General features: G+C 47.8%; 4 protein-coding genes across 6 annotated transcripts in view; 2 read left to right on the forward strand and 2 right to left on the reverse strand.

Moving 5' to 3' along the window:
* Positions 1-13,454: 13,454 nt before the first annotated feature.
* Positions 13,455-120,979, forward strand: TP63 (tumor protein p63). Of its 3 annotated transcripts, XM_068405811.1 has the most exons (14): positions 13,455-13,516; positions 35,379-35,507; positions 36,083-36,215; positions 71,242-71,496; positions 100,999-101,185; positions 102,911-103,026; positions 103,352-103,461; positions 103,744-103,880; positions 104,889-104,971; positions 105,924-106,060; positions 117,295-117,452; positions 118,352-118,496; positions 119,371-119,464; positions 120,683-120,979. In XM_068405811.1, exons 1-14 carry the CDS (start codon positions 13,455-13,457, stop codon positions 120,977-120,979), a joined length of 2,043 nt encoding a protein of 680 aa, XP_068261912.1. The 3 variants fall into 3 exon arrangements, with proteins under 3 accessions (XP_068261912.1, XP_068261913.1, XP_068261914.1); XM_068405812.1 differs by lacking the exon at positions 13,455-13,516 and having other exon boundaries at positions 35,434-35,507; positions 103,744-103,868; XM_068405813.1 differs by lacking the exons at positions 13,455-13,516; positions 117,295-117,452; positions 118,352-118,496; positions 119,371-119,464; positions 120,683-120,979 and adding an exon at positions 110,349-110,643 and having other exon boundaries at positions 35,434-35,507.
* Positions 120,980-138,935: 17,956 nt separating this feature from the next.
* On the reverse strand, positions 138,936-215,037 carry P3H2 (prolyl 3-hydroxylase 2). Its single transcript, XM_068406186.1, has 15 exons — positions 214,126-215,037; positions 156,425-156,571; positions 155,297-155,486; positions 152,386-152,517; positions 151,072-151,214; positions 149,512-149,601; positions 148,973-149,013; positions 148,425-148,519; positions 145,429-145,556; positions 144,733-144,828; positions 144,494-144,644; positions 143,856-143,973; positions 143,270-143,345; positions 142,222-142,362; positions 138,936-141,239 (listed from the first exon to the last, which is right to left on the reverse strand). The coding sequence occupies exons 1-15, from the start codon at positions 214,603-214,605 to the stop codon at positions 141,147-141,149; spliced, it is 2,121 nt and encodes a 706-aa protein (XP_068262287.1). The 5' UTR covers positions 214,606-215,037; the 3' UTR covers positions 138,936-141,146.
* Positions 215,038-257,135: 42,098 nt separating this feature from the next.
* On the reverse strand, positions 257,136-269,010 carry CLDN1 (claudin 1). Its single transcript, XM_068406370.1, has 4 exons — positions 268,691-269,010; positions 260,326-260,490; positions 259,734-259,818; positions 257,136-259,234 (listed from the first exon to the last, which is right to left on the reverse strand). Exons 1-4 carry the CDS (start codon positions 268,911-268,913, stop codon positions 259,072-259,074), a joined length of 636 nt encoding a protein of 211 aa, XP_068262471.1. The 5' UTR covers positions 268,914-269,010; the 3' UTR covers positions 257,136-259,071.
* Positions 269,011-283,568: 14,558 nt separating this feature from the next.
* The window catches only part of CLDN16 (claudin 16), a 7,014-nt gene continuing 4,693 nt past the window's right edge, over positions 283,569-285,889 (forward strand). Inside the window, exon 1 of the mRNA XM_068406996.1 lies at positions 283,569-283,682. Coding sequence (XP_068263097.1) covers positions 283,569-283,682 — 114 coding nt within the window. The remainder of the gene's footprint in view (positions 283,683-285,889) is intronic.

Below are 285,889 nucleotides of genomic sequence, written 5' to 3' on the forward strand. Positions count from 1 at the left end.
TATTTCTCAGATGGCTACTGAATACAACATCAAAGTGTAAGCCAAACAGGCATCTGTAGTGGAAAGGGAAGTCACCAGTTTCCAGGACCTTTGCAGAGATAAGTAGGACTGTGGCTTGCCTGAGGGCAAAAGGAACTCTGCATATGGCTCTGGAAAGCTTTAGGAGGTCTTTGGAAAAATACTAGACTTCAGTCTGCTTCTTCCTTGAGGTGGAAGCAACTGATATTATTCTGCTGTTGCTTCCTTATGTGTTAAAGCTGAATTAGGATGACAGAGCAGGACTTTCTGGCTTTAGCTCTGGGACTAACTTCAAGGAAATCATGGACAGTTGCTTTTTTCCATGCATGATGTCTCCTGCAGAGTTATTGTCAGTGTGCATGTTATCACCTTGTGTCATATATAACCACCTAGAGGCTAGGACATGCAAGCACATGGTTATGAGTACCCACAGAAACACTGTGATCCCTTGCCCTGATGCCAGAGATAAATGCTTTGACTCTGGACTCTATTATAGTCTCAGAACCAAACCACTCAACAAACGTGCCTCGTGATTCCACTCAACCCTGTCATAATGATTTTAGAAGAAAACCACAAGAAACGTGGTGGTTTTGGGTCCTTGTCAAAGCACAGCAGAAGAGCGTTGTTTGACTGCTTTTTCTAATTCATTTTAACATTACATTCAGAGTGAAAGTTTGGGCATATACCTAAATGGACTGAAATGTAAAGAGGGTCTTACATATGATTGTGGTGAGAAACCACTGGATTTCATCTGAAAACTTATTTGTGGATGCAGAAGATGAGATAATTTAAAATATAACTGTGTGAAATCCCACCATGAAAACTGGATGTGCTTCTGGTTTACCCTTTCTTAGCATTTTCTTTTTTTTTTTTCTACAACGTTCTGTTTTTCCTGGTACACAAAAAAATACAGACATCCAAACTTCAGCTCTGTGAATTCAACATTTTCTTCTCCTGTCCACTTTCTTCAATGCTTTCTTCAGACACGCACAAACAAAAAGTAGCCCATGGCATGTACCTGAAAAGAAGGTACATTCCTCTCTACACCTGGGTATGAACGCAGTTGCAGACAGCTGCTGTAAACCAAAACCTTTTTGTGATGAATAACCACTCTGGAGCACACTGGGCATCTGACTATTTATTATTAGTCAAGGGATTGCTTAGGTCAGTGGTGGTGTGCATAATTACAAAACACTGGGCGGTTGTCCAGGTGGTTTGTGTAGGCACAAGCACGCCCTATAGCTATAAGTGTGCTTGAAGCTCTGGACTGGGCAGTGCTGTGGACAGGGGAGGGAGGAGGTGGTGGCACTGTCAGGCAGCTGCAGCTGTGTCTCATGACAGTGGGCAGAGCTGTTGGAAAGGTGACTGAGGGGCTTAAGAGTCTGCAGCAAGTTTCTCTTCTTGGGCTATCCACCAGCCAATGGCAAGGGCAGCCAGCCCTGGCTCTGCAGGGAGAGTTGATAACACTCACACTAAGCAAACTGTGCTGCATGGTAACTTTTGCTGGTTAGGGTGCTATCATACCTTCATCCAACCCTTCTCCATGACTGGCCATCATGCTGAGATTATTATTGCTGCAGCAGGCATGAAGGGGCCAGGATGGGGGCTCTGTCTTCAGCTGCTGCTGTTGTTCACAATATGATGTCTAAAGACAGTTCCACCTTTCTTCATGTTGATGAGAGACTGGTCCATGAAGTTATACAGCTGAAGCACCCACAGGGACTCATCCTAGTAGGATGTGTGTGGTGTGATAAGAACCACAGCAAGAGGAGCCAGGTGGACAGCTAGGGGTGGAAGCACCTTTAGCCTCCACAGCAAAAAAGCCCAGAACTTACCTGCCAGGCCTTTCCAAATGCTGTAACTGCTGATGCACCAGGGTATGAGCCTTTAGCAGGTCATCTGACTTACTCATCCCTCTCTCAAGGGGATGAGCAATGGTACCAGCGACATCTGTGTTAGAGGCCACCAGCAGGTAGCACTACTGTGGCCCTCTGTGCCCTGGTAGAGGGAAGTTTGCAGTCCTTCCAAGAGGTGTTGAAAGCTGATGCAGCAAAGGCCTCCTGGGATTTATAACAAGAGCGGGCTTCATGTGCAGAGTATTCTTCCTTCTTCCCCAGCACTTTAAACAAGAGTGCAAAGGCTCCTAATGAAGCCAGCCTTGCACACCGTAGACTGAGCTCTCTTAGATCTCTTTAACGGTTGGAATTGTGAAATATTTGTTGCATCTGTAATTAGGGAGTAGAACAGATGGCTAGAGCTTACTTATAATTAAAGTCTAATGCACAGTAAAATAACCCAATGCAGACAGTGATTCAGCGGCAACCAAAGAATTTTAATTCTTTCTTTGCTGGGCTTAAGCTTCAATTGCAGGAATTTCAGGGAAAGTCTGTTGCATCACTTATTACATAGGGACATGGCTCTATATTAAAGGATTGTGTGGAAATTTTTGATTGCTATGTATTAAGTTATATTGTGTGGTCTTGCTTACCTTAGTAACTTGAAATCATGTGTGAAAAAGGCATGTGAATTGTTTTAACAACACAGAAACTGCATGTTGCAATCTGTTTTAGAAGAGACTTTTTTAAAGCCTGTCTGCCTAGTAATTGATTGCTAATGCTCTAGGATAAGTTATTTGGAAAGAGGCATTCATTAGGTGCTCTTAGACAGGAACACATTTTATTTATAAAGCTGTTTTAAATGGTGTTATCAGTAATATCATGTAATTCATATTTGACGCTACTTTCAAGTACGGATCATTAGAGACCCCATGACATTAGAACTGGAAGCAATTGAATAAGCTTCTCATTTCCTGGGAGATAGGAGACAGAACTAGGAGGTAGCATCAGGCAAAGAAACATGGGGAGGTGTTACTGTGAGCTTTGCAGACTGTTGAAATGTTTTTTATGTTTTGGGGGTTTTTTTTCTACTCTTATTTAGAGCAGAGGAAGGTCTGTAATAAAACCTACTAAAGGTATGAGATGCCAGCTCTCTCAGAAGGAGAACAAGCACAGTTCTGGACTGTTCCTGGAGACTGAGCAGACACGAGAAAATGCTATTATGAGCCTTTCCCTTCCCCATCTTCTCAGGTGACTTACTGAAAAGATACACCTGTATCTACTTCAGATATTGGGACATCCATTAGTAGATTAGTGATGCACTTGCCAGGGCTAGAGCTGCCTGAGAGGTTTTGGAGGTGTCCCCTCCTTCCCTTCCAGCAGGCTGGAAAGAGCTGTGTTAAGTAGCAGGTTTTTCTCAAAGCTGGTATCAGCCTTGGGTTGCCCCTGCTCTTCCAGGGCCTGTCCCAGGAGGACTTGGGTGGCACCTCTTGCATATTGATCATGAAGGCAACCGCAATTATCTGATGTTTATTGTGGATTATAGGCATGCAGGCAGCCCATAACTGCTCAGTGGCTAATGTGTGACAGCATCCCACACATTTTGGTTGTCCCTCTGATGCTGTCTTAAGCTGCAGCGGATTTGGGTGCAGGAGTTGTGTATATGGTAGGTGGGCTCACAGGACTTGCAAAAGCTGCTACTTTCAGCAGAGTTAATGCAGACTGTGGACGCTACCTGGGAATCCTTGAGTAGGAGGCAGGCAGTGTTAAGGTTTCTGAACTGATGCTGTTTGAGCAACTTGTACCATGCTTTGGAGCACTACCGTTAAGAAGGGTGACTTTAAAAAAAAAAAAAAAGGCAGGAATGCTTCCCAGCTCTGCATCTGGCTCAAACATGGGCCTAGGGGCTAAAATACTCTTGTTATCCAGGGCTAGTGCACCCCTGCAAGACAGAGTTGACCTCTGCTTTCACACCCACAGTGACCATGGTCTCTGAGTGAATCTGGAACAGGGTATGGAAAGTCAGGGGGCTGCAGAGATACTGCAAAAGGCAGGATTTGGCTTGCTCAGCCTTTTGATGGGTGGTAATAGGGTGGGGGATGGAGGGACCTAGCTCAGCTTCACTAAAATTCATGCTTACAGGACTTTTCAGGCAAGCTGGTAGGCAGCAAAAAAACCCCACCAAACCACAGCCACCCTTATCCCTACTCCCAGATTGAGTATTTCTGGCCTGCCGCCCCATGAGACAGCAGCAGTGCTCAGCAGTGAGACTTTGCGAAGTGTCAGTTGAGCACCCGGGAGCCGGTCCCAGGCACACGGGGAGGTTTGAGTGGCTGCCGGCGGCCGCGGGGCCATCAGCGGGGCGGTGGCAGCATCACCAGACGGCACTCTTCGGTGCACTGCCAGAAACTTGCTGTCCTGCGATGGAGATGCGTGCTGCCTCCAAGCGTGTGACATGGCTGAGGTTTTTAAGAGGTTGATTCTTGGAAATCAAATGTCGGTTGTCAATCTGCCTGCTGCATGCTGCACCTCACACCAGTATTGCTGCTTGGGGGGAGGCTTGGTCCCCCCAGAAGGAGGAACTGGGTTTCTAAAACTTTAGGATCGTCTCTGTGTTAAGTAACTCTTGTTTAGCTGGTGTTACCCAGATGCTGTGTCACTGCTGGCAGGTCTGCTTCCTAGCGAAGAGTAATGCCGGCTTCTGCCGTCTGTGGCAATGGGGGAATTACCCTGTTTGAAAAGCTGAAGGCTGAGTGGCGGGCTTGGGACAGAGGGTTAATCTTTTGCCAGCTTCAAGGGTGCACTGGATGACGTGCTTAGGCTGAGTCACAGCAGAAATTGTTTCACTTTGGAAAAAGTGAGGTGTGAAGTTTTGATATTGCATGAGGCTTTGTTTTTTTCCAAGGATGCATATATGGGCTATTAACATCAAAGTGCAAGGACGGGGGTAATGCAAGAGACTCTCCTTACGTCATTATCTTCTCTATAAAGACATGAAACACTGGCTCTTCAGCTTTCTTGAGCTTTGCTCTGGTGGGGGGGGGAGTGTTTTATTAACTTTCACGTGTTACTTAAGTGGCACGAAACCCCTACTTTACCTCCATGTACTTTACTGTCACTGAATAAATGGATTTTGCACTCCATCCTGAGGAGGGTGGACTGACTAGTAGAGCTAAGAATGTCCTGTCCTTACTGGTTTTCAAGCTGTTAGCCTGGAAAAGGACCCTTGCGTCCCTAAATGGAGATGTTCTCAGGCTGTATCTCCAGCACAGTCAGGAGGACAATTATTACCTGTGTGAACACACCCATGGTAATGGTAATCTGGGTGAGCTGGGTGCTGCTGGCTGGGGAGGTGTGGAAGTGCAGGCTTCAGCAGAGGATGTGTAGGTTTGCAACCAGGGCTTCCAACACTAGTGGTTAATGCTTCGGGGATTTTGTTTTAATTGCTACTGGTTCTTGAACTGGCTTTAATCCCATTAGTTTGGGTATGCCTGCAGGAGATGTGCTTGCACTGTGGATTGCAAGAGAGACATAGCCTTAATGCTGGGAACTAGAGCCCTACCAGCCAAGCAGTGAGTTTTTGGTGTATCCTGTTTGGAAATGAGAAATTCTTCCGAGACAGATGCTTTTGTGGGGAGGATTTATTTTCTGAAGCTGCCAAAAGGACAGAGAAGTTTCTGCTTGTGTGGAGCATGCAGGAGATGGAAAACAGCAGGGGATGATCGCAGCAAGAAGACATTGCTACGCTTCAGCTCAGCTTTGACTCACAAGGAAAAGTTAGAGGGAGTAAAGACGGGGGATGCAGCAATATTCAGTCTACTGCATTTCTGTGTCGTCCATCAAGGCTGACAGTAAACACCATCTCTTTGCCCGTGACTGAGTGAATCTCTCCATGCAGACAACTTGCTGAAAGCTCTGCCCTTGCTTACTGTAGAGAAAACCTCTTCTTTCATTTGCGTCCTTGTCTGGTGCTGCTGGCTGTCACCAGCACTTCAGAAGCCGATGTCCTCGATGCCCATGTACCAACCTCTGCGGCTTCTGATGTGAAAGCCTGGGAGATGGTTGCAGAGTGTTAGAAAACTCTGGGATGGGTCTGGAGTGAGAGGACGAGTGTGAGCCTGTGCTAGAAAACTGAAGGGAAGCTGCAGGGAGCTCCTGGTCCTGCCCTCCTCTGCCACCCACCCCACTGCACAGCAGAGCTGGGGCAGGCCTTCGCCCATAAGGATGTGGTCACCAGGGTTTCTGTCCCCAACCTGGGCTTGACCCCCCAGGGCACAATGACGCCGTGTGTATTTGTAGTGTGGCTCTCACCAGAATGCCAGACATGTCGTGTGGCAGCTGTACGGGGAGACCAAGCCTTCCACCTACACAGCTCCTGCCACCCCTTTGATATGCAATCCTGACCCCACGGCGGGGTGTTGCCACCTGTCCCGGGGCGCTCCAGCCCAGCTTTAGCCCAGGCGGTGGCCCCACTATGTCTCAGGAACGCCTGGAGATGGTGGCGCAGCTGCACTGACGTCGGGGAGGGAAATTCCCTCTGCCTGGCAGGTCTGTCGCTCCCTCCACGCCTCGGGTGGCGGGAGTTTCCCGTGGGAGTTGCACGGTGTCCTGCCAACTCTCGAGGACAGGGCAGGCTCTCTTGGGACCAGAGCGCTGCTGGGGAGCTGACTGCAGGAAGGGACACTCCGTTTGGCCTTGTTTCTGGTTTATCACTACAGTCACTGCCCTCTGTGTCTTACTTTCTTCATACGTGCATGAATACCATGAGGCTTGGGTTTTTCTTTCCTGTGGCCTGCCAGGGAGATGGAGCAAAATTCCAGTTTGGGGTGTTGGTGTCCTGGCATTGGTCTCAGACCGGGTTCCTTTTGCTCTCTCTTCATAGAGAGAAGAGCCCTGGTGTTCAGGAATAGCTAAGTAAAACCCCTCTGTGTTCATATCTGCTCTTCACTGATGGTATGACCTTTATAGTTAGTTTTGTTTGACTGCTCAATGGTGAGAAAATGGAGACTGCAGCTTCCACAATGCATGTTCAGCTTCAAGCCTGCTTTCATACCATCTCCTTCTGGCTACATGAAAACAAGGGGCAAAACTTCCCACTGCTCCTACTTCTGTGGGAAAAAATCCCCAAAACAAAACAAAACAACAACATGGCTCTCAGTGGTGGGAATGCCTCCAGAAGAGGGGACATCCATAGCTGTCCTGAGGTTTTACCATCAGACTGTGAGGTAGGAAACTACACCTCTGAGGATCGTGGGAGGAGGGGGTGGGGGGCAGTGAGATGTAAAGGCTGGTGCCTTAGAAGTGAAGCCAGACTCAGGCAGGTTTTTTGGCTTGGAATGATCCCATGGAAACATGCAGAGCTGGCCTTTGTGGGAGGCCCAGTGCATGGTCCCAATTAGCCTGCTGAGATGGGTGTCCTGGGCTTGCTCTGAGCACCAGTCTCTGCTCTGGGACCTGGGAGATGGGAAAGCCTGGAAGGAACAAGGGAAGCCACTAACTGTCTCGTGGGAGCTGGAAGTCTCCATAAACATGTGGGACAACTGGAGAAGGGTAAAAAGTGCTTTGCTGGAAGCTGTGGCGCTGCAGTAGAAAGGGAAGCAGTGGGAAGCTCCTGTTGTAGCTGTTCTGGGTGACTGGGAATTATTAATAGTTTCAGGGTTGCTCAAGCAGAGGCCTATGGCATGTCCTGACAGACAAAGACTACAAAGTAGGTGATGGTGAGAGAGGAGGACATGGAAGACTTTCTTTTCCACTGTGGGATAGTCAGTCTTACAGTCCCTGCCATCTGAGTCTCTCCTGAGACAAGATCCTGGGGACAAATGCTCAAGAAGTGGTTTGTGCCTCATGAAACCATTTGTTATCCCTGCAAAGGAAAACACCGAACTCTACTGTCCTTTACTGCAAGTGGATGATGCTCTGACACTACAGATGTGACAGAGGAGACACCAAAGGCAACCAGACAGTTCTGAAAGTAGTTCACGCCCTGTTGAGAAGGGCTGGAACAGTGCCACATCCTTTGTTTCTTTCTAGCTCTCAGTTGATGGCCACCTTGAGGATAGTGCAGAGCTCCTGGTGTGTGGCATCACATGCAGACAGCAGTTTGAAGTTGGTGTGTATTTTAAAGTCCACAGTTGTTAGCACTGATATGTTCAGATTTAGCTGGAGGAGGAGGATGTGGAGAGCAGTACACTAAGACACCTTTGTCAGCTTCTTTTTGGATGTGCCTAGGGTTGTGCTGGACTGCTCGCTCACTGAGTTGTCACCAGACCTGGGCCCAGACTTGGCCATCAGTGATCAAACATGCCCTGGACTGCAGATGTACAGCTGCATCTGCACAGCGCTCTCCTGGAGCTGCTGCCTGGGCTCAGCCCCTTGTGTCCCCACCAGCAGCTCTGGGCTCCCTGTGCAGGGCAGTGCCAGGATGGAGGGGCTGTGGGGTGTGAGTACCCTTTTTTTACTGGTTTGTGTTTGCATTAGGGACAAAAGATGCTGGGGGAATGGGGAAGATTGTGTGTAGAATTGTAGTATTTTTATTTATTAATTTATTTTTTAAGTTTGCTGTTCTACCTGTCCCTTCCCTCTCAGTATGGAGGGGGGGAGGCTTGTATGAGCCAAAAGCTAGAAATCTGACACTTCTGGAGCAGCGGGATCAGAGATCCCTGTTGGCTGGAGGCAAAACGTGAATTGTTACGGAAGCTTTTCCCACCATCACAGCATTTGGGTAGGTCCTCCAAAGTCTGTGAGGGTCATACTCCTGTTGCCTCTTCCACTTCACTGGAGTTACTGAAAAGTTGTCTTTCCTCTGCTTGCTTCTGTTCGCTTGAAACCTTAATATCTTTGAGACCTTTAAACATCTATAATATGTAGTTGAAACTGGAAAATATGCTCAAAAGGAACACTGACGTTGTGTATTTCTGTTCCCTCGGATAGCCAAACAAAAGACATTTTATTGCTGGTGGGAGGGAATTATTTCCCTCTCTTCAACTGTTTCTAACAAAAAAAATCCCCAAATATCCCACAGACTTCTTGCTCTTACAAGAAATTCATTTTAGCTTTAAAAAAAAAAAAACAAAAACAAACAAAAAAAACAAACAACACCAAAACCAAAAAAAAAAAAAAAACGACTAAAACCACACCCCTGGAAACCCCAAGCTGCAAATTAAACGTTTCATCCCCGGTGTAAAGGGTGAGGCTGATTCCAGTCAAATCCTGAAGCCAGCAGTTGCAAAGGTGGCTCAGAGCAAAGCTGGCAGCTCCCCTTCCCTGTCTTCCTTAGCTCCAGGCTGCTCAAAGGTCCTCAGACCCGTAGATCAGGACTGGAGCCGCAGAGATGTCAGGAAACTGTCTCTCCGTTTCAGGACTGGGGCTAGCACACAGGCATCCTGGCACTGTGTTTGGGTGGTGGTGGGGAGACAATTATAAATCCCCAGCAGTCTTCTCCTGAGGATATAAATGTTTGCCTTTGCTAAAACATAATCTCGTGGTCATTTCAATGACAGCTTAAATCTAAGCCATAGCGAGGGTGCATGGGGGGGTAACAGGAGAGTAGTCCACAGCTGTTTCTCTGGCTGTTTTTCTCTCCCAGACGTGGAAGCAGCAGTGGCAGAGCGATGCCCTGCATTCTTGCCCACCTACACACATGCTTCCTCCGCATATCCCCGTGCCGCCTGCTTACCGCAAGCACTAGAGGCTCGGCTGTAAATCCGCTAGCCAGACAGATCCCTGACACCTCGGCTTCCGCCCTGCTTCTGCGGGACACGTGCCTACTGCAGTGAGGTTAGCATCACCCTCGCTACCAGCAAGGAAACCTCCTAGGGAGGGTAGTGAACACTGAGGATATCACAAGCCCCTTTTCCTCTTGAGTTTGACTACCTTTGAGGTCCGCTACTGCGGGAAGCTCGCTACTGTGCTCTTAGGCTGCTGTGATGAAGTTTGCTAGTCCTTGTATACCCTTACAGACCCCCTCTGAAATCTTTGGCTTTCAAGTGTCTCAGGCTCAGTCTCCCAGTAGATTCTCTTTAAGGCAGTGCAAATGGGGTTGGCCAAATACCACTGAGCCTGGAGAGCCTCCCAGCTATGCATGGGGTACTGGCAATACACACCCTGTGGCTTGTGTTTCCCCTGCGGACTGTGCTATGCAAAGGAGCGCTTTGCAGCTGAGAGGAGTTTGACGCAGTCTAGCTGCAATGGTAGACATCTCTGCCGAAATTCATGGTGAATCAACCCGCAGCTAAATGTTGGCTGGGGGCAGAGGAAGGAAGCTGGGATTCTGGGAGAGAAATTGGGAGACTTGCTGACTTTTGCAGGTGGTTTTTGTGCACTGTCACCAGTGGGTTTCCATGGCTCCATTTTCCAGCTGCAAAAAGCAAAAGATGGAGTTTCTGAGCTACTTCAAAAGACTTCCAGGTCTCTGTGGGAGGCTGAAAATGTCCAGCTCTCTGGGAAAAGTGGGCAGGTGCTGCGTGCACTGCCAAAACAAGCCAAACCATGTGCCATTTACATTTGCCCTGGCACAAGGGCTGGTAAGGACCTTGGGCAGTTGGTGGCCCCTTTTGAAGTTTTTATGGAAATGTTCTTGCTAGACACCTCCTCCCATCAGTGCCTTGTGAGTGAGAAGAGAGTCCTGCTCCAAGCTACTACTAGTCATTACAATTACGTGGTGCTGCTTTTTTAAATTACTTATGGTTTTTCAGGAGAAGTTATTCTTCTGGTGTGAACTGCATGTTGGAGACTAACTGCCTCTTCTTGACTGCGGTGCTGATAGATGTGTTCAGCACTAAAAGCAGGAATCACAGGCTCGGTAGTTTGGGCTGTAACAGACTTGTACTTATTGTGTCCGAAGTACCAAGGGGTACTCTGCTGTGCAGAGTTAAGGTAGTGTAAAACCAGGGGTCAGGTTCATCGTTGGAGGCATAGGCAGCTCAGCAGCATCAATTCCAGGGTCTGCCTGTTGTACTTCACAAAGCCCTTGGGATGTGTGTTGTGGCCACACAGTGTTATCTGGACACGTGCCAGGTGAGGAGACTGGCCAAAACCAGAAGAGTGGGTCTGAGTCTTCTGGTGGGAATTGCCCGGCCTTCCCCTGCTCCTGGTATGTCACCCCTGGCACCTAGGCCATGCTGAGAAGGACTCTTCTCCAGCTGTCTTGGAGAAGTAGGTAGAGCAGGATTTCATGAGAACAGTCATTTTCACACAGCATTTCTTTTGCATAAGGTTTATGCCTTTTAGACTGAAATCCAGCAGGCTGTTGGGAGAGCACGCAGTGCATGGCCGCTCGTGATTGAAGCCAGGCCTGCAGAGGTACCAGCTAGTCCCATCACGGGCATAGTAGAAGAAATCCAACCAGCTTCCGGTCTGTCTCTAGGAGCAAGCACACAAGGTCTCATCAGTGTACTCACAGCCCAGCCTGGTGCCTGCATGTATCTCGGCAGTCAGGCTGGCAATTTTTACACCCACAGGTGTGGACTGAAACCGAGTCCTGGAGCAAGACAGCATGAACCCAAGCTCTTGCTCAAATAGATTGTGCAGGGAGAGGACTTGCCCACTGTGTGTCCTCAGTTAAAGGTGGATCTAGACCAGAGCCAGGCTACCAGTGTGGACTGCAAGTTAGCCCCTGGCCCTCTTACTCCATTCCCTGGAGGTACTTGCTGCCTTGGGAGCAGTGGCTGCACAGGGGTAAGCACAGCCCTGACCTCAGCAGCAGATGGGGATGCAGCTGCTCTGCAGCCATGCTCCCTGGACTGCATCATGTGCACGTAAGCCCTGGTGTGATTCCCCCTCTCCCATTCCCAGTAGAGCCTGGTTTGGACGTTTCCATGCTGCTTCCCCACAGATGCAGGCTATGGTGTTCGGTGTTTACGCCAGGGCTCAGGCTAAGGGGGGAAAGGTATTTCATATTACTGCTCGTCCACAGGCCAGGCAGTGGAAGTTCTTAACTTCAGTTAAGAAATACATCCTTCATTTCCAGCCTCTCTTCCTTGGCAAATGCTGCTTATCATAATGAAAGCTGCTTGGACTTGGCCAGGGATCAGCCCTGCAAGTTTGCAGGATTCACAATTCACAGATGTTAGGAACTATCAGGCTGAGTGTGGGTGGAGAATGTCAAGTCTGAAATAGCTCCCCTGCCACTCTGGCACACGCAGCAAAGAAAATGTTTCCACATGACATTCTTCGAATCAAAATTTCCTACAAGGAAAACACAGAGGGGAAAAATAAAAGGCAATTGCTGCTGTCTCGGAGGGCTCCTGGCTTTCACTTGGGAAGTTGGCATTTGTGCTGACATCAGCACAAAAGATGCACCATATAGGTGAGCTATAGGGCAGCCCCTTCCCCTCTCTCCGTACACACAAACATATACGTCTGCTTGAAGATGCAATCCCACTGGTGCATAGATACATGCACGCTATTTTTTCCTGCTGGAATCCATTTTAATTTAGCTCCTGATTCATATTTCATTCATTCTCCAAAACCACAAAACCAGGATAGGTTTACAGCCTGTACTATTTGGACGAGCCATGGAGGGGGGAAAAACAGGGGAACAAAACAGGTTGCTTTCCTAAATGATTTTCTGTGTGAATTCAGAGAAAAAAAAAAAAAAAGGGTGTGTGTGTGGAATTAAAGTCTTCCTTCCTGGCTTTTATTTTGCTTCAGGAAAATCAAATCTGCTTTTCATCTTTGGTAGTTTGTTTTGGTGGACTTGTTTCTCTAGGCTTTAGTGGCCTGAAAAATGACACTTTCTTTTTATTACTTTTCTCCTCAAGATATTTGAAACTCTTGTTGTTTTTTATGTGGAAAATGTGTATATTATTTACAGAATGCTAAAACAATGAAATATTTCTAGATCATCTCAATTCTCTTTGAAAAAAGGTCAAAAGTTATAGAGGGAAACATTAACAATTACGTCTGATAGTTTTCTTGGGGGGAGGAGGGCAGGAAGGGGAGGCAGAGGAGCAAAAGTTCAGAGTTAATTTTAATTGAGGAATTTCCCTATATTTTGTCATTCAGCTTTTGAAACTGTGACCACAACAGACTGTTTGAACTGTGGCACGAGAGAGACTGAAAATTTCCCCAGGCAACTTTACGCAGGTATTAGCCACAGAGTTGACAAGGAAACCTTTCAAAGTATAACACATTCAGCACAGGCAGTGCACCCAGCAGAGGAAACTCCGACCATCTGGAGACGAGGATGACCAGTGGCCACAGCAGTATGCAAAATTGCAAGAGCTGCCAAAATTAAACTGTGAAGTCAGGCTGGAAGGCAACCAATGACCGGCGAGATCAGAAGTTCAGAGATGCCCCAGATGAGCTCCCAACGACAAGTGCGGCCGAAGTACACCAAAGTTTATTAAGGATGTTGAGAGGAGGGGAAAATATCCGTGCAGAAGATGCCCAGCTGGCGAGGAGGGACTGGTGGTGATGCTCGGGTCACTTGATGAATCCCATTGGCCAAGTCCCTGGGAGATCCCACCCATTCGCAAGTGTAAAATAAATCTCTAAAGTTGTACCTCGTGTACCACTTGACCTTATTGCTTTTAGCCTGTTGGCTTTATATCTATTTATTTATTTTGGTTTGGTTTGTACCCAAAGAGGGGCTCGAAGGAAATGAATTTTGAACCAGCACCTTTCACCACCTTGCAGTACTACCCCGATCCCTGCATCCAGCGGTGAGTCTGAGTGTGACGTAACTCTCTCCTATCACAGGTTTGATCTGAGTGTCTTGTGTAATTGTTAACTTTTCTGCTATCGTCTGGTGGCAGCTGGGCTGCACGCGGAAAAAATGTGCTGCTCTCTTCATGCTCAGTGGAGCTTATTATTATTTTTGGCTTTCTAACAGGTTACTGTTTAATTATAGGCATCCGTTTAAGATATCTCCCTTTTCCTCTTTGGCATTAGAGGAAAAAAAAATACGATAAATAACATGAAAGCTGATAGTATCTTTTCCCTGTGTTTTGGAGCAGAAGGTTGCTCTGTGCTTTGGGTAGTGCAGGAATTGCTTTAGCTTTCTGTAGTGTGTTTATTTGTTCCTTTAAATGAAAAAGCTCCTGGAAAGAATATGAGCTTAACTATTAAGCTCTGAGATTTTGCAATTTAAAGGATAAATAAATCATTTAAAAGATCCAGAGAGGAAAAACTGCCTTCTAAGAGAGAGCGCTCTTCCAAGAATATTTTTTTCATTCTGTTTAACAGCCAACATCAGAGCCTGACAACAACTCTTATTTTAGCTTTGTTGTTAAAGCTGAGTTTTATAACTTTCCAGCAGATAAAAGAGCGCGTCCGCACGAGGTATCACAGTATCACATTGTCAGTTTGTTTGTTTCTCCCAATAGACGATACTATATTTAAGCATGTAAATGACATGTAGATGGTATTTTTCCAGTCATAAAGTTCAGAGAGGTTAAATCCTCTGCGCACGGTCGCTTGTCGAGCTACTTTAAGGCTAGTTTCTGGGTGCGTTTTGAAAAAGCCCTGGCTGGTGTCTCACCAAGCCATTCGATCCCCAGAAGGGTTAACTATTAACTCTGCATCCTCTGCAGGGTGCTGGTGTTGCATAGCTGTCTGCTGAAGAAGGGGCTTTGGTCACCATCACCCAGCCCATGGCACTACAGGCAGCTTTGTGATCTCTTCTCCTCCCCCCCCCCTTCCCCACTATCATGATTCGTTGCAATGTTTGGGAGGGTTTTTATGCCCCTTAATCTGCTGGGTGCTCGGTGCCACTGCTGTGCTGTGCCTGGGGAGGAGCGTGGAGAGACCTGGCAGCAAGGAGGGGCTGCGTTTGGGGCCAGCGGAGGGGACAGAGAGGAGGGGAGCTGGGAAATAGCGCACGGTCCTTGGCCATGCTGCTGTGGCAGAGGAATGTGGAACGAAGCCGGGGGTATTGGTTTCCCCGTCGAGACCTTCCACAACACGAGCTGCAGGGCTGGCCAGGCACATGCAGCCACCGTCTGATCTCCCACAAATCCACCCAGCTCTGCTGACCCCAGTGGGGATGTGCACGTGTCCAGGAGAAGAACAATACCAGAGCAGTACCCATCCAGGAAGGTGGATTCAGGCTGGCAGCAGTGGGATCTTTAGCGGACAAAGAAGTTCCAATAGCTGGAAGCCACAGCCAGGCAAATTACCAAACAGAAAATTTAAAAAGTAAGAAAAATAATTGGAAAGCGTAAAGATGCACTGGGAAGCATACCTGAGCTCTGGTACAGCTTCCCAACCCCTTGTGAACTCCTGCCAGTCACATCTCATCTCATGTCAAAGAACAGGTTCATAAAATTGGCACTGCAGCTCAGACAAAAAAACCCAGCTGGAGCAGGAATTGAAGAAAAAAATTTCCTTGGCTGTCTTCTGTGGAACTTATAAAATGGGCCTTTCTTACCTTCAAGTCTGCCTTTCAAAGTCAGGCCTTTCCCTAGCAATGTTGCTTCTCACCACATGCCTTAGCAGCATGATGAGTTTTTAAGTGACCATTGCAGTGTGGGGAGCCTCAGGACAGCTTGGGACAGATAAAGTTTGTGACACCCCTCAGTCATAAAACCTGATCAAGATGTAGCTTAGAGTAATAAAGTATCTCAGCTGTTATGCATGTCTGTTTACATGAGCTGAAAGTGGCATTTGTCCAGTTACTAGTTGTTGTGCTCTGCCACAGGTCAAAATCAGCTGAAAGCTGGTCCCGGAGATACTTTTGTCAGTCTGAAGACTTAGTCTCCAGCTTTAAGCTCTGCCTAAATATAAGAGATATAAGTTGGATATCTTTCATGATGGATGACATTCATCTGACTGATTTAACAAAATTGAACAGTTTCATAATTGCATTTATTTTACACAGTTTGAAACACTCTTGCTCTGATGTGGTCAAAGTGCTTTATTTATCTAATACCAGTGTGCTGCTTTGCAACTTTAAAATTACCTCTAGCAGCAATCATAGAATAGTTTGGGTTGGAAGGGACTTTTAAAGGCCAGCTAGTTCAACCCTCCTGCAGTGAGCAGGGACATCTTCAACTAGATCAGGTCGCTCAGAGCCCCATCCAGCCTCACCTTGAATGTTTCCAGGGATGGGCCATCTACCACCTCTCTGGGCAACTAGTGTTTCACCACCCTCATTGTAAAATATTTCTTCCTTATATCTAGTCTACATCAACCCTCTTTTAGTTCAAAACCATTATACCTTGTCCTATCGTAACAGGCCCTACTAAAAAGTTTGTCCCCATCTTTCTTATAAGCCCCTTTAAGTACTGAAAGAGCCACAATAACGTCTCCCTGGAGCCTTCTCTTCTCCAGGCTGAACAACCCCAACTCTCTCAGTATTTCTTCACAGGAGAGGTGTTCCATCCCTCTGATCATTTTTGTGGCCCTCCTCTGGACCTGCTCCAACAGGTCCATGTGTTTCCTGTGCTGGGGGCCCCAGAGCTGGACACAGTACTGCAGATGGGGTCTCACCAGAGTGGAGTAAAGAGGCAGAATCACTTCCCTTGACCTGCTGGCCATGCTGTTTTTCATGCAGGCCAGGATATGGCTGGCCTTCTGGGCTGTGAGTGCACATTGCTGGCTCATGTCCAGCTTTTCATACACCAGTACCCCCAAGTCCTCTGCAGGGCTGCTGTTAATCCCTTCATCACCCAGCCTGTATTGACACTGGGGGTTGTCCTGACCCAGGTGCAGGACCTTGCACTTGGCCTTTTTGAACCTCATGAGGTTTGCACACAGGCCCACTTCTCAAGCTTGTCCAGGTCCCTCTGGATGGCATCCCCTCCCTCAGGCATGTCAACCACACAACTTAGCTTGGTGTTGTCTGTAAACTTGATGAGGGTGCACTCGGTCCCACTGTCTGTGTCATTGAAGAAGATATGAAACAGTACTGGTCCCAGTACGGGCCCCTGAGGGACACTACTTGTCGCCAATCTCCATCTGGACATTGAGCTGTTGACCACTGCCCTCTGGATATGACCACCCAACCAATTTCTCATCCCCTGAACAGTCCACCCATCAAATCCATATCTCTCTAATTTAAAGAGAAGGATGCTGTGGGGAGCTCTGTCAAAGGCCTTACAGAAGTCCAGATAGACAATATCCATGGCTCTTCCCTTGTCCACTGATGTAGTCACTCTACTATAGAAGGTCACTAGGTTGGTCAGGCAGGATATGCCCTTGGTGAAGCCATGCTGGCTCTCTCAATCACCTCCATGTGACTTAGCATAGCTTCTAGGAGGATCCATTCCATGATCTTCCCAGGCACAGAAGTGAGGCTGACAGGTCACTAGTTCCCAGGATCCCCCAATATAATCTAAACAGCAAACTGATAATGTTGAGCTGAGGCATGCCAGCAAAATAGCAACAGTGAAAAGTGTTTGAAACCCTGTTAAAATGGGGGGGGTTCATGTAGATATCCCTGTAGGTCACTGTGGAGGGGGAAGCAGTTATAAATCCCAGTTAGCTCTAAGATTTGTGGCTTAGATTTACTCTCTGCTGTTGCTTCATCTATTAATCTCTTCACTTTGTGAGTGTCCAGCAGGCAGCGTGGGAGCCAGCTAAAGCGTTTCCTCTGTCAAGAGGTGAACACAGATAATGCTTAGGAGCGTTAACTAATGTGCCATTATAATGCTTGTATGCTTACTGCCTGTCGCTTCACAGCAGTGAAACTATGTCTGCTGCTGCTACGGTATATCCAAACAAAGCAGTAATTCAGTGCCACGGATGGGAAAAAATAGCTGTGTGCCCAGACTCCCAGTGCTGTGTGTTATTGGTCAGGCTACTCCAGCCTCTGTCTCAACAGCCCAGCTCTCTCATTTAGGCTATTTATTTCTTTGTAAATGTGGGCATTAAAACAAAGGCACACCCTGCATCACACAAAAGTACAGACAACTCACTGGGATATGGGACAGCAGCCTCCTCCTCCTCCAGTTCAGTGCTGGAGCTGCAGCCTAGCTGAGAGAGGGGCAGGGGGGCACCAAGCAGTGATGGGGCTGTACATCCTGGTACAGAAGCGAGGGATATAAATGTAGCATGTAAATGTCTGAAGTGAGATTGGAAAGGTATATCCTGAGTGGGCTCATCTTTCTTCTTCTAAACAGAAAGAGCTAAGAGGTGCTAAAATTCAGCAATAGCAGAGCTGAACAAAAACCTCACTGTTTTTTTCTTCTGCCACCCTTAAAAAGGGATTTGCATGAAATGCTAGAACTTGGTGATAAAGCAGGCTCAGTGCTCTGTCTCCTGGGCCTGGGAAGGTGCTGCTGTAAGGACAGAAGCACCTGCGTTGAAGCGACAAGTCACTGACCCCCAGGAATTGCTTGTTTGGATGGTACCATGGGAGTTCTTCCTGTGCTGCAGAAAACCCAGGCTAGCTCTGAGTCATAAAATGAGCTAACTATCTGAAACAGGCAGGATTTCCACCTTCCAAGAAGTGCCCGCCTAACTGTAGTTGAAAGCCGCTAATGTAAGATGAAGACGGCACTGTAATTATGATCAAAGTCCAGCTGTTGAGAGCTATGTAATTAGTCTCTCTCTGCAAAGCCGCTCTTTTTTCAGCTAATGCCTGGTTGGGGGAGTGATGTTTACAGATAAGTTACTTGTGTTCTCGGCAATAATGGTCATTAGGCTGTGTTTTACCCAGGAGCTCTCTTCTTTGGGGGCTGTTGGGAACGCACCTGCTGGTGCACTGGACTACGGTCCTGCCTGGTCTGCTCATCCTTCTCCCTGCGCCCAGGCTAATTGGTGGCCTCCAGATTTTGCATTGCTGATGTGTTGAAGGCGTTCGCTGTGGCTCACTCCTCCCTTTTGAATGAAAGGCCTCTCGCACAAGCTGCTCTTTCCTCTTTCATTTCTGGCTTTGTATTCTCAGCACAATGTGATACATCCCAGCCTCCCAAATCTCACTAATAACAGAGGCTCGAGGAACAACCCTGAAATCCTCTGGTCTCTGTAGCATCTGTGCTGCAAACCTGGTTTCTCAGATACAGTCCTGGGTTTTGGGGGTATTACCAAAAAAAAAAAAAAAAAACCCACAAAAAAACCACAAAAAAAACCACAAAAAAACAAACCAAACCACAAAAAACCCCACCAATCAGGTATTTAGAAAAAAATCTATTTTTAGAAGAGGATGAGGGAAACTGTCAGAAATGAGCTGGGGCATGGAAGGGAGGGCATAGGCCATGGCAGCATCATCTGTTGGGTGCTGTATCTGGATGGATTTTGGTAAGCAGAGTCTAGTTCCAGCCAGCCAGAGCTCCTGGGTTCAAAGGGATCTTTCATCGGGAGCATCGCACGTGTCACTTCACCTTTCTTCATTGGTTCCCACATGTATCAAACAGGGCTGGTAAACGGACTGCAATTATCAGATAGGAGCCTCGCCAATGCAGCACAAAGGTGAAAAACTCTGTACCCAGTGCTCATCATTACTAATAGACAGTAATGAAACAGCAGGTTTCCTCCCTTTGGGTTGGGAGGGGTCACATTCAGGCAAAACATGCTGGCTACCCCTCCTGATCACAGGCAGCAGCGTGCTGTGCCGTGCCGCTTCAGGGACACAAATCAATGCTGGCGTAAGCAGCTCTGCTTCCACTCTGTGTTAGCTGGGTGACATTGCGACAGAGTTTTGCTTTAGCTGTCGCAGGGTAATGTCTTGCAGGACTGTTTCATCCCATGTGCAGGCTCTGCAGAGTCCTTGCATTTGGCGACTGCACGCATTTTCTCTTTCCTCGTGCTATGCTTTGCTGAAGAATAACTGAACTCCTGCTATGACAGGGTGGACAAATCTCATCTCCCTTCACCTCTGAGATGGGAGCCCAAATTTGCCGTGTTGGCAGAAAGACCTGAACCCAAGTAAGGAAAGCCACATGACTTGGTATAGATCTATTTGCAGAAACAGCCAGTGATACAGCAGGTACTTTCCAAAGACTCAGAGAGGGGCCAGAAACTGTTCTAAGCAGCTTGTGGTGTGCTCAGAGCAGCCGGTGACTTCTGGAGGAGCTGAATTGGCTCCACGCAGTAAGGAAAGGTGGAGGGGATCTGGGGAGGTGTTTTTTAAATTGGCCTCAGTGAGCTCTCTGGTGAGGTGGTGGTCACCTTTGTGGCTGTGCTGTCACCCCTGGTAGAAATCCCACAGAGGAGGGTCCCCAGCTGAAGCCAGACGCATGCAAAGGGACAGCATGCAGCAGAATGCTGAGATGTAGCTATCACAAGGTGGCCTCATGGGCAGGAGGTCTTTGCAGAGCAGCTCTGCAGGGAGGACATGCTGCCAGTGTGGGAGGGACATACCTCTCAGCTGCCCCCCAGCACCTCGCTAAGGATGTGTGCTGCTGGTGGTGAGGAGGAGAGGGTGTTTATCTTATCTTTGAGGTCAGTTCTTTGATTGCTCTCCTGTTCTTATACTGTAGTCTCATCAAGAGATGGGATTAGAAGATACAGTCTTTGCAAAACACCGCTCAAGAACAGCGTGTTAAACCCTCTTCAGTTCTTTCTTCCTGGCAGAGCCCCTGCAGTCTGCTCGTCCCTGATGGACCTCTTTGCTCTATGTCAGAGAGACATCATCATGCTGAAGCTGTCGCAACCCCTTCACAGTCATTGCCAAAGACAGAACTTTTCTCTTTTCCTCTTTAAAACAGTATAGGCCCCTCAAGGGTATTATAAGACAATATTTGTCTGCTTGAAGGTCCTTTTAGTGCTGCTTGAAGGATTAAAGTGGAACCAAATCGACCAGCTTCTGTTTTTTCCCAGATCTCAAAGGACCATAAGGACAATATGAGAAGTCTTTCACGTGGTCCTTTTTACTATAAGGAGAGAATACCTAATTCATAGGATCTTGCTCAACTTCCAAAAATACTGAAGAAATTAAAGAAGCAAGTTCTCAATAGCTCATCTCTTCAGAGATGTTTACAGTGTTCATGGTACATGTTATAAGTTATAATCCCCTGCTAATTTGAGTGGTACTTTCTGCTACAGGCTAACTTGCAACAGCTCCTCTCAACAAACACAAGGATTTCTGGCCTAATAACAGAGCAGAAGGGCTCAGCTTTGATTTTAGGAAAAATAAAACCCTCTGATGTGCAACAAGTGGCCAAATTAGTGTTGAACCCTTGCAAAAAATGTCCATAGTTGTCACAAGGCATGGGGGAGGAAAGAGGGTCTTGGATGAGGAAGAAATCAAGGAAACTTGGCTTTTAGATTGGTGCCTGGCTCTAAGTTAGTTTTGCACTTATGGGAAATCCTTCACGGGAATGTGGGCATTGTGGTGGGAGCCAATGGTTACACTGCCGTACGAATTTTGACATCTGTTTAAAATTTTGTAGCCCATGGTCAAAACTGAAATAACCAGAAGGAAAATGTTTCATTGTAATAGATTTCTGAGGTCTGTTTGACCAGGTCTGCTGATAATAGATAGATAATACCCTTCCATCTGCTTAGATAGCTTCACAAAAACATCTGTACCTGTTCCTAGGGCTTACTTGGGAGTTTTTGGTGCCTGCTTGTAACCACTTACTACTGTGTAGCAGACCATCTCCCCACAGGATTTTGCTGCTGAGTCATCTCCAGTCAGGTGTTTGAATGCCACAGGTGGCCTAATGTGATAAATACTGATGCACATAAGGAAGGGGAATTCAGTTAGTGCATGGAGCTATAAAGAGAACAGCCACCTCCAAGAGTGAGAAGGGGAAACCCTGCAGTAAGTGATCGGGGGTTCAGTAGGCTCTTTGCAGCATAAAAATAAGTCTGCTTACAAAGCCTTGCCCTGGGAGGTTTAATGCCTGTGCAGTTTAGTAATGTCAATATGCATCTAGGTCAATGCATGCTGAAAAAATGCACGGAAAGAAGCTTGCAGTGTGCTGGCGAGCTGGACTCTGCAAGCAGCAGCTGCTCAGCTGTGTATTGCCATCAGTGTCTGCCTCTAAACTCAGAAGTAGGAACTGGAGCTGGTGGGGCAAAACGGTGGGATTGCTGTGCTTGCTGTCTATGGGGTCTGTGAGGTGGCTGTGAAATCATAGTTCAGCTGGCTTTGAGAGTTAGCATGGGCATTAGGTGGTCAAATATTACAGGATTCAAAATCTTAATGTTAAACAACAAAATTCCTTTACACTGTTTTCCAAGTTTGGTTATTCATATTTGTGAATTTTCCTTTTAAAATATACAAGGTGGAAACATCGTTCCTGGTTTTGACGGAACGGGAGACACTGATGTATTCATAGCACTCCCGGAGCTACTGCTTTTTAAGATAATCACAAACAAAAATCATAAATCACATTAGGTGTGGCATTGTAGTGATAAAATTATAGGGAGCCAACCCTGTAATTTCTTAGCACCAGGCATAGCTGCAAAAGCAAAGATCCTGTGAGCACCCCAGGTAGTGTTCCCTTACACACCAGCAGCGTTTCTTATAAACAGTTCACTTGTTCCTGTCTTCCAGGACTATAATCTGCTCTTAATTCTTTGTCCTTCATCTGCCCTGTCTTGCAGCTGTTTTGTGACACACAGAAAGGTTTTTGCAAGTGCTCTTATTTTTGAGAAAAGGATTCTCTGCCCTTGGGATTAGCTTGCCTGCCATGGAGTTGCTACATGCTGAAAAATGCAGCCAGTGTGGTATTTAGCAGAAGACTTTATTTTCCCATAGGAGTATCACTGGTGGTGGGGTGGGGAACAGAAGTTATTGTTTATCATCCCAAGCACATCAGATTTAGCAGGTTGGTTGTGGGAGTAACAAGTGGGAGCTTCAACCAAATTCATATTACTGGAATCTGCACCTAACATCTGGTTTGCTGGCATTTCTGGTTTGCATTTTAATTATTTACTGAAACACAGGATGTTGCTGTTTACAGTTTCCTGCTTCTAAAGAGTTCAGGGGACTTTCTGTATGATTTACATTCATTCTGTGATGATTTACTGTATATTTTTGTAAAATTCAACCTGCTCAAGAGAGTTTGGGAGAGGAACTTTGTGTAAGTCCCTTGAGCAGTTCATAGAGAAAATAATTTGTGTAACTGAAGACTGAAGCAGCTTTTGTAAGAGTAGGTGCCTTAGGGAGCCAAGAGTCTTACCTGGCTCAGCTCAAAATGTCACAAGTCTTTTGCAGTAGACAGTCTGAGACCGTTCTGTCCTAAAAAAGAATCACATATTTCATTTTCTCTGTCTGGGGAAGCTGCCCCTCTCCTTTCTGAACTATATTTGGTGACTAAATGCCCTACCATGCATAGTATCCCAGGGATGAAAATCAGCGTGGGCTGCATGATTTCTCTTGCTTTACTTTCTGCTGGTGGGGGGGCCATGCTGAGACCCGGGTGGGATGTCCCCTCACCAGCTTCTCCCTGCTGCCTCCTCACAGTGGCCAAATTTGGGGAATGCCTGTCCTGTATTAACTGGGATAGCAGCAACTTGGCACCTGCTGCTTGGTGTGCAGGGTAGCCCAGTGCCTTCCCCGGGGTTGTAGCTGCAGCACACCAAGCACTTGGGCAAACAAACCCCAGGAGCTCTTGGGGTGACACTGGCAGAGAGAGGATCTGATTCCTTCACACATCAAAAAGGTTCAAATCTTGGCATGTTTAAAAGAAACTCCATTTTTGGCAGGGTGTGTTAGTGTCCTGGGGACCATATGCCCTTAATGCTACTGGTAGCGATATGGCACAAGCAGGGAAGAGGTGGCTTGCAGGAAACCTGTCCTAGGCTTTAAACAGAGCTTGGAGTGCGTTGCAGGGCTGCAAGCCCCAGCACGAGCAATCGGGGCTGCAAGCACAGCCAGAAAAGCCCATGTGGTGTGTGTCTCTGCCATTGCAGAGTCTGGGTATTCCCATTGGTTTGGTCCAGAAAAGAGCACCCAGTTCAGTGGATGCAGCTGTAGCAGAGGTAGGAGGGAGCAGATTCCTGCATCTCTCATTTTGTATGTCTCTGGAGGGTTTTGGATGGTGTCAGTGCTCAGGAAAGGTTTGGAGGGGATTGAAACTTCCTTACCAGGGAGGAGAGAGGCAAGAAGCCCCTTATGCTCTCTCCTGCTGGCTGGGAACACCCCAGAAATGGTGTTTGGTGCAGGAGTGGGAGGACAGGCACTCAATTTAGCCCATTGCCAAGGCCAGATCAGAGAGCACAGCCCGCCAAGCACCTCAGTCCTGACCCACAAATCTATACCCAGCATCTTCATCCCAGGGACACGGAAGGCAGTCAGACACCTGGAGATTTGAGCGGGGCTTACCTGGTTTTCCAAAGTCCACAGTCACATGCTGCCAAAGTCTCCTCTTTTTCCACTAAGCCTCACAGCAGCAGGCTGAATGAGGAACACACATCTCGTGGTCAGTGGCAGCTGCGTGCTGCACCGCGTGTTCACAGCTGCTGTGGAGCTGCCTTGGAAGAACTCCACATAAATGCACCATATCTAATAGAGTTACTCCGTCAGTTCCCATACACTATACTTCTGTGTGAATCTGCCACTAAATAGAGAATACTGTGCTTGACATGACCTATTATCTGCTCAGCTGGGTGCTATCTGTATACCGTGGTATGGAGCATGTAAATCAGCAGTGTGAGAGTTCCTCAGATGATGCTTCATCCCTACACTCCCTGGGAGAAGCACTGAGCCTGACTTCATCTCTGCAGGCATGAGCGTTGTGTATGAGATGTTATTGGGTTCTGACTGTGTCTTTTAAAAGAGGTACAAACTAATGTGGGGTTTTTTTCTGGTTTAACCCTGTTATTCTTTGGGAGAAATACTGCTCTGACTTTGCTCCCTAGACTGTAACAGTTGCTCTTTGCACCTCATAATCTTATTTTTATTGTGTTAATAAGCAAGCCAGCCAGGAACCCAAAGAGATGACCCCAGCAGCTACCCAGCACAGCGCATGTCCCAGGTTTGGGGGACCAGCCGTGCTCGTGGCTTAAGCCTTGATCTGGGGTTTTCTCTCAAATTTGCTTGGCAATGTGCTGCCTGCGGCTGGCATTTGCTCTGATGGTGCACAGTCCTTAGGAAGAGATGAGCTCAGGACATTGGTGGTGGACTGGACTGTAGGAAGCTAAGCCTAGACCATGACGAACTTGTCCACGCTACATAAAACAAGAGGTTGGGCTCAACAGTGCTCACAGTCATTTCCTCTCCAGACAGTCCAGAGCTCAGGCCAGGGCCACATCCAAAAAACATGCTTGCATGTAGATAAGGGGTAATACACAAACCAGACCTTGAACCTGGGCCATACCAGTGCTGTGGATGTAGCTGAGGTCTTTCCTCGCTGCTATACCCTGACTGCAAGTGGAACATTTCTGTTGGGTTTGTTGTTTTGTTTTTTGTTTTTTGTTTTTTTTTTTCCCCTAGCTCTGCCCTCTTTCAGAGCCCTGTAGTATCTAATAAGAGCCAGTTCCTGACACCCCAACTGCCTTTCTGAAGCTCTGATGCTCTTGGCTGAATTATTTTACCATCTGTAATAAAGTAATTTCTCATTCTATGTTGTGGTCTCTGTATTGGTGTGATGGAGGCAGACTAGTGAAACTTGAGAGATGGTGGTTGCACTCAACACGGCAAAATTTCAGCAGACAATAGTTAAAAGAGCCCCATTTCCTGTGGGAAATACTGAAAGCAAGCTCCTTGTAAAAAATAGACAGCAATGAACTGCTGTACATAGTTATTGGGTAAATGCTGTGCTCACAGGAAAAATACTGATGAGCAAAGCTCAAAAAGGGGAATTTGATTCGGCAAGCCTCAGGAAGGTCAGATTTCTGGCCATCGCCTCTTCAGAACTTTTCAGTTTTCCTTATTATGTACCTAAAATCACTGCAGAACAGTAGTGATGAAGGCCTGTAATAGCTGTGTTTTGTCATGACTGTCATCTCTTGAAAATGACCTCGCCCGCTTTCATTTCTGGGCCTGTTGCTTTCTTTTCTTTTACTATTCCCTGATGCTGCAGAGATGTGGATAACTGGAAAGGACGCAGTTAGCTGTTTTAGGCTGCTTTGGGCATTTAACACCTGCATTTTCCCTCCTCCTTCTCCATAAAATGTGAGGGGTCTCCCAATACTATGCAGCAGAATGCAACAGCAGAGATCTCCGAGTCCGCTTCTTCCCTCTCATCTTGTGGATGTGCCCCCAGGCACCTGCTGCAAACCATTACTGATGGTGGGTGAGTGGGTCATGGGGTGATTTTGGGTTAGGCAGTGTCCCCCCCACGAAGGCACAAAAGGTGGTGTCTGTTGTTGGCATGTGGCAGCAGGGCTGGAGGCAGCACAAACCCAGCAAGAGACCTCGCAGAAGAGATCTGTGCTCATCACTCCATTTGTCCCACTATAAAATTACCAGGGCTGGCTGCAAAAAGTCTTGTGTAGACTTTGAAAGGTAGACCCAAATGTATGTTCTCAGCTGGGTATCTAAAACTGAGCAGATGATGTCTATTATTTAGACCAAAGGGTTGTTTTTTTTTTTTAAAGGACTTGAAAATGTTTTGTGGCTTCTGAACAGTTTGCCTGTAAAGTTTATCTTACAACACTTATTTTTGGACTTGGCTCAAAAATACCTCAGAATTTTGAGGGCTGGGCCTGGATTTTCCACTCGCTGCTTTTGAGAAGACTTTCTCACTTGCTGCAGTAAAAGCTCTCACCTCTGCCCAGCAGCGCTGACTCCTCCCTCTCCAGATGGGCACTGCTTTTAACCATCGCTGCAAATAGGTTTGGGGAAGGGATTGACTGGAAAAGTGAGTTACAAAATAATACAATTGCAACTGCTTTTTAATTGTTTTTTGGTTTAATGCTTTTTACAAATGGATGGAGAGTTAAATTTTCTTATATCATTTAAGTCTGGAAAGTCTCGGGACCATGTTTCCCTGGAGATGTACTGATGGTCAGCAGGTCTCTGTGTGCTTTACAAAGTTGGTGGCACTGCTGTACCTCAGGAATGGAAGGGCAAAGATGGACAGGTCACCCATGGGCCAGGGGTTGAGCCTGGATGTCCTGAGCTCCAGGCTTGCGCTCTAACTCTGGGCTTCCCAACACAGGTTGCTCAGGGTCCTGGGTGGTCTTCTGGATGTTCCGAGGGCTCTGTAGCCCAGACTAGAAAGCACCAAATGCAGTGGGCAGGTGGAGGAATTGCTGTAGCAGTGCTTTTACCTTGGCCAGAGCTCCATCTCAGCCCCTGTGAGAGAGAGAGTGGGTGTCAGGCTGAGCAGAAGGGCGGGGGATGTCCATGGCTGGGCGAGGAGGTAATTTCTAAAGATGGGTGAGAAGGGAAGGGTAGAGAACGGGGTGTCCAAGGTTGAGTGGGAGATAAGAGAGGTCTGGGAAAGTTCACAAGATGCTGAAGGAGTCCTTGGAGGAAAAAAAAATAGGGGTGACTTTGCTCCAACAATTAAGGGATGGTGTCTCTAGTGCTGGTGGAGCGATTAGCTGCCTGAAGCCCTGAGGACAAAGAAACGCTTCTGTTATGTAGAAGTGGTCACTGTTGTCAGGGCTGATAATGGTGACATGTAGACAGCAGATGTGATGAGATGTAGATGGGAGATGCGTTGGGGTCCTGGGCTGCGGGGCTTGCTGATAGCATTCTGAACCCGTTCTGCTTCCAGAAGCTGTTCCCAATGGTTTGCAGGGAGCAGGCCATGCAGTGCCCAAGCTGGGAACCCCTTGGCACAGTAGCACTGGGAATACAGAGGGAGCCTTTTTCTCCCAAAGGAGTTCTACTGCCAGCGCTGGACGCAGGGCATTGGTGTGGGGCCCAGGGCTGCCATGATATAACGTGCTTTGAGGGGCCACCGCAAAGCTGCAAATGTTGCATCCACTGTCTTACTTGAGATGACTCTAACTGAAAGATGATGATGAATGGAAAAAAATCCCCCCTGTGTTTTTCAGCATAGTGAATTAGGAGGATCATTCTGTGCAGCCAGTTTCACTTTCTTTGATATAGATCAGTCTTGCCCGTGCACTGAAGGCTCTAGTAAAGAGCAACCAGAAAGCCAAACCATCCCTTCCTACCCCTTTCCATTCTGCTCACACACATATGCTTCCAAAAGAGAAATTTAAATCACAGGGAGATCGGGATGCACTGTTACAGTAGATTCTAGAAGAACACAGTTTTACAAGCCATGCAATCACCATTCCTCTGAGACAGAATTACTTTAATTCCTCTAAATATCATATATTTCATGGCTGAAACAGGGCATGCACGATACAAGTGTCATTTGCCTAGAGAATATGAAGAAGCTCATAGTCCTCCCTATGCTGTTCTCAGTGAATGCTGTAGGGCACCGGGCAGTGTCACAAAGCCCTTCACCACTGTCAGTCCTGGTTCTTCCTTCTGTTCCCCATATCTCCTTGTTTGGTGGCTACTCCTGAGATCGGGGTTCACCCATCAGGCAGTTGGCTTCTTTCATTTTCTAATGCACATACGTCTCTGTGCCACTGGACCACTTTTCTCTCAGCTGCCCCTCCCCATAACCCATACTGCTGTCCTCATATTTTTCAGTGAGATTGCAGATCAGATCTGGGAAACACCTGAAAAATGCAGTATCTGGGGAAAAAAAAGTGGACATTTGAACCATGGGTGAAAGTTATATTCTGTCTCAAAAAAATCCTGTGTGTCGGTGTTTGATATTCCTTACATTCGACCTTCCAAACCTGTGCATCCATCACTCTTCTTCCAGAGATATTTTATAGGACTAACACATAGAAGCAATGTTATATGGGAGGAAAATCTGAAGGATTTAAAGAAGTTGCTGGAAGTCTAGATTTTAAAAAGCTAAATCTGAAAGCCAGGCTGGAAATCTAAAGGAGAATAAATACTTGTGAGTGTAGTTCTGCAGGACCTGCCTCTGCCGGGATGGAAGACAGTCTCTCTTAGGCTATCATGAGCCAAGGCCTTGGAATATGGCATAAGGCAGAGAAAGAAATGGGAAAATGAGTAGTACGGTGCAGTTCATGCTGGGAAGGGGGGCTGCTTGTTGATGAAGTAGATACAGAAAAAGGTATAGACAGAGGTGCAACACAGACCCCTGAAATTCAACGGCGATCTCCTCTTTGAGGGGGGTGAGAGCCTGTCTGTCTACACATGGGCTTTCATTTTGCCCCCCCTGTTTATGGCAATGAACCTGTTTGGTTACCAAAAGTCTCTAACGGGTGCTTCCAGGGTGTGCTGTGCGGGCTGAGGGTGGCTGATGCGGCTGTGGGGGACAAGCGTGCTCCACACTTTGGGGAATTCCAGATGACACTGCCTGCCAGGGGCACGCTTGTCCGGTGCTGCCAGACCCGGCTTCCTTCTCCTCTTGCACAGCTGTGAGCTTCATTAGGTAGCGATGTCTACAAATCACTGCAGTGTTAAAATGCAGAGCGGGGGGAATTCCAGAAGGACAAGGGCTGCCAAGTTCCTCGAGTTTTAGGGGTGCGGTCTGAAAAGGAGCCCCCTCCCCACTCAAGAACTAAAAATACAACTAACACCAAGATTCAGGCAATTAAGTGTCATGCTCATGAACTTTAAATCGTTTGTTTACCATTGCTTTTGATGCACTTCAAGGTGTAACCGGAGAAGGCAGGGACCAGCACTTGGATTGGGATTGCTGGAGCTGAGGCTGCCAACTTCTCTGCTCCATGACTTATTTCTCTATGGGGCACACACTCCGTGACAGTTGAGGGCTAATATATTAATCTGTGCATGAATTAAGGGCTGTTAAGTGGTTAACTGCTGCAAGCATTCAGGAAGAAATATTAGTTTTTAGTCTGAGTGTCTGGGTTTGAATTCTACTTCCACCCTGAACTCTGAGTGTGACTTCAAGCCGGTCACAGCATTTCTGCAGCCTTGATTTTCATTCCTGGGCATCAGCATTTTGGTGCCTCAAGATAAATGAAGTTTGAGGGTTTTTTGCTCTAGGAAGTGCAGTGCATACTCTACCTGAAGAAATTAAGGCCTTTTTGCATTTCTCTATCTAGACACCCAAAATCACTGGTTCCTTTCTGAGCAGCACCGGACTGGGACTCAGGTGACCAAGGTTGTATTTCTGGCTGCACAACTGGCTTGCTGAGTAATGAGGAGTAATCCTATGACCTCCTGGTGCCTTAGTTTTCCCACAGGTAAAATGGGAGTAATTACACTGTCTTCCTTTGTAGAGCACTTTGAGAGCTATGAATAGAATGAGCCATATTAGATATCATTATTTAGACATTAATTATTCTTTGGGTTCATTTGTATAATGTGGAAGTGCTTTCTTCTAAGAGTAGATGTCCTTTTTGCATCAAGGTTTCCTAAGTACTCTGCTAGCAGGTCCTTTAGAGGAATATGAAAAAACAGCAAAATCTGTAGCTTACAAAGAAAGATTTCGCTGTCCCCAGCTGCCTGTCCACTGACTGAGGACGACAAACCCAGTGATACAAAATTGTACACCATTGATAGACATTTGGTGGGGAGAAGCAGAAAGCAACATCCTATAACTTTGGCAACAAGCAGGAAAAAAGCTCCAAATTATTTTGCTTGTCCCCACTGTGAGAGATTTCTTCTCACAAATTTTACTCTGTGGCTTTACACCAACATCAAGCCATGAAGTCTGGCATCTGTAAATCACACTGATAAGTTTCTGAGAGTTTGCACACCATGCGGGAGAAAGAAAAACCACCCCAGAATTCCAGGTTCTGGGGGAAGCTAAGGAGAACTGCAGGTGCTTGGATCTCTTGAAACCCAAGCCAGAAGCTTTCACCGAGAACTTGTTTGTTTCTAGTTTCCCCATAAACTTTACTATTAACCCAGAAGCAGTTCAGAATGTTGACACTCCGAGCCTATTTTGGATGAAAAAAACCAAAGAAAATGATGCTATCTCTTGGTTGTGACAGTCTTTCTTATTCTTGGGAGGAGTTTGCTGGACTCACACATGCACCGCAGTGGTGCTTGAGCTGCACCCTGCATCAGATCTGACCCTATATCAGTGAAAGCAGGTGGCATCTGCCTTTAAGGTTAAAGCTACAGAGGAGGGGCTGTGCATACTCCGTATCAGACCTGGGTCTTGCTTTCCTCAGGAGCTCGTGTCTTTTCCCCAGCAGTAAGTCAGACTTAGTGTTTTGGTTTTAGCCCTTTCTAAGAAAGGTTGTTTGCAGTGAAAGGTGGCTTTTGGGGTGAGAAGCATTGCTGTGTTGCAATAGTTGAGTTTGATAGTTTTCTCTCATTGTTTTCTGGTGTGGAAAGTGTTTTTTGTTTGGTTTTTTTTTATTTTGTTGCTTTTCTTTAGTATCTTTGATGTGAAGGTAGAAAGGGGGGAAATGTGGTGAAGAGTGGAAAATGTACTTAGAGTGAAGTAGGGGGAAGCAAAAATGTCTTGTTTTCTCCAGTTTGCCACCAGTTTATGTTGTGCTGGTTGAAGCAGTCAGGGCTTTATTTCCACATGTGTTGGGACCCTCAGCTCCAGGGAAAGGCGATAGCCATGTGGATGGGCTAAGGCTTGTGAAAGGCAAATCTTGTGCTTGCCAGGGTTTTTTTTTTTTGTTTGGTTGTTGTTTTTTGGTAGGGTGGGGTTTGGGGTTTTTGGGTGAAGTTTAACATTCCCAGCCTTCTGGAGACTCTGAAATTGAGTGCTGTGTGGGCACAGCTACAGGGGCACGTTGCTCTCGTTGCCGTATTTTGCAGAGATCTTGCTCATCAGTGTGATGGCAAACTGAATCAGCTGGGATGCAGTCCCATGCTGGTGGGCTGTAACACAGCACTTCTAGGGAAATGACCAGGAGGCAGCAGCACAATCAGTGTTCAGCCCACAGAGTGAATCTGGAAAATGCTTTCACCTGGAGTCTGGGCTGCTCTTGCTTCAGCAAAATAAATAGGATGGGGCTGAGCTAGATTTCAGTGGGAGTGCAGTGTTGGCCAAAACCTGTTCTGGGATTCTAGTGGTGCAGGAGCAGTGTCCTAGCACTGTGACAGGAAACCCTGTGCTCTTGGTGAGGTGCTGCTTCTCAGAGATTTAACTTGCTGTTTCTATTAATTAGTAATCTCCTGGTGGCTTTTAAAGGAGGGGGCTTGTGGGTGCAATGTCCTATTCAGCTGCTAGTTTGACGGGGGCTACCGGTCCCTCTGTAGTTCCAACCTGGTGCAGTTAGTGCTCTCTGATGCTTGTGGCAAGCTGCCTGCCAACTGTCTCAGCAGTTAATGCAGAGAATTAAGCATATAGCTTGTAGACTTAAGGCAGAGGGCAAGCTAGACAAGAATTACTAGCATGCTTTGTCCTGTCATAGTCAGTGGTTTGGTATAACAGGCTGTGTTTGGTAGTGTTATTTCCTATGATGCACTTTGGGATGAGTGGCTGTGGGTAAAAGGGATGTTTTTTAAATGTCTGTTAATAAAAAGAGCAGCTGGTAGGAGCAATTTGAACAATGCAAACTCCTGCTATCTTGTGATTAACTTTAGGTGCTCGGGGATTATTTTACTGAAGCTAGAGCATTTACTGATGTGGGAAAAGACAATTAACTAGAGTAGTGAAATATATGTGTAGATCTTGCTTAGAATTTAGGTGTTATTTTCTTGTGGAAGAGCAGATTTGGGCACTTAGGTAAGCTGTTTATTAGTCAGAGGCTGCTCCTCTATGTTGAAGGCTGTTTGTTAAGGAAGATGGCACTAGGCTTACATTTTAATAAGATCCCAGGGAAGAAGACAGTTTAGCTTGCATGCAGCTTTGTGCTGAACTGAAGTTGGTTTTCTTGCAGTTTGACAGCTCTTTCCCACCTGAGAGCAGGATGCACCAAATTGAGTAAAAAGCAATGCTGATTACCTCTGTAATGCTGTAGGATTCTCACAGGTGCCTTGGCAAGGTTGGCCACCTAATCCTGCAGCCTCCTTTGGAAATAGAGCTGTACGGGTAGTAAAAGCATTGCAGAGAGAGTTGAAGGAGTCTCTCAAGTTTTGCTTCTGTGAAAGCATTAACCAGGGAACTTCTTTTGTGTGGTATAGGGAAACATGCCTTTTTTTGCCATCAGGTAAAATCTGATAATGCTTTTCGTAGAAACACTAAGACAGCAGCTTGGTTGAGTACAGGGATAAAGATGACACAGCTGGAAAATGCCTCTCTCTGGAGAAATTTGGAGTTGTGTGTTTAGTACAGGGATGCACCGGTTGTGTGCTTAACTGGTGTGACTCTTTCCAACATCTCTGTTAGCTTCAGAGGCGTAGAATAACAAACCTGGCTTTATCAGTCTGTGCAGCTACTATCTCCTTCCTCTCCTGTGCTGCAGGCTGCGGGCACTGTGAAGAGTGCTTGATTGGGGTAGGTTTATGAGAAGCAACTTCTGCTTTGTTGCTGAATGGAAACCAGCATTCCAAGGCCAGAGCAGGCAGGGCTGAACTGGTTGCTTTGCCTTCTTGAGACCTGGGACTTTGTGCAGCTGAGAACCAAAGCTGGGGCATGTCATGGCATGCAGGAACCTCACTGCACTGAGACTTTTTGAAGGAAAGAAGGTCTCTGAGGAAGGTCTGTATTGTAATAACTCTTTTTGGTGAAGTTGGTTCCTGTATACGTAAGGAGCTGGTGTGGATGGTTGTCGCTACCTTTGCACTGAATTCCTGAAATATGTTTTTTTTAGTGTTTAAGTCAAGGGCAGTTGTGCTAAGTGGCAAGTAGCTGTTAAACGTGAGTGCTTCTGTGGTTTGGGAGAACCTGTTGTGGGGTTTCTCTGCCTGTTGCTGGGAGGTCAGGACCAAGTGCAGGGTATCAAGCGGTGCCTAGGGTCTGTGGGTTTAGTGGCAGAGTGAGTTGGGAGAGCGTTGCAGTCCCTATTGCTCTCCTCCAAAGCTTGTGGTAGCATTGGTTCTCAGCTTATATAGCATGCTTTAGGCCAGATCTGTTCTTCTGGGTTTCAGTATAGCACTCTTGAAAGTGCCTTACCAGACTGAAAGCTCGAAAGGAGTAATTTCTGGTACTTTGTGGGATAACTGCTGTTCTCAGTGGATTTGTGATTATTTATTCACATGTGGCGTGGGTATGTGTTCACATCTGTGACACAGCTATTAGCTATGACGCTGCTGAATTTTATTTTTGTCTCTGGCTGTTCATGACCTTTTAAAGGATGTTGGGTTTTTTTTGTTAATCACAAAAAGGATGAGCAACTGAAGTGATACTTTCACCTATTTTGAGGCATGTTCAGCTATGGCTCTGGGGGCAGAAACCTCTCTGATTTCCGTTAGCTTAGGAAAACTTCTTTTCAAAGAGCATGCAGTTCTGTGGGCAGCAGAGGTGAGGAAAGCCCTGCTTTTTGCAGACCAGAGTCATCCTCAAAACATCAGAGGCCATACAAATTCAGTAAAGAGAGCTAGATCCCTCTCTGGCAGTAGCCAGAAATGGGTGCTTCAAGAAAATGTAGAGGAAAAGAACAACTGTAGTGTGATCCTCCCACTGAAACTCTTTTTCTTAATTTTGGCAGCTTAATAAATTAGGGTCTTCCATGCAATTTGTTTAGACCATTGTGTTAAACAGCACCAAAATGTGTCAAACCAAATGTTAGTCCAATTCTTTTTGGAATCCATTTATAGCCTTGGCTCCTGCCACAGCCGTTCCCCTGGCAGGGAGCATGACCGTACACTTGCATTGTGCTGAAAAAACTCTTTTATATGAAAATTTTGCAGGGTGCCCTCATCCTTGTAGCAGGAAAGGCGGTGACCTGCCTTGTACTTTAATTAAGTTAAACCGAGAGTTTTTGTCAACCGCAAATATACTCGAGAAATTCCTCCCACCCACCCCCCTCCCGCCTTGCATCCCTGCAGCCGTTGAGTATTTTGACACGGGCGTAGAAGCTGCTGCGTTTGAATTTAGAAATTGGCCAGTGGGATGAGAATGTGCAGCTGTGGAAGGCGCGAGTGCTCCGGCTTCGTCACTGCTCCCCTTGGGCCCACCTATTTCTGTGAGGCTTGTGGGAGCTTAAGGGGATAAAAATGGCCAAGGTAACTAGCAGATCTGGTGGAAATCAATTGGTCAGGCTCAGAAATTATTGAAGGTGAGAAGGCAGTAGACAAGCAGATATAATCTGATGTGTTGGAACTTATTTCACTAGAAAATGAAGCAAAAATAAGATACATTTTTATTATTATTCATGTTTAAAAAAAAATACTTATTTTAGTCCAAGACCTCGGCTGCAGTGGCTGGGTGTAGGAGGCCACCTAAATCATCCAAGGGCATGCAATCTAGAGAGGCAACCAGCCAGGGAGAATGGAATCGCACACCACTTAGGTGCTTCACCTGCTGAAAAGACTACCTGCTTTATATGGAAATTTGATTATTTGGGGGTAAAATGGAAGATGGTGGTGGTTGGTTTTTTGGGGGTTTTTTTGTGGGTTTTTTTTTTCTCCCCTCTGTGATTCTTATGACACAGCATCCCAGTGGACTCTGAGGAGTATTTAACTTATTGGGAAGGGTGGCCAAATTCTCTCTCGTCTAAATACAGCATCTGTAGCAGTGTGGAATGTGTGTTGTACAGCTGTGAATGTTCCAGGCATTCAGCGTGTCTCCTTTTTCACACAATAGCTTCTATTTATGGGTTTTCATCGAGTTGGGCTCATGCATTCAACATATCTTTCTGTGTGTGTGTTTTCTTTTTTTTTCTTTTTCTTTTTTTTTTTTTTTCCTTTGTTTTTTTAAGGTTTGTAGAAACTCCGAGCCACTTCTCCTGGAAGGAGAGTTACTACCGATCAGCCATGTCCCAGAGCTCACAGCCCAGGGAATTCCTCAACCCAGAGGTGCTCCAGCATATCTGGGACTTCCTGGAACAGTAAGTAGTCCTTACATGAAGCCTGTGGAAGAAGGTGTTTTAGGACAGGACGCCTCTGTAATTAGGTTGCTCAAGTGACTGATGCTGGGGGTTTTGGAGTCTTCTGTACCTGTTAATTAGAAGATGCAGAGATGAGTCTGGGATGACTGACAGCTCTTGAGCTCTCAAGAGGTTCTTCATCCAGGCTATGGAGAACAGATGCAGAGATGACCAGTGACACTGACTCTCTTCAAGACCTTTGGTTGCTGAGCTGACTGCTTTCCAGCACATGGTCACTTAAATGCTGAGACAGTTACTGCCATAAATCCTCCATGGGTTCTGTCTTTGTGATTTAACTCCTGTGCTCTTACCTCATTGTTTTTGGTCAGGCAAGTGGAATGTCCCTCCAGGCCCTGTTCTGGTCAGGGGCTGCTGTTAGCATAGCGGGTGATGAAGTAGTTGTTCATTAGTAATTACTTACTTTGTCCTGGGACTGGTTGTGGTCATGCCTAAGTCCTGGGTGACATCCTAGCATGTGGGGTGGGGAGAAAAATGGAATTTGGCCAATTTTAACTGCATTACTCTGTTCTTTTCAGGCCAATATGCTCGGTTCAGCCGATTGATCTGAACTTCATCGATGGCCCATCTGATAATGGCCCTACAAACAAAATTGAGATTAGCATGGACTGTGTCCGGGTGCAGGATACGGAGCTGAATGACCCAATGTGGGTGAGTAGTGAGAAGAACTTCCTTAACCTTTGGGGACAGATGAGGAGTTTTTGCAGGAGCTATTCTAGCTGCTTTGCCCCAGGGCTGTCTTCCCTCTCTGGGTGGAGGAGCTGTGGCCAATGCCTCTGACCGAGGAAGTTCCTTCTTGCCTTGCCTGTTGTGTCCCACCCACAGAAGCTGGTTGGGAGCGTGGCTTTGCCAAGTGACTGAGGTGGTGGTGACCAGCGGTGTCTGTACTTCTCGCTAAACGGACGGTGTGTGACCCATGGAAATGCATCGCTCTTCTGTGCCTCCCTGGGACTGTGAGCGGGAGCAGACTGACTTCTTACCTGCTCTTCCGCTTCTACAGCAACGGCAGGAGAGAGGGAAGAGGCAGCTCAGGAGTCTTGCACTTGTCTGGCTGCTCAACTGTCCCTGCTCTCTCCCTGCTTAGAGCTAGTTTATGTGGTCTCAGGGTTAAAATAGTTGGTATTCTGGGCACAGCTGCAATTTTGCTGACCAAGGGCAAGGGTTCTTCACTGTTTTTTCTTCTCTTGAAGGTCAGATATGAATGAAAACTTGGTTTCAGACAATGGCTGTGTTTTTTCCTCCTATGTCTCCAGATAGACAAAGCTAGAGAGTGTTTGTAACAAGTCTTGGCCATGCGTGTCTCACCAGTATGGCTTGAGACTGGAATGCAGATGAGACACTGGTGGTTGCTGGTTCATTGCCTTTGGCACAAACTGACCAGTTCTTTCTTAGCAATAGCTCTGGTGAAGAAGCCAGGTGCTACTCTTGCAGGCTGGAGCAGGAGGTATTTCAGGAGTTCAAGCTGTTCATGTCCTGTTTCTGTTCTTCCTGGGGTTTGTGTACTTTGGGCTAAAAATCATACGTGGCTGGAAATTTGTGTTGATGTCTCTTGTTCCTCTGTGTTTCCATCCTGAGAAACTGTGTCAGTTAATTCCCTGGCTAATCAACCACCATTTTTAATGTGCCTAACCACGGCGTGTTGGTGGTCTGCATCCTGGCAGTGTTTGTAACCTGGAGGATTGCATCTGCAAGGAAAGAGCTCCCAGGTCACGCTGATTGCAGTACCTGGTGCCAGAAGGTTTGGCCTGTTATTGCTTCTCTGGTCTGACTGCTGGGGAGACTGCAGTGCTCTCTTTCCTTGTAAGATTGCAAAGGGTAAAAAGGCCACTTTGAGGTTGGGTATGTGCTCGGCTAATGGGGTGAAGCTATTCCAAGTACACGAGGAGAGGTGACTGATGACAAGTCTGCTTATCTTTTGATTTTGCATTCAGGTTGGGTGCAGGGGTGGCGTGCAAGCCTTCAATCAGCATCTGGATCTGAAAGGACACTTCTTAGCTTTTCCACGTGGTAGCACAGCTCCAGTAAAATGGTGTCCCTTCAATAGATAGTCCGGAAAGATTCTCCAAGTTTAGAGGGGCTCCTACTTTTCAAAGTAGGTGGTAACGTTTCTGTTAGAACTAACTATGTCCTCTTAAAAAAGGCAATCCCCAACAGTTTTAAAGGTCATCGGCAGAAGCTTTGCTCCTTCCATGCCCAAACCTGGACTTGCTGCGCTGAGTGCTAGCAAAGCCTCCCCATCTCCAGTTCCCCTGAGCTGTTTGCAGAGCACTGTGGTAGCTGACAGGCTCACTTGAGGCCCTTGTTCAGGGTCTCCCTCTCCCGTCTGTGGTGCAGTGAAACCTCAGTGGAAAATCCCTTCCCTCTTGTCCTCTCTGAACACTGCTGAACTGAGCACTGGGCTAGGATGAGGAGGGCAGGCAGCTTTTGCTGTGCAGTTACTTCTTGCTTATGATGGGTTGAACCCAGCTTTGCAGGAGGAATTTCTGAAGAGACTGAGCTGCACAGTGACTTCTTTAAGAAAGTGTTTTCACAGATAGGACAAGCGGAAGGGAGCGGGGAAATTCCATCCCATCCTCACCCTTACTGTAAAGCAGTGGCTCAGAGTACATTAATGTATGTACATTAATAAATGTTCCAGTTTGTCTTCAGTGGAAGACAGCACCTTTGCTCAGTTGAGTGCTGCACAAAAGCTTTTACAAGCAAAATATGCATCACAAACCTGTGCAACAGCCCGTCTTTTAAAAGGAGGAAAGCTCTTTTTACTCCCCTTACCACCACCTCCCTATAAATTTGCAAACATCCCTGACAGGTGACAACTCCCCCTTGCAGAGAAGCCCGTGTTTGCTTTGCTGTTTCTGGGGCTCGAAGCCGCCGCAGCTTGCGTTGGCAGAGAATGTGTAGCCTGGGGCAAGGTGTTTGCTGTTTGTCGGCTTTAATCTGAAATACCTTACAACCCTCTTCCCCTCCAGCCTCTCTTTTCCTTTGGATAGCTTCGGGGCAAGAGCTCCCCTTGCACCTGTCTCTCCTGTAACCTCAGCCATGTCACTTGTAGACACAAGGTGCCGCACGCAGCTGATTGCAGCACAGGGTTTGAAGAAGGCAGATAAACACAAAGGAATGCAGCAGAAACAGAGGGGCCCTGGAGATGAACAGTGAGATCAAGGCAGAGTGCTTTTTATTATTAGATTTGTCTTGGAAGAAGAGCAAGGCCAGCATTTCTCTAAATCTCAACGTGGTGGCAAATTTTGAATAGGTGCAAGCAATTAAGTCTCGTTTATTTAAGCAATTGGCCTTATGTGGACTTTAAGGCAATCCTAATCAGGCTTTAAATAAGCTATGCACCTTCTTGCAATTTACGGCTGAAAAACTTCTAGCCTTAAAAGATGTCCATCCTTGATCCCAACAGTTGTGTTTGTGAGAGCTTTGATTTTTTTTTTTTTTTTTTTTTTTTTTTATTTTTTTTATTTTGGAGGGCGGGGGTACAGTTGCTTGTTCACAACAGAGCTGGCAGGGGGAAGGAGCTACAGTGTTCCGAGTAGGTGCCTGAAGAAACTGTCCTGTTGGTGGGCTGGAAAATGAGCGTGAGTCCTGCCCTGCTGAACACCCATCACTTGTGTTCGTTGCCTTGAAAATGCAACTGTCTGGGGAGAGAGCTGGAGATGAAGGTTGGGTGACAAAGAAACCCCTCTCATCTGAGCTACAGCTCTGTCTCTTACTGAGACAAGATCTTTCAGTTCTCACAGTCTTGTGAGTAACCCGGTGGATAGATGATGGTAAAGCTGTGGATGTGGTCTATCTCGATTTCAGTAAAGCGTTTGACACGGTCTCCCACAGCATCCTCGCAGCTAAACTGAGGAAGTGTGGTCTGGATGATTGGGTAGTGAGGTGGATTGTGAACTGGCTGAAGGAAAGAAGCCAGAGAGTGGTGGTCAATGGGACTGAGTCCAGTTGGAGGTCTGTGTCTAGCGGAGTCCCGCAAGGGTCGGTTCTGGGACCAGTACTAGTCAATATATTCATTAATGACTGGATGAGGGAATAGAGTGCACTGTCAGCAAGTTCGCTGATGACACAAAACTGGGAGGAGTGGCTGACACAACGGAAGGCTGCGCAGCCATTCAGAGAGACCTGGACAGGCTGGAGAGTTGGGCGGGGAGAAATTTAATGAAATATAACAAGGGCAAGTGTAGAGTCCTGCATCTGGGCAAGAACAACCCCATGTACCAGTACAAGTTGGGGGCAGAGCTGTTGGAGACCAGTGTAGGGGAAAGGGACCTGGGGGTCCTAGTGGACAGCAGGATGACCATGAGCCAGCAGTGTGCCCTTGTGGCCAAGAAGGCCAATGGCATCCTGGGGTGTATTAGAAGGGGTGTGGTTAGCAGGTCAAGAGAGTTCTCCTCCCCCTCTACTCTGCCCTGGTGAGGCCGCATCTGGAATATTGTGTCCAGTTCTGGGCGCCTCAGTTCAAGAAGGACAGGAACTGCTAGAGAGAGTCCAGCGCAGAGCCATGAAGATGATTAAGGGAGTGGAACATCTCCCTTATGAGCAGAGGCTGAGGGAGCTGGGTCTCTTTAGCTTAGAGAAGAGGAGGACTGAGGGGTGACCTCATTAATGTTTATAAATATGTAAAGGGCAAGTGTCATGAGGATGGAGCAGGTCTTCTCAGTGACATCCTTGACAGGACAAGGGCAATGGGTGCAAGTTGGAATACAGGAGGTTCCACATAAATATGAGGAAAAACTTCTTTACGGTGAGGGTGGCCGAACCCTGGAACAGGCTGCCCAGAGAGGTTGTGGAGTCTCCTTCTCTGGAGACATCCAAAACCCGCCTGGACATGTTCCTGTGTGATATGGTCTAGGCAATCCTGCCCCGGCAGGGGGATTGGACTAGATGATCTTTCGAGGTCCCTTCCAATCCCTAACATTCTGTGATTCTGTGAAGGAAGAAATATTCTTCCTCTGTCCCATATGAGAAAGGGGTAAGAGAAACTGGTGATCAGCACTACCTTGGGATGACAAGAGCTGGAGGGGACAGGAAGAGGGCTTGTAGGGTCTGTTTGTAACATTAGACAGTCAGCAGCCTTCTCCAGCCGTGTGCCTTGTGACTGGCTCTTTCACAATGTTCTGGGTGGCCCGTCTGTGAGGTTGCTGGCTGTGCCCCTTCCTCGCCCATGGTGTTAACCACAGATAGGCTGGGAAATCCCAGCAGAGATCTGCTTTTTCCCATAGCTGGAGTGAGGAGCTGGTGGTCCCTGTGGGTGCGGAGAACATTTAGTCTCTGCCATGGCCCTGGAGTGGGAAGGAGCTGTGGATGGACAGGAAGGTAAGTTGAATGGGCATGCTTGTGGGCCGCCTGCCATTCGTTAGGCTTCACCAAAGAAGGTGGTCCCCAGCTTCTTCCTTGACCACAGATGTAGCCAGCAACTGTGGGGTCTGTGGTGGGGTGGTGGCCAGCTCCCTGCATTCAAGAGGAATGCTGGCCTCAAAGGCTGTATCCTGCAGTGCTAGAAACCAGGTGATGTTATATGAATATTATTTTTTTTCTGACTGATTAAATGCCCTGGAGATACAGGGAGGAGGGGTCTGGGGACCTCTTTCTAGGAACAAGCATGTGGTGGTGCAATAACCCCTCCATTGCCCTGGGGCCCTCGCGGGCATGCTGTCAGCCTGCCGTACCAGGTGCAAAATTGCTCTTCACCATCCCTCAGAAATCCTTTAAACTGCTCATGGATGCTAAGAGATGCTAGTCTGGACCCAAACAAAGCTGCTTTGGGCTAAGGACTTCAGTGGGCAACATCCTGATAAGTGTTCTTTGAGGGGCTTGCAGACTCTGGAAGTCTCCTGCCATCATCCCAGCAGCGTGTCCAGGGCTCCAGGGACCTCGCCAGCAGGAGCAGGAGTGCTGTCTGGAGTGATGGAGCAGCTCATCCCCCACCTCCCCCTGTACATACCTTCCTTTCATGCCCCTGAGCGAGCCGTCCTCCTGCAGCCCCTTGCCTAACCAGTTCAGTGGAATGCCTTTCCCCAGACAGTCGCCTGGTCAGAGTTTTCTTAACCTGGATCCGTGCCTCCCCACAAAAGGGAGAGAGAATTCCTTACCTTTTATTTATTTATTTTTATTTGTCCTTCTTCATCTTCTCCAAATCATTGTGGGGTTTTGCTGTGCGTGGCTTGGTTAGGCACCACTGACCTCCCAGTGGGGCGGGTTTCTGCCCCAGGGATGGTGGTATGGGTGCTTCAGACAGGGCTGTTTCCTTTTGGGTTTGGGTCCTCAGCTTCATGGGCTGTGGGTGTCCCAAGCATGGTGGCTACAGAAATTTTGGAGGTGCAACGTGTGTTTCAAAAGTGATGGCTTCAGCTCTGTAGCTTTGCTGTTTTCCTTTATACACAGAGGTGGAGGAAAAACTGGACTATAGGAGGGGCTAGCTGCAGCACATATAGGACATGGAGGTGTTGAGGTTCTTAACCTTGGCCCTCACACCAATAGCACATCTCAGAGTTGGTATTTGACACTTCTTGATGGGAACAGGGAACATTTCCCAGGTTTAACCTGCTTGTAGGCTTATGAAGGAGCCACCTTGCACAGGGTACCTTCCCATGCCACAGCCCAGAGAGCTGGAGAGGAGTGGGCTGAGGCCTCTGCAGAGTTACCCTGGCCCAAGGTGGCCAGAGTAGCTGGTAGATCTCTTCTACATGCTCTTAGCCTTACCACTATATAAATCAGTTCAGTAATTCGTATTTGGTGGCCATGCACTGAATTCCTGGGTCTCTTAGGAGCCCATCACTTGTCCCAGCTGGGGATTGTTGTCAGGATCAGCTGTGCAAGAATATGATGGACAGACATTAAAAAAAAATAACCCACCATCCAGAGGGATGTCTGTTGCATCCTGTCCAATGCTGTAATATTAAAGCGCAGGCTCTGATCTCAGTTAACTTTAATTGCTTGCTTAAATGTTTTGCTGGGTCAGGAGAAGACAACTCCGCTTGCTGGAAGGTAATGGCTGAGGAAGCAGATGAAAGCTGGTGATGGGACTGCGGCATGGGGAGGGCATCCCTGCGTACCAACAGCAGGGCAGGGAGCTGGCGTGGTGTGCGCGCTGTGGCTGAGCGACGCAGGTTGAGTGTCTCGGTGCAGGGGCTGACTAACGCGTGGTGTGTGCTTCCCAGGGCTCTGGCAGGTGCCGCAGCACTGCATTTCATTGGGAAATGGTTTCGCACCTGGAGGATAATGCCAAATTGATAAGTAGATGCAGCAAAGTGGGTTGTGTGGCTGTCTGTTTCCATGCCTAAGTACTCCCAGGTTGGCCGTAAGAAGGAAGGAAGGACTTTGTACAGCACAGGGATGTGATCAAAGCTTTTATTACTGTCTGGTTTGTGCTTGAGAGAGTTTGAGACTTGCCAAGTTTCTCTTCTTTGTGGGTATTTCTTCGTTCCATAGCTGTGCAAAGAAAGTTGAGATTATGCAAAGGCATTTCCATAATGAGCAAATGCATTATTCTGTTGGAAGTTTCCCTCCAGCACCTCTCTTGTTTGCAGTTGAACTCATAAGATCATTTAGGCTTGGCTTTGTAATCCTGGTGAATGTTTAATCTTCTGCAGTGTAGGTCCCTCCAAATGATCTAATAGCATTTAAGACTGCAGATCCAAATCCAGAAATGGTCAATTCTTTCAGATAAAGGGTGCGCATAGAGAATGTGTTTGTACATTCAGTTTGGCCAAAGCCTGAAGACTTCTCTCATTTTGTCTGTAGTAGGGCTCTATTTATGTTTCTTTAAAATAATTTTTCACTAGCTGCCTTTCCTGTGCTGTTTTGCCCTGGTTCTGGCTGCAGACCAGGGCTGGCTGCATTTCTTTTTGTAGGAATGCAGCCAGCTGATGAGTATCGTTACACCAAGTTGTTATATTTTCAGTGCCACTTCCTTGAATTCTCAATGGTATTGAAGGAAACCAATGGGCGATCTGTCTGCTGTGCTGTAGACCATTTTGGAAGCATATTTAAAATTCCTTTAAATATTTCTACCCTTTTAGTATCTCGCTTTACATTCATCTTGGGAAGGAATAAACTAATTTTAAGCTGAAAAACACAAACCTATTGGATAAGAGCCATGTGTGATGGGGTGTTTTGTGTTCGTTCTGGCCTGGCTCTTCTGGAGGGCTGACTTTAAATCCCCAGCTCGTATTGCTATGAGCACTTGAGGTGGAAGAGTGTTGCAATTGTGAGTCCTGTCATCTGCCTACATGCAAATACCTCTGAACAAAAGAAGCAGTTGCTTCAGAAAACATCTTCCCCAAGCAGCTGGGCCTGCCTCCAAAGGTTTCCATGGTGCTGCACGTGCTCCTGAGTATGGAGCAATAATGCATTAGCGCTTATTTAAGATTTAAAAGGTCTGCACTTAATTAAAAGGGATCTTGATCTTGGAGCAACAGACTGCAGGCACTTTTGTCTCCGCAGCAAGCTTAAGATTTATGCTGTCTTGCTGGGAACTTCACTGTATGTTTCTATCAAGTTGATAGGATCCTCCTCTTTTCTTAAACTATAAACATACTTCCCATATCATTTGTTGGTAACAGTTTGATTGGGTTAGAGCCCATAAGTGGTAAACCTCTTGGGCAGCTGGCATTTCAGCAAGCCACAAAGCACGGTTTGAACACCAACAGAAGTGGAGTGACTATCCCCAAAGTTCACATTCCTCTGGACTTTATATTTTTTATTTTTAAACCAAATTGGTGGTGGGAGGGAAATGCTGCCCTTCTCTCTTGTTAGCTGGAAGTAGGGTGATGAATCAAGCTGATCATTTCCAGCTGAATGAAAACCTTACTGAGCTTTGTGGTACCCCCCCTTTGTGGGTGAGATGGATGGCGAGAACCTCACAGCCCTGTTGCAAGCTGCAGTGCTGACCATGCCTGGGAGGGGTGGCAAGGCTCATGAGATGCTCCTTTCAGGCTAAGACAAACCTGGAAGACAGCCCTGGGAGTGTCCTGCTCCCCTTCCTTGTCCAACATGGCCAAAGTGTCTGTGCTGCAGCGAGCTGTGGGGTGTAGCTTTTGTTTTTAAAGTCCTCTCCTGCATTAATTGGGATTCTTGCTTTGAAGAAAGCCTTATGCATCCAAAGTCTCGCTATATATGTTGCTTTGTGGTTCTGCAGATCCTGCCCACAGTCCTGTTAATAACTATTATTTTTTCCTCCAGTATTTCACGAGGAGGCTTTTGGACTAGGTAATGTTTTCCTCTGAATGTCTCTACCATCTGCTTTCCACCTCACTGTCACTGATTTGATAGCATTGAAATTAATGAGGGAGTGAATTGTCAGGCAGTCACAGAAAATTAAATCAATCTCTGAGAAGAATAGATTAAGGAGTGGTTTGTGGCCTGGGTTCGTGTGCTTACTGCTGAATGAACCCTTTGCTAATCAGCATCTGAATTTGCAGAGATTAATGAAAGATCAAAGGAGTTTTCAGTAACTAACGTAACTGTCAGCTCTAAACCCACGTTTTTTTATCTCCGGCCTGCTTAAACAAAAGGAAAAGGTACCCTGAAGCACCTTTCTTCCTCTTTGAGGACATGGATGGGAACGGTGAACCACATGGTGATGTCCAGACTGGATTAAAATTAGACAAGTCAGAAACTAAAATGATCAGTCTTCTGGGAAATGTCCCAGCCAAATTACTGAACCCGGTGGCTGTTTACCCTATGGCTGTTGCCATACTGCTGGTGGGTGTGGCAAGTGAGATTAGGCAGAGGGCAGGGGGACAAAGACCAGCACTGAGAAATTCAACGTTTCTGCGTAGGAAACAAGGAACAAACAGGCCCCCTGGCTGCCTCAGGGTGTGTGTTGTGGCCCAACACACCAGGACGATAGAGGATAACGGTGATGCGCTCGCATGAGAAGTGTGAATGGCCATCGGTTGCAGGGGTTCAGGGTGTAACCAGAGGTTTGAGAGACTGTTCTCAAGTTATTGCAAACTGATAATTTTTTTTTAATATTGGATTATTGTACAAGGGCTTGAGTGGGAGGGAGTTGGCAGCAGAGCAGAGGCTGGCTGGAAAGAGCTGCTGTGATTTTGCATTTACGAACAGTTGTGTATTTCTGTAGTTTATACAAGATAAGGGAAGAATAACACTTTCCCTTCAGCTGCTTGTGCAAGAACAACCCTGGTCTGTCAACAGTTGCGCATCTCTCGTAATTAAAAACAAAGACTCTCTAATCTGTCACTATCTCCTGCTTTTCTCTTTCCCTGGCCTGTGCTCTGTCTCTGTCTGCTGGGATGCAGGTTTGTGCCATGCCCCTGTCTCACTTCCAGCTGGAGGGATGGGGCTGGTCATGCTGCTCAGGAGCAATTTGCATTAATTTTCTTGTGTAACTTTCTCTTACTTTTGCAAAATATTTTACAAATGTGTTGAGGGGAGAGGGGGGCGGGGTCAGGTGTCAAACATGCTGTGGTGAGCATCCAAAGGTCCTCATCAGGCAAAAAAGCGGTTTGAATGTTGTTACTCTGACAAAAGAGCTGCTGATGGCTAGAACACCCAAAGTCCCCTGGTCATGTCTCCATGTGTGAGTGTCTGCTGACCTGTGGTTTTTCACTCGTCAGTGAAAAAGTGTCTGCTCAAGTGTGTGCTGGGGAGTGGTTTTGCAGGCTGATCAGCTGCCTTGCAGCAAATGTCTGTGTCCGGATGGTTGTTTCCTTTTCTCTCTAAGCATTTTTAGTGAAAGCAACTGCTCTTTAAAGAGTCACTAGGGTACAAAAAAAAGTGGAAAAGTTAGATAAGAGGAGGACCAGGAATAAACAGACAACACTTTTTGATCATAAATCATCTGTATGCTTAGTGTCCATCCTGCATTGTACACCAGCTGCAGGAAGCGAGTCCCTGCTGGCACTTTGGTGGGAATGACCTCCCTCAATGGGGCTGGAGCGGTTGTGGTTGTGCTGAAGGTAGGGAAGGCGTGGGGATCTTGCATCATCTTGACTGGAGAGCTGAATCTGTCTTATTAAATGGAGCTCGGCAGCTGGAGGGCAGAGGCCCTGGGGGCTGCGTGCACCCTTCCTAAACCAATATTGCACAGCGGTTGTGAAGGGAACTGGTTTTGTTTCACAACTCCTTTCCACCTTCCCTCTCCCCGCTCCCCCCATGTAGCGTTATCTCCTGACATGATGCCATTAACTCTCTAATTAGCCCTAGGGGTGTTCTGGGGGAGATAACGAGGCTATAGGAGCTCAAATAAGCAGCGTGTGCAGATGTTTACCCAGTGTCGGAGGGCAGGGCCGTTGTGACAGGAGATTGCCTTGGGGAGGGCACGCTCCTTGGGGAAGGAGAAGCCAACCTGCGCCGTGGGCAAGGCCAGGTGCTGGGCTCTCCTCCTGCCCTTGGCAAGTCCCCGTTTTAAAATGGGCAAAAAAAAATGCAATTTGAAGTCCTTGGAAGAAGAGGTTGATCCTCAGTACTAAGCACTTGCAGCCAGGGCGTGTTTCTAGCTTGAAGGTTCATACACTTCAGTGCTTTCCAAAGGAGGTTCTGGGCATCAGACCCGTCCCTGGGTCAGTGGTGGGGAAGCCAGGAGGGCGTCGAGGTTTTGCTCATGGGTCCAGCAAAGCAGTTAACCCTGGGAGAGCTGGGGGTGCCTGTGGCTCATCCATGGTCTGGAGAGGGACATTTCCCACGCAGTGCTCCGGAGCAGCCCGCCTGGGATGCGTACAAGGCTGGATCCAGTCAGCAGCAGGCAGGATGATGCCTTTCAGCAGCATCTCTCTTTTTTTTTTTTTAATTTGTTTTGTCCTGCCATAGATGATTTTTTCTTTTTAAAAAAAGGGGAAAGTCCCTGTTTCAGTTTGTCCTGGGTTTTTTTCCCCCTCTTCCTTGTGGTTGGAGCAACGAAGACCAGCTCTGCCTGAGTTTTCAAGAAAGGAGGGTGACTTTTACATTTTTAAAAGTGTTTTATTTTTGCTCTTTAACCTGGCTGCCTGCTATTACAGTCTATCATGTCTGTCCCTGTAAAGTCTTCACTGGAAAGGCTCCCAATTGGCAGAGGCTTGTTTTTTGAGCATTCAGCAGTTATTCAGATATAACAAACAAACAAAAAAAACCCCTAAACCTCATGTTCTATTTTTTTCCTCCTCCTTCTGTTATCTCAGTCCTAATTTGTAAACACTTCTGAGCTGAGTGAATGTCACAGTCCGTGGTGACGCGGTTGATCCAGATGCTATTTTTATAAGAGTGGAGAGGTCTGAGCAGATTTTTTTTTCTTTGATCTGCAGGAAATTCTGCATGAACCGCCTAACACGCAGGCAGGTGTGCACGCACACACCCCCCCCTCCTTCTACAAGAAATTACACAATCTCCAATTAACACTACAGTTGTGGCAATGACATTTTTAATCGTCGTGATTTAGTGCACTTACTTTGCGTTCAGGTAGTATTACTGAGAACTTGTGAGTGGTACTGGTGAGAGAGGCTGGGAGGAGCCATGTAACAGCATGGGGAGAGTGCATTCAAACAAAGAACCTGAATCAGCAGTTTAACTTGGCTGATGCCTCATTTTGGAAACTTAGGGGTCTGTTTGCATATTATTTTGTTTTTCAGCATACCAGCAGGAGCCACAAAGCGTTGCCAGCAGCTCTCTAGAATATCTGAGTCAGACCTGAGAGGGTTGCAGCTGAAACTTTCAAATCTAGCTAGCAACTATTATTTTTAGTTTGCTAAAGTATTGGAGGTAACTTGCTTTAAAGAGATTTCCTTTCCTGAGGCTGAGCTGCTTTGGTTTTCTTAAGTTCATTTCAACTGAGCATCCAAAGCGTCAAGCGCCAGGCTTTGCACAACTCCTGATGCTTTGGGTTGATTTCTTTATTTTCTAGTTTGTTCTTTTCCTGTTCAGGGTTGGGGAGAGCTTGTTGGACTAGAATACAGTTAAACCTTGTTCATCTGGCCTCAATACAAAGTAATTCTTTTTAACATGTGAAAGGAGGGCCTTTGCCTGAATCTGTTTGCTTTTTCTGACTAGACTAATTGGTATAATAATAAGGTATAATCTTTATCTACAAAGATTGTCTTGCCGTGACTTTAAGCCACCACAGCTGCAATAGGACTGATGTTGGTGTTTCCCTTGCAGACCTGTCCAGAAGACTCGTATAAATGATAACTATCGCTGTCCCATTTCTGAGAAGTGACTGTGCAGTTTGGGGAGGTGGGGGGATGTCCCCTTGGTTTTGTGACTCAGCTGTTTAAGCATACGCTATTTCAGGGAGTCAAGTTTCCCTCTGAGAGCCTCTAAGAGATGCTGCCTCGCTGCTATTAGGTCGTTGGAGTCTCATCTATGTGAAATTTTTGCATCTGCAAAAGTAGAGAATCAAATGAGACTCCAGGAGCTTTTGTTTCTTGTGGTAAGGTAGAAGGGTGAGTGATCAAGCCCTTACTTTTTCCTTGCACCGTTGGTGCCTATGTGAATATTCAAGGCACGACACCAGCCTGTGAGACAGGTGGAAGCATCTTGTGAAGGGCATGCATTCAGGTCTGAAACCAGTGAAACAAAGTTTGGTGCCCTGGGGTAATGAGAGGGGTACACTTGTGCCTGGGCTGCAGCAGTGTTGGTGGGCACAGGGTCTGGTGCATGCTCTGTTACCTCCTGCTACCCCTGTCAGGGTGGTGGTGGCTTCCTTTGTGTCACTTGTGGATGACTGCTTTGTGAAAAGCCACTTGTGCAGCATCTGCTTCAAGGTGACCGCACAGGCTAATGCCTCCGAAACACTGAGCCAGGTCGGGGCTGTGTGTACAGAGGGCAGGGATTTGTGCTGACATGTCAATTTATTCATGCTATATACGCTTCTCCTTGTGTTTGACATGCAGATCTCTTTGAATAAACTTCCACATATCTCTGTGTAGTGCATCTGGGTGTTGCTTCACCCACAACCACCTCCAGCCACCTGTGGGATAGAAGATAACAGATACCCAACACAACAGTGCTGCACTAATAACTTGCAAAAGGAGGATCTTCTGAGTTTCATAGCACAGCTAGTAAAAAAGGTTTTTGCAATGACTTGCTGAGGTTTGGAAATCTATGCATGTACCTTCTCCTCTTTCCTTCCTCTCCATAGCTTTTGAACTCATGGGCCAGTATCAAAAACTTGACAGTATTCAGAGGTCAAAATGGTCCTTTGAGCACAGCATAACTTTTCCTCACTATTGGACAGCAGAAAATCCACAGGTGACTTCCAGAGTGATGGCCAGCTCCATGCAAGCTCTGCAGTCATGCTGCAAAGTGACCGGTTTGCAGGGAGCAGCCACAGCACCATTAGCCAAACCATGCCTGTATCTCCAGATTAGTACTTGTGTGGCTTTTTGGCTTGTACCCATCTCCGGTGAGATCAGGTAAGCACACCAGTCATAGCCCCTGGTGTTAGGTGGTGCTGGAGGAGACGGAGAGGAGGGGAAGGGGCTGTGGCAATGGTCTCTTGAGTTGTTCCTGTGATGTAGGAAACCTGCTGTGTGCTCAGCAGGCTCTTAGTGGGAGTTCAGGAGTGTTTGAGGTGCATGTGGCCCCAACCTGAGCTGGAGTGTTTGCTGGTGGTGGTTAAGTAGGACTCTCCCTGTGGCTGGGGAGGGCTCAGTGATCCTCCCTGCAGCCTGTTCTTGGAAGTGCCTCCTTGCATTGTGCTCAGTGAGGAGGAATCAGGAAGGTGCACTGGAAATGCTGTGCAACATTTCGCTCTTGTGCCCAGCAGTCCTCAGCTGAGCTAAATGAGACACCTACCCTGCTTCTCATGGCAAGGAGCTTTGCAGGGTAGGGAAGGCACTGTGATTCTTTGCTGGTAGAAAAGGCACTGTGATTCTTTGCTCTGTGTTTGCTCTGGTGTCGGTTCCTGTCTGAAGATGGTTTTGTCTCATTTTATTAGTTTTGTGAATGTGCTGCCTGTCTAGCCTGGAAAGGAGCTGGTGCGGGCTTGCAGTGTCCTTTAACTCAGAGATTGGCATGAAGTCAGTGGTGGCTCCTTTTGCTGCCGTATGCTGGAGAAGGCAGCCTAGGGAGCCGTTAGCACCTTGAGCAGCACAGCCTGCTGACTTTCATCTCCCTGTGAACCCGCAATCCCATCCTCGTGTTCCCGAGAGCTGGGGTTAAATGATGCCAAGGCAAGGGAGTCGGCGTGGCAGGGAGCAGCAGCAGCTACTGAGGCAGGAGGCTTGGCTGCACGGAGGTGCTGGGGCTGCGGGTGGGTTTCAGCCCTGCAGGGACCCCTCTCCCCCCGCAAAGCACCTGCGGGTCAGGTCGCTCATCACCCGCGGCAGCAGGTTTGGGCGCTCGCTGCACCAGAAGTCGTGCCGGCGCTCAGCAACGAGGCACCGCTCCGCTCAAACCGGGGCCCCGAGAGAGTCCGAGGGGCTGCCACTCGGCCGGGGGGCAGGCGGCCGTGCCCGACCGGGATGTTCGCGTTTCCTCTCTCCCCCCTCCCACCCCTTTAGAAAGGTGTTTTGTTTCCCCTGCCCTCCATGGCGCTCACCCCACTCTTCGGAGCCGCCGAAACGAGCCGGCTTTTGTTCTCAGCCGCGCACCGAGGCCCTTCCCTCGGGGCGCTCCGGAGCGCGGGGCCGCGGCCGGTGCAGCCCCGACCTCAGCACCGCCGCCGCGCTCCGGGCGGCCCCGCTGGGGACACCGGGGCGGGACGTGGGGTTCTGGGCCGCTCGTTCAGAGCGAAATCCCAGCGGGGCCGGTCTGATCTGCCGCTCTGCTCGCCCCCGCTCTGCCGCAGGCCGAGTCTCAGCCGAGTGCTTTTCCCGTCTCTTTTCAAAATCTGTGGTTTGCTGTGGGCACGGTGTCCTGGGGGTTTGGTGATCAGTACCCCACAACTTCTCCCATATATTATTCAAAAATCATGAGTCCCTTTGGACGAGTGGCTTTTCTTTATTTTTTAACATTTCCTATTTTAAGCGAGATTATTTTAAGGCTTATCACCGTGGCGTGAGTTAGAAGCAGTGATGTCCTGCGAATACAGGACCTGTGGCTGTGGGCATGGGTGAAAGCACACAGATGACAGAGCATGTAGCTGGATTATGGTGCATGAAACAGTGATTATTTCTTAGAAGGATCCTTGTGCTTTTTTTTTTTTGGTCCAAAACCTGCACGCGGCAGCAGCCAGAGGCTCGGCTGCTGTTACTGCACCGCTGGTCTCGAGCGTTGCATCTCGATCCCTTCCTGAACATTTTGGGCTTTGGTAGCAGCAAAGACTGTGCCTGAAGGAAACCCTGCAGTCTTCTCAGAGAATAAATAAATAGGAAAAGTTTCTTGAAGCAGCTCCTTTGGAGCAATTCCGTGGCTGTCTTTTGAGTTCCCAAAGTTGTAGAAAAGTGACAGGGGAAAGTTATAGTTTCCTTTCTTTTCTCTCTCTCCTTTTTTTTTTCTTTCTTTTTTTGGTCGTTTCCCCCCCCTTTCCCTTCCCTTTAGAGATTGGTGATAAGGAATTCTAACTACTTAATGAGCTGGGAGAGGCCTCTCCCCATTGGAGTGGAGGACTCCAGGTGGCACTTTGACAGATTGGACAGGTAAGGCAGGAGAGCCCCACCTCCTCCTCCTTGCCTATAGTTAGGTATATAAGGGAAACTTCAATTATGCAGAGAGGTGCACTCCGAGTCCTGTTATCTTCCAAATAGCATCACATATTTTTAGGGTCTTCTAGGGGGTGGGAGGTGTTTATCAAAATCCTGGAGCCAGAAGAAAGAACAGCAGCATTGATCAATTTGACTGCTAACATGTTGTACCTGGAAAACAATGCCCAGTCCCAGTATAGCGAGGTAAGGATTCTAGGTTTGAGCTATCGTCTTTAATATATTTTTATTTTTGGTGAACGCGTGCAGTTTCTTCACCCCTGTAGTCCTGAAGTTAGGTGTGGAATATACATTTGTTTTTTGAAACTTTGCACTTTACAATGGGAAGCAAGAGTTTGCTGGGCTAGATACTGGAATGAGAGTGACCTTTGAATCTTTAAATTTGGGACAGCAAATTTGTTTTGGAAACATAATTTTCCTTCATTGGAGAAGAAAGGCAAAGCAGTCGCTTACTGTGGGCAATGCGTACAGATTGCTGTAGCAGTCTTAACAGTCTGTGTTGACTGCGTTATAATTCATTTACTAGTCTTTTATTGCCAAAATTGCTGCTTGTTGTTTAAAAGTGGATGGTATCTAGGAAATAACCAAAAATAAACCCCTTCTTAGATTACCTTTTTAAGTGAAATAATATGCAAACAAAGGTTCTCTGCTCCAAATGTTGCATTAGCATCCACACCAATAACTCTTTTACTCGGTGTTGTTAATACCTTGCCTCATGACTTGCAGCAGCAGCAAGATATTTTACACGGGGTGTTTGTCTAAACATATTGTATGAGGATGAATATGAGTACAATGGATGCATTTTGCTTTCTATAGCCCTTTGCACCTCATGGGTACGAGTGGAATGCAAAAGTCAGATGCAGCTTTGATTTTTTTTTTTTTTTTTTTATTTAATTGCTTTTAACTGACTGGGTCGATGCTTTGTACGGTGGAAGTGGAGAGAATTGCCACACGCTGTGCAAATCTTTGAGGAAGTTACCTGGGGTTGAGGGAGATCTAACGACAACATTGGTTTACATTCCAGCGGAGACAGCAGCTGTGTTGACACTCAGAATGGCAATGCAGCAAAAGCTCCTCTATGTGTGTGTGAATGTGCGCACATGTGTGTGTGTGTGTATTCCTGGTGAAAATACTTCAAGTGGAGGGCACGGGGTACGAGACCTGAAGCAGACAGAAGCTCAGCCACTTGGAAAAGAAAACAAAATGGGAGTTGCAAGGCCGAGAGCGCAGCTAGGAGATGTGATAGCTGGCGAGGAAAAGCCTGTTAAAAGTACACTGGGGGCTTGCACGCCTGGGATGGCAGGTTTGTGACTTGGGGAGAGCGAGGGGTAAACTGAAACCAATGTGCTTTCCCTGTCCCCCCTCCTGCAGGGAGTGCAAACACCCAGCGTGCGCTCGGTTCCTGGCTGCTGCCGCCATGCAGAAGACGCGAATTGGTGACTCTTTTTTTCCTAGGTTAATTATAAACTCTTAAACGTGGAGAGAACGCTTCTTGGAGTGTTTGCTTGGCGTTATTTGTCTGCTGCTATCTGATCAGCTTTCGCTGAATAGCAGCGGTGGGGCTGTGGAGTCCCTACGGTTGACTTGCTGGGCTCATCTGTCAGAAGTGATGTGCTCAGGAGCGTTCTCGCTCTGCTTAAATGCCACTCGTTGCTGTTGCTGTCAAGGGAGGGGTTTTTAAAAGGCTTTAGCTCTGATTTTTTTTTTTTTTTTTTTTTTTTCCCCCGACTCCCTTTCCCCCTTCTTGTATTTGAACACGGCGCACTGACTTTGTTCATCCAGCGAACCGTTGCACGCTGGGGAAAGAAAACCCAATTAACATTGACTTGGCTTTATTTCTGAGAGCAGACTTTCTAATGACTTGTCTCAGGAGATGGAGACTTGTTAATGCTCAATTAAAATATATTGGTGATGATGAACCTTGCCCGTCCTAAGCTTGAAAACAAGATGTGGGCTTTGGCATGGTTTCCTTAAAAAAAGGAAAAAAAAAAAAAAAAACTAAAAACAAAAAACTATCAGTGTGGAAATAGCAATTTGTTGCTACTGGTGCTTGCTGGAGTCCAGATTTTAGAGCTGTTGCTGGATTGGGCAGAAGGCAGCCATACCAACTCATGAAAAACTTGATATAGACTATAGTTTGGGTTTAAAAGCAGTCAAAAGCAGGGGGGGGGGAGTAAATTTTTTTTTTTCCTCATTGAAATAAAATTTTACAATGGAGAGTGGGGAGTCCCCTCCCACCCGAAGCCCATTTCTTGGGGTGCTTTGTCCAGGCACCCCAGGATGCTCGCTGCCTGCTTGCAGATGCCAGGCTCTGCCCTCCGCACCCGCCGGTGGTGTGGCATGCTCCACCCCGCAGCCTGGGAACTGGCCCTTGCACAAGCCCCGGCGCAGGCTGCATGGTCAGGGCAGCGAGCTCGCACCATCGCCCATGGCCCTACGGCGTCCATGCCTGCAAGCATGGTGCCGAATGCTGCGGTGAGATGATGAGTTCCTCACAAATGGGCAAAATCTGGTTGAGAAAAGTGGAGAGAGACGAGAAGGGTGTTGAAGTGAATCACAGCCCTGAAAGGCTGGAGGTGGAACCTGCCCCAACCACTTTTCCAGCTTAATCTAACCCAGCATTTTGATCTGGGTTGACTATAAGAATGATTAAGCTCTTTGTTGGCAGAGCACTGGACTTGATGACCCTGGAGAGCTGTTCCTATGTGTTTATGAGTGGGAGATGTAAAAAGGAGAGAGATGTTAGGGCAGTTATAATGAGGTGCTGATGAACAGGAACCCTTTGGATCTCATTGTGTCTTCCTACCTCATCTCCACATCTGGAATTTTACGTGTTGTGCACTAATGTTTTGCAGGGAGCATGCACAAAAGAGGGTATCTGCAAGTTTGTCCAGTCTTGTCCAAGTTTCCTGGGTGCTGGGAGGGGAGGATGAGAGCAATAGAGATTCCCTTTGGGAACTCTGGATTCTTCTGCAGTTTGGCTGAGATGATGGCAGAGTTTGGAGTGTTTGCTAAAATCAAATTAAAGCATTGCCAAAAGAATAAACACCTCTTGTTCAAACACTGATAAGAAATATGCTCTGTGACTTTTGATTATATTCTTCAGCCTTCCCAAAGATCTTCCTGCTCTTTGTGGGAGAGAGACAAATTAAAGGATCTCTTTTCGTTAAGATTTTTATCATAGTTTTGGGAGGGGAGTGGGGAAAACTAGTTTTATGCTAAACCTTCTTGTTCTCTGCTTTATGGCTTTTTGGCAGCATTCCTTCACACGGGAAATTAAGAAAACTGTATGCAGATTGCTGCAAGTATCTTTGAGGGTTAGGATAGCCTGCTCAGAAGGGTGCATTTTTTGCTGCTGTTTTTCTTTTTCCCTCTTATCTTTTTAAATAATTATTCAGATGCATGTGTTTGAGCTGTAGTGCCCTGGATGTGAGTCCTTGCTCTTTGTAGAAGCAGACATGTCGGGTATCTGGGGTGGCCTGGAAGGATGTCCTAAGGGAGCTTGCACCTCCTCAGTGAGAGGAAGATTTCTTGCACCTATGTGGGACATTGGTTCAGCAAACATTATTTTAAGGTTAAGGAATCTGGGAATTCAGCTGTAGCTCATTTTTGAGCATCAGCTTCATTGGTGTGCAGTAAAAGTGTGACTGGGGTTTATATCCTTGCGTCAGCCCGGATTTGGCTGCAAACTACCAAAGAGGACAAAAGCCATGGCCCCTCTGGTGCTGCCTTTCCTTGAATGGTTTTGCCACATGTCAGTGGTCGCTCCGACTACATTCAGCAAAGGCTCTCCCCTTCCTGCCATCCCTTCTCTGTGGCCCTTGGCCAAGCCCGGGCTGAAGGAAGCTGTCTCTGAGGGACACTGCCTGGTCACTGCCCAGGAGAGCAGCCCATCTGCTCTCTTCCTCCAGTCTGGAGGTACCAGGAAGAAAGACTCATTTCTGCACCCATCTTGTCCGACCCCAAGATGACAGCACTTGGATAGGTGCTATATGAAGCCTAAAGAGTTTCTCAAGGAAGGTTTTGGCTAAACCTGACCCTCTCTCCTGGTCCTTCCTCCTCCTATTTGTGACGATGTCTCAGGGTTCTGCTGGTTTTGAGTAGGCAAACAACTCCTGATCCCTGGGAGGAAACCCCTCCCTGAGCTGTGCAGGATTCAGGTACAAGCACTGTGCCTTTCAGTGGCCTCTGTTTATAGAAATGGTATCAATGCCCCACACATTTGGGCACAGTCTCTCATTAGGAGCAAGAAATAGGGAGATGCACTGGGGGCTGTGTTCCTTGACGGTGTCCAGCTGCAATTCCAGCTACACTTGTGGTGTATCCATCCTTCGTTTTTGCTGTAATTGCACTTAAGGAAATGAAGTTTTTGTCATGTGACCTCTTCTGTGCAGGCTTGTGAGGCATGTATCTTATCCTTGGGCTGCAAAGGTCTTCTGCAAGGACGCAGAGGCCCTGTATAACCAGGTACCTTTTCCTCTGAGAGGTTTTAAAACTGCAGTCCAGTTGCAGAGGTCTAACCTGAGATAGAAAAGCCTAAGGTTAGATGTACCTGTATCTCTTGTTTGGAGAGACTAAGTGAATGCTACTGCCCTGTTTGGGTCTGCCAATAAAGAGACTGAAATTGTCTAGAGAAATGGGCAGTGGGAAGCTGAGAATCTGCCTCTTGCCATGTGCTCCCATTTCCCTCCCAGCTGAAACAAGAGGACCACTCAGCAGGGAGAAACACACGGAAGGGCAAGAGTTGAGTGTGTTTCCAACAAGAGCCCAAACACTTACTAGAGCAGGTTTGTCATGCCATGGGTGGTCTTCTGTTGTTTCATAATAGGGTACCAAACCTTTTGGTGATATCAGCCTCGATAGTAGAGGTAATGTGACTCCCGTGTTGAGCAGTGAATTGGGGTTGGTACCTGGAGAATCCTCTCCTTGCTTTAGATGGAGGGGACTGGACCTCGGCAGTCTCAGGCTGTGGGTGTAGCCCAGTAAATAAATGTTTGTAACCTGCATGTGGGTGGAAAGAATGACTGTGTCCTTTAATAGACAAAAATGAAACCTGATGACGTTCTGTCCGTCTGCACAGCTTTAACTTCTCAGTGTGCAGCGTGCAATACTTCTGCAGAAATCAGGATAGTTTGGCTGTGTGAAGTGTCGTTACTGCTCAGTGCACACGTTTTGGAGTTTGCGCAGTAATGCAATTACACTAGACACCGGATTGGAAATTGCATCGCCGTTTTAAAATTTTATGTGCTTAAAACGAGGGTTAACAAGCAGTATGAAATTAGGGACGGGGGATTGTTCTCAGTTGCTGGCAAATTGTTAACTTGCTTCATTTGGCAAGAAACTGAGATTCATTCTAGAATGAAAAGATTTTCACTGTGAGAGATGGAAAAGAGGTGCAATTGCAGTGCAAGTGAGGACGGTTTACATCTTGAACCGGTGATTGTCACTGATCCGTTTTTGTTCGCTGTAAGTTGGCCACAGTTGAAAACAGGATGAAATTATCCATATACTTTCTGTTTAGGATTATTCCTTGGGGAATACAAGAACTGCTCTTTTGACTGGTTATTTTTACCAGTCTGATCATTTGAATCTTCCATAATGTCACCAACGCCTGAATTCTTTGATTTCTTCTGACACAAGCCCAGTTATGTTACTGCCTAGCTCCCTCAGGAGCTGTTTTTCTTTCTTTTTACTTTGTCTTTTTTGATAATGAAGTAACGGTTTTAAGTCAAATGAAATTGCTTTTCTTTTCTCCCTGTCCCTGAGTGTAGAGAAACAACAGAAGGAAGCTTTTTCTGCCTTGTCTGTGTTTCAACCCATCTGATGGCGACCTTTTGGGTTGTGTCTGCCAAGTCATGCTTAGCGGAAGGGTTTATTTCCAGTCGTGGCTCTGTTTTCTGTAAGACAGAAGCTTCAGTAGTTCCACGAGGAAGACATGGCATCTGCAACAGGAAAGCTGTGGATGTGGGATGTGAGAGGGTGTAAACCATGTGCTTTGTGCTTTCTTTCCTCTGGAAGATGTTGGCTATAACGAGTGGAGAAACTACTTATTTCATTATCATGAAGGGCTGAATAAAAGCGGGTGTTGCATGGCTCAAGGCAAATTTTAAATTCTATTTACAAAATGTTCTCACTGAAAAAAAAAAATAATCTGGAAACGCTTCAGAAAGGAGCTCTTGCACCGATGGATTTGCGCTAGACACTGTTAAGCCCTGTTATGTTTCTGGCACTGCCTCCAACGCCTCTTGAGAATGTGCAGAGTAGGCAATAAAATGAATGCAACTCTTTTTAAAGCAAGGTTGCATAAATCATCACAAAGGAGAGGAGCTTCTCATATACCAACAGCAACACTTCATCCTCTCCAGCAGAGAAGTGAGCTCAAGCTCTTTGTGCCGCTTGGCCTGGATTAGTGTCAAGTCACTTTTGGTATCAAGTGGAATTAAGAGGAAATAATTTCTCTCTAAGGGTGTTGAGGTTCAGCTTTTTTCACTTGCATGCATTTTCTAGATTCTCTGCTGTCTCGGTGCTGTAATCGCCTTGCGGTCCCTTGACAACTAACCAAGGCCGTGATCTTTAGAGTGATATGTGAGTTCAGCCATGGTTAGACATGTGGGTGCGTCTCTCCAAGTGAATAAACTTGCTGTTCTTCAAAAAAATCCTGTTTTGTTTTGGCTTCTTCAGTTATAGTATTAAATGATTTCTGAGAAATATTCCAGTCTTTGGTCTCCCAAACAGAGCTTCCTATCAGAGCTTTGCTGTGCTGGGAGAAGGTGCTGTAACTGTTGGAGGGATTAGCGACCTGCTTTCCAGTTGGGGCAAACCATGGGATAAAGCCTTAATAGAGCAGCCCAGGACAGACAGAGTTGGCAGGTTGTGATTTGGCCGCAAGCTACTGAGAAGGAAGTGCAGTGAAATGTAGGGGTGAACCTATTTCTTATAAACAGACTGGCTCCTGGGAGAGAGTCCCAACTCTCTTCTAAAGAAGAGCCTATGAGAGGCTTTCCAGGTTTAGCTGAGCTGCTTGCAATTACCTTGTGCAAGGAGCAAACAAAGCAGGATGAGATTTAAGACGATTGGACTTTTATTTCTGTAAGGCTTCTAATATAAGGAACAAAATCAGTAAGAAATGACTGTTCAGGAAGTCTCAGATAAGACACATGAAAGCTTTAGTTACTTGGTGCTGGCAAAGTAAACTCGAATACTCTTTGGGAACTTGAATCTAAACTTGATGATTTTGTTTGAAACTACTGACCATTGCTATGAGCTCCATGCACAGCAAGCAACAAAAACATGGGATATGTGTTTGTGTTGTTTTTTTTTAATTTGTACTAGGTTTGAGTGATTTGGGAGTTGATCCAAGAACACTCAATGATATCTTGTGTTCTTGCAAATCCCCTGCCGCTGGTGTTTCACCTAGAGTCCTAATGGTACAACTGAAGGAGCAGTGTTTGAACCAGGATGTGCGTGTTGGTATCTAGAATAGATGGCTCGAGGTGCGATGTGTTTCTGGGCTTGTGCTCAGTCATCCACTCTGTTTGGAAATGGACCCAAGTGGCAAGGCTGAGCATGCTTGAAAATTAATGCATTGATTGGAGCCCAGCAGCCTCTTGGGATTGATTCCAGGGTTTGGATCCGGATTAAACTTCCCCTCAAGGACTTTGGGAAGTGGTATACAAGGGAACCAGGTGAAATTTGAGATGAGTCCAACTTCCTCAGGATGGCAAGAAGATGAATGTTTTTACCAAGGGCAAGAGAGTGGGAGGAAACGCCCAGTTTAGGGAGGGAAGGGGAAATATTTTATGGTGGGGTAGTGTCTGGGAATGAAAGGGATGGATTGCGTCTCAGCAGATATGAATCTTACAGTTTTAATCCACATCTAGGAAGTAAATACAAAGAATCTTGCCGACTTCTGGGAATGGGGAGAGGGGAGAGATGCGGTTCTGGGCTTTTTGGCCTGTGCTGCTGAGACAGAAATCCCTGTGCTGCAGAGCTGCAGTCCAGCTGCGTAAGGGAGCTGATGCACAGGGCTGTGCACGATGCTTCAGGAGCGGAGGTTGAACAGAACAATAGGAAATAGGTGGATGTGCATATCTTAGCCTGTCGCTTTATAGGACTTAAGCATGCTGCCAACAAAGTGTCAAGTCAGCAAGTGGGTCTCTGCTGCATGGGAAATGACTTCAAGTATTTAATAATTTTGCTTGGGTTTTATTGGGGTTTTTTTAGGTAATGTCATGACGTCTTTGTGCATCACAAATGGTTTTTTTAGGGTGTGATTGCTCGAAGAAAAGAATAAATTCTGACTGACTGCTCTGTAAAATTTGGATTCTGCAGATTTAAGTCATGTCTCTGATATCCTCAATGGCCTCTGCAAGCCTTTACTGTCATTTCTCACTGCTGCAGTTTTACTCTGCATCTTATCCATAGCATAAGAATTGACTCCCTCAGGAGCACTGGTGGCAACTGACTAGAACTAAATAGATGAGTGAATTTCCCTCCACCCTCTTTCAGCAGCAGATAAATGTGCAAGAAGTTCTTCAAAAGGAAACTAGAACATACACTGGTTAGGTGTGATCTAATATTTTGCAAACAGGAAACTACTACTTGAATCTGAAAGTGGGAAAACTGTTGAGACGAGCCTGTGTCAGTTCACTGTGCTGTGTGTCTGAAAGGAACTGTGAATGTTCAGGTTGGAGGGGTAAGGAGTTTAGTGTGGTATTGGATGGAAATTAGTAGGTAAGTTGTTACTGAAGAAATCTGGAAGAATCCCTTTCTGTCTTGGGCTATCAAAATTACATGCAGTCAGGGTAACTGTGGGGGCAAATGACTAGAAATTCCTTGCAGCTAGCTTAGCTAACTTGCTTATTGAAAGAAGCAACCGCTAAAATTATGGAAGGTCTGTTTGAGCAGAAATTGCCCTTGTCCTTCTGTTAATGTGAGCAATTCCGCATTGAACAACGGATCTATGAACTTCTTAGTTTGGATAGTGAATGGTCCATCCAGCTGAGTCCCTCAAACGTAGATCTCCGAAGCTGTGCCTTGTACAAGTGACCATGGCACTGTATGTCTTAGTGTTGAAGTTGGCAGTGTTGGTCAGGGAGGGAAGTACTGAAAAGTGGGTTTGGTTGTGCTGTTATATGTTGGAGGGCCCATACCAGAGAGCCCTGTGGAAATCCTGGGTGTGCAGAATATGGGATAACGTGACTTAAAAGTTTGGGGAAAATGCTCTTGATGGTTGTAAGGCTGATGGAGTGAGGTCACTGTGGAAGAAGCGCTGCCTTTGCATGCATATAGTGTCTGTACACACAACACACCCCCTGCCCTCTCTCAAAGACCAGCTTTTGGGTCTGGTGTACGCACAGCCAAGCGTCTTTGGAAAACATGATATGAAACTCCTGCTCATCTCTTAGGAGTGGGTTGCAGCAGTGATGTGAAGCGGTGTTTCTGATGTGTGCTGCAAAGGGAGGGGGAGTTAGGGTTGTCTCATGGCTTTGTGTATGCTGCTGTACTGAACCCAAACAGATCCTTGGGTGCAGGCAACACCACCTTGGTGCAGGTCAGGAGCTGCTTTAATATACAAAATAAAGTGTTAGAAGGCAGAGCCCTGCCTCCTTTTGTGCTCTGCAGTTGGGGCATAATCAGAATTGGGCAGCTAGTCCTCCTGACTCCCCACTCAATCTTGAAAGCTTCTCAGTTGATGTTGCTGCTTGGGTTTGCTGTTTGTGTCTCAGGCTTTTGAGAACATCATCTAGGAGTTTTCTTGCCTGATTTGGACAGATTAAATAGCCAAATACAATAGAAAATCCAGTAGATCTTACTTTTAATCTATAGGGACTCCCGTGCTACAATGTAACCCTTTTCCTTTACTTGCTCTAACTTGTTTTAATTTGCCCTTTGCCCTCCTATAACTCTTCTTATGAATTCTTATATTCCATAGTTGCACCACGCTTCAAAGAGTGGGTGTGGGGGGTTTATGTGTGTGGCTGCTTTTTTTTCTTTTTTTTTTTTTTTTTCTTTTTTGGTATGTGTTTAACTGCTTGTTATTTAACTTGCAGATGATCTGAATTTCTCGTTCTGACTAAAATGCTACCTAACTGGAGCATTTTACCTTGGTGTCTGAAAGCTGGCGTATTCTGATTTTATTGAGCATAAGGATAAATTTGGGAGCAAACTTCAATTTCTGGTGCTACTCTGACATGGATTATTCATTGTCCTTGTGCCCTGTGGCCATGCTTTGGTGGTTACAGTGTCTGCAGCCTTTCACTGTGGATGATACACAGGTATCCTGTCCAGCCTCATGCTGCCCTCTCAACACAATAAAATGCCGCATGTCTGAAATGACTGATAACCATCGATGGTTACCGTCCAGCAAAGAGTTCAAGAAACAAGGCAGCTTTAATCAACTACTGGAGTTTTCCTCTCCAGTCTCTGCTTCACCTCCCCACCTCCCTCTTTGTATTTTAATTGGTTCCTTTTATATTTAAAGATTTATTTTTATTTTTTTTAAATCAAACTTTTCAATATTGTTGGACTAACTCAGGAGGTAGAATTTCTGGGCACCCGGCTGAGCAGTGATCCTACAGTTCTTCTCAGCCACTGAAATCAGGCAAAAAAAGCCTTGCTGAAATCTTGCAGGCTTTTTCTGGTTTTCCTGATGTAGGTCTTTGTCTTCAGTCATGTTTACATCTCTTGGGAGCGTGAGGGGTTGCCTTTCCAAATCGTCTGTACTTTATGACTCTTCAGATCTTTGTTGACATTGTGTTGTCCAGCTGGTAACAGGAGAACAGAGGAAGCTCTTGGCCTCCGTTTTAGTTTTAGGAAGCTGAGTATTTGGGTTATTAATCAATTTGCTTTAAGATCATGGAGTTTTGATGTCTTGTGATTTCTTGCATCTCATAGAGATGATACTGTATGATATTCTTTTTTTTTCCCCTTCTCTTTTTGTTTATATGTTTTCCAATTACATGTCAAATAAATTGCTGTGCACAAGTTCAGAATAAAGAAATGACTGTCTGTTTGCAGGGGGGTGGATCTTGGACTTTTTCCTGTTTTAAACTCTATGAATTTTCAAAATAACTAAGCATAGCCTAGATACTCTAATGAAAGCCTGCATAAAATGGTCTGACTTTCAGAAATGAAGTTGTCTTCTATGCAAGGAGAACTTTTTTCAAGAGCTCAATTCAGAATTTTTTTTTGTTGTTGTTAAAAGCCTAAAACACAGCTCTAGGGAAGTCAGTGGTATTATTTTTATGTGCGTTGGAAAATACTTAGAAATACTTACACAATGTAGGATGTCCAGTCTTAATATTTGTGTGAGGTGGGATGCACTGTCATTCTGATAATCCTTGAATTAGACAAGCTCTTTTACGTTGAACCTGTGGCAGGAGTCAGGAATTACAGGCATTCCTGCTTTGGGCTGTGCTTGTTTTAAAAGGCATCCTGCTTCTGGCTGAAAAATACTTCTTGCTGAGTTAAATGAATTAACCAAGGGGCAAAACTCAAAGTTTAACTAAAAAGGAAAACAATTACAGCTGGGGGGGTCAGGATGACTAGAAAGCTTACAGCCTTTGTGGGTGGACAGAAACTTGCCCTCGTGTTGCTTTTCATGAATTTGTCTTCTTCTCCAAGCCTGCAAATACCTCCATGTGTGGACTTTAACTTGAACAAGAAGTTCTGCTGAGTTCAACAGAACTGTGTCTCAGTGGAAACACGTGGGCTGCAGCCTTGCTGGGAATGGCTCTTAAAATTGGGCTGCTTGTGTAAACCTCTCAAGGGTGTAGATGCGGCATGACGTGCAGGCTGGAATAGCTAATCCCAGTGAAAATCACCCTGACTTTCCTCCCTCCCCGCAGTGTACAAACCGTGTTTTTCAAGTGTGATGGTGTGTGTTTGCAAATTACTGACGTGCACTCATTTCTCCTGTTTAGCATATGTAGTGTGTTGTCTACCAAGCTGGCCCTGGCTGAAGGGCTGATTAGTGACTGCTGGAAGGGAAGTGATGCTGTGCTAAGTAGGCAGAGAAGGCAAATTTTTAAGCTTCTGTATCTGAACTTTAAACATGGTGCCATGATTTCAGTTGGTCACTTAACCCTGGGGTTTTTTTTTTGGCAGGGGGGAAGTTGTTTTGTTTCTTTTTTTTTTTTTTTTTCCTCTCCTCCCCAGCTGGGTGAAATGAAAGACACTATTTTCTTTAGGTTGTGCTTTATATGTTTAGGTGGTGTTGGAAGCTGTCCAGGCAACCTGCTTGGGTTATCTTACTACTTAACATGAAATACTTGTGCAGGACAATTAGAGAGAGGGAGAGATACACATACACACTTTTTTTTTTTTCCTTCTCTCCCAGGAGGCTCACCCCATTTGGAAGAGAATATTTTCTTTATTATTCTTGAATTTAGTTTCTTAAAATTACTGTGGTCACACTTACTGCATAGCCCTCTGGATCTCAAGTATATCCCCTTCTAAATAATATAGGGGATTATTTAGATAATAATGCAGAAATGAAGATTATAAATAATAATCCAGAAATATTTGTGCTCCCTGCAGGTGGAATTGAGCTGAGGAGATGTTAAATGTTTGGTTATGCTGCAGCAGGTCTAATGGCCAGGACAGGAGTTACTGACCCCAGGACCTTTTGTAGTCCATCACACTGGGAACCTCTAATACTACTGGGATGTGAAATAGTCCCCTCTTTTCCTGGAAAAAGCAATAACCCAACAGTAAGATTACTCAAATCAGACTGATTTGTTATAGTGCTAAAAGCCATGACACATGGTAATTAGAGTTTAGGAGCTATAGTGCCTGGGAACCTATCTTGGTAATTGTTGATATCTTTGGTTCAACTAGTTATTTGCTCCCTTGCTCTTCACATTGAATATATGGTGCATATTATCCTTTTATCTGTGGGCTTCTGAGTGTTTGATGTATTTAGCTGCACAGTAGCTCTGGGGAAAAACCTCTTCAAAATAGACCTACAGGATTTATTTCCATTTTAGAAATGGAGCTGGGGGGAGTGCAGAGGCTGTGAGACCTGCCACCAGCTCTCTGTGGGGATTTGGTCCTGAGCTGCTGTTAAAATGACTGTACATATCTTCCCCCCATGGCTTGGAGGGGACCAGAGCGATGTCCAAACTAAGCTTGTTCCTCCTGCAAGGAGCGCAGTCCAGATGTACGTGAGCTGAGCGGAAAGTCTGACGCATAAAGAAGTTTTTCAGTCTCTCTTTTTTTTTTTTTTTTTTTAATGAGAAAAGAGGCTAGAGATGCAAACCAAATCACGCCTTTCATTGCGATGAGTGAGTTAGATATCTCTTTCGGCTTCAGCCCTGATCTTAGCTGAGGGGCATGGGTGGAGCCCTTAATTTCTTGGCACTTCTTTGTAATGGCACAAGCAGTGCGCCTACATCAGGTATTGTATCAGCTGCCTTCTGAGCAACTGGCAAAGCTGCACAGTCTTACAGTCAGCGATATCTTGATTAATAACTATGATAGAAGCACTTCTGTCGAGCTTAGGTGCTTTATTGCCACCTGCTAAAATCCTTTGCTAGGAAGGTTTGAAAAACTATGTTGATTTAAATCTTTCTTGATACATTTGAGGTGTCTGTCTTCTGATTTGGATAGGCATCGAGCACTCTGGAAAACATTTATCCTGCTGCTCTTGAGAGCTGTTCTCCCACAGGAATCTGAATCTTTACCTGGTCCAGCACTGAAATATTGCTGTAAGCTGCTTCCTACTAGTCCTGCAACTGTTGGCCCTGGTGCATCAGTTCTGGTGCACGTAGGACAAAGCACAGAATTTGCAAAATGCCTTGCAAAATCTTCTTGTTGCTAACAACCATGGTAGCTTATTAGTTTCATCGTCTCGTATCTTTGGAGAATATACACCAGTGGTGGTGTTTTGCAAGGCTTTTTGAGTAGCTGGACAGTGCTCTTGAGCTGCATAGATCCGGCAGTTAAAAGTAAAATTTTGTCAGTACGTGTGCACAATGTAGATGCATGTTCTTTTGGAGATATGGAGAAGGGTTTTGATGGGGTGGAGGCATCTAGGTGTTCTACACCTGAAGATGGTAACTTTTCCTTTATTTTCTCAAGTGGATAAACTCTCAAAACTTTCTCTGAAAGGTTGCTAACTGTGTAGTTAACAGCTGGAGCTGTGTGTTTTAGGGGAATTTTGGCGTGGAAGTCCCCTTGAGAACTCTTCTTCACTTGCGTTACTTCCCTTGTGCCTTCATACTGGGGGTCTCCCTGCAGATCTATCTCATAACCTTATCAATTAACATGATGAGCTTAAAAGTGGGCTGTGGCTTAAGAACTGGGGGTGGGGTTCTTCCTGAAGGCAGGGTGAGAAGGGCTCCAGTTTGGGTGGGTTGGGGAATCTTCCCCGGCACATCAGCTCTGTCGTGCATGGTGGCGCATTTGCATTGCCCTCTTGTGGCAAGTGCCTTGGAGCTGCTGGGGTCAGGAGGCTTTCTGCATTATATTGTCCACGGCGTTGGTTAGGGAGATCCGTCCTCCCAACAGCAGAACCGTGGTTTAACAATTCTGCAGTTTTCAGTCTGGTTTTTAATTCAGCAGCCTCTGCAGTGAAACCATCGCTTTCCTAATGGAGAAGGGTGAGTTAGTGTGAAAACCTGAAAGTGAAGCTGATGGGATGTAAGAAGCAAAACTGATAGTTCAGAATATGTTATTGAAATGATGTTCCAAAATGCATAGTCTCAGATCTAATTGTAGCTCTTTAATTATTTGCAGTTCAACTCACCTGAAGGTTTTTGTAAGCCTCAGCAATATTAATAGTTTCAGAAACTTAATGGGGGGAACAAAATAGAGAACAAAGGCACAGAAAATCAGATAATCCATTCTTTCAGTGTTGCATGCATTTCTCTTCTTTCCACCAAACAGCATTCTTCTGCCAGGAATCGGCAGTGGGATTAGATCCTGCAGTTGTTTAAAACAACTCCACAGCAGAATACAAGCACGTGCTAAAATCTGGGCTACCAACCTGGAGAGAAATAATTTCTGAATTAAACGCTGTTGTGAGTCTTTCTGTAAATGGTGAAATGAGGGTGTGCAAACGCACGCCCTGCAGACTCTTCCTGGGGGGATGCCCTGCAGCCATGCCCTCTTGCTCTCTTTGTTCTTGCCATCCATCCGCAGTGTGGCCGGGGGCCAAGGGGTTTTATTGCTGCAGGAGCTGACGAATTCCTGCGTGTGCCTTCCCGGGGCCTGCTGCCCCTCTAATTGTTGTGTTGTCAGAAGGCGTGTGCCTCCGAAAGCCTTATCTGATTCCTCCAAAAGCCTTGCAAGCAATTCAGATGTTGACCCCTTGAGCGCAAACAACTCTCCGAGCCGCCTGCCTTGGGGCATAGCTGCGAGACAGACGAGGTTTAGTGCTCGTGTGTGTGCAAACCCGTGGATGGCTCTGGCTTTGTCACCGGGGATGGAGCACCTGCCTGGGGAGGGGAGCGAGGGGCCAGGGAAGGTGAAAGGCTAGTGGGACTTGGAGGGGAAGAAGGGGAGTCCAACAGCTGCTTGTGTCAGCGCGGGGATAAATGCGAGGAGATTAATAGTTATTTAAAGAGCAAACGGGGACATGGCATTTGGCTGTGGCATGCGAGTGTATAAATGCAGTGGAATGGCTGCTCCATTGGTAACATTTAGACAGATGGTCCTTGGACTGAAAGGAATGAAAAGGATCTTTGATTCTCTTAAGGATATCTTAAATTTTAATGGGGCACTTACACTTTTTTTTTTTTTTTTTTTCCTAAATTGACTTCCAGGCAGCAGCTTCAGCATTTCCAGACTGTGCTGTATTGTTAATGCCAACTGCCCGTTTGGCCATCTTTCTCCATTGTCTTAAGTAGTCTGGGATTAGAGGGAATAGTTTTTAAGTGAAAGCTGAAACACTATTGTTTTGCTGTCTGTATGTCTGAACTGGTTTAGGAGACTGTTTTCATCACAGCAGTCTTTTCATCATTCTGCTGGTTAGGGAGTGTGTCTGATGCTAATCTCCATGAGAAATGAAACGACTGAGTTATACTTCTACATTTTTAAGTCTTCAGGTCTTATTAGGGTATTTTGGGGCAGGAGGGCAGGGAGGTTTGTTTTTTGATTAAATACAAAATTGTTGAGCAGGAAAAAGACTGTTCCCTGGTGCAGCACACCAGCATTCCGGCTCTTTCCATACAGAATTAGCCTCAAGGGAAAACATGTACCAAACGTCCGTTAAATAGGTCTTGGCTGGCTGAGTAGCCCACAGGAGATGAGACATAAGTGTCATCTGCATTGCCAAAGCTGCGATCTCCTTTTGGAGAAGAACCAGTCTGGATTGCTTTCTCCTGTGTCAGCTATTTAGCATGCTTTGAGTCCCATTGCAGATACTTGCTTGCCCATCTAAGAGGGGTGCTGGGCATCTAGTGCTGGGCATCTGTAACATCCCTGCTGAGGCAGGGAGGGCAAATGACTAACCTGAGGCAATACAAAGAGTCACTGGTTCACCCAGGATTAGGACTCAATATGTAATTGCTTTTATTACTCTGCTGCCTGAAGGCCTCAGACAAAACGGAGGCCCATTAAGCGGAGTGCTTTTTACATAGCAAGGAGCAATCCTTGCCCTGCAGACCTTGCTGTGTGAAGTAGGCTGAGGGTGGAGGGGGAGGCGAGGTGGCTTGCCCAAGGACACAGTGTGTTGCTGGCAGAGTGAGGGAGGGAACCAGCTCTCCCTTCTCTCTGCAGCTGCCAGCTCCCAAAATGAAGTCCCGTGTGCCGTTCCCCACTAGACCTTTTCCTTCCCACCACAGTTCCTGTTAGCAAGCTGATCTATGTCTGTAAAGTCTGATGTGCCTTGCTGAAGACCCAACAGCACCAGGCTCACCTTAGACTTTTAATTAAAACCCCACAAAATATCAACCTTTTCCAGTGAAACAGAGACAGAAACCTAAGGAAGATCTCTATTTGGTGGCTCAAATTTCTCTGCTTCGTCCTCTTCTGGAAGGACAGCTGACAGCACCAAGTGTTTGGGTGTAGGGAGGGCACTTCATCCTTGCAAAGGATGTTTTCCTCCATGGCTGAAATGACTGGAGAAACTGGGTGTTAAATGGCTTGTCCAAGGTACCTGGGAAGCTTGGCAGGTAGCTTGTGCCATTCCCTTTCAGGTCCTTGGAAGAGTGATGATGTACTTGAAGCTTCATTAGGGCTGGTGGGATTCCCAGTATCGGGAAAGCTTTTTGTTATGGGTCTTGCTGTTGGTGCTCTGACTCGGGCTGCCTTTGTTGCTTGGCTAATAACAGAGTTGTCTCTGGAAAAGGAGCAACTGTTGGAAAGAGGAGGGAAGTTTGGAGCAGACTGTCTGAAGTACTGAGATACATGAGCTTGATAGCTCTGGATGGGATTGAAGATGTAGGATGTGGAGGGGCATGAGGTATTTGGACCCTTAAACAAGGGGAAGAGCCTAAGTCCCTTCTGCCATGTCAGCTGCTAACTGCAGAACCAGGTGTGTGTATCGCTGCATGTTCCTTGGTGATCCCAGAGCTGTTGGGGATGGGTACCACAAACCTTTTGGATGCTGCTCTCCCTAAGCTGGGCACAAACAATGCCCTTTGGAGACACACACAAGGGATGAGATGGTGTACCTGGCTGAACCCCATGTACTGTTCACCTGTCTCCATGGCCAGTGCTGGGTCCTTTGGAGGAACAAAAGATTGGGGTAGTTGTGTAACTCTCCCCAGAGTACTTTCCATAACTCTCCCCAGAGTACTTTCCCAGCTTCCAACTGTTCGTAGTTCAGAATTTTTAAATCGGATATGCTGCCTTGATGGATTTTTCTCTGGCAGAAATTGTCTGATGCCTTTTAGAACATATGTAGGCTTTTAGTAGCCACAGCATTTTGTGGCAGAAAATCCATGTTTATTTGTGAGCTCTCTGAAGAACCACTCTGTGTGTGTTTAAACCAAAATCCTGCTCAAGATATTTTCTTGTCCCTCAACTCCTCTATTAAGAGAGCATGAAAATTCATTTCCTATTTGCTTTTTTCCCCATACTGTTCAGGAATTTATCCACTTCTGTCATACTGCATTCCGCCTCTCTCCTCATTATCGCTTTTCCAGGCTTAAAGGCGGTTATCTACCGGTGCATTACAGGAAAACATTGAAAGAATTTTCTCATTCTTGTCACCTTTCTCTGAAGCTTGTTCGCCTCTCATCCCTTTGAGTTGGGGGACCAGGGCTGCACATAAAATTTAGGGCACTAAGCATGTGATTTTTCTGCTAACCTCTCCCTGATCTAACCTTTGCCTTTCTGTACTCCATTCTCTAGCTTCTGTTTTTGATGTCTTCAATTCTTTATATGTCACTTGTTCCTGGAGGCTACTTTTGGGGCACAATCACATCTGCTCATTTAAGTGCTACACACTGTGCAACTGCTGCTGCCCAAGTATGTGGGGAAGCCTTCCATGCTGTGAGCTACCATGCTGCTTGATGAGACCTTTAATTCCTCTCTACTACTGTCTGTGACCGATCACTGGGAATTGAGCACATGGTGCAACCCGGTTAAGTGCTATGAACCTTTTCTCCAGTGAGTCACACTTCAGTGAAGCTACTGTCTGAGCTAGAGGTCCTAAATGTCACCGTGCATGGCAGGACTGGATCCATGAGAAGAGGAGCAGTCTTTCTGTAGAGTGCGAGACAGCCAGAGATGATGTAGCCTTGTACAAGCTACAGCTGTTTGCACTGTAATGAACCTGGGGAATTTTTATCAGGTCATAGCAGTCTCTTCAAAAGGGTCTCGGTCTGGGTGTTGCTAGACATAGGGAGCCTGTCTCCTCGTGATGGCTTGCTGCCTTGCGAATCACCTCCTTGTTATGTGCAAGCTCTTTTCCCAGCTCAGCTATTGATGTACTGTGTGGCTGTGAGAAGATTTGCTTCTTTCTGTTTCAGTTACCGATGTAAAATGGGGTATATCCTTTGCAAATCTCCCTCCTCTTGGTGTGACACATGTTTGATGGTGCTGAGATCATGCTGTGCATCCTCCATTGTGAAGGCCATGCCATGGCTAGCCAGCCTGCGCTAACGTTGCTTCTGTAACACTTCTGTGTGTCTCTTTGCCTCTAGCCGCAGTACACGAACCTGGGGCTCCTGAACAGCATGGACCAGCAGATCCAGAATGGCTCTTCCTCCACCAGCCCCTACAACACGGAGCACGCGCAGAACAGCGTGACAGCCCCCTCGCCTTATGCCCAGCCCAGCTCGACTTTTGATGCCCTCTCACCCTCCCCAGCCATCCCTTCCAACACAGACTACCCAGGACCTCACAGCTTCGATGTATCATTTCAACAGTCCAGCACAGCAAAGTCAGCAACGTGGACGGTAAGGATGCAGCATCACTTTGCTCCTTCTCTGGCTTTGGTCCTGATGCCAGTAGTGACATTATTCATATGATATGTATCTGGGCTTGTGCAAGAATGGAGTGACCCATGTCCTCTTCAGTGCACGACATGTCACACAGAAGGGACAGATTTATCTTGACTGCTCTGGTTGGGGGGTGGTGGGAGTTTAACCCTCAATACTATCACTAAATCCTAGGTCAATAAAATGCCATGCAAAAAGATAGTTGCCTAAAGACCGTATGTGATGAAACAGTGGCTCTCCATTTGGGTCTAGCAGGTGTGCTGGAGTAAAACATGGGGTGGGTGTAAGCATGGCTTCAGCACTTCCCTTTGCTTTCTTTAGCATCTATGGGTTTGAGTGAGGTTTGGTGTGGGAGGCCATGCCAGCAAGATGGAGATGGTGCTCCCCGCTCTGACCCATGGAGCATGGGGCTTTTTCTCTTTCCCCATGTTCTTCCCCTCTTGCAGCTGGTGTGGGAACTCCAGTGTCACCAGCTCAGATCAGCCCTGTGGTATTTGGGTTGTTTATATATATATTTTTTCCTTAACGTACTGCTCTGGCTGTCAGAATAGTCTGTTTCTTATCAAAAAATGTATGGAGCTTGAAACTTGAAGGCCACCTTTTGATTTTTGGTGAAGCTCTCTTGATTGTTCAAGCCGTAGAAACTTCGTAGCCCAGGACACAGCACTGCTGGAGCTGTACATCCTGTTGTGGTTTAGGGCTCTAGAGTAGAGATGTTTGCAGTGCAGACTATTACTGTCTTAAAGATGTTCAATATTTGCCTTCCTCTCCTTCAGGCACTTGGAGTAGGTGCAGTGAATAATGCCCTACCTCATGCTACCTGAATAAAAGCAGAGACACTATTTTTTTTTTTTTTTTTTAAGAGAAAAACATACACTTTTAACCAAAAGCTAAAAGCATTAAAATAGTATGTTGTTTTTTTTTTTCTTTTTTAATCTGAGGAACTACTTCAATCTTAAATTTAAATACAATCTAGCAGGAACTGCAACTAACAAACAAACTTCCAGCCACTGCTGCCGGCAAAGCAGTGTAGTCCGTGTGCTCCATTGTGGAAAAAGATGCCAGATAACAATAAATCACCGTAAGCTTGCATCCTTTGTGTTTTAAAAGCCTTTTCCAGTAAAATTTGTCTAAAACTGGTAACAATAACTTTGTTCAGGAAATTGTGTTTAATGGGGTTAAAATGTGATAGGTTTGCTCAAGACCAAATTTTTCATTTGTTTATGCATAAAAGGGTGAAAGATTTTTGAGTGACGTTGAAATTGCACCTTTTCCTTATCTGCATTGGGAGTGATGCCTTGTTGTAGTTCACGCTTGTTTTCATGTCCAGGTTTCTCCACTTACATTATACACATAGTTATTTTTCACTTCCCTTTACGTAAGGACATCATTGGTCAGCTCTACTTCCATTTCTCGGAGCAAGAAAATGCTGCCTTTGGATTTTTGCAGACTGCTCTGGAGAGTGTCCTTGAAGGAGATATGAAAAGACATTCTCTTTTGATACATATGGTACAAAGAATATCTAACGCAGCTGCAGGGAACCAGAGCGTTTGATGCTGTCCTTTCAACTACGAAAAGCTATCTTTGAAAACGAGGTTTGAATGTATGTAGTAGGCTGTTCCAGCACAGCTGAAGAGCGAGCTACTCACAAGCCTAAAGTTAAGCAAGCACTTGCGATGTTTCATTGTAATGATAGTGGCTTTGTGGAGTAGAAGTGGAGACTGAGTTTTATTGTGGATCTGGGTAGTAGTCAAAGATCAGATTACATGCTGGCATTAAAAAATAAATAAAATTGCTCCTTGGTGACTACAGTCGCCAAATGTGCAGCCTGGGGGCAGGCACATTTAATTTCTCCTTTCTTTTGCCCTGTGTGGACCACGCTAGCAAACAGATGAAGATGTGCTGCCTGTACCTGTTGCAGTCTGTTTATGGATATAAATCTGTGTATTTCACTAAAGGAATGGGGTCCCAAACAGCTCACTGATCAGGGAAGAGCAAGTGTGGTCCAGGTGTCCCCTTCACTGAGCCCAGTGACCCAGATCTAGCTGCTTGTGCAGGAGTGGCAGCGCGCTGCAGGTTCACAGTAGATGATGACAGTCTTGTGGTGGTGGCTGGGGACCTTCTATCAATATGCCTTTCACAGTAGAGCATCTTTCCATCTTCAGAGCTCTGCCCTTCTGCTAATTAATCCACCAACTCATTTCACATGGGCTCTTGAGCGGTTGGTAATATGTGTTCGACAGCTTTATCAGTGGGGGTGGGTGGAGAAGGACATGAAGGCTCTCTTTCCTGCTGCCATCCTGAGAAATGTGGAAACATGTGTGAAATGTTGATGAAAGAACGAATGATTGCCTCATCCTCTCAGCAAGAGCAGGTTCTTGGAGTTGCTTATCCCCCCTCCCATGTGACTTCATATGCTTTGATTAATGCCTGTCGTCCTTTTTTTAAATGATGGATTAGGAACTTACCCAACTGGAAGAGTTTCTTCCACTGCAGTGACCTATTAAAAGTTTAATTACTAGATGGCCCCCCACCCTTATTAAGAGTCCAAAACCTGAAAGCCTTGTTCTTAGTTCTTTTTTCCACTTCTGCCATTCCCCAGGGCAACAGTATTAAGTAAGGAAGTCCATTGTATCCCACTTTTCCCTGTTTGGGAGTGGCCGAGCCAGGCTGACCCACCTTGCCCTGCTGGGAGGGCTCAGTGGTGACTGGCAGGGGATCTGCTGTCCTGGCTGACAGCACACTTCACCGGAGCTCCTCAGAGATTCTTCTGGGGCTGAGGGCATGTCCAGATTAGGTCATGGGAGTGAAGGTTGTGGGCCTTGGTAAGAGGACTGGGTATTATTTTCTCTAAAAAGCAAGAGCAGCTTTGATGGGGGGATGAGAGACCTGTGAAGATGCTTCAGATTTCTCTGCCACTTTGTGTGTTTAGCTCTTAATCTGCATGCTTTGGAGGCAATAATCTGCAATAATGTGTAGATCCCCAGGTTACTTCTTCTGTAGGTCGGAGAGCGACTCACAGAGTACCTAAATGCTATGTCTTCTGAAACGGCCTTAAAATAATATTTTTTTCCTAAAACCTGTTTTTTCAAGTTCTCCAGACTCTTTTCTATGGGTCAGGCTTATTGTCCTAGGACGGTGGGCACCCTTTGCCAAATCAGCAGTATCTATGTAGGATAGGCTGGGGGGGAGACGGAGTGAACACATCAGGATTGCTCTCTGCTCAGGTTTGTGATGGGCTCCTAATTAAAGGGGGGGGGGGGGGGCAAGAAAAAAAACTGGCCAAAATTGCAGACAGAAGCATTAGTTGCTGCTAGGTGAGAGGGTGATTTCAATATGTATGAAGCAGTTCACTTTGAAAATATTACAAATTTTCTTTCTGAAGTCTTTCATGACCTTAAGTAGGAATTCCAGTAAAAACATGCCGTCTAATCAGGTTAGCTTCTTCATTTGTATGCAATGTTGAACTAATTAATGATGACAAATTGAGATGGATTGCAGAGGACTTTATAAGCATCCTTGATTATTTTTTTTTAATTAATGACCTGAGAATACAAGTAAGAATATAAGCAGGTTAATCTGTCTTTTCAGAAGGAAAATCTTTAACAATTGAGACTCTACTGAAGTGTTTTGAAAACAAAAGCCTTAATAGGTCTAAATTGAATAGAGTTTCTCACATACGTACTCATGATACACTAAAACCTTCTTGAAAACCATGCTGCGAAGGAAAAGCAGTTGCCATTTGTAATGTTGAGATTGCTGTCGTTGATTGTGGGATGTTTCCTCTATGAGAATTCCCATATTCCCATGCCTTGCGATATCTCCTCCATTTCTGCACCAGAAGAAAACAAGGCATTTCAAAGCGTCCCACCTCAGATTTTTTTTTTTCCTTATTGGAAGTAAGTTGTGTGCCGATCTTCCCCACCCACTCTGAGCGCAAATAAATAAATAAACAACTCCACTGGCTTTTCCCCCTAAAAAAAGATTTGGCAATCACCTGTCACTAGCAGAACCTGTTACATGGGGAAGAGCATGATTGCAGTAGAAAAGTAAAAATGAAAATTGTATGTCAAGGTAAGTAAAAGTTAACATTACTGCCAAACTCAAGCTATCAAAAAACCGAATCAGACCCACCCATCCCCATAAGCAGATACCACCTTATAAGTCATGAGACTCCTTTTTAAAGACCAAACAGGTTCTCTTATTCTCCCCCAGGTTTTTGAGCCTTTAGGGTGCATCTGCTAATCTTTTAAAGCTTTTCTGGTAGTGACGAAGGTTAAGGAAAAAGAAGGCAGAAATAGTTTTAAATTTTAAATGAAAACTGAAACTTATTTGCAAATTTTTGATTCTGCTGAAGACAGACACCCAGCCCTGTAAGACTTGCTTAATTCCAGTGTTGGCAATACCGGAGTTTAGCACTTTATTCTCATGCCCTGCAGTAGGCTGGAGCTGAGCTGGGCTGGTCCTTGCAGGGCTTTGTTATGAAACATGGAGCTCTGCAAAGCTGCAATCCATGTTCCAGTCGGGCTCATTGGTTCTCCTGTTCTCAATAAACTCAGCTGTACCTATAAAAAATGTTCAGATTTCAGACTTTCTTTGGTAGCAAAGCTGGATAACAGCCTGTGTAACATGCATGAAAGCAAGTACACGGATTGTGCTGGCTGGGGTTAGTGGATTTGGGGAAGCTGTGTTTTAAGGAAGGTGAAAGGAATGCACTTAAATTAGTTCACACGAGCAATAACAGGTTTCCGTGGTTGAAAGTACAGATTCCTTGGCTGGGCTATCTCAGTCTTTTCATTTCAGATTGATTCATTCCGTTTTCATTTTAAATATATTCTGTGTCTTGAACCACCTGGTAAAATTGGGAATTTTTTTTCCAAATCTCTATAAAATGAATTAGAGGACCGTGCACAAGCATAGTGAAGCAGTGAGAGGGTGATGAGATCTGTGCATCGCCTTGACTCAACAGTCCTTAATTATGGGTTCAGTGTTCTCTTAAATAATCTGTTCAAATAGCGCATTGTTTCAATAACACTGGTAATGTCCAGTGTTGTCCTGACTGCTGATTATCTCTCTGCATCACACATGAAAACTTTTTTTTTAAAGGCTGGTGACTCTCCCAATGAACATACATGTGGGGCTGTGCTAAGTGTTCATGTGGAAACTTAGCTTTATTATTCCTTGGTGGTGTGCTGGTCAGTGCAATTTGAGCTTTCCAATCCAATTTTACCTTTTAATATTATTTTTAAAACACCCAGGAGAAGGGGAGTGGAAGTGGGCTTGTTACAGGATTTTTAATTTCCCTGCCCTCAGAGGCTCCTAGTCAGCAACGGTGTAGGCTTTAGCTGTTTGCACAGGGCAGCTGAGAAGAGAGACTCATTTATGCAGAGGGTCTGCAGACCTTGCGAAGCACTGAAACTGGTCACCTGTTGGCCTTTCTGCTAATCCTTTCATGGCTCTAAACGTAGGCTTTCTCTTCAGCCCAGCTGGTTGCCCAGCAAAGTTAATTTTGCTGGTGATAACCCTCCTTGTTACAGCAGGAATGAGGAAGGGATGTCTGTAATCCAAAGGGGGAGAAGCGATCTGGAAGGAGAAGGCAGCAGAGAAGGAGATGGGGCTGCAGCCTACAGATGCACACGCTGTAGGCTGCGAGAGCTGATGCAATGGTGTGAGCTAAGGGCTTGGCTCTGCACTGATCTCGGCGAAGCAGGAGCGCTTCCATATATGGGCATTTGTCTCGGGGGAGAAGTGGTAAGAATTGGCTTCCTCAAGATCTCTGCAGCCGTGCCTGCCTGAAGGGGCTGTTTCCAGTGTGCATTGCCTCTTGGCACGGAGCAGGCAGGGACAGGCGTTGATTGCCACCATCGTTCTTGTGTGCAGAGAGGTTGTGATCATGCTTCCCTGCTTGTAGAGCTTGTGAAGTGTGTTTCCCTCTGTGTGATGTTACAGGGCATAATGCTGAGGCTGTTGAGGCATATGCAACTTGTCCTAGGTCATCTACCTGGAAGAGAGGAGCCGGGCTTGTTGTCTTTGAAGGAGGTGTCTTTCTCACGGCAGGGAGGTTGTTTTCAAGCTAGCGAAGCTGGGAAGAACCAGTTCATCTGTGAGAACCAGCCAGGAGGGGCCTGCTGGCTTCTGTTTGGGTTTTTATGCTTGAGTAAAAGGAGATCTGAGTGCATTAGGTTCCCATTAGAATGTAATTGTGCTTTTTCCCCCTAATCTCTTTGTCATGTATATTTTGTTTTTATTAGCAGTTATCTTCTGTTACTCTTTACAAGGAGCTGTACAGATCTGTGTAATGGTTTCCAGAAAATGTTTTGTGATATGAGCTGTCTTGTTTTTTTCTTTTCCTTTTTGTATCCCTTATTGTTTTGTAAATCCTACCAAGGCAATATAGCCTCCCTATATGAACTGCTGTCGTTGTAGTGAGGAGTTTTGCCCTATGCTCTCTATTAGACCAGCACCCTCTGTGATGACAGAGCTGTGCTGTGGTGTAAGACCACGCTATACCCCACGCAGCTGGCGATGCCTAGGAAGGATGAGAAGGGAAGCTATTTACTGTTTATAAGAATTTGTATCTACCAGCCCTGGGAACAGAAAATTTGGGTCTCCTGATTTGCAATGGTGTGTGCTCTGGTCTTCAAACAGCACAGTTGGTGTTGGGCACCCAGCATGCCTGACCCACTGGGAGAAAGGGCTTCAGGTGGTGTGAATGTTCTTCTCTTTCGGCTAGGATTTAGCCCTTTGGTCACTATGTTAGTGGCTGATTCCCTCCCAGTATAAGAGGAGACAAGCTAGAGCTCACTACAGGCTTCCCAGGACCTGCAAGTGAGAAACACTGGGACATTGGGGTCAGACATAGGAGGATGGAGAAAGTAGTCATGGGGAGGAGTTGTCATCTCCACAGGGGCAGAAGATGCCTCTGCTGTTTTGCACAAGCAATTTCTAGTTGTATTGGCATCATACTTTTCTCTTTTCTTCAACCATCCCCCCACCTCCTCCCCCCCGCTGAAAAAATTGTCTTAACATTCTCATTATTTTTGGAGAAAAATTCATAGGGAGAGAATTAAGTGCAAGAAACATTTTTTGGTTCTTAATGAGAATTTCTATTTGTCTATGTGGAGAAGAAAAAGTGTTCATTAAACATAATTTTCATCAACGCAACTTGCACAAAAAACCCCACCTACTTTCATGAGAAAGGAATAAAGAGAATCATAATCCTGGATTAGGTATCTTTCACTACACATATATAAAAACAATACCATGTGAAAAGGGGGAAAGTATATATGTATATACACACACACCAAACATACCTATGTGCCTCCAGCAGTATTACCAAAGAATTAACTTTACAAGAAACAGCCACAGCCTGGAAAGAAGCCATTTTTCAAATAAAAGCTGAATGAGACTTGTGGTTTCTGAGAACTATGAGAAGAAAGGGTTAAAAAAACATTTACAGATAAGAATAGCTGATGTTGGGAGATGAGTGATCATCTTGAAGTAGGGGAAGGTCACTATTTAAATCACCTTTTTTTTTTTTCCTCCTCTTAGTTAAAAATTGGCTTCTACTAAGAACGACATGTAGGATTAATGTAGTACTTTAAATCCTCAAAGTGCTGCACAAACATTACTTCCCTAATCGGCAAACACCTTTGCTTGGTAGGCAAATCAGGAGTGTAGTCGACATATTAGAGAAGGGAAACCAAAGTGCCAGAAGTGCCAAAATTTCTGAACTAGTAGTTTTAGACTTTTTTTTTAATACTCTTTCTTTTTTTTTTTTTTTTTTTTTTCTGGTGGTGTTCAGCATGGGGTCTGCTTCTAGGCTGGCTTGTAGAAGCTGCTGAGCTCTCCTGGACTTCATACGTGCTAAGCCTGCAAAGAAGCCCAGCAGAGCTCAAATGAGGCGTCAGCAGAGTCACCTCCTTACCTTTCCAGAGGTCATGGCAAGCTGGGCCAGAAGGGAGGCAGCCCGCTCCAGGGCAAGGAGGGTTTCCTAAAAAGTTGCCAGTTTCCCCCATACCATTGAGCTCTATAACTTAAACTGTGTCAACTAAGCACTGTTAGAAGGTATTCCAACCCTGCAAAAACTTTGTGCAAAAAAAAAAAATATTTGCGTGACTGTTTAATAAGTTACTTTTGGGTAAAGGTTTTCAGGTAGGCTGGTGCAAGAGGTATTGCTCACCTTGCAGACAAAGACCAGCCTTGGGGATGATCATTCCTTTCCTTAGGTCAGTTGAGGTATCACAGTTGTCATAGGTATTATTTCCCTGGCAACTTGATACAGAACAAGCAGCAGTTGGGCAGTGTGTTGAAGCAAGCATAATTTTGTGTGTGTTGCACTGGTGGTGCTGTGTGAGCTGAGGGTTCAGCTCCAGTGCTTGGCAGACCGTATGCTATGAAGAAATGTCCTACTTTGTTTAAAAAAGAAGTGCCCTGGGTAGGGATGGCTTCTTGTGTAGAAAGAGCATGAACTTTATTATGCAATGGAAATCTTTTCATGAGGTTTTGCTATGTGCAGGTGTGTCGTATTTGTTATTGTAAACACAATAGAATAGCTACCCAAACAAGAGCTTAGATCCTCTTGCAAATAGACCTGAGTATTGATACAAACTTTATAATTTCCAGTTGTTAAAGATAACACTTAAACATTGGCGTAAAACTTGGTGGAGCCGCAGGAGGAAAGTTCTAGTTCTCCTTCGTTTTTTCAGATGTATTCTATGAAAGTGTTTGTTTAGTTTTTTTAAGGAGAGCAAAATGTTACTTGTCTGATAAGAAAGGAGTGTTTTATGATCTGCTGATATGTGTTAGCTGCTGAAATTCATCTAAATTCAGCATTCAGAAAAATGTGCTGGAGGAAACACAGGAACGCAGCACTTGAAGGCTGACCTGTCTTTCCTGAACAAATGAGATGGGACTTGGGTCTAAACTTTCTGGCTCCGTTTTCCCCATAAGCCGTGATGGCTGTGCTGCCTCGCAGCGCTGGGGAGGGCAATGCCCTCCCTTGAAGGAAGTGGGGAGGGGAGCATCCTTGCAGGGCCACGACTCGGGGCTCTCCTCCCTGCCTGTGGTGTGCCCTGGGGTGCACCACGCTTTCCTCCTGGGCAAGGAAGCCGTGCTGCCCGGAGATGCCCTGCTAGGGAGCAGCATCGACAAGCAGAGGATTTGGCTCCGAGCCCAGCAGAGCTGCTCCTGCCCTGTGATTTAGAAGTAATCTGCGTAAGGTTGTGCAAGTCATTCACTCTGACTCCGTTCCCCCTCTTCTCCCCCTTTCCACACACCCACCCTCAAATCTGGAACTGTGTCACCATGATCCCATGTCGTAAAGCACTTACACCCCTGATGTGAAATGCCTGGGGGGACAGCTGGGCACTGCTGCGTGCTGTGCATCCCGTATCACTAGCCTTAGCTTTCAGGCCTCTTATTTTGACTTATTTACAGGACACTAAAGTCTTTTTACAAACTAACTCTTGAAGGAACCAAAGCGTATCTCCAGGCTAAAGCTTGAAATTGCCGGAGCATCAATTGGGTTATTGCTTCCGCTGCTTGCAATCTTGAGCTTTACCAGTGTCAGGCCAACCAGGTATGAAAATTACCTATGCAGAGGCCATTTGAGGGCTACGGCATGAAGGAAAGCGTCTTGCTGTTATGTAGCCAGAGCACAATGCACCAGTGCTGCTATGTTAGCTGTGGTGCTGAGCCTCAGCAAACTCACCCTGCCACTTGTCGGGGCTTATTAGCTCAACCGCGTGAGCTGTGGCTGGGAGCTGACTTGCTCCTGGCCTTGCAACGGGAGCAGAGTGAGCCCAGGTTTGCTATGAAACTTGCCCCCAGAGCTCTTTGGACCCCCCCTTAAAATGCGGGGCTGGAAGGGATTCCCATGGGGAAGGGAGGGGAGCGGTGCCGCTGGGCTCAGTGCCCAGCCTGGAGGCTGTTCGTGGGGCAGGCAGCACACCCGCTCTGCTTGCATTTGAGTGTCAGCATCACCATGGGTGGGAGAGAAAAAGTGTTCGTGTGAGATGTTTGTCGGGTGGCTGAGCACTGAATGACACCTGTTCATTAATCAGCGAGGTGGTGGCTGCTTCTGCAATGAGTTCCTTGTCTCCCATCTCTTCTGCTGCAAATCGCTCATGTTACTCATAGTTAGTCATTTTTTTTTTGACCTGTCCTTGGTGGGTTCTTGTAGGTGTATGAGCAAAGGGAACTCCAACAAAAAACAGTCTGTGCATTTCTGGATATCCTACTAAAATCTTTTACAGTACTGGCACCCATAAAGGAAGTGGTGAGGCCCCTAGGAAAAGCTTCTGAAGAGTCATCGTTAGTTCTGTAACGTTTGACAAAGACAAAGCACGTGGACTGATCACTTTGCAATACAGTTTCTATAAGAAATTAATAAATTTGACCTTTATTTGGCATCCCCTTTGTGTGCTGACTTCTCTGAGTCATTTGCCTGTTTCCTCTGCCATGCCTCTCAAAAGGGCTACCGAAGTTGGAGTCTGTCTTTCTGGGTTTGTTTTTCAGCAGACTGATCCGTGCAAGATATGAATGCGGAGAGCTGGGTTGCTCTGGTGCTGCTGGCGTTCAGAGAGGGTGCTGCAGCATAGTCCCTGGCCGACGGGAAGAGCAGCTCCATGGATGAGCCAGGTTTCAGGTTGAGCTCGCAGGGACACGTGCCGGAAGAAAACCATTTCCATGGCGCACGTCTGACGTTGGGAGCGCAGAAGCACTCTGATGCTGTTAGTCACCCTGCTGATCGCAATCTGTGTAATGGGGCTGTTTTGTTTCAGTACACCGATATTCTGATGTGTGTTTTGCAGCTTTTTTTCAGGGAAGCTTCCTAAACACAGAACTAGTGGGGTCTTTCTCTTAAGGGGGGTGGCTTGGTAGCATTTTAAGGGTTGATAAAGCATGTGGCCAAGATTGAGTCTGTTGGTTAGTGATTGGGAATGACTGGCTCGTAACTGCTTCCCTCTCCACCAGATGGGTCTGAGCTGTTGCCAACCACCCCCTTGCCTCTGAAAGTCAAACTCCCAGAGTGTACCCTACCCTGGACCCCCGGATCACGCCGTATCTGCAGTGTGACCCCAGCATAACCTGCTCGCTGGGAAGCCAGTGTTTCTCTGCTCCCAGGAGAAGCAGGGCTGAGCATGCAGGCAGGCGCTGACTGCCAGGGAGTGGTGCGGGATGGTCAGGTATTCCCGCGTGCTGGGGGCTCTCCGGCTCTGTGCAGCGTGCTGCCTTCAGTCTCCCTGGTGTGGATCAGCAAGGGTGTAACAGTTCACTCAGCTTCTTTATTTTTTCTTTATTTTTTTTTTTCCACTGGCCATACCAATCCGATTACACCTTTGAAGGATCATCTGCCCCTAAAGCTTAATTAAGGAGCTCTTGTCTGACTTGTCACTGACTCACCTGCCACTGTATGAGCTCATGTCTGACTTGTCCTAGGAAGATAGTGAAATATGTCAGGCTTCTCTGAAATATAGCAGGTTTTTGTTTTATTGCACCCCTGACATCGCTGTTGGCTGCTGCAGAGGTGAACAGAAAGACGACTGCCCCAACTTGGTTACATTTATCTGAACTTAGTCGCTCACATCTTTGTCTCTTGAAAAACCAGATGGGGTTTTGCTTGCACAGCTGTAGGTATGTTAGAGTTAATAAAAAAAAATTAAAAATTAAATAACCTTTGAGTTTTGGCTTCAGGCAAAGTAGGTGAAATGATGTGTTTTGGAGATGAATGCTCTTGCAGGAGGCAAGATGTAGCTTGCAGGAGAACATCTGCAACCAATCCATTCTGTATGAGACGGGGCCAAGACTTGTTTGTATCTCAGTACCTGTTCAAACATGTTGTAGCACAGCAAAAAGAGGTTTTGAGTGCATTGAGGAAGGGTAGGTAAGAAGGGAAAGAGACATCAAGCTCAATGTTTGCTTAATAGCTTTGAGTTCTTCATTAAACTTTTAAGCACTTTAATAATTTGATTAGCTGCTTTCAGAGCACTGTAGAATCCTTTTCTGTTTTTTTCTTTCTTTCTTAAAAGAAAAGAGAAAAAACCCTGCTCATCTTGGTGCTGCAAAATCAGCTTGCTTTCTGGCCTGTGTCGAATCTGGTAACCGTTTGCTACCTTTGCGTACCTACCCTGAGGGCTGTCGGTGGAAGGATGTTCTGTAATACATTAATCAAAGAGTGTGCAGAGATTCAGTTACCAGACTGACTGCCTGGACACCAGAATGCGGCTTCTCAGTCAAATGCTCCTTGCCAGCTACTCCCATCCTCTTTGTTCTGTAAGAACTGAATGTGGAATGAACATCTAGCAACTGCAGTTTGCAGAGCTCGTTTGCCTGCCTTTAATTGTGCACTTGAAATGCCTCTTTCTCAAGGCCTGTGGCAGCATAGAACAGTTATATGACTCAGGAGCAGCTGAAGTGGTGAGGATGGTAATAGAGGCTCTCATATTGAGGTTCTAATATCATCATACTTATGGTTCTCATCATCATAGTGAGCACTGTGGGTTTATTATTTTTTTAAGCCGACCCCTGAGATGCACATGCAGCTGTATTTCTGGTTTACACATATAACTAATGTGAATTTTGAATGTGCAGACTGCATGTGACTGGAATCTGTTGTCAGTGGAGTGTAGCAAATGTGGCTCAGATATTTTTCCTTGTCTTATGGGCTGGATTCCTTGCTGGGGAGCTGGGGGGAACTGATGTGGGCTGAATAAGGTGGAGAATGTGAACATGGTGCCTCTAAAATCCTACCAGAGAATAGGGGTGTGCATTCAAAGTGCTCTCTTCTATGTGGATGGGGTTGTAATACTATCTGGGTAGTATTTTGCCATTGCTTAAAACCAGCAGGCTACATTTTATTTATTTTTATTTTATTTTATTTTATTTTTTCCCTTGCCTTGCACCAAATCCTGCTGTGATGTTGCCAGAAGTGCTTTCTTAAGCAAGGCAGCCCTGGTAATGTGCTAATGTTCTTCAAGGCCTTAACGCATAAGCACATTAAGGGACTGCAAGATGCAGAAATACCTGTCCTCCACCTTTGATGTAGACAGGGCTCTTCCATTGTGCGTTTGCTCATCAGAGTGAGGTTACTCTTACTCCTGTGTTTGCATGCACTTGTCAAGTCCCTAGTGACTCTCAGTGCTGCTGTTCACCTGTGTTCCCTGGCTGGCTACCAGGAAGGCCTCCTACGGCTTGTCCGTGCGTGGCAGGTGGACACCTATGCTAGGGATAGCCTTAGGCTCCATGCCGTGCTGCATGGGCTTGCCAGGCTGTGCCTAGAAAGAGAATTGCTGTGTCTGTGTGGTGCTGCAACAACGGGTCAGGTTCATTAGCTCTGGGACGTTGCAACTTCAGCGTGACAGTCTGGGATCTGTGCAGAGACGGCTTGGCCGTGTCTGAACTCCTTTCTCCTGTATGTCACACACTGGGTTAGCAAGTGGCAAGCCAGCAGTCCCTGCAGCTGCACTACAGGCATGCCTTTAGCAGGCCTTGAGCAAGAGCACTGGTTGCTTTTGCCTTGCCCTGCAAGGAGCATCCTGGCCTAGAGAGGCAGTCAGGGTGGTGTTTAGGTGCAGATTGTACCTCGCTCCCTATACTTAGGGCTTCAGACAAGAGGGAGGCCCTCTTGTCCTTCCTTGAGTTTGCTGTGCTGGACTGTGGGAAAAGCTTGATGTGTAATTCAGGTTGCCTGAACGGTCTCTGTCCTGATGTGCTGGTGACTCATGCAGTCTTCCTTTTCTGCCTTCAGATATGTGTTGCCGTGACACTCTTGAGCAATAGCAGAGCTCATCTCTGGAGAAATCTTCTTTTGGAGAGAGAGCTTCCAAAATGGTTGTCTGTCTGGGGTTTTGTTTGCTTGCTTCAGAGCTCCCATCCCAAAATCACTGAGGAAGGTTGCCAAAGCTACATGGTGGGAATGACACTCTCTTACTTAAACATCGGCTTGCCTCTCCGGTTCTATCCCTCTCACGTGCGAAGATTGCCTTGTCCCCGGATCCCTCCAGCCACCCCTGTACCACACATCAAAACCTCTGCTAGCTCTTTCTCTGAATTGCATGATGTAATGATGCCTCTTGGCCCGCTACTGCAATGTGAAAATGAGTCCCTCTTGCTTTTGCAAGGGCTTTTCAAGGACCTTGCTCTTTGGAGAGGCAGCACATGGAGAAGCATACATCAGCCTGTGGGGGAATGGGGTGGGGGTGTTGTTCTGTATTTTTTTTTTTTTTTCCCCTTGGCTACATGAGCAGCTAAAACTTGTAACCTACAGGAGTTGGAAGCTCCATGCAGAAAATTAGCTTAGGTTGGTGGAAGAGTTGAGATCGCATTTTTCTTGGCTAATTAAAGGATTAAAGGTGCAGAGATTTAGAGTGAACTGTCAGTGTGCTACAGAAGAGAGCCTTTGATGGTTGAATCCAACTTGAGATTAAACAAATTGCATTTAAATAAGAAATATGTGGCAACAGTTACAGTCTAGCTGGGTATTTATCATTTGCTGTCCTCCAGGGTCAGGTAGCTGGTGTGCTGTGACTAGGGCTTCTCCTCCCTCACCAGCTTGCTTCTTCCCAAGTGCTTCCCTCTGGATTGTTTCAATCTGTTGCCTCCATGCGTTGTAAAACGGGGTTTATTTCTTCTCACCCAGTGCTTTGTGCAGTGAAGCCTGGCACAGTACCTTACACAATGATGATCACACTGCCCATCATAGCAGTAGCATGGTCGTACCCTTGTGGTGTGTTTTGTCATATCTCTGATCCTATTTAGAGGGGGTCTTTTTGGTTTTTTGTTTTTTTGGTTTTTTTTGCATCCTGGCGCTTTGCAGTCTGCCACTGGAAAGCTAAATACGTGTTTCCCTTTTACTCTTTTCTGTTATTCTGTTGTGAAGCTGGTGGATGGAAAGTGTCTTTTGGGTTATACTGATAGTTTAATGTTGTCTTCCTCTATATGGTGGTAGCTGATAAAATCCTGGAGGGATAGTTAGCTGTCTCTGATCTGCTTCTGCAGGTTCAAAGTCCCTGCTTTGTTTGCTGCCAGTTGATTGTCTTCAAGAGGCTACATTTGCCAATGGCTTGCAAGTGTTGGTCCCAACCTTCCCCTCTGCCTTCTCATTTGGATAGCATTAAATTTGGAGCTCCTAAGAGGCTGTTTTGAAGTCTTACCCTTCATAGCACTTGCAGTGGTGCAAGCTCATGAGATTCATGCTAGCTACCTGAGGACAGAGCTTGCTTTTTGTACAGCATTGTGCAGGGCAATGGCACATTCTGTCCATGGAGGCTTTGTGCCTTTCTCTGATGCATCGTGTATGAGCTGTAAGGAAAACAGGAGCACTGGACAGTGTGAGCCAATAACTTTTTCTGATGTTGCAACTCTGTCTTGTTTTGCTCCATTTTATTTTATTTCTTTTTAGGGAGGAAGGTGCTTGCCTTCAGTTACCTTCAAACCATATAATATTATGAGGGGGTTTGTTGGCTTCTTTTGTTGGGAAGATGGAGGAAATAAGAAAATTCAAACTGGTGAAAAATCTGCTGGGATTCCAAAATCACTCAAAAACACGGCATTACTTACTAATTGGGTGTGGTTAGTTGGGAAATCTGACTTTAAAATGATGTTTCCCAGGGAACTACTCCTGTTCTCATTGTTATAACAAAGACTGCTTTTCATTTGGGAAAGAAGTCTTGTTTTGAATGGGATAGGTCTTCTCACAAAGCATCTGTGACTTGGGGTCTTCAGAGCTTGCAGTTTGCAAATGGAGCAGTGCAGAGGTAGAGAGGTCTGCAGGGACGGAGCTGTTTGGTGTTTTTCTTGGAAAGTCATCTTCAGATTGTGATCATGTGGATTTGCATCTAAATCCACATTCATTCCTGTTATGTTTCCAGTTAGGTCATGCAGATGGCATGATTATCTTTCAGTTACCAAGTGAAATAAATCGATTGTTAGGTATAGAGAGACTTGCTGTAATCTGTTTCAAATAACTTATAGATCTTTAACTATGTCATGGAGTGTTTGGGCAATTATTCCTGATGAGTTTACCTAGCAGGCTTGTAGGTTTGTCTGGAAAGTGCATCCAGGTCCATGCAAGCTTGCTTTATGCACTTATGTGTTCCTGCTGAAATTATAGAGCAACCTAAGTATCAGCTAACAGGTGTGGACTATGCTGTGTTCAAGCCTTCCATTTCTCATGTGACATTTTGCTGCACAACTTCCATTGTCTTGCATGTCAACTGGGATATGGTTTTCCATTCTTCTTTTGGGGGTAGGAGATGCAAAATGGAAGATTTTTATTTCTATAAGAGGGATAGGAGGGACTGCTGCTAACATTACCCAAACTCATTGCAAACCTTCCTCCATTTCTAAATGTTGCTCCGCAGAATGGCTGTCTTCCCTTAGCTGCTACAGTTGTGTAGCTTCAAGACTGCTGGCAAGCATGAGAAAAAATGGAAGAATACCCCAAGCCTGGGATGGGCTTGTTGCTCTTTCTAGCAGAGAAGATGCCACAGCACTGACCTCACTAGCTGCATGGGGTTGAAGTGCTGTGTTCTGGAGCTGGGGACATCGCGATGGCCTGACAGCTGCAGCAGTGACGCTACTACATTCCTCAGCATGGTTCTTGACAAGCTGTTTCCCATGGTGTGTAGGAAAATCAAGGTCCCAGTTCAGTAAGGCACTTGAGCGAGTGCATAACCTCTAGCACGTGAATATTCCCTGTGAAATCTATTGGGTTCTGTCGGAGTCAGCAAGGCTGCTCCCATCCTTAAAGGTAGGCATCTGCTTAAACACCTTGCTGAATCATGTCTTGACTTTGAAAGTAGGCTCAGGAGAAACCACATCAGTTGACTCAAGGACTATGCTTAGCTAGGTTGTTGAAGAGGGGAGGAGAGGGCTGGGAGAGAGGAGAATCTGGGCAAAATACAGATCCCAGAACCTTGCAAATGCTGGTAATAGCTAGTGACTGTGTTCTTGTCTGACTTTCTTGCCATTCATCCCCAAAGCTTAATTGTCCGAATAAAAGGTTTAATGGTTTGAGTTAGTCACCGTTTATTCTAAGTATGCTGGAGCTGCTGTCATGCTTTATTGATCTAGCTTAGATCTGAGTTACTACATCTTTATGTTCTCAGTAGAACTATGACTTGCTCAGTTAGGTGTGATTTTTGTCTTTCCTAATCCTTATGTTTTCTCTGTGACTCAGAACTAGAGTACAGCCTCGTTGGGTTGGTAAATCCAGAAAACAGAGGGATGTTTGCAGAAATGGTTTGGTTCAGTTTGGATTCCCTGTCTGCTAGGAGAAGGAGAGGGCCCTTATCAGATGGCCTTCATACAGAGGAAGAAAATTTGTCCCTGCTGGGTGTCTGCGTGTTAGTTTGTTGCCTCTCTAACCAGCTCATCTGTCCTGGACAGAAAAGCTTTGCTGGCTTTTCGCTTTAATTATCAATGAAGTGCTCTGCAAGCAGAAGAACAATATTTGCATAGATGTAATTCTGGAAATTGAGCGTAATGTGATCAGGAAATGGGACAGGCCCTGGCTGTTATCATGGAAGAGACTTGCTGGTACCTGTACTTTGTTTCATATGTAATAAGATCTGACTCAGGAAAGTTTCCTGGACGTTAATAGAGAAAACTCAATGCCCTTTTGGCAAGGGACTTGCACTAACCTTTCTGCATGCTAACAAAAGAGATTTATTCCAAATTCTTAAATCTGTTCTGAAAGGGCTGCCCACAGTACGCTGAAGATTTAGAGGGAAATGATCTCCCTCAGAGCAGAGAGGCAGGGGTGTGCATGTGTGTGTGTGTTCAGGACTTTCTTTTTTCTGAGGTAGAAGCCAAGGAACAAGGCGCTTGTGTGCACTGCCAGTGAAATCTCAGCGGGAAGACATGATGCTACTTGCAAGGTATGCACAAGACAAGACCAGAGGCGCCGCAGTGCTTGATTGCTGTCAAGAGCTCAGTTGGAACTTGCCTTTGCTCTTTGGCCTGCAGCATTTATGTAGAAATTGAGGACGCTGCTGCTTGCTTCCAAAGCTTTGCCTTGATGGGTCCTGCCCACATCTTAAGTGGGGAGGAAGACGGGGGGGGCTCAGCGCCTATGAAGTAAACAGGAAAATTACTCACCTTAATGATGCATTTCACTGGCACTGCCGCATTGAGAGCCTGTTAGGTTTAATACTTTCTGTCCTTCCTCCCATAGGTGTGATTAATACTTTATTAGAAGGATGAAGTGGAGAAGTGTCTGTACTTTCCCTCAGGTGGAATAAATGGAGAGGGGGGAAAGGAGGCGAGTAGGAGAGAAAGGGGATCACCTTTTTCCATCAGAACTACTTGGTCTTTGTCAAGAGCGCAAATACAGAAGAGCGCTCATTGACTGACTTGGCTGGTGGCTCCTTATTCTATCAGAGCGTTCAAGTTAACTTGAGACCCTTGGCCTCCCTGTTAGCTACCAGCCCTGCTCCATGGGGTGCAGTAGCCAGTTCTCCACTCAAAGGGCCAGGGGGTGAGCAGTCCTGCACTTGGTCACAGCATGACATTGAGGTAGGCATGCCCAGCCAAGAAAATACCCACACAGTCATCAACCTGCTCAAGCTGCTTAGTCCATTATAGAGGCAGAACCCACTCAGGAAAGACCTAATGTGTTTTGGCTGTGGATTTTCGTATAGGTAGTAAAACCTGCGTTTCACAGGGGGCGGTCTCAGATGCTTCCCCGTTTTCCAGGCTGGGCAGGCTGTGGTGTCCCAAAGCTCTCACAATGGCTCTATCTGACCTGTGTCTTTGGATGGAAACTTTAGATGAAGAAAAGAGCTACAGAGGGCTGCTGTGGGAGAGCTCTGAGCTGTCGCATGCACCAATTCAGGACCTGAAGGTCTCTGTTCCACCATCTAAAGAGACAGGAGTCCTCAGCCAGACCTGTCAGCTTTCCCTCTGGATGAATGTTGCTGAAAACGGCCCCCTTTGAAATAGATCTAGCATCCCTTGTTTGTGTGACACTACACTGTCTGGAGATGTCCTGCAGTTTGTGTCGGTAATGCAGTCACTGGCAGAAGGGTTGTTGCTGGGCCATCTGGAACGAGTAGGGAAGCTGATCCTCCATATGGATTACGGGGGAATGAAAGAGGGATCTGTCACAGCCATGTGTACAAGGCTTAATAAGTAACAGAAGTCCAACTGTGTCTTCAGTATCACTTTTAGGAAGGCAAGGAAAATACAAATAATAGCTATGTGAAATTATTTGGTGATTTTTTGTCCTTTGAGTAGAGTCCACTGAATCTAAACTGTAAGTCAAGAAAGAGGGAACTCAAAATGTATCTGGGCCAAGGTGTTAGGTAAGAAAGGTCGGAAGACATTAAACTTGCTTTTAACTTTGAATTTCTTGAATTTTCTCTCCTGTAGCTCCCCATCAGAATGAGGGCATGCAAAGATGACCAGCTTGCATCTCCTCTGAGCCCATCAGTGACCCATCTAGGAAGATGGGCCTGTATTTGACACATACACTCTTACCCTTGCAGTATGCTGACTCTGTGGCATTTTGCAAGTAGGTCAGCCCTTTGGCATGAGCCAGAATTTGTGTGGAAATCTGTCACCATTTAGCAAAGTGTCCTGCTTTCCAGGGTGTTGAATGGCTGGTGCAGTCTGTGGCAGAGTGCATGATATCTCCAGGTCTCACTCTGCCTCTAAACTGCAGGCTTGGGATGTTGCTGATTGAAGAGACTATGTTGCCAAAACAACTTCATTGTGTTCTTTTTTCTTTTTCTTTTTTTTTTTCAGCTTGTTTTCTCATCCAGCTTGGCTTCCCTCTGCTGTAACAGATACTGTACTAACGACTCATTTAGCTTTCTTTGAGATATCTATGAAATCCCTTTATTTGCAGATGAGGGAACTAAAAAGATTTTTGGACTTATGTTTTACATCCGGCATTTCCTTGTACCCTGCTTCTTCCCCTTCATCTTCAGCTGGTGTGGAGCTATCTGAACATGTGACTGTACTCCAGACTGCTGAGGACCCAAAGCCTATGTGTACTCTGTAGGGGGCTGCGAGGCTTGATCTGCTTGTCTGGGAATTTTACAGCTGACTCATGTTGATGAAACCAGGTCGGATTTGGTAGGAGCAGGCTTACTTTGGAGAGCTTTAGGGTTTTTGCTTTGCCATTTGCTTGTCTTAATTGAGCCTGCACAGAAACATAGTAGGGCCAACCTCTATGTGCTGCTGTGGTTCTTCCTTCCTTATGGTTGAGTTCATGTCCCTTAGACTTTCATCAGGGGACAAAAGTGACTGGGAGATGCACTAAAAGTTGGTATCTGATTACTCCGGACAATGTTTCCTCTGGCTGGTTAGAGATTTTGGAGTTTGGCTGGTAGGATGGAGCATGCTGGAACATGTGGACTTGAAACAAGTGAGATCTGGGAGGCTAATAGGAAGCAAACAGCAGCCTTCCTCTTTGGCTGAACCTGAGACAGATGATTGTAAGAAGGTTTAATCCCCCACACCAAGCTAGAAGGAGATTTGAAATGGCCAACCTGGGCTTTACTTAAAGCACTCAGTGAGCAGAACAGGTTCTGGTGCTCAATATCTGAAGCACATGAGTCAGGAGCAGTATGTGGTGGGGTAGGTTTGTTCTTGGGAGCCTGAATATGTTATTTCCAGTTCCTTTCTGGAGTCCTTTGTAAGAAAATTCTGGTTTCCTTTAAAATACAAACCGAATCAGACCTTTCTTAACTCCAGATTTGGCTTCACAAATGCCCTTACGCAGAGGCACACTGCAGGCAGTGGTAAACAGTGCTGCCAAAAGTTAAGCATACGCTAAAGTTTTTTTTGCTACATCAAGTCTGGAGGTTTTTACCTGCAGCTTTGGTGAATACATTCTGGTGTAATGAGTAGAATTGCCTGGAAGGATTATTGCTGGTTATGTCACTGTCACAGTCTCTAGCTGGTGTGACACTCGGTGTCATACTAATCAACTTAGTTTCATGTAAGCAAACACGTGGTCATGTATGTACTGTACACTCGCTTGCATTACCTGCGTGTATTTTATATAGATGCAAATACTTGTAAATTCAGTGTAGCACTTCATTTGCAGTGGGTTCCCCTTCTGCTATGAGGATGTGAAGCAGCCGAGTGTCTCAGAGGATAGTGGAGCTGTGAAAGAAAGGAAGAGATGCAATGGAATTACTCATGCAGCTGCTTCTGCATTCACTGTGATGATTAAAAATCTTGTCAAATTTTATTGTCTCACTAAATAATGTTCAATAATTTAAACAGATGTTTTTAAAATCCAATTTTAACCAGTGCCTAACTTCGTTCACTCCTCACTATTCTGCCAAATTTTAACGCTTCATAGCATTTAGGTGAGTTTGGGTAGCATGAGAGTGGACTTCCTATAGTGTATGTTTCTTAGTGTTGTATCTTCTTTGGTTATGATGTTTTTGTGGTCAGGTTGCTTATGTTTTTGTGCATTTGTAATACAGAAGTCACTGGGAGACCTAGGTATCAACTTAAGAGGCTGAGAGTTGAACAGGATAAAAAGAGCCTGTGCCCAGCCCTTCCTCTCACACACTCTCACACACTCTCACACACTCTCACACACTCTCACACACTCTCACACACTCTCACACACTCTCACACACTCTCACACACTCTCACACACTCTCACACACTCTCACACACTCTCACACACTCTCACACACTCTCACACACTCTCACACACTCTCACACCAAAAAAAAAACCCCAGAAAAACACCACCAAAAAACACCACTGCTTGCAGTATAACAGTGCATCATGAGGCCCCATTCATGGGAGGCTTTATTTGCAAAATCATCCTAAAGAAAAGTCCTTCGAGGAGGGAGATACCACACAGTTAGTGTTTTATTGATGGCCTGTAAATTGGCCGTGTTAATTGGAGAGCCTATGAAAATACCATCACAGGGATGTGCAGAGCCACAAGCTGGGAGGCACTCAGACCCTATGGAAATCAGCGTAGCATTCGGAGCCTGGTACGTTTGCAAAGCACGTGTGCTTTGGCCAGTTACAGTTACATTGCATCAGAGGGAACCACGCTACGGTCGGGATAATTCTCTGGTGTTTTGTGTATGTGTGTAAACTTGTGTTTGCAAAAAGGTATCTGAGAGTCTACCTCAGATTTTGGGTAACAACATAAAATAAATGGTCCCTGTGGAAGCTACTTCATTTAGTGAAAACTCCCATGTTATTTTGTAAACGTGGGATCCCGCTGTCAGTGGGCATTTACTGCAACCCGCAGGGGAAGATGATATTCAGCACCGGCTCAACTTTGGCTTTCAGGACGCTCGCTCTCGTTTCGTATCTTCACCTCACTTGCAAAATTTCTTGTGCAAAGTAGCCTATCAGAAATGCAAATTAGTAGACGTTGTTATCATCTGAAACTTATTTGGTACTGGTAAAATTTCATTTTAGAAACCAGCAGAGAAACTGGATAGGATACACAAGCAGAGTGTGAGCTGGGTATGTAAGGTAAGGTCATTTGACTTCAGGAGTCCTATGGTTTTGGTTTTTAAAAAATTAATTTCAAAAATATTAAAAAAAATAAAATAGACTAGGAAAGGAAGAGAACTTAACTAACAAAATCAAATAGTAAAGCCTTCATTTGCAGCTATCACTTTGTATTAAAAAACATGTGTAGAATGATTCCCAGCTTGCTTCTGACGTTTTCCGTCAGGGATTTTTTTTTTTTTTTCTCTTGAAAAAAATCTTCCTTTCAGGATACTTTTCAGTTAATTCTTTTTTGTTGTTGTTGTTCATTTTTAAAAAGTATTTTCAAGCCAAACCTCAAGAGGTTTTCATTTGTTGATGAAATGTAAAAGCCCTCGAATGTAAAGTTTTCAAATTTACATCTGTTTCACAGTGCAAAAGTAGTATGGGAAAATACCAGTGTTATTTCTGTTCTTATTGTGCCTTTGCTGGCAATGTTAGGTTAGGAGTATTACTAAAGCAGATAATACATCCTGATCAAGGTAACTGTAAATTAAAATCTCTGGAGAGCCTTGAGCGAGATGCTGAAGTATTGTCCCATGAATGAATGATCTCATTTTCCTAAAGATGGGAGAATCTAGTGGATGGTCCAAATTCAATATTTTGAGGGATATCAGGGGTTCTCCTACAGCACAATCGCGTGTGTGTCCCTGTGCATGCTCTTCTCAGCCGGCTTCAGCACTGTCCTCTGGGCTGGGGTGCGTGGCTGGGGATGGGCATTTGCGGGGCGGTGGTGGGGGCCTGAGTGGGAGTGCAGTGCAGAGGAAATGGCAGGGGTTTGTACGTGGAGGGGGAACACGCAGCTGGCTCTCTCCGCCAAGGTGAGTAGGTGGTTGTGCACGGAGCTCCGCATCTGCCAGAGGGGAAAAAACTGCTTTTCTCTCCCTTTGTATCGCGCGATAGCACAGTGCAGGAGCCGTGCCAGCTGAGCGCCAGCATCCCTTTCCAGCGCCTTGGTGGGCAGCACTGCTTCTCCCAAACCCCTGCCTGTGCGCTGAGCCCCACGGTTAGCCACGGCCGGTGGGGAGAGGGCGAGCGGGGCTGCACGCAGGGAGGAGATCCGGCACACCAGGCACCATCCCGCTGAATCTTTGTCCGTAGGCTACGTTTCTCCTTTCTCCTCCCTGCCGCCCCTCCCCTTCCCCGTTTACCTAAGCAGGTCAACATACACATATTTTTTTTTTTTAATTTTTTTTTTTCACTGAGGTATCCAAGGTGCAGCACCAGCTGCTGTCGGCGTCCGGTCCGGCGTTGGGAGCGCCGTCTGCCCCGGGGCAGTGTGCAGCTGCACCTACACTCCTCGACGCTTCTCCCCTTCCTCTTGTGGTTTTCACGGTGCTGCCTGTCCCCACGCAGCTCGTGGGTCACGTCCCCCCTCCGCTGTCCCCTCCGCGCTGCCGGCCGGGGGGACGCGGGGCCCACCTGCCTGATGTCAACATCCCAGAGGGTGAGGCTGGGGAGGAATGTGCCGCTCCCAGCCCGGCGCAGGTAATTAATCCCTGCGACTGACAGGTGGCAACAGGCGGCCTTTGGCTGCGGCTCCTGGGGAAAAGCGCTCGGAGGAAGGATTTTAATAGCTCATCAGCACCGTTCGTGCGCGCCTGGTGAGGCACGGGGCGCATGGCGGCAGGGACGGGAAGCGGGCAGAGGAACCCAAGGGGAAAATGAAGTCTAAGTTTCTGCAAGGTGGACGCCCAGAGGTGAATCTCTGCCCTTCCCCAATGGGGAAAGGAGGGTGACATGGTTTTTCCTTTGCCCCGGGGCGGAGAAGTTTAGTAAATGTCCGCAAAGCACTTGTGGGTCTGCATCAGCATCCTCTCCTGCTCCCGTCTGTCATATGGTGGTTTCCCCTTCAGGTGGGGGATGCTCAGAGGCACATCTCGCCAGTGCGGTGTGCTGTGAGTCTGGGGGTTGTCGTTATGTCGTTATGTGTGGTGGGTCTGTAGGCAGGTCAAGGCTGATGATTGCTGGCATCTATCTGTCGTGCCTGTGGTTTGAATGTCTGCTACATCCACTAGCAGCAAGCTGTCTGCTTTTCTCTGGAGCCTGATGAGATAGAGGACCTCCAACTAGAGCTGCAACAAGTCAGATAGTAAGCGGTAGGGTTAAGGTTATGCTGAGCCTAAAGTTAAATCTGGTAGGAGATGTCCACATCTGCAGCGCTCCTGGTAGAGCTCTTCTTGGGCTTCCCTGTGGTGCGTCCTCTGCGTACAAGTCAGTTCCTAAGAGTTTGTGTGCATGTGCACACATGTTTCTGGTGTCCCCCTCCATGTCCCCAACAGGTTTTTTTGTGATTGAAAAGTTAAAACACTGTTCATCAAAGAAAAAACATTTAAAGTGCATGCATAAATCTCAATTTTTATTCTTAGCACATCTTACTTTCTTCCCCCTGCCTTTTTTCTCCTAAATTAATAAACCCTATGCAGGTGATTTTCTAGTTCTTTGCAACCCTTTGTTCTCATCTGCAAATTCTTTAGTGCAAGTAAATGTTGCTTTCTCACTCTTCTAACCTGTTCTTTTTTTTCCCCTTCTTGGAATTACGTTGAAAGGGGAGAAAGCACAGCTGACCGACGGCTTTGAAAATGTCAAGTAAAATGAATCGAGTGTTTAACTGAGTTGAACTAAAACGTGACTTCTTGAAAGAAGTTTGCAAAAGATTTGAAAGACTTGTTGATCTGAGCAGAAGGGGCTCAGGGAGCTGTCACGCCATAAGCCAGCCTCTGGGATCACCTTCAAGTTGACATCCATCAGCATTCTCAGAGCTGGCTGAACCCTGCTCCTTTTAAAGACAGCAGCTGTAATCCCTCTGCTAGATCAGATCGTTAGACCGATATTAGAGGTAGATTTCCAAAGTAGTGCTTGGGGGATTTCGCTGCATCAGAGTTTTACAGGGGAATTGAATGCTCAGTGAAAAGCCACTGCAGCTTGTATTGCACCCAGCACTTACTTCCAGGAGACTTCTGGACTTTCTAGCAAAAATTCTCCATTTGAGAGGTGAAAAGTGTTTTGTCTTCTCCTTTAAACCCTTTGTTGACACACCTTCCGGAGAAGGGGCCTGCTGAGGAATCAGACAGGTGTTGCCTGATGGTAGCTGGCGTGTGTGTATTGTGATACTGAATTACCAGCCAGAGTGCCAAAAGTGGGTAATACAGTATGTCTGCACAGGCAGGTGGGGAGGGCAGGGCTGCAGGCGCTGGAAAGTTTTCTTCTTTCCTTTTAAAGCATGTTATTAAGCAAAAAGCTAAATTCACTGTTGTTCTTGGTAATCTCTTGAAGTCTGCTTATTTGGGCATGATGTGCAGCACTTGAACCCCCAAAAAAAGTCTGAGCCAAAGCTCTTTCCTCTCCCTCTCAAATGGATAACGCGTCGCCAGGCTCCGCTCTTTTGTTTTAAATAACTTTCTGGTCCATACGTCTGGTAGAAGTGGTGTTCACACTCCTCAGGCTGTTGGTGCCACTTTTGTTTGTGCTGCTAGATCCTGACTGCTGTTATCTTGCTAAAGGACAGGTTTGCTGACTGGGTCAAGTTAATTTTTGGTATTTTTGCTCCTAATTAATTTAATTTTCCTACACTAGCAAGTAACAGAAGTGTGTTGATTAGCAGTCATGCTCTAGATTTCTGGGAACTACTGGTCTCATGATCCTACCCCTCATACAGTGAGCGTCTGTCAGTTCCTGTAGCAAAATGGTGGGGAGGGTGACTGTCACCTTCTGTGAGGTGGGGTGGTAAGAGGGGTGACGTGCTTGCAGGCACTCTCTGAATTCCCAGACAGCTCATGCCTTGGGGTTTTTTTCTGATGCTTATTTGCTTTGAAATCTATATACAATATCCTGTCTTGCTCCGTGGATATAGCAATTATCACCGATCCAGTACGAAGTCACCGTGACCTAGTTGTTCGCATCTATTTATGCCAATAGATGGCTAGGCATCACGTTACCCACAGTTGCAGCAGAGTTGGCAGGGTGGGAAAGTCAAGCCCCTTACTGTCTGACAGCAGGTACCCCGTGGATAGATTTACACCGGTATTAAATGACCGACCGCTCAGCGACTGCATGCTTGCAGGCAACTGTGGCTGAGGTAGATGTGAAATCACGGTGATGTGCCACGGCCCCGAGCCCTGCGTGGTGCCTGCAAGGCTTGAACTCCTCTTGCAATCGGGTGACAAAAAGGCAGCCAGCCCTCCTGCTGTCTCGTCCTCCTCTGCTGGGTGCTGCTGCTTGCCTCCCCGTGCCCTGACTGCGTCCTGAAGCAGAGGTGGGCTCCTGGTCACCCTCCTTCTCTGACATGCCAAGTTCAATGTGTTGGCCAGAGCCTGGAGCTCTTGAGTCTGCCCTGTGTTTTGAGGACATATGTGTGTGTGTATATATATATATATATATATACACATATTTTTTTTGTTGGACAGGCTTGTTCATCATAACCCATAAGCCCTTGGCTGTTTGCTTGCTGTGAATTTAAGCTGCAGGTCCAATGCCTTCCTTGCTGGTTGTAGCCAAAGGGGTCTGAGAATTGGTGTGCTGAAGGGCGGGTGAGGAGCAGATCCTTTCCTTTGCTGCCAGAGGGGCCATACTGTTTAACCTGGAGCCTCGGTATTCGTGTTGGTGTTGGGCACCTCTCCTGTCCTTTTGAAAGCACTGATTTCCCCCCACATACACACTTCTTGTAACCTCAGCATTCCGTCTTTGAAGATATTATACGTAAAATGACAGTCAACACCAACCCTTCTGATCCGTGACCGAGGGGCGTGTGTCTCCTTCCATTTGTTCAATTCTCCGAATGCCTGCAGACACCGGACACGTTGGCTCCTGGTGTGTGCTGTGCCCTCCCTGCGCCATCGCACTTCCATATTTATGCTTTCATTTCAGCCCACCGCCTTTGAGTGCCCAATTTCTTTACACTTCAATGATGTTAAGGCATCCCAACGATTAGTTGGCTTTTTGAGATTTTTGAGGCTTTCTGTCCTTGAAACCTTTACAATGCGATTAGCAAACTGATGTGTTGAGGGCAACAATGCTTTCTAAATTTTCTTCCTTTTTCAAATATGTGACTCTTTTCCTACCTCTTAAAATGAAAAGAAAACATAATGAGCTCACTCTTACCTTTAGTAAGGAATTGCTTTTTAATTAAAAAACAATAAGGAATTTCAGGTTAAAAAGATGTACGATATAAATCACCATCTAGATCTGTTTCGCAACTTTTTTTTGTAATTGTTTGGCATGTTCCCCATTTCCGCGGGCTGGGTAAATCCTTTGTGGGTTTAATCTTTAGCCTGCAGGCACATAAAATACATTGCACAATTTGGCCTTTGCATTTTAAAGAATTTTTTTCCTTAGCTTAAATACCTGTATCATCTTCTCTGCCATATGGCAGGGTGGCGTTGAGTGAGGAGGGAAGGGACCGGCTTGGCTTATTTTTAATCCTCCTCTCCTCCTTAGTGTCTCTCTCCCAACTTTGGTTTTTCCTATCTTAGCAATGTGTACACTTTGAAATGCAAATAATCCCTGAATATTGCTAGCCAATCCTTCTGTTGCCTCGTCACCCACCACCCACCCATGCATGCGCCAGCTCTTCCCATCCTGGCAGGGTGGATGGCCAAGTTGTGCTCTCGACCTGTATGAACCTGTCGGTGCTCTGTTTGAACAGTTGGGACCGGGGCTGTATCGGCCATGGCTGCTAGAGACTTTTTATGAGAAAACAACCACCTTGGGGCTTTCACTTTTCTTTCTCTGTGAGAACCAAAGAGATGGAAGTGGGGAAATGCCAGCAAGTCTTGTGGGTTACGTGGTTAGAGTTACTGGTAGAGCTCTGTGCTTGCGAATGTCTGAGCACCAGGAGAAAACTGAATGCCTCTGGAGTGGGGTACTGATGAAAACTGCTGTATTTTGAAAGAACCTTGTAGAGCAGAAGAGACTGGAGAGTCTCCTTCATGGAGGACATCCAGAAAAATGGGTTTAGTACACTGTGTTGAACCACATAAGAGTTTCCTTCCAACGATTCCCGCTAAGCACGTGTCCTTATTTCAGTGAGGGTTTTTGAATGAAAACCAACAACTTCAGCCCATGCCTCAATGTTTTGCTGAGTAAAGGTTTCCAGATGTGAACACACTTCAGGAAAATGCTGCATCAGTGTTATTGCTTTAGTGGGGAACATCTTAAAAGAGGGAGTCCAATATGCTCCAAGTTAGCACAGTGAATATAAGCAGCGTCTTCTGCTCCAGGTGTTCATTGCACAGTCACAATTTTCCTTTTGGAGCCAAATGCTGGGTTGTGCTCTAGGTCTTACAGTGGACCTGGTATTTGGGCTGTTCAATTCTTCTGGCCTTTGATTATTAAAAAAAAAAATATTTTATTTGTTACCTCTTTTGTGGACATAATGCTTTGAGTTTAGAAGTTTGGAGATTGCTACAGAGGTGGTCAGCAGAGGTATGAGAGGCTTTTAAAAGATGGCTGAAATATCAGGTTTGGTACAACTCCAAATTGGTCAGGGACTTGCTTTCAAGTACTGTTCAATTCCAAGGTTCATGTTTTTATTTCATCCCCCTGCAAAAGTAGGTGGGCTTCTTACAAAACAGGATAAAACACTTGACATTTGTGGTTTCCAGTGCTTCCAGGGTTACAGGGTGTTGTGAAAAGAATAGCATCCATTTTGTTAGGTGGGTAATGTGTGTCCCTTGGAAGAGGGGCTGTGTGCCCAAGAGAAATAAAGACTATTTGTTCGTGTAAAAGCAGTGCTCTTTATCTGAAGATTTTTGCCTTTGGGAAAACTAAGACGTAGATTTATACTCTACTAAATACACTCTGCTAAGGTAAAGGTTTTTGCTGCTTGTCTGGAAGTGTCGCTGTTGTGTGAACAAATGCAATGCACATGCAGTAGCTGGTTGCATTCAGCTATGTGTGCAAATCCATCTCCATCTGACATGCCTTCACCTCTAGCTGAACATCCTGACTCTCTCTTGCTCTTTTCCCCCGTCCAGTATTCCACAGAACTGAAAAAGCTGTACTGCCAGATCGCCAAGACATGTCCCATCCAGATCAAAGTGATGACCCCGCCGCCTCAGGGAGCCGTTATCAGGGCTATGCCAGTCTACAAGAAAGCTGAACATGTCACCGAAGTGGTCAAACGCTGCCCGAACCACGAGCTGAGCCGGGAGTTCAATGAGGGTAAGGAGGGCAGTGCTTTGCTGGTAGCCCCTCTCCAAAGCTGCTTGGCTGATGAGTGGCCAGTGCGGGGATTTGACAGCTGCTTCACAGCAAACCCGCTGGAAGCAGTCCTCCCTGCAACGTCTTGTGCAGCCTTTTATTTCCCATGCTTAGCAGGAAGCTTCGTACTACACTTTAGCCGTCCCTGTGCAAGCACGTCCTTGGGAAGAAAGTACTGAAATAACCCTCACGCCTGCCCAGGTTGGATGGATGTCTGTCCCCATGGCAGGCAGTGCCCTTCTGGCAGCCTTTCCCTGCTCTGCTTTTGCTCCTGCGATGAGAAGCAGCTGTTCTTGTGCTCAGGAATGAGCTTCCACGTCGCTGGGACAGGGATCTAGTAACAGGATGCAATATCATCTCCAGTCCTTAATCCACGCCTCAAAGACGGAGGGGCTGTTTATCTCTAGCAGGATAATGCTACGTGCCAGCATCAACTGTAGGCAATCTTTCTGTACATTTAACGCTATCGGTTCAGTATTAATGTTTTAATCTTTTATTTGCTTCTCCTCATGTTAGTGAAGTAGCAGTTGTTTTAAAAATGTCCTGGAGTTTTCTGCAAACTCATGGGCTGGGCTCTGTTTTGCCTTGGCTGCTTAAGTTCACATAAGTTCAGATGAGCATCTGTTTTATTCTACGTGTATTATTTATCTTCTACTGTAAAAAAAAAAACAAACCCCAAAAAACCCAGTTGGTGTCAGTTAGCAGGATGTCTTGGGAGCCTGGATTCCTTCGCTGGTTACAATGCAGCCAGCTAGACAAGCCTAAAAATAAGCAAGGACTTGGGAGTGTAAAATCAGAGTGGAGTGAGACAGTTCTTTGAGATATTTTTTTCATATTAGAAAGTGCTTTTCTGATGCAAATGGGTTTTTTGAGGGTTGATACGTGGTTCAGTGATGGAGTTTTAAGAAAGAAAATAACTAAAACGATAAATTCTTATTCTGAAATAATTACTTCTCTAGAAATAATGCTGTATTTTGAGTAAGAAATGAACAGTTCAAACACAAAACAAATTCTTTGGATGAACTGTTAACAGGCTTCTCTCCTCAGAATTTAGTTGTATGTTGTAGAAACACTGAAGAAAATTTGTAGGAAGGAAACTATTTTTTTTAGATTATTGTAAAGGGGCCTACAAACAAAGGTGATCATGTTCCCTTCTGCTGATGCTGTAAGCAAGCATGATTTTTCAAGTTGACCATTAATTAAATGTGTATTTCTTCTGCTGCTTGAATCTTTTTTAGCTCCTTAGGATCAAGACTGATGGGAGGGAACAGAAGAGGGCTAGCAATTGACTCTAGTAGGGATTGAGATTTGAAGGAATTTGCTTTGTGTATACATTAGGGGAAGGAAAAGAAAGGCTTTCACCTGGTGTGAAAATCCACATGGAGTTACGTGCTCGGAGAGTTGCTGTGAGCTGCCATTCAGCTCATGTTTGAACTCAGTCTGGGATCTTGGGAAGCCCATGTTCAAGTTTACTTACAAGTGTCCAGCATGAACTTGAGAAAAGTCTGGATTGCCTTTCATGCCTGACAGTAGGCAGAAGGGATGCTTTAAGGGCTGGGAGGCACATGTGTGCTCTGGTAGACCTCTGGGGCCGGGGGTTTCCCTTTCTGGAAGATCTTGCCGCCGTGTGCGTGAGCTTGCTTCACTGAACAATGTCTCTTGTTTTCTGCCTCCTTGTCCTTGCAGGGCAGATTGCGCCTCCCAGCCACCTGATCAGGGTGGAAGGGAACAGCCATGCCCAGTATGTAGAAGACCCCATCACTGGGAGGCAGAGTGTGCTGGTCCCCTACGAGCCGCCCCAGGTATGTTGTGAGCTCAGGGTGGTGGCATCCCAGCACGCAAAGGGGTGGGGGTTGTAACCCTAATCAAAGGAGTTGGGATCTTGTGCTTTTTCCCATCCTCATCACAATGAATCCCTTCTTCCTCTTTGTCAGAAATGAGCTTTTAAACACCCTCTTTATCCCTTGAGAGCAGGAGTTCTTCACTTCTTTTAAGGAAGCCTTGTGGTGGGGCCTATTTCATGCTAGTCTGATTGTAGCACAGCTGTGGGAGTACAAGAGGAGAGCCTGGAAAAAGCAGAGCTTTCCACCTGCTGTCTCTTCTGCTCATCCTCTTTGTCTCATTCAGGTTGGTACAGAGTTCACGACAGTCTTGTACAACTTCATGTGTAACAGTAGCTGTGTGGGAGGGATGAACCGTCGTCCGATCCTCATCATTGTGACACTGGAAACCAGAGAGTAAGTAGTGCATCAGAAGTGTAGCCCTTTGCTTGTGAGGTGGCCTTCTGGCTCCTCTTCTGCTCAGGGCAGTGTTGCAAGGTCCTTAGGGACAATTTGATGCAAGGGGCCATAGGATATTTTGAAATCTTTGCAGGTGGGAGTTGCCCAACACCTGGGTTATCCTGACTGGGAAATGGGAGGTTGGGTCTGTCTGTGCATAGTCTGGTGTGAAGTCAAGGGACGCTGCTGGCCTGCATCTGAGCCACCAGCTGACGCTTCCTCTTTCACCTCTCTTCCAAGTGGGCAAGTCTTGGGCCGCCGATGTTTCGAAGCCCGCATTTGTGCTTGCCCAGGCAGAGATCGCAAAGCAGATGAGGACAGCATCCGCAAGCAGCAAGTCTCCGACAGCACAAAGAATGGTGATGGTACGAAGCGCCGTAAGTAGCTGGCAGAGCTGGGCAGATTGCAGATCGTGCTGTCACTGGGTGCAGGTGCGACCCCGGCACTTGTGCTGCGGGGACGGAGTGGTGCTGTGCATGGGCTTGGAGGCAGCAGGACATTAGATGTCTGTTCTCCCAGCGTGAATCAGCCTGAGCTGGTGTTCACAAAACAGCATTTGACAATCTGGGTTTATGGGCTTCCTTGCCGCATTGTCTGTGTTAGATTAGCCCTGCCAGCAGTGGCCGGAGGGGGTGTTTATTTGCTATCCTCAAGGTACATGGCTGGGACTCTGTAACCACTTTTTGAACCTTTACTGCTTGTTTGGGACTGTACTGTTCTCTGCTCCTTCTAGCCAGTGTCTTATGCTGTGGCACATGTCTTCCAGCCACAGGGATCTAGATTAAGACTGCATGTAAATCCCGCTGTGCATCAGAGGTGCTCTGGCAAGTGGCCTCTCTCTGTGCTCCAAGGAGTGCAACATACTCGTCAGACATGCAAGATGTGGAAACTCAACTTTGGTTTCCCACGTATGCTCAGTGATGGCACTAGGCTGCACAGAAAGGCAGCAGGTTTTAACAGGAGGCAGGTTGGAGGGGGGCTTCATTTCCACAGTGGATTCTGTGTGGTCCCTGCCTGTCCTCTCACCTTTGTGGATCACTGATTCACCGACAGCTTGTGAGCACTATAATACCAAAGCTCGCAGTTTTTCCTTCAAATAGCCAATGCTTGTTCTAGGTAGAGCTTGCTGGGGTTTTGCCACATATCCAGTGCTCCTTGGCTGATGTGTTTCCCCAAGCAGTATGGCCACCCAACATCTGCAAAGTCATGTCTGCCTTACAGAGCCAGGAGCTGCAAGCACAGTTCTGGAGTGGCTCAGGCAGAGACGCTTTCAGAGCCCTGTGGATTTGAGCTGGCCATGCACTTCATGTCTCTCTTTTATATCTCTTTTTCCTTTTTCTTTCTCTCTTTTTTTTAATGGCATACTTTTGGGGTTTCTCTTCCAGCTTTTCGACAAGGAACTCATGGCATACAGATGACATCTATCAAAAAAAGGCGTTCCCCAGATGATGAGCTCTTATACTTGCCAGTGAGTTCTCTCTATCTTTGCATTTACGTTATGTTTAGTATCTTCCTTAGTGACTTGAGGCAAGTCAGCTGCTCACCTAGACCTCAGAGAGAACTGAGGATGGGGATGGGATGTGGCATATGTATATTTTTTTTTCCAAATCCCCAGAGCTACCCATTTTAAATACAAATATTCCAAACAACATATATGAAAAACTCCATTAGCTGCTGACTGAGAGTGTCTTGTGCAAGCCATATGAGAATATCCCAAGGGATATTCTGGTGGAAACATTGTCTTGGAGACCTAACTGGGTTTCCTCCTCTGTCATTTCTGGGTCTGTGGCACTTGAGCATTCTCTAGAGATAATGAGTGTTGTCTTGCTGACAAAGGTGGATGTTTCTGTGGTTTTTATATGTATTGCCATCATTGTGGAGTGACAGAAGTGAAATGCACTGTGTTAAGTGTAGGATCAGAAAGGGCAAGAAGTATATGTAATTGGCCGTTTAGCTGCTTCCCCATGAGCCACATTTAGTTGGTTAAATCACAAACCACGGTGTGCTTAGAGGAGAAGTGAGATCCAAACCCAACACCCAAATTCAAGTACTCTTTTATTCCTCAAGGCATGTAAGATTCAGCACCAGATCTGCTTACATCTGAGGCAGGTAGAGACATTTTCTAAGAGATTGGATCAGAATATTGCTTTTGGTTGGCATACGTTTACGTCGAGCCAGATGACAACCCCAAGATGTTCATTAGCCTGCAGTGTCAGATTATCACTCTTCAACATTATATGCTGTACCTCTAGCACAAGGCTTAGTGGTTTTATTGCATATGCATAGAGTATAAGCAGAGTATTTGCATCCTGCTCTGATTATTTACTTGACTTAATCTAAAACTCATTAAGGTGGCTGTCACTCTAAATGCAGTCCTTTAAGGTTTTTCTTTTCCTCCTTTTCTTTTTCCCATGATCTAGGTGAGGGGACGGGAGACATATGAAATGCTGCTAAAGATCAAAGAGTCCCTGGAGCTTATGCAGTACCTTCCTCAGCACACAATTGAGACCTACCGGCAGCAGCAGCAGCAGCAGCACCAGCACTTGCTCCAGAAGCAGTGAGTATGAGTATGACCTGTGCAGTAAGGATGGTGTGAAGGGGGAGAGAGGAGAGAGACACAGAAGGCTTCTGCACAGTTGTTTGTGGTGCTCAACCGAGGGCCAAGCACTCGTAGAGTACTGTGTTGGCAAAATACTTTCCAACAGCATAGCTGCTTGTTGGCCCCCTGGTCAGATCATTTCCAACTTCCAGCTGGAACCCAAGGCACAGCAAGGCAGTGCCGTTGAACAGCTTGCAGACAAAAACCCAATGCACATGTGTGCCCGAGATGGGCATTGGGTGGGTGTGCTCTTCTCTTGTCTGCCTCAGGGGAACAGCAGCAAATGTTGGAGCCATCTCCACACCTTCTCCAGGTTGTCCATCTGCGCATCTTGCCAAGAGCATACAGAGCCGGGACCATGAGCACCGGCTCAGCTGAGTGCTTGGACCCCACTGCTGTACATCTCTGGTGCTGTCGGAGGGCTGTTGTCTCAGTGGGGTATAAATACTATAAGGTCCTCAGCTATAAAAAGGGAAGCTGAAAGTCCGTGAGCAAGGATGAAACCGTAAGAATTGCTTTGTGACCAGTGACACTTCAAAGAAAGACTCTACGTGTGCACTTTAAAGTGGTTTTTAAAAATTGTACGTGTCACTGACTCTCCCCATTGCACATGAGAAACTTTCCATCCAGGCAGACGTAGTCCCTATTTGAACCTGGCTGGCAGGGCTGCGCCAGGATTACTTTGGGTGGTGTAAGTGACAAGAGGATGGGGAGAAGAAGGGCCAAATAAGTGTCTGGTTTCCATTTTCCCCTCTGTTCCCAAAGCTTTGCAGTACAGAGACTAGGTCAGAGAATGACTTCCCAGACAAGACCGTAAGCGTTGTAATTCATGAGCATTGCTTCACCTGCTGTATCGGGTGACAGAAAATAGCTGCCCGGGCTGTAGGTAGACACCAGCGGTAGTGCTTAGGATCTCATGCGTTCCTGGTGGTAAGCTCACGCGTCAAGAGGCTGCGGGTATAACTCATTCCTCTGCAGAGGTTAGCACAAGGCCAAGGCACCACATAAGTCCCACTTGAGCCTGTAGGGATTTATTTCGATGCCTTGGCCTTGTCTCAGGACTTCTGGCAATACCATGGCTTTCTGCCAGATCTTCTGCATGTGTTCACATTTCAACCTGTGTGTTTTTAGGGGTCAGCTGGAGTCTTGTAGAGGTGTGAAAAAGCCTTGTGCCAAAATGGCTGGAGCATTCAGGGGCTCTGGACTCTTTTTTTGAGGCACTTAATAATAATAATAATAATGAGAATTTTATCAGTCTCCCCACTGTTTCTATATACTGCAGCCTGTGTTTTACTAAGCTGCTAGGCATTGCAGCCTGTGTGCGCTCAGCTGCTTGTCTTCAAAGCTCCACCTGAAACTACAGCCATTTCAGTGGAGAAATGATTTTGTAAGCAGAAATGGACGGCAGCAGATGACAGCTTCACTTGGTGCTGACACTTGCTTGCCATAATTACTGTTTTCATTCTTCCTATATCAATAGGATGGCTTCCTGGCAACTGAGGTTGGTATTTGTGTTACCTTTAAGACCAGTGTGTGTGAGTCCAGCCATTTAATTTAATGACACTTCTTTCGGCATGTCTCCTGGCACTTGTCCAGTTATATATTCATTTTTCTCAGCTGCTGAGTGTGCTCAGATACTGGGGAGAAAGATTAAGAGCTTTTAAGGATGCCAGGAGTGGGGAGAAAAATAACTTTCAGTGTTTGTCCAGTGCTGCTGCAGTTGTCTCTGCCAACAGTCTGCCATCAAGCAGGGTCCTCTGTGCTGAAATGCATGTTCAAGAAATAGCTTCTTAGGTGCAGTTGGGTTCTGGTGCTTTTTCCTTTGATAATCCAGGGTATGACTTAATTTCTGAAGGAATGTGTTCAGGGCTAAGGGGCATTTAGGCTGAAAAGACTCAGATGCGATTGCACCGCAAAAAGAAATCATAAAGGATCTTCAGGTCTTGAAGTGAGAATGAAGAGAAAAGACCTTTTTGTAGGAACTGGTTTGGGTAAGAGCAACCTTGCGTCGAGAGCAGATTCAGCGAACTGCATGCTGCTGGGACGCTGTCCTGCCACTGTTTCCTTGCCAGGCTGGCCAAACTCAGCGGCACGGGGTAACTCCTTTGTGGGTCTGTTCTGGCTTTAAAGGAAAATGCCTTTCACTTTATAAATAGAGATGTACTTTCAAAACTCAGTCTCAATTTGCTTTCATTCAAAGTGTACGTTAAAAGGGAGAGCTAGGAAAGTCCCTATGCAGTGATGAGGTTTGAATGTGTAGAAGCTGTAGGTCCTAGCAGGGCTCTGTGGGGCCAGGATGTTTGTGAGTTGCCTTGGCTCTTTATTCTCAAACAGAGCTGCATCCACATGTGCTCCTTAGTCAAGCCTTGATGGAGGAATTGCTTGATTTTTCAGTTTACTTTTCTGAGCAATGGTTAACATAGAAAAGCTATCTAGGTGTGTGGGAAGAAGTTTCCCTTTAATTCCTACAACATGGAAGCTTCATCATTTTTGAAGAGTAAGAAAAGCAAGGATGAGATTATCATGGTGAAAGGCAGCTTTAAAAAAATAAATGTCATTTTGGAAAACAACTGTATAATTGCTCTCATGCACATACAGACCAGCATTGCATTTGGCAGGTCAGAAGATGCAACTGTCTTACCGTTCTGGAATAAAAAGGACAAATCTGGTGGCAAGCAGAAAGCTTTGTGTCCCACAAGATGACCAAAAATAGTACAATGTTTCACATCCTGCCAGACCACAATCTTTCTCTGTCTCATCTCCTCTCTTTGTTTGCTCCTTTGTGCATGGTTTTCTCTTATTTACTGTTATGCCAAATACCTTCATGATCATAGGTGGGAAGTTTTTTTAGCTGCAGTTTCTGTCTCCTTTTTCATTGCCAAATCCTGGGGCCCATATTTCAACAGCAGCATACACGTTTATTTAGAAGACTTCCTTTTCAAGGTCTGACACCGTTGTTTAAAACATGGATTTACCAGAAGATCCCTGCTGCCAGAGATACTAGAATTGGCCTGTGCCTTGTTGGGGAGAGAAAGTTTCTTCAATACTCTACTGTAAAATACATTTACCATCAATATTCCCAGGGAGTATCTCCACAGTCTCTAAGGGTTTCACTGGAAAACACTTTTTCATATTCAACAAAATTTCCCATGGTGGGTTTGACCCTGCTGAGCACTGTTTTCAGAACAGTCTCTATTTGAATTGGCCATAGCATGACTGAAGGAATTTCACAAAGTCTTCCAGTGACTACCAAGAAGAGGGCTCTTATATCCCAGAAAACGTTTCTCCCATATCAGCAGGGCTGCAGCTACCAGCCCATTGGCTGCCTTTCAATCTAGCGAGTAGCACAGTTCATTATCCAGACGAGAAGGAATTAACCTCACAAGTGAGGTATGACAGAGCAGAGCTATCCAGTGCCTGGAGTGCTCCAGCTGAGATGGGAGCTGCAAGGATCCCGGTGCTTGCTGTCGCAGAGAGGGGGCTGGTGTGGAAGGTATTCTTCATATCTCCACCTAGTTATTCTCATTTTTGGTGTGGAAGCCAATAGTGGATTTTTGCATGTTTTGGTTTGGTTTTGTAGTGCTGTGCTTGCATGTGTTGTGAACTCCAGGCACTTGGATAGCGTTCTCACTAGAGAACTGCCAAGATTAAAGTGAGCAAGAAAAAGTGTGGGTTTAGGTATATGAGGACGTGCTGCATTTGCTTTTCTGGCTCTGAGAGTGCAGTGTCTTCCACATTGACGGCCCCAGGGACCCCTTGGCTTTAGTGCAGAGGATCCCCCGGCTTTGCTGAGTTGTAATCAATATGGCCCTTTCACAGTGGGCACCTTTCTCTCTCTTTAGCACCAGCTTCTGGTTTTTAAGTAACTGAAGTTTGAAGTGGGCTCAATGGAAGCTGCTTCTCTCCTTTTCCCCTTTGGCTGAGTGCTTTTTTCCTCTTATGTTTTTTGCTGGGAACATTACCAGAGCACTGTTTGCACCCATGAGAGTGGGACACAGAAATCAGATTTCCCTGTTGGTTAGTTGTTTTCTCTTCCTTGCCAAGCACTCACTTGTACCTGGGACTTTCCAGCTTTCTAAATGTCCCTGTCACATGCCTTCACTGGAGGTGCTAAGACATCTGCTTTTCCCTTCCTTCAAAGCCCGTACTGTGATCATGAAGGTGGAAAGTGACTGTTTTTCTCTTGGTGGCTGGTGAAGGGTCCTATACATTCATCTTTTTCTTTTCTCTGGTTCCTTCTCTACAGTCTCCTTTCGGCCTGCTTCAGGAGTGAACTCACGGACTCAAGGAGAGACCCTCCCAAACAGACCGATGCCATCCTAAAACATTCCAGCCCCCCAAACCCATCAGTATACCCATAAACTGAGCTGGTGGGGTCGCTTTACCCAGCTGGCGGGACTAGGAACAGTGGGGCAAATACACAGCCTGATAGCAACAGAGTAAACAGTGAGAGTGATCTCCTGAAGGGACTCAAACTTTGCAAAAACAACAGACACTTCTACAGACCTCTTAGCTGTAGCCCGTAGCATTGGGAGGTCAGGAACCACAGTGTCGTCTGTCTTGGTGTAATGTTTTCTTCCTGATTTTGTAACCTGTTGATACTCTTTCCTGTTACTTCTGTATTTGTGAAACTCAGCAGGGTTTCTCTGAGCAGGTCTCAATTTTAAAATGCCTCTTGTCTTGTTTAAATTAAAAATGTGTTTATGGCTGGGGGGGGATGGAAGAGGGTTGGGTGTGTTTAAACAGTCTGTGATAGTCAGCTGTTTTAATGCTGGTCATGTAGTAATAGTGCAAGCAGATGAAGCATTTGTACTGCTGGACAGAGGGAGGTAATAATTATATGAATTGGCACTGGTAAGAAATCTATTTTTTTTTTTTTCCTGTAGAAATGCCCACCGATTTGGCATTATGAATTGTTTCCCCTTATTTCTAATTATAAAGGGTCTGATCTAAAATACATCAGAATTGTAGAGAAGAGTGGGTAACTTTGACTTCGCACCAGCACCGCTGTCATTAATGCAGCTTTGCTGAACTTGAATCTATGGGCTTGATCCAAGTGGTGGGCTGAGATGCACAAGGTGAACGTGAGGTTGGAGACTTTCTGCGTAATGACATCCATGTGTGCCCAGTGTCTCTGTCCCTTTGCAGCTGAGGGTGTAAAGGGTAGAGTGTCCGAAACTGCTCATTGTCCTACCTGTGAAAAGGTGTCAGAGCTTGCCCCTTTCCTTGCAGATGTTCAGCAGTTATTAGATGTTGCTTTAGAGTATTCATCAACTCTACTACGTTTTACCCCGTCACTACAAACCTCACAGATCAAAGGAAAGTGACGCCAGCATATTTTGCAGCTGACTCAGCCAAGTGGCCTCAGGCCACGCTCACCTTGTCCATTAATCCTGCAACCAGTGGCTTTTGCTTATTTTGTCCATGAAATGCATCCTGGCTTAGCAATTCCTGCACAGGAGACAGTTTCTCAGCAAGGACTTGTAAATCCTCACACTGCTTGTATCAAACTCTACCTCTGAAGACTGTTTGTATGGGGCTTCACAAGATCAATTTGAACCCTTTGGAAACTTCATCTCTAAGTGTCAAGCCCAGACCAGCACAAAGGAGGAACAATCAATGGGCGAGTAACACGCCATGGAATTAACCTGGCATTGCTGAGCGTGGCACTAGGTGTGGATGCTGGCAACGAGGGAGGAGCTGGTTGAGGGTGGGCATGATGCCTGCTGTGGCTCTCACCACAGAGAGGTGCTCAAACATCCTTACATGAAGAACAGCACCTGATACTGGTAGAGAAGTGTCCTTCAACCCACAGTCTCGGGCAGTGGCATCTCTCCTGAGGGGACCCTCCAACGTTGATGGCTGCAGGAAATGGAAATGTGAAGAAGTTATTGAAGGTACACCAGGAATGGTGCTCCCTGTGGGCTGGTGTCTGCCTAATCAGCAGTGGTTGGGGAGCAGAGCTTGGTTGCAAATGCCACTGATCAGCATCCCCTGAGAAACACAGGGGGCTGGATCAATACTGATGGGGACCTGTGTGCCTGCAGTGTAGTCCATGCTGGAGTTATTTGGGGCAGGTGTGTACTCAGCTCTGACACAGTTGTGGTTAGGCACAGCCTGAAGAGAAGGTGCCTCCCAAATGCAGAGCGGGCCTCCTGGCCACCCACCAAGGAAAAATGCCTGATGCAGTGGGAGAAGACTCTTATCTCTGAACATCATATCATCCGCTTCCAGGCAGCAGAGCTGTGATCTGAGCAGGTGATGACTCGTACTCACATCTCCTTTGAGAGCCATATCCCATCTCTGGGTATCTCCTTCATTGTCTTAGCAAGACTTGTTCTACCATAGCGGCGTGGGGGAGGGCTGATGGCGAAAAACCCCCAAAATTGTGATTAAGTATAAATAATAACTGAATAAATACTAGCAGTGACTATTTAATACAGTTGCAGCTCTACCACTGCTCCTTGTGTAAAGCTAACCAAATCAAGTGCCTCTTTACTTTGCCTGGAAACTCCAGGAAGTACTTTGACATCACAAAGCAGATAACTATTGCTCTGTGCCTTTTTATTTGGGAGAAGAAAGCAATACTATTCCTTTCCCTGTGAGAGGTGGGAATCTGAACTGCAAATGCAGCCCAGACGCAGGATTATACTTGGCACTGTCAGTCACAGTGGCATAGTGGCACAGTCCTTACAGTGGAGGTTTATTCCTGCATCTTGGTCTTGTCTACTTGTGGATGGCAATACAGAAATACTGTGACAGGGACACACATATCTGTATCTAGAGCTCTGCTACAAGGCCTGTCCACTGGCAAGTTTGAGAAGGCAGCCCACCAGAAGATACAAGACATCCACAGCCCATACCAGGAGATTCCAGCTCATGCTCCAACTCATCATCTGGTCTGACCTCTAGGAAATCTCTTGTATCATGATGGGCAATACAGCACCTGGGACTTCCACAAAACAAGAATGTAAATTATTTGGATCTCACTGTCCTCTGGAAAGGCTTTCTGATTTGTCCTCCTTACCTGTAAGAGGATGATGATTGTGAAATTGGTCTTAATGGTGACTTGATTTGCCCTCTGGCTACTAGGTGGTTATCTTGGTGCGTTTTTTTTAATCAAATAACCTGGAGCTGGAAGCAATTGAGTTGCTTCGTAGTCTGTCCTCTGCAGATAGAAGAAGAAAACTTTTTCCCAGCTGTCTTTGGATTGCTTCTCTGTCATCTCTGGGGCTTCAGAAAAGTAAGCCTTTTCCTTTCAAGGAATAATGAAATGGACTAATTGGGCCTTATCAGTCAATCAGGTAATATCAGTCTATGTCAACTAGTTGATGTATATCCACTCCCTGTATTACAGCTCCATTCCCTGCAGAGCAGATTGCATCCACTGCCTGCCTTGAGAAATTCCCATACCTGAAATCTAAGGGGAGTCATTAGCACCACCCTTGTCCCTGTGCTGTAGTCACCTAGTGAACATCAGGGCTCCTCCTTTCCATTCTCCCAGTTAGTTACCAAGTCTACAAACCACTTGTGTGGTGGAAAAGATGCACTATTGCTTGCTTTAGAATAGCAGCTGTGTGAGATGTGGAGAGCAAGGGCATCTCTCTGCTTTTTAGTGTCCACCTTCACAGGCCTTTAAAGTGGATGAGTGCAACTGAGCATCATCTGTGTCACTTGTGTTACTAGATGACATCAGTGACATCCCAGTGTTATGCAGCTCAATGGGCAACCTTACTTGAAAAAAACGTTGCAAATGGGCATGTTGACCATGTGTGAACTTAGGATGTAATACTTGCTGCACTTGGTGTGGCTACTGTAAGGAAAGGCAGGCCCAGAACTGGACAGCTTCGATTCCACTTGGGTCTCTCTGCCTTGTGACTAGCTCTAGGTCTTCAGGGATAGCAAACTGTAGGCACAGGGGCTTGGGTGAAATCTTAAACTCTCTGAGCCTGAGCTGTGCTATTCTTGCACTTAATGAACCTTTGATGTCATTTGCATTAAGGCTGCTTATGTGATGGTGTTCTCATCTGATGTGAATGAGGGCTCTAGGACTTGTCTACCAAATCAGGTAATTGGTCTATCCAAGCAGTTTCCTACCTCTGGTGAAGGGCTGATATCCAGTGAGATGGGAAAGTGCAGAATTATACAAGGTAACCTGTGAACTAAACTGTGCTTCATATGTGGGAGAAGGAGGAAGTTCCGTCCTGACCTCTTGAGATGATCAGTGTATGCCTTGAAGCGTGAGAGGTGACTGCCTTCATATAAGCTTGCATAACTACAAATGTTATTGGCTACATAATTACATAGCCTCTTGAAGAGAGAAAAATCAGTTGCAGAATGTGACTCAGTGCCTTTCGTATCAGACTGTTCCAAGAAGTATAATAGTCTCTTAATTGAAGTCCTTATACCTTGATATTAAAATGCATTTCATTGGCATTGATATCAAAGAAATGTTAATGCTCCTACTTCTAATCTTTCTTGAGACATAGTAAGTATAATTTTAATGAAAATCACTGTGCATGACATTCTTATAATACCTGTTTAAAAAAAAAATCGAGAAAAAAGCAATATATTTTCAGTGAATCCTCAAACACCATGTAGTCCGTGTGTTTAATACCAAAACCATTTTCTTGTGTTTCTGAGGCTGTTGCTATATTGATGTGTGACATTAATTTTCAATAAAATTTTGCATCTTGGTTTTCTTTGGCTAGATGGCTTTGTCTAGACCTTTTACACGTCTGCTCATGTGATGGAATAGTTTAGTTGAAACGAGTATGGGTATGAAGAAAAATGCTTTTGTTTCCTGTTTTATTCACTTGAGCTTGATTGTCTTAATCTTGATTCTTATGAGTATGAATGAGATAAGAATGGAGTCCTTAAGCTATATGTTAAAGTATGCATTTTTTCTATAGTGTAGGGTGCTTTGGGTTGCCTTGTGTTTGCTTCCTTCCTTCCTTCCTTTTTTTTTAATTCCCAAAGTATTTTGTAGTCTCCTAGCCAGCTTTGCTGAGATCACTGTTGGTGGTGGAGAGGGCAAAGTTAGGCCCACTACTGACCTCCTTGGAGAATCTTGTTTTGTAGCAACTGGCATCCTTTTTTTAAAAAAGAAGAAAAAGTTTCTACTCATGAGCTCTCTGAATAAATCTGTCCTGAGCTTAAACAATGCACCTAAATCTTTTTTGGGAAGTCTTTGTTGATTTGATTTGGAATTTCACTGTGTATGTGGTGACCTCCTCACTTGCATATCATGCAGATTTTACCCTAAGAGACTACCCTAAGAGACTACTCAGGTGTGTATTAATTTCAGCTGAAGCTCAGTTAGGATAAGTACCTGAACCTGTAGAGTAGAAATATTCACTTTGGTCCTAAATGCAGAAGCCTCTTAGGTTAAGGGTGGTGTCAACATGACTTGAATTTCATGGCTGCCCTCAACTTTTATAATTGGTGAATTGAAACCTCAGGTCTGAATCATTCCCTTCACCCTGAACAGTTGGGTCTGAACTTCATGGCTCGGTTTCACTTCCCCTTGGGAGTTGCTGCCATCGTTAATATTAATTTGTGAAGCTTCTTGTGCTTTCCACTTCCTTGAGTCTATGAAGTTTGCTGGATCTTGTCCTGCATCTTCACTGCCAAAGGACAGTTCACACCCTTCTGTACCTCCTGTAATTGTGTAATTAGGTAACATTTCTTCAGGGCCTTAGATACTCTAGCCTGTTAGCATAGATGTTTTCTCCACCCAACACTGCAAGTCTTAAAAGTGCAGGAAGCTGGAGACAATGTAATTGTATGAAACTTGACCTTGAGTGCTGAAGGCTTAAATAAATTATAGGAATAAGGCTTTTCTTTCCTTTTCACTTCACTTATTTGAAGTAATAACTATTCTCTTTGCATAGAAGGAAAGCCAGTTCCCAGGAATTGGCGTAACCAGTTATACCCAGACAAACAAGTTTCCCAGTGGGAAATAAGATGGGAATGTGCCCTTGCACCTTCACCGCAGGGTCACCGTGATATGGCCGAATGAGTACCGGGCTCTGCAGTGAGCCAGATGACCTCTGCTCTGCCGGGTGAGCACGGCTTGCGAGGGTACATCGTGTTTGGGAAGCGTGCCCGCTTCCCCAGAACCTTTGCCCAGTCTTGCAAATGGCCCCAGTGTCAGAGAAAGAAAAACCGACTCTCTTGTGGCATGGCAATGCTCTGCCAATTGCGCTGTTGGTGCCGCTTTAATGATCATTTTCTGCATATCCCAAATAAGACCCCACTCCAGATGGGATGCCGCAGCTGTAACTCAATCTGGGAACTGGGCTGCCATTCAGAAAGCGGTCTGGTCTTCGTGCTCCGGATCGCTTACGAGGCAGGATTGCAGCTGGGACCCTCGGGGCTGGGCAGGGGGAAGCTTGCCAGCAAGCCTCCCTGGCCTGGTTTGTGGATATGCTGGATGGAGTTCGGGGCTGTCTGGACTTGAGGGAGGCTAGTGCTGTTATTGAGTGGTAGTAGGAATCTGACACTCTTTGCAAGCAGCCTGTGGGGTTTGGATAGCACGTTCTCCTTAACACCAGCAAAAGCTGCATGTCAGTGTCCCAGGCAGCTCTGACCAGCTCAGTAGTGGTCCCTAAGGTGTGTGGAGTCTGTCCTGAGCAAAGAGCCTCTGGCTGTTATATATACACCTGATAACAACCTGATTATATAAATAACTAAGTTTGGAGAAACCAAGGTGATAAGTGCGACCTGATCTGAAAATTGTTTCTGCAGTCAGGTTTTTAGGGTAGTTAGGATGGTTTGAGACAGCTTTCTCAGTTCTTGTTCTTACGAAAAAAAGTCTTTGACCACAAGGAGAGCTTAACTTAAAAACATTCTTCTTGAGTTTTGGCAGCTGTTTGCTGGCTTTGCATACGTTCTTTTCAACTGAAAAACTTACGTAGAAGCTTTTCCTTAAATAAAAATTTTGAACTGAAGGTGAAGCTTCCTTTTGTCGGTATTTCACCATTTGTTTTTTAAATGCACAGAATATCTGGGAAACTTCTTATTTCCTGTTGACTCTCTCGAATGATCTTTATCTGTGATGCTCCCGTGGTGTCAGTGATTTCACTAGCAGTAGCTCACCACTGCCACAAACAGAAAACATAGCCCCTTGGATGTGCGCTCTTAACAACCAACCGCTGTGATTCCTGTCCTAACATCTCCTTGGTTTGCAGGACCTCCATGCAGTCGCAGTCATCCTATGGCTCCAACTCTCCACCGCTCAGCAAAATGAACAGCATGAACAAGCTGCCCTCGGTCAGCCAGCTAATTAACCCCCAGCAGCGCAATGCCCTGACCCCAACCACCATCCCTGACGGCATGGGAACCAACAGTAAGAAACCCTCGCTCCTTCTCCTGTTTTATGTGTGCTCCCCACTAGTCTGGGCAAGGAGTCTTGGCATCTCCAAGTGGCTAGTGTGAGGCTGGGGATTATTGCTCGTTGCTGTGCCACGGGGCAAGGCTTCAGCATCCTGCTCTGAGCCTCACAGGGGTGAACAGAGCTGCTTCTTGCTGCAGATCTGGCTGGCTGCACTGTCATCTGTCTTTCAAGACTTTTCTTCTTCCTTTCCCAGCAGAGGAGATGTAAACATTGGCAAACTTTTTCCCCTCAATTCAATTAAGACCCTTCTTAGTTTCAAAGGAAATATCTGCATTTTGCAGCTCTGTAAGCTGTTTCCTCCTGTCTGCTGAAGAGTGCACAGCAGCCGTCTAAATCCAGGATGACAGACGTGGTTCTGGGGGCTGAGTTTTAGTATTTTTGGGGTATTTTTTTTTTTTTCTAAATTTCAAAAGTGCTGGGCTCTCGCCCACGCCTGTTGCTGATTCCCTTCAGGTGCTCTTGGTGTCTCTGAAAACAAAGCTGTTTGCCTTCTGTATTGGATTACTCCACTGGCTCTGTCCTGCTCATCTCTTGCAGCAGAGAAAGCCGAGACGCCCGTGGCTTGCTTAGGTTTCTACTGAGCCTGTTTGTAAGGGAAGGTGACGCCATGGCGGTGCTGCTGACAGTTGTTCTGGCGAGGGGAGAGCTCCTGAAGGACTGTCTGTCATCTGGTCCTTGTGCCGTCATTGTGGCCCTGTTTGAAATTCCCCATGAGCTCGCTCCATACAGGGCTTTGCAGAGGATTTAACGATGCTTTGGCTGTGGTTACTCTCCCTTGGCACCGTGCTGGGGGCAAAGCAGGGGTCTGGGAACGTCTGGGTAACTGTGCTCCTCCTTCTTCTCTCCTCCAGTTTCCATGATGGGCACCCACATGGCCATGACCAGCGACATGAATGGCCTCAGCCCCACGCAGGCGCTGCCTCCTCCCCTCTCCATGCCTTCAACATCCCACTGCACCCCCCCTCCTCCGTACCCCACAGACTGCAGCATCGTCAGGTGAGCGGGAGCAGGCTGCCCAGCACACATTTCCCACCCACAGGGAGCGGAGGCCTCATGTCGGGAGCCTGAAGGGTCCTGCTGGGTCCCTAGCCCCATTCTCCTGGAGCACTGGATCCCAGTGGGTCTTGGCAGTCCTGAGGCTGGCACCCTCTGGGCACTGAGCCTCAAACCCCCATCTCTGAGCAGCTGAGAGAAACAGGGACATTAGGACTGCAAGAAAGCCAAGGGATTCCGCATCTATTGGGCTGGTGGAGCTGAGAGCACAAGGCTGTCTCGCAAACATTTCTTTTTTCTTTTTTCCTTTTTTTTTTCCTTTTTTCCCCCGCTTTGGTCACGCAACAAGCCATGGCTGGGGTCAGAAGCCCCTCTGCCCAACATGAGGTTGAACAGCTTGAAAGATGCTGCCCATAAAGGAGGAATCCTTTACATTTAGGGAGGAATGTGCTGATTTGAAGTACTTTGTGCACATGATGTGTCTAAGCCCCAGACCAACTGCCTTGCTGAAGCCCTCTGTCCATGCAGCAGGCTGCCATGGGCTCAGCCACCTTCTGGGTGAAGTGACCTGGCAGGAGGGTCCACGTGAGCCTTACTGCCCCAAGATCCAGGCTGTGTAGCACCGTCTCTTGACTAAGGCAAGGTGCTGCCATGAGGGTTGTCTGCTAGGAGCCAAGATGAAGGACTCCCTCATTTGTTTGATGTGGCAGTGATGTGGCTTGCAGGCCTGGGATGTCTTGGAGAAGGTCAAGCCAAGGGTGAAAGCTTTGTTTCCTGTTGCTGCAGGTTGGCTGAGTGTTTGGTTTTTCTGTGGTTTGGGCTGTTGCAGCCAGGGTGATCTTTTTTTCTCTCTCCTTCCTTCCTTCCTCCTCTGCAGCTTCTTAGCGAGGTTGGGCTGCTCATCCTGTGTGGATTATTTCACGACCCAGGGGCTGACCACCATCTATCAGATTGAGCATTACTCCATGGATGTAAGTAACTCCTCACCATTTCCTTTGTTTGCACTCTTGGCCCTGCTGTAGGAACAGGTCAGAAATCCAGACTCAGTATATTTTTATTTTTATATGATTAGTTTGATTTAAGGCTGTTGCACACAGAGAAGACTTATTGTGAGGTGAAGAGAGGCTGGACTCGGGGCAGACATTGTAACTGCCTTGCCTGGCACAGAGAGAGTGTCTTCCCTTCCCCACCACTGTGCATTTTGGCCCCCAAGGTGGCTCCAGCCCACACACCTGTTAGTTCTGCAAGGCTGGGTTTCAGTTTACACCACTCTGAAACACCTCACTCGCCTGCAGACAAGTAGACCGTCCAGAAGTGGTCTGCATTTTTCCCTCCCTGCTTCTGTTTCCTGGCATTACCTTCATGATCTTCCCTTGCCACTGGTTTCTAGGCCCAGCTTTTTTTTCTCTTGCATGGCTTTTGCTGCAGGGTTGCTGCTTCCTCTCCTGTGCCATTGCTCTCCTCAGAGCTGGCTGTCCCCTTTTTTAGCCTGGAGACTTTGCAAGGCTGTGGTGCTTTTGCTCCCTAGTGTGGGCTGCCTTTCTTTGGCTGCTGCTCTAATTAGAAAAGCTGACCCAAATTAACTAAAGCTGGTTGCTAATTTTTTTCAGAAGCTGATATCACATTTCCCAGAGTTTAGGTAGTGCTCCCCTCAGGTACTGCACCAGATATGATGAGGCCTCAAAGTCCAAGTTTTCTCAGGTTATGTGTCTGTTCTTAAATTTTAGTTATGTAATTGGTACGGTAATTAAGACAGTTCCTACAGAGTCAGACACAGAGTTTCAAATACTGGAGCTCAGACTTGAATTCTAAAACCCTTTTGCAGGCTTTGAAATAAACACGGAAGCTTTCAAAGCTGTTGAACTTCTGCAGCCCAGCATCACACACCATAGACCACCAGCAGATCTCCATGAGGTTGCCTTGGAGGCCTTTCAGTACAGTTAAACATCTAGCTTTAGAAGACCTTGTGTCTTTAGTCCTTGCTGCCTCATGGCTACACATGCTTGTTCAGAAGTGAACCACCACCTTCAGGATTAGTGCTTTGTCTTCTGCAGTGCATCATGCCTGCCTGAATTTTAGCAGCTTTGTTGGTTAATAGGCATTTGCAGGGTGGCCCAGAGGCTGCTTTTACTCCCAGAGCCCAGCTTGCCCAGGGACTGCTCTGTTAAGCCCTCCACCTTGCCTTGCAGGATCTGGTGAGCCTCAAGATCCCGGAGCAGTTCCGCCATGCCATCTGGAAGGGCATCCTCGACCACCGGCAGCTTCATGACTTCTCCTCCCCTCCCCACCTCCTGCGCACCCCCAGCGGCGCCTCCACCGTCAGTGTGGGCTCCAGCGAAACCCGGGGAGAGCGGGTCATTGACGCGGTCCGCTTCACACTCCGGCAGACCATTTCCTTCCCACCCCGCGACGAGTGGAATGACTTCAATTTCGACATGGATGCCAGGCGCAACAAACAGCAACGCATCAAGGAGGAAGGGGAGTGAGCTCCGCAGACCTCGCTCCACCCCGCCTCGGCCACAAACTGCTCAGCCCTTCATTTGTCTTCCTTCTGCTTGGTACTGCACCCCTGGACGAAGGGCGGAGGAAGCTTTCTTGCTCACTCATGCTAGTTATGCCCTTGATGCTGTCTAGGTCACGCTCCTGGACCATGACCTCCACCCCAGCTCTTGCAAGGGGAAGAGCTGAGCAAAGGGGGAAGGCGGGTGGTATTTCCTTGAAAGCCATTGACCTTCTCAAGAAGGTGTCATTCTTATTTCATGTTTTTCTTTGGGGAGAGGGCCTATTTTCTTGACTTCTGAATCCTCATACACCTTGTGGGTGTCCTGACCTGCAAACTTGTCTCTCTCATCCAGCGATCCCGCTTTGAAAAGCAGGAAGTTTAAAATAAATTTTTAAAAAGCCAAAAAAAATCCAACCCAGCCCCCAAAACCAAATGCAAAACCCTAAAGCCACCAAACCCTGAACTGTCAGTTCATCCAAAAAATAAATGGGAATTGGTCTGCTGAACGTTGCACTTAAACAGCCTCTTCCCACGGAGCTGAGTGCTCTGTTCATGTGTAATATTCTCCAGCGGAGACAGCACGTGCACTTTGCTGGGCAGGCCAGCGCTTACGGCCACCTGCAACCCACTTTTTCCTTTTCCCTTGCCTTCTCTGGGGAAAACACAAACCTGCTGTCTCTTCTTGCTTTGAATTTGCATTCATGTGTATGTCCTGGTTTGCTTGTTTCAGGATATAAACGCAAATGCAGCCATCGGTCACTCTTGACTTCTGTCCCCCACCCAACCTTTAGCCATTCTGTATTACTACTGACATTTAAGCTAGAGAATTAGGCTTTGCCACATATGCAGCCTGGTTAGTTTAGCATAAGGATTTGCCTGCCTAGCTTCTAGTTGAACAGAGGACCAACTCAGAGCTGCACACTGGTTTGTAGGGCTTCAGCTATCCTAAACCTAGACAATCTTTTATTTAGACCATGCTAGATTGGTTTTCTGCCAGGTAAAGTAGAACCATCTTTAGGTAGGCCTGTAATAGGCTGGAGCCTGTTGTGGTTTGTTGCTGGTGACTATAGACTAAGTGATGAGCAACTAGAAGCAGAGAGTAAAAAAAAAGAAAGAAATTTCCAACTGCCTTCGAACAAGGACCTGTTCCCTGTAATATGAGTGTTGCTACAGCAAAATGTCATGTTTACATGAGAAATTGATTTTTCTCTGTTTTTTCTTTATTGGTTCTACAGCAGCTGTGCTCTGAGGCATTTCCTCTGGCATTTCACTGTCCACAGTGATCCTGTGGACAAATAACTGAACAGAGCGCGTGTTTTCACATTCATATTGGCCAAGGTAGTGAGACTCTTAACGTATACAAAACAAACCTCAACTGAGGAGCTCGGCTCAGCACAGCTGCTTTCAAGTTGGCTTGCTCTTTTTAACAGCAAGGCTGACTTTTTTTTGGTTGGGGAAAGATGAAAAAAGCAGCTTAGATGACTTGTCATCCTACTTTGCTACAACCAAATGATCTCGTTTCAATGCAGTGGCTGTTCTCTGGTCCCTGCTGTGTGCCATGTATTTCATTTAACTCCGATATTGTTAGCATCCTCCTCCAGCTGTCTGTTGTGCCTGGTCTATGTTGCGTTCAAAGACTGCCTTTCGGTAACTGTGCAAGCCTATTTTGGATAGCTCAGAATAGTAATGCAAGATGGTTACCCTGTAAAGTGTGTGTATATAAATATTTTTTTGTATGTGTAATTTTTGTTTCCTACAGCATAACATGCCAATTTTTATTTCTTCTTGGGCTACTGGGTCTGACAGAACCACAGTAAAATATTGTTTGTCTTTCTGGTTTTTTTTAATTATTATTTTTACGCAGAACGCTTACAGTATACCTTGTAACAAATGACTCGTCACTGGACAAATATGTTTGTATTTTTCATACTGAGATTCCTGTATTACTTTGCAGTTGAGGGAGGAGGGGGCAGGTACTGCAAGCCTGTTTTATCATTTTATTTTGTTACACTTCAAAGAGCAGCGTCCTAGATTTCAAAGTATTTAACATGCTCAGTGTGAAAACTTAATATGTCTTTTTTTTTTTTTTTCCTATATACTACAAAAGAAGCAAGTCAACCTGCTCTTGACTCGATGCAAGAATTAATTCAGCGGGGCAGTATTAGTGCGGGCAAAATGTTAGTGCGGGTACTTGAGAATTCCTGAAGGTGAATGAGGTTGTGCCCTTCTCGCCTCCAAGATGTTGCATCTCCACTGTGTAATCCTTCTGAGCTGCTTCAGTTTTGTACGAAAATTGATGCAAAAATCCCGTCATTTTAGGAACTAGGAAGCTTCTGACTATAAAGGTTAATGCAGTTAATGCTGTGCCCAGAGTCTGGGTGCAAGAACTTCAGTATCTGCTTTTCAACTCAGCAGCAAGATGGAGCTTTTCTGCTTCATCACTAATGATTAAAATATATGCTGTGAAAACCTTCTTTCTACTGTATACCACTATGGAGCCCACTTCTCTATAACTGGAATCTTCAAGTGAGTTTGAACCGCTGTAGCTTTTACCCTCCCCTGTAGAGCTGTGATTTTTGTTGTTTTGTTTTGATACATCAAAGCATATGGGTTAATTGAGCTGAGAATCTGCCAATGCTTGTAGCAATGACAGTGTCGCGGGCACCAAGACCTGTGTGTGTTTTGGAACACTTTGTTGTTGAAGTTCAATGAAAATAAAAGCCAAACTGAAAATGACACTGAATTCTCAAACGGCTTCTTTTCTTGCCTGTGCGCCTTCTTGGAAACAAGCAGGAGACTTTGTTGCTGCTTCCTCCTCTGAGCAGCTGGGGCTTAGCATTGCCTTTGCCCATGTGTGCAGTTTTCTAATCCCCATACCATCTGTGGCACAAGGGCGTGTTGTAAGGTGCCATCACCCACCCACCTGCCTTCTTTCTGGCAGATCGAATGGGTCAGCCCCTGGAAGCCTCTTGCTGAACTGTGAAGTCTTCTGGCTTTTGCATCGTTTCCGTGGCTCTTTTTTGCCCTTTCATCAGTTTTCTGTATTCTGTTTCTGAGCAGGGCATGAGGAAGTGCCTCATGTTCAACATCCTGCCTGAACACAATGGAGCTGTGACTGCTGTGTGCCCTGGCCGGGGGAGGGAACGTGTGCTTTGAGCAGGTAGGGTCAGTGCTGCCCTTTCCTACCTCCACACTAGTGAAATAGCCTTGTACAGCCATCTCTACTATCCCCTGTGGAGCTTGGGGAGGTTTGTCCTCCTTATTTAACTTACACTAAAGGCTCTGTGCATCACCCCATCTATCTGCTCTCCTACCAAAGCCTTTTCTTTTGCATCCAATTCCTCTTCCAATGATTTGAAAGAAGAGCAGCTCAGAAACAGTGAGGTGGCTGTCCTAAAATTGATGGAGTGGCCTTCATCAGCCCATGGCTTCACTCTGTTCATGGACCACCACATTAAGACCTCAGCTTCATGAGTGGTTTCTGTGTAGGACCCATTTCTGCCTGTCTCTTACAGGTTTTCCTGGGTTATGATTGAGGGGAGGATGCTCGGTAACAGGGACAGTCAAAAAATAAAACCCACAAAGATCTCAAAGGAAGAAAAGGCCATGCCTTCCCTTGGGAGTTACTTTCACGTTTACCATTAGGGTAGGGAAGGTCTGCCTGAGTTCTTTGGTTCTGGTCACTCTTTCTTTTCCCTTTTGCTGAAGGATTAGAAAAGTATTTGTCTCTGGATATCAATATCCAGAGGCATCAGTCCCCTGGTTGCACTCTGGCAGTCAGGGATTGCTTGAATGTGGTGTTAAGAACTAGTATGTTGCCCTCAAAAGAGAGAAGTGCTACTACAATGACTGCTCGAACTTGCTGTTTCTGCTGATGGACTCCTTGCCTCTAGATGAGTGAATTGGATCAGATAAAATAAGATTTCAGTTTCCATTAACCAGGTCGGCTTGGAATATGTTTGCTGATGGTTGCAATTGCTACCTGCTGTGATCCACTGCTGCAGCAGGAACTTTGCATTGCTTATGTTACAGCAAGGGTTTCAGTGCTGAGGAATCCCAAGCTGGTGCTCTCCCTTTTGCCCTCCACCCATACCCATTGGAATTTTGTCTTTGGATATTGGGATGCTTCATATGCGGGCATGAAGTTTTCAGGGCAGGGATCCATCACAGGCTTCCAGCTGTGTTTTGCAAGCCTGGGTGGACATCTGAGGACGTGCATGCCCTTCTATGCTGTTTTCTAAACATGCTGAAGCTAGCAGTCCCCTGGAATGAAACTTATCCGGGCACAATAAAACTTGGCAAACGTCCGAGTGGAGCCTGTGAAGGGTGTCCTGTTCATCATATCCTTCCTGTCCTGTGTGGCTTAGCAGAAACCCCTGCCTTCCTGACAGCATAGTGGCTGCCTGCACTGCAGTGGGAGGACAGCGGGACCTGGCCTCCCACTCTGCCTCTTTGAAAGTTGTTTCTCAGCATTAAAACCACGTGGGCAGCCCAGCCCTAGCACCAAGGGGGAGCTTGGACTGTTTGGCCTTCTGATCTTCTGAGCTATGAAACGTGTAGCTTATCCAAACTGCTGCGTGAAGGCTACTGAGAGGAGCTGCACCAGGCCAGTGCTTTAGCCCCGACAGGTTCCCTGCATCTTCCTCTCTGTGGGGCTGCAGCACATGGCCTCTACCCAGACGTGGAGTGTGGCCACCTGGGCACAGGCTGTGCCGATGCTGAGCCTTCACCAGGCAGGTTTGGCAAACAGCCTCGCCTGGCTGCCAGGCTTGAGCTGGTGGTTTCTGGGTCCTGAGATATTTTGGCTCTCTGCGACGCATGACAGCAGTGAATCTTCTTCCTGAGCGTATTGCAAAGGGTAGAAGCTGGAGTTTTGGAGTCTTATTGTTAATGTTTCCTACCCTGACCATGAAGGTCATATAAACTGGAAGGAAGCTAAACGTTATGCTCTGTTGGCAAGGGCTGGCTGCAGCTTTCTCCCAGCTTGCTTCCCTAAGATTAAGGAGCCGAAATTTTACTCAGAGGTGTAAGGCAGTAGCCCTTTGCTACAGCTTTGCTCTCCTGATGTGGGCCCCATGGACTGATCCCTCCTTATATGCCCATCCCCTCTCACCTGTAAATACCATCCCTTCAGCACAGGGCCTTAACATCAGTACTGTGGAAACAAGTGTTTTTGGTTTTGTGTGTGTGTGTATTTCTATTAGTAGGTGCCTTCCATTCAGAGAGGAGCTGGAGCCCCTCCGCAGCCCCCTCCATCTGCCTGTGGATGTTGCAGCGTTGCCCATCACAGCCATGCCCTGCTGCTGGGTGAGTGTGGCCATGTGCCTCCTTGGCTCAAACTGGTCTAAGTCCTTTTTGGGGTGGGGGATCAGCTGGTTTTGTTAAAATGCTTTGACTTCCTTGTGAACACTCTTACAGTGTCACATGTTTTGTTCTTAGGAAACATCAGCTCTGCCTTCATGAAGCAAGCCAGATGCCTGGGACCACTGGTGAGTAAAGGAAAGGCTATGAGGGAGTGGGGGGGCCGGAGATGCAGGATTTGGGGCAGGACAGTGGGGAGCTGTAGCTGCAACCTCAGGGCACAAGCAAGCACAGAGGGCCATCTCCAGGGACAGTGCGGTGACTCTGTGCCTGCAGCCTTGAAGCCAAAGGCTGAAGGGTCCTAACTGCACCTGAGGACATTGCTTGTGCCCAGCATGTTTCTGCCTTGGGGGCTGCAGTCAGAGCAGTACCATGGCTTGCTCCGCTCCCACAGCAACATCAGACGCAGGCCTGTGGGCAACTGGATTTCAACCTGATAGCTCTAAGATTAAGTGTTCAGTGAGGGTCTGCATGCACCATTCTGCTGATTTTCTCACTGCCGTTGCAGTGCAGTGCCCTTTGCATGCAGTGATAACGTGAGCATGGCAGCCAGTGGCTTTTTTGGCTGTGCCACTTCCCTGGACGATGGGGATACATGCTCCAACACGAGGTGGGTGCCTTCTGGCATGCTCAGCAATTACTCACAGGCAGCTGGGCTGATACCAACCATTACAGCATGCAAGGGAGATGCTTACATTGTCTCTCCCAACTGCCTAGGGTTGGAGATTAGGCTTCCTGCATCATCAGTGGCGAAAAAGTCCCTGGGGAGCCATTCAGAGCATATTAGCTTCCCACTCTGAATCATGCCCAGGAAGATGTGGTCTCATTATTGCCTGTATGAAGGCCAAGGGAAGACTAAGCTCGTTTGTTAATATTAAGCAGGATGGCTCTGTCCATGCAATCAGCTTTGCCAAGTTCCTAAGGCTTGTGGCTGTACTGTGAGAGACACTTTCACGGTACAGCCATGTGCAATCCAGTAGCAAATAACTGGCTGCAGGGCTCTGCGTGTGGCAAAGAAACTGGTGCAGCGTCTGAAGAGAAAAAGGGAAAAATGGAAACAAAATAAACCGGGAGATCTGGAGAAGAGATGGTGCTTGTCCTCTTCTGTTTTAAGTGCCAGTGTTCTTGAAATGAATATCTAGCGAAGGGAAGGAAAGGAAGAAAAGGAAAGGAAGAAAAAGAAGGGTACAAATCCAATCTGGCATTGAAAAAAAAAAATTGAGACAATGGGAGATGTGGCTGCACTGAGGCCAGGGCGCTTCCGAGTAGATCATCTCTCACCCGCGTCGGTTCCTCCGTCAAGGGGATCTGTAATGCTGGCTTCATAAAAAAAGAAATAAGTATAGAGACGAGGAGCGGAGCGGGGCCGGGCGGCGGCGGCCGCGGTGCCCGGGCAGCCGGTGCCCTCTAGCGGGACCCGCTGCGGGCCCGGCCGCGCTCCGAGCCGCGGGGGCTGCGTGAATCAGGGGCGCAGGGACTTGCTGTAGCTCCGGGTGGTCCCGTGTTCCCCAGCACAGGTGGGTGCAACTCGCATCACTGGGCCCGTGTGTCCCCCTTAGCCCTCCAAACAGCTCCTGCGCTCACAGCGTGGGCGTGAGCTTCGTAAAACTGCCTTTTCCAACACCTTTCCCCTCGCATCCCACATGTGAGAGCTGCAGCAGCAACTCTTGTTTATTTTGCATGGAAATAAGCAAGTGACCTATTGGTGTTTCAGAGCAACTTTTACTGTAGCTGCCTCTTGGGAAAGCTGCTGCTCTCCTGCCCTTTGCTGTGCACCCAGGGAACCCCCAGTGTTGTGCCCATGTCAACCAACACCACCAGCACAAATGAGAAATTCAGAAGATGAAGACCAGAAACCATCACCTGCCAAACCAGGAGAGACAACTGCTCTCACCCCAGGCAGCTCTTGGTTGCAAAAAGCCTGAAGCTGTGCCCTTGGTTGGTGAACCTCTGCCCAGAGATGTCTCCAGAGCAAGAGCCTACCCACCCCAGGAGGCTGGTTGAAGGCGCATTGGAGGCAAGCAGCCCTGCATGGCTACCCCACGCTGCAACACCCTGCAGCCACGGCCAGCGTGCAGCAGCACCCCGGGCTCCCAGTACCATGCGTGCACTGCCCGGGGCCGTGAGAGGTGCTCCACCTTCCCTCCACACACACACACAGAGCATTGGCTGCAAAAGTCCTCCCTGCCAAAGCGATACACATCTTTTCTTCCAGCTGAGAAAATACCACCAGGTATTCTGCAGGGAGCACACGCCGCAGCCAGGAACTCCCACAGCAGCACCTGGCTGGAGCACCGGCGGCCGGCTCCGGGCTCCCACGCTGCCGTGGCAGCCAGCTCAGCCTGTCTGGGTAGGGAGCCCGGCACCCCGCCAGGGCCGACCTGCCTGCAGCACCCAGCACCCCGCTGTGCACCTGCGCGGCTCCGCAGGGTGCTGTGCACGGAGGAGGGCTCTCCCCCGGGGCTCCCCGCGGGCTGTTGGCTCCAAGGCTGTGAGCTGGCTTTGGCTCAGTTCGCTGGTGCGTGCTGTAAAAGCTTGCCCGCTCGTTTGGCCCACGTGCAGTTCTGCCCCAGGGGAGGCCAAACGTGAGAGCAACCCCCAGCACTGAGCAGGGACCTGCTGCAGTTCAGGGATGTGCCATGGAGAGAGGTTGCATCTCCCAAGGAGAAGCTGCGGAGCCGGAGATGATGGCACCCAGCTTGGGTGGGAGGTGGGGAGGGTTATGCCGTGCTGGCAGCCACAGGCAGTACTTGTGTGGGATCTGGGCTCCAGGGCCATGCCCTGCCCATGCAGGCTTTCTGCTCAGCACCCAGGTGCCCCATTGCTCACCCCTGCCCTGGCCTCCAGGTCTCAGCCCGGCTTTCCGAGTTGGGGTGGCCATGGCATGTAGGGAGGCCAGAGGGAAGAATGCCCAAACTGCTCATTTGCATGTAAAGGTGTGTGCTGGGTGCTTGGCTCTCAGGTGTGGACAAGGGTTTGTCAGGTGTTTCTTTTCAGTTATTCAGCATTCAGTCTGAGCATTTCCAAGCACTCTCCTATTTGGCTGTCTCCAGTCTTTACCTGCACTTTCCTTTCCCCCATCATCAGCTGCAACATGAAGCTGGGCAGGAGCAGGTCCGAAAGGCAAGGTGTTGGGGTGGCCCCTTGGTCCCTTGGAAAGGATTTTTCATCTCTGTTCTGGAGCAATGAACTCTAGCAAGGTGTTTTCTAGGAGAGCCTCTGATTTCTTCCAGTTTTTCTTGAGCTTCCTAAATGGCAGCTCAGGGAATCGGCTGACTTTTTCCTATTTTCTTCCTGAGGTTGTTTTTGTTTGTGAGCTGGTTCTTTTTTAGTTTAGTTTTGTTTGCCCAAATCCTTCTGTGAGTCTCTGATTAATTCAGCCTCTAATTCCTTGGAAATTGCCTCTGGAGACAATGCTGAAGATTTCTACACATGTGATCCATCTTCTTCTTGGCTGCATAGCCCTCAGTGCTGGAATTGGGTAAGAAATGTTACAACAGATCTATATAGCAGGGATGTTAGGAAACAAAATATTGCACAGTGCTGCGTGAAAAACTCTTTGATTAATTAAAGGCGTGGGTGGCTACACCATTGCATCAACTTATCCATGCGCCATGGCGAAATAGGAGATAAATGCATCAATTTCTTATTCCAGGGACACAGTCAAGCAGCCCATGCTGAACCTGGCGAGAGTTGCCAACCTGAAGGTGAGCATGAGTGTTTTCATGGAGGTATTTTTCACAGAAACAAGAGGAACAGGTCACCTCCAGCACAAGACAAGGTGCCTAGAAGGTGCTGCAACACCCGTGTGTAAGAAGCTTGGCCCCAGAGCAGAGTCCAGCACCCTTCCCCCAGGGCAGTATTTGGCCCTCTGAAGGCTGATGCTGAGCTCCGGCACGTGTGAGCGGGTCCCCTCGCTTCTGGCATTTAGGCTCTGGCCTGAGCCCCAAACCCACAACATCCTTTGAAGGTCCTGAGCACGACTCCCTTTTCCTAGAGGAGCAGCCTGTGGCGGTGCCTGCCTGACGCTGAGGGCGATACCTGGAGACACAGACCCTGCTGTTTGCTCTCCTGATAGGAAGGTTTTCTTCCAGCTTTAAGTGCCATGGGTAGGAAGACAGTTACTTCTATTACAGTTTATGTTCTGGCCTTTATTGCTGCTTAATTAATGACTTGAACTGAAGGAAGCCAGTGTTCAGGAGCTATCAGCGGGTGGGATTGTGTTGTGCGTTGAAGGTTCAGGACTCACAGTAACAACACATGCACCAAAGCCACACACAAACTCCATTTGCACAACTAGAAGAGCAGTGACTTAGCTTGTGCCGGAGAAGGGATGGCTGAATGTGTTCCACCTGGCCCTGAACCTTATCATTTCACCCAAGGGTAAAATATTAGCAAGTAACCATTAAGGCAAGTACATTACTGTCAGGCCGCGGGCAGCAGCTGCCTCAGGTTATTTCAGTCTTGGAGGTGAGGAAATTGGACATGACTGAAAGCCCTGCCAGGGATCCCAGCAGGCAGCTGAAGACGGGCAAGTGAAGAGGTGAAGGCGAAGCCACGCTGTGTCCCACACAGGCTGTGACCGGCTGCTGTCTGGAGAGGTCTCAGGAGCAGAGAGCTGACTGAAATCTGACTTTTTTTTTTTTTTTCCTGTTGTTTTTGTAGTGGTGCCCGCGTGGCCAGGAAGCAGCACAGAGTTACTGTGGCATTTCACGGGAGATGAAGCCCAGCCAGAGAGTCTGGCTGGGAAGGCGTGGAACACAAACTGCAGCACTTGACTATTTTTCCCGTCTTCAGGAGGAACAGAGTAGAGCCTTCCTTCTGCTCTCTTTGAAGTGAAGTGATGCTGGGCCCAAGGAGCTCACTGGTTAACCCTTGCACACCTGGTTAGGCCAGGGCATATGGAATACCTTTGAGAAGGCTCTCAGCTAGTTGAGACAGTCACATCAAACCCAGTGAGGCTGCAGAAAAGGGTGCCCAAGAGGGACATCTATACTAATAGGGGCAAATTTCCTAAGCCCGATTTTCTTCCCATTCATGCTGCTTTAGCTGGTGGTGAGCATCCCTATTGCATATGAGAGAAGAGCAATGCTGACCGGGGTGGCCAAGTATGACAGGGAGGGAGAAGGTCTGGGTGATGCTCCCAGAGCTGGCCTGTTCCCAGGCAGCACCCTGCTCTTTCCCCCTCCCAGGGCAGAACAGGAGGACCCCTCTGGTGCATTTATCCCTGTTTATACTGAGTGTGTCTGCAAGGCAGACCTGCCTTCAGACTTGCATGGCTTGGCAGTATGGTGACTAATGACTTGCAGAGCTGCTGAGGGAGGGGAAAGCAAAGAGTCCTCTTGGGTTTTCCTGAAAACTAGAGGGTATTTTGTAGAAATCAGCAGCAGCTGTGTCATCCCTTGGGAAGAGTGGAAGTGCTGGAAGGGAGATGGAGTTTGAAGGCAGCAGGGGAGAAGCCAGGGCAGTGCCTGGGGTGTGCAGCACTTGGGTTTCCCCTACATGCCGGTACTACACGGTGTGCACAGCTGGGCAAGGAGGTGCTGAGGGATGGCAGCTCTTCTGCATAGCCTGGAGCACGGGCTACCCAGCAGAAGCTTCTGACCTGGAAATTTTGTTTTGCTGCTAGGCCCATCAGGAGAGCAAGAGATGTTTGTTATCTCTTGTCTGGTGGCGCCAGCAGTTGAGCAAGAGGAGCGGGAGGCCAGCTACCAGCGTCTGTATTCGTGCCATCCGGAGCTCCCACCTAATCCGGCTGGGTGGAGGACTCACAGGCTTGGTAATGTTCCTGGTATGGTATATCTCACCTTTTGTTTCAGTGTAATTATTCTGGAAGGGGAGAAAGGATGCAGAATCTTTCACCTCAAGGGGAACCACTGAAGGTTCGTTATGCTCCTGGAGCAAAATGCAATTTGTAGATTTGGCCTGATTCCCCCCAAGCAGCGATGCTAGCAGCTCCTGCCACCGCCATCGGTCCCAGCAGCCGAGGGGCGGGCAGATGTGTCAGCAGCTCTCGGCTGTGCAGACCCCATGGTCAGGGGGTGTGGTCACGGCTGCCGGGTCAGTGCCGCAGCTCCTGGTGCAGATGTTCAAGCAAACAGGGAGGAATGTGCATGGTGCCAGCTGAGCGGGGCAGGGTGTGGGCTCATCAGCCAGGCTTTCTCGTTCCCCGCAGCGCTGGGGTTGGTGTGAGTACGTTTACTTTCCCCACAGCATCGCGGGTGGCTCCAGAGGGGTGGGCAAGCCCAAGGTGCCAGGCAAGCCTGGTAGCAGCACCCTGGGCTTGTGGCTGGCAGGGTAGACCTGGCAGTTTGCTGGGCACAGGAGAACATGGCACATTGGTTGCTCGTGGGTGAGTTTTTGGAAGATGCATGTGAACATCCTTCTCTTCACAGCCATGAGTGAGATGGGAAAAACCCTCCTGGGCTGCTTTGCTTGCAGGAGTCCTGCGAGTCACCTGGGGAAGCACAGGGCACCGCCAGGCTCCAGAGAAAGTCCGTATATGCTTCTTCCCATCCCTAAGAGTCACTGTCGGGGCCACGTTTTGATGTGGGGACGGTTATTCTGAAAGCGTTTGCTCGGAGCGCCTCAGGGTGTCAACCACAAGGGCTCAGGGCTTTCCCTGGGGACCTTCGGTGACAAACCCCTTCCCTGCAGCTGTGTGAAACGAGGCTAGGCAACGAGGCTGGGATTTTCGGTGATCACTCCTGGGCTGGCAAGGAGCTCACAGCCTGCCTCATCCTCTCCCAATGTCACAGGCTGCCCATATTAAAGACCTCCTTTTCCTTTGACCCGTTGCGCAGAGCAAGGAAGGATATGCTCGCACCAGAGCTGTTTCCAGTGTGTTTGAGCCAGGAGGGAGAGAAATTAAAAAAATGCTGTGTGAGGGGGCTGAGGGCTTTCCCCACCCTGCCAGCAAGCCCGTTCCCCCACACCCAGCTCCTCTGCTTCGAGGAGCCAGGCTGTGGCCCCGCCTCTGTAGGCAGGTAACTGTCACAGAGAAGACAGACCTGAAACTACTCAGCTCCTTCTGCCTCACCCAGGGCCAGAAGGGTTTTTTGAAAACAAAAATAAAGGGGAAAATTGAGTCTCCACCCATCCACCCAATTTGGCCAGCAAATCAAACAAAACAATCTCGGAGCTGGCACCACTTGAGCAGTGAATGCCAGCTCCCAGCCTCTCACACGAGGTGTCGAAACAAATGGAGATGAACAAACAACCCCCAGGTGCCTGGGGGCAGCAAACTGGTTTTAAGATACTGGTGGGTTGTTTTTTTCCCTGTGCAGTGGTGGGACCAGCTCCCCACAATCCCCCAGGACCAGGCAGCTGCCCCCCACAGTGCATGGCCATCCCTGGGCCATGGGCACACGTTGATGGGGCTCCAGGAGAAGGGCTTCATGCATAAATGCATGTCACCACAGATGGTTTTCATGGGCATCCTGGCATGGGGTAATGCGACCAGTGACTAATGATGTGGTGAAGGGGATGTCAGGCTTGGGCATCACCTCGGCTGTGCCCAGCCACTGCAGAGAGCACTGCAGGGATGAGCCTGGTGCCAAGATACCCCACAGCACCCGAGGCCCCTGCCCTGCATGGGCACACTTGTCTTATGAGTATCCAACTACTGTGACTAATATGAGGCTTTTAAAATATGGGGCTTTTGTTCCAGTGGTTTTCCGGTCAAAACTCCCCTGCTAGAGCTACGTACTCTCAGAGGTGGCTCTGGGTTTGCCCTGAACAGGCTTTTCAAAGGCATGACAAAGATCCTTGCAAAATTTGCCAGGGGGTCCACATTCGCCTCTCTATGAAGGGGATCGTAAGAGAGTTCGTTCTCCACCTTTGCTACGGTCCAGTTAGAGCACTGTGAGCAGCTGGGAGGTGCCTTGCAGGGCACTCACACTTCTTGCCAGCTTCTGCCTCGTTGCAGTCAAACCAACCGTTTTCATTTCTTGCATGGAGCTGCCCAAAGCACATTGGTGGCAAGTGGTGGCCTCATTTCTCACTGACAAAGCAGGGACCAGCCTTTAGCCCAGTGCTTTCAGCTGGCGTTGGGTGAAAGAACGCTGCAAGGAGGGGATGGTGATGCTGGTCAGCCACACTCCTGGCTCTGCCGGGAGCAGCTGGGCCAGCCCAACGCAACAGGTTTCCCCTGAACTTGGGAGCAAAGCCACCCTAAGGCCATCACAAAAAAGCCATGTGTGATAAAAGGGGTGTTTTTGTCAGTGTTTTTCCCCATGTGCTGGAGCCGTTGGACTTGCATGTGAGGCAGCGCCAGAGCTGTTTATCGGCTCACCCCATCGTGGCAGCAGACTGATGGTGCTGCTAACATCTCTGCTGTTAATCTCATTATAAATAAAGGAGGGGTAGAAGCTAAACTGAGCTCATATTAATTCCCCCTGCCCTGCCCTGCTCAACCTCAGGAAATACCTACTAGAACTGCCACTCTCGTTATCCAAACCACCCCTGGAAACGCTCATTAGTTGACTTGCTCCTTTGCCAAGCGTGTCCACTCGCCAGCCTGGCTCCGTTTGCCCACGGGGCCCTCCCACTGCCTGCTCCTGCCGCAGCATGCACTGCGGGTGCCCGCACCCATGACCTCCTGCCGCAGCCCTGCGCGCTGCCCGCTGCCGCCCAGCCGGACCAAGGCTGCGCCCCGACCCCTGCGGCTCACCGGCTCTCTGCCATGCCCCAGAGGCAAGGTGAGGGTGGCCAGGCAGCTCTCGGAGTTCCCTGTTTTGTTTTCTTAAGTTCCTGTAGTGTGCTGGGCTTATTTTTGGCAGGGTTGGATGGTGGCCAGGGGGTTGGGACATGTTGACATTTATGGTTTTTTAAATTTTTTTTTTTTTTAATCGCTTAACAAAAGTTTTGCTAAATGAGAAGGAAACAAACTCGGTGCCAACTTTCACCATGTGTTTAGAACAAGATAAAAGTAATGCTGGGCTGTCTGTGGCATCCACTAGACCTGTGGAGACAGCAGTTTGCTGGTGCGGTGCATGCTCTGGGGACGGACGAGTGACCCACGCACACTACACTGTGCTCCGGGAGGACATGGGGGCCCTGCCATTCTCAGTGGCATCTATTGCACCCATCCACACGGGCCCCCCAGGCCCAACGTGAAGGCAGGGCTGCGCCCGGGGTGAACAACGGTGCAGGATCTGGCCTCGTGCATGGCTGCACTCCCTTGGTTCTGGGGTGCTGGTGCTGTTGCTGGCGCCAAGGCACTTTTACACTGGGCTTGGGTGCCCACTGCGTAAATGGGACGGTGGGAGGAGAAGCACACACATACATATGTGCCCATCCTCACCTGGGGAAGAGCATAGTGTCGTGGGACACAGACAGGGTCGTACCTCGATGCACAGACAGCAGCAACATTTCCCGCAGGAAAAGGTGGCTCTTGTGGTGGGGTGTGGGTGTAGGAGCAGTTGTGGAAACAAGACATGCATGCTGCTTTCCTTTTTTAATATAGTTCTTCCCCAAAGCAGGACTAACCCATTTTTATCTCACTGCCAGCACTATTAGAGACAGCTGTTTTGTTCTTTTTTCCCCCAGGTTGGGCAAGGGTGTGGACAGGAGGAAACAACTTTTTTTTTTTAATGACAGGTTTTCATGGAAAGATGTTTGGCTGCCTGTGAGTGCTCAGCTTGGCTCTGCTCAGGTTTAACCAGGAGGGCTGAGCACTGCTCAGTGCAAACTCCATCTCCATCCTCTGCTCACATCTCTCCCCTGGCCAAATCACTGCAGCTTGCAGGCAGCCAGCAGCTGTAATGCCAAGCTGACAAACCAGTCCAGGCTCTGCTCCCACCACCGACTAGCAGCAGCAGCTGCCTCCAAGGAGGGGAGACCCTTGCACAGGGACTGGCCAACCTTATGTGCAGCAGCTGATGGGGATGGTGCCACACAAATTGTCCATCAGCAGGGCAGAGAACGAGCAGCAGGGTGAGGAGATGGCAAGAGGGATGCAGCTGTGGGGTGGGATGAAGTGGCAGCAGAAGAGGGTCTTCAGCCAGGCTGGTTGCTTGCAGGGCTTGTTGCTGGGTCTCCGAGGGTCATCAAGCTGCTGTATTTTGGGCTCTCAGTCTAGCTCCTGGGAAATAAAGGGGACATACAAAAGGTCCAAATACACCACATTTTATAAGCTTATCATGCCCCAGCTTAGAATCAATGGGGATCAGTCATCATCCAGAGGAGCTGCTGGAGACTGACTTGTCCACATGGCCCTAAGCCTCCACAGCGATACTGGGGAGGTTCAGTTGCTTAAAATTAACGCCTCAAAAAGTCTCACAGGCTAATGCCTACGGACATGCCCAGGTTTTATTAGACTCTGTAGCCACGGGACATACAGAGCTATAGGTATTCCAGCTTCAACTGCGAATTCAGGAATTTGTAAATACCCGCAAGTCTGAACTTCAGGTGAGGTTTCAGGGGTGAGCTTTTGGCTGGAGGGAAACTTCCAGCAGCCACTTGCAGTAAGGCATTTACAGCCTGAAGGGGCTCAGCCTCAGACTTTCTGCTGGCCCCCGATGGTGGTTCTTTGCTTGTACAAGGTGTTTTCCATGCTCCTACCTCCTGCATAAGGCATCAGGTGTGTTGTTGGGCTACCGTGACCACTGCTAGCCGCTGCTCCCCACACCTCCGAGTCCTCGCTGCCGCCAGCTCTGCTGCTGCATCTTCGACTGCGAAGTGCAATGACTCACCTTCTCCTTAATGAAGGCATCCATTTCATCTGTACTTTTTCTTGAAACATTACCAACTCCCCGTTGCTGAAGGCGTGCCTGTGGCACAGACTGGGCTCCTCCAGCCCCCCCGCTACCCCTGGCAGCAGCCTTGTGCAAGGGGCGACCAAACTTGGCTCAGGCCCACTTGAATGTCAAAATAAAAACAAAGCTCCTTGCTAGTAAAGATCCCCTGGCATTGAGTAACACCACGCAGGGCTTCACTTCAGAGCAACGGCCGCACCCAAGTGCACGAACACAGACATACACGGACAATTCAGTTGTTGTTTTAAATACTTTTAAATTCTATTACGTTTCCTTTATGAGTTGTTTTCTTTATTTCTCATTGAATGTCATAAATCAAGCCTACTAATCCCACTCTGCATATATTATTAGTATTAGGAGGGGCATGGCAGAGTTAACAAGGAACTAAGACACGGTTCAAGCATCTCCATCTCCAAACCGCTCCCATTGCCGGTGAGAGAACCAGGGCACGGAAAACAAATGGCCAACATGTAAGTAGGTTGTGTTCCCCTTCGGAGGCCAAGCCTTGGCTAGAGGAGCTCAGAGCTGGCCCAGGAGCCATGAAGCTTGCTCTGAACTGCACATCAGCTTTACTCTCAGTGGTGGGACCTTGGGCACTGCCTCCGTGGGGAGCTGCTTCATGTTGGGGCTTTGGGAAAGCAACAATCACCAGACTCACAGGGCAAGAGGGGAATAACCAACATGAGCCAATGTAGCAGGAAACAAAAATGTTAGTGCACCAGGTTGTACCTGGGGCATATTTGACCAAGGAGGAGTGTATACATTTGGGTTTTGTTGTTAGCTTTCTCTTTTCAGGGATGAGGGTGCCCTGAGGGCAGTTTGGACATGACCCTGACAGCCCTGGCAGGTGCCAGGCCCCTAAATCAAATCTAAGAGTTAAATTTCATTTCTCAGAGGCCAAGCCACCTTGGTGACAACCCATCCCACTTGGATACAAAAGAGACCCAAATCCCTACATTGTATTTTGGTGCATGCCCCAAAGTGCTCTGTAACTTGCTCCTGCGAGGCTACAGTGTGCCAGTGAACTTGGCAACCACCTCTGCTGTTGCAGCAGAAATACAAATCCACTTCTGAGCTAGACTTTGCCAGAGCAGAGAGTTGGAAAAACAAACAAACAGGAAAAGTGCCTTTGATTCACTGCATTCCTGTTTCCTGGCTTCAGCCTGGCATGGACCTCAGGCAGGGGCAGGTCTCGGCGGCAGAGCAGCGCGGTGAGCACTGAGTCTTTCCCCTTCCTGGGGATTTGAGGTTCGTGTTTGCAATTGAGTCCCGAAATGTTGCATCCTTCTGAGGCTGCTCCACTGTTCTCCACCAAAGCTGTTGGTTCACCAGGAGCAAAGACTGGACATGGCACTTAGTGCCATGGTCTAGTTGACATGGTGGTGTCAGGGCAATGGTTGGACTCGATGATCCCAGAGGTCTCTTCCAACCTGATTGATTCTGTGATTCTGTGAGCCGGCCAGCGCCCCGCTTCCCTCCCCAGCCTGGTGCACACCCCAGCAGCCACAGGGGCTGCGACACCCTCCTCCTGCTCTCCAAATTGCCTGAAGTGTGCCAATGGTGCATCAGTTATTAGGATGCAGAGCAAAGGAGATGGACAAATGCACACACAACTTTGCTTAATCCTGCCCACATTGGTGTCTCTGACGCTCCTCCAGTACAGGGGATGTGTGCGTGTGCTCCAGGGACTAGGGCAGATAACCCCAAAGGGAGAGGCACCATCCTGAGACAAACCGCATACCCCCCAGTCTCCCCTTCTAATATTTGGCTAAAGAAAGACAAAGATGGGCTCAGATGTTGTGTTTAGTTTATTTCCCCTGGTTTTAGACATAGCTCTGGCTAACCACCGCAGCAGCAAACAAACCACGACCTGCGATGCCCCCTTCGCCCCCTCCCTCCCCACAGAAGGACCAGCTGGTGGGATCTGGGGAGGGCAGGGTCTGCACCGAGCGGCTTGGAGGGGGCAGCTCTGCAGGATGCGCTCAGGCAGGTGTGGTTGTCAGGGGGATGGCAGCACAAACTCATGATGAAGGTGCAGCACGTAGGAGTCAAGCCTCGGATGCAATAGTATGGTGCAGATGGGGGGACTACACAACTGGTGTTTCAGCTCTCCAGCTGCCCACCCCTTCTTCTCTCCAGCTTTTCCTCTGGGTATTTTAAAAAAAAAAGGGATTAAGCATTTACGGAGGAGGCATTTTAGCAGGGAAGGGTCTCTGAAAGCAGAGACCTGTGGGCAGTCCTTTGGGTAGCCAACACAACGAATATATTCAACAGTCTATGAGGATGGGAGGTAATCTCCAAAAGCAAGCTATGCTGGTGGCTCAGAAACACACAAAAGCTTTCTCCCCTGCAGAATCCACATTGGAGGTGGTGCAGCAAATTACCCTTCCATCATTTTCTAGGTAGTAATGGTGCTCCCTTCACAGTCTGGGCATTTGTTTTTCCAGATGCATTGAGTTCCCCTTCATCTTGCCCAGGGCCAGCTTTTGAGGAGGTGTCTACAGAAGGATCATCCTTGTTTATGGCCTTTGCAGCCAGTGACTGGATGAGAAGAGGCTGCTGCTGAGCCTGGAAGATGTGGGTAGGCACAAGCTGCATGAGCACAGAGAAAAGAGAATTCCCTATTGCAGATTTTAAGTCTTGGAAATGCCAAAGCTGGCAGAGGGGAGCAGAAAAGGACTGAGAAAGTGCCAGTGCAGCAGGGAGCTGAGCAAAGCTGCTCAGGGATGCAAACTCCAGCCAAGATCCCTGCAGTGCTTTCTGGAGAGACAGCAGCCTTGCAGTAAATTCAACAGTACAGATAGCTGCAACCTGCCTTTTAGGAACTGCTTTCTAGCAGCAAAAGCAGCTGTTGGGTCAAAATAAAAGCTGTCCCTACATCTGGGATGTGGGCAGTTCTGTCACTTCAGTGATCACTCTGACTGAGGTAGGGGCTGCTCTGATCCCACACACAGGAGTTAGTTAATTTAATGGTGGGAGAGGGATGATTTCCTAGCTTAGCAACAGTTACTGGCATAGTAAATCTCTTGTGATAAGCAGCATGTGCTTTCACTGCAACGCCCCCAGACCGGGTCAGAAATGCTCTGAGGAAACAGATGCAACCACACCATGAACATCTGCTGCTCCTGCACTTTCAGGATGGGAGGATGCAGCCAGGACATCCAGAGTACAAAGCTGCACCATGATTACCCAACACCATGGCACTGTAACACCCCTGAGCCTTTCAGCTGCTTTCCAACATGGACCTGGAAATGATGATTTCTAACCTTGGGTTGTACCAGCAGCAGCACTGGGCTGGAAGCTCAAAGGTTGCGATGTGTAGCAGTTTCTTTCATGCATCCCAGGCCATTAACAAGAGCAGGGACTGACCATGAGTAACAGATGCTATTTCACCAATCAGCTGCAAATCAAACCCCTTCTTGCCTGTGCACAGCTCATGCCCCTGCCCAGCAGGTGATTTCCGGAAGCTCTGCTCAGAATTAATGACCTAACACCAGCTTTGCATGGCTACAGAGAGATATGGAGATCCTGGGTTTTCCTTTGTTTTTTTTCCCTAAAAAGCATATTTCAAATGGTGAAAGGCTCTTGAGATGGAAATAACTGACTTGTGCTCCAGCTTCCCCCAAGTCAGCACTGCCCCAGTCTTCAGCCAGCACCTAGCAGAGGCAGGAAGACTGGTCTATTATCACACCTGAGACATTTCTCTAGCAGAGGCTAAAGCGAAGGAGCTATTTCTGGCTGAGGAAGAAAAAAAGGGCTTCTCCAAAGGGGTACAGTGGGCCTGAATAAGTCCTGAGAAGTGTTAGGGAAGGACAGGGAATCCCAGAGGCAAAGTCAGTCACAGCAGGAGATGCTGGCACAGAGATGAGGGGTGCCAACAAGAGCTGTGCTAAACACAGAAGAGGCACTCCTGAAACTCCACAATCATATTAACCTGTTAATTTATACAGCAACTCTGTACAAAAATAGAAGGGTTCTAATAAGATTAACAATATTAAATAAATATTTAATAGAAAAAGTCTTTGGCCTATTTCATAGCTCATCCTTTGGATTGATGTTCATTTCGCTGGGTCCTAGATGCTCCTGGTCCAACATCGCGATCACTTCATCTGCCTGGATTCGCTCCTGCAAGTGGGGAAGGGAAGAAACTGTAACAGCAGAGCTCCAGTGCCTGCTCTCAGCTTATTCAGTGTGGCTCAGTCTGCTGGGAGGACCCACAGCAAGCAGTTCATCCAAGGACCAGCAGTGTAGCTGAGAGGACAGGGGACAGCCTGGGACTTGAGCTGGGGATTTGCTGGGCAAAATTAAACAAATCGATTTGCACCTCAATACCCCCCCCGGGGTGCAATGGTTGGGGCAGGGCTGATGTATTGCTGTTCCCTTGTCACACTTCACTGGCAGCCACTGCCACAGCATACCCTCCTCCTGTCCCCTCTGCTTGACGTGGATTTCCAGCTCCCTGGGCAGGGCTGATCTCCTACAATACATGCACCCATCACGGAGGAATTTCAGCTAGTGCCAAAAAGCAGAGAGACAGTAAAGTGCCTGTCTGAAAACACGCTGCTCCCACAACCTCACAACCCACCTGTTTCACAAGGCAAAGGCACAAGGGTTTTGCTCTCTCCCTGCTTTGCTTGGAGGTTGCCTGTTGAAAGGCACCACAACCCACATCTCCCAAGGCATCCGGGTGCCCAGACCATGGACTTCAGGCTGCCAAACGGCTTCTGAGGACCTGGCAGCAGCAGCACATCACTGGCCTCTGAGCCGCTGCGGATGGCTGCGGAGGACTTCCCCGTTCATCAGGTTATTGCCACTAGGTGTCAGAAATGGCCAGCCCAGCCCTGCAGAGCCCTCCCGCACCCTAGCCCAGCACCCCAGCCTGGCCCCACACCCCATGGGTGCCCAGGAGCACGGCTGGCAGGGAAAACTGTTTGGTCTTGGGGCCACCAGCTTATGTCCCTGTGGTGAAGCAGATGGGAATGCTCCTGTGGCAGGGTGTGATGTGGGGAAAATAGATGTGCTGGGGCTGGAGGCTGAAGATGGTCCAGGTTCCTCCAGGATGCTGGTTACCCCCTAGATTCCCTCACATCATGATGGAGGGACTCACCAGCTCTCTGTAAAGCGGGTCCAAGGTGAACCAGAGAGCCACAGCACACCTCTGGCCTTTGGTAACCGCCTTCACCCCGTGGGGGTTCTCGCCGCCCGACGAGAAGCTGATCATTCGCCCGCACTTGGGCTTGATGGAGGCCTGTGGGAAAACAGGTGACATCAGGGTGGCAAGGAGCAGCATGGCTGCATGCACTGGCCACGTCTGGGCTCATCATGGTCCAGGGCCTGGGATCTTACTGCCATCTCTCTGCATCACCCCAGGACCCAGTGAGCTTCTCTGGAGGACATGCAGAGCTCTGGGCATGGCTGTAAAAATGTGTGGGGTAAAAGAGAGGTGTAAGGCTTGGTCCTGCTGTGCAGCCATCATGCAGAAAGGAGATATAGTGGCACAGAATCCTTGGAAAACCTGCACGTGACCACCTGTGGTATAAGAGGGCCACAGCAGAGCTCCAGGGAGGTTCAGGCTAACCCTGGCACAGGCTGTGAAATGCCTTTTTTCTCTCAGCTGAGTCCACAACAGGTATCTTGCAGGGCCTCGGGGCAGAAGTGCCAACCAAATCAACCCTCTGGCACTGGTCTTAGGTAGATGCAATCTACCCTCCAGCATCTACTGGACTTTAGAGCCCCAGTATGGTGCCCAGATGCTCTGTCCAACCATACAGAGGGCGCCCAGCCTCCCAAACTACCCCATGCAGAGGTGGGGGCTTGTGCCTGAGCCCCATCCCTCTCAAGGACTGATGTCCACCATGATGACCTGCTCTGGGCCGGACACTGCATATGTACAGAGGCACTGCTTCATGTTTGGCCACGAGATGGGGTGGGAGCTCAGCGGTCCTCCAGGCAGGGACGACTCTCAGCCATCCCTCTGACCTGCAGGTTTCCTGCTGGGCACAGCCTCTGGGGAGGGCACAGAAGGTCTGTGCACCTCTGCCAGCAGGATTTTGTGTGGCCTCGTTGCAAGGTAGGAGCCACAGGGTGCCTGGGGAAGCCCAGAGCCCCAGCACGGGCTGCTGAGGAACGGCATTTGGTTCACAGCACTGACTTACCGTCACAGTTTTGGCATCCATCTCCGTGAAAATGAACTCGCCTCCTTCGAAATCTGCGTTCATGTACAGGAGAGCACTGGGGGAGGAAACGGGAGACCCCTGTGAGGGGAGCAGCAGGGATGGCTCGGGGCTGACCTCCACCTCCGGGGCAGATCCTGCATTGCTCCACTGAGACGCAGGTGTGGGGGCTGCCGGGCAGGGGAGATCCTGCTGTGAGGCCAGTCAGGGCCACCCAAAGTGCCCCCACATTAGAGCCACAGCTGAGAACCAGCAGATCTCTCCTTGGCTAGGGAACAATTCTCAAAACGTCCCCTGGGTCCCACCAGCTCTCACCCTCCCATTTTGCACCAGAGACACAGCCCTGTGGGCCACAGCTGGAATCTCCCGACCCTAAAATATCACAGAGCCATTACAGTTAAATCCTGGCTTGAAGATTAGCCATGATGCTTGCTGTCATCAGAAACTACCTGCTGCATCTCACTTCTGCCATGGCTGGGATATACCAGCTTCAGGGCTTACAGCCTGTGGAGCAGGATGCCCTGCCTTGAGGATGGTCCCAGCAGCAACACCCCCCCTTCTTTCCTACCTGTAATCCCGAAAGGTGTAGGCAGGAGGCTCCTTCCAGCACTCGTTGGCCTCGGGGTCCAAGAGGCAGTTGTCAGCGTGGATGGGGTGGCTCAGGTCGTTCCTCCTCTCCTGCTGGCCTAGGCAGGACCATGTGGAGGAAGGGGGAAGGAGAAGGGGTGGATGAGATGGAAATGCCATGCTCTGTGGGGTCCATCACGGTGGGGAGCCTGCCCTGACCCCACTCCGGGTGGTGTTCACAGGTGAGAGGAGGAAAGGAAAGGCTGGGGAGAAAAGGCAACATCTGAGAACTCAGATCTGCACAGCTCTGCTTGTTCCTTACTGCAGAGAAGCGAGATAGAGAGCTGGGGGGGTGGAAAGGAGAAGGGACAGTGAGAGAAGGTAAGGGAGGAGAAAAGAGGAAGAGTTGGAGACATGAAAAACAAGAGACACCCCAGAAATTACCTTCTTTAGGACAGCAGTGCCCACCCTTTGCTGCTGTGGAGATGGTGACTTTGCTCAGCCCTCAGCCACCAGTTTAAGCATCAGACAAAACAGAGCTACTCAGGCTTGGGTCCCCCACTCATAAACCCCCCCTGGGGAGCTGAACCCCTCCTGCCCTCCCAGCCCTGCCCCACCGCCAGCCCCCCGAGCCCTCACCAGAGAGGGCGGTGCGGCACACCAGGTGGGTATAGGAGAAGTAGAGCGTGGAGTTCAGCATGAAGTAGGACTCGACGATCCTGCGAGCCTTCTCGCTGATGTCGTAGAAGAGCCGGGCGCTCTTCAGCGGGACGCGGCCCTCGTAGCCATACTGGGCAAGGAAAAGGGGCAAGAGAGGGTCAGCACTGCATGTCGGCTGGGAGGGAGGGCCTGGGAGAGGAGGAGGGAAGGAGATGTACCTTGAGGGCTTTGAGGACAGTGGCTCCTTCAAATCTCTCATTCGGGGTGTGCGGGGAGGTTTTGCCCCTGTAACCGTCTCCAGCCAACATGATCCCCTGAAAGACATGAACACAGGTGAGGGTGAACTGGTTGCCCGGGAGATGGGGGAGCTGCAACGGAAGCACCTGGCACTCTCTTCCCCAAGTTCCCCAGGGCTGCGTTCACCAGGATAGGTGAGTTGGGTGGGAAGGCACTGCAGCTCTCCATGAACACGGTCCATTCTGAGATGCTGGAAAACAGCCACCCACCTCCTGACTGGGGATATTCAGGCACCCTCAACCCCTTCCCAGGCTCAGATGACAATGAATGAGAAGGCTCAACCAGGCCTGTGGATGAGCACCCTTTGGGGTTGTGTATAACATGCAGCAAAGAGCTATTTCTGTACGGGCTTTGTCTTGCAGCATGTTTCTGTGACGGCCCAAGATGGAGCAGCAGCTCCTGTGCTGCAGTTATGGGCGCGTTATGGGGATAAGCGTCTGACTGCGCTCCATGGGCATCCTGGCATCAGCTGCAATACTCAAGAGTGAGGCATGAACCCAGAGCCTCTCCAGGGGCTGATCACGCACATTCAGCCTCACAAGTCAGATGCTGGGGAGAGCATCAGGCTCTCAGCCCAGGTGGCAGTCACGTCCCCACCAGGGGCATTGCCTACTCACACTGGCCACCCTGTGAAGCTCTCGGCACTGGTCCTCCGAGATGACGTTATCCAGCAGTACTCGCTGGGTGCCATTCAGCTGCTGCGAGTTGTAGACAAACTTCACGTCGCTGTAGAGAAGCGGACCTCCTGATGGAAACAGAGACACAAAACAACCCTGCTGAACATGCCCTGGCCTCGTTGACATCTTGTACCATGGCTGAGGGCCAGCTGAAGTCACCTGGGTCTCCTGCCAGGGAAAGAGCTTCACAGCAGAGAGCAGAGTTTGGTCTCACATCAGCAACAAAAGGAACAGAAGCAATGGAAACACCTGGAGATGAAATCAATTTGCTGCAAGAGCATCAGCATTTTCCACCTTCTCATTAGCTGCCTTGCAAATGCAGGGACCACAGCTTGAAAATGCCAAAACCCGATGGGACACGATGAGAGACACAGACACTGGCTAACTTGGCTCTCCTGTCCAGCAGCCAGCATCAGCGGAGGCCATAAGTTTCCATTGCATTTGCACTGTGTGGATCTTGCCAGCTCAGCATGCAAAGCCACGCTCTGCAATTGTCATCAGGGGTTTTTTTGTCTTTTACACACATAGAAAAAATAATGCGGTGCTGAGCGTGCAGCAAGCATTGCTTGATCTCCACCAAGAAGGGGGGCTGGGAGTGGGCAAGCCAGAGGACCCTGAGGACGATACTCCTCCGCAGAGGAGCTGCCATGGCTGTCCCTACTGTCCTTTGCTCCCTGCCTCCGAGCTGCCTCTCTCTGCCTGCCTGAAGCCAAAGGCTTGGCTGCATTTTGGAGGTCCCAGGTAGCATCCCTGGGCTGGGAATACAACCGTGGCTGGGTTTGCACACTGTCTGGTGCGGGGCGACTGAGCCTTGCCACATTCTGAGCCAACGGGCAAGGAGAAGAGAGAGGTTAGCTCTTTACAAAAAGTTTGGATCCATCCCCATCAAATTTGCCTGATCAGAAAAACATGGTGAGGCCACTAAATCACCATCTTCTGAAGCCTCTTCCCCTCACCTCCTCAGAGAGAGAGAGAATGAAAGAAATATCAACAATAAAAACCTAAACCAGATGTTTTCCAGGAGGAAGGTGAAATGCATCTAAATTGTGGGAAAAATTATCTGTTGTCACAGAGCCGCAATAGAACAGAGGAACCAGAGCCGCAGAGCTCCTCTCACCATGTGGAAGAAGGAAACTTCTCTGTTACACTGCTTTGGTAATTACTACTTTTCCTGACTGTTGAGGCACACTGTGTGTTTTTGGAAGGTCTCCTTGGCCTATGGAGGACACATAACCCTGAGGGCAGAGCCCTGCCATTAGCCCATGACTTTATTTCTGAAGAGTTAAGTTTCTTGGAAATGGAAAAGATGGGACGTTCCTCGTGTTCCCTTTGCTGTTCTTGTTGCGCATTAATAGCATTTATTATAAATGCAATTGGATCAAAACCAGGACTTTGAAATCCAAACTCCTGGCATGCTCCAACTCAGGGCTGATTTTTCCAGCTCGGATGTTGCTCTTCCCCAGCCGTAGGCACGTGAGGGATGAACCTGGAAGGCATCACTCACCACCTCCCCAGTTTCTTCTGTTCCTCCCAGGGAACTAGTGGGGGCTGCCCTGTGCCGTGAACACTGAACCCTTGTCCCACACCGGCAGCACGCTCCTGGCTGCCTTCCTCGCCCCCACCGCCTCTAAGCACCAGCAGAGAGACCTGTTTCCTGTGTGTATGCTCTGTGAAAAACACCCCAAAGAAACTGGGGAATTCTTTAGACTTTGGGGAGTGAAGGAATTGGTGGAAAGGAGGAAGGGGAGAAGGAGAGAAGTAGAGGAGTACAAAGTTAAAATGGACTTTTCTTTTTATCTTTTGGCCTTTTCTCTTCTTTTTCCAAGTGAAAAGAGAGAAAGAAAAAAAAACAACAGAGAGAAAGGAAGCAGCTGCATGGACAAAAATCCCATTTTCTTTTTGAATGGTTTCAGTTTTCTTTGTAAACTTGAAAACGTTCTGCAACTAAACCAGAATAAAAGCATAGAGAGAAGAAAAAACAGAGAAAGACACACTGAAATTACTTGGCTATAGAAGGCAAACAGGCCAACAAATATAAATCAACCAGCTCTTGGCTTAAGCAAGCTCTTCAGGATCTTCCTGTGGTATTCGCCTATTTTATGTATGGCTAGAGAAGGGGTAACAATACTTTGAACACGACACTGAGCAGCTGGAGACAACTTGGGCCATGGAAAGCTGTGAAATTCCCCAAAAAGCGCAACCATCCATTGCATTACAGGGAGGTTTAACTGCCTGCTGCTGTGGAACTGGCCCAGTAGAGACACGAGACACCTCCTGGCTTGAGATCCCGTTGTTCTGCAGCGAGGAGCATGCTTTGGTATTAGGCTACAATACAGTTTTTCAAAATTGTTATGAAGGAAATCTTGTCTCTAGTAGAAGATGTTATGGTATTTTCTGTGGTTGCCGAAAATGTGCTTAAATCAGTTGAAACGTCTGCCGACAGGCCTTAAAACCAACTGATTTGATGTAAGCCAAGACATGAAATCACAAGTCAGTCTGCAAACAGAAATGGTTGTTAATATGGTGTGATCCAGCACATTTAGCAAAGCATCAGGACTGGAGTTCCCCAAACCTAATGCCTCCAGCATCCATCCTTATGCAGCCTGGGCAACAGGGAACATTTTAATCTTAGAAGCACCTGGGGGAAAGGCTGGTGCCACCTTCCCCACAGCCTCCCAGGTCCACATCTCAGGGCTCTGTACTGAGCAGCTCGGCAGGTGGGAAAAACAAGTCCAAGAGTAGAGCAGTGCTGGTGGGATCCACAGACCCAGAAATGCTGTGGCAGCATCAACGACTTCCCTGTCTCTTAAAAAAAACTTCAACCCCCTCAGATAGGATGGGCCCTCATTGCTCAGCGGCCAGCCTTTGCAGTCTGCAGTCTCTAGCAATAGGAAAAAAACCTTCTGATTTTGTTGAAACATCTTCATCAGACTTACCCTCCTTCAACTCTCGATCTGGTTTTGGCATGGGTTTCTTTGTCAGGGATAGCCGGGGCCCATCCTCTGGTTCACTGCTAATACTTGATGGGACACTGAGGAGCAAGAGAGGAGAGGAACATCATGACTTTGGCCACAGGTTTCCAGTTCTGGGAATTGTGCTGTTTTGCACCCTTCAGAAACCAATAAAAATTGGTACTTTGTACAAATCTCTCAACCATACAAGTAGAAGACCTCACCCTGTCCTGTGGCAAAAGGTGTTTTTTCTGGTAATGGGCACAACAGTTTCCACCATCAAAGCACAGACACCGACAAACCTGAACAGCACCACTTGCCTTATTGACCAAGTTCCCTCAAGACCATCGCTGGTTTTGAGGCACTCAGCTAAAATAAGGTGCTTGTGAGAGTGTTTGCAATGGTAAGGGGCAATGGGCCCTAATTCTACCATTATGGTGTGCAGGCTGGTACTCCATCATGGGCACATCCCCTTCACCCCACTGTAGGGACTGGTGAAGCCGCAGGCTCAGCTGGGGTGGGTGGTGGCTCACCTGTGCTCATCCTGGCGGGCACCGTACCGGTTCCAGTAGTTCTGTGGGAAAAGAGAGAGGTTGTCCTTCTTAATTTAATGCTCCAGATGAAGCCAGGGAGCTACCTGCTCTGCCTCACGGCTGGGGCCATCAGCCAGCCTCTCTGATATGGATCCATCCCACACAACTTTGGGCAAATGCCTGGGGTCACCAAATTGAAAATGTAACCCCAACCCAAACTGGCATCATATGACAAGTACAGAGGGAGCCCAGCTTGCCCAGCCTTCTCTGTCCCACCTCACCACCACGGCAGTGGCTGGGACACAGCCAGACACCACAGCAGGAGAGCTGGACGAGGCTGCGTCTGCTTCTCCTTCACCCCAGGAACAGCTGCATTCCTTGCTTTGCCATCACCATTTTCTCACAGGGAACAAACCAGGCCAAGACCCAGTTCCTGAGTCACCTACACAGGACTCACTTTATAGGAGAGGGAAGGGGGAAAGCTGGTGCTATAGCTGTGAACTCCTAAAGGTCCTCGCCATAGCAGACCCAGGCATTACCGGCTCCGTGTAGGTGTATCCGAGGCCGGCCGCAGCCACCTGCAAGAGGTGAGACTCCAGCTTATGGCGCCGCAGCAGCGTTTTTGCTTCCTGAAAATAAGAGGAAAAGGGGACTAGTTGCACACATAGCTTTCACAGGACACAGGCAATGCACCTCTGCTTCAAGAGGGGTTTGCTCTTCACCCAACACTGCAGACTCCTATGGAGCAAGGGATGCTTCAGTGATGCCTTAGAGCAACGTTGGACACAGGGCTGAGCCACTCACTACATTACAGAAGGGGAGGTGTTCAGCAGCTCATTCGGGAAGCCTGAATCCCCCACATACATGTCCATAGCTGGCAAAGAGAGCTGAGCACCTTGGAAAGCCTCTAAATATCTAGGCAAGAGGCTGGCCAGAGAAGCCCCAGCTGCAGAACGGGAGGCAGGTTCAGGCTGGCGGAACAGGGACCCTGGTTGGGCTGTGCCTCGGTTCCCCACGTGCAACGCGCAGCCCACAACCCTGCAGTGGGTGGGCTGCAGCATCGCAGCTGGGGATGCACTCAGGGTGCTCGGACAGGGACCACAAAGAACTGCCAGCTGGAAATCATCCATCAGAGGGCTTTTTTTTGAATGAAAAATTTGTTAACAAAACACTGGGTTTTCTTCCAGAAAATTACTTTGCAAAGCAAAAAATAATTATTTTTTTTTGACAGAAAACTTCACAAAACCAGAAACAAATGTGTTTGCCAACTTCAGGTTTTTTTCCTAGATTCACTTTGTGAGGAGAAATGATAATTGTTCTTGTTTTCTTCTTATGATTTCCCTTTTCTTGTTTAGCATTTTACCAAATTCACCTTGATTTTCCTGGAAATCAAGGAATTCCCAAGGGAATGGAAAATCTAATTCCTGCCTACCCTCTGCTTATAGCACAAGAAGAACGAGCCTCAGCAGGGCTGTCATGGGAGGGGAGGAACTTCTCCTCTCCTGCACTGTGAGAAAGGACCCCCCAGGGCCGCAGATAAAGGCTGCCTGGACCAGAGAGGAAGCCTGTCCCACCAGGTGACTGAACACACGCTGTTTGGTTGTTTGACCCCAGCCTAACCCTGAGATAGCAAAGCTACTCCCCACAGAACAGGCTGAGCGCTGAACTCCAGGCTCAGTGACTTGAGGGTAATGCTGACATCCCAACCTCCCCTGGGGAAAAATATTTCTCAGCCTTCTCTTAACAGAGGTTTCCCTCTGCTCAGTGCTTCATTGCATTCCTCCCCCGCGTCTCCTCTGGAGCACTGAACCAGAGGAGGGTTTATGTTGTTGAGGCACTTGGTCATTGCCCTCCCTCCCCTTGCTTGGGCTCTGCTAAGCTGAAGTCCCATTTAAAGAAGATCCTGCCCTCCAGCTTCTCCCCCACACCAGTGACTCTGGACTTGCACCATGACAATTAGCATCGTCAGCTAGTCCAGCATCTCCACATCTGTTTCAAAGTGGTCCCACTGTGGGAAAAATGTCGAGCTGATTTTATTTCCAGCTGATGCTTTTGTTAAAGCCTTCCACCAAGGGCTATTAGGTGACACTCACTCTCACCTTTCTGGGTTTGACGGTGTCTGGATCCATCGTGCCTTCCAAGAGGCCCTCATAATAGCCTGCGTTCTCCAAGACATCTTCATCGTCTGGGTGGAAGAGGAGGTAGGACTTGGCACACTCCAGGGCTTTTATGTAGTCACCAACTGGGAGGCAACACAACAGTCGTCAGGGGGGGCAGTGGGGGGTACAGCCCCGTCAGCGGTGCCAGGGCTCACACAGAGCACAGTGGACAGAGCTGAGGAGGGGAGCCTGCAGAGAGGGAGGGCACAGCCTGAGCTCTCCATCAGCTGAAGGGTGAGCCCAGCACTTTACAAGGCTCTTTTGATGCAATTTTGTCTTAACCCCTCCATTTCACCGGCAGGGAAACTGAGGCACAGAGACACGACTTCTCTGCGGTCATGCACAGGTCAGATGGTATCCAAATTGGATCCAACTGGATGGGCAGGACATAGATGCTGTCCGGAAGCAAACTGCCTTTCTCTGTGCAGCATCTCTTATGGCTCTGGGGGTTTTACCCACCACATTAAAGCTCTAACTGGGCAGAGGAATAAAAAGCCTATGCACGAAACACTGCTGACTCCTCCAGCTTTCTTCCCATTGCATTGATGAATGAAGAAGCTTTAGGTTTGAGGAGCAATTTTGACCCTCCCACATTCTGCCCTTTTCAGGAAAGAGCTCTTAGCACAAGCCTGAGATAGCAAAATTCTGCCTGAATTTTCTTCTATGTAACAGAACATAATAAAATACCATATAGGACCACACAACTGGCAATATCTTACAGCACTGCCAACTCCTGATATTTTGCAATGTTGCTAACTCCTGCAGCTTTACCGTGAATCTTAAAATATTTGGTAATTAGCAAAAATTGGCATCTTGGGATAAGCTTGGGCTAACTTGCATATCTATTCTATATTAACTGAGAAAATGTATCAATTGTTTTTAGAAAATGTGAAACATATAAATCCCCAGAACTTTAATATCAAAAGGCAAATGAAAGGACCCTGAAAAAGCATGACTTATTTAAAGAATAATAACGTTTAAGCTAAAGGTTGGGCTTTTAAAACCTGACTGATGATTTAAAACACTTTTACAAAAATACTTAATTGCATTTCAGTCAACCTGAAAGGAAAAGGACTTTTGAAGAGACAAATGCCAATGTCCTTTGCTTCCTGACTCTTTCAGACCATGCCACTGCATCACTATGGCACAGATATCATGGGGAAATATCCTGATTTCCACATGGAGCAATTCAGACTTTCACAAAATGTAACAAAACTCAGCAAGCGCTATGAGGAACAGGAAGGCAGCCTTTACCTCTGTAATAGGCGAACTGCAAGTAGTCGTAGTGGAGGGGAAGGAAATTTTCAATGGGCGAGATACGGCCTGAACGCGTGGCGAGTTCTCGGACACAGTCGTGTTTGCAAGCCAGGACTTGCATGTAGTGATCTGCCAAGAAAAGAAGGAGAAGACGGTCTGAACTGAGAAGGATGGTGATGGTGCTGAGATGAGGATACACAGAGGTTAAATCTCCCCAACTGAAGGACATGCTACTCATGCCGCTCTGGTCCAGCAGGCTACTGTGCACCTAGAGAAAGAGCTCAGAATCCTTCCCAAGGCCAATGGAGAGTTGCAGTCACATTTCTGCCCCCCTTGAGAAATGTCTTTCTCCTTCTGTCAACTGTAGAGGGAGCTTGAGCATCTCTTTTGCGTGCCAGGAGCTGCTGCTTCTGCCCAGGAAAGCCGGATGGGCACAGGGACATGCAGGTGGCAGGCAGCTCCTCAACCCCAAGAGCCAAGCCAAAGGCGAGGACACCCACAAAGCAAGTGGAGACATGAAGACAGGGAGGCCACATGTGCTGCCACATAAAAGCCACCTCCACGCTCCCTCCCTACAGCTCATCTTTAATCCTCTCCTTTCTGCAGCAAGAAAGCTCCTGAGGGCACGGGGAGGTTTAGACGAGAGGGGTTGGCGTACATTCCAAGCACGGTCAAGCAAGGTGCCTGCACTGCATAACTAAGGTGCTAATATTCGCAGCAAAATCCCCATGTTTGCTGCTTCTCAGAGATGAGGTATCTCCCAGGGAAATGCAAACACTTGGTAAACATCTGCCATTAGCAAGGTTTCTTAATTGGTGGGAGTCCACAATATAGGCATTGTATCAGCTGTACAATTTCAAAGCCAACGCTGACATCTGATTCCAGTTTGGAGCCCTTGCTGCAATGTACTTACAAATCTACTTACTTGCTTTGTCTCTGTACACCATTAAAAACCTTAAGAAACAAACACAGGCTTGAAAAAAAAACATGTGCTCAGCTACCAAAGCATTTCTCAGAGCTGCCAAAAAAACAGCCTGAGGAATTTGTGATGAAATCAAGTGGAAACTCAAAATAGTCCCCATTTGCTCTGAGCAGGTAGTCTGAGTAGTTATCTGATTTACCATACACATCCAGGGTATTACATTAAGGAAAGCAAGAAGGAAAAGGACATAAATAATTTTGTTGTAATTTAAACCTATTTAAGCATCCTAGACCTGGAATAATCCATCACCGAGAAGGACTGCTTTTTCTTGGTACTGTCAAGGTGCCCTAGAATCACGCTATATAGACTGGAATCAATTCGTTGAAATGCATCTGTCCCTGGGGTGGAGAGGTGAGAGCGTTTCAACCCCATGCAGCAGCAAACCAGCCTAGGACTGGAAAAAGAAATGAGTTTTGAAGAAACTTCAACCCTCTTTTCTTGGTGTCTTAGCATTCCCACTCCCTGCTGAAATGTCTGGGGCTGAGCACCATGGACCCAGGCATAAATGCTGGATTATGCTGTCCTGCAACGAACCACTCCATTTCCTATAGGAAAGCAGGTGCATTATGTATCTCATTTCCCTCCATGTGCCCTCCCTTTCCTGTTTCTTTGGGTGCCTGAATGGCCCTGGGGTTTGTATTCCCAGGCATAAGTGGCCATCACAGTGTTTGCAGTGACTATCTGACTAGTTCTCACTCACAGGTGATGTGCTGGGTTGATGTCCACCACACCATGATCATGTCTGCGCTCTGCATGGTCCAGCACAGAAACACCTTCTCTGCTTGCTGGAGCTGCACTCAACTTGCACAGTACAGAAACAGTTTAACAGAGACCAAAACCTGCTCGATGAGCAACAGCTTTCAGTGAGAAGGAAGGTGGGTTTCCTTTGTCACTGAAGGCTGCCTTCTTGGAGGGCTTGATACGGCCCTTGGTGTCCTGGTCATGGCTTTAAAAGCGGGCATGATCAGCTGACAGTCATAGCAGTACCAAGTCAGCCCTTACAACACTTCTCATATTTTTTGCATGGGTAAATAAACCCAACAAAGGCAGCTTCCCGTCCGGTATGTTGGTGGTTTCTTGTCTTGGTTGTTTCAATTAGATTTCCTGTCTCGACACAAACAGAATTATACAAAAACAAAAAACAATCTGCATCTGAGTCAAGTATTTTCCACACAAGAAGCAAAACTCCAGAGCTTGATGCAATTCCAAGACCATAAGCAGATAAATAAGATTTCTGTCACCAAACAAACCTTAATTTATTGCTCTTCTTTCCCTTACGACTAATTAAATGTAATCTCATTTCTACTGAGAATGAACCATTTTAATCCTCTCTGGCTCAGAGCCACACATGCAAATCTGAAGATTACGTAGCCATGTTCGATTCTCTCCAGAGATTCCAGTCAAGATCATAATTAGGTGGGCCTCTGCTAATGACAAATCCATCCCTTTGGACAGGGAGGAAATCTATGTTCTGAGCCTTTTTGGCAATTTTCCTGGCCATCTGGAGCACGGCCAAGAGGACTCTGCTGCTCTCTTCATAGGCACTGAAAAACAGAAAATACAAACAGGGGCCAGCGATGTCCAGATTCCAGTGAGGTATGTGAGACTGTGGACAGGGAAAACTGAGGCAGTTTATGTTAAAGCACCTATACTTCCAGCTCTTACAGAAAGCTGCAAATGCTCCACACATCTGGAAATGCAATTCTTCCAGCCCAGCTTCTATTCAGGATCAAAATGAGATGTTCTACTTCCCTGTCTTCTGAATTCGCATCTTCTGGCCTTACAAGTGCCTCCTGCAGCGTTACTCACCAGTAGCAGTGATGGAAGGGAAGATACTTCACCAAATCCAGCCAAAAGCCTGAACTCAATAGTTAAAAACATTTCAGGGCCAAGGGTGAGAACTCTAAAGGTACAAAAAGATCTCACCTGCAATAGCTTCATAGAGGCCAGCCTTATATTCCAGGTACTCGTGTTCCTCAAATCTCTGTGGTCCCTCACACATGATCTGGCAATCTTCATCCTCAGAGTAGTACCCTTTCAAAGCACGCTCCAAGAAGTCAATGGCCAGCTCGTACTCCTCTTTGTCGTAGTGCCTTACTCCGGCACTGTAGTCCTCCTGCAAAGCAGGTAGGCAGATGACAAGAACATGAGTGGGTGACGCTGCTCAGACCACAGCATCCTGCCCTTGGCAGCTGCAGGTGCTTTTCGGAAGAAGGTACAAGCAGTCAGGGACAGAATGATCTCCTCAGGTACGTACCAAGTGTAAGTGATTGTACCAAACCATGTTTAAGCCATCAATGGACTTTTGCACCAGTGAAACCTCATAAACCAGCCTAAATGCTCTTCTGAACTCCTCCAATAATTAGGGCATCCTCAGTGCCACTGCTGGATTACGCATTATGTGAAAACCCACTCCTTTTCTTTGTTTCAAGCCTCCTACACAATAACTACACTGAATGCCAAGGGAAAAGGCTGCACTTGACCCAGGCAGATCTGTCTTAGAACCTCCATTAACTACACCAAATGGCCACTCCTGCTTCCTTGTGTCTTGTGTAATCAGAAAGTTGGGGGTGGCCCTGTCATTGGTGTTGGCCTTTCACTTTGGGGAGGTGGAAAGAGCTGTTGCTCTCCTGCCTGCCAGCCTGCACCCTCACCAGTACAGTGACTCATGTGCATGTACCCTGCCCAGGTGGGAGAACCCAGCTCAAAAGAAACACACATAAGCGAAGATCTGTCCATCAGTGCCCATAGAGGCATCCATCAAAGCTGCCTGCTGGTGCGTGTTCATAGCCATGGATGTCCACAGAGTTCCCTGAAGAGAGGGACCGTGTTGGCGATGTAGCCATCAAACAAAGAACAGAGAGTGCCTTGAAAAAGCAGGAGCTGGCTTGCCTTAAAGGAGAGCTCTGAAAGGAAGAACTTGTTTTGCTGTATTGTAATACAGACCTCTGCAAGAATCTCCCCATTCATAGATGGTGCTGTTTTGGCCTCCTAAATCTCCTCTCTCCAGACTGCCTGACATTTAACTCAGGCACCTCTTTAGCTCAGACTCACCATGTGCTGCCTGGCCTCTCGGTCAATCAAGCTGACCTTCCCTGCCGTGGTCTTGTAGTTCTCGATGTCCTGCTGTATCTCCATGTGCTCAGGGTTTGCCATGAAGAAGGTGTGAGCTGCATTTGCTGCCTCCTCCAGCTTGTTTAGCTGTAACAAGACAAAAAAGATCAACTGAGTTGTTAATGTACGACAGTGAACACAACAGTTTATGCTGCACCCTCTGACACCTACACCTCTGACACCCTTTCAACACTACTGGACTGGGCAATGATGGGATAACCAAGGAAAATCTGAACACAGAGGCTAAAGAAAACAGCTGAACTGAGAGGAAAGCCCAGTGCAAAGGAAATCGGAAGAGCTGGAGCTCCTGAGAGCCAGACAGGTCACTTAGCTGTCTGCAATGTGGTCTATCAGTGATGGGGTCCAGCCTATTTTCCAGCTGCACATCCTGTGAACTCAGCTACTCCAACCCCTTGCACAGTCCCAGGTGGAGAGATGCTCTCATGAGATATGAGACGGAGAGAGGAGGGTAAAGCAGCTGCTGGGACTGCTCTCTCTACAAGCCTCGGAGGCTGAGCTAAGTCCAGGCTAAGGGGTTCTACTTGTAAACTTGGGACCATTTATTAAGCTCAGCTGTGTATAGCTGCAAAAGGCCAGACTCTGCTGATAGTGGCAGAGATATAAAGAGGACTTTATCTTGGTATATCAAGTTACTTTGGATTTAGAGATTCAGAACTGAGACCAGACATTAGTTTCACCCTGGGGAAAGCCTCATAAACAAACAGAAGTGCTAGTGTTAAACACACCCACAGCAGCTGCCGGGAGCGCAGGGAACAGCACAGCTGTTCAGGTGAAACATCTGCATGACCTAGCAGGAGAGGCCACTTCCATGGCTAATTCACTTGCTCCTGAAAGAAAGCCAGCACCCCTGAGTGCCAGCAAGGTGCCGAGTCAGGCCCCCGGGATACGTCTGCAGTCTGAGCAGGTTCATCCAAGCTTGTTAGCCAGGACCAGGCTAATACTCGCCCTGGCAAGGCTGTGTCCATGTGTTCTCCTTGATAGCAAAACCCACACCAAATCCTGTGCCACTGCTGCTAGGGTCCTCCTGAGGCACATCTATGCTGTGCTGCCATCATGGCACAGCAGCTCACCTGCAGAAACCTGCACACTTACCAACCAGACAACCTGACCAGCAAAATGATGAGAACTGAAAGAGACCTGCAGAGAAGCATGAGCTTCACACCCTGTTATCCTACACCTGAAGCAGGGCAGAGAGGCTGTGTGAGGTGAGGTGAGGCTGCCCTCAAGACCCTGCTCATCCCCAGGAGACAATGGCAGCTTCCTTGGAGCTCCTTAACACTGCATTAATACTTGCATGCACTTAATGAGCATCAACTATAGCTTGCCTTCCAGCCAAGCCATGAGAGACACCCAAAACCTCTTTCAGTGAGCCCCCGTGAACTGCCTAGCACCCTGCATTTCTCAGGGGCTCAGAGAAGGCATAAAAACACTCACCACAAGCCAGGCATGTAATAACTAGTTTCATCTCTGACAAATGATTATCTTCAGAGATGTGGCTGAACTGTCAATTGTCTGAGCAGCCACCTTGTCAGCAGGTTGCTTGTTACCTCCGCAGAAGTGTTTGCAACCATCTTTAAAATTAAAATACACATCCGAAAACACATGAACTCCCATTGAACCAAGTGGGATTGACATCTGGGTGAAACCATGGGGCCTTCTCCTTGAGGGATGGCCTCGTGTATGTATATCCTATGGCAATTTTGCATGTGCAGCTTGTGAAAGCTTTGTGGTGAAATACTAAGAGAAAAAATGTAAAGGATTTGCTCAGGGCACTTGGCCGCAGCAAGAACACAGCAAAACATCCTTTTTTATGCCGAACGCTGGTCTGAGCAGGAATAGCTGGAGTGGGGCATGAGCGACAGGTTTGATTCGGCTGGACAACGAGAGTCCCCTGGAAGCACCGAGCCCACACCAAATCACTTGGCAAATCTGCTCCTATTTGGAAAGCACAGCTGCCTGCCAGTGTTAATAAAATACCCCACCTGTTTAACTGGCAGAATGATGCCTCCTTTCATTCTGCATGTAAAGCTTGGCAAGACTCAGGAAAATACAGGGTGAAGACATGCATGTTTTGGCTGCCAAGGAAGCAGCCGGTGCCCTTTGCATCTCCACTCTCAAACACAATTTCCAAATGGTAAATATTAAAAAAAGTACTGTAACAGGTTTCCTTTGGCTTTTCCACAAAACAAGGTGGAATTAGAAAGTGCAGCAAGCTGCTGAAAACAAGTTTTGCATGAAAAAAAGGAGATAGATGACAGTGATTGGGAGTCCAGCTTAAAGGCGAAGGAAGCAGGGAAGATGTGGAGCACAGCAGGACACACATCGAGCCTCCTGGCACACATCGAATCCCCCAAGGAAGCGCCCAGCACTGGGCTGTTTAGATTAGGTTGAGTGCAAACACAGTCTGCAGAGAAAACAAGAAGGTTACCATGAGTCAAACTGGTGGCAACTGGAGACATCACGGCTGTTGGAAACCACTGACTGAGCTTGTCAGGGATGCCTGGGTGATTCTGAGAGGGAGACATTGCATGGGAGCAGACACCCAAATCTACCAGGGGATTTGTGAAATTGGCACTTTTATATGAGATGAGCTGTTCCGGACACACTCTCACGTTGCTCGCTGGAGCATGGAGATGTTTTGAAAGCAGACGCCCCAATACATGAAGACCTTTTGGAGGAAAAGCCCAGCAATCGCTGCGGGGCCAGACCCAGGCCGGGCTGGCACTCTCCTAAACCCCCTCGGCTGCTCCGCTGCTCCAGCACAGCCAGAATTGCTTGTCCAGTTCCCAGAAAGGCCAGGGCAGAGCTGCATGAAGAGACACGCGTGAATACCTCTGAAAGCAAGATGAAAGCTCCGGTCAGACAGCTTCTCAGCCCGCTCCCCAGATCTGCCCTTTGAACACCAAAGCACCACTGTGCTGCAATGCCCACAGAAACGCAAGAAATTTGCCTTGTGTAAACTTCAGAAGTTTTTCAAGATTATCTCTGTGCTGACAACGTATGCAGGGAAGCCAGCTTTTACTGCAAAAACAAGATCTATTCCAGTCCTTCGCTTGGAATTTTCCTAAGGACATCACTCTCCAGCATAACCCCTTGGCTTCCCAGCAGGCGAGCAAAATGACTGTAAGAACTTTTTATCCAGGACAGCACAAAAAAACCCCTAAACCCCTTCAGTGTAGAAATATTTTTTTTTAGAAAAAGAGACATTCCTATTCAGGAACATACATCTCATCCTGAAAAAGCTCGTCTCAACATAATCCCATCCTGGAAAAGCTCATTGCAGCTGGGCAGCATCTGATACAGGATAAAAGACTGACCAGAGCATCTCACTATGGGAATTTTCAGATCACGCTGAGTGTAGGGGGGACTGACACTGCAGCCGGTAATTAGAGAGGTCAAGATGGGGCAAGAGGTTTGTTGGAGGCACATAAGCTGCTGACCTGATCCAGAGGAATGCTATTAAGTCACTATTTGTGCTGCTCAGGAGAATTGCATTGTTCCACGCCACACCACAGATTTCTATTCACACACAGCGTCCTGCCTGTGCAGACTTAAAAGGGTCCAAATGCATCTCAGCCAGGGAACTGGTCCCTCGAGAAAGTAGCTGCAATAGTCTGTTGTGGGATTTTCTTTTTTCCTTTGGTTCTAGCTCCTTTTCAGAAAGCTGTCAAAAACTGCCACAGATCCTAGGATGGGCTTAGTTCTTCCTGGATAAAATCCACCCCGTGTGAGATAGGAAGAGTCTGATTTCTAGTCACAACAGAAAATCCCTTTCCTCCCCCTGAAACAAGGCTCATAGTGTGTCTAGTCCTGCTGGCTCTTCACAGCAGAGATGACCTTTGGATTTTTGCTAAGTGGACTCAAAGCAGAACATTTCAACTCAACACTTTTCAATTTATCATGTCCTATATTTGCCTTAGAAACATTCAAGTAACACAAAGAAGCCAACAGCTGCTAAGTTTTGGGGAGTTTTTAAGTGGATGCGTGTATATAAAAGCAAATTCCTAACTGGTAAGACACGTTCAGAGACTAGCACTGAGATTAATTACGAAACACTCTGGGGAAACTTTTGCCAAAACATTCTGAATTCACAAGGAGCAGGATATTTTGGTGTTTAAAGGTCTGGGCTGGGACTCTGGACACCTGGACTCAGTTCCTGGCCCTGTCACAATCTCACTGTGCAGCCATTGGAAAAAAACATTTTGTTTTCTTTGTGCCTGATTTTCCATTGTTTTAAATGAATAACAATAAAAAGAATAGCGTTTCTCCCACAGGGTAGTAATTTTGTTTATTTAGATGGCAAGCAACTTGGGGACCATAAGCATATGCAAGCACGTAACACCAGGGGATTTTGATCTTTGTACAACCACCACTGAATGAAAATCAGCAAGGAAAAAATGACAACTGTAGAATCACAACCTTAGTATGTGCTCTAAGGTCTGCTTGTTCACCCCACTGTAACGAGATCGCTGGACTATCGCTGCAGCTTTGCACCAAACCCTGTGTATTTCAGCCAGGGAGGACACACAAAATCAGAACACCAGCACTGAGAGAGCCTCAGGAACACCCTGTCCATTTCTATCTTACTATGCCAACGGCTAGAGCCAAGAAGGGGAAAACACAACATTTAAGTGCTTCTGGGTTTTGAGGCTGAAAAATATTTTTTTCTTCATTCAAATGTTAGGAGTGTTTCATTTCACAGTAAAACAGGAAAATTATTTTAAGCAGCAAAACCTCAGATTAAGGAATTTCAGCAAATTGCACACGCTCAGTTTCATTCCCATCTGGGATGGTGCTGGCCAGGACTTCAATGGGGCTGCGACTTCCAACCTGCAGCAGTGGCTTGGATTAGGAAGGTTGTTTTAACCAGAGCATTAGACAGGACCAAACACAGGCTGGAGAAAGGACCTTGAGTGAACATCTTGAGCATCACTATACAATCGATGCCAATACTCAGTGACAACAGTTGACAAAATCCTTTATGGAGCTTTCATGGGCTGCATGACGAAACACATAATATAATGTTAACAGTCCCTTAATAGTTCATCATCATTCTTGTACCTGTCAAACTACGTATCAGCCAGTAAACTCCATGCCAAGAAATCTAATTTGTACCTATAAGGCCACTGTCACCAACCTGCCACAGTTAGGAAATAAGGTGTCTCGTTGGAATACGTCTAACTTGCTGTTTGGTTTTATCATCACTTCGGCTACTGTGTCTCTCAAAGAAAAAACAGAGGATTCACCTCATCGCTAATACCCACGTGAAAACAGCTCAGACTGGCTCAGCTCCACGTGTAGGCACGTGCTCTGATTTCACACTTGCCCTCACTATTTGCAGACAAATGAATTCTGACCAAAGCCTCTCTTGTGGCAAGATGCTCAGCAAGCTTGCAGAAACCCCTAGCCCCTTCCCTAGGGGATACACCACACAACAGCACCATGGTCTTAGCTACAATGACCCTAAACTCTCAGTCCTTAAAAGTTTGCTCTCTGGTGCTTGGCAGTGGGGATAACGAAGTGGACCAGGCATTGTGCCCGGTTTACAGTCTGCTCTTGCAGCCAGGAGCACAGTGCGCCGTACCACCACCACTTTGCTTACATGGAACACTGACATCATGCTGTTTATGGGGGGAAGCAGCTGTAGCCAGAACATCTACAGGTGCTCAGGTGCTCCCAGCTCACCCTGCAGTTTTCACGGCAAAAACAAGGATAAAAGAGGTGCAAAAGTCAGAGGATTTTAGAGAGAATGTAGCCAAAGCAATATCGATTCTGACTGCCTGCGACACGGGATCACAGGGCATGATACAGCCAAGACTTCAGACTATTAGATGATGAGTTCCCATTTCATTGACCAGATATTCCCATTTCATTGATCAGATATTGGCAACTGTCGCGCATTCTGTGTGACTGTTGTAATGCAACATGTTTCTATATTAAGGTATCTATCTTTAGCACATAAGACATAGTTTGAATTAAAACTTCTTTTTTGGGAGGGGAAGAGAAGTAAGGCTTATACTCTGGAAAATGTGTCAGATCCCTCAAAACCTCAGTGTTTCTTGCCATGCCAAGGCTGGACCCACTTGCACATAACCTTCATTAATTGCTGAGTGCATGAGCCTGGCATGAAGCTTGTGAGAAAAAATTTCAAACCATTCGGCTGACCTAGAAACCAAATTCTCAAACTTTCAGACAACTCCTGGTTTGCTAAACAGATATTAGTTTTTTTAAACTTTTCCATAGCTCCGCTGCTGCTGTGTTGTATCAAAGGCTTAGTGCATTGGGCTCTGCAGCAGAGGGAGGCTCTGGAGCCAGTAAGCACAGATAACAAGGGAAATAAAAGGTTCAGTGTCATGAAGGATTAATCTCGTTGTGTCTATGCAGAGCTTACTGCCTGGGCAAGTAGAAGCAAGTAGCAGTGAGATGGCTATAAATAGCATTTCACCTCGTCTCAACTATTTTATTATTGCAAATAGAGAAGGAAGAAATTCTCCAAATAAGTTAATCAGGAAATTTTCCCTCTGCTGATGGGATCACACATTCACAGGAAGATGCTTGAGCTGTCTGCAACCCACAACGGCACCCACTGACCCCTCAGAAACACTAAAATCAGAGAGCAAGGCAAGCGTATGGCAGAAAAGGGCCTTAGCCAAGCGTAGGGAATAGGTACCAAGTGACAAAGGTGTGAAGCAGCCTTTGAGTTCATTTAACACACCATCCCCTGCTCTCCAAAGAGTTTACTAGTTCCTTGCCTTCCAACTCAAGATAAATAGGGTTGGTCCCCACTCCTTGCTACTACTGTGACGGGGAGCAGTAGTGATGCCTTCCTGGAGGCTCCACATGCATCTTTTCAGAGGTCTTCTCCATTTTCAAAATGCAGATAACCTCCAATGTGCTGTGGATGGTTCCTCTCAGACCACCCCAGTGCGCCTCGCTGCGTGCTGCTGCTCACCAGTCGCTCTGGTAGACCCAAATCCAAAACAGAAGAAATTTGGACAATTGGCACAGGGAAATCTTCTCATGAGAAAGGAAACTTAGGAAGGATTTGGGGTTTTTTGTTATTCCAACAACCAATTTTTCAGTACATAAACATGTGCAGATTGGCAGGTACACGGTCAAAAAAGCTGACTAGACGTTGAATTAGTCTCCAGAAAGTGGCAGATACTTGGAAATTTAAACTAAGCTGAACAAGCCACTTCAATATTCTTCATGGAACAAATTCTTTCAATTAACCAAGAGAGAAATCATATTTCCTAACGAATCTCTCACTTGGGCTATGCTGGCAGTATTTTACCTAAGTATAAACATGTATGTGCCGAGGAGACTGACTGCATCCCCCCTCCTGAAAAGGCCATTTGGCACTGAGACACTTCCTTCCTTCCTTCCCTCTCTCACATGCTCCTCTTAAACTGTTCCCAGGCAGGTAAGGATGAAGATTTTCACACGTTTCTGGCTGTGCATTATATGCTTCAGTGCACACGTGGTGTAGCAAATACTGCACACAGAGCAGGGCATTACTCACAGCAAGTGACTTGCAAAACCACTTCCCAGCAGGAAGGACCCTTCCCACATAAATCTCAAACACACTGAGGCATCGCAGGACTCATCTGCGGAGCAAGCAGTGGGAAACGTGTTTGTGTTTACTGAACCTTCGATGTGACTGATTGTGAAAAACACTCCGAGACAGATTTTCTCCTGTGTAAACGCTCAGTCCTGTCTAACGTACTCGGATGATAGCGAAGTTGTGTGTGAAACTGCATTTTCAACAAGGAAAACTTCCTAGAATATGCAATGTGGGCTCCCCTGGCAAAAAAACAAACCCCCTCGAACTGGGATTTTAAAGCTTGGACAAGAAACCCCTTGTAGATGTGATTCTTCCCTCCGTGCCAGTACATGACAGCCAAGATCACAGACAGGAGCTGGCAGTTCACGGATTTCTGCACACTACTCTGTACAAAAAAAAGCGCCTTCTATCAGCGGGTAACTGGCCATTTGTCCCCCTCCCTCCAGCTGCAAACACACCACCACGCTGCCAACCCACGATGGCCACACCGCAGTCAGTGGTGCAAAGCATCCTGCACCCTGGACCACGGGAGGGCTCTCACCAGCTCCTCTGAAAGCTGTTTCTGGCTAGAAATGGGCTCCTTCTCTGTTTTTGAATTTGAAGGCTAAGTAAGAGCTTCCCTTATACTTTTCCTCGGAAGAGGTGGGATGTTTTCAGCCCTCAGGAATCTGTGCAGATGGTTACCCATGAGGCTCCTACACCTCAGTTTTTCCTCGGTCAGGTAACTAGAGATGAGGCAGTGGCCCATGGAGATGAGTAGCATGGGAGAAGCAATACACTTACAGACTAATAGCAACAAGCAGTGCTAGATACTGAAAGGTGTGGGGGTATAAAGCCATCTAGGCTTTCCAGAGCAGAGGTTTTCTCATGCATATCTTTCCTCTTGTTATAGCATCCCTGTGGCAGCCCCACTTGTTGCACACCTGGGAAAGTATCAGTCAAAGATCAGCCTGTGTGTTTTAAGCTAATGAAATCGAGCAGCTGGAAACAAGCAGTATGTGACTATCCCCTCCTCACAGACCACCAGCAAGAGTCCCGTGGGCCACAGCCTGTTAGACAAATAATGAGCTTTCATCTGATACATTGATGGATAATAGACAATGAGGCAGGTGGTCCCCTGCAGAGAGTCTCAGAAATACCTGAGAGAAGAGAGGTGAATCTTGCTAACCCTGCTGGAAAGGAGCAAGGGAGCCCTTTGCCTGTGAATAGAGGAAGGTCAAGGCTCGAATGCTTCAGTCTGATTAAGGCTAAAACTGATTTCATGCTTTTAGGGGAAAACCAGAACAAAACAAACTTGGCAGGCAGTTAAAAGGGCTGGGGGGTGCATCATGTAAGCGTGAGTCACAGGAGGAAGCAGACAGGGCGCTCTCTCCAGCAGCAGAGATGCCACGGGAACATAACAATATTCTACGTTTCCACAAAGTCTTCCAACCTCAGGAACCCAAAGGCATTTGATTTGGGCCAGAAACAAAGCGAACTCATCTGTGATGAAAGAACTGAAGTGATGACACAGAGATGGAATGGGGGATGCTTGGGAGAGGATCACTGGACCGTGCTTTTGCAGACAAGTCTTATGGTGTCTAAGATCCCAACACAAGTATAATCCGCAACAGTCATCAGCATGGAAACAAACTTAACATGTTTATTATAAGGAGGATGAAGGCCAAAGCACGCTGCAGCACATCTCTATCAAAAGACTTCCCATCAGTAAAGGATTTCATTAAAACAACAGTGACACACAACCTCTTCTCCCCAGGAGGGGATGAGAGTTATACTCTTGTAACTGAACTGATTAACAAATACAACACAAGCGATGGTGAATAACCTGTGGGCTGTTGCATGACAGACTGATGCCATCCATGTGCCTACAAGAACAAGGCAAAGCAGCTTATTCCAGCAACCTTCTGGATATCAGTACTTCTGCCTGGAAAGGATCGATGGCATTTCTCTGGTGTGTTTGCAAGAATGCAGCAATGCAAGTCAGAGTCTGGACTCAAAATTATCAGAAGTCACATATTCTCTGTTTTCTAGATTCTGCATTTTCCCTGCTTTTATGTATCTTCCCTCTCTGAGACCCATAAAGCAGCAGCTTTACAGTTTAGATGTGAATTTTCCCTAGCACCCTGCCTCCCTGGACATTGCAACTAGTCGAGCTGCACTGGTTGATAACATCAGGCACTAGGGCAGACTCCTAACCAAGCTGTCTCCACGTTGATATCTCTACAGAAATAATTACTAAAACACTTAAGAGAAACACAACAGGAAAATCCGAGACAAACAGAAAAATTCTTACAGCAGAAACTCTCTTCCCTTTCCAGGGTTTAGCAATGGCTCAGCACCTTTTAAGAGAGTCAGACATGATGAGGGAGCCAAAGCTTCCAGTGAAAATGCACATGCTTGCCTGCTGTTACTCAACATCACCAGAACAGCTATGCGTGCCCCTAGAAAACGCCTTTCTGAGAGGACGCGTGGATTACTCATGACCATCCTGGAGCCAGGAAGCCACACTGATCTGGTGATAAAATGATACTCCTTTTTTTGCAGCCCTTTTCTGATGTAAATAGAGTTTTGTCAAATGGCTTATCTAAACCCTGTCCCAAGCCTGAAGACTGCCTCTCCCTGCCTTTTCTGTGAGCAATACAAAGGTCATCTCCTACAGAAGGTACCTACTGACCCTAACAGTGATTATGGTCAGTTTATTTTATTAACACCAAAGTGTTTGTTTGAAGAGCAGAGCGCATAGCCCTGAGGGTGGGCTGCAAACAGGACTGCAGCTATCTGAGAAAGAGGTGGTTATCTATCTCCCTCTGCCCTGAGCCACCGTGGGACAGCAAAGGAAGAAGCAAATAAACCTTAAATCCCAGGGAGAAAACAGGCTCATAGCATATCTATGCATCGTCCCCTCACACAAAATCCTTGACAGTCTTCAAGGAAATGGTTTTAATTGCCATGTTTTTTCCAGACACGATGTTTCTGGAATACCTTTTCCAGAGATTGAGTCATAAACCGATGGATCATGACTCGCAACTGCTGAATGCTTGGAAACCATCATGATGGTGACAGACATTAGGGCGCTGCAGACTTGATTAAATAAATCTTCAAGTCTCCATTCCAATTCCACAAGCATTTTGCAAAGACTAAAGAAGATCTACAAATCAGGGGTGGGCTCTGTTCACCATGAGGGGAACTGACTGATGCCAAGGGGAAGCAAACTGAGCTTATGCCTTCAGTGACTTTGGAGAAGACCGCCATCATTGAAAAACTTCTATGCTGATCTGATAGATTCACCACGACTGGGCCAGCATTGAGGCATTGCATTTACTTTCTGCAAGGAAGCAATGCCTGCGGAGAAAGAGAGGGAAGTGAAAAATACATCCGTAGTTCTGCAGTATAATCTCAGTTGGTCTGGAAAGCAAAGGAAAGGTCTTGCAAGAGGCACTACCTGCATGGGCTGCCAAGCTAGTTCAGGCCAAAGGTTCATGTACCGCAGGAACCTTACCCCAGCAGTGGCCAGGGGTGGACACTTGTGGGCGGAGCGTAAGGACATGGCAGGTACACGGTGACCCTCACACACAGGGTATCGTCAGTGAAAGCAGCAGCTCACAGGCTTCCTGAACCAGGATTTGCCTCTGGACCGCTGTCCTTAAAAGCCACAGATGGACCTATCCTCTGGGGAGCTGTGTAATGCTTTCTGGAACACATTTATACAGACTGCAATAAATAAGGGATTTGGGAGATTTTAAGACATCAGTATAGTATTTTCACCAGAGTAGATGTGTGGCTGAGAAAGACCTCCCGCTAGGCTACGTTAGGGTTTTCAGAAGACACCTTCACACACATTTACATGCCTGGAAGGCAAGAGCCATTGCAGCAGCACTGCAAACTTCCTCAGGTTCCTCCAACGTTCCTTACACTAAAACTCAAACCCATCTGAGTAAAACAGGGATGGGTTTTCCCACAAAAATGCATCTTCTGAAATGAAGGAAGATGAAACAGGGCAGGGGAGGTCCCGCAACCCATCCTCTCATCCAGGACAGTATGAGCACATCAGGTCTCAAGGGTGGTCTCTTGATGGGCAGGGCGAGTATGCTGACATGAGATGGACTGTGTTGATTTCGCAGCATAGCAACTGCTGGACATGCTCTCAGCAAAATCTGACCCTGCAAATTCTGGAGGAGAGGTCCTCTTTTTCTTAAGGGCTTCTGACTGCTGCAGCTGAGGCTGACATACAGAACAAAAGCACGCTGAAGAACCCACCTTCATGCACTTCCACCTTCAGTTCACCCAGCGCTACTGAAGAAACATGCATTTCATTTGGAGAGAATGTAATTCTGCCCTTGCAACTGTGACTCTCACCCTAGTCCAGCTCCCCAGGCTTTGATGAGCCCTGTTACTAATTTGAGAGAGGAATTAACTGGCTTTGAGAGAAGAGTAACACCAGTTTCCACAATGACACCTCCAACACTCGGCCCAGGGGCACGTTACGGACAGTGTCCGCTGCTGCTCAGGCTCTTGGTGCAGCTCCAGAGTCTCCTGTTACAGCAGGAGTTACACCAGGGCGAATTTGGCTTGTGCTTCAGCCGGTGAGGCCACATACCACTTGGACAATTGCCTCCATACATGACACACACACCACAAGTCTCAGCTGGATTTGCTGCTTCTGAAATGAAAACACTTTGCTCGCTTTCCCCAGCCGTAGCTTGGTAATCATTACTAAACACTTATCAACTAGACAGCCTTCATTTCCTGAGAGCCTGGACCTAATTACACCAGGAAACTCTCCACTTTTTCTTCAGACACTGAGAAATGTTGGTTTCTGAGCCCTCCTCCCACAAAGTCAAACTTTGCTCTGATTAGTAGAGGGGACGGCAGAGGAAAAAATGCAGCCAAATGTCAGAAGGCAAACTGCAGTGATTATTCACAGAGATGCCCTGGCTTCACTCTACATCATTAATAATAACAGTAAAATGTCACAGCCATTCCATCTCCCCTCCCTCCCTTATTAATCTTAGCCGAGCCTTGCGAGGCCCCTGCAAAGAGGTATCATTTTCCCCAGCTTGCAGGTAAGGGGTCCGATATCTCACGGTAAATCAGAACCAGATCCCAGAGTCACCAGCTCCTAATGCCGTTCTTCGAAGGAGTGGAACAAGCCCCCTCAGCTCCGTTTCTTTATCAGGACATTCGATCCAGCAGTGGGATGAAGGAGCCTTTGCCAAACGCGCTGCACACAGAGCAGCACTTTCAAATCCCTCCTTTGTGCCATGGGGCCGGCTGCGATGTTGAGTTACAATTGCTTGCTTGTAATAGAGCTCAGAATATCACCATCAAATCAAACCGTTGGTTAATTAGTGTATAAAAAAAACCCCTACAAATGCACAGTAATGGAGTTATAATGCCAGTAGCAGCACATCGCAAGGTTTTACCCTGTGAACTGCCCAGGAGCTGCCGCACGTCCCGGCGGGCGGCCAAGCAGTGGCTGCGGGTGCCACGTCCCGTGGGAGCCACCTACAGCAAACCTGCTTGGGGAAGAAAGGCGAGAAAGTGCTAAGGGGTTGTGCTTCCTCTGACCAAGGTTTCCAGGCAGGCTTGCTAATCCTACTATTCTGTCTTGGGAAAGAGCCTACAGAAAGGCAGAGCCCTCGCAGTGCTGCAGTTTTCCCTTCACAAGCGCTGGTGGAATGGCATGAGTGTCAGCTCCCAGTTTGGCCAGTGCACGTGTGGCCAAAGGGGTGACCCAGGGAAGTGGGCACGTGTCTCTCCTTGAAAGCCACCAAGAGATGTGCCCTCTGCAAACGGGCTGATCAGCAGCACATCCCACATTTCTGACTCTGGGTTGCTCTCCTACAGGTAGGTACCTTCACCTTTCTTCTTCCTTGCAGCCAAAAGCTGGAAATAAGACATAGACCTCTTACCCGGGGAAAAGCAGTTCAAGGACTGGACTCCTGGGGACTGGAATGATCCAGAATGGAGGTTAGAGCTTGAGAGCCAGCCCTTCACAGAGGGGCTGGCTCCAGCATTGCTGACCAAGCACCAAACTGGAATCACCAAACAGCCTCAATGAAACAGAGCTGAGTTTTTTTGTACCACCATCCTCCCCGGCCTCTCTCAAAAACATGTTGCCAGTGATGCAGTTTATTTATAACTCACAATACATAACACACATGGCTCAGAGATTGCAAGCACATGCTTGGATTTCCTTGGCATGCCTGCCTGGTCCTTCCCTGCAGATCCAGCACCCCAGGGAAGTGCTGCAGGCTCAGGGTGCTTTGACAAAGCACCTCTTACCCCTGGCACTTATTAAGTCCTGACCCCTGCAGCTCTGCCATGCTTGTAGCAACTTCTGCAGCCCTTCAGCAACATGGGTCTTCCCATTTCAGGCCGGCAGCCAGCACTTTTGGGAGCGCAGTGCTTTGTGGTGGGGAAAGAACTCAGTCCTTGGGCATGGAGGCTGCTGAGCCCCGACACTGTGTCCCACACGGGCTGCTGCTCAGGCACAGGTACATCTGCAATGGTTGCTTGCAGAACAGGACTTCAGAGAGGAGACTTGTGTTCACCGCTGGAAGAAACAGAGATAAAATACACCAGTATCTACCTCTGAGCAGATAAATGCTTGGTCTGCACAGATTCCTGTACTGGGGGCAGATATGGATAGAGCCAGGCTGGATGGCAGCCACAACCTTGACAAACTTAAACACGTACAATGGTCAGCTCCAACTTCTGACACCCCTGTGCCCTACTTGCCAGAAACTCTGTAGAGACCCACTCCTTCACAACCTGCTTCACTTCAGGGGCTTAAAATCATCCACAGTGGCAGATGATGTTCACTGGTCTCCTGTCCAAGCGCTGGCTCTTAGTTTCTCATCTCTCACCAGCACCAGCAAGCAACATCCTAAAGGATGTGTGTGTGTCACTTGCAGGAATAATGCAGGTGTTTATTCCATTATTGCCTGCCTGAGACTGGGAAAGCAGCTGCCTGGTGCGGCTCCAGTGACGGATGGCAGCCCTCTGGAGAGGGAGCCCGGCCAGCAGCTGCGGGATGAACGGCAGCCCGGAGCCTGTGGGGAGCCAGGCACGGACATCACACAGCAGCGTACACGGGCAGTGGTGTCTGTCGCAGGGATGCTGGCAGGGAACCCCCCCCAGCACAGGCTGTTGTTACTCACAGCACCGACACGTTCTGCATCCTGGCTGCAGCCCCACCACTGATGTCAGCCTGGTGGGTTGAGGGACGTCACCCGCTGTCTGGGGCAAAACTATTTTCTAGTATGCAAAAAATGAGAAGGTGCCTTCCCTCACTGAGGACAGGGCTGAAGTCATGCTCCTGCCACAAGCCAGGGAGTCTGGGTTTCTGCTTTTAATTCCTGGCTCTGGTTCTGACTTACTGGGAATGCTTCAACAAGTCACTAAGCATCTCCATGACTCAGTTTCCCTGTCAAAAAGGAGCACAAACCTTCAGGCCCTGGCTGCTGGGAGGCTGAATGACAGCATTCAAATACCTTGGATGACGTTTCAGGGCTTAAGACATTGCAAGATTTTTCTGTTGATCTTAAAATTATGCACCGGTCTCCTGTAAGAGCTCACTCAATCCTTATAAGTGGCTCTTTGTCACTGTTCTCATCCACACCCTGGTTCCTCTTTGAAAGGCAAATACCATAAAAGGCTGTTTATGGAGACTGAGATCTAGAAAGGAGAAGTCAAACAGGGTCAGGCTCACTACAGCTTTGCTGCCCTGAGCTGTGGCCAGGGAGGGGTGGCTTCCCTCTCCCCCCACGATCCACGAGGAACAGCAGCCCGTCTGTCCAAGGAGCCTCCGACGTGGGTGGGTGTCTCCTGCCCCTCTGCAAAGAACCGTTTCATCTCCAGTGGAAATAGCTAAGATGGAAAAGGCGGAGAGCAAGAGAATTAGGGAAATAGCAAGCGTCCCTAACCAATCACGCTCGGACAGTGAGGGTTTTATGTGCACAAAGACTTCACTTAAATTCTTTTTCGCATTTATTCACAAGAAAGAAAAAAAAATCTGGTGGCTGAGGAAATTGCCAGATGTTGATTCACCCGTGCTTTCTGCAAATGTTTCCATTTTGTTGAAAACCCAATTTGCAAATTCAGGAACCCTCAAAAAAGAATTTATTTTCTTTTTTAGAAAATAAAACCTGCAAGCAGCTCCAATGACAGCACATGACGTGGATGAAGGCAGAGGAACTCTGCAGCTTCATGCTGCCAACTTTTCCCTGGCCTGGAGCAGCAGAACTGAACCAGCCACTCTCTCACTGTCTGGTACCAAGTCTGAGTTTTCCCTGCCATGGAGAAGAGAACACTTAAAGAAAGAGATATGTCAATGCCGGGATTTTTAAAAGCAAATATGGCTAACTATATTAACGAACCTTATTGGTAAGGATCCTAATCATCATCTGCTTCACAAAGGTGCTTTAACTTGGTTAAAGATGATCCAGGGCCACAACTGAGAGGGACAGAGACTGAAATAGAAGCCACAGAAGGCAGCGAGGTAGCCAGGATGTAATGACATCCTACAGGACTCATCCCAAACACCTGAATGGAAACCACAAGCCCTGAAAAATCCCATCGCAACCAGTGAGAAGGATCTGCATTTTGCATCTCAGTCCGAAGACAGCATCTCCAGTACAGCAGCCCCTTAGAAACAGCTCAGGGGTTATTCCAGTATTCATTTCAAAAAGACATCACTTAGGAAATCATCTATAACTTCGTATCTCATCCCTCATAAGATCCAAAGCACACTTGCTCAGCCTGCGTAATCCACAAAACCTAGAGCCTAACCAGGAGGAATGGCTTCCCAAAAAACCTAAACCTACGTTCTAGTTGCAGCAGGCAATGGCCACAGACCATGCAGTGAACGGTGGGTTTCCCAGGCCCTGCACACCACCACGCACTGCTAACAACATCTCAGAGCATCCCACGCTGCAGAGCGCGGGAGCAGCACCACTTCCCAGCATTTCTGTTCTAAACATAAATTTACAGCTGGCTATTGATGGATTAAACATGAGAGGGGAGACCAAGTCACAAGTCTATTGTCTCATTTACCCATTTAGCCTCCTGGCACATGCACTTAACCATAATATCATATTTAATTTTAGTTTTGTTTTTAAAAAGAATCACTTTGGACTTACTTTCCACAAAGTTCTTCTGTTTGGTTTAGTGCACAACACCTGTTCACTTCAAGAAGCTGTTGGAAAAACATTCATCTGCTCCCAGCCCAGACTGTTGTTAACAAAACAGAGCATACTTATAAAATTTTAAAAAATTAAAAAATAAAGATGCTTTAAAACGTACAAATATGAAGAACTTTTGACAAACATCTTTCGGTCGTTGCTGAGGCTAATTCAAAACATAAATTACCACAGGTGTAACTCACTGGAAACACATGGCTTCCCATCCAACATAAATCTGAGCCACAGAACAAAACCCGCACAACCTAAATGGTGACTTGGTTGGCAAAGGGAGGCACAGGCAGACTCGCATAGCTCACACCAGCATTGCGTTCAGCCCTCCGGGTTATTATTTACAGATGCTTCCTATGACGGCAGCGTCGCTCCCCTCCCACTCCTGGGGAGTGCGTCCCCGGCGCAGGATGCTCCTGAACCTCTCTGCTCGCCGAGCTGAAGCCGCACTGCCAGCCCACGAAGCAGGGAACAGGGCACAGGTCTCTTGGTTGCATTGCAAAGCCCAGGAAAGTGTGGCATGGCAGGGCTCAGCCTAGAGCCGGTTTTGGGGCCCTGGGCTGTACCCACAAGCCCTCGAGGTCTGGCAGAGCGCGCTCAGCTCACGCTGCCGGGCTGTGGCACAGGCACACGCAGCAGAAACATCCCAGGAATGACGCAAGTATTAAAAAAAAATGGTTTCCAGTGACAGCAGCAGAAAGCTCTCTGCCTGCCAGACCACAAACAAGCTGGAGACGTTTCCCTCCCTCATCCTACTTGACACGAGACCTGAGCCAAGCTCCTTCTTCAGCAGCTCTCCAAAGGGTTTACCATGAGACCGTCCATATGTCTGATTCCCGGCTGCACATAGACCTGTCCTTCCACTGGCAAGCTGAAAAGGCTCTGATTTATGGGGCACTGGTGGCAGCAAAAGCACTGTCTCATGATGGGTCAGAAGGGACAATACTGACCTCCAATTTTCCAGCAACCCCAGGCTGGATTTTACACCAGACCAAGAGCAGCAGTAGCACTTTCAACTCCTCTGGAAAAAACAGAGTTGCTTTGAGTGAAGCACCAGCAAGGGCCAGAGCCCCAGCTGAGCTTCTCAACAGCCGCACACCTCGGTTTGCCTGGGCGTGGGGCAGGACAGGGTGGACTTCTCACTGGAGCTGGAGATTCAAACTCTCCTTCAGGCATGGGCTGAGAGCTGCCCACCATGCCCAAACCAGGATGCCTCAAACCAGGGCTGCAAGGCAACTGCCGGATCTCGCTCGCGTGAAATATCACAGGCTTTTCTCTTGTGCCCAACAGGTCAGCTGGCTCACAAGCACTTTGGGCCCCGGGCTATGCAGGGAAAGAGGTCAGACTCACATGCCCATTAACTGCAGAGAAGAATAGTCCTCTTCATCAGCCCTACCATGGAAAAGTTGTTACTTACGTATCTGATGACAGTGGTCCAAAGCGCCAGCTCAGAGCAGGGCCCTCTGTGCCAGTTGGCCAGTGCAGCCCCAAACATGTACAAGAAGGTGGGTACCTCCTTCTCCCATGCCCAAGTCAACTAAGGGCTTTAAGATGCCCTCTCCCCAGGGAGCTCAGGAACGAGGTTAAGGGAAGGTGCCAGAGACCAAGTCTGGAAGAGGAGGACAGTGAGGAGGAGAAGGATACAATAAAGATTAGCTTTTGGAAAGCAGATGGGCCCAAATCATGCAAGAAGGCTTTGTGATCCCTCAAGCAGGAAATAAGTGATGACATACTGTCATGTTGCTGTGTCAACAGCTGACACATTGCAGCAGGATGATTTCACGGACTCCCATGTTATTTTAAAGCCTCTCTGAAATTGCAGAGCTACGCCAAAGGAGCTTCAAGCCTTGCAGAGCAATGGCTCTGCAGAAGACCCACTGCTGTGGGAGACCGCAGTCCCTCGGGAGCCAGCCTGCGCAGAGCAGCCGCAGCCAGCCCTGCCATCCACAGAAGGTGTCTGGGGCTCACCACAGATGGCTGCTGATACAAGACCAAAGCACCAGCCTCCCTTCCCTTTTCCCCTCCAAGAAAACAGTACTCTGACCCAAAATGTGTTCAAAGGGTTCATTGTTGTCTGGCCAGCAAACGTGACGTTTGAAGCCAGCCTGGAAGTCCTCAAGGTTGTGGACAAAGTTCTGCAAGTCTCGAGCAGGCTACAGCACTTCTGAGACTCTCCTTTATCCTTAAGAGGGGCTTTTAGTTTGCTTTTAACATTATGCACTGGAAACAAAAAATTCCCCCCTCCTGCTGCTCTCCCTCTCTTTCTTATCAGAAGCAGCCACTGGCATTTTCACCGACGCAATCACCCAGCTGTTTTTCCAAGGGTCTGCATATCTACTTTCTCGGCTTTCTTTCAGCAGTGGGACACAGGAGCCAAATCCTCAAGGACTGGCCCACAGGGTCCTCGCCATGCTGGAGACCAGGAGGGCTATCTCCAGGAAACTTTGGATTTCATAGCGCTGCCAACTGGAACTGGGTTTCTGCTTCCAGCAGTGGGTTTGGCACAAGGCACGTACTCAGATATCAGCAGAAAGAACAAAACCCATCTTCCCTACGAGCCTCACAGAAAGGCTATCTCTATTCAGCACAAATTCTGCAAAACTCATTCAATCTTTAAGGAACAGCTTCATTTACAGTCTGGTTTAATTTTCCAGCCCATGATGTTAGAGATCTCTGAGCAGATGCATCTCCCATGTGGTTTTGCTTTTCAGAGTGATCCTGCCTTTGGGAAAAGTTTGCTGGAGTTACCAAGTGAGTGCACACAACCCTCTCCCTGGAAAGCAACACACTGGGAAATGGTCTGGGCTCATACATCAGAGTAAGCTTTTTTTGTTCTTAACTTCTTCATTCACTCGCCCCAGCAAAGCCTCCCCCCTGCTCCAGGTTAATGCCCCCGTCCCCTGCAGCAAGCGGGCACAGACAAACATCCCCTGCAGGTCCGCGCTGAACCAGCCGCCGCGCTGCCGGCCAAAGCGGGAGGTAGGATCCCAGGCCACGGCTGTGACTCACCCTCACAGCCCTGCCAAAGAAGTAGTTTTGGAGCGAGAAAGTGACAGGGAGACTTAAAATTAGAAAGCTGGTGAAACAAAACAAAAGCAAATCCTCCTCAGCTCTCCTTGCTTGGGTCCAGCAGGGAAAAAGGGAAAAGGGTGTGCAAAGCGTGAGGTGTCAAAGCACGGCATGGTGCTGCTCCGACACAGAGACGGGCTCTGGCCAAGCGACCTTTTCCCCTACCTGACTGAAACACCCTTCTCAGCACCTCACCCCCTGCTCTAGCGGAGCGATGACTGTGTCCACGCTGCCGTTTGTCACGCAGCATGCAAGCCCACGCACTGTACGGGCACGGCAACATGCTCTATAGGGTGCTGCCAACCATGCTGGTGCTGGGCGGGTTTCCCTCACAACCCTCTGCCGTAGAAAACTGGAAGAAGTAAAACACACCCCAAATATTTCCCCCACCACTACACATAAGGCTGAATGTTTCTGAGTCCACATACAGGTGCAGGAAAGCATCAAGACTTAGAACCACTGCACTCAGTGGGGGCTCAAAATACAACCACAGGTAAAGTGGCCCAAAAACCAGATGCTCCAGGTTTGCCTACCCCTTCAAAGCCACCTCCCTAGCCCTCTCTCAATTTGGCAGATTAAATCCAGCTGTTTCTTACATACTGAGTACATGGCTAGCTGCTGTGCTAGCCGGGCTGGCAGTCCCGCAGCAGCACAGACACGGGCACAGAGAAGTGACAGGGTGGTGCTCAGACGACGTCTCTGCTCCCCTCCAGCTCACGCTTCTCCCTTCTTTTCTGCGGGGACCCTCCCCAGACAGACACGGCTGCCTCTGAGCATCACCACGGACAGGCTGGGTCACAGGGGTCCCTACACACCTTCTGCCCTCTGTGGCCGAGGGTTAACTCCACAGCTTACTTAGTGGTTATATCAGATCTGCAGATGGGGAGAAATCCATATTTCTCCTACTGTACTTTGAGCACTGTAATGAACAATCCTGACAAGACTGAACCATGCACTTAGTGGCAAGAAGTGGTTGGAGATACAGCAGATCAGCATGAAGCACAGCCCACAAATACTGACAGAAGAAATCTGAAACTAAGACTAGTGCCCTGCCCATAAATCACATTTCTGTGAAGAAAGTCGGAGGCATGGTGATGATTGTTCAGGTAGGCATTAGACTTGTAAGATAATGTCCTGCTTTGTGTTGGTTTAAGGCAGACCCCATTTTTCTGGCCCCTCAGGTCGAGGTCTGCTTAGGCAGATTAAACATATAGTGTGCTATTAATAAAGATTAGAAAGAAATATAAGAGTGCCAGTGACTTGGACTTACAACCATCACAATGACCCAGGAGACCACTGTGCTAGGACTCACGCAGCCATGTCCACAGGCTCAGTGCGGACAGAGCTGAGCGGTGCCCGTGGCTGCAGTCAGCACCGAGCACGATGCCAGCCCACGGCAGCATAGCTGTGGTATGCACAATGCCAGGTAAGTGCTGGTAAGCCCTAGGAGCTCTTCTCGCAGGACTTGGTCACATCAGCTCACCACCAGTGAGGACAGTGTGCAGAGTAAGCTCAGACCTGGTTGGGGAAGTGCTGCGTCTCCTCACCTGCCCCAGCTCCAAACATAAACCCAGATGTTAAAACTCCAGCATTTGCCAGTATAACTTCTAGTTTAACATGCAAAACAAACCTCAACAATTAACTACACCTCTAAGCATCAGCAGCCAGAGTTTCCAGCACAGAACCTCTCCTATTAATTCTTCCAGCTAACTTTTAAGCTAAAAAGCTGTCATTGGGACTGCTGGGAAACAGAGATGAGTCACATGGGTTGAGTCTGCAAGCCAAGGAGAAAGCAGGCTTGACCATGGGAATGGGCCTGGACCAGCTCTGAGCTGATGGAGTAAGCAGACCCTTGCTTTTGGGGTTCACAGTCATTACAGTATACACATCCCAGAGCAGTTACAACCAAGGCAACCCTGACCCCTCTTCCTGTGTTTATGTCCCTGATCCAGGATGCTTCCTACAGGAAAATCCATTATATCCTGTCCCACACACGTGCTCTTTGCCCAAATACTTTCTTTGCCAAGTTTCAGCCCACGGCTGAGATTTGATAGCCAAGTTAATAACCCAGGGAGGTATCAGTTCAGAGCAAGGAGGATGACAAAGTCAGGCTCACTTTTTCCCACAGCCCTCCGTGCCTGGTAAGTGAGACAAGCATCAGGAACAAGAGAAGGATGCTGTGCCACAGCCCTTGGGAAATCCCACTGCATGACCAGCTGGGCAGGCTGGATCAGCTCCCAGGCAGGCATGGCAGATACTGTCAAGGAAAGAAAAGGCCTGATTAGGCCTTTCTACCACTAATAATACCAAAATAGCATATTGCTTTCATTGGCAGTCAAGCAGAAAATGAAACGGTGCAAAAAGGAGAAGCCGCAGGTGAAGTGGACTGGAATAATGTGGTGTCTGCAGAAACGACAGCCTTCAAGTGCCCTTAATACTCAAGTTTTTCTCCTGCACACTGGGAGGTCTGTGAGGTACAAGCTATCAACTCCTACTCACCACCCCATGGGAATCCTCCCACGCTCCTGCCTTTGCACTGCTGGTAAATTGGCAAGTGTCTCCTCCAAGCTACAGCAAGCCCCTGGGAAACATGAGCCGGATGGTCCTCTCGCCCACTCTGATGCACTGGAGGAAGGACATCCTCACTTTCCACCTCCAAGAGCCATTAAAGTGCACTTTCTTCAGTGTAAAGGGGAGCAAAAATGCTTTTGGCTGGCATTTAACCCCAATAATGAATTGTGGCTCAAGAGTCTGACCTGTAGGCTCTCAGCTCTTAAATCAAAACCTGCAGAGGACATCTCCTTGCTGCTACACAGAACGACACCTTAGACTTTGCCAGACTTCGATGCCTTGGCTCTCGTGTGCTGTGTCCATCACATCCCACCTGCCCCACAGCTTGGACAGAGCCTGGGCTCTCTGGGGCAGGGAGGCTTTGGTAACATGCCTGTACACTGATTAACAAATTACAGCACTGACCTTTTGTGACTCCTTGCTGCTATGGCAGCAAAAATAAATAAAAGCAGGAATACCAAAGAATTAATTGAAGCAACTTATTGGAACTCTCTAGAGTGTTCCTAAATTACGTTTTGGGCTTTTTTTCCCTGCAGATCCTGTGCAAAGCCCAGAGCACACGATGGGAGGGAAGCAGCACGCATATGAGAGCACATACCTAGCAGGTACCCTGCAGTGAGGGATAAAGGCACTGTAAATCTTCAAGATGATGTTCCCAGGCAGCAGCTTCCTGAAAGCATTAGGGCTCTTATCATCTAAACACACAAGCGTGCTCATACACAGCAGCAGGCATGTTGTGACTGCATGCAAACTGTGTACAGTGTTTGTACAGACCTACATGCACTTATATATAATGCATATATCATAACAAGGGCAAGGTGTATGCCTGGAGCCAAAGCTAAGTGGAAGGGACCATTTCAGAGGCAGTGTGATGCATCTCAGCTCCAGAATTCAAAGAGCTGGATAGAGTCCAAAGGTACTTTTCCTTTTTCCTCTCTGTCTCCTCCCCCATCACCCTTACCCCCAGGAAAGGCTGAATATAAATTGTCTGCTAATTCACAAGAATAACTGAACAAACTGGGCTGCAGCACGTCTTAGCACACTCCCGAGCTCAGCTGCCCTTCACCTCAAACCAGCACCAGCATGGCTCAGGGAAGCGACTGGAAACACCCAGGTTGTGAGGCTCAAACCTCAGCCTGCTCAGAGCTCGGACCGAACCCACAGCCCAGCACACAGAAGGGGCTGGGATGGTGGGATAAAGGCTTGGTGCGTGAACACTGTAAATCTGTCGGCCTTTGCAGGAAGGGGGCTACAAAGGGTTAAAGGCAGGGACACTGGTGGCTGTGGGAGAGCAGGATGATGGAGCTGGCAAACCCCTGAGCCCTCCCCTTCTCTGGGATGCTCAGACCGGATGGCTTTTGCTGCTTTCAGTAGTGTGTGCAGAGAACAGATGCCTTTTCCATACACGAAACAAATTATCTCCTTGCTCTCAAGGAGGAGACACTTCCCTCCCACACATACATCTAGTTCGTGTACATTTAGAACTTCTTAAGGGGAGGGAAAGACCGGGGACCCCCATCCCACCTCGGCTGCTCGGCACTTTGCTTCCTACGAGCAAGCAGTCCCTTCACAGCTGGGGTCAGCCCGGCAAAGCGGGGTCCCCTGGGAGCTGAAGGGCAGCCATCGGGCCAGGATTCGGGTCGAGCTGGCTGCTGGCAGCACTTCAGCTGGCTGTACCAAAGACAAAAAAATAAAATAAAATAAAATAAAATAAATTAGAAAAATAGAGGGCTGGGGAATTAATGTCATTAAGTATCTGACAGCTGGAAAATGTGAGCAGCCATTGTTTGCAGCCCCCCTACAGCTCCTCCTGCCAAACAAGTCTGCTGAAAGCAGCAGTAATAAAGCTTAAAAGTCAAGACTGGAAATATTGACTCCCCTCTCTGCCCTGCTGCTCCCACTGAGGGAACAGGATGGCTCTGAGCTCACCCCGCCCCGGCTCGTGGGCCCATGGCTTCCCCGTGCCCCCCGGCCCCTGTCCTCGTCCCCCCTCGCTGCTTTGAGGCAGCGGCTCTGGGATCCATGCCGAAAGGCCTGGGGAGGCCGCGGCAGGAGCTTTCTCATCTTTCACCCGCTCAGAGCAGCTGTGCTTTGTCTCCTCATGCAGACCTGATGCTGCTGCTGTCACCATGGGGGTGAGCAAACTGCTTTGACCGTGGCTCCTGTCCCCACAGAGCTGCCACAGGGAGGGATGGAGCAAGCCAGCTACACCCCACACCACCAAAAACTCAGAAACATTGCTCCTGCCCCTCATTCCAGCTCCACTGACAGGAGATGCAGAGACCCTGGGAGCTGCCGGCCACCAGCTGAAACAAAACTGGTCCTCTGCAGCCAGCGAAATGACCCTTACACTGCTGCTTCAGTGTGCATGAATGCTTCAGCATGGGTTGCATGAAAAGAGAAAGAAATCCAGAGCTTAAGACACATGCATCAGCTTCCGCCAGCCAGCAGTGGTCAACAAATCTAGGGATATCAACAGCTTGTTTATCCCTTAACCTTCAGGCTACCTTCCCTTCTAGTAGCTAGTGGGCTCAGGCCCACACCACGTTCCCCATGTGCAGGCTGGCCACTGACCTGCTCCCAGCAGCACCCTGAGCCTCCCTCAAGCATCAAACTGATCTGGTGCCAACCTGAGTGGGACCATGCTGGAGAACACCACAGGGAGGAACCTAGATCTAGGGAGAAGATTTGATGGTAATTTTTGGCTTTTTTCCGTTAAAGCTTCCACAGGATTGTCACAAAAAAATCTTCACAGTCTAATTCTGAAAGTACAAAGCTTGGGCACTGAAACTACACATCTACTTCACCTCCCAAAATGATGGGCAAGTAAACCAAAGATTCAGTTCCAGGAGGTACTTTCAAGCAACTCCAGCTGGTTTGACTTTTCCAGGGGTAAGGCACGGACAGATGTTGTGGGACTTCTTCTCCTAGGTCCACATAGCTGACTTCAGGTTTGTATCTGATCACAGGCAGGCACCATACTCCATCAGTCAAAGTACTAGAGGGAATTACCAACGGTCCAGTTCAATCAATGCCACACTTCAACAAGTGCCTTCATAGCAGCGTGAGGATTAAAATTGACCTGTTCATACCTAGATGCTCCCTTTTGCATCTTGATTGGGTCCTCCTGCATCCCACATCAATAACAAACTCGCAACTGACCCACAATTTTTTCAATCCCCTCCACATGAAGGCAAGCTGCAGTTGGGAAGCAGCACTTCCAAGAGGTTTCCTTCTCTTGGTGGAAACAAGCAGATTTGACTATTTTGTAATAACTAGCAGTTAAGAACAGACCCTAACCATGTTGCCTGGGAAGGTATAACCACAGCTCCTTCCCTCTCATAGCCCTGAAAACTCCTCTGGAAATGTAGAGGAGGACCTTGCATGGTATGCGACTTCTGCATTACCAAAAGACATACTCCCCAGCACATCCTCAAGGAGACACCAGGTAAAGGGATGTTCAGCTTAGGCTGAACCCACTGGTAGGACACAGCAAGTACCCTCATATCTCAAAAAGTATCCTTAACATCTGACAGCATATCCACCTTCCAGGTTTCAAGCCAAGCAGTGGTGTGAGTGATGATGTGATAGCCAGACAGACGCCCATTCCTGGCTGATCACAGAGGAGGAATTATTTTTGGCCACAGCTGATTTCCCTCTTTCCTGCAAATGTGCTAACTACAGGGTTCTTGGAAAAGACCAGGGTGGGACTACCCCTCTTTCTTGTGCTCAACACAGGTGCAGACCCACTCTTGCATGCACCACAGAACACAACTCTACTATAACCCTCTAATTTGAAGGCCCAGATGTTGTTTAACTGGAATTGCAAAAAAATGGCTGAGGAAATAATTCAGAAGAAACCTAGACTTCTGACTTGGCCTTTTTCACCTCATTGTCACCTGGAAGTGTCCTTTAGGAGTTTGGTGACCATGTTTCATAGATAATCGGTGCCCTGGAGTGATAACACACACACACAGAGGTATCTCATTAGCTTACTCATGTGGGTCAGATCCTGCGAAACACTGAGTGACACCAATACATCCTGACCTTAAAAGCTCTTTGCTCAGCACCTCATCAGATGATACCACTGCAACAGATCTACAGCAATAGCACATCACGTACACACACACATGTATATGCAACAGCAGTAACTGAGATCCCAGAGACATTCATTTTCTCACTGTTTCCCCTGCCGAGTCCCACACGCTTCTGCAACGAACGGGAGGATTCTAAGCAAGGCAATTTGCATGGGTATAAGCCACATTTTCCCACGCATCTTCCTCACTGGATACTCACTAACTCCAAAAAGAGCATCAGAGCACTTCACAGCAGCTTGTTTTAAAGCCTTTGTGCCTTCTTCCAGGCCAGCTGCCTTCCTCTTTCTTGCCTTTGTCCAACTGGGAAACACACATTTAATTATATTCATTTATGTTCAAACAGGCCTACTGAAAAATAAGTGGATTAAAAGCTGGTCTGGAAAAATAATTAAACCCTATCATGGCACAGCACAGCCTGTGTACTTGGGCTGCAAGGTAAGGCAGGCAATGGGAATTCTCCCCTGCAAGAGGCATTGGGAATTTAAAGTTGCAGCACAGCCAGCCCCACTACCTGTGATGCATTTAGCAGATGGCAGAGACCCACAGCTTCATCCATCTTGACCTTAAAAGCTGGATGGATTTGATCTTATGTTCCAGTCCTTCCTTCCAAGTCTATGCAGCCATTTAACCACTGCAGAAGCTCAGTGCATTTCTGCAGATGGATCTAAACTGCTTTCTGATCTCGCAAGGGTAGAAGCTGCACATATTCATGTCCAGGCAACGAAAAAGTACACCCACTCATTCATACCCTCACTCACTTCACTGTCATCCAAGACCCACATATGGATATTCTGCTTGAACATGGACTTTCCATCACAGCAGGCGGTTAATGCTATAAACGAGCTGGCTGTGAGCTGGCTACTGAGTTTGAACATCAACACCTTCCTGTTTGCACTTCCCACCGGTGAGTGCAGCCAGGCCAGCACTGCTCAGCCTCCAGCTTCCCAGGAGAGGACCCCTCTGCAGGTGGTGAAGAGGCCAAGACTATGCAAGCTTTCCTACCTCCAGAACTCAAAGTCCAGTTGCGCCAGGTAGTAAAATGCTACCAAAAAACCCCAAACCAAAACAAAATGCAAAAAAACCCAACAAACAAATCCTATAAATTAGAGTCAAAGAGTCAGAACGGTGAAGCACCAGGCATGTCCACCCCATGGGTGCAGAGACACCTGACCGTACGTAACACGCACTAACCACAGACCTGGAAGCAGTGGGACTGCACAGCCCAGACATCAGGGCCATGCAGCTGGGACAGAATAAGCACATTTACAGGATGCTGTGCTGAAACCAGTTCTGCCTGGAGTGTTCCTCAGCGAAGGGCACAGCAGTATGCAAACACAACCGTACTGTTTCCAGACCCATGCAGGTAACTCTGATGGTGCCTCGCTGTTCCACGCTGACTTGCTGGCCCAGGTCCTGGCTGCCACAGGACACCCACTTCCCTCGTGCTCAAAGCAACGAGGGGGAAAGCTAGAAACAAACCTCCAGGACTTGCTAAGCCCCACACCTTCCCATCCAATCTATGCCATACCAAGCTGCCAGCTCTTGGAGTTGGGTCTGTGGGGAAGAAAAGAAGGGTCAGGAGAAAGAAAAATCTTTAACAGCTTTTGCAGCCCAGTGAAGAAGTTCAGCAGCATTTGGTTGACCATTAAGACCCGCACAAAACCACCTTGCTCCAGGCTTCCTCTGAGCTTTCCCCCTCCCAGCTCTGCTTGCCTCCCTTTCCTAGCACAGCCAGAACACAGAGCTGGCATGCTCTTTTGTTTAATTAAGCAACAGCAATTAGGCAACACATTTTTAAGCGGTTCTCTCGCAGCCGAGCTTGCTGTTCCTTGGGAAAAGGCTGGCTTCAGCATTAAACCAGCAGCTGTGTTCAAAGTGCCGAAACACTGGGTCAGAAAGAGGAAGCTTGACATGTAAACAGCCTTGTCACTAATTACCCAGCGCCTTCGAGTGAATTGCTGTGGCTTTGCTCCATTAGAGCCTTGACTTCCTCAGGGGCAGGGTGAGAAGGCAGGGATGCTGTGAGAAGCTGGATTTTGTCTGATGGTTAAACCAGAACCAGGGAGACGTAACAGGAACAGCCTCACTGAATATTTAGTGTTGTACAAACCCAGCCACCAAAAGCCAGTTACACGGAGTGGTCCCTGTCAGCACGGGCTTGGGGGTTTTATCCGTCTGTCCCACAGGCTCTGGGCTGACGTTTATCACAGCAGATTGCATAGGACAGGGGTTTCTTTCCCGAGTCCTTTGCAGCTGAATTCAGAGATTGCTGCCCCCTCCTCAGAAACTCCCCAGGAGGGACCCAGCAGATCAGGGGGAAGGTAGGACTCCGTTGCCCTGGCAGGGAATTGCACCCAGCTTTCCTCCTCACTCCAGCAGGAACCAGGAACTTCATGTGATCCACATGGTGCTGAAAACATGTTCCAAAATCCTTGAGAAAAATGCTGAGCCACTCTCCCACAGACAGCGTTCAGCAGCTGCAAAGCAAGCAATGCCTGGAGGACGGCATCCGAGGCGCCACGGCTCCAGCTGCGATCCGCCGGGAAGCAGCACAGGTCTCCAGGCAGCACCACCGCTCTGTGCCTCCTTTGCCTCCTCTCCGTGCCTTGACTTTGTCCGGGATGTAAGAGCAAGGCCATCTAATCTATGTGTTCATGGACTCTGCAAGCAAAATTCAGAGAGATTTCCTGTTTGTTTTTTTTTAAAAAAGCAATGGCTGTTCCTCTTCTGCTTCAATAAGGATGAAGGTTGCCAAGGACACCCAGTAAATCTATCACACACACATGCTCCACTTCTCTCTCAGCTGAATATTTACAAATTTCCAAAGTGCTGAACCTCTTCAAGCCATTCAGCTTCTGCTTTCATCTGTAATATCTATAGTGCTTCTGAGATTTTTGGGCAGCTATCCTAAATTAATGAAGATTGGAAACTAGGCTTCATCTGTAACCCCAAAGGTCAATCACATCATTTTGCCTCAACATGCCAAACAGGCAAGAGGAAAACAAACGTGGAGTTTCCCAAAGGAAGATGAATGAAGAGCCCTGTCCCAAAGGAAAGCAAAAGCCCTAAACTAAGAAGGAAAACTTAAAATAATTATTCCTATCTGTCTAGATAGTGGCAACACATGCAACGCCTGGGTGCTAGCAAGACACCCCAAGCTATGTGGCTTTTCCCTGTATTTCCAAGGGATGGTAAAATATTCCTTGCTACTTTGGGAGAATGCCACCATAAAAATTCTGCATGCAAAATTAAATGCGGTTTTATACATCTGAAGGGAGTCTGGCAGCCCCAGGACAGCCCCAAGAGGCTTCTCCTCAAATCCAGCCCACAACACCCATCTTATGCTGACAGCACAGCTGCCAGGGCAGGAATCCCAACCTGGGGAATGGGAAGGGCTTTACAGCCTGATATTACTAAAAACACCAAATAGCAAGTTCCACATTAAAAGTCACTTCACTGGAGAGTCACCAAAGTGGGCAACAGCATGCACTGCACATCCCGTGCTCCACAGGTTGCCCCATCTGGTACCTATCTGGTACTGCTCCTTGGGTTCGGTTCCCAAGGAGCCGATGGGCACTGGGAGCATGGAGGACCTGCCTTAGCTCTGACATGATGGCATGCAGACTCTCAGCTATCCAGGAATGGGTGGGACATGCCCCACCATGTGCATTTCAAGGATCCAGTACCAGCAAGGCAAAGGCAGTGGCACATCTCCAGCTATAAGACCAGCTAGTTCTGCCCTTGCCACTTGTGCAGCCCAACAGGCTGTCACACTCCAAGGGAGATGTCGAAAGATCAAGTGAAGAGAAAAATATGGTCACCAACAGTTCTACACATGAGTTATGGGGCTGGAGGACCAAGCACATCAAAATGAGTAATAGTGGTCTGAGGGGACTGCACACAGCTGGAAAGTTGAGTTTTCTTGCTCCTGCCAAGGCAGAAAAAAATCCAGCATCCCTTGGTAGCTTCCAAAAGAGCCTCTTTTTCTAACCATCCCTGTTTCCATCTACGTGTGACCAGCGAGGAGAAGTGGCTGTGTGTCACCTCTCATGGCCCATAACCAGCATCCACTCCACTACTCCAGACCCTGTGCAGAGACTCAGATCACAATCCCCACAAGCATTGCTCAGGCTCTTGGTGCAAGATATCAAATCACACTCCAGGTGAAAGCGGATTATGGATTTAAATTACACGTTTGCAAACTGTGTTTTCTCAGCAGTCAAAATTATCAAATATAAAGAAGCACCATGAAAGCTTCTCCAGGGACCTTCCTTTCTAGACAGCCTTCAACTCTCAAAGTAACATCCCTCATTTCTAACACACGTACTGCTTCATTACCTTTAATAACACTCTTCCCCATATCTGTACTCTCTCTTCTGCCTAAAGCACTAATTTCCATTACCTCAAGAGGTATCAAATTCCAAACCTTTGCTGCAACTACAGGTTTTCACACTCTGGTTACAAACACCTCATTAGCCTCCCCACATCTGGTCCGGGCTACAAGGTGTTTGTTCTGCGACACGCCAGAATCAGTCAACACGACTATCTGATTATGTACAGGCTCCAAAATGTCTCATGTATAAAAAAAAAAAAAAAAAAAAAAAAAAAAAGAAAGAAGAAATTAAGCAGATGGCCTGCAGAGCACTGAGATTTGAAATTTTCTTCCTGGAAAACTGCTGGCAACCCCAGGTCCAAAAATAATACTAGGAATAGCCCTCCATGTGGGAAGGAAGCATTTTCTAAAAACCTTTGATCCCTGTGTTCCAGAGGAGGGCACGGACACATTAATGAGAACATATTGCTGAACAGGGTTGCTATCTCACACCACAGGGCAAAACCAAAGCTGGTATTTAAACGTTGGTGGCCAGCTCCTGGTAGAAATTTACTGTGTTTTTTTTTTTTTCCCCAGGATCTTTTTTCAATTAACAAAGCAGGAACATAGCAGCTCAACTCTTCCATAATCCCTACTATCATCTCTTCCCTAAATCACAGCTTGTCTCCTACTAAAATTTCTTTCCAACAGTTCTCACCCAGAATTTTATGCAGGTTTGTATCTGCCCTTTTTTAATATGTATGTATTATGAGACTTTCCAAATATAATGAATTTATCTATGGCTACAAGCCTCATTTTACAAGTGAGGCACTTAGACACCATGGAGTGCAGGCATGCACTTGGTGAGAACTTTGGTGGTTTACATCCAAGGGATAAATCCAGGTAGACAACACTCCAGCATGGCCCCAGAGCATCCCAAAACTCCCCATGCTAAACATCACACCCACAAGTGTCCTCTTCCCACCTAGGTTTCAATGCAAGCCAGACTTTACAGCAAAAACATTCCAGACTGGACCTCCTGCATGCGCCCTCCTCTTCACAACTGGTCACCACTCTCAGAAGATATCTATGAAGGATACCCATTCCTGTCCACCTTCTCCCCAAATATTTACCTGATCAGTGTGAAGGGCCCTTGTCTTCTAATCCCTCTTCCTGAGAAGGCTTCCTCATTTTGGAAACAGCATCTTCAACTTGTCACTGGCCCCTTCTCCCCATACTCCAGCATCAGCAGAGTCAAGTCCCCAGACACAGGAGCACGTTGCAGAGCTCACGTTCTCTTATGGAATTGCCTCTGTCTGTAGAGGCCACAAGCTGACAGCACTTGTTTGGATTCCTTTCTTGGATCAAACCTTGCTTGAAATACTGGATTTTCTCCACTTCTTCCACTTTCCTTCTGTAACATGAAGTAATACTTTTTCCCTTATAAAAACCGAAATTGGGAGCATACAACCTTAATTTCAAGGTATTTGTAATTTTTGGCCCACACAGTCTCAACAACACCCTGCCAAGCAGTACTTGCTGCTTGGAAGTCTGACAAAATGTGCTCAGCCATAAACAAATGATCTTTAACTCCACAAAGGGGAGGGAAAAGGGAAAAGGGAAAAGGGAAAAGGGAAAAGGGAAAAGGGAAAAGGGAAAAGGGAAAAGGGAAAAGGGAAAAGGGAAAAGGGAAAAGGGAAAAGGGAAAAGGGAAAAGGGAAAAGGGAAAAGGGAAAAGGGAAAAGGGAAAAGGGAAAAGGGAAAAGGGAAGCACACTTACGGACTGGTCTGCTATAATGTACCAGCAGTTTATGGTAAGTATGAAGCCAGGATGAGGGGAAGACAGGTTATCAGCTCTCTTTGGAGTTATCTCTAACAGAGTGAGGGGGGAAAGGTGGAAAACACATCTCCAGTTTTCTAAAGAGAGCTCAAAGAGCTACAGCCTGAAGGAGCACATATTCTGTGTGGCTTTATCCATAGACATGATTGTAATGGAGACGCATGGGTTGAGCTGCGTAGTGATGCTTACATCTGAGAAGGGGTTTAGGAAAGCTGAAAGTCAGCTACCCAGTTTGGATAGTCGGAATTTGGCACAGCAATGTGACCTGTACTGTGTTTCCATCCACTTGAATACTACTTGGAGGAGATTCTTAACCACTCTTCTTCCTGTGCTCCCAGTTTGCAAAACAAGTTAATTTACAAAGAATCTGAGTTACCTCAGAGAAGGAGAATGATGAGAGACTTCCTCTGTGTGGATCTGATAATTCACTACCCAGTGGAGGGGGGTTTACTTGTAAGGGTGACCACGGGACACTCAGTAAAACACTAAGGAACTCATTGTCTTCAACACTAGTTGCAGCATCATGGTGCTGCACAGCCAGCTCAGACCCCATGCTACAACCTTATCCCATTAAGCAGCTCCCTGCAGGAGGCTCCCCGAATGGCATCTGCTTCCAGAGCAATACCCTGCAGCTCTGCCCCTGCTCTCCGGACTCCTCCTTATGAACTGAGCTGTATTTTCCAATTGGATTGACAGGCAGCATCTAGCATCTCCTTTGTCTGCTGGCACAGCAGAGCACACACGGCCATCGCACTGCACACGATTAAGCAAGGGCTCAGCACCCTGAACTCTCTTGTCCTGGGAACTGGAGAATCCCACTGCAACACTGAACAACAGGAAGTATTAAATCAGCATCTCCTCTGGAAAAATACCACAAGAAACCACCCACGGGACTCTTCTGCTCTTGCTCTTTTGGCTCTGAATACAACTTCCTCAGCAAATTAACCATCTCTAACAGGAATTGCTGCCTTTGTCTGTCCTATCGCCTCCAAAACATCTGCACATGCTGTCAGCATTCTCGAGTAGGTGTCATGGCCCCTTGGTCTGTATCTGTGACAGGTCTCTCAGCAGGAAGAGCCCTTTCCACAAGCACTCTCCTCAAGGAAAAATACCTCTTTAGCCCCGCATAGTTTTAACCCAGCATTGGACTTACAAACACAGAGGATACACCTGCACGGCATATCATCTGATTTCTGCAGAAATGTAAGTGCTAGAATAACTTGAAGAATGTGGGCTGCTCTTGTAAACAGCTTATCTTGCAATAGCATCAGTTTTAGCAGTCCCACAGCAGGATACGAGCAGCAAGAAATGCAAAGTCTATGCTTTGGGAAAAGTGAACACAAGTTAAATGGAGATCAGCAGAGTTGGGGTGGGGGGAGAGAGAGATAAAACAGCTCTAGAAGGTCTTGTCCAGGAGGGAGGGCTGAAAGCAGTGGGGTTTCTCAAGCTAGAATTGAAAAAACTGAGAGGGGAGCTGAAAACAGCCTTCAAACGTGTAAAAGACTGATATATAAAAAGAAAGGTGATGCTGAGCCAGGGTCTATCCACTGGCTTGGTTTGTAGCATGCAAAAATGTTTATCTATGTATCAGGAAAAAAATTCCCAACTTCAAGGACATTTTCGCTTGGGAATTTGGGATTCTCCTTCTCAGGAGGATTTTAAAAACACATCCGACAGATACCTGGCATGTACCTGCCTCATAGCAGGTGGCTGGACTAGGTAAGTTTTTCAAGTGCCTCCCAACCCAACATTCACACAGATCTAAGACTTTTCAGAATTAATTTCAATTTCTGAAACATCTTGAGCACTTTTAGTTCAGAAAATTTCCCAGGACATATGATTTGTCCTAGTTCTTAATGAATCACTGCAATTGCTGACTGCCCTTAACACTGAAAATACACATCCTGTTTGTGCTCTGAACTTGCCCATTTCCAGCTCCCAGCAAACCCTGTTGCAGGTTTGTCAGGTGGACGGCAGAGCCTTCTCCTGGCAGTTTGATTTTCCCATACTGCCCTGTGACTCCTCCACCCCACCAACCTCCCCATCCTGCCTCCTTCCCCCACACAAATACATGTGCACATTATTAATATGGCACAGAAACCTGTATGTCAATCATCTACATCAAAGGACAATTTAAATAGCATCACCTACACAGTGACACCACCTCCTTTTTTTTTTAGTTGTTTCTTTCAAGAACTTTTAGAGTTCTGAAGGACTTGACTGAGTCACCAATAAATAAATACATTACAATTAGGGGCAGCAAGAGGAAGGAGGTGACGCTTTCAGACCAAAGACAAGGTGGCAAGTCTTCACACAGAACATCGTTACACTTTGAAGGGGCGGTGGATACAAACCTTTATGAAAGTTCAAAAGCAACCAGACAAATTCATAGAGGAAAAATCCAGTGGAGGCTCCCACAGGCACAGACACCTACCTCAGATCTAGGCTGCCCCACAGTCACCAGTTCTGGAGGCTGGGTGAGCATTTGAGGCAAGTGTCACAACATTTTCACTGTTCTGCTCTTCCTTCAGTGCCCCGTGCTGGCCACTCTCAGGGACCTTTATTCCAACTGGATACAGCTGCTTTTGTGTCAGTTGCCTAAAAACAAAAACAAACCTCGCCCTCCCACCATACCATAAATCATCTGTTTTCTAATGCACACAATGTTACTAGGAGTAACAACAGCAATAACAAAAAGCCTGAGACAAATAGGTTTTCTCCCTAGAAAATCCAAATGTGGTTTCCGCACTGCATGTCCATCGTCTATTATGGCGAGGAGCTTCAAAGGAGCAGAACTGCAGGGAAGAGTTTATGACACACCTGGTATGGGGCTCGAGGTTATCTGGAAGGGAACTTAATTAGAATTTTTCTGTTTCAATTAAGATTGGAATCCTTAATAACTTTTCCAGCACCCAAACAGGAAATTCCAGGTGAGAAACTTGCTTCTCTTCCAACTCTGCCTCCTCCTGAAGCCAGAAGTCAAAGGAGCCCTGTGTTGGCCAGGCAGCATGTCACCTCTGATTTCATGCTGCTGCTTGGGACCCTATTGAACCCAATGGTATAGACCCGGGCAAGAGGCAGATGAAAGTAATTTGCTTGACTGATGTCTTGGATATCTTTGAAAACACAGGAGCAGAAAATCAATCTGTAGTGCAAGATCAGTGCATCAGGCACAGGCAGGCAGCCACTCGTGCACCACTGCCTTCATCAGCCTTCTCCTCGGCTGGTTCCTCAAGCTTCAGCCCAATTTACTGCTCTCCCTCAGAGCGCCTGTAAAGCCTCTGATTGTTTCCTCATGCTGGGACATCTCAGCTAAAGCATCTATTGCATGAGAAGCATCAACAAGTCGCCTGATGAAATTCAGATTAGCACTTCACACCTCTTAGGATAAAAATAACCAAAGGAAACTGGGATTCATCCCAAAACACACCAGACAATACACATTAATCAGGGGATGATATACCTGTCTCATTTCCAATCCTTCGCCTCCTCTTCTCCAGCAAGATAAATGGCACAGAAAACAAACCGACACCCTCTACATTTTTCTTCTGCAAGGATCCAGTTTCCATGAGACTAGTCTGCCTTGGCTGTGAGCTGGAAAATAAACGAGAGCTCTGCTCTTTCTCAAGGGCCCAGATGAAGAGGCTGTGTACAACCAAGAATGAAAAAGCCCATGACACTCTACATTTTCCAGGCTTCATTCCAGGCTGGTTGCTTATAACTGAAGTTGTGAAAGAAGTATAGCAACTCTCTTCCTAGAACAATCTCTTTTGGATAAATGTCACAATATAGGCATCTTCTAGCATCTTCCCCATCTGCCTTTCTGAATCAGCACCACAGTAGCTTCCCAGCCCAGCAAGGTTTCCCAGCTCCAGGTGCCACAGCAGCCAGCATCACAGCCCAAAACATCACAGCCGGAAAGTGTCCCGACTCCCCAAGGCTGAAACAAGAAGGCGATCAGCTCTCCAAGAGGCCAATGCCAGCGCTGCCTCTGGAACTTCAGTGTGAGGTTCACTGCAGCTGTCAGTGCTCAGGGCTTCTGAAAACTTACTTAGCTGCTCTTCTACAGGATCAGACGCCAAACTGCAGGCTCCTGGTTTCAAAATGATGTGACCAAATGGTTCTCAGTGAGGGTCTGGTCCATTATGCGACTTTCCAGACAAAGTCACCTTGGTATTTCTCTCTGACCTATTCAGTGTCACTTCTGTTGACACAGTGCCAGTACAGCAATTCCCATATCCCAGTGAGGGGCTAAGAGTTGGGAGCAGTTCCTAGATTCCATATATCACAGGGCTTCAGATGATGAGCTCCTGAAGCCATAAGATCATCCATGCTTCCTGCATGGAAAAAAACATAAAAATCCAGGTCCTTCCTCTGCTCTTTCCCTGAACGATGAATCACGTCCCTTAATCTATTTTTAGCTGAAACCACAATGACCAACTGGGAGGTCTTCAAGGGTGGAAAAACCTGGGAAGTCTGAGATGCAACCTACATCATCTCTGGGCTGCATGTGCTTGACTCAGCAAGCTGTAAGGGGGTAAGACCAGCATCTGTGGTAACCGACAGCCGCCTCCTCCTCCCCTTGCAAAAATGTGTAGTTGTGGCACAACCAGATTCTTAGCAAGCAGTGTATTTCAAGGTGAAAGCGAGGTGAAATAAAAATACTTCCCGTATCTAGCAGATTACAGCAAGACTTTCTCAGTAGGGAGTGTGAAATGTCAGCTGTCTTGGGGAAGCAGCTCTAGCACCACAGCTTTTACAGTGAAATGGTTTCATTGCCATGTCTACTGCATATTACACTTGAGACAGCCAGAGAGGGACCCGGTGGCAACGTCAGCATCCACTGAAAGACGTGGCAAACCTCTGTTTTGGGAACATTAAGAAAAGACCAAGAGTTGTTTCCCCCCTTAAACTCCACTTGCGGATTTGGTTAGGTCTAACCAGAAGTACAGGGTGGAAACAAGTGGCCAGATAGCATCTGGCATGGGAAGGAGATACAGAAGAAACGCAACATGAATTGCAGGCAGCAATTCACACCTGCTGCCCCACAACAAGTTTAGATCAAACATTGACAGCTTGCTAATGAAGAAATAATTCTTGTCCGCCTGCCAACACACACAGTTCAGTGCGGTGAAGCCTTCCTCCTCCTGCAGTTATCTGCAATGAAAACGTGTAGAGCAAAACCTCCCACCTGCACATGAGTTTGAACAGCTGTACCTACATCACTGAAATTAATTTAAAAATGAAGAAAGATGGATGGACTTCAGGTCATTGGAGAGACATGTGCTGTCCAGAGCAGGGCACAGAGCAGCCCTGCCCATCCATCTGCCGTTTCTATCACACATTGCTCTTGATTTGGTTTTTTTTTTTTGCATTTTCTATGGAAGGCAATTTACTGGGGCCTTTTAGTCTTCTAAACTGAGTAATTCTAACAAGTTGTGGTGTGATCTGTGGCAAAGCACATGATCAAACTTCTAGCCTCTTCATATCTTTTCATTTTATTGGGGTGGTGAGTGCCCAATGCCCGGCAGATTCCGCCCACAGTCACAAACCAAGAGCAGGGAACTCTTGTTCCTCTTTTCACCTTGCTGAACTTATACACTCTCAGTAATTTATCTACCACACCTGCAGGCTCTTTGGAATGAAAGTCCCTCAACTTCAGAGGTTCGTACGCCTGTTACTGGCTCTGAGCAACCCATTTGCTAGCACGGAGCAGAACCGCACACTGGCTCTGTGCAGATTACACATGAAAAAATCATCAGCTGGAGGAAAAAAAACCTCATCACCTCCATGAAAGAGGAAAGCTGTTAGATGAGCTTTGTGTGCTTATTTGCTCAGCTAAGGTAAGCTTCTTGCCTTGGACCCCCCACGGCACAGACAGAACTAACAGCTTTTCTTTCTCAGGACTGAGAAGTCTTCTCATCTTTTTTTCATACTCCATCAACTTTGTATTGGATATGAACAAATAACATTAATCAGTTCTGTCTGACTGCTACCTTGCTGCTTAAGCAACAAATAATGTGATTAATGAACCTCTGAGGAAGAAAACAGAGGCTTTACTAAACATAAAACACCAGCTATGCACTATGAACTTTTCTTAAATTCCCTAAAAATGAAGAGCAGCTGCCTGGCACCGATTCACCCAGCAGCAGTAACTGCAGCATTTGGAGCAGCTCTGGATGCTTCTGAAAATAGGCACGACCTTGTACCAAAGAAAATAATCCTTTAATTTTATAGGTGTCTGAATAAAAAAAGAAAATGAGAGTGTCTCGGGAGACACACATAATGCATTGCCTGGTATCTAAAAAGGCCTTTTCCTTTGCCTCTCTCCAAGCATCAGCAAGTGGAACTTGACCGGATTTAAATTGAGAGTTCAGGGGGCTCAAATCAAAAACCTTTTCACCTGATGTTCAGTTTGCCATTGATTTCAGTTGTTTGGGGTCAGGCCAATCAAAAAAAAAAAAAGGGGGGGGGTGGGAAGCAAAAATTAAAATCTTGTCCCAAGTCCTAGCAGTAGCCCACAGCAAGAAAAAGTCCTCAGCAGCTCCATGTATTGTCTGCTGGCAGAGGTTTGCCTAGAATTTTTCAAGAGCAGATTTTAGGCTCTCTACATAGCAGTGGTATACACGGTCACCGTCTCCTGGTGTGAAACCAGCCAGGATGAAAAGCTGGGAAAAAAAATACTTTTGTTCCTGGATAACTCTTCTGGTCTCCATTACCAGTAGCAGGAGGAGCCAGGTTGGAAGCAACCTTGATGGGGCTCAGTGGTGAATGCAGGAAGGGGATGCTTGTGCCCAGGACATGTGCCGTTCTGGGGAGGGCTGAAGTCCCTCTGCAAGGAAAGCTGCACCCGGCAGAAGGAACGATAGAGAAATCTTGTGACTGCCTGCACCACGATGCCCTGCTAACACAGTGGCGAATCACTGAAGCAACACATAAGCCTCTGGAAGAACTTCTAGAGAGAAAGTGAGGAAAGCTCCCACCAGAGCATGACATGAAGCTCTGGAGTTATTTAAAGCATGGAAAATACCAAGAACGGCCCATGAAACGGCAGCTGTTTGGGACTCGTCTTTTATAAGCTACTCTAAAGAAAGCACTGAATATCCTACTTATGTTGAAAATTATACGGGTCATCTTCCATATTTAGTGCAGAGCTGAACAGAGGTAGCCACGGGACAAAACACTTTCATACTCTATCTTTAGCACAACTGCCACACAGATCCATGTGTGATCTTGGCCTTCTACCCTGTATTTAAACTGCTATAAGCTGTGCTCTGCATTCAAGGAAAAAAGGAAAAAAAAAAAAATGAATCCAGACCTTTGTGGAGAAGGTTTCAGTGAAAAGGCTGGCTGCTTTTCTGTGGTTACTGAGGTAATGAAACTTCCACAGGGGCTTACACAATGTCAGAGTGGAAGAAATTCTAAGCATCTACTAGAAAGGTTTTAAGTTACTCAAAAGCCTTACTGATAGGATTTCAGAGCCAGCTACTCTATTCGGACACTAATGTGCAAGCGAACACGTCTTTCAAAACCACATGTGGACAGGCTATTCATACTCGCAGTCTTGTTCCCTACCATTCATAAGTGGGAGTGTGAAGCAGCAGGGCAAATCAAATAAATGACTTCATTCCTCCAGGGATATGAGCAAACACGAACAAAGAAGCAAACATTTAAAAATTCACGATGCCATATTTTTGCCAAGTTTTCTTCCAGTGGGGAACTCTGAAGGATTCAAGGAATACAATTGCTATCTTCTTTTCCTAAAGCTCTGCGCTTGCGTGTACGCACGAGCAAGCTCTGAAATCTCCCAGATCCACAAGGCTCCCTGCCCAGCTCTGTGGAAGACATCACAGAGCAGTTTAATGTACTAACACTTCTGTAACTGGATACAAAGAGCTATGTCTCAGGTAAAGCAGAGTCTGGGGTACTGCATCACATGCCAGGTAAGTGTATCCCTTTTGCTAAAGCAAAGGCCGAAAGCTCCTGGAAATCCTCACTTTGTAGTAGAAAGGGTGTTTATGAACAAGCTAAGATGCTCCCAGTTGCTAACCTGGGAGTCATCAAAAGACCAATCATCAGCTCTGTCGAGCTGCGAATTTTCTTCTGTAACAATACATGTAACTGTAGTTCAGAAAAGAAATGTGTCTATGCTTGCTGCTGGAGACCAATGCCCTACAAAAGGAAGGTTATATTATAAATATGAAATCTTCTAGCAGGATCTAGACAAAAAAAAATTACCAATTTTTGGACCTGTTTCAGTGATGGGAAACCCTGACACACACTACCTGAGAGCAACCCTGGATAAACCTCTCCAGCTCTCTGGCCTGGAGGACCTGTCCCTCCTGAAGGAAGGACCAAATCCCCTGTGACAGCTCTGGCTTTGCTGAACACCTGGCACAAGGCTTTACGGGGGTGGAAGCAAAGCTACACAGCCTTCAAAACCGTGACATAGACAAGATACCTGACAAGTTAAAAGACACGAACGACAGCCGTTTGCTTTGTGCGGGGTCAAGACCCCGCGAGATATTACCACCAGCTCCTTTCCCATCCGCAGCAGAGCCTGCCTGGCTGCTTTGGTTCCAGCACGAGTTTTTGCCTCAGTTTTCTGCAAAAAGAAGTTCAAATCCAACCTTTTTGCAAGTTCCTCCTTTCAAAGCAAATCAAACCCATCACTACTCATCCTCCTCAAAACTTGCTACAGGTGAGTGCCCCGCAACACGACAGCATCCCCATGACCTCCTCCTCCGGTTTGGCACAGGAATCTGCCAAGCACGTTTGATGCTGTGACTCATTTCCCCTGACTCCCTGCCGTTTCTGTTCCTTGTCTCACTTTTCTCACATTTCTCTTTTGACTTTCCCATGGGAGGAAGACAAACTGAAACATGCTCCAGACCTGAAATTACAGTTCTCTCCATGGATTTGACATTAAGCAGAATACCAACTTTCCAAAAATCTCTCAATGGATGCTGAAATAATTATTTTTCCAGCAGTGATTTTTTTTTCCCCTTAAAGCAAAGCAATATAAAAAACAGATAAAATCTTGCTGAAAAGGGAGAGACACTCTCAGCAACTCTCCTCAAACAGCACAGATGCACAGAGGACAAGCTGTCAGCCCTGCTCAGCCCCACGGCTGGTTGGGCTATGGAGATGGGTCTGACTCTCCTCGCACTAGCTTGTGCTGATAGTAGAGGTTTTGCTGATGAGGTTCAGCAGAAAGAAATACAGAGGTGTGCAGAGCAGATTCCCAGGGGAATTTGTGGTGTGATGATGGGGTGGGATTTATGACACAGTGTGGTGATCTGACAGAAGGATGGGATTGGGTTCAAGACATTAAAGACCCCAGCTTCACCTTTCATCCTCGGCCAGATGCATCCTCCTCTGTGAAACGAAAGCTGTTGCCCCTGGACAAGGCAGTTGGCTTTCCAGATTCAGTCCAGGTCCCAACTAGAAAGTGTTTGTAACCCAGGAACCACTCAAAAAAAATCCCTTGGGTCACATTTCCTACAGTGATCCTATCAGGCTTTAAAGGCCCAAAACAAGGAGAACCATTATTCTGCAGCCTGGTAATAATTTAGGACTCCCACTCATCTGAGATGCTCCATTTCCCCCAGATCTCAGGGATGTCATCAGGTTTTTGAGGGCCCTTTAAACAGCAGCAGCAGCAGCAGCAGCTCAAGGAAAAACATCTGGAATAAAATATACTGAAGGTCCCGAAGTGAAAAAGATCTCTGCAAAGGTAATAAGGAACACATAACCACAAATGTTTGCTGTACGGACTCCTGTGCTGCTGAAACACGGAGACAGGACTGCTCCCTGTGAAGGAGCTTTAACGAAGGGTCATGTCTGAAGCTGACTTGTCCTGGGCCCGCATGGCTGTCATCTGTCTCCTCTTTCATATGTAGGACAGTTGTGACTGTTCATACTGCTGTATGACTGGTTTCCACTGAGAGGACAGTTAGCTCATGCTCTGCTAATAAGCCAGGCAGCACTATTGACTCTGAGCAAACCGCTTCCATAATTGGGCTTTTCTCTTGCAGCACAGGACATCTTTAATTAATCTGCTACTGTTTATGCATGCTATTCCCAACGGAGCTCACTCACAGCATGCAGACATCATGCAGCGCGTCTGACGCTCTCCAAACATGTGACGTCAGTTACGTCTTACAATGCCGAGTGCCTGGTGTGTAATTACTGCACATCAAACTCCTTCCACAGATGGGCAAACCAGGGCACGGAGTGCTGGGCTGGACCAAACCCAGCCATTTCTGTCCTGCCTCACGAACTGTTGCTGGTGGGCACAGCAGCACTTGTCTGGGTCACACGCTCCCAAATAAAACACAGTTGGGACCATCAGGTAGTTGCTACGTATAAGCATGAGGTCTGCCAGACCACAGGTGAGCACTGTGCAGAACGAAAACCCAACACACTGGATTCAAAATACATGGTTGAAAGCACAATGCAGTTGCTGTGCTTCAGTAAGTCATCAGGCATCAACCCGAACCATTAGAACTGATGTAGCTAAGTCCACAGCAAGTATAGGTACCAACTCGGCTAACTCTTTTTCTTTCTGCATAAGCTAAGTCACACTCTCTTCCATTTATACTAACAACCTCCAGCTCAGTGCTTTCAAATTAAAGGACAGATACACCTATGCCATTACACAGTATAAAACAGTAAGTTTTATTGCTAATATCACCAGATTTCAAATCCAGACACCTGTGAGGAAACTCTGCTAAATCCATCACCAACTTACAGTGCAGTCTGGCAGTCAGAGCAGTTGTCCTCAGGATGGACTAAGAACAAAGTGTGCATCTCTGGAGGCTCCAAACCCTGCTATTTTCAGCAGCATTTGGTGCATACCTCTGCCTGAAATTCCCTAGCACTGACGTCCTTCTCTTGTCACCCGTCACTGGCGGGATAAAGTCTCTGCTTGCACTGAGCAGCATCCTGGCTCTGAAACAGGAGATAGCTGAGCATTGCTTTATGACTCCTAATGCTAAGTAAAAGCAGACCTAGTTCTCCATGCTCAGGACTGCTAAAGCACTAAGTGTATATAAGAGCAGAGGGCAAAGCTTGCTGGCACATAAAAGGGAGAATATAGCACAGCCCAAATCTACTGCAGTTTTGCAAAAGGATTCTACAAGGATAATCTCCAAAAGGCCTGATGGCCCCCCTGGCACATAGGAAACACTATGAAAAGAGAAGCAGCTTCTCCCTTCCTTGTTTTTCTCCAAACTCTACCTTTCCTACCCCAAGCCCCAAGAGCAAACAGAGCAAAATTAACCATGGTTGAGAGCTCAGCTGTCTGGGCCTAGCTCTCCTCCCTCAATAGTAGAGGATAACCTCCAAACTTGATATTAAGTAACTTAAATTTAACATGGACAGTGAAGTGGTTCATATAATGCACTATTGACCCAGCTGTGCCATGGCACCTAGAAGCACTGATAGCTACACCAGCGTACTGCTTCACATGGCACAGTAATCCTGATCACTTCCCAAAAACACTTCTTTCTAGGCTTGAGTACATTCTTACCCCAGTGAAATAATCCCTTACTCACAGGGCCAAGCGTTGCTGGCCCTTACACCTGAGCAGTCCCTCCCGTCCCAGGTGTGCAGCACAGGCAAACATCAGTAGGGCTTTCCTGTTCATCACCCCAGCTCCACGCATATCTGCGTTCGTGAGGAGAGCCTATGATGCACACCTAGAGCATGCAAGAGCACCACTATCAGTCCTACTTAGCAGGACTTTGCCATTCAGCACAGGCTGGCTGCAATACCAAAGCAACCCCAAAGAGCAGCACAGAAGATCCCTAAGGACTTGGAGACCTTTCTGAGCACAGCTTCACCGTCTGACTCCACTGACAATTCCATGTGGGAGCTGAACTGTAACACCCGCCGCATAAAATAACAGCAAAGGAACAAGAACGTAAACAATAAGCCTGAAGCATACAAACCTTTATTTCTCAAAAGCATCGTGAAGGACAGTATGGTTTCTACATTGCGTTTTCCAAGATAACTGAGCACACTGGTTACTGGCAGGTCAGTGACAGCTTTAAGTGCTGTAACTTTCAAAGAAAAAGTCCAGACAAACGATTATTCAGGTCTCTCCACCTGGTTTGGTTTGATTCAAGAAACATTAGAGGCTAAAAATGGTTTATTTAGGAGTCTATAATCTAGCTAGACTTCACAGCAAGGATCCAAAAATAAATTTGGAAAACAGAAGTGTGCTGATGAAAATAACAGCGATTTGGAGTTAAAAGCACTGCTGTGGGGAGCCTTGTGCTACAGCGTAAAAGTCATCTTCCAGGGACTGTTTTGTTGAACATCTAAAACCCAAATAGTAATCAGGCTGGAATGAGTCCCCCAAGATGGGGAAACCTCTTTTGTTTAGCTCAGACATGAGCTTGGGAACATTCAAAGCATCGTGGAATAGTTCAACTCCCAGAGCTCCGGCTGTCACACTGAAGAGTCCAGCTGCCAAAACTGAAACTCTCCTGCACATCCCAGGCAGCCGGGGACCTACAAGCCTCACACTGCCTTGCAGAGCTGCCTGCCCCAGGCACCTCCTCTCACACTGCTCACTGCAGCCTTCCCATCATCCAGGCTTGAACTACCCACTCGGGCGCTGGGGAATAGCCAGGCACTGATGTCGCATGTTGTGCCCTAGTTACACCCAAGTCATTGAGGCTACTGGAATGAGACCCTAATCCAGCATTAAAGCACTGAGTATATACAGGATCTGCCCCTTTACAAGGTGGGGAGTCAGGTCTAAGGATGCTCAGGTCACAGCGAGAAAGATTCAGCCAGTTTGGGTAGTAGAGAGCAAACCCGAGCAGCAGGAAGGACAGCTGGGAAAGCACAACACACAGAAGCAGAAGCGACAGAAGAGTGCAAGGATCGTGCTGATGGGAGCCAGGGGTGCAACACCTACAGCTCCTCCATGCAGGCAATCATGCTGTGTGAAGCCTGCCTGAGCCAGGCTTCAGCTGTAACCCAACTGAAGGCTACAGGCCAGGCATGGACGTTACCCGGGGATGGAGCTCTGTGGCAAACAGGGTTAGCTGCCTAGAGCTGAGTAACTGCCCAGTGGATGCACATGTGGATAAAACAGGGCACTGTTGGTCTGCCACAGCACAGGGGACTGCAGGATGCACGGGCAGCTCAGACACAGAATTGGGGGAAGCAAACCTGTATGGGCACTGCTGGAGCTGACAGTCTGATGTAAAGAGGGGTGGGAGCCCGAGGACGTCCTTTGCATCCTTACAACACACAGAACATGCTCACAGAGAGCTACCAGAAGCTTGCAGCACAGCCTGGGCTGTACAGAGGGGCCATGCAGTTGACAGCTGCTGAGTGGACAAACCCTGCTCCCTAAAGTGGTGCACTGCTGTTTTATTTGCTATTTGCTTGCCTTATAAAAGATCCAGTCTGAAATCAAGTTTTATTAGCAGCATCCTCATGAGCCACAGTGGCTGGCTGGAGGAAGAGACAAACTCAAACGGGCGGTCACAGCCAGCGAGTCTATGACTGACCCCGGAGAAGCAGCAGAGCCACCAGCATCTGAACACCAGGATGCAACGCTTATGTTAAAGGAAATGGAGTGAGGCTGCCATCCCAGGCATGAGGGGAACTACCAGCTGCCAAAAGACATTAGTATTTAAAGCAAAGGGAACAGAAGTGACCAAATATGAGAGCAATTCAACTCTTGCCATGCTGTCCACTCGAGGAAGCTGTGCTTGCTGTCAGGTTCCCTGGTCCACACCCACACCAGTGATGCTGGCACTGGGGGCTGTATTTTGGCCCATTCATCCCCCAGCTTGGCCCATTTGGAGACATCCTGAGGGGACTTAACCCCTTCTGCACCACACTGACCAGCCTCTCGGCTGCACAGAGGCATGTGAAATGGGTACCCTGTGCCTGCCCCAGGGGTGGGAGTGCTGGAGCAGTCCCTGTGAGGTGGCAGACCAGCCTCCCCAGCAGCCCACAACGGGGATTCACAGTCACTGCAGCACCCCGAAGTGCCTACGCACAGCGTGCTGACTCTGCACCACGGTAATTCATAGCACAAGAAGCACCAGCACCACTCGCTCAGGCTGCAGCAAGCCCTGCCCCAACCTCCGGCTCTCACGAGGGATCAGCAGGACTCGGGAACACCACCAAGCAATAAAAGCCTTTCCCAAAAGCGATGCGACTCCCCTCTAAACAAACAGCCTTCCCTCACCCACCTATGGAGATCAGTGCATCTCACAACTCTTGTCTAAGAGCCTGCAAACACTTCCCTGGGATCAGCACTGCCCACATGTGAGACAGCTTCTGTCTGTTCTCAGCCCCTGCAACACAGAGACCAGCAGTCCTGGCAGGTAGGATGCTTTGCAACGCACCTGAAAGGGACATGGGTGAGGTGAACTCTCTGAAAATGATGTTTTTTAACTAATTCTAGCTTCCTTAAAATAGAATGAGGTTTGAGTCCTTAAAAAAAAAAAAAGCAATCCCTTGTCACCTACCTACACATATCCAAGAGTCCTTTTGCCATTTCTATCCCTAGAAAGACTCTCAAGAACAAAATGAAATGTTCTGTTCAATGAAGCATCTCAGGGATACCAGCGCATAAAAAAAAAAATCCACTTATTACACAGCTCTGTAAGTAAGAAAAATGGGGATAAGACACGATGCTCTTTCCTCCCCGTCACTCAGGTGTTTTGCCCAGTCACAGATCCTTTGGATGAGGCTGCCAGCCCTGGACGGTGAAGTGTTTTCCAGCAGCATTGCAGTGCAATGTACCGCAAGTCAGTCCTCTTCCTTTCAGACTATTTCAATGAAACTTTGCAGTTTCTCATCTGCTTCCAAAGAGACAGAGTAACTCAGGACAGAGATGCCCCAGAATATATATAAGCCTTAGGACAGGCAGTGCCTTGGCAAAAATCACTTTAAAAACAGCTTTCTAAGCAAGGGAACCAACAGACTCCGCTTCAGCCCCTGGGCAGTCACAGTAACACCTTCAGCAAATATTTTGAAGGTTCTTTTCCAAGCTCTTTCTCTCTGTACCACACTGATCTTTTCTGGGAAGGGATATGGCTGGCTCCATCTTCAAAAGAAGTTGCACCCACAGCCCTGGGCTATGAACTTCAGCACATCTCCCCATCATACCCTCGGGAGTACAGCCCCAACCCCAAAGAGCTGTGGGTTTAGGCAGTGCCCTACATGCAATACTCACGTGCAGGATTTGCCCACCCTTTGTTTTTGCAGCAAAGCTGCAGGCAGAAGGTTCTCCAGATTCAAGTGCTCCTGCCTCCAACCTTGACAGGACACAGCACAGTCTCAGGCTCGTCTTTCTGCAGGGACAAGACGTGAGATCAAGGCCACCACTGCAGCTGGTTTGGAAAAATCATGGTGAATTTTTTTCTGAGTTTTTTTTTTGTTTAAATTCCATTGTAAAATCCCCGTGTGCTGGGAGAGAGAGGAGCATATGCAAGACCCAGGGTGGCTTTGCACCGAAGAGGAGCAGAGGACCTGGCAAAGTGTCTCCACGCAAAGGAAGGAGTGATGCCACTTGGCAAGGCAGCAAGCAAAGGTTTGGCTCTGCCAGGGCAGAAACCCACCACCCTTGTGCACATCAGTGAACAGCCATGTTCGCATCAATTGCCATTTATTGCAGCCACAGATATTCCCAATGGCCATACTGTGTCCAACGCTACTTATACCAGCTATACGCTGTGGTACCCACACTCACAACGCTACAGGTAGCTCGAGCACGTGTGTACCGGAGGGCAACTGCACACAGCGCGGTATCGCCCTGAACAAACACGGTGATGGGAGAGAGGCAGCAGAACACCTCGCGCTGCTCCCTGGAGCCAACAGCATCCCCAAAACATGCTTCTGATCTGATACCAGATTATAACTCCATACCCTAAGGATGCAATTTGCTATCGTGGAAACTAGATTTTTTTAAAGGCACAAACGTGAGTTTGGCTTTGGACCTAAATCTCAGTTTTCGAGCACTGAACGCATCTCCCGTAGGAGCCCCTGTCATTCAGCACGTTCAGGGAAACCATTCACTGCACAAATCTGATGTTAGTGCCTTGGTGTGAAACTCTTGGGACAGAGGTACATTTTTGTGGTGCAGACAGTCCATTTTTGACAACCTCACTTCATTTTCTTATCCTTCAAGGATTTTCTGCCACCTCCTAGATGTTCCCCCCACCCTTAAGAAAACCTTTAGTGCTACAAAGACAGAAATTCCTCCTGCCTGTGGCTACTCCACATTTAAAACCTCCCAGCTTCCCTGCACCCCTGGTGCTAATGACATTCTCCCAAGCAGCCTGACTGCAAACGCTGCCTGACCTGAGAACCAGCATCACCAGCAGCTGCCACCAGACCACCTCTCAATGGCCAGCCTGTCACCTCCGCGCTGCGAGGGGATGCGTTCCTTGGCACAACAGCGTGGTCAGCGTGCTGTCCTGCACCCTGTCTGCTTCCCATCTCAGCATGAGCACAGACTCAGCCTTTCATCCAATCCTGAAAGAACGTGTTTTTCTCCTCTTTTTTTTTTTTTTTTTTTTTTTAAGTGAACAAGAAGCTACAAGTGAGTATTTGGCCTCCACAACCGATGGGCTGCAGCCAAACTCTGCCATATGTTCCAGCTAATACATGTGGGCTTTGCTTCCCATCCAAGAAAGGAAAAAAGGACATTTATGAGCTGGGATGCAGCAGGAGCATGTGGGAAGGAAGGGGTGGGGAGAAGATGCTATTTTTGTTGCTATAATTATTTGATGGCCAAATCCCTGACCCCTGACGTCAGCTCTGGAGGGTCTGTTTAACTGACCAGTTGTCATGGGAAGGAGAAGGTTGGGAGGTACAGGCTGATGAGCAACAGCTCTTTGCTGCCTGAACCCACCCACAGGCAGACCCCCTGCCTTCGTTAGTCATCACCAGCTCATGGCCAAGAAATAAAACTGTCAATACCTTATTGCCGATACACTGGCTGGAAACAAAAGCATCCAGGGAACTTTGCGCCCTCCCGCCTGCCATCGGTTACTATTAAAAAGCACAGGCCAAATCCTGATCTCAGTTTCCTCAGTGTAAAGGCAGAGAAACTCCACGGCCCTCAGCTGGTTACTCCGGGTTCACATCAATTTATCCAAACTCAGCCTGGCCTCGGTCCAGACTACACACATGGAAATATGCCATGCAGAGTACAGGGGTCCCTACACCTCGGGAACAAACCCAATCACAATGACTAATTCATACCACCTCCAAAGGAAAAAATTAAGGCAAATAACCCCTGAATCCCCTGCTCCAGATGTCAAGCACTGCCTTGAGCCCAGAGTCCTGCTAGCGAGGCTCCTGCAACGCTCAGGAGGTTGGCAGCAGACAGCTCAGTTACTGACATGATGGTTTCTCATTACTGCCCACACCATCCACGATGAAATCACCAGTTGTACGAGGAAATGGGAATAATCCTTGTTGAAACCTCAGGCACAGCTAGTGAGTACTGGGCATAAGTTTGCTTAGCAGGGCTAAATTGCATTGCTCATTCACATGCAGTTCATTATCAGCTGCCATTAGTTATTTCGGTGGCCAAGGACAACAGAAGGACTCAGCAGAAGCCAGAGCAGAGCTTGCTAGGACGTATGGATGAGATTTAACAGGCAGCACAAAAAGCCATTTAACAAATCCCAGCGCAACGCGGCACATGGACGGGGCAGTGCAGCAGCAAGGCCCTGCCAAGGAGCAGCCGGCGGAGGGAACTGTCATGAGATCAGGGACGAGCAAGGTGCAAAAATCCACAGGAAACTAAGGAGATTAAAAAAAATGGGAAGGGGCAGGTTCCTGGGTTACGGCACAGCAGTAGGAGTCTGTTCTCCAAAGCCAGTGGGCTCTCCTGAGCTGTCGGTGCCCTGTTTTTCCCCGAGTTGGGATGTTAACCTAGCTCATGTGTTGGGATGCCTTTAGAACAAGACCTCAAAAGATCTAGTGAAACTGTGTGAGTCACACCACTGTCTTCTCCATCATCGAAGCCACGGTACCAGGGATTGCCAAGAAATAAGGAGGAATCTAGGCTTACCTTTTTTCTCCAAAAGACAGAAAAATTTTGCAGGCTGGGACCTGCTGCCAGTGTATTTTGGAGCCCTGGCATGACTGTATAGCTATGAGGTGAGAAAGAGGAACTTGGCAAAACAGAAAAGTAGCCCTGGCCATAAAAAATAGCTGATTACTAGTCTCTATGAAATGAGCTTAGTGGGTCTAAGACCAGTTTGTGCTAACTGGTTGTGTCCTGATTCGCAGCGGTGCTGAGCAGGGTTGTGCTAATTTACTATCAGCTGCAATTATGTGGAAATCTGCAAACATCATAGTTTTGCTTCTGGATTTGGATTAAAAAAAAAAAAAACCAACAAACAACAAACAAAACAAACAGCACAAAGTCACTACAACCATCTAGTTTAACTTTTAGTACAGCACAGCCCAGAGTCAAGTCTGAAAAGTCAAGACTGAGTCTCCCATGAAGACAGCGAGGGAATCCAGTGTGGCTCTTGGTACACTGATCCAGTTGCTAGCTCACCTTCACCACGAAAACAGGTGCCTGTCTTACAGTCTGCATTTGCTAGCGTCAGTGTTGAACCACTGGGTCACCTCTTTCCCTCTCTGATAAATACTTCCAACCCAAAATGAAACATTTCAGAAACACTTCATTTGAAGTGGTCAGCAAGAACAGGGGCAGGGGCAGTTGGGTCAGTGACTAAATATCCTCCCAGGACACTGACCCAACCAACGAGACTCAGAGTTTTCCATCCCATAAAGTGAGTTTATTTTTGTCTACATAATTTTAACTTTCTGAGCACTAACATTTACCCTCTGGTGAGGACTAGGAATGGTCTCTCAGAAAATCTAAACAAAGAGACGTTCCAAGAGATTACTTCTGGGATCTATTTATTTATCCAGTATCTGAGTAATACCAATTCTCAAGAGTAAAGATAAATAAACACTGCTAATAGTAATAATCCAAATAATAATGATTATCTGACAGTTCTACTATAGGTCTTTGTCTGGCATGTGTCATATAAATCCTACGAAAACAAGACCAAGTGACCAGGCGGACCACGCAGGACAGGTGGTGGCTGTGGTGAGAAATAGCCTCAGTAGGATGCTCCCACAAAGACTTTTAAGTAGCGGGGCTTTGCACATTATTCTGCGTCACTACCCATGAGACGCTCTAAGTGAAATCACCACCTTTCCCCCAAAGGCTGCAGTTCACCCCAGGACAGGACACTATTATCTGCTTAACTCTACGCAGCGTTGCAGCATGAAGGGAAATGGAACAAAACGTTTATGGAAAATACCAGCCCTTGAGTGAAACAAACCAAATTCCCACAGCAACTACATTGGTGTGAATCCAGAGTTACTCCGTGATCCCTAGGTAGGTAATCCAGATGTCTGTCAAGGAGACAAAAGACTCTGGCCCAGTGCAACAGTACAGAGATGGGCAGCAGCGAATAGTTACTCGAGGTGGAAAGAATTCGTCAGAGATGACTTAACAACCACCCCGAGGCTTGCTACAGGCGCTCAGAGACAGATACCCAAGCATGGCTGGTGGTAAGGCTCGTGTAAGCACTGGCAGAAGGCAGAACGATCAACCAGGAGTGGTTTTACACACACAAGTCTCCTCAGGCGCTCAGAGACAGATACCCAAGCATGGCTGGTGGTAAGGCTCGTGTAAGCACTGGCAGAAGGCAGAACGATCAACCAGGAGTGGTTTTACACACACAAGTCTCCTCAGGCGCTCAGAGACAGATACCCAAGCATGGCTGGTGGTAAGGCTCGTGTAAGCACTGGCAGAAGGCAGAACGATCAACCAGGAGTGGTTTTACACACACAAGTCTCCTCCCTTGAGTCTGGATTCCCATAAATAGGGAGCTTTCAAAGGCAGAACTGGAGTAGGGCAATAATCTGTATCGCAAAAGTTTCTGAAGTTTGGGCTCCCACTCTGTTTTCTTTATTTCCTCCTATGGTCTTTCATCAAGTCATTATCATGTCTGTATTGGATTTGAGAAGTCTTGGTGGCGTGGGTGGGCAGGAGAGCATGGTGCAACCCAAGGACAGGCTCCCAGCAGAGCCTCCAGCACTGCCCCATCAGCTGCAGCGTGGAAGACCCGGCAGAGAAGATAACAGTGCAACGTCAAAGTTCTCCCCAAACAAGACCACTAGAAAGATTAAGCTGCTTGTATAAAGTTTGTGTGAGACGAAAAAGATTTTTTTAAAAAGAAACAGCTTTAAATAACAAACAAACAGCCTCTCCTACAACACAGAAAACCTAAACATTATTGGTTTATGCTTACAACACATGAAATCATGATGATAACAGAACTGAAGCACATCTCAGACATGACAAGGGGGAACTCAAGACAAAGACAGAATAAGCCAGATCTAGTCAGACTCTTTCACCTTTTGCTCCACCTACAATCTTACATTACTACGAGAGGAGCAATGCCCATGTGCTGGAGACTTGCTTTATCTATTGTTTTAAACCCAAGCACAGACTAAAAGGCTTTTCCTCATCTAGATCCAAGGCTGGTGGTTACAGACCACATACTTACGATTTCTGCTGTGCTTCACCAATGTGCAAAGGGGCATGCAGGCAAGAGGCAAGATGAGACCATTGCGAGTCAGCATTTACAAAATGGGAGCAAGTGCTCAGTAACAGCACACCAATATAGAGAGAAAATGAGAATGGGCTATAGCGATCCACCCAGCAAACAGGCCAGGGGATGCTGTGGCTGGGAACAAGATGAGATGAGGTAAGAGACCTCGAGGGAAGGGTTAGTAGGGTAGAGGAGAAGCAAGACTTGGTTTTGTAATTGATACAGTGATCAACTTTTCCAGGTTACTTGTTATTTTTGGACCAAGCTGACTTGCAGGAGTCAGCATGGGGACTGGAAGCAATGCTCTGTCACAGGGTTCATGGCAGACCGTTCGCAGCAAGCTCCAACATGGCTACTGAGTCAGCAGCTCACGGCCAGCAAACGCTCTCACCGTGTACATCGTTTCCTCCTTCCCCACTCACTCTCAGAGCTAGAAAATCCCCCAAAAGAGGGGGTTAGAAATATCATGGCCTGCAGGCTAGGTTTTAACAGAAACAAGATGACTAAGGCAGCAAAGCGAGGAGGACGTGATTAATAAAACATTTAAGAGGGCAAAGAGTTTCCCCCCACACCCACCTGCCAAGCCGAGACGGTATTTCACTGGCAAAGACCAAGCAGCCAGCACGCAGCAGAGAGCCACCAGCATAAGGCAAACTGCCCTTCTGTCCATGGGACATGACATCAGAAACCCACTGAAGGACCTTTTCTCTGTGGGCTGGAGAGCCCACTACATGCACTACAAGAGTTAAATCCCACGTTCTCATCGCCTTCTCTGTTTCTATATCTTCTCAAAACCCATCCTACTCTAACTGCCTCAGCTAGCTGTACCAAGTGTATTTCTAAGTTACCCAAAAACATCAGCTATCCTAGGAAAAGGAGGAATCTTCCTACTTATAATACGTATTTGGAAGCTGCAAAAAAGACTTGCAAGCACATTTGGACTTGGGCTGCTTGTTCAAAGTAATTTGTCTACAGTCTCCGTAGAGACTGCAATCAACCTCAGAGACCTGGTGTAGAGCCCGAAGTCCACAGAAACCTTCAGCTGAATCCACAAGCTGTCCCAGTCCTGCAGTGCACCACAGTCTCCCCTCACATCATGCTAGAGTTACCAAAAACATTCAGATCACATCTGGGAAACAGAACAGTGGTCTTCAGAAGACCACTGTTTCTATTTCAGAAAAGTACAGAGAAAAAAGCAAAACTAGGAAATAATTTACAGAAGTGATAGGATGCCACGTATTTAGAAGCTGATGGGACATGTTCTTATAGAGGAATACCATTGGAATTTCACCTAACCACATTACCACCTCCCTGCCCCTTTACAGTGCTCCATGCAGGGGTGTCTCGAGCATCCGCTCAGAAATGGGAGCAACACAGCCCAGGGCAGCCACTGCTATGGTCCAGTAGGCAGCAAAGAAAGTCCCAAACCTCCAATTCTAACACTAGTTTTCCACCAGTTTACCGCAGAGACTAATTCAGGTCACCACAACTGGGCTATGCTGTGCTGGCACTTGCTCCGCAGTGAGAGATCAGAGGCAGCGGGAGACCCCAGCCTGCTCCCAGGGCGCACAGGGCGACTCTGCTGCCCCAAAAGCACACACGGTGCTGGCCAGCATTTGGCCTGTGCATTAGTCCAGCAGGACTAAAAGCCTTTGCTTTTCATACCCCACAGGAGTGTTGCAAGGATTAGCTCATGTTTATTCAGCACCATTTTTCAAAGCACTGCACAAGAGCCAAACCCTTCGATTTTTTTAATCTGTTCCTTGCTCTGTCACTCCCTCCTGAAGGGATGTTTCTCCCCTCCTGAGAAACAAACAAGCACGAGGTCAGCGGGAGTGAGAGGTGGGAAGCACATTCCAGGCTGCTCCTCCTCTCTCAAACCACAAATGCCACCAACCCCTGCTGTCTGTCCAGCCCGGCCAGCACCCCACGCAAGTGCCCAGCATCCAGACCTCCCCATGCAGCCTGGGGACGGGCTGGACAGGATACACAGCAGGATGTTTAACCTCATCTCATTTCCTTTTCGGTTTCAAGGAGCAAAACAGGAGGGTCAACCAGCCACCCCTGGAGCTGTGCAGCCTGCCCACGCGCCCATGGCAAGGTAGGGGGGCTCTGCACAAGCCCCGCTTTGCAGCTCCCCTTCTCAAAACGCCGAGCGGATGCTGCAGCCGAGGTCTCCCTGGAGGGTGCGTGTGCCGATGCATCCCAACCCTCAGGGAACATGCCAACACCTTGGCGCTCAGCCTTGGCACACGGGGATGGTTCACATCCATGAGTATGCAAGTGCTAAACATTAGACCTCGTGTTTTGTGCAAGTGCAGGCAAATACGATATGGGGCATTTTCTTCTGCGCACAGACTTGTTGAGCCAGATCAAGAGCAACGCTGGGAACAGAGCTCTGGCGCAGGCAGCAAGGTGAGCAAGGGGACGAAGCACTACAGGTTGCTCTGCGGGACAAAGCTGATCAGAGTGCTGCTCACAAAACCCAAGAGCATCAGGTTAAAGAAAAAGGTATTAATTAAAAACATAAACAGCTCCATTCAAAGAGTACCTTCCCTTGGCTACAGTGCCCAAAACCCAGGCATCCATGCAGATAGCAAGAACATCTGCTACTCCATCCAAGAGCAGCAAAACGAAAGTGTTAGCATGAACACAAAATCTCCAGATGTTGCAGAAGCAACTTAAGATGAGTCACACATAAGGAAAAAAAGACTGTTTTCACAACATTGCTTTGGTAAGTTTACAGTGCATTTGCAAATGAGGAAAATAAAAACCTCAGACGCAGTAGAAGCAGAAATGGAAGAACAGACCATACCCCAAAATCATCTGGATTTTTGTGTATTGATTTTACTGAAATGGGAGACAAAAACTCCATTCTCTAACTTAGAGGAAAGTTTCTCTATGGGTTTGACATGAGCAAACCTTTGCAATTCTGGGAAAGGCTTTGAATTCAAGAGAAGAAATCACTTAATTTTTTTAGCATGACACATTTAGTGTCACTTCCCACAGATGGTGACACTGCATAGAGCATCTGTCAGAGTAAGGACAGCAGGAAAATTCTGCCAGCTTCACTGGGATTGCATACGATCCAAATTACAGTCTCAGTTCACTCCCAGGATTTCTTTCAGGAACTCTATGCAGCCCATGGACACTAGAGTTTAAGCCAATGCAGTTGTAGTCCCTGACTTGTAAAATGACATTAAGGCAATGGCAGAAAAGGCAGTATAGAAAAAGCAACATAGCTACGATTTTCCAAAAGGTTTTAAAATGCAGTAGCTGATGATTTGCTTCCCTGATCTCCTGCTGTGTAGGTACTGCACCACAGGCACTGACACTGCCCAGGACAGATGTTTGATTCTCCAACTAGAAATGGGTTTCAGCAGAATCACCCTCCTGGTGCTCCGCTGTGCAGGTCTTCACCTATCAATCTGCCTGTAGCAACTAAAAGGTTATGAATGTGCTGAAATAAAGCAGAAATCCAGAGGGAAGTGTTCCAGAAATGTTTTAAACATTCAGCTTGGGATGAAAAAAAATTCCCACAGTTTCTGTTCTTACTAGCAATGAACAGGAAGACTTACTACAGGTACCTGGCTTGACAGAGCAGAAGTCTTGAACTAAAAGAAAAATACCATTAACTACCCTAGAGTGCGTTGAGGGTTTTTTCGTTGGTGGTTTTTCTTCTTCTTTTTGACAATGAAGTTCAAAGAATAACACCATTTTCCTCAGGGAAGGTAACAGCTACAAGGCAGAAGTTACTGGGATAAGAGGATGATACTCAGGATGTCAGTGGCTGCTAAATACTGACTGTACAGTGTTATGCAAAGCATTTCATATCACACAACAGGATAAAGACCATCACATCCCAGCAGCAGAGGTTACACACCTCCCAGCTTCACGCACGCTCCCAGCTCCTGGAGCACAGCATCAGTTCAGTTTGTCTGAAAAGGAAACGGCGCTGGCAGAGGGCATCAGGGTGTTACTGAGGGGTTTCTGGGGGCTTTTCTCTACAAACTCTCCACTGAAGGCAGATAACTTGCAGAATGATACTATGTTGCACTAAAAGACAAACAAAAACATCCCTCTCCCAAAACAAAAAACAAACCAGGAAAAGCACAGGTAAGCCAAGGCTGGGCAGAGTCCACGTTGTCACCCAGGGTGCGTGTGTCGGGAACAGGCCATGACCACCGACCGTGGTGAGGATGGAGGGGGGAGGCTTCAGAGAGATGGCGGGGGGGACACCACACCTGGGGTGTTCTGGGAGGATGGAGGAGAGGGTAACCTTTCGGAAGGGGGAGGTTCGGAGGACAGCCCTGCGCGGGGGGGTGGCCGGTGCCTACCTGGATGTAGGCGCGCTGCAGGTAGCTGTAGGGCACCCTGCGCTGGAAGTCGGCACGCACCTCCTCGGCGGCGCGGTGGCGAGAGGCAGCTCCCAGGCGCGGCTCCTCGCAGCTCCGCAGGCAGCCGGCGCGCCGCAGCACCGAGCCGAAAAAGGGCAGGTCACCGCCGGCACCGGGACCCGGTGCCGCCAACCGCACCTGCCCGCGGCAGCGCCGCCGGCACCGCAACCGGGCGGCCCGCAGCTCCCGCCGGCTGCGCAGCGCCCGCTCCAGGCACCGCGCCGCCCCCGCGAAGTCCCCGCCGTAGTACGCCTCCACGCCGCCGGCGTACAGCGCGTCGAAGGGCTCCAGCGGGCCGCCGTCCCCCGCGCACCCGCCGCCCGCCCGGCACGCCGCCGGCAGCAGCAGCGGCAGCAGCAGCAGGGCCCCCCAGGGCTGCCTCCCGGATGCCATGCCCGCCGCACCGGCGGCCCCTGCCATGGGGTCCGAGGGTCCGCGCAATGGGGAGTGGGGGTCCGGGCACCGTGTAGCGGGGCTCCGTGCGATAGGCTCCGGAGGCGGGCTGCAATAGGGGCCGGTGCGGTAGGGTCCGGGGGTCCGCGCACTGGGGTCCGCGCACTGGAGTCCGGCGCGGTGGGGTCCGGGGGGTCCTTGCAACGGGAGCGGGGCACCGTGCAGCGGATGTCGGTGCGATAAGGTCCGGGAGTCCGTGCAACGGGAGCCGGGCACCGTGCAGTGGATCTCGGTGTAGTGGGATCCGGGGGTCCGTGCAGCGGGGCGCGATGCGGCAGAGCCCGGGGGGTCCGTGCAACGGGAGCCGGGCACCGTACAACGGATCTCGGTGCGGCGGGGCCCGGGGGCCGTGCGAGGGGCTCCGCTGCGGCGGTGCCCTAAGCGGTGGCGGGGCCGCGGCGCGGCTCCATGCACGCCCGGCCCTGTGCCGCCCTCCCGCGCCGCCGGCACCTCTTAAAGGCCCCGCGCCGCCGGCCCGCCCCGCCCGCGCCGCCGGCCCGGCCCCGGCCCCCCCCGCACCGAGGTGGTGGCGCGGGATGGGGGGTGCAACCACCGGCCGGGCGCCGCTCGGAGCATCCCCGCTCCCCGGCTCGCCCCGCGGCCGCGGGGATTTTTAAATGACACCGTGAAATTTACATCGCCCCGGGGTGACTTAAACGGCAGCCGCCGCAGCCGCCTTTCCTTCCTCTGTGCCCGTCCGTGCCCCGCACCTCCTCCTGCTTCCCCACAGCCCCCCGGCTGGCGGCGTGACTCGCAGGATGCTTTTTTTTGCCCTTCCGCCAGGCTGTTGCTTGGAGCCGTTTTTCGCTGGGCTCTCCCCCCCCAGCCCCTCTTGCCCCGACAGCCTCCCGCCGCTGGGAATTCTGCAAATAAATCATCTGGGATGGGCACAGCGAGTGGCTGGTGAAGCCTTTTCAGCTCCCAGCTGTGTGTTTGTCTCGCTTCCTCCAAGGTTTCTCTCTTCCAATGCTGCAAAGCCCTGCCCTGCCAAAAATGTTACTCATTTTTTTGCATGAATTTTAAGGCATTCTTGTGACGAGACGTTTGGCAAATGCAGCCTAGTGACACAGGAAAAAAAATCTTAGTTGGCATTTTAAATCATCTCAGTGTTGAACACCTGTCAGCAAGAAGTTTTTCATATTAATAGAGTTAATTTGGCTGAAATCAGCTGTTGCTGAGTGAGAGGGAATGGGCAAATCCTGGATCCCATTAGATGCTTTACTGTAAGCTGTTCTGGGCTCGAGTACTCCAAAGTCTGTGCGTACAGCACTGTGCTCAGTAGGGTCTCACCAGGGATTGTGGCCTTAGTTATTTCAGACATTTCAGGAATATCTCTGTAGCTGTTGGCTATCTTTTCACAGACTAAAATAGCTGCGAGTGGGAGATGCTTGAAACCCATTTGGTCCAGATTTTGTTATTGCATCAAGCCAGATGTTCCTCATGGTCATGCTGGGCTTTCCCCTCTGCTGCTCTAATGGCTTTGATCAAATTGTTTCTCATTTCTGCTGCTGTGTCCAGGATCAGAAACAGGGCTCAGCACCCTCTCTTTGGGCAAGTGATCAGATTATGGAGTCTGGTTTACAACAGTTTCACATAAGAGAAGGTTTTTCCCACATGGCTGGAGATTTTACTAGAGTTCCTGGTGAAGAGCTTTCCCATCTGGCAAAGATTGCATAACAATCTTCCTTCTTGCTTTCTTGCAAATTGGCACAAAATGTTTTAAGGGTTTGGGTGTCCCTCCATCCTTCCGCCCTGCTAGACTGGCATGCTGGGAAGGGTACTTGCAACAGGGGAACTAAACATCCTGAAGGGAGATCTCCAGCAGGAGAGGTACGTGCTGCAACCACTCGCCCATGCAATACAAGTTCTCAGGTCCAGATAAAGCCTTTTGCAAGGGAAAGGTTATCAGCACTCCTGGGGAACGGAGGCGACGTTGTGAGAGGGCTACTTCAACCTTCTCAAGGGTCACTTGAGTATTTGCTGCCTAGACAGAGGTGCCACTGGTGACTGCACAAGTTTATAGTGGGAGTCAGCTCTGCCCCAAATCACAGAGATAAAGCACCCAGCTCTTTGGTTGCGCTTTCTGAAGGATTCACCTCAGATGATCTATTTGCAGAAGTGCTGTATGTAATTCCATGTTGTTTCCAAGTCAGCGGTATCTCTGTGTGTGCAGTGATAACATTGAGGCCCTGCATAGGAAGGACTTGCAGAAAGTACGTGAATGAGTGAAAAGCAAACAAAGTCAAACAAAATTTTTTATTTCATCCTGCTGCATTTTCTGATCCAGATGTTTCTTTCGTTAAAAATCATTTCTGAAACAATAAAGAAAAGGTTCTTAATTCTGACACCCTGCAGCCCAATTCTGCTGCATTTCCTCCAGGGTTTTCTCTGTAAGCACCCACTTGCTCTGGGACCAGACTGCCACTACCCCTGGCTTTGCAGTCCTCCTGCCTAGGGTCATGCTTTCTTTGTTCACAAAAGTTTGTGCTTTCCCTTACCTTGATGCTTCATTGCTACCTAATTGCAGCAAAGAGCTCAAAGACAGCTGGCACGTGCAAGGCACTCAATACAGGGTCTCTCTTGGGCATTCAGTGCAGTTGCTTGAGCAACCACCCTTATTTTTATACCCTTGCTCACTGCCTAAATGAAAAGGCAGCAACAGATGGAAAGAAGTTTGCTGGTCCCCTTATTGGGGGTCTTGTTCTTGCAGAAGATCTGAACCATCAAAATTCATCAATGCAGCTGCTACAGCCGGCAGCATGGTAGGCGAGGTGGGCTTGCCTTATTGGAGTTGCAGAGGAGCTGGGTTTAGAAGCCTTCCTCATATAAAGGCAGGATTTCACCCAGCAGAGCAATTACTAGTTTAGGATGTTACAAGTCTGAATCAGGCCCCAAGATGCCTGAGATATCCCTCATGCCTCTAATGAAAGGAATAATTCTAAAAATGTAACAACTCAGCCCGTGTTCAGATGTTGATCCTGGCCCCTGTGCAGTTGTTTTGAAAGACCTTTTCCTATGTAAATAGATTCATCTGAAGCTTTTTTTTTTTTGAGGAAAACACTGATATATGGGTCAAACCACTGATGATTTGGCAACCAGATAAGAGAAAATTTTAGAATGCCTTTCCAAACGGCTTTTCAACATGCACATTACAAGCAGACCTAAGTTTCAAGCCCTCTCTGTTTCATTTGTAGACTTGCCTTCGTATTTAATTCATGGACAAACTTTATAATTCCCAAATCAAACACAGGTGACCTCTTCAGCCATGTACCATAATGAGAGAGAGAGAGCTTTGAATCAGATGGAAAAGTACAACACACCCTCACTGAAGGGCTTTGGTCCTTGCCTCATGTACAAAAGTACAAGTTTATTGAATATATCAAAACCATTACTGAAGTAGTTCATGATTTAGACACGAATCCAGACCTGAATTCTGTAGAATGCCTGCATCTACCCAACACCTTTTCTATTCAAGAAGGTGTGGAAGTGATTGTGAATGTCAGTAGACGTCAGGAAATTAATACCAAATACATAGATATGCTGCAATAATAATCGTGTGCCACGTTTTGGGACTCTCCTTCTAGGAAAAATCCAACATCAGAGTAACATAAAACTAGTCTAGGTTTGGAAGGGATGAAAGGATGAGTGACCAAAGAGGAATTTTCGCTTTAAATTATTATTCTTGTTTATAGCAAGATGTAGCACATTGCAACAGAGCAGGATATGGATGGAGAGAATACAAGGTGCATGCTGGGGATGCCACCCCGTCCGCTCCAGGTTGTACCTGTTGTTTCTTTGCTGCTGACTTACAAATCTGCTTCCCCACAGCTGTTCCACTGTACATCTGAGCCTGTCTCTGACATACTGCTCTGAGTGGGTCGCTGACAACTTGAGGTCACCACAGGTGAACAGGAGGCCTTTATTTTCTCCTCCTAAGCCTTTTCACTTTTACTTCCTTATAGCAATATTTCTGTAGACTGAGGACCTGGGAGCAGCTGACACCATCGTTTTCTCCCAAACAGACATCTGACCTATGGTCAAACGCTGTATGTTCTTCTTCCATAACCTACAATCACAAGAACCCAGGATGTCCTCTGTCCTGGCTGGCCTCTATCCTGACATTTCTCCAAGGCATGTCCATCTTGTATCTTGCTGATGAGAGCCTCTTTTTTTATGACTTCCTCTTGACATCTGCAGAGACATTACCTCTGCAGATGGACAAAATGATTGCCAGCAAAGCTGTGCTTACAATGTTGCTCTAAGTACATCACCCACTTGCATATCCTTCCTCACACACGTTGTCAAGGCCATCTCAAATTCCCCTTTTCAGCATCCAGTAAAGTTGCCTTGGCCCAGGCAGAAGACACGTGCTTGTTCACATCTCTCTCTGCTACGCTCCATTATTAATACCAGCTTTGACAGCTTATTCTTTTCTTTGTGCTGGTCTGGCCTGTCTCTCTGCTTCGTTTCATGGGACTTATTGTATCTCTGCCTGGTTTGGACAAGGTTTTGTGCTCTAGAATTTGCCATCACTTCTTTTCTGCAGTACAAACCAAAACTAACTCCCCAAAGCCATCTCTGCAATGATCCCTCCATTGTGCCTCTCAAGGCTTTGGACATGTGCTTTAGTTTGCAGGCGCTTTGTGATACACAGAAACCCCCGTGCTGGATCTGTTATAAAAACCTTAATACAAAAGCACAGACAAGTACAACACAAGGCTTGCTGTTGGCACTCAGCACAGAAATACTATCATACAAATCACATAAGCAGAAGATTCTTGTGTCTTCCCACGTGTAGACAACACTATAACCTTATTAAATTCCAAGTGCCTGTATATTTTGTCCACTCAGAAACTTGGACTCTGCTGCCACTATAAATTAAAAAAACAATAAAAATAAAGCTCAAGAAGTACAAAATACACAACTACAGGTGCACTGGTGTCTTGGAGGGGTTGGCCACACGCCTGTGTCTTTGAGCTTGCATTTAAAATACCTCCATGGCCTATATCATTTAGGATGACAACAATCAATAACACTAAGAAGTTGTTATATTGTGCTCTACATAGCACTTTTCCTACATTGACAGCACAAAAAGTTTTACATATTTAGAGAGAGTTGCTGTTATGAACAGGAAGGTACCTATAAATGATATAAACTGAGAAAATTTAATCACAGAATCACATGACACAGTTATTTTCAATGCATAGTCCGGAGTTAATGAGACGTGTGAATGGTTTCATTGTGTAACAGTCTGAACTTTAGCTGTAAGCTGTTGCAGTTTCGGAGTGTGAACAGGGTCCAATTCATGACTGCTGTAATTGGACCGAAGTCGGTGACATTGCCAAAATGATGGGTCAAGTGCAGAGTGTGCATGCACAGCTGGAGTCCAGCTGTAGCTCTAGGAGGTCCCTCCACGGTGAGTGGAAGGTGGTGGGACAGGCTGTATGAAGTGGCCTGTTTGAGTAAGGTTTGAAGGACATGAAATTCTTCTAGGAGGGGCAGAGCCACAGGTAACACTTCTCTGACATGGCTATGGTACCCTGTGGTGGTGAGTGAAGGGAGGAGAAAGACCGGGGATGGAGGAGACATGCCACACACAGCAAACCTCCTCTTCTGCCCAAAATGAGGTGGTTGGTGGAGATGAGAGTGTGTGGATGGAGTGGCCCAGGCTTCCACGCAGCTGCCATGAACGTTTGCAGACTCACCACCTCCCCAGGGAAGAGCTCCCCAGGAAAACCATGACCATGAAAACCTTTGGGGTAAACATCTGGTGGCTTTGATTCACAGGTTTCCTTGTGCTGGCAGCTCGGCTGCCTGCAACGGGGCTGCTCGTGCTGAAAGTGTGAGGCCTGAGCTGCTGCTGAGCTCTATGGGAGAATCACGGTTTGTGAAAGTGAGATGTGGGCATCAAAGTGGGACAATAGGAAAAATACTCAAGGACCCTCAAGAGCTGTCTTAAAGCAGCTTGTATCTGTTAGTGGAAATGTCAAATAAGCCCCCATTAAAATCAATATAACTATCCCCAAATCCAGTGTGGCCGTATTTTCCTCTGCATGACCTTGTGCGTATTTTTCCTATGCATTAAGTCATAATCTGGACATCTTGATGCACTTACTATTTTTGTCATTCCCTTTCTCAGTTCTTGTCTAGTCTCAAAATATCATTCAGCACTTAGAAAACATTTAAAAATAAGACTATGTGAAAGCCAGCTCAGGTAGATGCTGCATCCCACTCCGAAATGTAACCTGCAAACAGCAAGGTTTTATCCACAGACCTTTCTCCCTGAGTTACCCAGCAGTGAGGGACTGGATCTACAAGAGTAAATATTTCTTTTCCCTGCAGAGCTCTCTGTGTGAGCCAGACCCTGACTTATTGTGGGAAGAAAGAAGGAAGCATCGGGCAGGGGAAGAGGCCCACCAGGAGGGCAACTTGACAGGAGGGAAAGGAGAGTCGTCACGGGGGGAAACCCACCGTCCTGCCCGTGAGATCAGAGGAGGGGAGAGAGCTGCAGGGGAAGCCCAAGAGGCAGACGAAGTCCACTGTGGAAATTAAATAAATTTGGCAATGGTAGGACACACGTGATCTCCCTGGACGAGGCACGCCTGAGCGCCAGTGGTGACAACCGGGAGCTGCCCTTGGCAGGACCACAGCAAATGCCAGCAGCTCTCACTGCTGGCACCACAGCAGGGGCAGAGCGGGGGCTCTCGTGTTGCCAGCCTTTCCCAATCTTAATTTTTATGTTTCAGTGAAAAGGTGGTGGGGCTGAGAGACTATAAAAGACACTGAGCTCACTTCTTTCACAAGTATCGGGTTCCCTGTGGCTCCCCTTTCACAGTCCATCTTCCTTGAACATTAAGGCAGTTCTGACTAATCTGACCAAAAGGCATAATTCAACATCCACAGCCTGATCATCTGCAACACAAGGGAAACTGGAAGAAACGGTGTGCAGTTAAGTATAAGTTGGTGTAGTTCTGTACCTGCTCCCTGATCTCCTCAAAGACCTGCCCTGGTTAAAAGTTAAAAATCTTCATGAGGGTGAAGTGATGTTGGGGCAGATCATGGACACGCTGTGCAAGCAGAAGTAGAGGCCCAGAGGTGGTTAAAACTAAATATGCTCCAAGTGCATTTGGCTGAATGATTTTTACTGCAAGGTGCTAGGTTTATATGGCAGCAGTTTTCATCCCAGAGAATCCTAAAATGCTCTGCTAATGCTATACACATAAAACTCACTTCACTACAGCTGCTAGGCAGGCGGATTGCTGGCACGCTGCTTCCCACCCAGATGTGGGAAGGGAATAACCAACACAGGACATCTCAGCAGAATCCTGTCTTAAGGGAAATTACCCCTGGGAAAGGAAGCAGAACTTAAAAGTGTCCAGTGTTGGGGAATCCACCACTTCCCTGGGGAGATTATTCTAATGGCTGATTGTTCTCATTGTGAAAATTTTTCCTCTTGAATTCTGAACATTTCAAATAATACACAGACCTCTGGGGGTCCTGGTCTCTCCTCGCAGATGTAATTCTGAAGGCAGAACACTGAAGCCAATTGTGTGGCCCTGAGGTAAATGAGAGGAAAAAACAAGATTTCAGAGCTGGGCTGTGAGTGTGCAACAGACCAAGCCTGGATTCACCTGGGTGTGGGTCCATATCAGCTACTCTCCGTTGCTTGGTACCAGCTTGGTAACATGCAGCAGCAGGGGTATCTCCTGGCTCCCAGCCCACAGGAAACTTCCCAACACTTGATCAGCCCCAGCCGAGAAGCCCAGCCAAAGGGAATCAGGAGACTGAGGGTCTGCGGCCAGCTGGGGTGCGCAAGAAATTGCACCACCATTCCCCTTCTCACCCTATCCTTTGTACCTGTATCAATAACTAGGGAGAGATGGATGGTGCACAGGTACTACACAGGGTCCTTCCTGCTGGAGGAAGGTCTGGGAGGGCTGGAAGGGGTGAGTAGAGGAAGGAGACTGGAATGGGTGACTGAATAACACCGTTATTTGTAGAGCTGCAGCAGGCCAGCCAAAAACATTCAGTTTGGGAACAACTCCACCAATCCAAGCAATGACATGTTCCCTCATTCCCTTTTCTCTTTCCTTCTCTTCCCCCAAGGCCAATTTTTAGGCTTGGTTAAAGCTGAAGTAAAGCTGGATGAATTCCCCTGCAGCAGCATATTTACTCTGGTTTCACAGCAGTATAAATTACAGAAAATTTGGGTATTGTAACTGTGGGATATGGTGGAGAAGTGGTGTAAGGATGCAGAGTTACTCCAGTTTGCTCAAGGTCAACACTGAAACCTGTGAGATTGGAATCCGCCTTGAGCTCCCCTGTGCCACCCTCCCCTTCCCTTCTAAGGGATGCCAGGCGCCAGGGACGGCAGCTGCATGCCAGCCAGCAGTGGCACCTCAGAGAGTGACTGTAACATCAGCTGAGGAGCATATGGCAAGAGCAGCAAATCCAGATGGTGATAATGAAGTAGAGAAGAGCAAATATCCTGTCTCACTGAAGTGTTCCGTATAATTAGAGAAACTGCAGAAGAGAAACACTGCTGGAGAATGGGAAGGGAAATTGCCTCTGTTCCCTGTGGTTGTAGTGCTCTATGAAAGCTGATGTTGCTGTGATTAGCAGCTGTTTCTCCAAGGGGAGCAGGAGAAGGCTTCTTCAGAAGGAGCAGATTCCCAACACAGCAGGTGCTATGCACCCAGGCAGGGAAGCAAGCAGCTTGAAATCACCCAGGAGAGAAGAACCAGCTCTCCTGACTCTCCTCCCTGAGACCTTGCCTGGGGACACCCTTCGCTAGGTCAGGTACCAAAGGTAAGCACGCCAGGAGAGATGGTGTCACTGGCACAGGCTGTTCACTACAGCTTCAGCAGTTTCTCCAGGGCCTTTTTTGGCTGAGGATGGATTGGAGGGGGAGCAGATCTCAGCCTTACTGTAATCACTAAAAATAGATGCTAGTGCGCATTCGCTCCCTCTCTCCTAGATTGCATTGCCTTTGGGACTTGTCCAAAAAAAGATTTAGGAGGGTAGCCAAAAGGAGAAGATCTCTGAATAACGGTAGCAAGGACTCTGTTTTCCTTAATTTTCTAGTTTCTGTAATATAGCTTCTAGTGAAAAATAAGTAAGCCACAGACAGTGCTGCTTTTGTATCTGCTCCTTGCATCGAAGATCTCAGCTGTTAGAAATTAGAGTGCGGTTACTTCTTTGGCCCTTGTAATTTCTGCAGAGAACAGTGATCTGGTCTCACAAGCATCCCCCAGTGAAGCCTTCAGGAGTAGGAGTGAAATTTGCTCAGTATGCCAGGCCAAAGGTGCTTTTTGAAGTATATGCCCAGAGAACGAGAGCTAAAAGCTTCAGCAACCTTTTGCTGCATTAATCCATCATACTCTGACAAGCGGATGGCTCAACTGGGCTGGATCCTTTATGGAAGGAGAAGGGAGGTTTCTCATGAGAACTGGGATTTTAATGGCAAAAGAGATATGTGAAAGCTTTTCTCTTTGTGCCAGGGTGTGTTTCTAGTTAAGAAGATTCTGACCTTATTTGTCAGGAAAGATTGCTCTGAACCTGGCTTTGCAACTGGCTGGACAGTGTATTTATTTCTTTAAACACCCTCTGTTGTTATAAGCCAGGAGAATATCACTCTGAGCAGCAGCTGCTGAAGAGGCTGGCGGGCACGCCGAAGCAAAGGTCAGCAGAGCATTTCCAAGCAGGGTGTAGGGCATTTCCAAGGGATTAGCAGCTGGTTGGGTGGATATGCAGTCCTGAAAAGCATCTCAGAAGGTCCTTGTCTGCAGGTAGATGCTGATCTGGGGGTGCCTCGAATGACTACAAGCTTTTGAAACAACGCATGCTTGGAAATGCTGGGTTTGATGGTTTTTGAAAGGGGCTGCACAAACAGCCCTGGAGAGTGTGTCCCCTCACTGGCTCACAGCTGTAATCAAGGGCAGTGTTGCTATGATTTTCTACCATGCTTTTTGCCATCCTGTGCTTCAGGGCCTCAGTTCAGTTGGCGTTTGCAAAGGCAAAATTGAGCCTTTATTCATTGGTGGTGCCCCGGCTGCACTACCAACAGCAACACTTATGGTACAAATCGCTGCATATAAGCAAAATATAAAGCTCAGGCTTCGTTGTGGCATTTCCCACTGGAACAGCCAGCAGAAACTCTTCTCTGTCAAGAGTAAGTGGGATATGAGAACAAGAAGGGGTTTGTACCCCATTTTGGGCTCAGACCTCTTCTTGCCAGCTTAGTCGAGACAGAACTTGAAATCTCTTCTCTATGGCAGTCCCAGGGGCAGGGCAGAGCACCCTCATGGCTGGGAGGTCTTTCGGATGTCATTCCAGGCAGGCTTTTGAAGCTCAAGACTCGAATTGAGACAAGACACATGACAACACGCTTCTGAGGGAACAGGGCTCTTACTGCCCTGCTAGAATCAGCCTCCGTGGGACGTGAGCATTCACTGTGACATGGGTAGACTCCAAAATCCTCCTTTGCCACTATGGAAGAAGCAGGCAAGGGAACAAGAGGCCGCTCTGAGGCTCAGGGTGCTCTCAAGCCCTTGGATAGAGGTGGCAGAAGAGCCATTCAGAAGGCAGAAAGACAGCACAGCCCTCCAAAATTTTCTTGAATGCCAGTGTAGAAAATGCCATCAAATGCCTGAGCTCTGCAGCAGTGTAGGTAAAGAGGCAAATCATTACATTGGAAGGAGTCCTTCAGCATTTCACACAACCAGGCAAGGCTCTAAAAGTGACAGAGCCCAAAGAGAAAAGAAATCAGGGATGGTGGAGTATGTGATCAAACCTATGCCCCTTTGGAAGTCTTCATAAGCAGTCAGTCTGCTGTTTTGCAGACAGCAACGTACCTTGGGACAAATTATGCTGATACGTTACAGGATTTTCAAGCGTGTCTTGTGCTAATTTTCCGAACTTCTGGGAAAAGGAGAGTGTACGGGGGATTTTGTACCTAGTTAATTTTATGGAGTGCATTGAGTAAGGGTGGATTTATTTTCTGAGCTAGACATCATTTCAAACATTGCTTTGTGTTTCTTCATTGGGGACGTAGGGTACCGTTTTATTGCCTTGTGTAAATTGCTTGTTGTTTTATTGAAGCATAAAAACACTTGGCAAGGCTACAGCGTCCCATTATCTTTCAATTGGGTGGGCAATAATTCCTTAAACAAACACAAAACCTTATTAAACTCACAAATACCTAGAAATCAAAACAACTTAAGAACAGGGACATCCAATATGCTGTGGGTAATGAAGAAATGAATGTGCTTTTTAACTACTGAACACAATTAAGTCTGGAAAGCCACCTTGACAGCTAAAATAAAAGCAGGTCTGATGTTAGGACTGCCTGCAGTATTTCCTTGTTTTTTCTTTCTGCTTCCATCTCTGCCTATAAGCGTGCTACATTGCTGGTTATTAGCGCTGACCAAATCCCAAGGAACTGCTGATATTCTGCTTCCAGACAAGTTTGCAGATATTAATCCAGTAGGGAGAGATGGCGGAGGAGAGGCTGGCAGAGCTGCTTGTGTTTGCTCAGCCCTTGGAGAGGGATGTGTGCCGGTGCTGGCCCCTGCTCTGGGGCTGTTGTTGGTGCCTCTTTGTACACACATGGAATGGAGACCGAGTCAAGAGCTAATCCCCTCCTGCAGCATTTGTGCTTCGTGAAAGCTGACCTCATCTCGGACAAACCTCAGCACATTCATCACCAGGAATTTGTGAGTCATCCCTGGGAAACTGTTCTCCGTCTGCACTAACCATCTGAGCAGAACAGCTCATCCTGCATTGGCCAGAGCTTGGCTGCCAGCTAGGGCTTCAGGGGATTTTCTCTGACTCGCAATGAGAGCAGCTTGCTGACCAGGGTACTGCATATCAGTGGCACATGGAAAGGCTGTGCCCACAGCTTTTTCTTCAACCCTTCTCTCCCCAAAAAGCAGCACCCTGGTAGAGATGCAAGGGCCAGTCCCTAGGCCAGGTAGGATGGCTCATGGACAGCACAGCAACCAGAGACAGAGCCTGAGGAGAGAAGACGGCACAATCCAGCTGCAGTGACAGTGCCGAGGGTTGCCATTGACATCAGGGTCAGTGCCAGCTGGCAGCAAGCAAGGGCATCTCCCCAGGCCTGTGGTCTCAGTGAGCCACCATCAACTCCCCAGCTGCTTAAAAACCGCCACCACCTTTGGCTCCTGTCCTCAGCACGGCACATCTCCAGCCGGAGTTTACATGGGAGTAAAGAAGCCTGTTTTGAGCATCGCTCCCCAGAAACAAGGAGTCGGTAAGATCTACCAGGAGCCCAGTGCCCCAGCTGAAATGAGAGGCTGCACGGATTTTTCAAGCTCATCGTGGTCCAGTTGACAGGAACACCAAAGGTCTGTGACCCTCTTCCTCCCTCATAAATTGTGGCAGGGCATTAACCATGGCTTTGCAGAGGCCCCCTCCTGCGGCGGGCGGCAAGGAAGGCACAGACTCTGAGATCGAGGATGCAAGGGCCTGAAGCCGAAAGGCCTAAGGCTTTTTATTGTTATGCTACTACTCTATTTAACTGCTACAATGCAGGAGCCAGACTAGGCAGTTCAAGATAACATCAACATTCACACACTAAGCACTCATCACCCATTCTGGGAAGAGCCAGTGTTCTGGACTCAAAACATCAACAACCATTCCTTGTTTTCAGCTCTGTGTTCAGAACTGACCTTCCACACATGTTTACTTCTTTCATGCCTCAAAAAGCCCTGTGAACTGGTCTCGGCTCCTTTATCTTAGAAGCAAGCAAAAACTATTCTCAGTGCAGTGTTCCCAAGCAAATCTTATGCTCCCCAAGTAAAGCACAGCTGTTTGCAGACTGAGGGTCTTCCACACCCTCCCTTAAGAACAGAAGGTGTAGATGGAGACTGAAGAAGGACCTATGTAAAAGCACACTTCAGCTCCGGGACAAACTGAGCATAAGATTGACAGGAAGAGATTGAACAATCAAGTAGAGAACCAAAATAACATTGCCCATGTTATGGTGGGGGAGATACCAAATCACACAGCCCATCTGCTGGTGCTAGATTTTCCCTAATTGATGCTGTACCCATTACACACAGACTTTGTGCTTCCATGAGGGGAAACACTGTCTGCTAAAGGAGCCTAAGGGAGGTGTTTGGTTTTCCAGGGGGGGTTGAGCTACCATGTTTATTTTAAGAGAAACCCTTCGATATTTGAACCCGTCTCCATGGGAATCTGCAGAGAGGGTCTGCTCAGTCAGATGTCTTCCCCAAATTTAGTATTTAGGAAAAAGGAGGCTAATTCGTGCACTCAGATGGGAGGATGGTGTGGAAGGAGTTTGGGCAGCTGGAGGAAATGGCAGTGAAGGCGTTAGGAATTCTCATAAATCATCTGTGAGCGTTTGGATGCCTTGTTTTATGCTTATGCCAACATGCTCACTTTCTGGGCCAAACATCACTGATTTTATTGGAGTTTCCCCAATGAGGCTTGGCCAGAAGAAAATGGCACCTTTTTTCTTTAACTGTGTGTCCGGTTTTTCATCACAAAACATCACAGCAACACCTTCTTCCCTATGCTGCACGCACACAAATGTTTCTGTGTGAATAGAGTGAACTTCTGTGCTCAAGAAAGCATTACTTGAGGTTTGCATGTGTCCAGCCTAAAAGCTATGTCAAGGCTGAGATCCTTCTCCCTGAACACAGAGCAGGGTCAATGCAGCTGGGCAGAGTTAGCCCCAAATACAAGGGAAATCAGCTACAGGTGCCAGGAGTGCTTCATCTCTCTGCAGTGGTTTGTCCATGGAGATTTCTGCTGCGCTTAGCACAGCAAAACTAGAGACTAAGACATTTAAGTGACATTCAGCAATCTGACACTGAGACAATTAATCCTTGCATTTGGGAACTAAGATGCTGCCTCTCCTCGTATCAAAGGGGAAGTGCCTGGGCAGGCACCCATGAATACAGACCACACTCTTCTACCCCCATGCCTCCAACCATCCTGTTTGTCTTATCCTTGTCTTAGCTGTTATTTTCTCCTCCTTTATCCAAACAGCTACGAGAAAAAAGATCGAGGTGTCTCTCCCCTAAACATATTTTGAGCCAGATTTTTAACATACATCTGTGCTACCTATTTATTTCAAAGGGATTTCTGCTGATTTCCAGCACAGTCTGCAAGGTCAGTGAAGCACAGAGCTGAGATTAAGTCAGCCACTTCTCCCTGAAGGGCTGAGAGTTGGTAAGAGATAACCAGCTCTGCCTGGTACCAAAAGATCTCTCACAGTGACAGGTGCATGTGAGAAAATTCAGACAGAAAATCTCCAGCCACATGTAATATTTCAGTGACTGTCAGGTTAACTATAGTAATCCTGCTACCACAGGACAACAACCAGGCAGCTATGATGGTTTATACCAGCCATGAAACTGGTCCAAGCATTATATGTATAGGTTAATCATGCACCTCATCGTGAGACCTAGGAAGCAACATAACCTATTTATACACAGGAATTTTTAGAATATATATGTGTTTATGGCAGCACTCAGGACTTGTGCAACAGTGCTGTACAAATGCAGAATAAAAATACCAGTCCCCCTCTCTCAGGATCTCACAACATAAAACCAGAAAGCAGCTAGACACAGAGAGAAGCAGATGAAAAGAAACTTACAATGCCTAAAAAAAACCTCGCCAGCATTAATCCGATTTACTCACCACGTTGATTGGCAACCATTCCCTGGTGTCTGCAGTCAGGTGTAGTTTCACAGGATGACTGCTGGTTGGTGAGAGCAGGTATTTTGGTTGAAAGCGTTGTGTAGGGACTGGCCTTGGAGTGTTATTTAAATTGCCCAGACTAGGGAAACTGAAAGGTGGAAGGACAAAATCTTTTTAGGAATACTTTAGGATGAGACCTAACTTACTAGTACAGCCATCAGATGTCAAGTCTTAAACGAGTGATTTTTTCTATAGGGTTTTACCCACAGAAGGAGTCAAAGATCTTCCAGACTCCCTAAGGACAAATAAAGCTGCTGCAATGGGGCTGACTAGATTAGTGGCTGCTGCTCTCTGTGCCACCCCTACTGTGATTAGGCAGTCTGGCATGAGCTGGGAAGAGCAAGATCATGGTTGTATGGAAGAGTCTGCTACATGCATCTGAGCCAGCAGACAGAGAGCACAGACCCAGGGCCAGGTCTCTGCACGAGCCTCTTACCTCTCTGCAGCCACATTCCCAGGACTCTAGTAATGTTTGAGCAGCACTTTGAAGGCTGCAGGTGCTACATATGTGCTAAATGCTGTTCCTAATTGGAAGCCAATAGATGTGATACTGCCTGCATTTGTGCCAAAAAAGCATAGGGGTTTGCATGACTTCCCCACTAACCTATAAATCAGCCCAGGCTCTTTGGGAGCTTCATGTAAACTTACTCAAAACTTGGCCTGCCTTTGGAGAAGGTGGGTGAAATATTTGAAATCCAGAGTCATGAGTTCATGGTGACAAACAACCAAGGGAAACCTCCCCCTTTCCCGTCACCCCACCCAGTCCTGAGTAATGGAGAAGGGTCCCAGCCTCCAGTTGCCTTCCCTCCCCCTTGGTGCCAACCTGGCATTCTCAGGGTCGGGGTGAGAGAGCTATAAATCAGGTGTTTTCAGACATTCATCTATATGACTAGAAAGCTGAAGAGACAGTGAGGTTGAACCTGGCCAGGTTTCTGAAAGAGACATAGGACACTCAGAGATACAACAGGATAATGCAAGGACCGAGGGAGGCAAAGAGCTGGGGATACTGAAGGCAAACCACAAATAAATGGCTTTATCATGTCATGTGAGGAAGTTCTCTGTTCCTAAATTAGCTAAGCAAAATGAAGGATAATTTTTCTCCGTCCCACAGTAATCCAAAAGCTTGGGAGTAATTTATTATGGAAAGAAGCTTAATGTTGTGCAAAGATTGCTTCTTGTGTGAGAGCCCTAGTCAGGGCTGTCATAAGGAGAGAAGAAACAGAATGGAGACCCCACTTTGCAGACACACAGTTAGAGTGGATTTTTAGGGTGAATATAGTAATGGAAGAATGATGGGGTTTATATATCTCCAGACAAGCAAACAAATATTTTTGGGAGGCATAAGCAAAAAGTTTTGACTGTGTATATTCTCTGAATAAAAGAAGGAAAATATTATGAGAATGTGACAGTTGTACTGCCTAACACTCTGAAATTAGGGGGTATCAGAGCTAAGGCTGCTTTATTTTTCTTCCTGCTGTACCCATGAGATGAATGCACTACAGGAGGCCTCCAGGGCATATTGCTCATTGTTCACCCTTTCTGCCTCCTTCCCCCTCAGCGTGGCGGTTTGCTCACACCACAGAGTGGACGTTCATGTCATATGAAATAATTTCGTGTTTTGTATTCTCCTCATTCTTCAGCATGCAGCTTCAGGTCTGATTCAGTGCAAGCATTTAAATAAAGCTGAATGACAACTTCACTTTTAGCTTTTCTCTGACTGTTTTGTGCTGTCCCTAAATGCTGCTCTGCCATTCATTAATTTCTTTGCGCAAGAAGGAAATACTATTAGCTCCATGTTAGCTGTATAAAATTAATCCACACAAAATGAAGAAGAAATATAGCAACAGATTTTGGTGTGCCTTCTGAGGCATCAATATGCTGATTTTTCAGGGTATGGTATATTTAATGTATCTAGGACACAATTTCTATTAACGTCAGCCACATCAGTGAGAATCCACAAGCACCATCATCCTCAGCAAGTTCTACCAGAACGTTTTCAGACACCTGTAACTCGGCCAATTTGGGGAAAAGAGGAAACCTCCCACTAAGGTGGGCACCTCCTGCCAAACCTCCAGGCTTGGGCAGCACTTTGTTTTCTCAACAAACCAGAGACAAGAATGCTCAAAACTACACATGTGTCCCAAATCTTAGCCACAGAGAACAGAACAATTATAGCTGAAACTTACCAAAAACAAGGAAATGCCTGAGGCGGACAGACCACATGGAAACCTTTCACTCAGAGGGTTTGACAGAGTTGTAGAGGAAGGTCTTCTGCAGGGAGGTGCTGCCCAGAAGTGCAGGTGGGTACCCAGCCCATGCTCGGTGCCTATGGTGCCTATAGGGGCAATGCCACAGCGGTCACTGGGGCTGACCCCACTGAGGGATGGGGTCCTGCGTCATGGCTAAGCTCCGGCATCGCTCCCAAACCAGATGTTCCCGCACTGCTGCCTCTTGCTGAGACAGAGCCTTGATGAGCATGGCTGAACCTCATTAAAAGCAGCATGAGTAGGAGGTGGCAGTGGAGGCCCTGTACAGCCTCTGTATTCTCCTCCTCTGATGCTGAACAGAAGCCCGCATGGATTATTTTCAATATCAACAACTATTTACTGGTCTGGGAGGAACTCCGCAGGGTTGCAGCACAAACTTTGTTGTCACAGCATCCAGTCCCAGCTCCAGTGAATAACGAAAGAACAACAGCCAGAAAGAGGGAGAAAAAAATGCAGCGTAGCAGAGGCTGGTGTGCAGCGTGCTGAGCCGGGGCCACCGCTCCTGGCAGGGGCTGTGCTGGGGTGGCCCAGTGCCCAGCTACTGTATCATGGGAGATGCACAAAAGACTGTGCTGGACCGAGGCCTTGGCATGGATTTAGAGGGGCTGTAGGACTGGACATGCTATTTTCCCCCAAAATGTAAAACAACTTCTGGCCATTTATCCTCATTTGAAACAGCAAGTGTTTGAGTGCTGGGCAAATTCCAGGTCAGATAGCATCATTATGCCTAGTTAAATGGTCATGGTGGTTTTTAATTAAACTCATAATTCTTTTTGATTGCCCTCTCCAGGCTTTTGTGCAACATCACCAGACACTAACAGACAAGTGTGAGATGGGATGTAAAGAGCTCTGAGATCCCCGTGGCCGTACTGTAATTGTCATTGCTGCGGTACCTTTTATAGTTACCTTTGGTTAACTGTCACTAAATCATTTGCACAGCAGATGTTGGCTATTCTGACTGCAAGCAGGTGCATCTGCCAGGATGGTTAATCTTCTCCAATGAAATCTGAAGGATGATGGCTCCAGAGCAAGGGTAATAAGCTGTTAAGAGTCCTGCGTGGACTGTCCTTGCTCTGGCTTGCCTAGAAGTATAGAGAAAAGAAAACAAAAATTAAACTGGTGTGTAGGTGTGTGTATGAATCTCAGATCAATTGATGGCACTTGAGCCCAGAAGACAGAGGTTCAGCACAGTTTCCTGCACAGTATGTGTCTTCGTTACCCCAGGTCAACGCTGGGTTGGATGGGCCCATCTCATGATCCACTCAGTCACTGGCTTTACTGCTGGGACTGCCCTCAAGCAGCTACGTTCGTTATTATTCCCTGGGCAAGGGGAGCTGCCACGTGGCACAAGATGGAAGCCATCAGGCTCATTTTGCAGAGCAAGCACTTGACTCCTTCCTGATGGTCTTGCACAATGATTCTCATGGAGGTCCTGGAGGACAAGCATCTTAAGACACCATGAGCACAGAGGACTTGAGATAGTCCTTCCCCTTCCCCATCCTGGACAGATTACAAGTAATCTAACTAATGTCCAGGCATTGTGGGGTTCACAGCACCACTTTCTAGAAGCAGCCTTTTTGATGCGTGGTACATTTAGGGTAGTGGAAAAATTTATGAAGTGTGCTGTGCTTGACAGCTTTTTCCAGGAGGGCTTTGAGTCGATTTTCTTCCAAGAGTCTGCATTCAGTTATAGTTTGGAATATGTGATCTCATGGTGTTTGTATTTATACCTCTCACAAAACCATTTTTACAGCTTCAGTATCTATAGGTTACTGTGAGGTACCAAGTGAAGTCATCGTAAGGTCACTCACAGGATACTGCCTCCTGCATGGAGCACATTGGTTTGGCTGCAGGATAGCTACAGCTGAAGTGACTTTCTGGAGCTATGAACTGAAGAAATACAAGCAAGGGATATAAAAGTGATGAAATAACACAATAAAAAGGGAAAACACACTACAGGGAAAACACCCCCCTGGCTGGGGCAATTATAAGGATTTGACAATGGAAGGGGGCTTTTCCATCACCTATTCCTGCATTAGGAAAATGTGCAGTTCCCTGAGCAACAAGCTCAAAGGGCTGCTTATTTCATGACTTCTTTAAAGAGACCCTGATGTCTCATGAATTAACAAAATTTCCATACCAAGATATTTCTGTATCTCGTCCAAGATTCCTAAGGTCTCCTGGGAATATCCCCGCATCACACTGGTGACACCCTTGTTACCTATCAGTGTAATAGGAGGAGTCAAATAGGCTTCATGCCATGCAAGAGGTTTCGCTCTTGCATGGAGGGCTCTTCTTCCCTGTTCTCAACTCCTTTTCAGAGGGAAAAAAAGTAACCTCCTTACTGGAGGAAGGGGAAGCATAGCACAACAGATCAGAAGAAGAAAAGGTGCAGCAAAGGTTTGAATCCAGCCTTTGACTCTGAGGTTGCAGCCTTCCCTGGGTAGTTGAGGAGACACAGCCCCCATGAGCCTGACATGTGAGCTGGGGGCATGGAAACATCCACAATGTGGGGAAGAAGCACCCCATGGGCAGTGTGGAGCTCCTGGAAATCTGCACCTCAAAGGTCCTCCTGAAATGAGCTCTGCTGCATACACAGCTGCATGAGTCCACGGAGTGGGACCTGGACTTTGTTGTGCCATAGGAGTGTGGTAAACATGGACCTTTTGGGTAGTTTGCCAGATAAGCTCTTTGATTAGAACATAAATACCAGCTTGTCTGACCCAGGCTGCATGTTCCTGTAACAAACTGGGGTTAAGAAACATCCTGATTTCCAAACTGGTCAATGCTCTAAGGTGACTCACAATGCTCTGAATGCCCAGAGCTTTTACGAAAAAAAAAACTTCCTTTTTTTCTCTTTTTCCTGCATTCAGGACTTTTTTTTTTCACATGAAAGACACTTAAGTGATAACACAACCATTTCCAGAGCTCACTGCTGCTGATTATTTTATCCAGTAGAAAACCTAAGCCCTCCTTTACTCATTAAGACACTCAAATTTATTCTGCCAAATAGCTCAGAGGCATTCCAGCACCCACTGGAAGTGGTGGTAGCTTTCCCACTGACTTCAATGGGCACAAAATATTCCCAAGACTGGAAATCCCAAATTACCTGCATCTGTTCTGCACATTTCTGAAGTCTTCCAGCTACTAACAAGACCATCATGTTGCAAGAATAAGTACAGCAATGTGAAACATTAGTGAGATTGTGTGTCTTGGTCTAAGTCCTGGTCTACTCCAGTTGATTGGAAAACTGCCATAAATAAATCAGGATTTGGCCTCCAGTGTTCTGAAAACTAAGGCCAGGTTCTTCAGCATGCTGTATGTACAAGGAGCAGCCCTTGGCTTGGGGTGCATGGGAGGGTATCATTCAATGTTACGATTTCTATAGCTGCCCAGGGAGTTTGAATGCTTCCCACCCACCTTGTCCTCAGCTGCATGGCTACAATGGGTGCAGGGAGGAGAAGGAGGCTAGAGCACCCTGTAAACTGGAGCAGTGAGGGTGGCTTCCCTGCTCTCCTTGGAATGGGGAGTAGGGCAAGAAGGAGAGTATAGGAGTATTATAGAGAGAGTATAGGAGTATATCAGGAGTATTTGGGGAGCTGCTGGAAGACGCGAAGGGTAGCAAGCAAGCAATGGTCTGTATTGCAGAAGAAATTCGGGATGCAGTGGGATGCAGTGATTGTGGGGGCACGGCAGGAGAAAGAACCACTGAAGAGAAGTTATGGTCCCCCTCTTCTTTCTGGTCTTTATCTTCCCCAGCTTCTTCCCCAGCTCCTTGTCTCCCCCCCCTGCTGCCCTCCTGCCAGCTCTTCCTCTGGGGCTGGAGTGCAAGGGAGGATTGCTGAGAACAGATGCCAGGGCAGAGGAGGGACAAGGATGGTCAGGAGGAAGGTGTGAGGGTTGTGCTGGGTGCAGGCAAACCTGAGGGGACACAGAAAACCAAGGGTGTTATAGGCAGATGACCACGAGGGAGACCTCTCCTGGGTGTGGGTAACATGGCCAGGAGAGATGCTGCTGCCCCTCGCATCGCCCTGCTCTCTGCTGTCTCATCCACTCCCACAGAAACGCAGCGGTGCCTCAGCACTGAGTTAATCCCCTCTTGGAAGAGGAGTAAGATGACTCCTTGCTGCCTGGGAAGTGTCTCTAACAGGGAAATATAAAAAGGAAAATTAATTTGGTGGAAGGATAAGGATTAAGTTTGCATAATTCTTGCGTAACAGAGCTAGATATATGTTTGCCTTGTATAAGGCAAACAAAACCCAAGGAAAAGGGGAGCAATAGCACAGGCGAGGCAGAGGGGGGTTGAGCCATCCTGTTTTGATGTCTGAAGTTACAGCTGGCAGCCTCTCGAAAAGGCCAGTCAGCATTTTGGGGACAAAACTCTCTGGCCGTACCAAGGAGGCAGAAAACACGCTTTGAGACCAAAGTCACGCCTTTTATCGACAAGTGTCGGCTGAAGGGGCTTAGCAGGGTACAATGCCTCCCTTCTGGTTCACTCACGGGCCTTTCATTCCCTGCAAGGCGGGTAAGCAGCCGCCCCTGCATTCAAGGGGGGAGAAAAGGGCAAGGGTAGGAAGGTCAGAACCAGCTGGCTGGCTCGTAGGTGAATTCCTCCCTCCCTTCTCTGCACGGTCACTCGGCTAGAGGCTGGGTGACAAACGCTGGGGACAGCTGGCAGAACAAAGGCCAGCTGTAAGCAGCACGGACAGGGTGGTTTGGGGTACGGTGGGCTTTTGGGGCTCCGGGCTTCTTGTACCTGAGGGCACAGGGCTCTGCGTGGCAGGATAGAATCATAGGATTGTTTTGGTTGGAAAGGACCTTTAAGATCATCGAGTCCAACCATTAACCTAACACTGCCAAGCCCACCACCAACCCATGTCCCTCAGCACCACATCTACATGTCTTTTAAATACCTCCAGGGATGGTGACTCCACCACTGCCCTGGGCAGCCTGTTCCAGTGCTTGACAGCCCTTTCGGTGAAGAAATTTTTCCTGATATCCAATCTAAACCTCCCCTGGTGCAACCTGAGGCCGTTTCCTCTCGTCCTATCGCTTGTTACCCGGGAGAAGAGGGTTTGGCCTGAGGCCGGAGGCCCGGGCCGCGGCTGCCGCTTCCCCCGCGCTGACCCACCCGCCCCGCTGCGGCCGCGCCGTGACGAGGCGGTGCCGGGATCATAGCGCCACCTACCGGCCGCACCGCACCGCGCCGCTGCGCGGGTTCCTCCGCGGCCCGGCCCAGCCCGGCCCGCTGCCTCTCCCCAGGCATCCCTCGGGCTCCTTGGCAACGCAGCTCCACACCCCGGGGTTTCTCAGAGACAGAGGTCCTCTTTACTCTTCTGACTTCCCCAGCTGTGTGCAACAGCTCTTTTCCCATCGCACGGTACCTTCCTAATCGCCCTCTTCTAGTTTCGAAGCAACCAAGGTACGCTCTGCTCCAGACCACCCTGCTTGGGTTTGCCGTGTGTGAAAGCGTAAGTGAATTGATGCTATTTACGTGCTTCTTGCCAGCTTACTCAGTATGGAGAGCTTGCAAACCTGCAGGTGAAGTTGGGCCAACAGCAGCACAGCTGTGCCAAGAAAGGCACTGGGTTTGGTCCAGGGGCCTGAAATCCCATGTGTTGGTCTCTCCATCAGACAAATGAGCTGAAGAAAGAACCATGCTTGACTGCTAAAAAAAAAAAAAAAAAAAATATGAACAGGATCACGGCAGTTTATTTCACACAGACTGGTCACATCAGCCCTGACAAGGTCATATACACAAAAGGCTGCAAAAACTCTTCTGGGAGCCTTAATGAGAGTAGTCTGCTTTAAGTTCTCAAATGAAGTGAACATTGTTTGCCTGCATGGAAGGCAGTAATATTAACATTGTATTTCAGATGTCTACAGCACTTTGCAGGGATTAACTAGTTAATCCCCATGACAGCTCTAAGCGACTTTTGCTTAAGCATCATTATCCCCCATTCTATATGTCACAGGTGGTGGAATTTCTCCAAGCCTAAACTTCAGAGCCAGCTGTTCCCAGACTCTGGGCTGGTGGTCAGTCTAACTGTCCCTGCTGCCATCTTCTCCAGATGGATGGATGAGCAAGGGCTGTGCACAGAGGCACAAGAGACAGACAGCAAAGTACTTGTCTGGCTGACAGGTGTGACCATGCTCATGTTTTCTTAGGTTAATGAGGTCAACACACATCCCCTAAGCAGCTCAGCCTGTAACTCATTGCTTCGAACAGAGCTGGAAGCCTGATGGACTGACCATTTCTGGCTTATTTTGTCAGCTTTGGTTTCACATACCAAAGAAAATTGTTGAGTTAAAAGCCTCGTAGGTCAGTGTCCCTGTTTATCTTGTAATCTTGTCCAACAGCAGCTGCTGTGAAATCTTACTTGACAGTGAGTCAGCGCTGGGCTGAGGAGCCTCTTTCTTCCTGGGCAGTTTTTTCCAGAGTCTGCTCCAGTATTACGACATTCTCACCTGTGGAGTTTGCAGAGCTCTGCCCACAGACATCTCAGAGCAGGTGCCTTTCACAAAGCACAGCAAACAGGACATGAATTGCATACGCAAGTCCCACAGTAGGTTTTGTAGGATTGCTGTTAACAAGCTTCGCATTGCTGTTAATAATGCAAGACCAGAAGGCTCCTCCTCAGTCACTGCTGCTCCTGGGATATTGGTTTTAGTTGCAGATGAGGGTGTTTAAGGTCTTCCCAATCCTCATATCCTTTTCTTGTAGAGTGCTAATCTGAGCATACACCACCCAGGTCAATGCAGTAACCCTATGGCTACAGTTTCAAAGGCACACAGAGCCACCATCACAACCATTGAAGCCACCAAAGGAGCAGTGAGAGCTGCTCTGGTCTTTGGATGATGTGACCTCTCTTCAGGAGAGATTGCCAGTGGGCAGAGGAACCAGCTACAGCCCTGCATGGAGCTGGGAGCAGGCTGCCACAGTCCCCTGTGTGTCCTGAGGAGCACTGAGTGAAGAAGGACACCAGGATGATGAAATGTTGTTATAGGCTCTGGCTTCACTGTTGCTGGACTTTGCACTGAGGCCAAATATACCTTCCTGCCTGCTCCAGGGACAGTCACACGTGGCAGGGGTTAATGTGGGCAGATGGGGATGGGAATTTCGGCACACTACTCAATCTGCCTTCCCAGGACAGTCTGCCCGCCCATGGCTTTGTGGTCCTGTTTCTCCAGAGAAACCCAATAGCAAGCAGAACAGCTGTTGGAGAGTTTAAAAATGTGGATGTCAGCAAATGGTTCCCATCACACCAGCAGCCTGTGTCCCGGGAGGGACCAGAGCTAAAGATATCACCACACACCCTTCCTCTCCTCATAGCTAGACGATTAATTTCTCCTTAGTGTCCCAGTGAAATCCTGTCTCAAGGGAAGATCTGAAGGAGGATAAGAAGGATCTTACAGACCGGTTCAAAGAGTTTGGAGGGTGAAGCGTGAGAACACACCGCGTGGTGGGGCAGACAGCGGGACAGCCGGGTGGAGCAGCACGCCAAGGGCAGGAACCCGACTGAAAGGGCCAGACAGCAACGGGCTGTGCAAGCCCAGCGTGACCGATGTAGCCTGGTCGGAAATGCACGCTCGGGGGAGCGGAGCTGTGTGCAGGCACAGCCTGGGCTGAGCACCTGCAGATGGAGCTGCGAGAGCGGCCCCCGGAGCAGCAGCCTGCGGGCAGTACACACCATCCCCCCCGCCTGCAGAGCCCGGCTGGGTGGTGGGTGAGGCAGGCAGCGAGGCAGGGGTGGAGGGGAGCACATCAGCCCTCCCCGGCCACAGACTTTGGCACGGGGAGGTCGGGGCTCACCAGGCTGGGAATGAGTCTTTGGAGGAATCCGGCAACGCTTTGCAAGCGGTTTCCTAACTAGGACAGGAGGGAAATCCCAGAGATGGTGAGAAAAGGTCCTTCCAACAGCACAAGTCCACAAACCAACAGCCTCTAACCCAACTGTCAGGACATTTGCTTAAAAAACAGGCTTGAAATTCATGTTCTGCACAGTTTAAGGCAGGGAGCGAGACTACCACCACACGGAGCTGTAGAGGTATCTTTCACCTTGCCAGGCTTTTTGATTAGCATAAATATTCAATATTCACTGACCCAGAAAGACTGACCCTGTCCCCAGGGTGTGGCTATGGGAGATCCTGCTATACTTCCTCAGATTTCCGTCTTTTCCTGCAAAAACTCCTTCCCGAACCGTAGAAATTTTCCCAAAGCAAAAACCTGAACGCCACCCATTGCCATGAAACGCTCTGCAAAGTTTTCCAGTTTTGTTAAAAATTGTTACCGTGAGCTCTCCTCCTGCACAGCCTCCCTCAGAGCAGCAGCTGGGGCAATGCCCACCCCCCCCAAGCTGTACCACATCCCAGGGAAGATGTGGGGTTCCCCACACATCCCCCCTTCCAGCCCCACCTCCCTTCCCCATGCGAGGCCGGCTGCTCTATGCGCTTTGGGGGGCTCCAGCAGCCTCTCCCAAGCGATCCCCCGGCTCGGTGCAGTTCTCTGCCGGCTCGGCTGGCTGCACTCTCAGCTCCGCTTTGGAAGCAGGAGTGCTTGAAGCGGAAACTCATCTCAGAGCCGTCCAGGAGCAGCAGGTTCCTGCATTCTTGGCAAAGGAAAAAGGGAAAAAAAAAAAAATCAGCAAGTGAGCAGAGGCTATGGTGGTGTGAGCAGAGGTGGGTGATGATCAGCTTTAGCTACGTGTGTCAGTCCGGGGTGGGTAACATCAGGGTGCTACAGTCCCTGCAGAATGCTCTGCTGGCTGGTAAAGGCATCGGCACCATTTCACCTGAAAATTGTCTTTATTGCTGTTGCTTAGCGAGAGCGCAGCCAGGAAGGGTGAGGGTGTAGAAACAGGTGGTCAGCTGGTGAGAGAAAGGTGCTCAGCAACACAGAAATACCCACAGCCCAGCTCATTTCTCTGCCGAGCTCCCTGCAGCCCCCCGAGCCCATCTCCTCGCTGGCAGCAGCAGGATCCTGCTCCCCATGAGATGCAAGCCCTGCCCGTGGGTTCATTTCCCAGGCCCAGCTGCTCGGAGGTGACCCCGCTCCCTGGGAGGGGGCTGCAGGATCCAACTATCCAGGAGGCCAAACAAGGAGAGCCTTTCTTGGCAAGGGAGAAAAAGGACCTGGGAGGCCCTCTCAGCTCAGGTGACCCACCCGACCCCCATTGCAAACAGCTATAAATCCTCTCGCTGCCCCGACGCAGCATTCCCAGGCGCTCCCCCTCTCACTGGAGCTGGGCCTGGCTCCACAAAGCATGTCAGTGCTGGCCAGCACTGGAAGGTAAATACGCAGCTGGCTGACTTATTTAGCAGAGGGTTTTTCTGGCTGAGAACAGAGCTGACTTTTACCAGTGCACAGCACAGCTAGGCAGAAGCTGGCTGTTTGGCTCTGACAGGCTCCCTGCGGGACGAGTTCACCCAGACCCCGTTATCCGGCTTCATCAAGGCTCAGTGTGGTCCCTGCCAGGAGCCCCAGGGGGGTGAACCTGGTACCCAGCACTCTCATCCTGCTGCCATCAGCCTGGACTCACTCAGTCTCTCTGCACGTGCTGAGTTAGCGGCAAGCGGTGCATTTCCACCCGGCGCAGAAGGATGAGGCATCAGGGCTGGCTCCTGCATGCCCCACGCATGGGCTACCTGTTCAGCGAGTCTTTAGAGAAGGGTTAACTTGATAGAGATTAGCTAAGTCTCCATATCTGTCGTCAAAGCCTCTCCCACCTCTGTTCATTTGTGGTAGAAAGCTGGGAAACAATATGCCACATTTCCCTTCCGCTGCTGGCTTTTCCCCCAGCTTCATCCCATCACCCTAGTGAGGCTGCTCCCAGTGTCTCCACATTCTACTGTCACCTCCTCACCCTACACCTTCACCAGCCTCTCCTCCCCAGCCAAGCCTCCAAGCACTCCCCCCTCTCCAAATCCCCCCTTCAGTGCAGCCTATCCCATCTCCTCCCTTCCCCTGTCACCCCCTCTACCTCCTCCCCATCCCAAGCCCTTTCTTGCTGGCTTGTTTCTCTGTCAAGATAAGCCTGCCAGGGAGACGTGAGTATCCATCTGCTCCCTGAGTATCCATCTGCTCCCCACACAGGGGAAAGCCCTGTGGCAAGGCTGTTACCTCAGCTCCTTACCATGCAGCATCATAGTTTTGGTTAGCCCAGGGCAGGGCAGGGGAGAGCCCATGGGTGCCTCTGCCAGAGGCCAGGAGCTCCCCAGCACTCTACCTGCAATTTATGTCAGTTCTTGAGCACTCAATACCCCGGAAATCTGATGTTTTATACAAGTGACTGCTAATCATCACCACGGGGCTCACCCGTAGTAATGGCACATGAATCACACCTGGTGCAGTTCTCAGCTCCTCCTCTGGCAGATGGAGAAACGAAAACGCACAGCTGAGATCGTGTGGATAAGGGTGACACAACCTTGGTCCCGCTTCAAGGTGCCAAGGGATCACCCGTGCAGGAGGCAGGGTGCTGGTTTGGGGGTGCTGCCCTGCATCACAGCTTCTGCCCTATCCCGGCACTCTCAACACAAGCTGCCAGCGGGGAGGCTGCAGCCTCCTGCCCCGGATCTGGGTTTTGGGGGCCATCTGCGGAGGACGCAAGTGGTGGTGCAGGGTGCAGGTGACACGCTGTGCAGGCTGGGGAGCGGCGGCAGGGTCTGTCAGGGCAGATTGCAGGCAGAAGGGCTGTGACCCGTGTGGTGCTGGGGCGGAGTGTCAGGCGGGTGGGGTGTATCATGCCTTCCTCCTGGTTTCTCCCCATCGATTATGAAAGGAGCCGAGATGGCTGCCACAGATACCGGCACCTGTGCTGACAGCCAGGTCCCCCAGCCGGCTGCCATGGACTTTGCTCCGCCACAGCAGCCACCCATAGGGTGACCCATCACCCTGCAGTGACACACCATAGAGGCCTGGGCCACTGAGGATTTGCAGCCCTTGGGGTAGAGACACAAGATCTCTAAGATGTTTCGAAGAGGTTTCTCGCACTTTGGTTAAGCAATGTTGCTACGTGCACGGTGTAGCTTGCAGTGCAAACAGCACAGAGGGACCGCTTCCTCTGGAGCTCCTGCTCCAGGGAGCCAGAACCTGCTAAAATTCACCAAACTTCCACCATCACCTTCTTTTTTTTTAGCTCAGTCCTTAAGGACTGACCATGCCTAGCTGCATCCCACACAACTTTCTGAGATTCAACAATATTGTCTTTAGAAGTGTTCGACTCAAATACATGAGTGTCACATGCAGTTAACCTAAAAAACAAGCTGAGGGCTTCCAAGAGATACTCCTCACCAGCCCAACCCAGCTGCCCAAGATGTGTGTGCCTCTGAGTAATCACACCAGGCAACATCAGGATATTTGCCATCATCTCCAGACCTTTCTATTAAACCATCTGCTGGGGCTGCAATGGTTCATCATGGTCCTGTGTTTTAGATGGATGGAAACAGTTTTGGCTCCTGTAGAGGGGAATATTGCAGCCAGGGACATATTTATCATCTCTTTACCCTTGTGCATTGCCTGCACTTGAGCTGGAGCACCCCAGTGCTCAGATACACCCCCTCAACTGATTTTTTTTTTTCCTGCTTCAGCAGCCATCAGTTTCCACTGGCAGAATACCCCCTTGGTTTTAGGCAAGACCTGTGCTAAGAATTACTGTTTAGAGGGTGCCAGCTGCCTCCGCTGCGCCACACTTCAGTCAGGAATGCCCTTCTTTTTTTTTCTTTTTTTTTATTTCAGGAATGTTGTAAGTAAATTCACAGCTGAACAACAGAGGGAATGGAAACCCTCAGAGCTGATGGCTGGTACAGGTACGGTAATTCCAAACTGATCCTCCTTTGTGCTGATAACAGGGCTGGCTATTGTTTTCCTGAAGTCCACATGTCTGAAAACACCGCAGGCAGAGATAATTGCAGTGAGCATGTGCTTTTGAAACTGTTTCTAAAACATGCCCGGGATTTAAGCTTTTTTAAAATCATGACCCTGATTCTGCTTTTTTCAAACTCAAAAGCAAAAATTCCCTTGGCTCGAAATGAAGAAGGGTCTAGCTCTTATATACAACTTATAAAGGGGCAAACATGCCCCTCTTTTTTACTTGTGATGAAAGAGCAAAGCCTGAAAGCTTTCAGCATATCCCCAGCTTCTTTTTTTTTCCTTTGATCATATTTCCTTTTTTAGCTGTAGAAAGCCAGGTCTTATCTGAAGTGACTGGACAATTTTAAACTCTCAGCTTTCGCTATTTTACTCTGATGATGATGCTCATTTAGGTTAAGCTTTGTCTTTGGCTAAAGCTAGAGTTTTCTTTTAGCTTTTGTTTGGGCACTTGGCTCACGATGGCCACCCTTTCATCCTTTCACGTTGTGCCACTGGGCAGCTGAGACTGTGAACTTCATACAGCTAAAGAAAGGAAACAAGTGAGGAACAGCTTAATGAGCAGGATGCTTCAATAGGCTATTTTCTGGTGAAAACCAAGGTAACTTTCGGCCTCTTTGTTATCTAACAGGGTAGTAGAGGTTTGGGAACTGTTTGCTTGAGCTCTGAACCTTCATTTTAGTTTTGTTGGATGTGAGCTGTTGCTCTGCAGTCCCTTCATCATCAATACACCAGCAAAGCACATGACACACAATGGAAAACAGGGGAAAAGCCCTGAATAAATCGCTCTCCAGTTAAATATTTTTAGGCTAGGTCAGAAGAAATAAAAAAAAATAAAAATTGCCCTATGTCCCTCTCCCCACTTCCTCTTACACCCAAAAAGATTTTGGCCTGGCCAAGGTACGACATGCTCACAGTTAACATCATCACGGAACTGGCTCAGCCAGGACACACATGAAGTTGTAAACATGTTGTTACTCGGAGTCTCATTCCCTTTGGTGTAACACGGCTGCACGGCTGATGTTTGTGTCGTGGATCCTTCGGCTCCTGGTGTCCCAGCTTAGAGGGATCATAATTACATCTCACCTTACCGATCTTTTTGGCTCGCCTGCCTTGAATTGCTTCCACAGACCTGCTCGACTCGTTTGGCTGCTGCTACGAGACCTGCTTATTATTCAGCACAAGCCCCCACCCTCTGCCCTTTCATGTACATTCATGTTTGTCTCTAAAAGCCACAAAGGGGCATTTTTTGAGGAGGAAGGTGATGAGTGTTGGCTGCTGACTGGAAACCCCCCCACCTCGCCCCGACCCCCTGGACTCCTGGGGCCAGTCCTGGGGCAGGGGTGAGTCCTGTGCTCGGTTCAGCACACAGAGCAAGGACAAAACAGTGGCTGGCTCGGTAAGAGTGAGTCACTCCATGTCAAAATACGGAAAATTTAATGAGACACTTCCTGAAACTTGATTTTTGCTCCCACAAAGCACAGGAGCAACTGCAAACCAGAATAAACCAAGAAGCTAAGGTGAGGGTGCCTGGTCCCTTCCTGCTCTCCCTCCTTGTAAGTTCAAAGTGGGTATCACACAAGCAGGTGCAGGCAGCATTGATAGAAACCACCTCTCCAGGTGAAACTTTGCTCTCTCCAAGGATGCCAGCTCCTACCTAATGCAGAAAACTTGGCCTCACGCTGGCCCTTCGAGCAACATGGCTCTGACACTAGCAGTGGGAACTCCCTTGCTGAACACAGGGATGCTTTTTTTTGAACAGGCTTGATCCTGCCTGTTGCAAAAGGGCTTCCAAAGTGTAGAGGAACATGCTAAGGGTTAAGAATGATGCAGCAGATTTCAGACCGCGCTGATTCTGCGTGAAGAAATGCCTGTGCAGCTCCATAAGCAGCAATGAAATGGAGGAGGGTTCTTGCAGCAGGCACCTTGCTGCCTTAGACTTTGCATTTGGTGTTACCCTTTAGACCATAACCCCAACTAAGGCAGCGGTTAAGCTTGCACTCAAATCCATAAAGCCTAGGGTGACTCCTTTGTTGAACATCTGATTCACCCATGTCTGAAGTCACACCATGGTTTAAGAAGTGCTCCTCAGTAAAGTCAAATGGGAGAGTTGGGCTGAGTCAGCCACCGAGACTGCTGATTGACTGGTCTCAGCTGGTGGGAATGGGCCAGGCTCCCAGACCATGGTTCCTCACTCAAGGGTGTCCGTGTACCCAGCAGGATCCCAAGCTTCCACCAAGCTTTCACCAAGCTGTGCCAAGGTGCCCAAGAGCTGAGGTCCTGCAAAGGAGCAGCTCCAGCTGGACGCCCTAAAGGAGGGCTCACGGGCGTTTCCCCAGCCTCTGCCCCAGGTGTATTAAAAGCCAAAAATAGGGCCAACTTGAGCAAAGGCAGCCTGTGCAAGTGCTGGCGGTTGGGGTGTCCATGTGAGAGGTGGAGGATTTATTTCATGTCGCTTCTGTGGTCAGTATGGAGGCTGAAAATGTCCTCCCAAGAGAGTGACCTAGCCTTGGGCTGGTGGCTCTTTTGGGTGGCTCCCTGTCCTCCGCACCAGTCAAGGTGTGCCTGTGCGTGAAAACACTCATCAGGAAAGACAGGACTCGGACAAGAGTCCCGTGCTCCTGGTGAGTCAGTCTCACTCCGGACATCTGAGTCACTCAATATTTGTACCCAAAGGCCTGGCTCCAGCAGGTGCGATCCCTCCGTTCCCGCTCCCCACGCAGTGCTGCTGGGCCAACGTTGTCGCAGGAAAATGGCTCCATGGCTTCTCTTTGGGTGGCTGGGTACAGGCGTGCTAGGGGAGCGGGAATCATGAAGGTTTCATCAGTCTTCTGAGACGCAGGCGTTGGAGCAAGCCTGAGCATGACTGAGCGAGGCAGTTGGGACAGCAAATTCCAGGGGAGGAGAAACTGCACCAGAACAAAGGAAGTTTGTCTGAGGACAGAAACACAAAGAAAAGTCCTCATTGTTGCAGCTCTAAGAGAGAGATGAAACTGTTTCTAAAGTTAGGCAAAGCTCCCTGCCTCCCAGCCATCCCTCATTTGTCACCCAAATTACATGGAATCCTGGGGCAGCACCTACCTTTATTAAACTGAGTCATTTGCATTCAAAAAGTCGTTAAAAAAGAAGGTTCAGGCAATGCAACTGATCTTGTTCACCTGACCTCCTTTAAGATTACGGTCGATTTTGGATTTTGTTTACGCTCCTCTGGCATTTGATTCCAGTGGAGCTTATTCTTGCCTTGCTCAGCGTAACTGAGCTGATAATCAGATTTATTGATGCAAAGAATATACTTCCCTGAGCAATGCCAGCAAGGGGTTGTGGCAGAGGCAGACGCGGGAAGCCTTCGTCCACCTGAACTGTGCCGCCGGTGCTGCCAGCTCAGCCCGGTGCTGTGCTCGGGCAGCGAGCCCTGCCTGCTCCCCGCTGAAACTGCTGCTGACCTTAACGGAAAAGGGGAGAGTCGTTCTGGATGACTCACGGCATTGAATATCATGTTGGGAAATGAGCAGTTCAGATCAGTAAATTAGCTTGCTTTCGTTTTCGGGAGTGACTGTCCTGCTGGATGGGGATCAGGGAGGCAAAGGGTGGTTTTGTTTATCTGAAAGGAGAAAGGGCTTAGTCAAAGTTTTGGTGGCTGATGAGAGTCTAGAGTCAGTAGCCGAGGATTGCCTCGGGGCACTTCCAGATCTGAAAATCTGATGGCATTTTCAAATAGTAACAGTCTGGTGAGATTCGGATCATTTCTGCATTTGAACTAATGCGAGCACGCAAATGAAGCAGGGGCTCACCACTAGTGTTGTCAGGAGCTTGTCAACACCATTTGGGACATTTTAGCTCAGAACTCAAGAGCTTTCTATTTGATCAGCTGCAGCCATGAGTTTCTGTCATCAGAACCCTTTTCTAACGGGGTCCAATATACCCCTTCCTGCACTGGCGTAAGGAAAGGTAAACGTGTTACCTCTTTGATCTGCTTCTTGTTTAATTCAATCTAGATAAAAGCTGGCTGTAGCTTGTTACTGTTTACTGAATGGTAGCTATGGACAAGATCTTTGCTGGTTTGAATACAGACCTCAACCAGATGAGAAAAGGGATATGATGACAAAAGTAGCTGTAGTAGCAGGATAAAAGGAAAACCTCTTCCCTTCCTGTGTTGTTACAACAAACAAATGGACTTAGCCTTTTTCCCAGTGGGAACTCCATATAAAAATAACCAAAATTACCCCACAAATGGCAGCAGTACCAAGCTTTCATTACTCTTATGATGCTGCTGGAAGCCTTTTTTCAAGCAGGTGCTGGGATCTTCTCTAAAGTTCTGGCATTTGCCCTTGCAAAGTTAGTCCCCTGTGCGTATGTCACCTACACGTGTGCACGCTCGCACAAACACCCTTTTAGTCCTGCAGGTCCTAGAACAGATACCCATTCTCCACTCTAGTGAGTAGTTAAACTTCACCCTGCTGGAAGGCTGCCTGCGTTGGGCTGTGCTACATTACACTGACACACATGTGCAGCGTTTCCAAAAGACAGAATTATCCTGAGAGTCTAACTTCACCAGTCAGCTTAAAATTTGACTGATCATCTGTAACAGAATCTCACTAACTAGTTTTCACAGATGAGTAAGAACAGATAGTGCTGCTTTTTTAAATTGCTACCATCAAGCTTAATTGGATGTTCAAGATGAATGAGTGTAAGTATACAGAGGTGGGTGTGGGAATATGTCCCAGATCTCACCCACCACATTCTCTGGTCTTCTCTGGAAGTAGATATCATCATTGTAGTAACCATGCTTAGCCATCCCACAGGCTTTGGGCTGGATGGAGCCCAGAGCCTCCCTTCTCTACCTGCCCTGGTCAAACAGAGATAATGTGTGGGAAGCTGACACTGCCTCCACCCTGTTCCTCTGGTCTCAGCATACAGCAGCCTCCATAAAGCTTGAGTTAGCTGCCTTTTGCCAGAATTAAATCCACATGAGAAACATCTACCAGGAGAAAAGAAATCTCTGACATGGAAGAGATGGCACTGCTGAGGGGGCTCCAAGGAGCATGGGAAGGAAGGGGGTCAGTGCTGAGTGACTGGTGTTAGGAGCAGACCTGTGGGGAGGGACACCTTGTCCCATCCCAGGCTGGACGTTATGGCACTGGTGGTCTCCACAAATAATGTGTGACCACCTATCCTGAGAAGAAAAACACCGCTACAGATGCTGACAGAAACAGCCTTTCATAGGAAATCACCTCAATTGCTCTCAAGAGGAAAAGGCACAACTCTGAGAGAAACCTTTCCAGTCTCGATTAGCTGCATTGTGAGTTGTTTTGCAGATAAATTCCCGGAGGAGAAGGAAGAGTGTTTGTTTAGCTTTTATCAGCATTTCTTCTGAACTACTCTCAGTTCTGCAAAAAAGTGAAAACTCAAATAACCTGCAAGAATCTCCTGTGGGGATTCACGGATGTTGTAATCACTGCTTTTAGCTTCCATTTGTCCAGGAGATGTGAATCAAAATCACCCATGTCACAGGGGAGCCCCAAACAAACCTTTCTCTAAGTCTCTTCATGGAAACACTCGCACTGCTTTACTTGCACATCACCCCTCTGGCAGGAGGGGAGCAGGACACGGACGTGCCCTGCACCTCATGTGTCACCTGCAGCTGTTCTGCAAGAAATGCTTAACTGACCAAAACAGGGATGGGACTGTGGTCAGTCCTGGGACCCTATGTGCTTTATTTGTCCTATCATTTCCATAGGTATCCCTTCTTTAAAAACAGTAGGAACAGCCACGTTGCATCCCAAAGGGGAGTCCAGGTGCTGCAATTCCCGGTGCAGGCTCAGGGACACTGAACGCAATACTGCCTGCTTCACCAGAGCTATTGCTGCACTTCGGTCACCCATAAGCAAGTTGATTTAAGTGTATCTATTTGGTTCTCTCCCACTCAATACATTATTTATTTTTTCAAGGTCTGAGCTGTTTGTACAGCACCTGGCACAGCTAAATGAAGCCACTGCTCAGAGGGGCTGGGGAATGATAACATTTATATAATACTGAAAGAAACGGAGTTAGCAGAGCACCGATGGAAACCTCTGCCAGTTCGCGTGCAGAGTGTATCACTGCCCCTTTCGCACAGCATGGATTTCATTATCCAGGTGAATAATAGGAGGAAAGGGAGGGCTAACTTCTGAAAGCCAGGACCCAGATAAGCAAGTTTGCCAATATTAGGAGGGGGTAAGCTGGCTTAGAGAAGGTACTTCACAAATCAGCTTGAACCCCCTCCAAAGCCCTTGTGTTTTTGGGTCCAAGCAGACAAAGCAATGCAATCCTTCAAGTGTTCTCAGTGTTGACACACACTGCTGAGCTCCATGCATGCCAAGATAAAAAGAGGCAGCCTCCACTAGTCCATTATTCAGTGCTAGACAACTTGATTATGATGGAAACAAAATACACTTTTGCAATATTGACATTGTGATCTACAGTAACAAACAAGTTATAAAAGACCTGTCACATTCTGAACTACTGCTATTGCTGTAATTAATGTTTTTGAGTCAATCTGAAACACCTGATCTATCTTCTTTGGAAAAAGGTTCATGCAAAGTGCACTTCTGTAAGAGCAATTTTCATCTGCTCCTGACTTGGGTCATGATGTCATCAACTTTCAAAGCTGGCCTGAGTCTGATTCTGGGGAAAAATTGTAAGGAAATTCCTGTTAAAGCATGGTCTTGTGGTGATAAGAGCTGCTCTGCGTCAGGACAAATTCATGCCTTCAGCAATTTAGGTGTGTGCAAGGAAAGCTTGGTCATTTCTCTGCAGCATAAAATACTAGAGTCTTACTTATTTTATGTTCCAGTTTCTGAGAAATTCTGCAGATAGCCTAGGAGCTTTGCTAGCCTGCTGTGCCCCAGGGCTCGCTGGTGACAAAGCATAGTCTTACCCCACTGTTCTGCTTTTCCTCTCCACCTCTGAGCTGACAGGTCTCAGCCCTGCTCCCTGCCTTCTGCTGATCTGACCACCCAACACAACAAATGTGGCAGAGAACTATTTGCTCAGCCCAATGTGCTCCAGAGATGGCAAAAAGGAGGCAAGAGCACATGGCCAGCAAGGGAGACCTCCTCCTTTTCAGGGCAGCTTGAAGACAAAGTGGTCCATCTTTACCCTGTGCCTGCACTCAGAGACAAATAACTCATCACAGCTGGTCTGTCCCAAACCAACACACATAGAGCTCCCCAAGTGCGTGGTGGATTTGTGGAGGAGGAGGAGGAAGGTTAGAGCAGCAGCACAGATGACAGGAGACTCAAGTTCAAAGCCTCATGGATCTGTAGACACTTCCCTTGATTTCAGGGATTTAAGGTTCAGGGCTATAGTTTGCCCACTGCCCATCTGTAAGCAGAGTGAACACAGTGTCCTAACCCACCAGGCTGCTCTGACAATGATGAAGAATTTAGGTGTGCAGATAAAACTGTAGAGAGCCATGTAAGTCCTGTGGAGATAAATACTTGCTCTGGAGTTAGCTTGAATTTCAAACAAGTATTTTCTCTGTCTGCAGGGCTTAGTCCTGCAGACTTACCCTGAAACATGAAGCAGACAGCCTGGAGCAGTCCCATGAGCTTAAGTGCTGCATAGGTGTAAGCAATTATTAATAACAAATCCACTAGGCAAACGGGGAGGTGTGTTTGAGCCATGACAATGCTGTATCCCAAAGCAGGACCAGATCACTGAGCAGTAATTATTCGCTCTCAGTGCAAGTCTGTCTGTCCAGTGTCTATGCAGGGTGTATCACCCTGGCACCCCAGTCTGTGCCTTTAGATCATTCACGTTATATCTGCTGCTACTAACAACAATATCCTCACCATCGTTGTCTGGACTCAGAAATCAGCAGTTAGGGGAAAGGTTGTAGATGAGGGATGGAGCTTTGTTTTTTGACACCCTCATCAGTCATTTGGGGCCAGTGCAAAAGCTTTAGGGAAATATTGCTTGATCCAGTGCGGACAGTTGGAGTCTAATTAACGTGGGCAGTAGTTCTTAATGAAGAGTGAGTGTTACTGCAGCAGGTGCTGGGCTGTCACATCCTACCTGGCTCTGGAGGGTTCAGGGGGCCGCTCCCACTTCATGGAAGCCCCAACACCTCAGCCCCAGCTGAGCTACTGCTCCGTTATTTTCACAAGGGTGGTCCAGCCACAGCCCAGTGTGGAGGTGTTTTTCATGTCGATGGAACATACCACAGCTCCAATGTGAGCGAGCACGTTAACATCAACAGAGCCTTTTCCCCAAGCTAAACATATTACAGCATCAGCACATTACAGGGCACTGTAAATTAGACTCCCCCTTGTGCAGGCTCTGCTTGCTGGGCCAAGGCCACATCCCTCCCTGAAGGAAGGCAGCGGCAGAGGGTTTCGTTACCCCTCGGTCTCCCCTGCTCCCTGCACGGGACTGCGGGCTTGGGCATGGTGCCATTTCTGCTCATCCTCCCACAGCATCCATCCCATGCATACTCCCCAAAGGATGCTTTTGTCCTGTTACACTATGCCAGTGACCGGTAAACCTCCACAAAAGAGACAACCCATAGGTCTGGGTCAGTGGTAGGGCATTCTTACCCATTAAAAAAAAAAATGCACATAGGAAGGACTGGCTTCCCCTTTCTGTACCCAATTTCTGAGCACCTGAAGTCACGAAAGATTCAAACAATTCCCCAGAGCACCTGCTTTGAAATCCTGGCATCAGATAAACAAGCAGATCTGGCTCACTGACAGACATGTTTTGGCCGATGTGTTTTTACCAGACCTTTTCTAGAGAACTGCAAAGTGTGGAGAACTGCTATTGCAGGTCTGGGAAAAACAATAATTAAAATGAACCGTTGAGCTCTTTTCACTGGAAAAACAACAAATGCAGCCCACACTCTCCCATCCCCCTTACCGCCGCTGGCAGCTTTGCTCGCAGGAGTGACCCAGGGCCACCGGCTCCAGCTCCGGTCGCATGTTGGCAGAGCTCTGCCAGCTCCAGTGCCGAGGCTGTGCCACGCACACCTCGGTACAGCCACCCCTCCGGGAGCTGCATTTAACAAGAAAGGCCCTAAAAAAAGCAGCAAAAGAGGAGCACACACAGGTAAATGATTATTTACAGCTGCTGCGTGGGGAGCGTTACACAAGGGGAGGGTGAAGCGCGTTCCACCGCCCTTCCACAGCTTGTGGGCAGAAAAGCCTATCGCCGCCGTGGTGTTTTTACTCCCCCAAGATGGAGTTAATGCTGTTTACCTTGTATTAAGAATGCTATTTCTTGCTTTTTTTTTCCCTCGGCTGAGCTTGTTTTCATGGCTCCCCTGCTGCTCTCCTGCTGGGGGAGCTGGCTCTGAAGGCAGCCAGGAGTGCCGGGCTGGGAGTACCAGCATCCCACCCCTCCCACCTGCTGAACGTTGCTGTGTGGTTCCCAAATTAAAAATAAAAGCCTTTGGCTGCAGCAGGAGGTGAATCCGTGACAGGAGAGAGCACTAGTGCTAGTGCTGAGCAGCTCTCACATAGCTGGGTCTTTCCTAGGAGACAGGGAAGCAGGAAAGCTTGGCACTAGCTAGTCCATGTAGTCCTTCTCTCCCAGCTTCCTGCAGGATAGTGTCTTTATCACCTTTTTCATTTTTTTTTTCATTAAAAGCCACCTGCAAACTATAGGGCATTGGCAAAGGCTGTCTTTGTACCCCTCAGTCCTGGGGGTCCTTGCTGGCAATGCAGATGGAGGCCCTTAACTGTGATGAGATGGTTAGTTCTCAGCCCTGATAGGAAAATGCAGTTCTTATGTCAGTCACATCCTTCACCTTCCTGGACAAGAGCCAGTGATGTACCTTTCGCAGGTATGGTATTTTATGATGCAGTAGGTGAAGTACAAAAATATCATGGTAAGAATGGGACTTGTGCAATGTCCCAGACAGAATGTGCCACCAGCTCATCTAACCCAGCCCGGCTGTGCCGGTCAGGAACAGCCTAGTATGGTCAGATGGTCCTGGTGATGCAAGGACTTTGTAAGTCCTTCCTCAAGGAGGAGGACCTGGACAACTGTAGAGAAGAAGGGCAGACGAGGAGCAGAACCTAATTTCAGAGCAAGGCAAAAAACGAGCATACAAAAATACCTAAATATGGGAAACTTAACATCAAAATTCAGGTTCCTGACATGAAACCTGCTCCTGGGCACCTGGATGATGAACCAGACAGGAGTGGACAGCAGTTTCTGTGTCTCAAGGCAAACCCAGCAGATGGGATGTCCGGTGCTCAGCCCCCAGCCCAGGCAGGACCCAGCAGCTGGTGGCTACTTGCAGCCCCTGAGGCAGCAAAGCAGCAGCACCCACAGGTTCTCATGGCTGGGGGCTCCTGGTGTCTCTGGCAGGTCTCTGTAGGAAATGTAGACCCTAGGAACACCAAGTCCCTGACGCAGTATGCTAGGAATCCAGGCAGGGCTTTTCTGGAAAAGCTGTAGGAGTTGGGATGTTTTCCAACCGAGCACATGAGGCTCAACAAAGGAGCGTTTTTCCCTTTCTGCTCAGTGATGCAGATGCCATAGTGTGCAGGACTTCTGCAGGAACTGCACACAGGATCAAAAGCAATGTGCCATAGAAGAGCAAGCTACTTGTCGCAGCCTGGGCTTCTAGAAGATGGGAAACCACAACCAGGCAAATTAAGGAGCCAGTGGGACTGGAGGAATGAAGAGTCTAATAAATGGGTATAATGAGGAAATCCTTGCAATGCTGTTTGTGTTGCAATCAAAGGGTCGGTTTGGAAAATCCAGGTCAGTTGCCCAGCCGGATGCAAAGCCTCGGCTGAAACACGTGGTGGTTGTGAGCCTGTGGTTAGTGGGGTAAACTGCGGCACCCTCTGAAAAATGAGTGCACGTGGACCAGGTCTGTGGTGAGCAATCCTCTCTCTGCTCTCTCTGTGTGACACCAGCCACCTTCTCTGATGGTTGGTGAGTGCTAAGGTGGTGGGCAAATGATGTCATGGGGGAGAAACCCTGATGGCATGCACACACACATGGGTGCTACTTGCTGGCAGGACTGTGTTTGGCCACGTGAGACGTCCTACGTTGCAAGATTTGACTGCAGCCCTGCCACTGTGTAAACACAGCTGACTCTGTGGGATGCCTTTTCAACTGGACACTGGTGTAAGACCCCAGAAGCAGATGCTTCTACTGTTGGCATCTTTTAGATGTCTTTTGTGAAAACACTGAGACAACTACACCACTGTCAATTCACTGGCTGCTCCAGAGTTAGTCCATATGTCTCCACACTCAGGACAAGGGCTGGAGCTCTTTCAGTCTGGTTACTTCTCTAGATTTGTAAATCTGCTACGTTTGAGAAACTTCAGAAAGTTACCGGCATTTCTGGGGTTTGCTCTTAAGCAGAAATGCTGCATTAACTTCTTTCCCTCAGTAATGCCGTTATTTCTTCTGCGTTATATTAAAAAGACTCTGAGCTTGTATGAATATTTCACAAGTGTTTCTTATCACCAGCTGTCACCAGCTCTACTGCTTATTTCTGGGATCTCCATTGTCAGAGAGTTTTCAGTATTTCAATACACTGTATGTGCTCAGAGCAGTACAGGAAACAAAGGCAGATTTATTGTAAGCAGCTCATGTAAATCAGAAGCTGAATCTGACAAAAGCATTAGCATGGGCAGTTTCTTAAAATTATTGAATTGGAGAAGCCAAGAAACCCAAAAGGCTGATGCTATTCCAAAAACATCTTGAGCTCTCTTACTTTGAAATATCTAAGTAATATAAATGACCATGTAATTCCCACTGACAGTGAAGTTCCCTGCACAGTATACACAGCTCTGGCACCATGTGAATAATAAACATGGTGTGGAAGAAGATGCCAAGCAGCAGTTAAAGTTCCCCTTGTCTGTACAGACAAATGCCATCATTTCATTGCAAGATGGCTTTAGCAGCAGGAAAGTCAGTCACATGCAAGGACTGAAATCCAGTGGGAAACTCTCCCCCAACTTTCAACCCATGTTACTCCTTTTCTATGCAACGTACAGCAGAGGTGGCCAAAGGGCTGCAGAAAACATAGCAAGGGGAATTGCATGATCATGCATGAAAGGCAGGGGAAAAGGACTGGGAAGCTCCCTCGCAAGCAGGGTCAGGGTCATCTCTTGAGACATCAGCCCTCCAAGAGATACTCTGCCCCTTGTCACCACTGGACAGGAATTAGCATCACGAGCCACATGAAGTGATGTTTACCCCCAAACTTCTTCCTTGGCTTTCCAGCCAGCCTGCTGGTAGTCCACAAAGCACATCCAAATGAAAGTTTGGCTGTGACTTTTGTCACATTAAAAGCGTAGCAAACAAACAAGCCAGCCCCTGGCTGTTTTCTCTGTGCCAGTCTCACATACAGATCTGTCTCCTGCAGTGGCCTATTTTTGCCAGCAGCTGAGAAGTCCTAGTGTCCATTTTATAGGTGGGATTGCTTTCCTTCCCTGTTCTTCTGCCCAGGACACTTCAGAGTAGAACTTGCAAAAGTCCTTGGAGAGGGAGTGAGCATGAAAACATGGGAAAAAATTAATCTCAATGGAAATCCTTGACAGGTTGGAATAAGAATGACCATAGACCCCGAACTATGCCAGGCAACCAGTCTGCTCCAGGCACTGCAAGCTCACTCAGCCAGCCACATGCCTGGCTGTTTTGCTCTGCCAGCTTTACAAGGCCTAATTAGCTCTATTCCTTTTGTTTGTAATTACAAAAGCAAACAGCCCTTGGAGAGAGAGGGAATAGAGAAGGCAGCTCCTTAACTCAGCTTAAGAAAATGTTTTAAATAAAGTTTGCCTCTAATCAGGTGTACTTGAAAATATGAAAGGGATGAACACAAGAGCCCTGGTGAATGGAAAAAGGCTTCCAGGCCAGGTAGAAGCAAGGGGGATAGAGCCTTGCTACCATGGGGAGGTATCAGTGAAGGTTAGAAAAGACCATCCCCAGCTGGACCCATTCTCTACCTGGCCTGCAAAAATGTACACGTCTGGTTGTGCTCATTGCCACAGCTGGGAGAGGCACACTACCCTCCCAAAGCAGCTTCAGAGTGAGATGGATCCTCCCCAGGGCCCATCTCTTCATTGTTAACCCAGAAATATCAAGGAATTGCACGCAGAGTTTTTACAAGACATATAGATCAGCAGGTCTCTTCCTGCTCTGGAGGCAGAGCATCTTGTACAGATAGCCACAGCCTGCACATACCATACCCTGGATAAAGCTACAGAGCACAAAGCACTGCTGAAAGACAGAGCATCTCTCCTGGGAGTGCCTTGGCTCCACACCCCATCCCTTCCCCATTCCTGCAGCTCCCACTCCCCTGCAAGGGAGCCATGTGCCTTCCCCCTGCCCCTTCCTGCTCCACCCACGGTGCAGCCTGCCTCGCTGAGGAGCAGACCTTCTGGTTCCTGGGCTGCAATCGTAGCAGATTACTGGGCGAGTTTCTGCCAGAGGCCACAACTGCCTGACTCACTGCAGAAGATCTGTCCCCACCTATATCTGCTGTAGATACACACAGCTAAACAAGCTCCATACTGGCAGGCAGGCTCCCAAAAGCCCAAACTCCCCTGTTCTCTTTCATGCACACTGTCCAAGTTCTGCTCAAAAACAAGAAATGAGGTAATGCAGCCTGATTTTCCTTAAAAAAGTCCATTTATTGAAATTGTTTAAACACTTTATACAAGTTCCCAATACAAGCATCTGCTCCCTGGCTCAGGGTTAATGCAAATATAAAAGCACAGACTTCAGCAGCTCTTTAATGTGACCTGAGCCACCACCTCCTAAGATGAGGTCTCATAAGGCACCTGCTGTGCACAGCCAAGTCCCCATGGAGAAGTGGAAGCCACATGATGCAGCTCCAAGTACAGGCCAACATCAACTCAAGCCTGAAGCAAATGCTCTGGTTGGTTTCTTTTGGTAACTTTTGATTTATCTTGCAGAAAGTCAGGTCAAACAGAGGTACAAGGCTTATACAAACCACCAATGCCATGGGTTGTACATAGCTCAGCCCCAGAGGCTCTCCCTGTCTACAGAAAGAAATCAAGAAATCTGATGCCTCTGAACACAGATGCAATTATAAAGCCTGGTCAGAAGCAACCAGTTTCCTTCTGCAGAAAAAGCAAGGCTAAGCTTTAGAGAACTGGTACCATCCTCCTAGGAATTATGAGACCTAACTCTGGACAGCCTTAGCCAGTGTTAGTCAAACACCAAGTAACTGACTGGGTGCTTCAGAGGAAGGGTTGGGAACCTTTGTTGAGCTGCATTATTTTTTTTTTTTTTTAGCTATAACTTAATATGCAAGGATGGCTTTATCTTTAAAATGCTAGATTCTTCCTCTTTGGTGAGCTTGGATTAAAAGAAAATGCCATAACCTTTGGGTCAGTTTCCTTGGAATTTGCCTTCATATCATCACTGAAAGCGTTTACAAGAAAACAGACAGGATCAAATGGCAGCCTGTGATGTGTCCTTGGGGAAATATCAGGGAGCAGCAGCGCATTCAGTTTGGTTTAACACGTTTAGCTGCACAAGGCAAACTGAGATCGGTAACTAAACCCAAATGCAAGAGACTCAATGAAAGAGGAGAGTGTTTGTTAAAAGGTGGCCTGTAACAGACACAAGGGGATAAAGCTTCAAGCTCAGTTAGGTTCTAGGGGGGAAACATGGAGAAACAATCGCTGGCAGCACTCGGTGTCTAAGGCACAGCAGCAACAGCCCCACCAGAGACACTCAGTGAAAACAGAAGGCAATCGTTTTTTGTGAGCTCTTCCCCAGCACCAGGGGAAACACGCAGCTGCTTGAGGAGTCTGCTAACTTCTGTAGTTCCAATTTTGCAGCCTTTGGCTCAGACACAATCAACCTACAAGATCTGGTCAAAAAAAGTGATGACATGGCTAAGCCTTACACTGCATCTTCTGTTGGCCAACAGCATGTGCACGGACAGTTACAGATTTCAGTTTAAGTCACAGCAATTTAATTGTGTCTGACCCTTTTTCATGCCAGCCTGCACAGAAAGGAAGGTGCTGAAGATGACGCCAATAAGACAGTACAAGAGCATTTTAGATCTCTTCAAACATTCCTACATGTAAAGTCTTTTCCCTAAAATTATGCTTCCCCTTAAGCTATTGGTTTCATCACTTTGTATATAATATATGCTCCTTTAATTTCTACACACCCCACACTGGGCTCTAACTTAATGGGATATGGGACTGAATTGTTACCATCTATTTTTTTTTAAAAAAACAACTAAAAAAAGCACCAACATCCATCTAAAAAAAAAAAACAAACAGTATCATTTTCCCTTTTACTCCCAAATACTAAACTTAACCCAAGCTTGGAGGTTTCATCTTTCCAGTGGCAATACCTATGAACCTAGGCTGGCCTTCCTCCACGGGCTGGGAGAGAAAGGAGAAGTTATGTCCAGTAGCAAAGAGGATTACAAAAATATACACATTTTTGGGAGAAGAGGAAGGCAGAACCTAGACTCTGAACTCTGCTCAAGACAGTGGCATTGTAGCGTCCTCCCCAAAATGCTTTCACTACCAGTGCTGGCGGCTCCTCTTCTTTGTTTCATTATACGTAATCCTTCCCTGTGGAAGGGGCATTTTTTGGATAGCCTCGGGTGGGTGGATATGAAGTTTCCCTCTGTGGACAGGAGCAGCAGAGGAAGGCTCCCCCCAGTATGGCCAGAGAAGCAGCTGCCCAGCCAATGAAGAGAGCTGATCCAAACTCAAATCTGGGGGAGAAACAAGGAAGAAAGTGAATACTACAAGTAATGCCTCTGGATTACAGCGTTAGCATGTCCACACAAAGCAGAAGGGAGCTGAAATCGGGATGGAAGTGGCTTCCTGCAAGACAGCAGTCTGGAGCAGCCTGAGACTCTGCTGACCCTCAAAAGCCCAAACCTTTGCACACTGGGTTAGTCCAGTATGTCAGCTCACCCCACACAACTGCAGCAGGGCCAAGCTCCGTGCAAACCAGGCTTTAAACATTTAGTGGAGGAAAAAACAGAAGTCACAGCAGTTAGGTCTCTGGCAGTGATGCTGCCTTAAGTCTTAGCTTTAAGAGCCACAGGGATGATTAAATCTGGTCCTAATGCTCCTTCTATACAGTATGAAGTCAACCCAGCTAGCTCAGGAAACTCCCTTCTTTGTTTTGAGCCACAGCTACTCAAAACTAAGTCCCATGAGCATTTGTCATGCTATACTATAGTGTTATATCAAATGGGTCAGTACCTGGTGTTAACAGGGGTGAAAGGGTCATAAAAGGCCCGAGCCACTCTGTTGCCGTACCACGATGTGGCCACCAGAGCTGCCAAACCTGCACATGAAGGGAACACAATGCCATGTATTATTATTAAAAAAAAACCCACCCAAATCAACAAAATCACTGCAAAAATAAGTGTGTAGCAGAACCAGCATCTGGAGTGATGTTGAGCTGCTACTATCCTGGGAAGTTCTGAGCTGTTACTTAGTGCTGGTTGGAAGAGAAGCTAAGAAAGGATTTAAGTTCACCCAGTTACACTGCACCAAGAGCAGGACTGCTGACAGCCATTTGCTGTAGCAGGGTGTACAGGTCAAACTCAGCTCTGCTAACAGATGGAAGGCATGCAGTCCATATAGAAAGCATAATGCTAGTGCCAAGAGACTTATTTGATGCCTCAGATGGGCAGCGGCTACTGTGCCAAAGTCCACTAGGGAATTCCCAGCCCAAAATGCTCTTGGAGCAATGACAGCAAACCCTCCCCATCCTCTCACATCCTATGCAGGATAAATGCCATTTAGGAGATGGCACATTTAACACTAAACACATCTGTATGTTACCAACCTGCAATGATGAAGATCACCCCACCAAAGACAGCCATCCGCATCTTCTTCACCTGGTCATCTTCCATGCACTTCATACATTTCATGCCAGTCACAGCAACAAATATGGCAACAAGGCCCAGGAGTATAGCAGCCACCATCAAAGCCCTAGTGGCCTGCAGACTGCCTAGAAGACATTAGGGTTTGAGTTACCACAAAGAAAAAAATCTAGAGACAAACAGAAATTTAAATTACTGGGCTCAGTAATCATGCATCAAAATACTGTGCTCCATGTTACACAGGATACAAACAAGCAAGACATTCCTTTTTAGCTTTAAGCTCCAAGATACTGTCATGCATCAGGATCAGAGGACTCCTGACCTCTTCCAGAATGCATGGCAAGCAACAGCATGCAGCTCTTTGCAGGAAATGACCTGGGAATTGCCCTCAGACATCTTTTGTTCTTTGGTCATTTGAATCCCAATTGGAAGGACATATCTGTTTATCAAAAGAAGTATTCAGATTTAGGCTCTACCTTGACAAAGCATTTAGGCACATGTTTTAATATGAATAGTACCATACATATGAATAGTCCCACAGCAGACAGCGAGGCCCCTTTATAGCAACATTTCCAAAACCTGTCTTATACCAATACTTCAGTGCTAATTTAGATATTTTTGTGTTAAATCCTCTGAGTCCCAGAGGACAATTGCAACATAAACAGGATTTTCCCAGCCAAGTGAAAAATAGCAGGGTTTTTTCTGCCTAAAATATTTAGCTTTTTAGACGCAAATATATTCAAATGCTGTAAGACCCTCTTGTGCTTTTGAAGAATCAGAGCATGGAGTGATGCCTCCCATAGGCGAGGGCTGTATCTGCCTGGGTTCTCAGCAGACAGACTCGACGTATTTTATCCAAGATTTGGCTTTATATTGACTCATCTGAAGGCATAGACACTAACCCTATGTACGTGAGCTACTGAAATTCAGATTTCCTTGATACCAAAGGAGAAAGAAAATAATGATATAAATTAAGTCATTACTGATAAAAAAAGCTCGGGTGACAAAATACCTGAATTGCAGTGAAATAAGAGCCTGAGCTTTATTGCCTGGCAAAACAGGTTTGTTTGAGCAGCATGGATTTTACTATACAGTCCTGTTCAGATCTGGGAACAAACAGGGCTGGTTAATCAAAGGAATAAGCTCCCAGAAGCATGCTGTAACCAAGGCAAAGGCGTCCCCTGACACAGGAGGTTATCTAGCAGTGACACGGGTACAGTTTTAGCAAAGCACCACCAGAATCTGTTCCCAAGTCTGAAGCTCACCCCTCAGAAAGCACACTGACTGCATTCTGCTAAAGCACTGCAAGCTTGGACAACTGCACCTACAAGATTTAAGCCTACAACAGAGCACCTGCAAACTCATCACTCAGCACTGGTATGGTGAACCCATGAGAGCCTGTGCTACAGCAACAGGCTCTTTGGCTCAACCTTAAACACAAGCAGGAGCTCAAATCTGATACTGGCCAGGAGGGCAGCACAGCCACACACGTATCCTGTGTAGCTTCTTTACTACACTTTCCTGCACTAGCAATGCCACGGGGCAAAATTCTTGTGACCCACACCAACAACAGGCTGTCAAGCTCTAGTTCTGCTTTAAAGCAGATCTGGACCAGCCTCTATATACACAACCTTATTGTTCTGTAAATAGATTACAAAACCTGTTAAAAACAATACAATAAAGAGGCAATATTCAGAGCAATAGGAAGTGACACACTTTGGTAAGAAGAGAGTCTTGGCTTTCTTGGGAAAAATCCGACAATCAGCTTGGCTAAATGTTATCTCTCACTTCCTTCAAAGGGGAAGGGTGACACACCTCCGCACCACCCAGGTGTTAATGAAAACCCATCTGTTGCATTGATTGCAGAAACCCATTTACAAAGCCATTTATTACTTTAGCATAAATCACAACAGCAGTATCCAAACACATTTTTAACATATTTATCTCCAATGTCAGAGATTACACTCCAAAAATAATTTCTAGCTTGCAGAAGTTATGCCAATTTTCAGAAAGACTTCAGCTGACATGTTACCACCCAAGCAACCAATTCAGCTGCCATCCATTTAAGGCTAATTGTGCATTAGAGCAGCAGCTCTGGAGAGGCCAATGGCTGAATGCACTAGTTCATACTTTGTATGGGAAAGGACATTTCCTGCAGAGGTACCAAATCTGTTTCATCAAGTCTACAGTAAACTGGGCTTAGCCTTTCTGCAGAAGAAGTTACTCTATAGGAGAGGGTTTTGAAAGAGTTCTTCAGGAAGCTGAAAATACAAAGTCTTACCTCAAACAACTAGAAAACTAGTTATAAGAGTGGGAACAGACCTCTCACCCTCAAAGACAGTACTAAGGGACAAACACAAGAAGATGCTTGAAAAAGTTTCTATGACCTCAGAAGACCTAGCTATGAAACCTGCTAAAAAAATCTCAAGATGTACAAGTATTAACTGGATGCACACCACGACAGCTTTACAGAAGCAGTGAGCATTTCCCAGGGCCACCTGCTTTTAGCAGCAGACCCTGGTGGGACATCTCTTGCTGTCTTCAACCCTTCCTTTCACATGGCTCCATAGCACAAGAGGACAGAGGCACTTCAGAAACTCGCAGCAGGACAGAAAAACAGGTTGGAACATTTGCAGAACAGACTGTCCCTTTATCCCATGAAGCTTTAATGTGACATGACTGTATTAGCCAACCATCCTCCCCTCCACCCAGACTGGCTGCCCTGGGCTCAGAGCACACGCTAGGAGATGACGCTTTTGTCTTCCTACCACTTTTGCAATGTGTGCAGTACATTGACTGCAGTTACTCATCATACAAGCTATTAGTTATTATGTAGACATTAACAACCATGTTGTCAATAGAAGCTGCACATCCAGAGGCTGAGAAAGCTAGTTTAATATTAGTTCTGTTGTTCACATGGGCCTTTCCAGGTGCTTTAAAAATCCCAGACAAGTATAATACTGTCTTACCTGCTAAACAGGACTGGCTACTGACACCGAGCAGAAGTGCTCTACAGCAATTTAACGTCACAAATTCTATGATATTAGAGAGAAACAGGATTTCCCCCACACTCCTTGCTGCTGCAACTGTCTCACCAACAGGAACATGTAGCGCAATGCTCGCAGCCTCCCACGCCATGCACCAAGGCTGTTGGAAAGCCCATGCAGTCTCAGGAGCCCTTGGGGAAAAAAGTCCTGCACAAGGCAAGACAAACTGGCCTGGCACCCAACAACAGCAGTATTTAGTCAATATAAACTGTCAGATGGCAGCAGTATTTTGTCAATATAAACCACTATTTACTCAGAAGCCAAGCTTTTTTGTTGCTGGGTAGTAATTAGAGACCTGGCCTGAAAAGCCTACAGCAAGAAAGAAGCAAGTACTGAAGGAGAGAGGCTTAAAACTACTGAGAATGTTTAATAACAAATGTGAATTCTGCAAGCCATAAAAACACTGTGTAAGTCCACAAAAATTACATAGCAGCTCACACCTGTTTCACATAATGAAACACACTTTTTTAAAAACATGCTAACAAACAGCTCTAACTTATTGTTAGTGGGTTTGGACACAAGCTACATGATGCAGTTTATCTGAAGCCTATGTAGGACTTTTTCCTTCCCACAACTATCATTACCTGACAGAAGTAATTACTGACAACTGCTTAGTTATAAAAAAAATAAGGACTTCACCAGCATACATTTGATGTTATTTTTATGTCATCACGTTTCCTATTTATTCTGTTTATACAATCTACATTATAGAAAAGCTGTTGGGAAAGTGCCATGGGATTTTAGGATGCTTGTTTGTAATGCAAAATTGCTATAATGGCTGTGTGCAGATTATTTTCTGATAGGGATGCTTGTTGTCTGCCTTGTTTGTATTTAAACTATGGACTTTTTCTTCCCTTCCCAAGGGCCTCCATGCAACCAAGTGATGATAGAATACAGGTGGAACAGATGCTGTGCAGCTCCCTCTGATCTCTGCAAGGGAAGCTATAAGCACCCCCTTATAGTGTAGGAAGCATGTTACACTGTCCACCTCCAAGAGAAGTCAGCAGCCTTCAAAGCCTTCCCACTGGGGTTTCATGAAAGATGAATCTCCTTGAAGAAGCAGGATCTGAGATCCCGCTGTTCTGCCCAGCCAGCATGTGAAAGTCACTTTTGTGCAGAAGGCAAGGGAATGAAGATCTGAGCAAGCAGTAACAGCTTCAGAGGTAGCCAGCAACCATCTCTCACACTTTGCAGTCATTCTGGCTGGACCCAAAAGCCTGCTCATGGCTTGGAGGCTTTCGACCCCCCTTACGAGCCCCTGCAAAGACCCTGCACACCCATCACCATCACATATTCCAGTCTGGACTCCTTCAAAGCACCTTTCCACAAGTCTAGAAAACTGTACAGAGGAATCTGGGCAGCATGCAGACTCAGACAGGGTCATGTTTCTGGCCAAAACTGGAAGGCTGGTAAGACCTCACTGCATGTCCAGTGCAAAAGAGGCAAGTTCAGTAGCTGACAGTGGCCTTGTATTCTGCCTATGCCAAAGCAAATAAGGTTCAATGCCCTCCTGTCTCACTCAAAACAGCAGAGAAAGCTTGCTGGTAGGACAGGCAACACACAGTACCACCATTTCCAGATTCCTGGTGAGAGGAGACCTGGGCAGCCTGTTTTCCCACAAAGCCTGGAAATTCCCTTACCAAGAGATTTAGTAACACATAGTAACACAGCTACTAAAGCTGCTTAGAAGCTGCTTTGTAGAGCAATAAAGCCAGTGTATTGCAACAGGCACCCATCCCCTCTTGCAGACACAACACGGCACCACACAGGAACAGCCTCGGTGGCATTCCAAGTAACCCTCTACCTTCTCAAAGAGCAGCACAAGTGAGACTGTTTTATCACTCGATCATGATTTTTCATGAGGAAGGAACAGGGATTGAGAAACATGGGAGCAAATTAACCCTTAACCCATGTGAAAGCACAGATACCAGCAGGTTCTACCTGCTTACTCCAGATCTAAAGATGGAGAGAGGTGACAAACTATTTGAACACATTTGTCCCTCCTGCTATAACTTTGTCCCTCCCTAGGCCACCCTCCCAACTCCCCCACCACCACAACCTGAGCATGAACCCTTCCTTCCCCTCACCCATCCTCTTCCCCAGCTTCTGGAACAGGCTCAGCCGGGGTGGTAAAGGATGCAGTTTGACCCAGAGGGCATCCAAACCCTTGTTTATTTTCTGGGCTAGGGCACAAAGGCTTATTGTGGATGTACTAGGTTTGGTGATGAAGTGCTAGATGAGTCTCAGCTTGTCTCAAGCACAGAACCTCTCCCAGCAAAACCAAACAGGGCGGTGAATATCTTCAACTGAACAGCCTAGACAGGACCCAGAACAACCTCTGCTCTGAACAGGAGAGTGTGGTTAGGTGAGGTTGAAAGCTTCCAGAGACAGGTACCAGGAGACTTTCTCCCTCCTGTCTGAGGCCATCCCCCTGAGATCCCGGAGGAGCACAAAGCTGAGGTAAGCTCAGCTCCATGGACGATGCTGGAGGGCTACAAGAACAATGCTGAGGCTGTGCAACAAAGCCTTGTTGCAAGGGTGGCTTTTGTTGCCTCTATGTCTGCCTGTGGCCACGCACTGCTTTTCACGTAAGCCAGCAAAACGCAGCCTTTCTGTTGCCTGAATAGGAGCACTGACATAAGCCCTCAGCTGAACGCACTGCGGGAGGAGTGCCAGCATGGGTGCACTCCAGCAGTGTGGCCACACGGGAAGCTCGAGGCCCCTCAATTGGCTAACGGTGCTCATCAGCTTGTGCCAACCCCATCTCTGATATGCACTATCAGTCCAAGCAGCCAAACACTGACACATCTAGAGGAATGGCAATAGCTGCCAAATACCCAAAAGTTCGACGGCAAAGCTTTCCAGCAGTCCCACAACCACGAATTACCACAGATGGGACAAGACTCAGTCCTTCATACATGGATGAAATAATTGCAGATCTGAGCCTCTCCCATCAGTGCAGGAGGCTCTGACATGTGGCTCAGAGCATTCAGGGCATATGAAGCTCTAGCAGGAAAGCGTGGCTGGGAAGAGGTTCTTCTGTCCACATGGCTGTACCACCTTCACCATGACTTAAGTTAACACCATAAGGGAGCTCTTACTGCACAGCTGCACCCCGGTACAGGTTGAACTGGGTATAAATAAGGGTTTTTCACACCTCCACCCAAAACAGCACTGCTGGTCCCTGCCCAAGCCTACGTGGCTGTAAGACCTTGAAGGGAGAACACGTAGGGAGTACAGCAGAGAAGGTGTATGCCTGTAGGCATGACCTGCTTTCAAGTGGGAGGGGCACAAGCTAAGAAAGCTGGAGCGCAAAAGGAGTCCTTTAGCCAGCCCTTGCTGACTTTCCCAAGGAAAAAAGACACCTTCTGTGATTTCCATACTTCTTGTGCTTCCTGGGAATTTTCAGGCAAGCGTGCCCTGCAGGGCCAGGGGCTCTGCAAGAGGACAAAAGGCCACTAATAGCTCAGCCTCAGTCCCTGGCACCTCACACCTCCCTCCCCCCTAGCCCTGAAGAGAAGAGCCCTTATTGTTCGCAGGACAAAGGTGAGGGGAGCAGCTGGTTTTCAGCTCTCAGCCATGAATGGGGCAGGTCTGGAGGTCCTGGGGCAGGTTTCTCAGGAGTCTGTTCAAGCCAGGCTCCTCATCTGAGTCTGCAGGCAGGTCCCATTTACAGCACAATGGGCTGCTGCAACCACACAGCCCCCGAGGCGAGTTTACCTTTCGCAACCCATTCAGGGGGTGGCTGGAGATTCCTCAGCCCTCCTGGCATCTTCGCCCCCCACCCCCAGAGCGAGATAAGAGGCTTGAAGCTGATCTTATACATAATTACTATTCAAACCGCCCCGGACTGTGTGCTTAGCCCAGCCCTGATTGTCCACAGCCCTGCACCCTGCTAGTGCTAAGCGGGTGCACCGCACTCGTGAAGGAGCTGATCTGCACCTCTGCCAGCTGCAGGACCCAGGGGTGTGCGGGGCAGGGGAGCAGGAGCGACTGATGTGGGCTGGCACCGAAGGTGGGGCCCGGGGTGTCTGGCTTCACTGCGTAACACACAGGAGGGGCTGGTGGCAATCTAATTTGGGGATACTCCCAAAGATCCCCGGTTCATGTGAAACTGCCTGCCCATTCCTTGGGGAAAGAGAAGATGACCAAGGTGTAATTATTATTTTATTAATTAGGGAGTGAGAGGGATGAAGGAGTTCCAGGACACTACTGGACTGGGGATGGGGAGGGATATTGACACAGAGGTGATTTTTTTAACTCCTTTGGGTGTCAACATAAGTTACATGCTCCAGCGCTCTAGAAACAGCCCCCACTGGGGCTCCAGCTCGGCGTGACCGCCCCGAGTGACACCCCAGCCCGCCCGGCTGCAGTTCCTGTATGCATGAGATGGCTTCGCCGTCCCAGAACAAGACAAGAGACCTAGAGATTACCTTCATGTACCGGGCTGCCTAAAAAGTACAGGCAGTGCTACCTGAGCTAGAGCCGAGCACACCTGCCAGCCCTTTGCTTAAAAGCCCCACGGGAGTACCAGCGACTTTCCTGGAGAACGAAAGACCGAAACAGTCAAACGTAAAAAGAAAAGGCTCCGTGCTCGAAAAGCCACTTCAGCACCGCCGATGAGCTCCGCTCCCAGCCGAGCCGTGCCCAACGACGGCAGCCCCCGGCTGAGCTTCTGCAGCCAAAAGCTCCTCTTCGCAATCACGGCGCTTTCCCGAACACACGTGCAGGATCAGACCCTTCCCCTCCCGGGACATTTTTGCGGGGCACAGGCAGCCGGCGTGCAGGCAGGGGACGGCTCCGGCTCCCCCCCGGGTACTGCCCCGCAGAGCCCCCCCGCCCGGGGAGGCAGTGCCGCCGAGCCCCTGCTGCCCCGAAGGACGGTCACCGGCGGAGTCACCCTCAGCCCCAGCGTGGAGGGCCACCGGGGGAACCCCAAGAGACAAGCATCTGAGCCCCGACGGGAAGATGGGTGACCTCGAGCCCTGCACCTTCAACCCCGGACAGGCGGCGTAGCTCCAACGGAACAGAGAACCTGAGACCCGACGGCACCGGCACTCCCAGCGGGACAGGCACTGGGCGAGAGGACTGGCACCCCCAGTCCCAGCACTTCAGCCCCGGCCCCAGCACGACGGGCACTGGCGTGGGGGTAATGACCCTACGGGACCAGTACCCTCAGCCCCAACCAGAGAGTCACTGGGGCGGAGGGGATGACCCCGACGGGACGGACACCCCCAGCCCCAACGGGACGAGCACCCCAAGGCCCGCAGCCCCGACTTACCCTCCAGCTTGAGCAGCGAGTCGTACACCTTGCACTGGATCTGCCCCGTGCTCTGCATGGCGCACGACATCCACAGCCCCTCGTAGAGCGCCTGGGCTGTGACGATGTTGTCCCCCGCGTAGGATGCCATCTTCCACTGGGGCATGGCGGTGCTGATGATGATGCCGATCCAGCCCAGGAAGGCCAGCACGAAGCCCAGGAGCTGCAGTCCCCCGCTGGCCATGTCTGCGCGGAGCCGGGCCGGGGGGGAGCGCGGCGGGGGCGGGGCTGCTCCGCGCCGGCGGAGGGTCGCTGCGAGGGGAACGAGAGAGCGAACCCAGCTCCCCGCACCGCACTGCCGCCCGCGCACCGCCCCGCGCAGCTTTTAAAGCCGCGCAAAGGGCGCCCCCTGGCGGCCGCGCCCCCGCCCCGCCCCGCGGGGTTTTCCGCGGTGGGACGCGGCCTCTCGCACCCCCTCGCCTTCCTCCGCGGTGAAGCCGGGGGAGCCGCCCTGGCTGCTGCCGCTCCCCCCCCCAACCCCTTCCTCCCGGGGGCGCAGCGTCGGGGGGATGTCGACACCCCCGGGGCGAGGGGGGCAGCAAAATGCCCCCCCGCCCCGCTCCTGGGGCCCATCCTCCTCCTCCTCCTCCCTGCCTCTGGAGAATGGGCTGGTGGGACTGTCCTTTCTGTCCCCCACGGGCGTGCCAGGGGACGCTTTGGCACCCTTGGGCGTTTTGGCACCTCCACGGGGTGCTCTGGTTGTGCTCGTGGGTCTCCCCCTTCTAGAGCTGGGGGCCCTGAGAGCATGAACCCACACTCACCTTCCTTGGTCTTGCTGCCTGTTGCTGTCCTTTAACAGCCGGAGCTATAAACCTCCCTTTTCGGTGAAGACACCCTCCCCGAGCCAGCACATCGGACTGGAAAGGCGGAGAGGGGGCTGGGCCAGTGCCACCTGTCCTGCTGGTGTCTGTGTGACCCACCTTCCCCAGTGCCACCACTGCAAGGCAGGGGCAGGGGGACATTTCCCACCTGGCAGACTCGCTGCCCGGCTCCCCAGGCACGCAGCACCTGCGGGAAATAAACTGCTGCAGAGGAAGCAACAGAGAAGTCATGAGAATCATCAGTACTGTGATTTTAACAGGCTTGCAAAGAGGCAGCTGAGCAAACACTCATCGTCCATGTACAAACGCTGCCAGGACCCTAAATCCAAACTTTGAATCTAACATTTTAATCAGGACGATGTGGTGTACACCTTTGCATTACTGGGTCTCTCTTAAAGGAGAAATGTCGGGTTTTGCATGCTTCAGTGATTTACTAAGGTTTATTGAACAAGGGGATTACAGACCAGGAAGGAGTGTCCTCTTTCTCAGGCATGTATTTGTCCAGTTACTGTAGTTTCCCCTTCTCCTAAGTGAATATTTGAATATTGACAGATCCGGACTCAGAATACGCGGAGTGAGGAAATACTGTCTCCTCCAGAGAGCCCGGGGAGCACAGGGCATGGTCTGGGTGGTGCTGCCTGCCTCACCACGGGCTGGATGGAGGGGACGTTCAGCCTGGACCTGCTGTAATCCCAGGCTCTGAGATAAACAGGTGATAATTACTGATAAAGGTCCTGCTGGAGGTAGGGCTGGGGTTGTATTGTTTTGCCACCGTGGTTTGCTGCATTTTGATGACTTAGGAGATTTTGCTGGAGCTGCTTCCTGAGATTTGCAAACAAACAGACTCGTGATTACCTGACCAGTTCTGCGCAATGCCGGGGGTGGGGGTCAAAGGGGAGAAAAGCAACTGCAATCTCTGCCGCACTGGACAGAGACAAAGCAAGGCTGGTTTGCTCTGAAAACACTTGCAGCTGCCGGTCCCCAACGTCTGGGCAGCAGCGCTGATGTGACAAAATCCATCCTAGTTACCTGTAGCAAACTTTTCCAGTCATGTCCTTTTTCACTTTTGAAGGAATTAGGGAGCTGTGAATCTGCAGCTGAAGAAATGGTGTTTTCCTGGCTCTCGGTGGACCCCAGTTTTATAGCTTTGGGAGTGAAGAAGAGGAAAGCAACAAAGTTTTCTTTGGCAATGCAGAGATAACAAAGTAGATGCATCTCTCTGCATATTCATCAAGAACTCTGCTGCAGGGCGTGAAGAAGCCAGCATGGTGCTGGCTGTTGGAGCTGGTCCCTGGGAGGAACAATTCCCTGCCTGATGAAGAGGCAGGGCAGAAACCCATGCGAACCTGAGGAGACCAGGGTTAGGAGTGGCTGGGTTTGATCGTTGATGTCTGGATAGTCATATCAGTCTGATAAAGTCCATCTGCAAAGGAATGTGCAGTGTTCCCAGGTGCTTCAGAAAGCTGAACTGACTCATCCCTCTCCTGACCCTCCTGCCACCCCCAGACAGATCAGGCAGCTCCTCATTGACTCCTACAGCGCCAGGTCAGCTTTGAACAGGGGTACAAGTTCCAAAGACACTTTTAGTAGGTTTAGATCCTTTGGCTACAGGCTCTGAGCAGCCAGGAGGGGGAACAGAGCCGTTTTGTGTAGGAAGGACTGAACCTTCTAGGAAAGTACAGGGAGGAGTCCTGAGTGGCAACAAGCCGTTTGCACTTGCACTGGGAGAGACATCAAGAGTGGTCTTGAGGAGATGCGTATAGCAGGGACCATGCTGCTGGCTCTTGGAAACACTGCAATCTGTGCCCACCCTGTACTTGGGAGAAGTTGGGCTTAGGATGTGTCCTGGTGGCACCTTTGGGCCAGTTTGTGCCAAAGCTGTTCACAGTGTGAGTCTGACTGCTTGTAAATACAGTAGGACACCATACATCCTCAGCTTGTTCCCCTTCCAGAAGGCCATGGAGCTTAGACTGAAGACAGCCTTATTCTGTGAGGGTTGCTGTGGAATTACAGTCTACAGCTGCCTAGAGATGGGTGCTGTGTTCCTGAGGGGCTGTACAGCCATCCCATTGCTCCTCTGTCCCTGATGGGTGCTGCACTGGGCAGTGTTACTGGGTGAATGCATGACAGAATGGCCTTGGGTCAAACAAAGGATGAGAGGCCATACTGAGATACACCTATGTGCTCTTGGACCTCGCATCGTCCACCTAGGCTGCAGCACAGGCTCTTCCCTGTGCCTTTGTGCACACTTTCTAGGCACAAGTTCTGTGCCTGCATCTTGCTTTGTGGAAGTGAGAGCTTGAAGACAAGTTGCTCGTGTCTCTTTGACCATTGAACACACCTGACAACCTGTATAAACACCTCGTGCACAGAATCCCCGCTTCATGAACACCCAATTTATATTTTGCTTTCCAGGGACAATTTGAAGTTGATACTTATTACTCACATTTCATGAAAGATTTCAAAACCCAGCAACTCTTTCTGTGGACATCACAAGGAATTTACAGAGCAAGATAAACACCGAAACTCCACTTTTCCCCCTCATCACTCATCAGTGTTCTCAGTGCTCTGGAATATGCAGAGAATTTTACAGCGTCCCTAAGAGCATCATGTCTCCTTTTCTGGACTTTCTTTCTTTCTTTGAGACGTGAAATATCTTATTTCTTTTCTTTAGATGATTTTCTGCATTGGTTCAATGGGGAAAAAAAACCCCTCTTTTTAATCAATAATCACTGCCTTTCCTCCTCTGCCTAAGATTATTTTTTCACTGGAAGACCCCAAGAGTTTTCACTCTATTTTCACCTATTTTTTCTACCTGACTTTTGGGGAAATACCATTCTTTCAGATCATTAATCTCAGCTGAAAGACCCGGGTTTATCCAAGATGTTGCAATCTCCTCTGTATTCTCTAGGCTAAAGGTACTCCACTACTGACAGTGCTTAGTGACTGGCCTGTTCTTAAGTAAACATGTGAGTCTTTATTTTCTGCCCTTTACAAAAGTAGGATCAAGTGAGAAGAGGCATTTATCTAGACAGTTACTGAAACCAAACTGGGATGTTTTAGTGTGCAGGTGGACAGACTCCTAATCGTTCATAGAGGTTGTCCTCATGTGCAACAGTCCTTGCTGCACTAAGCAAATGCTTAACGCCTTGGTCATATTGCTCCTTTGGGTGTTGTTAGTCAGACGAGCAGCCTCACCTCCGTACTGAGCAGAGATTTGTGTTCTGTGGGTAGTAAATGACACCTGTTTTCCTTTTCTGGCAAAAGCAAGCTTTAACGCTTGCCAGGACTTGCAGGTGAGCAGCCTGGTTTCTTCTTCTCTCAGGCGTTTCTCAGGGAAGGTCTCACTGTGCAATGCCTGTGTTTGGAGAGCACGGGGTCGCAGGTGATCTTCTGTCCTGACGTCCCCTAAAGCTGGCCCCCAGGCTGCCCTGAATTCATCCTTGAGCTAAAACTGATGTATTAGGGGGAAACATCTCATTCTGATTATAATTTATTGTAAGTATGGGCAGGTGCGCAAAGCAGGCACGGCTGCATGATCCTGATTTCAGAGCGAAGACACAAGCTCCACATCTGGACCAGAAAATGGGAATGGCCAGACAACATCAACCCAGCCTGCCCTTTCTGGTGGCAGCCATTTGTAGAGCCAGGGAATAACACAAGCACATAGTGACACTACCCCAAAATGTGTTACAGCCCACCCTGATCCATGTCTGAATATATCCTGAACCAGTACTTTTAGCTTTAATTTTGCTCACTTGATTTTTTCTCCATAAATTTGCCTGTTTGTTTTTTGAAACTTCTGGCACCTGCAGCATCCTGCAGCAAGGAGATTTGCAGGTATACTCTGTGCTTCACGGGAAAGTACAACATCTTGTTTCTTTTGAACCTTATGATTTGCTGTTTCATTTGATGTCCCCAAGGTACTGGGGAAAAAGGGCAGACTGGTGGGACCACATTCATTTAGCTCTGGTTTACATTGTCTAGAAAAACCTTAAAATTACTTTGTTGTTTATCTGCAGGCTGCTTTTTCTTCTCTCTCCCACTTACTCCTCCAGCCAGCCAGGAGAAACACCCCTGCTGAACCTTAGCTCCAAGCCCTGTTTTGCAGGCAGCGCCCAGATGTATTTGCCCAGATGTCAGGAGGATCTAAGACAGCTGCAGATCTTCCCTGGGATTAGTTAGGATTGTGTCCAACCCAGTCTGCAGTAAGGGGCAGACGTGTTTGACCATGGTAGCAGCTGAAGCAGTCAAAGATCACAGTTTGCAGGGCTGCAGAGCACAGGAGCACAAAGAAAGCTTAACCCTTCATCAGCTGCTCGCTGTTGCAGGACTGCCATTCAGTACAAAGTTTTTTAAAAGGTTGTTGGAGAAGGCCTCCTCCAAATGACTCTTATTGTCTAAAAGGCAATGGGATAGTGAATAACACCAAACCCAGAGCTTTTCCCTGCACATCCGAATTAAAATCTCCATTTCCAGGAGGAAAGCTCAGCTTTCCTCTTTGGAATTGAAATTTGTCGTTGATGGAGGCAGCATCAGTTAGAGGGACTGACTCGACTTATTTGATACTGATTACACATGGGGAACATACGGTGAAAAGTGGATTCAAAATGAACTGCATGAGTGATTCCTTCTCAAATGTTGGGGGGCAGAAACACCATAAACCTCTCTGTGTTTAGTCAGTAGACATGACCTGGAATTCCTAATCTGCTGGAGATAAACCAAGCTAATAATCAACCCTCTCCTTGCAGTCATTCAAACATTCATGTTTCCTCACCAGCTGTCATAAGCTATAGTTTTGGGAGTAGTTTCACTCTACTTTTCCCATGATGGATTTCATCTGGCTCTAGTTAAAAAGTGCTTATATGTAACACACTGAAGCTGCATGAGGCGGGAGGCTGGCTGAAGTCCTGGCTTCTCCTCCAAACCACCCTCTGGTGAGGGCTCTGGAAGGGATCGTGTCTCCTCCCTGGCTTCTCAGTTTTCACCTGTTGCCTTTGTTTTTTCTCCTCTCCTGAACCAGCAACCCACAAATGACCACAAGGTCAAGATTGTCCCTCAGACTGCCCCAAAACACTGAAATCATTCCCGTCTGTAAACAAGTGGTTTTGGCATGTGTAAAGCTGCACCGTGTGTGTCATTACCCACAGCTCTCAGATCGCCAGGCTTGTCTGTGCAACAGCAAGCTGCTGAGAAATAAAGGTGGTCCTGCATTCGGCCACTCACTGTTGTTTACCAAAGTGATACCGGAAGCTCCGATAGAGATTCCATGGCATGAAACTCATCCCATGGAGGCCAAGAGATTTGACCCATACTGTAGGATTTATTTTGCTTTTGATTTTTCTATTTTAGGATTGTTCTTTCACTGGACGTTTTGTACCAGAGGCCAGATAGAAAACAAAAGTCAGACACAATCAAATTAATGGAAACAATGAGTTTCACAGTATTAGAGAGGTAATGGTGGGAAAAGCAGGGAGTTTTTAAACTTGCTCCTGCATGCTGTCGATAGAAGGTAGCTCTATGTCATATTGTCAACAAATGTCTTTCTCAAAATGTGTGAACCTAATCACGGTGTCAGATGATAGGACAGGTGTGGTGGGGCATCAGCAGTGAAGTGGCAGGTGGAGAGTGTGCCTTGTGGGAATGGTCAGCCACAAAGTGTGGCCACTTTCTCCACTTTCCCCGTATGCCACTAGGGCCAGGTGCAACACAGCACCTTCTGGTGTTGGAGTCCCACGGCAGGAGAGGGGGAGCAATGAGAATAAGTGGGACCCAGGCCTGACTGAAAGGGAGATGGAGGCAGATCCACATGTGTGTGAGTGTCATAGTCAGTACATGAGCCATGTGATGTGCATCAAGGTCCTGACAAGATAAAATTCATCCCTGGTACCATCCATGGAAGCGTTTTCTAAGTGCAATTAGGAAAACATCTTTCAGCTCCTCCAGGGAATGGGCTCTGTGAAGATCTAACCCTTGGCATCCAGCCATCCTGTTTGCCCTCACTGTGTTCCTGATGCATGCAAGGTCTTGGTCCTGATCCTCCTGGGACCAGTTATAGCAGGGATCACATTTCTACTCGTATCTCACCAAGTCTCCACCAGACACTCAGTGATGCATGGTATCTGTGCTCATGTATGGGCTTGATGGCCTAGTTATGGAATGAATTTCCTGAGACTGGCAAGTGAAGAATCTGATCACCTTCAGAATCACCACTGAAAAATTTTCTTCTTTGGAAGAACCTCAGGTGGTTCTTCCTGAAATCAGATAAAGGAAGGAGAGGGCATTGGAATGATAAAACAAACAGATAGAAGGAGGAAGAAGATGCCTGATGACTAGTCTGAAGTTGTCTGCAGGAACTGCTGTTAAGCCAATACTGAAGACAGAGTTACTGCTGTGAAGCCAGAGTTACCACCACTTATGTTGCTCACCCAGTGAGCAACTAAGCCATCAAGCTCAAGCACCTGTGAGTCTGGGTTTGGGGCAACCTTCATGTCAAGGAAAAGCCCAGGCCATAGTCAGCATTTTAGAGATTGCTCAAAGATCCCCATCCCAGGATATGGCTATGTCTCACTTTTTTGTGCCTGGACCACAACATCTGTCCATTTCCTCAGCCCTTATGACATGTCAGGTAATCGGTTCTGGGAAGATAAAGTGATCCAGGGTCCTTCCTAGAAAGGCTGTGCTATGAACTGCTGCAAGATTTGTAGATCAGACTGTTCAGGGGTAACATAAAGGCTAGGAAATATGGTTTCAGGTCTCTTTTGGAGTTGCTGAACTCAGTCCCTTGCACATATTGCTAGGAATTCCTCTGGGGATCTATTTGACCTAACCTTTTTGGGATGTACTTGGATAGTGGAACAATTCAAGATACACAGATTACTGTGCTGTAGAAAATCTTACGACAGGCCAGAACCAGTGAACAATTGCTCAGCATCCTCATGGGTATGCTGACCCTGTACAGCCATCCTCCAGCAAGTAGTTGTCTCTGGGAAGTGAGAGGAGGAGTAGGATGGCATTTGTAAGTACTGATATTCAACACGCTTCAGTCCCCTTTAAGACACCGAAATCAGAGCTAGGTATTTCTGAAGCACTCAGTAGCTGCTGCTGTGATACACAAGGCTGGATTTTCCAGTGAGAATCAGGGTCAAACATTTAAAGAAGTCCTTAAATGTGGACAGTTATTCTAGTGCCTATGTGGGAATGACACTCTTCAAAATCCTTTGCTAAGTGTGAGACCCGTCTGCACTGGAAGCAGAGCTTGTGCATGCACATGTGTGCAAGGCAGAGGAGGAGGGAAGGAGCTTCTCCCCCGGACTTTCTAACACACCCTTTATCGTTAGGACTGGGAGAGCACATTGGTAACCCAAGGTCATTATTTCAATGCCTAGAGGGATTTTAAAACCCCAGTTATCTGGCTGGAGGCCAGAGGCTGGAGGTGTTTCTCGCACAGCTGTGTCTCTCTTCTCTGCTCAAGAAAACTCTTCCTTAAGCACGATGTACACAGAGGCTTGGCTGATGGGTGATTCGGGAGCAGTCGGGTGAGCCCACACCCTGTGCTGTTGACAAAGAAAGCATGAACGAAGCCTAAGCCAGAAGAAGGCAGAGGGATGGTCTCCTTTGGGAGAGCTCAGATGAGGAACAGCACATCTCCATAAAGAACAGAAAGGGAAACCGAGCCCTACGTGAACCACAACCTCCAGAGCAGAATAGGGATGGAATAGGAGAATGAGGGAAAGGACATGCTGTGCTCTCCTCTCCTAGTGCACACAGAAACTCGTGGGGGAGAGGGCAGGGCAGGAGAGAGGAGAGGAGGCCTCTGAAGACACTCCCTGTATAAATGCCTTGGGTGAGATGAGCACCGGAGGCTGGAGTCATCCGCTGTTGTCTCCTGTCCCACGGCTGGGACTGTGGCACTGCCCATGTCTCCCCATTCCTCAGGGAGTTTCCATCAAGGATTAGGCTGTCCTTCCCCTTCCTCCCTGCTCTTCCTCCATGGCTTTGTCCTCCAGCCTACAGCACAGCTTGGCTGCAAGGTGAAGGCAGAGGGTGACGGGGTGTATGTGAGCTCTGCTCACACTCGTTAGCTCAGCGGCAGGGGCAGAGGCATCCCTGCCCCGTCCCCTCCCCGTGCAGAGAGAGGACTGGAGCGAGGGGCTGGCTTCATGGCAGTCTTCAGGGGGTTTGCAGTTGGCTTCTCCCCCTTGCTGGAGCCCAGCTGTGCGCAAAGCCCTGCCCATGGGTACGGCACCTCATGGTGGGACACACCTGGGGGTCACCCTGCGTCAGCTCCAGGCAGCATTCGATGTGCAGCTTGGATGCTGGGTATTAAACAGTGTGATGAGGGACTGGTGATGAGCAGGTAGGCAGACACTGATTTTCAGTGCTCTGCAGGGAACTCCTCACAGATCCCATACACAAACCTGACCCACACTCACCTAACCAGGTCCCAAAACTGTCCCGTGCTCGTGGGCTGCGAATCACAGCAGCAACTGTTTTCTATGAGCCTCAGCACTTGCCCTCCTTGCCTTTTTATAGCAGATCAAACATCCTGTTACCAAACCGTGAATTTCTTACCCAGTAGCTACTTTTATCCCCCCTCGATGAGTCTCCTAGAGGGTCTTTCATCACCCTCCGATAAAAAGGTTGGTGAGTAGGGGTGAGGGGCACAGAGGTCTGAAGCGGATGTTTCTGGTGAAGTGAGTCACAAAGGGCTGGATTTCAGCCAGGAGAGGCTGCAGGGTGACGCGCACGTACGACGGCCCCTCTCACTTAGGCTAAGGTGAGCCGAGTTTCTGCGAAGAAGCTGCCAGAGCATGGACAAAATGCAAACCCCTTCCACCACGGGACCTTTCTTCCTTTGCTTTTCTCTAGTACTGCAGAAAGAGCTAAATATTCAACCCTGCTCTGCCTTCCCTTCCTGCACGATTGCTGTTAGTGGCACAGACGTTGTTCTTCACTGGCCTTTTATCACCTTTGCATCAGGGCACGGGAAAGTTCAGGCTCACGCTGGGAAACACACGCTTGGATGAGGATGACGCTGCTGGGACGTGGCAGGGCATCAACAGCCCTCGGGCTGCTTGGGGACGAGGGCTATTCACTGGAACGACTGACATGCCAAGAAAAGGTGTGTCTAATCCCCTGCCCAGCTCCTCTGCCTATACACGCCTGCGTGAAGCTGGTATGCAGCGCCGGCACTGTGTGTTCTCGGTGGCTGCTTTCAGGAAACCCGAGTGGTCACGCATGTTTTCACCGATTAGGATCTTACCACACCCATGCAGAGAGTGCTGTCCCGGTGTTAAAGAGGAGCAGGGCTGTGACTCCTCGCTCTCGATCTAAGCCACTTAGTCAGTGCCTCGGTTTCCCCAGCTCTAAAACGGGGTTAGTAATACGTCGTTGAGATTACGTGTTTCTCAGGTGTGGGATTTCACAGGCAGCTATAAAACAAAATGTATTGTACTGAAGAGAAGTTGCAGGGTACTTTGAAAGCCTGAAAAGACTGTATTGAAATGCTTATTTTATTATTTATTGCATCAGAGTGATTGAAAAAACTGTTTTGAAGGAGTGTATGCAAGCATCATACCTGTGTGTATAGTATCCATACACACAGACGGAGTTTTTGCTTACCAGTCCTTTAAGCTCATATTTACTAGAAAATGCCTTTGCTTTCCTGTTTTCTTTGAATCCTATATATTGCCTGCTTGAAAAGTCACAGGTTGCTCAGAAGTCTTACTGTTTTCCTTGGGGTTACGAATCTTAACTCCAAGCTAAATCCTAGGGCTTTGTGACCATATGAGCATGTCTGGAGTGGTACATTAGAGCTGACACGCACTGCTCTGTAATTCGTGTGTGTACGCGTCTTGTGTCCGAGTAGCACTGCCCTGGAGATAAAGACACTTAGAGGCCATGGATGGTGGTGTATGAAGCAGGAAAATGGAGGGGGTACAACCAGGAGGGAGGAGTGGGAAGGGTTGGGCAGACAAGCCCATGGACTCTTCCACAGCAGCAGAAGAGCTCTTAGGGAAGCCCCTCCCGAAGCTCTCCATCACCTCTGGCTCCTGAGCCGTGCCAGTTGGACAAGCCGCTGGCCCTGAACACGACAGTCGCACCACTGACTGCTCGCTTGCTTGCAGTTAGGTCTGTATTTCATGCATTAATACGCAGCATCACTGCTTCCCTCTTGCTCAAGGCACTCTGCTATGCTGTATATTAGACACTGTGGAAGTAAAAGGAGGACACAATGCTTCCCGGCTCATGGGACTGTGACCTCATCGACGTGTTGCTGCAAGAATGGTTTTGTAGGTAGATGAATGAAACCCAGCTATGATCCTCCCAAGAGTGGCAGTAGTTTCTATCACTGTCTATGATATAATGGCTTGCCTTTAACAGAGAGCACAGACCACCTTGTGTTAATGAGTAATAAAAGCAATCGACCGGTAGTGCATTCATCTCTTAGCTGGGGGTGTGTGAAGACAAGGTAATAAGGCTGTTACATTAGCGAAGTTACGCTGCATTGATACCTCACAGTTTAAGAGCCCCACAAGGCCAAGCTCTGGTAATTAAGTATTAGGATACCCTAATGCTTTTGTTAGTGATGAAGTACTGTAAATGTTAGGTTAGCCTAGAGAATAAGATACAGTTAACATATATAGTACAGCCTACGAATGCACTTGAAAGCTACACTGAGTCGTGTCAGCCAGGTTTTAGGCTATACAAAGACATCTTGGGAGGTTATTTTAGGAGAGCTGTTTTCTGAAGCTGAGGGGACATCTGTCGTGCTAAGCTAGGGAAGCAGAGTATGATGAGAAACTGCTACAGACTTTGCTTCACGAAGATGCTGACTTGTTTTAAATAAAGAGTATTAAATAAAACCTTGCCAGTTTCTACTGAATAAGATTATTGTATTCTTTCTAATAACTCCAGCAGTTTCCATGGGACTGTTTGGAGACCTAGACCTAAAGAAGCACCAGATATTGGATTGATCTTTCTGTTAGGTGAAAATCACAAACCATCTTCATTGTATTGCACACTCTGGAGCAGTCTTACACCAGGGAAAACTGGAGGATCCTGACCTGCTCTGCCACTGAGGCCAGGATGCTCCTGAGCCCTGAGCTAGATGCAAATGGCTGGTGTGAAGCCACTTCCCGTCCCCCGGTGACTCACGGCCAGGGAAGCGCTGGCATCCTGCTCTAGGAAGGGTCACTCGCCTGCCCTGCCCTGCAGGGAGGGTGAACACAGGAAGGTGGATGGAGTGGGGACAGCAACAGGAATTGCTGGGCATGCGGAAAATAAACAAGACTTTGCCAGGACTGCTGTGACAGCCGTGGTGGGATGGCGCAAAGCACAGGCAGCACTGGCACCTGGACATGCTGCCTTCATCTTTTAGTGGAGTTTGCTCCTTGGGCCGACACGCATGGACATCTGATACACTAAGCTGGAAGGACAGAGTACGATGTGCCCATGACAAAATCTTAGAAACACCACTCTGGCTGTTACCGTGGTCCTGCTGTTCCCCTGGGAGTTTTCCCCTGTCCACCTCCATCACGCTTGTATTGGGCACACTTTCACCGTGCACCAAATGAGGAAAAACGGCCCCATTCTCCCCAGCTGGGCTTGTCCTCTCTGAAAGAGGCTTGTACTTGGATGCAGGACAGAATGAGAAGGCAGGAAGATCCATATAGCTATAATACATTTCCTGGCTAATACAGGCTCTACTAATGTCAAACTCTGCTCTTGCTGCCTCTAATGACTTAATTCTGTTTGTGGGAAGGCGCTCTCAGATTTTCCAGGCCTTTTCTGAGCTTGCCACACCACTTTTCCTGAGTTACTACTAATAACAGCTGGCTAGGATACCTTGTTTTGAAAACTGGTGCAGCCACAGGTTAATTAATACAGTGCAAGACAAGTATATGAAGATGATGCATATTGTCAGTACCTGTCTCATATCAATGAGATCTATACATACGTGGCTAATGAAAGTCATTAAACTTTATGGGACCTGTGTGGCCAGTACCATGTCCCTGTGGGACAGAACTGTTGGAAATACAACTCTAGCCTAAATTTAGATTAGATATTAGGACAAAATTCTTTACTGTGAGGGTGGTGAGACACTGGAACAGGTTGCCCAGAGAAGTTGTGACTGCTTCCTCCCTGGCAGTGTTTAAGGCCAGGTTGGATGGGGCTTTGAGCAACCTGGTCTAGTGGAAACATGTCCCTGCCTATGGCAGGGGGGGTTGGAACTAGGTGATCTTTAAAGTCCCTTTCAACCCAAACCGTTCTATGATTCTATGAAGTGAAGATCATGGGGATTATTTTGCCCTCTATGGGCATTTGAATACCAGAAAACTCATCAGAGAGCATCATACCCACATAAACGTATCAAGACATGCATCTGGCAGAGAAGGAAGAAGAAAAGTTCCTCGTTTGTCAGCTTCTAAGAATGGAATTAGAAAATAGAGACCAGAAAAGCTAAAGCAGCAGAGTCCTGCATACCCTGTCTTTTTGACCTGGGACTTTTGTTCTCTACCTGGTGTCTCCCAAAGCATGTGCTGAGGACCTCTTCTGCAGTGTGACCTCTGAGGAACAGAGTGATCCTGGGATCAAGGCAAAAGATTAACTCTGACAGTAAAACTGCCTCATGTTAGGAATTATATGGGTTATATATTGTAAGAATAATAAACTTCTTACTGCTATTGTAGTTGGAGGGAATCTCAGAGAAGAGGAAGGAGGCTTTGAGCAATTCTGTAACAGTACCGATTGGCTCCATCTGGAGGTGACAGCTGAGATGACAGACACCGTCAGTTTGTGCAAACAGATTGTAAGCGGAGCTGAAAGCAGAGCAAGAATCTGCTCCTCAGCCCCATGCTGAAGACTTGCCCACTAAAAGCAGGTCTCCAGTCCTTTATGGCTTCTCTTTTCAAAAATAAAGATTATTGAGGATGTGGCAGTTTCTGTGCATTTGTACCTTTGGGATGGGAGGAATTTCTAGTCCCACTTCCTCTTGGTTTTCCTGGAAGGTGCCCTGGAGCCCTGATGGGTTTCTCAGTACTGCGTGAGAAAAGGCATGGAGTGAGAAGCCTCCTTACAGAGGCCCCGTCCTTCTGTCCCCGTCAGCCTGTGTGACCCCTGCTCACCCAGGGAGTGTTGCAGGAGAACAGGAAGGTTGCAATGGCAGTAAATGAACAGGCAAAATCCAACCAAACAAAATCCCCCAAATTGGCACTGGCTTGAAAAGTTCAAGATTCCCACATGGGAGCTGGACTCAGGCCACGAACAAATAGAAGTCCAGCTCATGAGAAGTATCTAGGTTTGTCTTAAATACAGAATACAGAGCTCCAGATTGAAGCTGGGGTGGTTGTTGGTGTTGGCTCTGAAGGCCCATGACTGCTACCTTTTCCCTTCCCTTCCCTTCCCTTTCTAGTGACATTCCTGCATTGGACTAGATCATTACTGCATCAGAGACCAACAGGGTCACCAAAGGGCCTGGGATCTACACCAAGACACTTTATAGTTGCTCACTGCTGAGGCATGAACCTATGTACAGGAATAAACATGTGTACACATGAGAGCTCTTCTGTGTGTCCCTTAGCAGTGCGCAAAACTTCTGCTCTGAAGAATAAGATTTGATTCCTTTTTTTAATCCCTACTTTGCCAAAACCTGCAATGATACCTGTTTTCCTTGCAAGTCCAGGACTCCAGTTACCTGCGTGCCACTTCCACACAACCCCATTTCTCTTCAGCCAGGCATGACAAAAGTTTTAACTGAGCAGGGCGGATTGGCTGCAGCAGCTCCCGTGGGTGCCCTCACCCTCCTCCCATCCCTGTTGAAGGTGAGCGTTGCTCCTGTGGCCATCACTAACGGATGGCATCTGCAGGAGTGAAAAGTTCCTGCTGTTCATGGCTGCTGGAAGGGGGTGATAGTGACCTGGGACACTGAGGCTCTGCCTCTGCTCCAGCTTTAGGAACACAAGGGCTGGGCACTGTTTTTCTCACCCCCCTGGATGTGCTGATCTCCTGCTGGCATGAGGTTTTTCCTCCAGTATGTGGGCTGTTTTTTTGCTTTTTTCTCTACCGGGTTTTTGATAGTATCTACCTGGACAGACTGCTGGATGGTGAATGCTGATGATTCCCTGGAGGTAAGATCGGGGTGAGAGAGCCTGATCACCAAAACAAATGTATCCTGGAGAGAGTCTGGTTCCCAGCATCATTGCTCCATCGCATGTACTTTTTCCCCTTTGTGCTGGATAAAAGTGGATGAAAATGAAATGAATGACTCTGGCAGGAGCAGGAGAAAAGTGGTATTTTGTGTAATTCTCCCTGCCAGACTTTATTATCCAGACTCTATTCTCACTTAGTAAGTTCAGGAAAGATTTACAGGCTCTAGGTTTAAATATGCATGAACTAGTACTGTTATCCTGCATCTCCAGGCTGCATGGATATTTTGGAGATGTTTCTGGTTCTGTAGGTCAGGCTTCTTGGTGGAAAAGTGTAGCATGTACACCTGTGCTTTTCAAGTCTTTTTCTTAACAGACATTTAGCTATAGGGCTAGCAGAAATTCATGGGGAGCATGGGGACTGGCACTCAAAAATATCTTCTTGAACTAGTGCAGACAACAGCACTCTTATGTTAGAGAAAGGTATCATCAGCAAAAGTAAATTGCAAACAAGCGAGCAGAATGCCACTTAGAAGCAAGGCGTGCCCCAGAGACTCCAGACCCCAAACCGTTGCCATTTCTCCAGCACTCAGTACTGCAAGTTTGTATTTTTCTTCCCAGAGCAGCCAGCACTTTCTGCATATTTGAGGGCTGCAGGTCCACAGTGTGGGAATCTGCTCTCTGGCAAACTGGATACTATATGCAGTGAAGGTGAAACAACTTCCAAGACAGTTTGGATGAATATATCAGGAGGAAACTTTCTATCTGCTATCCAGCATAGGGAACCAGAAGAGCTCCTCTGCCCACAGTGATTGCAATGCAATGTTTAGCTGCATCACATCAAGTGATGAATTATCTGAAGAAAGAAGGATAAAACTGACTACAAGAAAAATACCTTTTTTCTCTATGCCACAAGAAATCCTGACAATCTGACTGACAGTCCCACCCTGGAAGGTGGTCGTAGATCCAATACAGTGAGGTTGCTGATGGTCAGCGTGTCTGCTCAGTGAGCGTCTGCAGGGAAAACACTGGTGCTGGCTGGGATATCACTCTTCATTTATCTGTTTGTACTAGTGTACTCAGAAAAGCCAAATGGATCTCGGATTGTGGGAAAATCAGAAGAGGGAAACCCATCTCCTGAGCAAAGTGAATCCAGGAAAGAACCAGTCCATTCCGCTGAGGCTGTGTAACCTTGTCTTCTTGGCACAAAGGCACCTGCGCTGGGCTGTCGTGAAGTGCTCCATTAACACCCAGTTTGGTTATTAGCAGCCACTACTCCGACATTCCTGCTCTGAGTATGAATACTAAATAATGGAGCAAAATGCCCCCAGCCTTAATACCTGACCACTGATCTCCTTAATGGCCCTAATGACTCACTGCCTCTCTAAACAGGGGAGTGCAGGTAAACTGTCCATGGCCAGAAAGGTGTGGAGTCCACAATGACTCCTGTTTTCAGCTGGAAAAAGGGTAATTCAGGCAACTTCAACTTCAGGGGAAAGGAACTTCATCCTCCAGCATAGGAAGTTGCGTGGCTTTGACCCTGGCCTCCAGCAGCTGGGGAGGATGAAGCCCTCGCTGTCATCCCGCTGGAGAGGAGCAGCCCAGGAGAAAGGGGCCAGGGAGCGCCAGGAGCAGCCGCCTCCGGAGGGGCTGCAGGGGCCCGGGCAGCGCTCAGCTCTCACAGCCCCTCGCCTCCTCTTCAGAAACAACCAGGTTATGGCAACACCAACGGTGGTTTAAGCTGTTGCACTCTGTGTGAGCATCAATCAAGACAAGCCTGGGTCAATTTTTGCAGTAGTTTGTGCTGGAAAAAGCCCATAATCTGCGTCCCAACAAGCACTGTATTGTGTACGCAGTCCCTCCCTGTTACAGGCAGATTAAAATATTACCACTACTGTTAAACACTGCCTGTCTTACTTTCCTACTGGGCTTGTAGTCATTGTATGTTGGCACCTTTTTACAGTGCAGTAAAACGCTGTGACTAACCTTGTTCACATGTTTGTGTCCTCTGCTTTCCCCAGAAAAAGTGTGTGCTTATTCTGTCATTTTTTAAAATTAGGATTATTTTAATATTAATTATGCATTATGCATAGGCTATAATTATATATATTACTGTCATTATGCAGTTTATGTTTTACATGCATACTTGGGTTAGGGAAAGCAGGTCGTGGCAATGTGTTTCATAATCA

This window comes from Nyctibius grandis, chromosome 8 (assembly GCF_013368605.1).
Source record: "Nyctibius grandis isolate bNycGra1 chromosome 8, bNycGra1.pri, whole genome shotgun sequence".
Classification (NCBI taxonomy): domain Eukaryota; kingdom Metazoa; phylum Chordata; class Aves; order Nyctibiiformes; family Nyctibiidae; genus Nyctibius; species Nyctibius grandis.

What these genes read in the sequence shown, in the direction of transcription:
- TP63 (XM_068405811.1), top strand. Translation starts at nt 13,455, where the DNA reads ATGAATTTTGAACCAGCACCTTTCACCACCTTGCAGTACTACCCCGAT. An exon ending in ATCTGGGACTTCCTGGAACA is followed by an intron (nt 35,508 to 36,082) that starts GTAAGTAGTCCT and finishes TGTTCTTTTCAG; the next exon opens with GCCAATATGCTCGGTTCAGC. An exon ending in GTGACACTGGAAACCAGAGA is followed by an intron (nt 103,462 to 103,743) that starts GTAAGTAGTGCA and finishes CTCTCTTCCAAG; the next exon opens with TGGGCAAGTCTTGGGCCGCC.
- P3H2 (XM_068406186.1), bottom strand. Translation starts at nt 214,605, where the DNA reads ATGGCAGGGGCCGCCGGTGCGGCGGGCATGGCATCCGGGAGGCAGCCC. An exon ending in ACACCGTCAAACCCAGAAAG is followed by an intron (nt 149,602 to 151,071) that starts GTGAGAGTGAGT and finishes TCTTATTTTCAG; the next exon opens with GAAGCAAAAACGCTGCTGCG. An exon ending in TGGATGCCAAAACTGTGACG is followed by an intron (nt 142,363 to 143,269) that starts GTAAGTCAGTGC and finishes GTTTTCCCACAG; the next exon opens with GCCTCCATCAAGCCCAAGTG.
- CLDN1 (XM_068406370.1), bottom strand. Translation starts at nt 268,913, where the DNA reads ATGGCCAGCGGGGGACTGCAGCTCCTGGGCTTCGTGCTGGCCTTCCTG. An exon ending in CTCGCTGCTCAAGCTGGAGG is followed by an intron (nt 260,491 to 268,690) that starts GTAAGTCGGGGC and finishes AATGTCTTCTAG; the next exon opens with GCAGTCTGCAGGCCACTAGG. An exon ending in GGTGATCTTCATCATTGCAG is followed by an intron (nt 259,819 to 260,325) that starts GTTGGTAACATA and finishes CTTCATGTGCAG; the next exon opens with GTTTGGCAGCTCTGGTGGCC.